Genomic DNA, 257,337 nt, shown 5'->3' with positions numbered 1-257,337 from the left:
CGGGAAACCGTCTAACAACCGTCTGCCGTGCCACGAGCTCGCGGGGGCACCCCGCCAGCGAAGACCGCCACAGACCCGAAAGGCAGGGGCTTGAACCCGGCGCTCCGCAGGCCAGGTGGGCAGGCGCGTCGGTCCTCGCAGCCCCGGGGGCGCGTGGTCACCGCGCCGCGGCCCCCGCTTCGCCCGGGTCCTGGCGCAGCCGCGCCCCTGCGAGCGGGTCGGGGACTCGCAGCCCGGGGCCGAGCGCGCCCCGAGAAGCGCTTGGCGGGCCCTCGAGTTCGCGGCCCCCGGCGCGGCGCGCTCGCGTCCCTCCGCCTCGCGTGTTGGTGCCCCGGGCCCGGGGGTCGGAGGCGTCCGGCTCGTGCCCCGTGGCTGGGGTGAGGGCGTGGTCGGGGCGCGTCGCCCAGCGCTCTCGGAGGAGCAGCCGTCAGCGCGGTTTTTCTCGGCCAGCGGAGGAGGCGGGGCCGGAGACCTCCCCCCAGCCTCGGGGGCCGCGTGAGGCTCGCGGAGGAGGAACCCCCGGGCCAGGTGGGAGGGTCAGGGCGGTTTCATTGGGGCGTCTGAGTACACGCGGCCTGGGCTCCCAGTGGTCGGGAAGAAGCCTTTTTATGGGGTGTCTGGAGGGAACTTCTTGGCCCTCCCGCCCGGCTTTCCCTAGCAGGAGTAGAAAGCGGGGGAATGGAAGGAACAGGTGGTTGCTTGAGATACCCTCTCAGGCAGGGCATAAGGAACAGAAGTGAGTTTACCTAAATGAGTTTACCTAAGGTTTACATCCCCATGCATGGGGTGGGGGGAGCCTCAGGAACATTAAGCTTTTGTCCAGACCTAAGCAGCTACACCCATCCCTGCGTGCGGGATAACGGGCTGCGGGAATACTGGCAACTGGGCACCATTTATCTCAAAGGTTGGAGAACTGAGATGCTTCAAGTTCACCCAAAGTCATGAACAGCTTACATAAATCTTATTAGAGTCCGCATAAAACGTCTCAAGCAGAAAAAAAATCCAGGAATTAAGAAATCCTAACAGATTTCCAGTTTTCTGTGTTCCCCTTTCTGGGTCCTGATGTGATAGTGGAATAACCACTACTGGCTGACTTGCTGTAGAGGCGTCAGTGCCCTTCCAGAGCTGACTGTCGCATTCATTTATTCTTTAAATTTTGTGGGAATGGCTACAGTTTGCTAAAATCATCAAATGTCTATAATGCGTGAGACACTATGCTAGGTATAAAGAGGGGAAGACAATGTTGTCCCTGTTTTTAAAAGAGTTATTGACCCTTAAATTCCACGGCAGCAGTACGCAGTCAGCATTTTCTCTGTCGGAGAGGTTGGAGGTCAGAAATAGCTAAGCTGGGCTTTAGACAGAGAGCCGTTCAGTTTGAAGCAGGTGCATCTGGTGGTGCCTTCCGACGTCCAGCTGGAACGACCCGCTGAACAATTAGATCCACGGTTCAGAAGCCCTGTGGGAGGACTAGATACAGAATATGTAACCTGAACATCGTCAGCCTCTCCTTCAGCCCGCCCTGCACTTTTGAAAGCCCCGCCTCTCTTTAATATGTGCTGATGGGTAAGAGTTTAGTGGACAGGGCCAACTCATGAGAATGTGAGAGGGATGCAGGAGAGCCCTGTGAAAATCAAGTTAAGCGCAAGTAAAAAGAAGCCCGAGAATTCCCCCAGCAGATTTGGTGTTCTGTGGTTACAGTTACAGTGCCAGGCATCTAAGAACTGAGGTCCTTTGGTAGCAGGTAGTAAAATCACATCTGACTAGTCTGAGCAAGAGAAGGAATGTATTGCAGAGATTCTGGTGTGTCCCACAGAGTCTAAGGAATGGTTTGAACAACCAGTCTTTGGGAGGGATGGGAACGAGGAGAGACTATAGTCGCGCTCTCTAGAGCAGTGCTGTCGGGTAGGAACGTCTGTGCTGATGAAAATGTTCTACGTCTGCTCTGTCCAGTACCGGAGGCATGAGCTACAAATGATACTGAGCACCTGACAGGTAGCTAGTGCAACTGAGACACTGAATTTTTAATTTTGTTGTCATGAAATTTAAATAGCCAAATGTGGCTAGTGGTTCCTATATTGCACAGTACAGCTTCAAAGCTTTGCCATCAACATGACTCAGCTGCAGTTACTCTCAGCTTCTGTCTCAGTTCAAAATTGCATATCTCTTGGAGGGAACATTGCAAATGATGCAGTCTGGGTAAGAGATTCACTCCTGGATCAGTCAGCTATGGCTAGGATCACAGTACAGAAATGGCTGCTGAGGGCTCATCTGTGTTTCTGAGTCTTGTTGCATAATCAAGATGGTCAAGGGAAAGGGGGAAAAGAGAGCATGGCCACAGTGTCAAGACCTAGGCCCAGAAATGACAGAATTTCAGCTTATGTTGCAGTGGAGAGAACTTAATCCTGTGGTCACACCTAACTGCAAAGGAGGTTGGGAAATGTAGGTTAGCAATGTACCCAGTAAGACTGAAAAAAATGATTTTGATGGGCAATCGTTTTTTTGTGTGTGTGTGTGTTTTTTATGTCTTTATTGATTTCAGAGAGAGGAAGGGAGGAGGAGAGAGAGATAGAAACATCAATGATGAGAGTCATTGATAGGCTGCCTCCTGCGTGCCCCTTACTGGGGGTCGAGCCTGGGCATGTGCCCTGACCAGGAATTGAACCTTGATCTCCTGGATCCTAGGTTGATGCTCAACTGCCGAGCCACGCCGGCTGGCCAGTTAGTAGTTTTTAGCACACATGGTTAGAATAAAAATAACAATAATACATAGTTCCTGCCTTTAAAGATGTCACAGGTTTGGTGAGGGGAGAGATGAGTATTTAACTAGCAGTGAATAAGGAACATGCTGTAAGAACTCAAAGAATGGCTTAAAGCAGTATTTCTTACTTTAATGTATATTTAAATCACCTGGAAAGCTTGTTAAAATGTCGACTCTGATTCAGGGAGTGGGGAGGGAGTTCAGCATTTTGAGATCTTTCTTCACAAGCGCCCAGGTGATGCCAGTGCTGCTGGTCCTTGGACCATACTTTTAAGTAGCAAGTGATTTCAGATTCAGCAAACACTACTGGATTTAACAATAAAATAACTTGATTGGCTCATTAACATAGGGATTCAGCAGATTTCTTACAAGTTTTGATCAATTTTTGTTCCATTTTTCCCTAATTCTTTTCACGCTGCCCTTTTCAGACTGGCTTCTTTTGTGATAAAGTGAAAAGATGGCAAATTTACACCCATTTTACAAAGAACATGTAGTTTAAAATTTTTTCCTATAATGAAACATTTTCAATGAGCCTCTACTTCATTGTGTAGCAAGGAAAGTCTTTATCTTGACAGTTCCACTTCCATTTCTCCTTTGGTAAAGTCTCTAACAAATGCTCTATCTTGTAGGTTTTCTTATTACCATTGTACTTAGTCTGCAGAGCAGATTTATCGGGAGTGGAAGGAGGTTTTGTGCCTTAACAGTGGTGGAGAGCGGTTTTACTCAACTGTTTCCTGAATGTTTACCCATCACTGCTTGTCTGCTGCTTGCTCCGCGGTCTGTTGCACTGGCGTCCAATGTGGTACAGCTAGTCTCTGATGTCCCCCTTGATGATGCTGCAGTGCCCATGCAGGCTCAGACACATCCCTCATCTTTCTATTCTGTTGGCTCTGCAGTGGGGTCCCCTTGTTCTCAACTCCCTTCTCCACCCTGAGCCTGTGAGAATGTTATATCCCTTGAACTTGACCTAAGAGAGAGCAGGTCAGGAATGCGTCAGCTCCTTTCCTTATGTGTAACGTTTTATTCTGCTTGGATCACCCCAAATTGGGGGTGGAGCATCCAAAGGGACAAACTTTTCCAATCAAACTATGTGGAAGCAGCTCTACACTTGGACTTCTTAGTTTTGAGAGCCAATAAATTCTTTTGCTTAAATTGAGATTTTTTTGGTTACTTTTTATTTTTGTCATCTGCAATGGAGTCTTTATATATTGCACCAGTAATTTGTCATTTCTTCCAAGGAACACGGCAGGGGTATGATATATGTAGGTTTACATTTTAAGAAGACCACTCTAACTTTATTTTTTTAATGTTTTTATTGATTTCAGAGAGAGGGGAAGGGAGAGGGACATAGAAACATCAGTGATGAGAGTCATTGATGGGCTGCCTCCTGCACACCCCCTACTGGAGATCCAGCCCAAAACCCAGGCATGTGCCCTGACTGGGAATCAAACAAAGACCTCCTGGTTGATGGGTGGATGCTCAACCACTAAGCCACACTGGCCGGGCAAGACCACTCTAACTTTAGTATGGAAAAGGAATGAAGGCAGGATCAAATTAGAGACAGAAAGACCACAGAGAGACTACTGTAGACATCCAGGTGAAACAGGGCAAACTGATTAAACCCTAAAAACCTGAGACAATTGGACAGATATGGAGGATATAAAGGAAACACTGTTAGAAACTGGTGACTGACTGGATTTAGAGGGAGAGAGAATTTAGAGATGATACCCATAATTAGATGATGAAAACTCAGGCAGCAGAGAAGGAACAGGAATAGACAGAAGGCAGGGAGAGCAGGAGGTTTGGTCATGGTTGGCTGAGAAGCTTGAGGTCATCCAAGTGGAAATTTTCATTACACAGGTGGACGCTCAGGTGTGAACTGGAGATATGAGGGTTCTGGCTCCCACATGGTAAATTGATTAATCTTAAAAAGAGTTTTCTTGCTGATAGGAGTTGCTAAAATGCAAAAAGCATAACTAAGAGTTTTAAAATAAATATTAATTTCAAACATACTATAAAGTAGTAGAAATAATGCTTATGAGGAATATTTCCTATGAAGAAAACAAACTCGGGAGAGTTTAAATGATTTACGAGAAGACTCAAAAATATTCTTTAAAAAAATTTATTATTAAGAGAATTTAAATGAGGAAACTCATAGAAACTGAAAGGAAATGATGTGCCCTTTCAAGACTTTTAGAGCCAACGTTCTCAGTTCACTTCCTCGATACGAATGTGTCACAGTCATAATTTTGCCTCTGATAAGTAAGAGGGAAACACATGGAGGTGGGAAGTATCCTGAGGAAGAGAATGAGCTATCTGTGAGCATCCTGAGGTGAAATGAACTATAACATAAAAGTGGAGGAAGTTTATGTAGTTAGCAGACAGTGGTTCGATGAACAAGTCACTAGTAAGCTGGGTATGTTATAACTACAAAATGAACATCTATCACATGCATTTCAGGGTCAACAGCCCATACCTTGCCAAGTTACTCAAAATAGGATTTTCTCTTCTTTCCTAACCATTTTGCCATACTAACAAGATCTACCTAAAATATAAATATGTAACAATCAAGGAGTCAGTGACTCCTCACTGCCTGCAATGAATACACTGTTTCATAACCAAGTTCTATTGATTATTCATTGCCTGTATGGTTACTAGTTACTATAAAGAAATGTGCTGAATGAACAAAGTATACCGATGCAGTGGACACAAGTGCTATAACAATGCCACCCCAAATTTAACCCACTGACCCCCAGTGTCAGCATCACATTGCAGCTGGAACTCAATAATCTGTTTTGTAGGCTCTCCAAGTGAGTTTTAGAAACACTGTTGCAGAGGACTAAAAGGGAGGGGATCTGATTTCTTTTCTCTTAGGGATCTTACCCTCCCTCCCAAAGGGTACTGAAAACACCTGTTGGGCAGCTGGAGTTCTAAAAACCTCTCAAAAGGTGCTATGGGCATGAAAGGGACAGAGTTCCGGTTTCTGACTCAGGACCATTCAGCCATGTGAGCCTGCTACCCTTCATAGAGAAGTAGCTTCAATATTGTGAGTTGAGTATATTTAACATATATATTGATATGGTTCTATATAGTTATATTTTATAAATATGATATAGTTATATATAAGTACATATTATAGTTAACATATTATAAAATATAGTTAATATATATTATACGTAAGTATAATATATTACATAAGATATATATATTATAAAAGTTATATATAATAAAAGTATATTTATGTATGTATTATATATGGCTAATATATAATATATATAAAAAACACATAGAAAACTATAAATATATCTAGCAGAACTAGAGTTATGGCTAAATTTTAATATTTAAGCAAGACTCATTTTAAGTAGACATGACAGAACTTTAAATTTACAGAATTGATAAAGTATTGCATACATTCATTTTCCATATTAAAAAAAACTTAATTGAAAATCTGAAAACTATGAGAGGTAGTTGTACCTAATGAGTGATATTTTGACATTCTATTAAATATTATAAATTAAAGATTATAGGACAAAGGGAGCTAAACTCTAAGAGAATAAATATGGAAAGGGCAACCCATGATTTTGGGGGAAAAATAAAAGTGGAAGGAAAAATATTTCAAAAATGTATTTTAAAACTTGTTCAACATGCCTTAGTGACAGCTACTCACTCCTGGTGGCAGTACAGTGAGAGGAAGGGTATCCACGTTCTCAACTTTCATTAGTCCCCATTCTCTCCTCCCTCGTCGTTGCCATGACTTTGGGGCACTTGGTTTACATATTCCCATTTTCTTAAAGTCTAAAAACTACATAACTGACATCTTTGCTTTACATATTGTGTGTATTGGGTAAAACTCGTGGGTTGTGATTATTGATGGGGGAGGGGAGGAGGAATCACATAGGGAGCACGATCCACAAACTAGTTGTACCCTGAATCCTGTGTTTCTCAAACTTGACGTTTACCAGCATGCCTGAAGGCATGTTAAATACAGAGTGCTGGGCCTCACCCTGAATTATGGATTCAGTAGGCTGGAAATGGGCTAGACAATCAGAATTTCTAACGAATTCCCAGGCGATGATGATGTGGCTGGTTTGGTGCACATTTTGAGAACCATTTCTCTAATGAAATCAGTAGTCACAAGGCCAAAGAACTAGGTAGACACTAGGAAAAACAGTATCTCCCTGTAAAGGTTTTCAAGAAACATTAGTTACAAGTTTATCACCTGCTCAAAAACAAGCAGGTATATATTAATCTTCAAAGGTGGTAACTGACAAAATTAGTAGTTGGAGGGATTTCTTTCCAAGGATAAACCCAAAACCTCAACAGCTTTAAAAAAGAGACAGTGTTTGCTTGCCTAGTTAAAGGTTGTTGTAGAATCCAGTATTATGGAAATGACCTTCTCAGCTAGCCTATTAAATTTTGCTATCAACTTCTTTGGACTAAATTAAAAAGAAATATTGTGAATTCAAAATTTCTGCCTGCAGTAAAATTTAAAATAAGAGTTTCTAAATATTTCTTACCCTGTGTTAATAAGAGCATAAAAAATTTTGCCTCAATTGTTTTTTAACCTGATTATAAAACAAAGTATTAGTAAAAAAGAATTCATCTGCTAAATGTGTTGTATGTAGATACTAGCCACCTGTTAAAAACACATTTCTATAAAAATTGTTCTTAATTTCTTAGATTTAGAGCACTTGATATCTGGACCCAGCTGAGATTTTATTTTACAGATCAAAATGCGCAGATAAAAATACATTACAATAGTTAATGAAGCCGTTCTAATTTAGCCTGAAGAGACTTAAAATTCCCTGTGATGGCTTGTACTGCTATTGAAGGGCTCATAGACTGTAGCTCAACCAGATAACCGCAAATAGCATCCAAGCAGAGATTCGTAAATCTCCTCCTGCAAAGGAAAGGACACCAGGTCAACTGTCTGTACATTTACCAACCTTTCTTCCTATGGGACTTGTTTCCAACTTCTGCTAACCTTACTTATACTCCCCCAGAAGAGCAAGGATCCTGTGATTTAAGTAAATGGCAAACAAATGAAAAGGGAGAAGGAAACTCGGGGCAGGTGGACTACCACACAACCAGTTTCCTTTTAAAGATTATTATAATGAAGCAGAAAAAGACGATCCCTTTAATATTCAATTATTTACGATCTTTTGCCCTTTTCAAACAAATATACCTTAAAATGGCCAATAATATCACAAAGTCATAAACTCTCCTTGCTCACTAATTCAAAGCAGGAGTTTAGAAGTAATTCATAAATTATGTTCTTTCACTGGTAGAATTCAGGACAAGGGTTGAAAAATGGAAAAAACTCTAACCTTTCATACATGCCGATTAACATCATTCAAATAGTTACTGTTAACACAAGAGCCTAAATCTCCTATACTTCTTTATAATAACAATATCTTTCCCCATTCTCTCTAAATTTCTTACCCAGATATTTATTAGAAGTATTTAAAAGCTTTCACTATAATGCAATATCTAATTCATAGTTACCTCTCACAGTTTAAAACTTGGCAAGGATTCTCAACATATTTTGTCAATAGTACATGTAAACAATCCAAAAGGTGCAGTGGCTTCTTCATTCTGTTCCAGAATGGATCCTATAAAGAAAATATACATTGTGAGTTATAAGGCAAACTATGTCAACTGACTGTTCAACCATTTATGTTAGTTAAAACAGTCATCAGAGTGAAAATTTACTGATATTAACATAAGTATTTAATATTATCTGGTTACTAAACTACATATCTGGTTATGATTATATATTTGAACAATATTTAAAACTGCACTGTGATGTTATTTACGAGGAATATTGGACGTATCAGTCTATTCTGTAGAGCATGTAAACTTCCTATTTAGGACCAGAGATAAGAGAAAAAATCCATCTCTTCCTATCATCTGTGACATCACTTTTACTTTGAACCTATGCACACTTAGTCTGATATTGTAAATAAAAACTAAGTTAGTAGTCAGAGGATCTTTATTCTAGTTCTGGCTTCACCTGTTACTAGCCATGTGAGGCACTCTCTCTCCCTCTCTCTCTGAAAAGCAATGGAAAAAGTATCCTCAGGTGAGGATTAACACACCAAAAAAAAAAAGACAACAGCCAACACAACAATAGCCGCCTAGTATGAATGCCCTGTCTTGAACCATAAATATATAAGTCATATAAGAGTTGCACCTAATTTGGTCACATCACATAATAAGGTTGCATCTGATTGGTTAATTCTTGGTACCAGAAGTCCTTATATACAAGTAGGGCACCTGATTTTTAAAAAAAGTCACTTTGGAGTGAAAAGGGTAGGTAATTACGATTATTATTATTTTTTGTAAATCAATACAAAAACACCTATTATTTTTTGTCAGATTGACAAAAAATATTTTTTTTCAGTGTGCTGCAGAATTTTAGAAATTAGTTTTGTGTGCCATGAGATAAAAAAGGCTGAAAATCGCTGGTCTAATAAGGTTCAATATGGTGAGAAAGATCTTTAAGCACCGATATTTTAGATGAGGTTATAGTTAATAGTTATTTTGTTCTGTTAATTTACATTATGATCCTTAATGTAATACGTTTAGCCTATTCCAAGAGTAAAGCATATATTATGGTAATATTAAAGGGTAAGATTTTATTTTTATCATGATATACAGCAAAGCCACTCTCATTGGTTTTAAAAGTCTGAATTACAATAACTTCTGATACCAAGCCAATGAAGCAAATTTCTGATGTATTAGATGAGAGACTTATATACATGCAATCAGAATATGCCATTCCTTACCTAGAAAAGGTACTTAACTTTAACTAAATAAGTAATTTTATTTTATTTAATATTTCCCTTACCCGTGACTTGAACAAGTGGTCATAGACTTCCAGCAGTCTAGGTAATGGCACTCCAATCTCATTCATTGTCTGTATTACAAAACCCACATCCCAGTTCAAAGTGCAAACCTGCTGCTCTAAGAACTGCACAATAAAATCTGGGGAGGAAAAAAGATCAGAAATTAGGATGGTTAACTTACCCCCCAGCTGTATTGAGATATAACTGACATATAACAATGTGCAGGTTAAGGTGTACAATGAGATGATTTGATATATATATACTATAAAATGTTTACTACAATAAAGCTAGTTAACATGTCCTTCACCTCACATAATTACTATTTTTTGTTGTATGATTGTTAACTCTTGATATTAAAAAGTAGGCCTTATTCATAAAAGTTTATAAGGGGAAATCCTTTTAAAAATTTTTTCAAAAAAATTTTATAAAGAAAAATAAGAGCCTGGCCGGGCGTGGCTCAGTGGTTAAGCATCGACCTAGGATCCAGGCGATCAGGGTTCGATTCCCGGTCAGGGCACACGGCCGGGTTGCGGGCTGCAGCCAATCAATGACTCTGTCATCATTGATGTTTCTATCTCTCTCTCACCCTCTCCTTTCCTCTCTCTGAAATCAATAAAGATATATTTAAAAAAAAAGAAAAGAAAAAGAAGATACATGCCAGAGTAAGCAAGTCTATAGAGATGAAAAATAGATTAGTGGTTGTGTAGGGCTGAAGGAGTGGGGAGTTACTGGGGCTGAAGGAGTGGGGAGTTACTGCTACGTGGTTTCTCTTCTGGGTGATGGAAATGACCTAAATTTAATTGTGGTGATGGTTAAAAAACTCTGAATATGCTAAAATCATTGAATTATATATACACTTTAAACCTATTAGGAAAAATCTACATTTTAGGGAATTTGGAAAGTACAGGAAGATACAAGAAAACAGAGACCACGCACAACCCCACTAATGGAGAGAACCCACTGATAATATTTAATATTAATACTCTGTCCTCAATTTAACAGCTTTTCAGAAAAGGCTATTGCATCCGGACTTTAGAAATATTAAATATGTTTTTAAAATGCACCTCCCCCAGACTCACAAGTTATTTATTTTGATCATTTTAATGTGCTGACCCACTTTCACTTTTTCTTGTCATATCATAAATAAGATCCCAACAGTGACATTCAAATTCATGTTCATGACACCTGAAATCTGAGGCTGACCAATGTGAGTATCCATGGGTAAGAAGAATCACTGAAAAGGCTGCTGCTGAGCCTGCATCTCCCCTAGAATTTACCATGCAGAGATTCTGGGTAGGAATAAATATTCTAAACACTCGAATCTTCTTCTAGTTTGAAGTCCCCTGGAACCTGTTTGCCACTGAGGGACTGAAAAACAAAGGAAGACCTCTTCTACCCTAAACTTTATGAGCCCCAAATTAAAAATCCAAGTCAAAGCAGAAATACCCTCAAAAGTAAGTGTGTAGCCCTAGCCAGTTTTGCTCAGTGCTTAGAGCCCCGCCGCCCCAATTGGGGCATGTGCAGGAGGCAGCTAATCGGTATGTCTCTCTCACATTGATGTTTCTCTCTCTCACACACTGATGTTTCTCTCTCCCTCTCTCTCTCCCCCTCCACCTCCCCCCTCTGAAAAGCAATAGAAAAAATATCCTTGGGTGAGGATTAAAAAAAAAAAAGGAATTGTGTAGAATGTGGGCTTTTTAGCATTAAATTTTTCAAATTTCATATACTTATAGCAGGTAGTACTGTACTTACAAGAAATAAGGTTATGATTATAATGGTTTTATTCTTACCATGTCTGGGGACTAAATACTAAATCAGAAATGGTCTGCAAACAAGTTTGTAAAAAATTTAGTAGTATGTTGTGAGCATTCTCATGTTTCTCAATATTTTTCAAATACACAGAGTGGTTAACATTCTACTTTATAAATGTATTTGTTGATTCTATTGTTCTACAACTGAAGAAAACATGACAGGTTGACACATGACCCCTAATAAGTTATAGTCGCCTACATAACGATTAGAGTTAGCATATTGCATTTTTAAGAGAACCACACACTATTTTAAAGAAAAATATGCCCTCAATATAACAAGAGGAGTTAAATCAATCACAAATTAGCCATTCACAAAAACACAGCCACTTTTCCTTTGTTTTTACACATCAGTACAGGGTTACCAACAATATTATCCCTATGGTCTGTTGTCAGCACTATCCCCAGATAGATATATACACTTGGAAGGCCAGTCAAAGAAAGTTCTATGCCAAACTACTCAACAAATTCTGTTATTCTCTGGAGGTCTTTCTTTTTGGAGATGTAGAATTAAACTGCTCAACTAAATAGCAACAAAGAAGCGATTTCACTCTAAAGATAATTATTTTTCCACATCAATGAAGAAAACCATAAAAAAAAAAAAACACCTAAAATCCACCACAGCACCTGAGGTTACTGCTTACCCAAAGGAAAGAAGCGAGGTGTGCCCGCATACATTTTGCCAAGGAGGACAATCTTCAGACTAAGGGCATGCATTCTGTCTGAAGAGCTCAGTGTCACACTATCATTCAGTTCTGTAAGACAGAGACATATCCTTAAAACCCAGATTATTTTTAATGGGAAGTGTTTAAATTGCTATTTTATTGTTTCAAGAAATAAAGAGTCCCAGAACTGCTATTCACATTAATATAATGAGCAGATTCTGTTTCTGTTAGATTCTGATATACTCTTATCTTACCAGGGCAGTGGCTAGGAGATTCTGAGGTGAGAGTCTCAGTCTCCCTTAGTCAGCAGTACAAACCTGAAAATGATGCTGTCTGAGAGGAGCACCCTCCACCACGTCCAGGTTCCCTCCACATCCCCTCTACTTAGGCACATCCAGTTCTCATGAGCTACTAGCCATCCGTGACCCTTTACCAAGTCACTAATAATGTATGTGCAGCACACCCGCAGGTGAACACGTACCTTTCTCTACGATATCCTGCCAAAGTGTCTGCACCAGAATGGGGTCTGAGTAACCGGCACAATGAATTACTGCAAGTTTACACTCGGCGAGTTTAAACGGGTCAGCGAATTCCCCATAAAGCTGCAGGAGAAAACGCAAGCATCATGAGTCTAACCCAAGGTCGGAGCCCAGAAATTAATAGTGAAACGCTAGCTGAAAGTTAAAAACAGCCAAAGGTTTTACCTGAAGTTCCTAAAATATGATAGAAAACTGATGTGTAACTGGTCATAACTCTGAAGTAAAATGGTGAATGATAAATACATTCAAAAAGGTTTCAGTATGTGCATTTTTTCCTGGGCTGGAAGATGTCATAATGACTTGCAGAATTAAGTGTTTAAAAAACTTAAACACTTAAGTTTAAACACAGGGTTTGAAGACTCGTGGAAATACTGACAGATCTCGGGGTGCTTAAGGACACTGACACCATGTCCAATAATTGAGGAAAGAACTGCTCAGAAGGTCTAGAGAGGCTTGGAGAGTTCGGCAAAGATGTCACTTTCTCAAAACAAGAAGCAAGGCAATAAAATGCCTGGCACGAGACTTAACCATGCCTCACGTGGTGCTGACAGATTCTTGACAGTTACTGGCCTGGAAAGAGAACTCGGCTCTTTCCCAGTCCAGTACCGCTGCAGTGATTTGCCAGCCCAGTGACATGCTGCCGAGGATGGCTTATCGTACTTGGTGGAGGTAGGTTAATCTTCCCCATGAAACAAAAAATAAACCACAGAACAGGAATTTGTGGATATTAGGTGACTGCTTTACTGCTACAGGAATTTCACTTGCTTTTTTATTACCTTAGTTATGTCCATTAGTTCAGAATCCAGCTGAGAAATGGCATCCTGTACAGAAGAATGATGGGAATACTGCCTTTGTAGTGTCTCTTGTATCTGGAGTTGGATCCTAGCAACCTAGTTTGAACAGATAAAAGGAAGTATTGATTTCATTATGAAAAATCAACAGGTACTCCAAGAAATGACTCCTAGTATCTGACTTTAAGTGTTAAAATTAATGTATTAATAAAGACTTCTATCATAATAGACTAGTAGCTCTTCATTACATGAAAGATTTCACTGGAAATGTCCTGTGGTGGAGTCTTTACTGCCCACCCATACCTGCTCCTCCCATGACGGTAGCCAGGCGAAGGGCTAGACTTTCCAGCCTCCTTTGCAGGGAGGTATGGCCATAAGACTAAGTTCTCTGCAAAGGACGTGAGTAAAAGTAAAACATGTCACGTCAGAGCTGAGGTTTTAAGAGTGAATGTGCTTCTTCAATTCTTTTCTCCCTCCTTGCCTCTGACTAAAGAAAAGATAAGGCCACGGGTAATAGGAGAGAATAGAACTTGGGTCGCTAATTCAACCAAGTGGAAGAAAGCCACCTGTCAATCAGAAACACCCACTCTGAATTTCTGTGACTGAGAAATAGGCTTCTGTAGTGGGACCATTATACATTTGGGGTATCTTAGTTAAGGAAGTTTAGCCTACTCCATATATCTGCTTTTTAGCTTCCGGAATAAATGGTGAATGTGGTATAATCTGCTTTGTGTTGGAATAGCTGGGGAAAAACTTTTAGAAGTGCCACCGAGAAAAGTTTTAAATTTCAGCACTATCCTATGATCCAAATGTTGTATCATTAAATCTTTTACAATTTTTATCTAAATATGAAACTAAATGACAAAGGCAGAAGAGACTAGAATTAATAACACTGACTGCTACAGACCTGTCATCTACTAGGGGAGGAAGGGAAAGCAGAATATGTGACTCCGCTCAGTGCGGACAAGGCTGGAGTAGCTGCCTCACTTGCCTCCATTTTTTCCTCCAGTTCATGAAGGAATTCACCGTCCGCAGCTGTTGAGCAAATGGCAGTGGAACTTTTGGCACTAAGAATGGCTCGCGCAATGTACTCTAGTCGCTGCTGAAGTGAAATTTCTGTGCTGGGGGAAAACACTTTTTATTTACATGAATTCTTAAGGTTCTAAGATACAAAACACATCAGTTATGATGCACTGTTTTAGACCAAATGGAAATCAAAAGCCATCTGACACTTGGAAAGGTTATTAGAAGATTTCTAATAAGAGAGCTCCACAATGTAAGGCAACAAATAAATACTTATGTGTGTGTCCAAAAAAGTAACTTCCATTTTAAAACTTTAGTTCAGGATGTTAAAACTTGAGATTCTTCTAAAATTAAAGTAAGAATACCCTTCATGCCCTGGCCAGGTTGTCCAGTTGGTTGGAGCATTGTCCCGTACACCAAAAGGTGGCAGGATTTGATTCCCATTCAGGGCACATGCCAAGGTTGGGGGTTTGATCCCAGGTTGGGGCGTGTCTGGGAGCCAACCGATTGATGTCTGTCTCCCCCTTTTCCCCTCTCTAAAATCAAACATATCCTCCAGTGAGGGTAGAAAATATATATCCTTTATCGCTCCTCATATTCTTCACTTCTTTGCCTTAACGTGGCCAATACTACGTTTAATCTCCTACAGGACAACTGGAGTGGCCACTTAAAAACAAAACCAGATGTCTCATGCTTTTTTATTTTTATTTTTTAAGAAGAGAGGGGGAGAGAGAGATAGAAACATCAACAATGAGAGAGTCATTGCTCGGCTGCCTCCTGCACGCCCCCGACTGGGGATCAAGCCCGCAACTGGGGCATGTGCCACATGCTTTCTTAAAACCCTCCAACAGCCTTCACTTACTCCTCCGGCCTCATCTCCTTCCCCTTGCTCCCTTGTTCACTATCTCCCCCCATTGGCTTTCTTTTCTGTATCCCTTCCTTGAATATTAACTCTTCTCCTGTTAAAACAATTATTTTGTTTCAAAATATTCAGAAATTCTCTAATTACACCTATTACACATTTATTTCACACACACACACTAATTTTATTATTTTGATATAAAAATCTAATTAGAAATTCCAATGCTTTTTAAAACAGGATTCTTAATAATCCTCTAAGACCTTTTCAAGAATTTAACCCAATGACAGAGTAGAGAAAATTAGTCTGGAATTGGTAAAATAATTAATGCCTTTAAGAAGTAGTTTTTGTCCTTTTAATTAAGAATAATAATTAACTTGTTAGTAGGAAGGATTTAAAGACATACTTTAGAGAAAAGGATCTAGGAGACAGTTTGAATAGAAAGGGTCTTAGGTATTCTTTTAGAATTCCTACACATTATTAAAAACAAACAAAACTGTAAACTTTACAAAACCCAAATAAAAGCATAAAAATTCTATATATGTATAACCTGAATGAAGTTTTCTTTAAATTCTGGAATGTGAATGTCACTAGATAGAGCTGGGTTTCAACCATTCTTCAGTGAAAAGACTCCCCTACCTATGCATGTCAGCCAACTTCGACAGGACACGGGCAGCATTGCTGAAATTTCTGTTCTTCTCATAGTACCTCCAGAGCAAATCCATGTAACGAACTTTGTTTTGATCAACTTTGGCCATTCGGGCTAGATGTGGCTCCAGAAATGGGGAAGTGATCTGGAAATTGTACAGTTACCCACAAACATTTTCTTACTACCCACTTGCTCTTTATGCAGTAAATACATTTTAGGATAACTACAGGTGTACCTTATTTTATGAATATATAAGCAAAATTATAATAGGTAAAACGGCAATTTTTCTCTTTATAAATGATTTTTGTTTTATCACAGTTGATGAAAGAGTTTCTATGATAGTTGTATTAGGCTGATAAAAATAATTCACTATGATCCAATTACAAATCTTTTAATAAACCCTGAGAACAAAGCTACTGAGTCTAGATTCTGAGCCCAAAGGCATCCCTGAAATGATCAAATACCACAAATTCATTTTATAGACTAAGAAACATGGACTTAGAGGTACTGAGAAGACATGTGAAGTCATAGTGACTTAACGGTAGAGTTAAAGTTCAGGTCTCCTAATTCACAGTCCAGTGATTTCCATCCTACAAGAAAATTACAGCAATGGTCTACTTTACCCACTAGGAAAAGATGTTACATTACTCAGAAATTAATAATATTGGAAGAAAAAACTCATGTTTTACCTGTAGCAGTTTATCTGCAAGGTCAGCTTGTATTAGCCAATTATAAAGAGCAATACTAAAGAGCTCATCCTTGGATCGTTGACACAATCTAAGCATCTGTTCAAACTAAAATAAAGAAAGCAGGAAAATTAGCACGGATCAAGGCTCTGTTGCTGGATACCACGAATCTTGGGCCTTGTTAACCCCTGGGAAGAAATCAAGAATCCTTAAATGTTCTAAGAGCTACTACCTTTCTCAAGATGGTTATGCTACCACCACCACAGAAGTGCTAAACACATGTTTTCAGAATGAAAATGTGCTGTGTCCCTTACATGATGTCCGGCTTCTTCATTACTCAGCATATTGGGATCAGACGACAGCACAGGAGGCCCGGGCTTTTTGGGAACACTGGGAGACTGTGGAGCAGCCTTACTTTGATTTACCAGTTCCTGAAGTGTATCTGTAATACACTTGTAACTGTTTAATCTGAAAAAGAATGGAAAAGGAGCAATCGCATTAATTAGACAGTAACTGATTTATCTCATCTAATTTTAAATACACACGAATTTAAAAACTATTTTGGAGAATTATGTATATATATTCTGTATTCAAAAATAACAAATCATATACTTTTTAAAGGTTTGAGAAGCATTTGATTGAATATAAAAGGGTAAAAATCATAAAAATGAATGTATTAACAAAAACCATGTCTTAGGTAGATTATATGTTTCCTTTATGGACATACATTTTTTTCTTTTAATAGTCTACTAACTTGTGAACATTTAAAAACCATCCTTTAAAATAAATTACTTCACCCAGAACCAAAAATGGGGGTGGAGAAGCCAGTTTTGTTTTCAAGTAAGTTATCTCATTTAAAATGGACATTAATAAAGTCTCAGAATAAAACATTTATAAAGTTCTTAGAAATCTTTACCAGACTAAAATTGTAACCCTAGGAAAGGAATTATAATTCTGATTCAGGCTTTTGATAAAACAAGTTGTGTTAAAGTGAAAGCATAATTGAATTTTATAAGGGTTGTATTTGAAATATTATTTCCCTAATACTATCAATCAAACTTTACACAAAAAGTCTGCTCAGGTAATAAAACTCACCTTTCCTGGAAAGCCTGAAGGCCCATGAGGTCTTCTTCTGGTTCTCCATGTTTATAGAAATGCAGTCCAAGACCCTGAAGATCTTTCTTCTCGGCAGCAGTGAGCGAAAGCTCCACCACACCCTCATAGAAACGCACTAACAGGGAAGAACAGGAAGGACTCAGGCTTGTTTCAGCTGGATGCGCTTTTTCTTAGCTGCCTTAGAAAAATACTGATGAAGATCGTTCTGTTTCTATTGTATGTTAGTCCTGCTGGTGACAATATCATCTTAAAATATTCCTGAAGAATCTACCAAAGAACAAGGTCCTAACATGCCTAGAAGGCAGCTATTAAGTACATTTTCTTCACTGGAAATGTTTGTATTTAAAATAACAAACCAGAGTTTCAGTTCCTTGTTGAAAAAAATCCCGGGATTCAAAACAATACCTTTGTAACAGTTACTACTTTTATATTACGTGAGATTTAAGTTTAAAGTAAATTTTAAAGAGAGTAGGCAGGTAATATTTTAAGACTTAATCAAAAACTTTTAAGCATCTTAAAATTAAATGTAACCCAGAAAGCAGTCTCACACAGATAGTAGTTTAACTGGACAAGGCCCAAAGCATCAATGTTAGAAAGTTACAAGATATAAAAAGAGCATGATAGCTTTTGCAGGGGCCAGTGCAGTCACCACAAACTAAGACACAAGGAGTGGATTTCTGACGTCATATATTTGGGCCAATGAAGCTGAAGGAAGATTTTCCTCTGGGAAGAGGCTCTTCACCGCTAACTCGTTTCAGTCACGTGGTCATCTCTCCCCTCAGTTAAGTAAGAAATTAGGAGGAACATCTTGTTTCTCACCTTGTCTATACTGAGCACAAACATTAGGAAGGTCAACTTGATTGCTGATTTTCTGATACTCCTTTAATGATTCCCTTAACATTCTTTCTTTTTCCATCTTATTTTGAACTTGCCGGGAATGCTGGAGGAGCTCATTTGCCTGAAGTAGAAATGACAAGAACTTAAAAAAAGATATAATGTCAAGCACACAGATGATGCTGTCAACACAAGTTTTAGTCTATGTCTAAATTTACATCTGGATAATTATAATCAGTAATAAAAACAACTCTACAAACTTACTTCTTCTTAATTTTAGGCAGAAAAGTTTTGACCAAAATATCCTAGCTATTCTTAATTCCTCTCACAATTATGTTAAGCAAGATAGCTTTTCTCTGGTAAATCTCTTGCCTAGTCAATACATTATTGGTCAGCAGGCAGTCCACGTGGTACTGATTTTTTAAGTTATTTCCACCTGTAGGAAAGGATCAATAAAAATTGCCCAGTTAACTCTGATTCATTACAGACTTATTTTAGGTTTTAGAGATTTTCCTTAATTTCTATGGAGAGGCATATTTAACCATCTTCTCTAAGAAAAACTTAAATTATGTGGATTTTAAGAAACCATGTAATCCAACCCCTTTCTTACACAGATGAGGACTGAGGCCAGGAGAGGTTAAGAAACCTATCAAAGCCATATATTAAGTAAAAGATGGTTCCTGATCCCAATTCTAGCCTGCTGTTCATCACACCATAAACCTCTTCTGTAAGAAACACTGGGATAGGTAACCAAGCTTCATACCTTAGAACAGACTGCATCGTCGGTGCTGTACAGAAGTGGGCAGATGTCCTGCAGGTGTAAGCTAATGCCATCAACAGCAGCATTATCTCTGATATAGCAGTTGATAAGAGAAGCAATTAATGCCCCGGTCAGTTCTTTGTCCCGGATGACCAGATCTTTAAAGGTGGTGATTTTCAACTGCTCTTGAAATTCCTAAGAGTATAAAAAATAATCCTTTCTTCTATCAAATACATAGGAATATCTTATTTCCACACAGAATAAAATTTAGTAATTTAACCAAAACATGAACGGGGGGGGGAGGGGGGACATCAATCAGTTGTCTCCCACACACATCCCAACCGGGGATTGAACTTGAAACCTAAGTATGTGCCCCAACCAGGAGTCAAACCCGCAACCTTTTGGTGTATGGGACGATGCTCCAGCCAACTGAGCCATACCTGGCCAGAGCTAAAAATTCTTTTTATCTCCCAATAAAACTTATTCTACCTGGTATGGAAAAGTTTTCATAAAAATTTTAGCTTAAGGGTTTTTGTGGGGGTTTTTAAAGTATATGTATGTGCTTAAAAGAAATAAAACCACCAACCAAACAATTCTTTAGACTTTACTGAAAAGAAATAGGGGAATATACCTTTCAACTTTGAAAATTGTACTTAATAAAAACAACACATTCAGGCAGTGATGAGCAACGGGTAATGGAAGTCTGATGGAGAGTTTCACAATGGCAGGGTTAGATTTACCATGTGAACGCAGCAATCACCTTAGCATCACTGAAAGTGGGACAACCAAACCTTGTGTCACCTAATATAAATACGGTTTGATCAGATTCCCAAAGGGATCTGTAGCCTAAATAAAGGTTACAATCCACCGTTTTAAAAAAGTATTTTTGGTAACGTAAGATTTCATCCACATACCACTCTAAAGTTCCCATATGCTATAAAAATTTGTGGCTCTGAAAAAGAGACTCCCTCAGTCTTTAGTGCAATCTTCCTAAAACATGCTAACTTTATCATAACCTAAATACTTCCCAAATAATCCCCTCCCAAACCACAGTGTAAGAAAACAAATGGAGTGCAGGATTAGCACTATAGTCTTAATGGAGCCAAAATATCCTACCTTCTGAAGTTCACCTACAATGACTGTGAACTGATGTTCACACAGAAGCTTCCATAACGCCAGAGCCTGGTATGATTTCCGGACCAACTGCTGGATTGCCTGAAGTGAAATCTTTTCACTCACTTGAGCCTCTAATTACAAAATACAATGAAGTTTTATGAAACCACATAGGTTAAGTTGTTTGATTTCAAGTAAAAATACTTTAGCTCAAATAAAAACAACTGTTAAGGTGAAGTCCTTATTGTCCTCCATCCCCATCACAGGCAACTGTGAGCAGGAGTTATTGATTTCCTGTTTCTATCCTCACTATTATATACATGTGCATTTATTTGTGTGTACACATAAACAAAAACATTGCTGTTTTTAAATAATTTATGCCATTGCTTTTTCCATCCGTTACAGTTTTGCAGATTAGCCATACTGATAAATATAAACCTAGCACATTTATTTTAATTGCTGAGTGTGCCATCAAGTAAGTATACTACAATTAGCTCCACTGTCCACCTGATGGACATTTATATCTTTTCCAGTTTTCCTAAAACAATAGCAATAAATATCCTTTAAAATGGTCTCCTGGCCCTGGCCAGTGTGGGTCAGTTGGTTGGGCATCGTCCTGGGTACTGAGGAGTTGAGTTGCTGGTCAGGGCACAAGCCCAGGTTGCAGGCTTGATCCCTAGTGGGGGGCATGCAGGAGGCAGCTGATGGATATGTTGCTCTCACATCGATGTTTCTGCCCCCCCCCCTTCCTTCCTCTCTAAAAATCAATAAAAAAATCTTCAGAAATAAAAAAGACAGCTTTTGCCCAGCCGGGCGTGGCTCAGCGGCTGAGCGTCGACCTAGGATCCAGGCGATCAGGGTTCGATTCCCGGTCAGGGCACATCCCCGGGTTGCAGGCTCGATCAATGACTTTCTCATCATTGATGTTTCTATCTCTCTCTCTCCCTCTCCTTTACTCTCTCTGAAATCAATAAAGATATACTTAAAATAATAATACAATAAAATTAAAAAGACAGCTTTTTATTTTTTCTTAAAGAGGAAATAGAATTAAAAAAGGAAAAAATATTAGAGTGTAAAGTAGGTAGAGTTATTTCCTAAAATTTTGTTTCAGTTGTGTGTCTTTGCTTTAAAACAGATGGATCATAATGTAAAATGTATTTTTTATTGTGAGAAAGAAGTCTGATAGACTGTTCCAGGATGTATACCTAGAAGTGAAACTGTTAGCTCTGAGCATATAGGCATCCTCAGCTTTTACTAGACATGACCAAATAGCTCTACAAAGCAGTCATTTCAGTAAACACTGCCAGCAATATGAATGCTCCTAATGGTATAAGTCCTTACCACTAATGCTTGTATTGCCAGGCTTAAAGCCTTACTGAAGTACTGAAAACAGGATTTACAAAACAGTGAACAGAAAACAAGGGCCAGCAGGAAGGGAAGAAAGTACCTTGGGACAAAAGTCAATGGCCGAGTCTTAATTAGCAAAGTTCTATCAGCCAGGGTGATTGGCCCAAAGAATAGAAGACATGAGAACTTAAAAAAATTGAATTGCAGGCAAAACTGAAGCAATAATTAATTATTATTCCAATTTATATCTGGAGTAATTGATGATTATGAGAACTTTTTAATTTCCCTATTTTTTCTCTAGTTATTACAAAAACGCAACCAAAATCTTGGTTCACATTTCTTTTAATCCTTACTTGAGGACATGCTTATTGATTTTAGAGAGAGGGGAATGGGTGGGGGGTGAGAGGAGGGGGGGAGAGAGAGAAACATTGATGTGAGAGAGAAATGTCCATCAGTTGCCTTCCCATAAGTGATGACTGGGAAATGAACTCACAACCTAGGTATGTGCCCCGACCAGAAATTGAACCTGCAACCTTTCAGTGTATTGGGCGACACTCCAACCAACTGAGCCATACCGGCCAGGGCTTGATTCATATTTTTAACTATAAAAAAGTGTTAGTAATTATTAGTAAAATGCAAATCAAATCACAACAATGCCATTTCATACCCATCAGGATGGGTATTATTTAAAAAATTGAAAAAGTAACTGGTGTGATGTAGAGAAATTGGAACCCTTCATGCACTGCCGGTGGAAATGTAAAATGGTGCAGTTGCTATGGAAAAGAATGTGAGTTCCTCAAAAAATTAAAAAACAGAATTACCATATGATCCAGTAATTCCACTTCTGAGTATAACAAAAGAACTGAAAGCAGGGACTCAAGCTTATATTTGTATACCATGCTTACAACATGGATTGTTCACAGTACTCAAAAGGTAAAACCAATCCTAGTGTCCACTGGGATGAATGGATAAACAAAATGTGGTGTTTATACAATGGAATACTATTCAGTTTTCATAAGGGAAGAAATTCTGGCATGTGCTACCACAGGAGTAAACTTTGAAGACATCATGCTAAGTGAAATAAGCCAATCACAAGGAGATGAATACTGTACGATTCCACTTACAGGAGGTGCCCGGAGTAGTAAGATTCAGAGACAGGGAGAAAGAATGGTGACTATCAGGGCCTTGGGAGTGGGAAGCGGGGAGTTACTGTTTCACGGGGAGTTTCCGTTTGGGAGGATGAGAAAGTTCTACGGAAGAGAGTGATGTCTGCACAGCATGCATGTGCGAAATGCCACTAAACTGTACACCTTAAAGCACTTAAAACGGTTAAGTGTATGTTATGTAGATCTCACAATTTACAAACTCATTTAAGAAGGGTGTGTATCATGTTTTCTGGAGGAAGGGAAAAAATTTGTGGGCCAAAAGCTATGAAAATACACGACATCCATACTGTCTCACTTTTCCCAATCACACTGATGACATTTTAATAAAATATTTGTTACCATAAACTGGACCTTAGTGAGAGATGCACATTATTTTCCACTCACTAATAAAACTGTTTAGCAGAGGCACGTACGTTTATGTGATCAGAAGTAGTAACTTACCATGAAACTTCCTCTGCAGCTCCTGTTGCATTTGCTGGGTGTTTCCATTTTCAGGACGCATGAATCCCATCAGCCTCTGCTGCACTTTGGCTGTAGTACTAAAACAGAAACTCCAGAATGTGTAGTTGTGTCTTGCACAGCATTGAGATATAATTCATACACCATACAATAAAACAATTTAAAGTGTACAATTAATAGGGCTGCACAATTTTCACCACAATCTAATTTTAGAAACCCCCCTATTAGCAGCCAATCCCCATTTCTCCAGTTCTCCCACCTCTACCCTAAGCAACCATTCATTTTACTTTCTGTTTCTATAAATTTGCCTTTCCTGAATATTTCATATAAATGAACTGGAATATGTTGTAAATATTGTTCCTCTGTAGATAGTGAAATAGCACTGGCAAATCAATGGTATTTTAAACTGGAAGCATTTTAATTTCTTGGATGCTTAAAGTTTTACTGAGCAGGTGTATAATAATACCTTCTTTTTATTGAACACCTGCTTTTTGCCTGCACCACTGATTTAATTTAACACAACAATTCTCTAGGTAAGTATTATTAAGAATACCATTTTACACATGAGAAAACTTTAGGACAAAAGTAAAAAGCAAAGAATCTGCTGTAAGGAAACACTGGCCACTGAGGGAAATGAACAAGTAGGATCATTTGGTGCAGAATTTGATATCTGAGCTCTGAATGTAGCCTTACGAATAAGAAGAAAAAAGAAAAAAAAAGGAATAAAAAGAAAAGACTGATGAACTTTCAGGAAAAGTTACTATTTGGTAACTGATGCTCAGTGAAATACAGATTAAGATTTTTAACTTGGAAAGCTTTTGACTACTGAAGCTATAATAGCTACATTGTAGGAGAAATCAAGTAAGTGATTATGTCAATGTTGTTAGAAAAATATAATTTTTAGGGTAAAAACAATACAAATATACCAAAAAAGAATTGAGTAAATATCCTATAGTCTTAAATTTGAACCAAAACAGTACAACTCACAGATTTTGTTTTATTAAAAAATAAAAACAAAACAACATACAGCTCGACCAGGGGCAATGAATAACCCTAGCTATAGGCTCCAGTACCCTTTCTACCAAAAGAAACCAGGGGTCCCTGCAGAAATGGCTGATTTCAGGTCTAGGGCAGGAATTGTACTAAATGAGCCTGGAAGGTCTTATCATACTAGAAAGCCAAGAAGCTATCAAAGACTATTGTCAAAATGATTCAAGAGCAATCTGAAGAGGCAAAATATGGAACAATTTTGCAACCTGCAACAGACTGAAATATTAAAACCATAGGCTGATAATGTCACTAAATAAAAACCTCAACTGACAGCAGTGGCCAAGACGGAGTAAGCCTGCTGCGGCCTCTCATGGACTATAGCTGGGCACCTTGGACAATACAAAGAGCAACTACTGTGTAAGGCAGATCCATAGAGACAGACAGGTTAGTGGTTGACAGGGACAAGGGGAAGGGGAATGGAGGAGTGCTATGGACTAGGTGTTTGTGTCCCACCAAATTCCGAAGCTGAAGCCCTAATCCCCAAAGTAATGGTATTTGGAGGTGGGGCCTTTGGGAGTTAAATAGCTTTAGATGAGATCATGAAAATGGAGTCGCCATGATGAGATTAGAGCCCCTATTAAGAAGATACCAGAGAGCTTCCTCTCTCATTTTTTCTCTGCCATCCAAGGACACAACAAGAAGGCAGCTGTCTATAAACCCCAGGAAGTGGGTGCTCGCCAGAACCTGAACATGATGGCATCCCAATCAGACTTCTAGCCCAGAGTTGTGAGAAATAAACGTTTCCTATTTAAGCCAGCTTATGGTGTTTTTGTTACTCCAGCCTGAACTAAGAGTGTCCACTAATGGGTACGGGGTTTCTTTCTGGCACGATGAAAACATTCTGGAATTAGTGGTGTGTGATGACTGCATAACCTTGTGAACACACTAAAAACCAATGACCTGTATGTTTTAGAAGGATGAACTTCATCATACGTGAATTGTACCTCAGGAGAAAAAAATGAGTAAATAAACCCCATTTATTCTTACTTCGGGTTGCCCAGTGGCCCTCCTGCAAACTGGGAGTTCCTGTCTAGGAACTCTTGCAAACCTTTCAGTTCCAGTAGCACTGACTCCAGCATTGGGGAGGGAACACTACTTTCAATCTGTAAAAGGAAGAATTTTCAAAAGCTGAAAAACAGTGAAAAGATGTATATATGCAAAAACGTATACAGTATATCTATAACAATGTAAACTTTAATTTTGAACTACCATAAACAGTAAAGTTATTTCATGTATCAGTTCACACTTGGTGATGGGGCTAAAGGGCTAGATACCATATCCCTCCCCTCCTCCTCTGGTTTGACTTAGATATAATGTACAGACAGTAAAATACTCAAATCTTAAGTTTTATCTTGTTGCCCTTTTACATTTTAATACAGTCACAGCCAGGCCACAATATAAAATAGTTCCAACACTTAGGCAAGTTCCCTAATGCCCCATTAATCATCCCCTGGCCAGTTAACTACTTTTCTTTCATCACTACAGATTAGTTTAGCCTGTTCTCGAACTTTATATAAATGAAATATATGCTAATAAGTAAATACATGCTTATTCTTTAAAACATGAACTTAAAAAGAGTATCAGAGTTGGAAGATATATGGTATCTTTTCCTTTTAAAAAGTTTCTTTCTTTTTAAATTTAACTTATACCTGCTTATTTTTTATTGACTTTATCTTTATTGTTGAGACCATTACAGATGTTCCCCCTTTTAACCCCATTGATCCCCTCCACCCCACATCCATCCCACCCCCAGGCCCTCCCCACACCAATGTCCATGTCCATGGGTCATGCCCATAAACATACAAATTCCCTGATTAATCTCTCCCCACCCACACACCCCCTTCCCGCCTTCCCTCCAAGATCCCTCAGTTTGTTCCAAGCTTCTATATCTCTGGATCCACTTTGTTCATCAGTTTATTTTATTTATTATATTCCACATATAAGTGAGATCATTTGGTACTTGTCCTTCTCTGACTGGCTCATTTCACTTAGCATAATACTCTCTAGTTCCCTCCATGCTGTGCCAAAGGCCAAAAGGTCCTTCTTCACAGCCATGTAGTACTCCATGGTGTAAATGTGCCACAGCTTTTTTATCCACTCATCTACTGATGGGCACTTGGGCTGTTTCCAAATCTTAGCTATTGTGAATTGCGCTGCTATGAACATAGGGGTGCATAAGTTCTTTGCGAATGGTGTCTGGGGTTCCTTAGGACATATTCCTAAAAGTGGGATCACTGGGTCAAATGGCAGCTCTATTTTTAATCTTTTGAGGAACCTCCATACTGCTTTCCATAGTGGCTGCACCAGTCTGCATTCCCACCAGCAGTGTACTAGGTTGCCCTTTCTCCACAACCTTGCCAGCACTTGTAGTTCATTGACTTGTTGATGGAGCCATTCTGACAGGTGTGAAGTGATACCTCATTGTGGTTTTAATTTGTATCTCTCTGATGATTAGCGACATTGAACATTTTTTCATGTTTCTTGGCCATCTGTATGTCCTCTTTGGAGAAGTGTCTATTTCGGTCCATAGCCAATTTTTTAATTGGGTCATTTGTCTTCCTTTTGTTAAGTTGTATGAGTTCCTTATATATTTTGGATATTAACCCCTTATCAGATGTGTCATTGGCAAATATGTTCTCCCATACAGTGGCTCCCATTTCGTTTTGTTGATGGTTTCTCTTGCTGTGCAGAAGCGTTTTATTTTGATGCAGTCCCATTTGTTTATTTTCTCCTTAGTTTCTCTTGCCCTAGGAGATGTATCAGCAAACATATTGCTATGAGAGATGTCTGAGATTTTACTGCCTATGCTTTCCTCTAGGATTTTTATGGTTTCATGCCTTACATTTAAGTCTTTTATCCATTTTGAATTTACTTTTGTGTATGGTGTAAGCTGGTGGTCTAGTTTCATTTTTTTGCATGTATCTGTCAAATTTTTCCAACACCATTTATTGAAAAGCCTGTCTTTACTCCATTGTATGTTCTTGCCTCCTTTGTCAGGTATTAATTGACCATAGTGGCATGGGTCAATTTCTGAGTTCTTTGTTCTGTTCCACTGATCAATATGTCTGTTCCTGTGCCAGTACCAGGCTGTTTTGATTACAGTGGCTTTGTAGTATAACTTGATATCTGGCATTGTGATCCCTCCAACTGTGTTTTTCTTTCTCAGGATTGCTGTGGCTAATTCGGGGCGTTTTTTGGTTTCATATAAATTTTTGAAGTGTTTTTTCTAGATCTGTGAAATATGCTGTTGGTATTTCAATAGGGATTGCATTGAATTTATAGATTGCTTTGGGTAATATGGACATTTTAATGATGTTAATTTTTCCAATCCATGAACCTGGTACATTTTCCCATTTGTTTATATTTTCCTCCATTTCTTTTTTCAGTGTCCTGTAGTTTTCTGAGTAAAGGTCTTTTACATCTTTGGTTAACTTTATTCCTAGATATCTTATTTTTTAGTTGCTATGGTAAATGGGATTTTTTTTTTAATTTCTGTTTCTGAGAGTTCATTATTGGTGTATTAAAATGCCATTGATTTCTGGGTGTTAATTTTGTATCCTGCTGCCTTGCTGAATTCATTTATTAAATCTAGTACTTTTTTGGTGGCGTCTTTAGGATTCTCTATGTACAGTATCATGTCATCTGCAAATAATGAGTTTTGTTTCTTCCTTTCCAATTTGGATGCCTTTTATGGTTTCTTCTTGTCTAACCGCTGCGGCTAGGACTCCCAGTACTATGTTGAATTAGAGTGGTGAAAGTGGACAACCCTGTCTTGTTCCTGTTCTTAGAGGAAATGCTTTTAGTTTCTCCCCATTGAATATGATGTTGGCTATAGGTTTGTCATATATGACCTTTATTATGTTGAGGTATGATCCCTCTATTCCCACTTTCCTGAGTTTTTTCAAAAATGGGTGTTGGATTTTATCTAATGCTTTTTCTGCATCTATTGATACGATCATATTATTTTTGTCTTTCAGTTTGTTTATGTGATGTATCACATTTATTGATTTGAGAATACTGTACCAGCCTCACATCCCTGGAATAAATCCCACTTGGTCATGGTGTATGATCTTTTTAATATATTGCTGGATCCGATTTGCTAATATTTTGTTGAGGATTTTAGCATCTATGTTCATCAGGGATATTGGCCTGTAATTCTCTTTCTTTGTAGTGTCTTTATCTGGTTTTGGCATCAGGCTAATGCTGGCCTCATAAAAACAGTTTGGAAGTGTTCCTTCCTCTTGGGTTTTTTGAAAGAGTTTGAGGAAGATAGGTGTTAATTGTTCTTTGAATGTTTGGTAAAATTCCCCTGTGAAGCCATCCGGGCAAGGGCTTTTGTGTGCTTGGAGCCCTTTGATTACTGCTTCAACTTCATCAGCAGTTATTGGCCTATTTAGACTTTCTGACTCTTCCTGATTGAGTTTTGAAAGGTTGTATTTTTCTAGGAATTCATCCATTTCATCCAGGTTGTCCAGCTTGGTGACATATAGTTGTTCATAGTATTTTCTTACAATCCTTTGCATTTTTGTTGGGTTAGTTGTTATTTCACCTCTTTTGTCTCTGATTTTGTTTATTTGGGTACTCTCTGTTTCTTGATGAGTCTGGCTAAAGGTTCATCAATCTTGTTTATCTTTCCCAAGAACCAGCTCTTGGTTTCATTGATCTTTTGTATTGCTTTTTTAGTCTCTATGTCATTTATTTCTGCTCTAATCTTTATCATTTCTTTCCTTCTACTTTGGGCTTTTCTTGTTGTTCCCTTTCTAAGTTTTTAAGTTGTAGGGTTAAAGAGTCTATTAGAAGTTTTTCTTGGTCTTTGAGGTAGGCTTGCAATGCTATAAACTTCCCTCTGAGGACTGCTTTCATTGTGTCCCATCCATTTGGAATTGTTGTGTGTTCATTTTCATTTGTTTCCAGGAAGTTTTTTCTTTCTTTCTTGATCTCTTCGGTGACCCATTCATTGTTTAAAAACATGCTTTTTAGTCTCCATGCGTTCAAATGTCTTTTAGTGTTTTTATTGTAGTTGATTTCTAGTTTCATGCCATCGTTATCTGAGAAGATGCTTGATATGATTTCAAACAACTTTAACTTATGGAGACTTGTTTTGTGTCCTAACATGTGGTCTATCTTTGAGAATGTCCTGTGTGCACTTGAGAAGAATGTATATTCTGCAGCTTTGGGGTTGAATGTTCTGTAAATGTATATTAAATCCATCTGATCTAGCATGTCATTTAGGGTCACTGTTTCCTTGTTGATTTTTTGTCTGGAAGACCTATCCAGTGAAGTCAGTGGGGTGTTCAAGTCCCCAAGTATGACAGTATTGCTGTCGATCTCTTCCTTAAAGTCCTCTAGAAGTTTTTTTTATAAATTTAGGTGCTCTTATATTGGGTGCAGATATGTTTATCACAGTTATATCCTCTTGCTGGATTGATCCCTTTAGTATTATGTATGACTTTTTGTGTCTCGTTATGGTCTTCATTTTGAAGTCTATTTTATCTGATATGAGTATTGCTACCCCAGCTTTTTTTTCATTTCCATTTGCATGGAACATTTTTTCCCATCCTAGAAAAAGTTTAAATAAATTGCATTCATATTCCGCATTAAAAAAAATCTTACCACCTGAATTTATGATAATATAAAGTTGTACAAGATGCTGTCTCAAAGTACTCTAGAATGTAGGCAAGAACATGGAAAGTACTACTGGGGTCCATGGACTTTTCAGGCATGAAAACAAAATAGTTAAATAGTAGCTTTGAGCAACATTAAGTATTAGGACTCACTTTAAACAAGAATTTTATGAGGGAGACATACTATTATTCTCAGTAGTAAGGTATCAGGCTCTGAAATGTTAAGAAATTTACTCACCTGTTAATAAGTGTTAGAGTAGAAACTTATCCTAGGGATTGGACAGTTTAGTTTATTGGACAAGTACACAAACACATACATAAAAGAATAATCATTGCATCTTGTTTATAACACCAGGAAATGTGAAATAATACACTCATCCATTAGTAACATAACCTGGTCACATACAAATAACAGGTAACTATTATTACACAGTCCACTTACCGCAGTGATCTCTCTGCTGCCGCTCTTGAATACTCTTTCCACAACTAAACTAGCATCCCAGATATTTCTGGAACAAAAAATGTCTTAATAATTATGCTGCAGTTGAACAAAAATAATTACAATACATAGTAAATTCCTTTCTATGTGTTTATTAAACTATAGCAATGGTTTCATTTAACATTTTACTAAGTTATCTGGTAAAAATGAAAATAGGAAAATTTCAAAACCTGATCTAAGTTATTTAAATAAAATGCTGCTGTGGAAATATCAAAAGGCTCTGGGTAATAAATTGTAAACAAGGAAGCTTATACTGCAAAAACAAATTTATAAAGGGGTTCTGTACTGTTTCCAATTTTTAAACCAATAATTAGAGTGAAAGCATACATTTCAAATCTAAGAAAATTATATACTAGATATGCGGTAGACTGACTACAAAAGTGGCTGTTATTCTTTATCCCTCCTTATCCTTATATTTAACCCTTTACAGTATAACTCTGCTATTCTCATAATGAGGCATCTATTTCCTAATGTTTGAATCTGGGTTGGCCTGGGTTGGCCAAATAAATGAGGTGGAAATGCTGACAGGCCAATCCTGAGCATGGACATCGAGAGGCTCTGCAAGTTTCCACTCTCTCCTGGAACCTTGCTTCCACCAGGTGACGGTGAATAGTCCCTGGCTAGCCTGCAGGAAGGCGAGAGACCATGTGGAGAACAACCCAGCTGTTCCAGCCAAGACCACTCTAGACCAGCATAGGAATATGACTGGGAACACATGAGAAGCCAGCCCATGGTCAGAGAGTTTCTTCAACCTCACAACTCATTGCACATGCATGAGTGAGCCTAGCCGAGACCAGGAATGTCTAGCTGACTTGCAGACACATGTCACTGAGTTATGGGGTGCTCTGTAACACTATATATTATATGTACAGAGGTATATTTTGAAGATACATATATATGTAACATAGGAACAAATACATATGGTTAGATAATAAAAAAGCTGAATGACAGAAAACAATCATATTAATGGACAAGTGAACTAAAACTCTTGGTACAATTTAATAGGAATAAATGATCTCCCAAGTATAGAATTAAAAATATTCAATGACAGAAAGAAGGATAAGGTAAGAAATAGTTAACTAGTCCATGAAAAACTTACCCCATGATTCGAGAAAAGTAAATGTATATGCCGTTGTGTTTTCCAGAGTACACAATCTCTGGCCCAGCCATATAGCTCATACTTGCAGCTGGAATGGCTGGATTTCCTGAGGCACACACTGGAGTCGACATGACAGGAGGATGCACACCTTTGTACACACATAAGAAAAACAAATCTTAACATTTAAACATAAACACTCAGCATTCTCAACAACCCAAGTCTGTTGTATCTAGACACATAGGAATAAATATTTATAAAAATACTGAAATAAACAGATATTTAATTTGTTTTTTCTTGACAGAGAGACTTAGGCTTAAATGGGTGCTGCCAGGTAGGCTTTTTAAGGGCAATGCAGCCGAAAAGGAAGACAGCTTACACTCTCCTTTGGAAGCAAAAGTGAACTAACTATAGATTTCATGCTGGTAATTAAATTTTGGTACCCAAGTAAGGGGCTCTCCAGCTCCTACTAACAGTGTTCCTAAGTAAAAGCATTCACAGCCAAGGCCAACGCTTGCTTGGGTGTCACTTCTTCTTCAATCACTCGAGAGAGAGAGGAGACGAGAAAGAGAGAGGAAAAGAGAGAGATTTGTGTTCCACTAATTTATGCAACCATTGGTTGATTCTTGAATGTGCCCTCACTGGGCATCAAAGCTACAACCTTGGAGTATGGGGACAACAATCTAACCAAATGAGCTGCCTGGCGAAGGGCTGGATGTCACTTCTTTGAAATTACATTATGTTAAAAGAACAGGGCAATTTTTTTCACACCAAGCATTAAAGGTAAGACACAGTGTTAGCTCTTCAAGAAGAACAGTCGTAATCTAAAAGGAATCAAAGAGGTACCTTGAGATGGTGTTCCCAAAAAGGATGGATTTGGATATGGACCACCGCCAGGAAAAGGGGAACCTAAAAGGAAAGAATATAGAGATTATAAAATAACTTCCCAGATTCTGAATCTGTTAAAAATTAGACACAGAAGCTGTTTCTGAGCATAAGAGTGAGGAATGGACCACTTGTAAGGTATTCAAGAACTAGGGACTCAACCCTTTTCCCAGTAATTCTCTAACAGTCCCCACTTTGGAAAACACAGAGATGTAGTTTACTTACCGTTACATCATTCATCTCCTTCCTTCTGAATAAATAACAAATGAGTTCTGTAAGTACTGTTGGTTACATCTTAGTGTGTTCCCTAACACACGTCAAGAACTCAGTAGCAATATATCATCACTTTTGAGAGTCAGGTATATTTATAATCATTCACCAGTACAGTACCAGTAAATACAAGAGAATGAAAAGCTTTGTCCATTAAAATATGCCATGAGGTTTCTAAAATTCACAAGATTAGAAATAGTTAATTCAGTATTTCATACTCACTAGCATAGACAGGCGACCCCAAGATGGGACCAACATTACTTGGCGTAGGGAGAGTGGCTGGAAACCTCATCTGAGCCTCACCACCATACCTACAGATAGGAACAACACAGACTGAGTTTATTCAGTGAGACCACCCACCATAAAGGCTGGAATTGTTCTAAGTCCTGCTTAGCTTTCAAAATAAAGCTTTAAACACTAGAGACTTTAATATATTGTGTTTAGTGAAATACTGAGTGGGGCAAAAGCAAGTTTACAATTGTGAGCACATGAAACAGACAGAACAATGGGTAACAATGCAGAGACTGTGCTAATTGTCCGCTTCTATTAGCATTATAATCTTTCCAGAGTTTACCTTTTTGCAAATGAATTTTAGTAACTCAGCAGTTTGGCAAGCACTTAAACTGTCACATTCACCAATGCAACCATTTAGAAAAGTGGCCAAGAACAAAAGAAAACTGACACACACCTGAAGAAAGCCCGCGTGGCCCAGGCAGATACTTCTCTATCACATGCAGCCGTGGAACAAGCAAGGATAAGGCAAGTTGCACAAGCCTGGTCTTCCTGTAAAAAATAGTATCTTCCTTTATATTAATCAAACATTCAAAAAGAACTGTCTAATGCTGTATCCAGTGTTTAAATCTGTGCCTAGCATATAGCAGGTCGCAATAAATATTTGCTGACTAAATGAAATCAGTTGACATGAAAAAAGAGCAGTAAACACTATTGGTTTTAAGCTTATAGTGAATTACTACGGCACCCAAATATCAGGACATATATAGTGGTTAATGTAAAGAAAGGGGGATTGGTAAAATTACCTGTTAATTACAGTACTTTTGGTCCTAACACATATAATTTGCCTATCTTTTCCATTGTTTCATTGTTTAAATTATCATCACATTAAAAAAAAGTCCAAATAATTACCTGATGCAATTTAAAGAACCTTTCAATTTCTTCTCCATCTCCACCCACATTACTCACAAGTAGATGCCTCAGTTGATCTACTGGTCTAAGTTTATGAAACATAAGACTCCCCTAAGAAGTTAAAAAAAACAAAACATGAATAATAAATTTACCAAGTTTGGTAACAACTCACCCTGTTATCTTATTTAATAAGATCAATGAAATAACAACAATAAAATAGCTTCAAGAATACAAAGTAAACTGGTCAAAAAGAGCATCTACATTTCAACTCCCCACCTATACTAGACTACATATCCAAAGAAATTAGTAAGAAAACACTGCTGTCAGACACACATCATATTAGTGCAGCACGTGCTATTACCACGCATAAGATAAAGGTTTATAAAATGTATGTCTAAGAGAGCCAGCACATTTTCACTTACTTTTTTTTTGGCAGGGGTCAGTGTTTTGTTATTAAATTTAGACAGTTCTGATATAGGGTCAAGTAAATACTAGGTTTTATGGTAAAAGCTGCCCTGCTAACCAGAAGATTAAAGTTAGATTATCCATTAATCATGTTGGCACAAGCATGTTCATTTAGAATAAAAATGAAGCTGGATCTTTATTCATACCTTACACCAAGATAAATTCCAAACAGGTCAAAGATTTAAAGGACAATATTAAACTATTAGAGTACTAAGAGAAACTATGGACGAATTACTTCATGAATCTCAGAGTGAGAAGTTTTTTTTATCACATAAACCCTAAAATAACTTGAAAATTTCAACTACTCACAAATTTATCCATATGGGAAAAATCTCAATAGACAAAATCAAATGACAAACTATGGAAAATATGAAACTAAAAATCACAAAAAGTTAATTCCTTTGATACACAAAGAGCTTCTATAAATTAAGAAAGACAATTCAACAGAAAAGTAGGTTACAAAATAGAAATAGTTCACAGAAAACTAAGCACTTAAAATGACAATCAATCTCACTCTTAAGAAGATGGCATATTGTACATATAGAAGATGTAAGGAAACAGACACTTAACATTATGCATGTATACAGGGAAGTCTGGCAGCATCTATCCAAATTACACAAGCACATACTCTTTAGCCCAGCAGATGCAATTCTACAAGCAAAATGATATATACAGCAAAAGATGGGACATTAACTGGAGCCTAGTTCAATGCGATCCATCCACATAGAGGAACACCTTTCAAACATACAACAGAGTAAGAAAGAGCTCTACCACTTAGTTTTGATATACAGAAAGCAAAGTATAATACAGTGTGTGTAATACGCTACCATTTGTTTAGAAATCTATCTGTACTGTTTGTAGATCTGTCTCTGGAAAGATGCAGATACTGGTAACAAGGGGACCTGAACTGGAAGGGATTTTACTTTCTATACCCCTTGTTATACCATTTGAATTTTGTCTATGCAGCACTATTCAGAAAATGTTAAGAAAAAATTTTAAATAACTTAAGTGAGAACAATAAGAAATAAACTTGGCTTATTTTATTTAATTTATGCTGCTGAATAATGGTGACAGAAAGCTACAAAAGAAAAACCATAACACTATAAACAGCAAGCTCTCATTGTTGAATTTTTGACTTACAAACTATTTCTTTCTTAATATTTTAAGAGAAAATATTCCTAAGCACTTAAGTAAATGACTACCAAGCAACTACTGCAGAATACAGGAACATTAAATATTGCTTCTGTGCTTTCTGTCTTCACCTTAACAGACCATGTACATACCTGTGCTGAGAGGAGAACAAATTTCTTTGGAGGCAACATGTGCTGCTGCACAACCACCGGTGAGTCAGTTATTGGAATATGATCCTTATTTAAGGGTGTAATTATTTTATCTACTTTCAATTCATCTATTGCAGAAAGAGCCCAGGAATGACCATCAACACGGGTAGTCATCTATGTAAAAGAAATAATCTTTTTATACTAATATTACTGAAGTTAATATTAAGGAAAACCTTTAAAAAGGAAATGTTATACAGACAATCTGTAATTAAGTGTAGAATTTCATAAATTAATACATTAACAAATATTCTCAAAAGTCTATATTTAATTTTCTACTGTCTAATTCTTTCATTCAGGCATCTTCTATGATAACAAATAATCTGTCCATACCAAAGGATAAAGGCAAAATTTTCCTAAGGTAAACTGTAAATAGTATTTACTAGAGTTACAGTTCTTTCTATAACCAAACACTAAGTATCTTCCACATTTTTCCAGGACAGGCTGATCTATACTGGTAGGTTCAGTGCTTATATTTTGTTGACATGTAGGTTTCTGCTCTCCTCTGAAGTTATATTTGCTTTCTAAGCTAAGATGCTCCTTTAAAAAAGTATTTTAATCTCCTAAAATTCTTTTATTATAAAAATTTCAAGTATACAAAAATGTTAAAAGTATAATAAATGTCCATATGCTCAATACCTAGATTCAACAAGTGATAGAATTTTGCCATATTTGCTTTCTCTCTTTCGATAATTTTTTCTTTCACTGAACCATTTGAAATTTATAGATATATGTCACTGCTAAATACTTTTGCATGTATCTCCTAAAAATAAGGATGTTTTCTTATATAACCATGATACTATTATAACATTTAAGAACATCAACAATTCTCAATACATCAGTTTGAAGCTTTGTTCATGTTTGTCCCCTGCCATTATAAATAAAGGCACATGCTGTTGTCCTTTACTGAGTAGAAAAAAAAATTTAACAGTTCTCTAATATAATATCCAGCCAATATTGAATTTCCCCATTGTCCCAATGTCTTTTAGAGGTGTTTTGGGGAGACTAGAATTTGGCTAAAGTTCATGGACTATATTTATATTTGGTGGTTTTAAAAAAAAAGTAGTCCATACTTGTTTGAGATGAACTCAAGTATTATACAAACAAAATATGATGTATAGTATCTGTTCTAAAGAAAAAAATAGTTGGCCCTAGCCGAGTAGCTCAGTTGGTTAGAGCATTGTCCCAATACTCCAAGGTTGTGAGTTCAATCCCCTATCAGGGCACATACAAGAATCAACCAATGAATGCATAAATAAGTGGGACAACAAATCAATGTCCCTCTGCCTTCCCCTCTCTCTAAAATCAGTAAATTAAAAATTTTGAAGTTAAAAAAAATAGTTAACATCTACTGAGTGCTTCCTCTGCACCAGACAGTGTTCTGAGTGCTACATACATGAATTCACTTAATCCCACAATAACCCCATAGAGGTAGGTACTACTATAACTATTACATTCAAGGAAACAGAGGGCCAGAGTCATGTTAAGACTTTGAGCCACAGCTTCGAGGAAATGGAGCCAGAATTCAAACTTTCAACCCCTAACACTCTACTACCATCAGGACAGAGTTTGTATCTTACTAAGTTCTGAATCCTCAGTCTATCACTGTATGAGACATACATAGTAGGTGCTCATTAAAATTCAGAGAATAAAGGAATTTGAGAAAGGTGTTCCTTGCCTCTATACCAGCCTCATGCCCCTACCCCAGCAACTTGGTCCATGTCAGAAACTTGGAAGAGCCGTTTCAAACCATGCACCCATCCCTGGGGGTTGGGTTCTTCTCCCTCCCATCTATACACTTTTTCCCACTCGCCCTAACCAGAAGCGCTTAACGTGGAGAAAAACCAGGAAGCAGCCAGTGACAGCTGGAAGCAAATGCCTTTAAAGAAATGGGTCCAAAGATAGAGTATCAGACATTCACACCCGAGTGGGAGTTGGTTTATGTGGTTTGATCAGCACCTTCTCCAGGCAGGCATCATGGACTGTGCTAGGGCATCTAGGGGGATAGATGGGGGTGGGATAGGAGACACCAAGGGAAGGGAGCAGATGGCCTCCCTGGCCATACCCCCTCAGGTCCTCATGGGCTGGGATGGCAGGCCAGATGTGGAACTAGGCTAGGATAGCTGGGGTTGCACTTCTCACCCAGAACTTCTACATTGACTCCATAGAGTATGTGGTGGTATTTGCTTTTAAAACAATTATTTGGTGTGTGTGTGTACATTTGGTTATGTGGGGAAGAGAGAGGAAACAAGATGAGGAAAAGGTTGGTAATTCGCTGATGTGGGGCTCAAGCTACCATTTTCTCTATTCTTGTCTATGTTTGAAAATATCTCTTAATTAAAAATTTTTTAAAATTTAGGCAGAACGATAAATTAAAAAGATCGCCCGGCCGGGCGTGGCTCAGCCGTTGAGCGTCGACCTGGGTTCGATTCCCGGTCAGGGCACATGCCCGGGTTGCGGGCTCTACCAATGACTCTCTCATCATTGATGCTTCTATCTCTCTCTCTCCCTCTCCTTTCCTTTCTCTGAAATCAATAAAGATATATTTTTTAAAAATAAAATAAATAAATAAATTAATTAAAAAGATCATTAGATCTAAGTTATAAAGATCATTATATATATAAAGATCATTCTAAGTTATAACTATAATGGATGGCCTCATAATAACTAAAAATACAATACATTTAAATGGGACAAAGCTAATTTCAGAAAACATGTATGCACTTTCAGGCACACTATCCAAAACATTCTACAAGGGTTTTAATGTTTACTTTAATGATATTTTTAGTGAGTACCATGACCTCTAACCTCACAGGAAAAACAAAGAATTAACAGGATACACCTTTTTTCAATATGATTTCTAATCATATGAGATTTTTAGAAGCAAAGAGTAATAAATCCGAAGATAAAGTCTTCTAATTTTATTCCTCACTTAAAATTACATAAAAAGTTCTTTACAATTTTCAGGATAACTTACCTGGGTTTCCATCATTGGTTTTTGGAAAGGAAATGTATCATGGTTGACACACCACAAAATGTCATTATCTTCATTTTCTGAGGCTGCCATCAGTAGAATGCCTAAAAGTTTAACATACAAAATCTTATGATGCCAAATACTATGCATCCCAAATAACCTTAATATTAATTATTAACATTAATATATATACAGCATTAATCGTTATAAGTAAATAAGGTACAGAAATAAACAAAAATAAATCCCCTAAGAGGACATACAATTATTGGTAGGGTAGGATCATTAAATGTTCCAGATCTTACACTGTATTTCTTTCAAGTAAACACTTATTTTTTTCAAATTTCTAAAGTTAGAATATATTTTCCCATCAATGGATTTATCAGTTTAATTACTAACTTTAAAAAACATGTTTAATACATAAAAAATGCTGTGACTTACAATCAATTGTATCTAATATTCAATGAAATAGACTTCATATACTAGTTAATTCAAACATATCATAAATAATAATGATGAAGTTCCCAGTTGAACAGCAGAGATAAATATACTATAAAAGCATTATCTCAACACTAGCTGATATTACAGTTTGATTTTGAAATACATTCTCCTGTGCTCACTTCTAGCTCCTCCCACTAATTTTCTCCCTTTATAGTGACTTGAGTCCATTCACTGGATGGTTGTAGGTGATGGGATCATAATTAATTGATAAAATGTATAACCAGCCTGTGAAAAACTGAGAGTAATTTATATCAAGGTGGTAGAATAAGGTTTCTTAAAATTTAGCATATACAAGTTTGGAAAACTTCAATTTGACTGCGTCATGCACATAATTAAAACTATAATATTTTTTCCTCAATACACTTCTAGCTTTAAAACTTAATTCTAGCCCGGCCGGGCGTGGCTCAGCGGTTAAGCGTCAACCTAGGATCCAGGCGATCAGGGTTCGATTCCCGGTCAGGGCACATGCCCGGGTTGCGGGCTGCAGCCTATCAATGACTCTCTCATCACTGGTGTTTCTAGCTCTCTCTCTCCCTCTTCTTTCCTCTCTCTGAAATCAATAAAGATATATTTAAAAAAAAGAAAACCTTAATTCTATTCATAAGAGCATCAAAAATAATAAAATACTTACGAATGCATTTAAGATGAGCAGGATTTATACACAGTACAATGTACACATATCATTCTAAGAAATTAAAAGTCTAGCAAAAAGATATCCCATGTTCATGGGTTAAAGACTTAATACTGTTAAAATGGCAATATCCCCCAAGTTGATCTACATTTTTGACTACCAAAATCCCACCTATGCTTTAGAAAAACCTGGCAAACTGGATACAGCTGGCACAAATGAAAATATGTACACACAAAAACCTGTGCATGAATATTCATAGCAGCCAAAAAGGAGAAGCAACCCAAATGCCAATCAAATGATGAATGGACCAATAAAATGTGGTACAAACAATGAAATATTATTCAGCAATGAAAAGAAATGAACACAGGGGGTGGAGGGAATGAGCAAAAAAGAAAAAGAAGAGAGAAAGAACTCATGGACACAGATAATAGCATGGTGATTGTAGGGAGGGGCAGGTGGAAGAGAGTATAGGGGGATAAATGGTGATGGAAAAAATTAAATTAAAAAAATGAAATGAACATGCTACGTTACGTGGCAACCTTGATAGCATTATGCTAAGTGAAAGAAGCCAGTCATATTTTGTCTGATTCCATTTATATGAAATGTCCAAAAGAGGCAAATCCACAGACTAAGAACATAGATTAGTGATTTCTGAAGGCTCAGAAAAGGGAAATGAGGGATGGGATGGGGTGGGAAGGGGGAGAATAGGGAGTAATTGCTAATGGTACAGGGTTTCTTTCTGGGTTATAAAAATGTTCTGGATCAGTGGTGATGGTTGCACAACTGGGAATAAACTAAAAACCACTGGGTTGTACAGTTTATTTTTTATTTTATTATTATTTTTTAAAATACATCTTTATTGATTTCAGAGAGAGGAAAGGAGAGGGAGAGAGAGAGATAGAAACATCAATGACTAGAGAGTCATTGATCGGCTGCAGCCCACAACCTGGGTATGTGCCCTGACCAGGAACTGAACCCTGATCGCCTGCATCCTAGGTTGACGCTTAACCGCTGAGCCACGCCCAGCCGGGCCTGGGTTGTACATTTTAAAAGGCTAAGTTTTCTAGTATATAAATTGTATCTTAATAAAGCTATTATTTTAAAATGCTGAGGAAAGTACATATATTATAAATTTAAAAATTTATTTGTAAAGGAAAGTTTTATTTGGATGTTAAATAAAATGTTGGAAAAAACATTAGAATAAGCAAAGAAAAGGTTTTAGAATGGTTAGAAAATCAAAACATTTTACAAATGCTTTCTCATCATTGGAAAAAGCATGCAGATTTTTCAAGTTTTGAAATTTAACTAGAATTTAATTTTTCTGTCATCAAGATTTCAAGTTGTTCCAGAAAGAACTCTCCATATCCACAGACACAGCAGGCATGGTACTGGAAAAGTCTTTTGAGTTTTCCTAACTGTCCTGGAGAAAGAGAGTTCAGATTCTGTTGCAGTGGACATAACACTGACTGTGACCATTGAGTTTATATACAAGACTAACAACATGTTAAAAAGTACTTATATATTTAAAATACTATAGTTTTTCTATATTTACCAATTGAAAATACTTAAAACATAATATTAATATTAAAAAGTTCCTAGATAAGAAACCCAAACATTCTAAATTTTATTGGAAAACCTCTTTATTTTCAAATGCTTCAAATGCACTCTAATTTCAATAATTTTAAGAATCCAATCTTCGGTATGACAGTGTTTCAGAACTTACCTTTACTGTAGAGAGCTTTATGTACTTTTGAAGGCTTTTCCACTGTTGAAGAAGCTGAGAATCCAGGAGGTAAGCGGACGTGAACCAGTGTCAATGTATTAGGTCGGGCTAACGGCTGTCTGAATGGACAGGTGCTAAAATATAACCTTACACCTGATGATGGGGTAAAATTATAAATCAGTAACAGAAAACAAAAGACCTGAGGTACATGTGTTGTTATTAACGCAATTCCAGAAAAAACCAGAAAACTCTGATAAAGCTACACATCACTTTCCTGACTGGTCTTAAATTACCAGGGTACTACCAGTAGAAGTGGATTTCTATGACAATATTACCTGAAATTAAGAGGTGAATCAACAAATTTCAGTAGAAAGAGCCTACAACTCTAAGCCATGGGAGTCTCTATTCCAATTCAGGCTCTGTCACTGAACGTTAGACACTTCAGATTTTATGTCTGGTTTTACATCTATAAAATGAGCAGACAGAACCAAGGAATCTTCCAATTTTTTAAGGATTTTTCCTTAATTTTATAGATTATTAATATGGCTTTATAATTGATACAGAAGTAAAAATTCCTCTCATATTTCTAATCATAAATTTCCAACTCTGAGGATTAAGTTACAAAAACAATAGCAAACATATAAATAAAACAACATACCGGCATGTGTGACAGCCAACAACTGACAGTCGAGTGACTCTGAGTTTTCGATTACCGCTATTTGAACAATTGGTTTAAAAACAGAACGATCTATGGTCCTAAAAGGAAGGAAAAAATTGTATGTAGTATTTTAAATATGTGTCCAGGAACATTTTCCACCAGCAATTTTACATGTCAAAATCTGCTAAAGTAGTTTACAACTAACTTCTCAGGAAAGTAACACAATAGCAGCAAGAACTGGCAAAAACCCTTCAATGTTCGTTGTTTACATTAGTTAATACTGTTAAGAGTAACCTTTTTTCAAAGACATAAAGCAAGGCTAAATCCATTGGGTAAATGGCTAATGAGAAACAAGATGTTCTCAGAGCGTCAAATTAGCACTGTAAAGGTTACCACTAATTAGAAGGGGGAAAAATGAACCTTTATAACGAAGAGATCTGGTGAACACCATCTTAACCAACTGTTCGATAGTGGTAAAATGGTATTATGCCTCCTGATGTAATGTTTTAAGAAATTCACATTACCTGTGTCATACTAGCTAAAAAACACTACCTTGAATCTAATAAGGAAAAAAAAGACAAATTTAGAAAATTCCTGCCCCTCCCTCTCTGATGTCAACATTTTGAAAAAAAAAAGTAAACTAAATTCTGTTCTAAATTGAAAAGACGAATAATTAACACAATTCATGAGCTCTGACTGAATCTGGAAAAAAGTGGAAAGAAAAAGAGGTATAAGGAATTTGGGGGACTATTAAGTAATTTTAATATGAACTATATAATTACGAGATAATATTACAAAATTATTAATTTTTTAGGTGTGGAATTGACATTGTGCTTATGTAAGAATCTTAGGAGATGGAAGATGAGGACTTAAAGATAAAAGTCATGATATCTGTAAGCCACTTTACTTTTCAAATGGCTCATAGAGAGAGTGAGCAAAAGAGGCAAATGTTAATAGGTGAATTTAGAGGGATGGAGGAAGGTGGGTGGGTGGAGGGGGAGAGAGTAACCAAAGAATTTAAATGCATATATGCACAACCCAAGGACACGGACAATGGTGGGGAGAGGGACTGGGGACGGGGAAGGGACGGGGTGGAAAGGGTCATTGGGGAGAAAAAGGGACATCTGTAATATTTTAAACAAAAATAAAATTTAAAAAAAAACACAAAAAACTCAACTTCCAGGAATTACAAACGTGTAACTCAATGGCATTAAACTCAATCATTAAACAGTAAAAAAAAAAAAAAAAGAGGATACCCGTTTTTACCATGCTGTTCGTTTAAGTTTCCTGTGGATTTGAAAAACTGCCAAAAAAAACTTGGGGGAAGAGGAAACCCTTTGTTTCAGATTATCTGCCTTGGGAATTTTTTGTCACTGACAAAGAAAACGTTGATTTTTACGAGGTTATCTGCATGTAGCAATAACCAGGCACACAGGTAACAGAAGCTGAAAATCTGAGCCTTTGCTATGTGAAGACTTTCGTAGCTGAGCTAAACCAGCTGTGATATAAGTGCAGTGTACTGGGTCAGAAGCCTTGGCTTCCAGCTTGGGTTCCAGCATTTATCAAGGAGCCAGACTTCAGGCAAATCACAACATCCTTGTAGTTTATTTCCTCAAGAGTGCAATGAGGGGAGCATTTGAGATCTCGCTCCCCAGCATGTTGTCAGGTTTGGCTCAAATAAACTCCTAGAAAAATGTTAAGAAAAGAATATAATGTGGACAATACAACTGCAAAGGCCTCCATTTCCAAACTGCACTTGTGTCAATTATCAGATCAACTAAACTTACACTACATAGGCCTATAAAAAAGGGGTAGCAGTTGTAAGGGGGAACTTTCAGACATGCAGTTTTCTAGATATAACACTTAAAATGCCTGTACAGGCCACCTAGTTTCACAGGAAAATACATGTCAAGCTGTATTTTACACATTAAAACCAGTCTATCTTGTTTTAAAACATCCAACATAAGAATAAAAGAGTCTCTAGCAGCTCTATTTCAAACATAACTTCAATGTTCCGCATCTTTAGAGATGCTACGAGAAGGAAAAAATTTTAGTATACTATACATGAATAGCATAATGTGCCTGCAAATGAAATGTCTGACAATAAATGACGTATCACCTCGCAATGTTTCCAGCAGCAGAGACGATAGAATTCTGTGACACTGAGGCAACTCTGCTCATTCCTTGTCCATCACTGCCCAAATCATAAACCTGTAAATAAAAAAATACACTCACTGAAACATGACTATAGCCTGCATACATTCTATGAAATAAGCTTTTTCTCTTTATTGTTGACACTATTGTAGACATCCCCGTTTTACCCTCCCCCTTCCCTCTGTCCATCACCACACTGTTGTCTGTGTCCATGGGTTATGCATATATGTTCTTGGCTAATCCCTTCGCCTTCTTTCATCTAGTACCCTTTTCTCCTCTGACAGCTGTCGGACTGCTCCACGTATCCATGCCCATGCCTCTGTTTCTATTTTGTTCATAAGTTTATTTATTTATTTATTCATACAACTTTATTACATAGACTTTTTCCCTTTTAGGGATCCTTTACTTTTGGTATTTCATACAGGTATGGAAACATTCACAGATTTAAAATTTCATTAAAAAAGGCCCTAAGAAGTGGTTTGGATATTATTTTTTAAAAGCACACAGTTCATAGGAAAAGTCTAAAAGTGGCTAAATCTTCTTCCTTAAAAACAGGGATGTTAAGCTCTGGTGGGGTAGCTCAGTTGGTTAGGGTGTCATCCCGATACGCCAAGGTTGTGGGTTCGAGTCCCAGTCAGGGCACATACAAGATTCAACCAACGAATGCATAAATAAGTGGAACAACAAATCCGTGTTTCTCTCAAATCGATAAGCAAAACAAAAACAAACAAAAAAGGAAGGCTATTCCCACCTTAAATGGTAATGTATATTAGTACTTACCTGTATTACTCCTTTCTCAGATCGTGTATATAAAATGTTTCTAGAATTATCAATTTCAATTTGAACAATAGGATCTGAAAGACACAAAAAACAAAAAGCCCAAAGATTAACAAATCAAATACAGTAGCCACTTAAATTAAAATTGCTAAATTAGAACTTCGCATTCAGGGGCTTTCTTCTTGCCTTGTAAAAGCAGACTTCAAATACTGTGAAGGCTAAGAGCATGACAGTGTTATTCTATCCTCTAAATAAATTTTAAACCAAACCAAAAACAAGTTCTAGAATATTTCTTCATTCAACAAACATTTAATGAATGTTTGCTATATGCTAAAAACACATGAAATAATTATACTCAGTCCATTCCTTCAAGAAACTGCCAGTTTAGTTTAAAGATTCATTGTGTGAAAGAAATTCATTTTAGTCACAACTTTTTAATTTACCTTATTTTACTGAAGCATTTTAAAATTATTTCACCTGTCTCTTTCATTTTATTTTTATTTAAAAAAATATTTATATTTTTATTGATTTTTAGAGGAAGGTGGGGGGGAGATCGGCTGCCTCCTGAATGATCTGCCCTGACTGGGAATTGAACCAGCAACCCTTTAGTGCATGAGATGACGCCCAACCAACTGAGCCACACTGGCCAGGGCCTCTCTCATTTTATTAAAAACTCATATATATTCATTTTGTGCTGGGAACTTGTTCTAGACCAGGCAACACATGTATTAGATGTCTGGCTGTCTAGTTCTCACCCACGCATGCACACTTTTTGCTTTTAACAGCTTATGTATAGCTGTTTCAGACACATGTTCCACGATGCTACATTTATAAGAACTTAGGAATAAATCCACACTGTTTCGATGTTTTATAATCCCTTCCTCCTTTGTAGACCTTATGAAGCCCTGGTTAGTGGCGCCGTTGGCTGGAGTGTGGACCCATACACCAAAAGGTTTTGGGTTCACTTCCAAGTCAGGGCATACACCTAGGCTGCGGATTCAATCCCCAGTCGATCCGCATATAGAAGGCAACCGATCAGTGTTTCTCTCACATTGATGTTTCTTTCTCCCTTCCTCTCTCTCTAAACATCAATTAAAACATATCCTCAGGTGATAATTAAAAAAAAAAAAAAAAAAAAAAGAGACCTTATGAATATATAACAAATGTATTTAATAAAACAAACTTTCAGTTAAGAATAAGAATTTCTTGCCCAGCTGGTGTGGCTCAGTGGACTGAACATCATCCCAGGCACCAAGAGGTCACTCGTCGATTCTTAGTAAGAGCACACGCCGGGTTGCGGCCTCAATCCCCAGGAAAGGATGTGCAGGAGGCAGCCGATAGATGTTTCTGTCACATGAATGTTTCTATCTCTGTCTCCCCCTCTCCATTCCTCTCTCTCAAATCAATAAAAATACATTAAAAAAAACACACATAATTTCTCAAGAAAATGTTAAGTCAACGATCTGTTATGAGTTTTCTACTTACCGTCTTCTGAGAATGTGAACTGCAGCAATGAAGGAACAAGAAAAGAAAGTGAGCTCTTGGAGTGGTTGATTTTCCTACATCTTTGGCTAAACCAACCTGCTTCTGCCTTAAAAGAAAAAAATTGAGAGAAGACTTGTAAATGTAGATACCTTTGTCATAGCAACTACTGTATACCCACGTTTACAAAAATCCTCAAATCTTAGTAAAATACCAATAATTGTAAATGAAGACATACTACTCAAAAGTACTGAGTTTAGTCCTTTAATTAAATATAGAATATGTAAGTAGCTATAATTAAATTATTGCCCTCAGTGAAATCAGCTATGTCTAGTCCAGAAACCTTAGTGCTACGCTAGTGAACTCACATTTTAACTCTCTTAAAAATATTTGAAAGTATAAGGAACATAATAAGCAGAGTTTATAAGTGCCCAAAGTACATAGGATTGAGGTACTTATACCATCTTATCCCACTTCTGCTAAAAGGAAATTTAATAAGAGCAGCCACCACCATCATAATCTACAGTCTACTTCTCAGTGACTGAGTTTTGCCATACAAAACCATTTCCTGGTAATGAACAAAACCAAGAAAAACTGGGCAAGAAAGAGGTACAATGTAATATAAAAAACACAGCTGACCTGGGTTCTAATCCTAGTTCTGCCACTAATTAGACTGAGAATATTATTTCATCAATTTCCTAAGGTTTACCTTATCCAAAAGGCAACAATACAGTAGGGAAAAGATAAACAGAGAAAAGGAAACTAAAAGGCATTTCAGAGCAGAGGAAACATAAATAACCAATACATGAAAAGATTATCAACTCAGTTATAAAAAAATAATTTCCTTCCATCAGATTGGCCAAAATTAGTAAGTTGGACAATACCAGTGTTCGTGAGAATGGGTGTGCATGGAATACATTCATGTCTGCCAAGAGTCTAAAATTTTTATAGGGCAATATGAAAACGTTAAATACAATTTTAAATGCATGTACATTAGAATTCTAAGACTCTACACACACAAAAATCTCAAGTGCACAGGGAGGCCTACAAAAGAACACCTACTATAGCTTTACTTGATAAAAGAAAAACTGAAACCCTAGACATCCATCAAGGAAGAAATTGTTAAGAAAGCCATGTACAGGGTGGAGCAAAAGTAGGTTTACAGTTATGAGTGCTCGAAACAGAGTTTATTGTTGTATTATTATTTATTAAGTATTGTATTATTTTCAAAATGAACAACTGTAAACCTACTTTTGCAGCACCCTGTATATACATTTCACCGACAACTATCCAGCAATCACCAAACATAACATATATCTATCAGATACTGACAAGAAAAGACTTTCAAGATAGAGTTAAGTGAAAAGCCAATTATGTAACAAAACAATAATTCAAGCAAAAACATATACACACACATAAATACACTGTGCATTTGTATATGTGTATATATAAATAAGTATGTATAAATATTTATATATTTAGATACTTGTCAATGCATGTATCATGTTCTAAACAGATATATTCAAAACTGATAAGGGCTTTTACCTTTGGAAAGAGGCCTGGGTTTTGTAGGCATGGTGTAGTCACGCAAGACTGTGGCTTTAACTGTATGTCTGAATACTTTCTATAAGAATATATTAGTGTCCTTATATAATAACAAATTAAAAACAAAATCCACCCTTACTTCATCAAAAGGGAGAAAAAAATGTTTATAAATGGACTTACCTGGTATGCTACTTCATATAAACAGCCATCCTTTCCAGCCAAGAAAATTCTGCCCTTATCGGTAGAAGTTACTGTTAAAAGGTAAGTGTTATCAGTGGGAAGAGAATACAAAGGATCTGGAAGCAACTGCATTCCACCACACATACTGTCGTTAAGAACTCCAGAACCTGTTTTTTAAAGAAAGAATACAGAAGTCAGTCTATCAGATTTTTAAAAGTTTGAAACAATCACTGTATCACCTTTAGAAATATTTTTACCGTATTCTTACTGATATTAGCAAAAGCTTCTATAGCATACATTTTAAAATTACTATAAAAAGTCTGATATAACTCAAGTGAAACAAAACCTATTGTGTGTGTGTATATGTATATATAAAATACATGCAGTTATAATAATATAACACATAGCATTGTAACCTATCAATAAAAAATAACCCAAATGTTTAAATTTTCAAAAAAAGCCTAAGAATGTGGCAGTAATAATAAATAATTAGAGTCACTGATTCAACATTATTTCACCCAAAGCAATGAAAAAGAAACCACTGAAAGTGCTTGTAATAAATTAATCGAGGACCTCCTACTTGAAGGTAGAGAGTAATATATTATATTTCAGTGTTCCATGTTAAAATGGCCATGCAGTGAATCAGAAACAAAGAAATTGAAGGCACTATTGAAAATCTCACTAGCATAGACTATGCTTCTTCTACTACCCTCCCTTCATATTGTACATTTAAAATGTGCACATTAGTGTGGTAAATACATCTAAAATACTTTTTTGGTGGAGCTACTATCCTGAAAGATACCATATCTATAGGGAAATATGGTTTTTCTATGAGCAAATAGCCTGGAGAGTTAACTTAGTGAAAAATATTAGTTTTTAATGTTGTACATTAAATTCACCAACATTTTTATTTTAAAAACCATAATATGTGGGTTGTCATACCTGTTTGCAAATTAGCATAGCTGAGTCCAAGAATTACTATGTCCACAGGGGTTGCCAAAACCAGGAGGTGTCGTATATGAGGTTGAAAGATGCCTAAGATAAAGTAGACATAGGTTTGGGGTTATTATTCTAAAAAAAAAATCCAGTATTGAAGCATTTATAGAATAAGGTTTTACCATTACAATGAGCTTGATTAAATAGTATATGAAATGTCTGAACCCAATTTAGTTCATTTTGATGTTAAAATATTAGTACCTATGACCATTTTTTAAAAAAGTAAATAGCAAAAAAGAACTACCTTAGAAAAGAAACACTTCAGTATATCAGTGTTATAATATGAAATACTTTAGGTTTATTAATATATAAAGGCTTCTGCTGTTTGTATGCCCACAATTATAGCAGCACAATTCACAGTACCCAAAAGGTGGAAGCCACCCAAGTGTCCATCAACAGATAAACTGACAAACAAAATGTGGTATATACATACAGTGGAGTATCATTCAGTCTTATGACATACTACAACTATGAACCTTGAAGGCATCATGCTGAGCGAAATAAACCAGTGACAAAAAGACAAATACTATATAATCCCACTTAATATCAGGTACCTGGGGTAGCCAAACTCATAAAAACAAAAATGAGTTTATATGTCAATGAGTTTCCCAAAGGAGTATATGTATCAAAACCAGGTAATTTACAGTTTCACAGGGGACATTACCAAGTACAACATTTTTTGTTGTTAATGCATGCTAAGGTAGTGTTTAACTTGAAAAATGTGGTGTGGCGTGAGAAACTATGTATAATTATCACTGTCATTATGTTACGAAAGACCATCCCAAGAACATGGAGGAAGAAGTTCATACATGATTTGACTTTGGTGGAAGCTTTACTGGGTCAAACAGATGAGGTAACTTGTTTGACTCATAATCTATAATCACTATTATAAATACTGCCCCAAAGTAACATTTCCATAGTAATATGAACAGTGCATAAAACTGCATGTTTGTACTTATGTGAATTATAATTTCAAAATGGCCGTGACCTTAAGAAAGTTTTATTTAGGCCTTGCAAAAAAGTGAATTTTGTCTATTATTTCCTCCAGCATTCAAGGGATGCATATTAAATTTAAATCAACCAATTCTGCACGTCAGTAGCTCTGATAAAAGATCTGGCATCATGAGGTTAAAACTGTAAGTTAAACAATGCTTGTGACTTATCTAAGATTTATTCTGAATTCCAGGGCTAACAAGACTAAAAAAAAAATTTAAAAACGCAGAGACAAAAACAGTTTTTACACTAAGTGATGAAAAATGTATAATGAAAAAACTGCAGGTAAATCAAGAATAACAAAATGTAAGCAAGAGAAAATTCAAGAACTATAGTAATTTTAGAGGCAGACTCATTGATACCATCATAAAGTGAGTCAACTCTTAAGTATTCCTACTTACTTTATTTCTAATTAGAAGTAATTCAAATAAGACTTAAGTAGGAAATTCAACTTAAAATTTGTCATTTAGTCCTAAAGCATTTTAAGTCTGTGTGTACACAAACATAACTTAATCCTTATAGTTTTATGTCTTACCAGCTTTTGGTTTCACAAGCCCCACAGCAAGAATAGTCTCACTAAGTCCATCAAAATAGGCAAGGTCTCCTCTGTCAAAAGTTGAAGAAAAACATGTTATACATATAAAGAAAAAGTGTTATCTTATAATACTCTTTAAGACTATAGAAAATAATGAAAAAAAAAATGAGCACACAAGCTGTTTCAGTTCCAAGACCCAGGCACAGAGGCCTGCCTAAGGCTACACATAAACCAGGAAAACAGGAACGGAGTTCCCCATTCCAGACATTCCCCCCCAGGTTGCAAGTCTCTAACAGCCATCTACTGTGAGGACAGGGACAAGAGCGTAGAGAGGACCTTTTCAGAAAATCAGACTCACAGGGAAAGCCTATGGCTGAGGGTGAAACAGGAACACTGAGCAACCCAACCTGTGCCCTAAATGCAAGGTAATTTTAAAGAAATTTGAAACCTGTAGTCAACTGAGGGTAACCTCAGGAACAACAAAACCAAACTTAGCCCAACTCCGGACTTGGAAAAAGTCAACTCCCTGCACAATAAAGACCTACCTGCTAGGCTCTAGCTAAAGAAGGCACATGCTCATTTCCTTTAAAAAAGTTTTTTCAGTTAAGTTTACTGGGTAACAGTGGCTGATAACATTATACAAATTTCAGGTGTACACTTCTATAGCATGACATCTGTACACTCCACTGTGTGCTTACTGCGCAGTCTAGTCCCCTCCTGTCACATTTGGCCCCTTACCCTTTGTCCTTCCCCCCACCATTCTGTCATATCCGAGAGTTTGTTTTGTTTGTTTGTTGCTTTTTGTTTTATATCCCACATGAGTGAAATCATACGGTTCTTACACATGCCCATTTCTAAGGATAAATGCTATTCAGTATCCACTATCCTATACATAATATCTGGTTTTTAGTAAGAAAACATGAAACACAAAAAAGCAAGGGGGTAAAAAGCCCCACTGTCAAGAAACAAAGCAATCAATAGAATAAGACTCAGCTACAAGCCAAATGTCTGAAGTAGCAGACAGGAAATTTAAAATAAATATGATCAATATAGTATAGGCTTTAATAGAAAAAGTGGACAATATGCATAAACAGATAAGGAACTTCAGCAGAGAGATGAAAATTAAAAGAAATAAGCAAGTGAAAATGTTAGAAATAAATGCACAGCACAGAGAAAGAATGTCTTTTAAGAACTTTTCAGTAGACTTCACAAGAATCAGTGAGTCTAAAGTTAGGTCAACAGAAATTGTCCAAATTGAAACCAAAAAAGAAAAAATAAAGAGTGGAGAAATAAAACAAAAAACAGACCATCCAAAATCTGTTATATAACATCAAACAGTCTAACAAAAGTATAACTGAAATCTCAGAAGAGGGAGAGATTGGGGCAGAAGAAAGATTAGAAGATAATGGCTGAAAATGTTTCCAAAAATAATGCAAGACACAGAAGCAAATATCCAAGAACCTCAGAGAACACCAGGCAAGATAAATACCAAGATAAAAGTATGATCCAGAAAGAAGTGGCTATGCAAACAAAATCAGAAACACCGAAATGGACACTTATGTGGACCAGGCTTCCCATTTTCTCCTGCTGTGGCATCACACAGGCTCCTTTGATAACTGGCACAGCCACGTCCCCACACCCCCAGATTAATCCAGGGAAAGCTGAGGATCAGAGAACAATGAATTGAACAAGATTGTTTCTATCATCTAGATGGAGTTAGGATTCATAATAGAAAGCTAAAGAATAACTGAAACTGAGCCTAAGCTTTTTACAGAATTGAATTTGTGAACTAAAGATTTATAACCAGTACTTGTGCCTTGATTTTCTTTAAATAAGCACATTGTTCAAATAATTTTTCTTTAAATGAGGTCTAGTTTGAACACACAGTAAGGTTGGGCTGTTCATTCCATGCTGGCAAAGATTACATATATCTCATTCAATACTGTTCCCAGCACGAAACTGACTAATACATGATAAACTCAATATATTTGTTAAATGAATGTTAGATGTTAATGGAAATACAAAAACTTTCAACGAAGTGAAAACCCTTTTTAAAGAAATTATTCTTAACATTTATCTATTATGCAATTTATTTTGCATTTAGTTTTTGAAGTTTGGTTCTTTAGCATCAAAATGTGTATGTTACGGTAGAATAACAAACTGGGGCAAAGTTCAGGGTATACGGGGAACAATCATAATCAGACATCACTGCTATTTCGACTATACAACATTTGAACAATAAACATACCTATGAAACAATCTAATTTTTAAAAAAATCAGCAAACAAAAATGGTTTCATTTAAGCTATACATTCCCAGTGTCAATTTTGATTCAATGATACATTGTTTTGTGTGTGTGTGTGTATACATAACAAGCGCATTAATTACTCAGAAGCAAGAGTACCATCTTAACTATATGGGTCTTCCTATCCCACAACCACCTAAAGATAATATGAAATACTGGAAGTAAGCCTAAATTTACTTCCAAAATGCCAAGAGTGAGATCACTAGATCAATAAACATTAAGCAAAAAGGCCTTGGGCCTCCACTCAGACTCTATTACATACATTTTATTTACACAAGTAAAGCCGAGAATTATAAAACAGTTGTTTCTATAAATCAACAGTCTCCCATTCTGTAGAAATGTAAGGAAAACAGAAGTCTTTAAAAACGTCAACCATCTTTCAAAGAATTACTGATAGACGTTATTCACTGCAGAATAAAGAGCATGGGACCGAGACGCCTGCTACTCAGAGCAGTTCCTAGACTGACTGGCAGCATCACCCAGAGCTTGTTGCAAACACACTCTTGAACCTCACTCAGAACTGCTAACAAATTCCCTATTTTAACCCTACCCCCAGGTGACTGACACCCACACTGAGAAGCGCTGCCCCAGATGTCAGATGAAAGCAAGGTAAGTCAGGCAACGTCCAGTAAGAACAACAAAGACAGTAGGTACAATAAAGACAGTCTAAATTCCAATCGTGCTAAAGCATACCAGCCTTAAATACATACCCATCTTCATAGTTCCACATGAATATGTCACTGTCAATTGTAAGCCAAGCTCTGCTGATAGGAGGAAACACGCCCATCATGCAGTTACACTGCATATCTGAGGTGTGTGGATGTAAGGTAAAAAGATTTCAATCTCATCTATTTTCCCAGTGTGGAAAGTAGCAGGCGTCTTGTTTCCCAAGTAGCAGGTGTCTTGTTTCAAAAGACTTTGATATAAAATTTATGATTAAAAAATTATGACCAGTCCACTCTTTAATAGAATAAAATACCTTGATTTACAATGAGTTTAATGAAAGCCATAATGTATGACAGAAATACTTGTAATTTATCATTTCTAAATAATGCTGACCACTTGAAATATATTCTGGACAAATGTAATCTTGGTTTTTTTCCCTTTACTAACTTAAAAAAGGATATTGATTATGAATAATACCATTGAACTCTGATATTAAAAAAATGTTTTACTGAATCAGTTATAAATAGTGCAATTTAAAAATAGGCAAAGATTTATGTTATGTAATTAAAAGACAATGAAACAATTGTGAAAACAAAATGTAAGATGGATTGTATGTTTAATAACACTATTTTACAAAGTCTCAGAGAAACAGAAAAAATTTTAGGGAAATATCAGATTTTACTAGCTAGCTTTTCTATTTATTTTTTTATAAGCATTTTCCCTAATTTTCCATTTTCTCTCTTTTTCTCAATCATTGTACTGAAATATGAAACCCTTTTATTCTAAATAATATACTTTTAAAAGTCTCAGGTTAAATTTTAAGATATCACCTTGATGTCTTTATTATGAAACCTATAGATTGATATAAAAGCTTCCTAGCGAATAACTATAAATCTAGTGCTTTTATAGGGTATGCCATACTTTAGGAAAATCAGATAAAATCTTTCTTTTCAGAGGGTAAGAAAACTCCTCTAGCTACTCAATCTATGAAGATGCCATTAGTATTGCAGTTTCTAATATCTTTATATATATATTCTTATCATGATCCTTAGAAATAAAATCACACAGAAACTTCAATTCTAAGACACCATTAAGCATAAAACCACACCTAAAACTTTGTTTTTAAACATATTCTGAGCCACATCCCAGTTTTAAAATGTTAAAATATGGGGGAAAATAAAAGTGAAATCACGGGTCTTTGAGCTAATAAAGTATGGTAGTAAAAACTCTCCCATGTAGCACTTAACTGGAAAATAATACTTTGCAATAATTTCATTTAAAAATGCAGTTTCTTGTAAACAATTCCCTCTCCTCAGTGTCCCAAAAAAATGTGACTCAATTTTCAATATTCAATTTTATAAGAAATTTTTTAGGCACTTGGCAAACTACTACGCATGTACTTAAATGTATTTTGTATGTTTTTGTGTTTTTATTTTAAACCTGATTTCAGAGATAAGGGAGAGGGAGAGATAGAAACAACAATGATGAGAGACACTCATTGATCAGCTGCCTCCTGAACATCCCCACTGGGGATTGAGCCCGCAACCCGGGTATGTGCCCTGACTGTGAATCAAACTGTGATCTCCTGGTTCAAGGGTCGATGCTCAACCACGGAACCATGCTGGCCAGGCTTAAATGTATTTTAAATAAAACCCTTAAATGAACTTACATACAACACTCACAAAAACCAGGAATTATAATAGTGAGAATGCCAATTTAAAAAAATTTTTGAAGCGTTAAATACAAAGTAATAGGATACGTCCAAACTGTTCAACAAGTTCAGGTGGGAGAGGAACTCTTCGGATGGAACTGATCTCTGGAAGGTTGGGTACCGACAGCAAACCAGGTCCTTGTAGAGGATAATCCATATCTGACATGCCAGAAACAGTGGGATTATCTACAAAAAATAAAATAATGCATTTACTTAAAAGTAATAGTTTTGGGCATCAACTGTGTATACAGAAGCACTGCAAGTTACAACAAAATTGTGCCTCTGGTCATTCTAAAGGTATAGAAAGAATAAAGTAATTCTGACCTGACGCAAAGGAGACCTGAGAAATTCCAGTGTTAAGGTGGGAGCATAAACAAGGCTATCTTTCCCAGATACTCCATAAAAAAGAAAATGGTTAGTTCAACAATTTAGTTTTTTTCTATTATTTTACTAATTTGAAATGGGTTATATGTAAAACTGCTTTGTGATTCTTAGTTCAAACAATTGTGGACAAACAAAATATTGATTGGGGGGAAAAATAGCCATTTCCTTTCCCACTTAAACATTTATAGATTAAAACAATCCATGCCTTTTTCCATTAGGTTCCCCCCTAGAATCAACAAGATAAATACAAACCATATGACAGAAGCAATATTTTACTGAAACTGAGAAAACTACAGACTGCTCTACAAAGGTTTCTCACTTGGCAACCTTCCTCTTGCTCAGAGCCAGACACTAATAGCAGGAGGAGGCAAGGCTCTTCAGCCTGTATTTCCTAGTCCTGAAGAAGGACTAGGTGTTCTTTAGATCTGATGACCTATCTAGCTCACGGACCTCCTCAGGATCTCTAAAGTACAAAGATGTTGGGGAAAACTTACATGTGAGACAATTTTCAAATGTACTATAGAAATTTTTTAAAATATATACAACTAGAGAGAAAAATGCAATCAATCCCTACGTACTGATTACTCAGCTTCAACAATTACCAATAAGACGTCCAATCATGTTTCATTTATATCACTATCTGCTCCTTCCCTAATGAATCTTCTAAAACAAAATCCCAGACATTTAATCTTAAAACATATTTTAGCCTGGTCGGGCGTGGCTCAGCGGTTGAGCATCAACCTAGGATCCAGGAGATCGTGGTTCCCGGTCACTTTCTCATCATTGATGTTTCTCTCTCCCTCTCCTTTCCTCTCTCTGAAATCAATAAAGATATATTTAAAGAAAAACAAAACCCAACATATTTTAATAGGACACTGCATGTGTTGCACGGCAGTAAGGACACAAAGAATGGAATTAATAATTCTGGTGAAGATGTGAATGGTTAAGCCTTCACAAAGAAGGTGATATTTAAGGGAGTCTGGAAGAATCATTTGTCAAAGAGGAAAGAACATTCCAGAAATGATGACAAGTACATATAAAATAAAATCCTGAATAGGGGAATTCTTATGGAAAATAAACTCAGTATGGCTGGAACATGGGGGCTGAGAACAGAATGGAAGAGGGGGAAGAGATTAGGTTGAAGAGGCAGGTGTGTGTAAAGGTGCAAAGGGAGGGTTAGGGTCAGATATGATGAAAGACCAGAATGTATGCACTGTTTATATCTTGCTTTCAAACTCAAGGAGGTCAGAGTGAGAAATGCTGTTCAAGAGGAGAGCTGCTAATAGACCACTCAGTTCTTAGAGGGCAGGCCCACTGATTAGCTGTCAGGAACAAATACTGTCTTTGCTATGTTTCTGTCTCTTCTCTGAATACAAGTCTACTCAACAATTTTTATGAATCATCAGAGGTGTCTTTCAGGTTTACAATGCACAGATTATCCTGGATATTTTATCTTGGTTCTTGCTTACCAAAAATCTTGTCTCTATCTCACACGTCTCTGCTTTTCTCTAATTTCCATCTCACAAAGGAGACATTTTTTTTTTCCTAGCAACTTATGTAATTCCATATGACTCGAGGAGCCCTAATTTAAAAACCGTTACACAAAACATTTCCCAGCCACTTCTGTTGGCACACGCTCGGCCTGACTCTCCCTGTCCATCATCACTGCTGCTTTCCCTTCCTTTATCCCACTGCCAGTTCTCTCTGCCACCTCCCAGCACTTCATATGACACTAACTCTACACATAATGCAGCATATCTTTGAGAGACCGTGGTAAATGTCCAAATTAACGTCGTCTGCTCTTCCGTGTTACTCTTAATAGTAATACGAGTAATGGACTTGGATCGGGCGGTCCTCCTCATCCGGCCTTAGCGACAAACGCTAGGAGGCAGTGAGCAGCCCATCACGGTGGGGTCTTTGCCTCTTCCTGCGTTTGCTCTTCACTGCTACCCCCTCAAATATTTGCAGTGAAGAAGGTGAGGAAAAAAACTGAATATCGGCCCTTTATCGCTCTTCAAAATGTAGCAAACGGAGCCCTAAATTTCAAGATGTCTTCGCCGGTCCATCCTGGGGATGAAGGACCCACTTAGGGAGTCCGGCGAGAGTCCTTTCCACCGAGAAAGCAGAGTCACCAAAGGCACCGATCACTCACTTGGGGCGGACACCATGAGCAGCTCGGAAAGGTCGGGATACATGCGGTCCTCCTGCAACTGGCGGTCGATGAGCCGCCCCGCATTCTCCAGCGCCTCCTGCAGGGCTGCGGCCGACGCGGAGGCCGGCGTGGCCGAGCCCAGCATAGAAGACGGCATCTCGAAAAGCCAAGACACCAGCGTGCGGAAAAAGTCAAAAACCAAGGCGAACTGAGAGAAAACCCAACACCGGAGCGCGGTGCCGAGGCCTAAGGCGCGCGCGCCAAACGAGCGCCTCGGCGCCTGTGCATGACGCACTTCCGGTGCCTGCGCCCGCGAACTCCGAGGCTCCGTTTCCAAGGCGGGGGGAGGGGGCCGTTACGGGAGCTGGGCGTTAGGGGCGGGGCGAGGGAGAGGGAGGCGCTCTCGAAGCGCGGTCGGGGTTTAGGGGTGGGAAAGGGGGCGTGGGAGGAGAAGATGTGGGGGGAGTCGGAGGAGGAGATGTGGGGAAGGGGGAGTCGGAGGAGATGTGGGGAAGGGGGAGTCGGAGGAGGAGATGTGGGGAAGGGGGAGTCGGAGGAGGAGATGTGGGGAAGGGGGAGTCGGAGGAGGTGATGTGGGGAAAGGGGGAGTCGGAGGAGGTGGTGTGGGGGGAGTCGGAGGAGGTGATGTGGGGAAGGGGGAGTCGGAGGAGGTGGTGTGGGGGGAGTCGGAGGAGGAGATGTGGGGAAGGGGGAGTCGGAGGAGGAGATGTGGGGAAGGGGGAGTCGGAGGAGGAGATGTGGGGGGAGTCGGAGGAGGTGATGTGGGGAAGGGGGAGTCGGAGGAGGTGGTGTGGGGGGAGTCGGAGGAGGTGATGTGGGAAAAGGGGGGAAAGAGGGACGGGGTGAGGTCGGGAGTGGCGGGGAGGAGGAGGGGCGGGGACGGGGGAGCGGGAGCCGGCGGTGCGGCCGCGCAGGCCCCTGGCTTCCGGTGGGCTCTGCGCGCGCGGGGTCTCGGGGTCTCGAGCTTCGCAGGTGCCGTCGCAGCGGCGTGAGAGTCTGCGCGTCGATTTCTTTGGTGCCCCCAGCAACTTCTGAGCGTGGCCAGGAACGGGGCGCTGGTTGTCAAACAGTTTGCATCGGACCCAACATCACACTGCATTTCTGACGGGCAGGCTTTTCTGTTTGTGCCTCGCTGCCCGTTTGACTGTGCGGCCCGTTGCCGCGAAGGTGCCTGTGGTTAAGGGATCTCCCGCCGCGGGCAGGGGCTGCCGCCTCGCCTTGTCTCTCGCTCCTGAGAGGAAGCGGACGGTTTCTCGTTCATCGTTCCATTCCCAGCACATAGCAGAGGGAGCGGTTTCAAGGCCGCCCAGTCGGTCGCCCAGTCCTGCAGAGACTGGATTCTTAATTTGGGTCAGGCATTGTGCCCCCGGTGCTGGGGATGTCGAACTGCCTCAGCATCCTGTCCTCCAGGTGCTTCACGCAGGGACACACAGCAGAGCAGGGAGGTGCACCTCCGTCAGTTCTGTGCGGGGTTGTATATACTAACCGCACTGGCTGGAGGACATGAGCAAGCAGAGGCCGCGGGGCTTCATTCGATACTGAAGGCAGCCTGAGTGGTTCAATCAAAGCACTCTCCAAACAGTGCTCCTTATTTAATTCTTATCAGTCACTTAACAGCTGAGGTCTTTAAAGCCGGAGAGCCAGACCTGGCGAGCGGCTCAGGTGGCCGGAGCCTGGTCCCGTACCCCGAAAAAAAGGTGACGTGCACGTGCCTAGGTTGCGGGTTCGCGCCCTGGTGAGGGCGAGTGGGGGTGCCGGGGCAGCCTGTGGATGTTTCTCTCCTGCATGGATGCTTCTGTCTGTCTCTCTGTCTACCTCAACCCCTTCCTCTCTCTCTCTCTCAAAATCAATAAAAGCTTGTCTTTGGGTTAGGATCAAAGCACAGAGCCTAAGTAACTCAGCTACGATCACATTATCAGAATGAGGTTTTGGAACCAGACATTCTAGAACTCATTTCTCAGCACTGTGCTTTTCTGCCCCTCAAGTTTATGAATAAATTAACTTTGCTCTAAGATAATTAAAGTTGCCCTGGCACACTTAATTTTATTATGAAGATGTTTCATGCAAACAAACCAGGAAAAAAATCATTTAATGTAGAAGTCTCCACTACAGCAAATATTCCCTCTATCTTTTATCAAAAGCAAATATAGCTTCTTGTAATTTTTCTGTAATGATCGTGATTATCTCTTCCCACTGGTTGATGATTTTCAGTTTCCTTTTTTTGTTGTTTTCTCTAGCACTTAGGAGTTTAAAGTTTTATATTGCTACAATGGAATCTTTTCAATAGATGGTGCTAGAACAACTGGACATCAACATAAAAAAAAATAATAACCTAGATACAAACCATATATATACCCTTCACAAAAAATAACGCAAAATGGATCACAGATCTACATGTAAAATGCAAAACTATAAACTCCTAGAAGATAATGTGGGAACAAAACCTAGATGACCTTGGGTAAATTGATGACCTTTTGGATACAACACCAAAATCATGACCCATGAAAGGAATAATTGATAAGCTTATTAACATTAAAATTAAAACTTCTGCTCTGTGAAGGACAGTGTCACAAGAATGTGAAGACAAATCACAAACTGAGAGAAAATATTTGGAAAAACATTTGACAAAGCACCACAAGGCAAAATATACAAAGAATTCTTAAAACAACAATCTGATTTAAAAGTGGGCCAAAGGCCTTAACAGACACCTTGAGAAAGAAGATATAAAGATGGCAATTTAGCATGTGAAAAGATGTCCTATGTCATATGTCATTAGGAAAATGCAAATTAAAACAGCAGTGAGATGCCACTGATGCCACTGCACACCTATTACAAGGTCCAAAATCTGGGACACTGACACCACGAAATGCTGGTGAGGATGTGGAGGAGTAGGAACCCTCATTCATTGCTGATGGGAACACAAAATGCTAGTCACTTTGGAAGACAGCTTTTCAGTTTCTTACAAAACTGAACATACTCTTACCATATGATAAAGCAGTCTTGCTCCTTGATATTTGCCCAAAGGAGCTAAAACCTTTATGTCCATCCCCAAACCTGCACATGGATGTTTATAACAGCTTTATTCATAATTGCCAAAAGTTGGAGGGAACCAAGATGTCCTTCAATAGGTGAACAGATAAGTAAACTGTGGTACATCTAGACATTGGAATATTATTCACTGCTAAAAATAACTGAACTATTAAATCATGAAAAGACATGGAGGAATTTTAAATGTATATTACTGAGAATAGCCTGAAAAGGCTACATACTGTATGATTCCAACTACATGACATCTAGAAAAGACAAAACTATGGAGACAATACAAATACCAGGGTTTGGGTGGTAATGGTGGGGAAGGGAGATGAACAGGCAGAGCACAGACAATTTTTAGGGCAGTAAAAATATTTTGTATCATGCCATAATGAGGGATACCTGTCATACATTTGTATAACACCACGAGAGAAACCTATGTTCTTTAGGTGATTTTGATATGTCAGCGTAGGTTCATCAACTGTAACAAATGTATCACTGGTGGGAGATGATAATGGGGGATGCTATGCATGTGTGGGGGCAGGGAGCATATAGGAAATCTCTGTACCTCTTGCTTAATTTTCTGTGAGACAAACTGTTCTCAAATTAAAGCTTCAATGAAAAGGGGAAAAGATTGTGTATCATCTCAAGCACTTTCAAGTTCTTGACTACTAAGGAGCTGAAGTAGCTGTAAGCTTGGGGTATGGGTTACATAATGAGCTTATTCATAAAGTTCTATTCTACTACCTAAGGCCTGATTATCTGTACTCAGAAAAGAGACAGTGGCATTAACAATAACTTATTTTGTTAAAGGCGCAATGAACTAGCCTTATTAATTGGAGTTCACATTGACTTTTGACACTTGTAGTTCAGCAATCTGTTGGGAGGAAACCAAACTTCGTTGCGCCAAATTATATAACACCCTGCATATAGGAGGAGTAGCTTTTGATTTTAAAAAAAAAAATGTTTTTATTGATTTCAGAGAGAGGGAGTAAATATGCTGTAGTGAATACACATTTCTTCCTTAAAATATACTCAAAAGGAAAACTGTGAGAGTTTCCGCGTAGGGGACAGAACGCAAAGAAAGGGAGTTTGTTGGCTCTAGAATTCCTTGAGGATTAAGTGTCAGCTCGGCATCCTAAATGCAAAGGTGTTGCAGAAATCCCGGTAATGTTCCCCCGCGGCGGGCCGAGCGGAAGGCGCCTCTGGGCGCTCATGCCCCGCCGGCCCGCTAGGGCGGCGCTGCCCGGGGCGGCCGCTCCTGCGCGACAGGCGCCGCTCTTGGCGGGGCGCGCTGGCTTCGAGGGATTACTTCCTGCCGGGCTTTCTGTGAATCCTCCGCGGCGGGCCGGGCTGCGGCGACGCGCGGCGACGCTCGTACTGCGGCGGGCGGCCCGCTATGGAGCGCCCGGGGCCCAGCGAAGGTGGGTTCGGTGAGGCGAACCCGGGCGAGGCGGACCGGGCCGGGGGCTCCGAGGGTGCCGCACTAACCGGGCCCCCCCACTCTTCTCCTCTTGCCCCAGTGACAGGCTCGGACGCATCGGGACCGGACCCGCAGCTGGCGGTCACCATGGGCTTCACGGGGTTCGGTGAGTGACTGCCCCGGGCGTAGTCCCGTCTCCTGCCGCAGGCGTTTCAAACCCGCAGGTGGGGAGGGGCGGGGAGGCCCAGCGGTCACCTCTGCTCCGCACCTCCCGCTGCGCCGAGTCCAAATTGCTTGCGCCCTAGTGTGTATCTTGCAGTTTCTCGACACTTGTCCCCATCCGTTTCCTAACTCCTGCCTGTGTGCTGGGACCAGCTCCGGTGACGACGCTCTAACCAACCGAGCTACCGGCCGGGGCTTAAGTTCTTTTTGATTCAAGTCTTTCATCTGCAGAATCGTCACTTTAGTCTCTCAGTAGTAGTCTTGGCAAGCTGTAGGTTAAAAAGGTATCAAACAAAGATGTAGTCATCTGTTGAAATCATTACTGTTAGTAAAAATAAACGTAAATTGTTTTCTCACCTCATTTCTGTTGGGTCTTGGAGAGAGCAAATGCCAGACTAATGTGTACAGATTTTTTGTTCATTTTTTCACACATTTATTTTGGTAATATCTTTTTTTTTAAATTTTAATATATCTTTATTGATTTCAGAGAGAGGAAAGGAGAGGGAGAGAGCGAGATAGAAACATCAATGATGAGAGAGTCATTGATGGAGCCCGCAACCTGGGCATGTGTCCTGACCGGGAATTGAACCCGGATCACCTGGATCCCAGGTGGATGCTCAAGCGCTGAGCCACTCCCGGCTGGGCTGTTTTGGTAATATCTTGAGCCACATTTTTACTACCTCCTAGATTCTCATGTCTTCAAAAGTACTATATACTTCTGTAGGAATGTACAGTATTTTTGTTTTAATTCTTTAAAATAGCTTTCTCTCTAACTTCAAAAGTAAGACACATAAATAGCAGAAAATATAAGGAACACATAAATGAGAGAAAAGTAAAATCACTCATACTCTCATCTAGAAATCAAGGATTAAAAGTTAGTGTATTTATTAAGAAAATTAAGATCATGTATATGTACAGTTTTATATTTTTATTAATTATATATAATTTAATTCTTTGTATTGTGAGGTTCCCCCCATATTATAAAATGCTATTCCAAAACATGATGTTCAATGGCTGAATAGTAGCTCATTTAATAGAAGTGCCATAATTTGTAATACTTTTAACTTTCCCCTACATAGTTCTAATTCTAACTTTTTTCAATAATGCTACAATGAACATCATTATAAATAAGTATCTCCTTTGTAAAAGGAATTTTATGGGCATTTCCATAGGGTAGCTTTCTAGAGGGACTACTTTAATAAAAATATAAATATTAAAATGTAACCAAAACATTGTTTATCTTTTAAAATTTCTTGACACATATATTATCATAATCCCCTTCAGAAAGGTTGTTTCAGTTTACACCAAAGTCAAACCTTTTTTACCATATTTTTTGTTGTTTTGTTTAATATGTCTTTATTGATTTTAGAGAGAGGAAGGGAGAGGGGGAGAGAGAGAGACAGAGAGAGAGAGAGAGAGAAACATCAGTGATGAGAGAGTCATTGATTGGCTGCTTCCTGCATGGCCCTGACTGGGAATGGAGCCCACAACTCGGGCACATGCCCTGTCCCAGAATGCAACCACTATGTCCTGGATCCACCACTGGGCCATATTCTTACCAACGGAGTAGGTGTTACTATTTTTTAAAAAACAATGAAACAACACAACAACAGAAACAATGAAACAAATATAAAATTGCTTCCAAGCTCATTCAGGTTGTTGGAATTTGGCTCTTTATGGTTTTAGGGCTGAGGCCCTTCCTTGCTGGCTGTAAGGTGTGAGTCTTTTAGCTTCTTAAAGTACCTGCATTACTTGTTGTCTTGTGTCCTTCATCCTCAAACAAACCACAGAAACTTCAGTCCTTCTCACACTTCAGATCTCTCTGACTTTTGCCATGTTTGCTCTGCATCTTTGCTTGTGATTAGATTGGGCCAGCAAGGATAATCTCTATAATTTAAAGTGCATAACTTTAATTACATCTGCAAAGTTCCTTTTGCCATGTAGGGTTACATGTTTACAGACTCCAGAGATTAGGGTAAGCACATTTTCCATTCTGCCTACTATACCAGTGCTGTGGTTTTAAGGGGTAGTAGCGTCTAAATGAATTAGAGGAGGATGGGAAAGTTGACTGGTTAATGGCACTTAGTAATGAGATTGTCAAAAAAATTCCCTAGGAGTTCGGCCAGCATGGCTCAGTGGTTGAGCATCAACCTATGAACCAGGTCACAGTTCCATTTCTGGTCAGGGCACTTGCGGGGGTTGTGGGCCCCATCCCCAGTAGGGGGCATACAGTAGGCAGCCAATCAATGACTCTCTCATCCTTGATGTTTCTCTTTCCCTCTCCCTTCCTCTCTCTGAAATCAATAAAAAAAAAAAGACTTTTTCTTCAAAAAAAATATTTTTCTGATATTTTATGATTGTCTTGTAGCCATGATATAAATTAGACAGAGTGGTTTTTGGTCAATCAATCAATATTTATTGAGCACCTGACATTTGGCCAGCTTAATGCTAGAAGATCACAGTCTGCTACTTATTCCTATTTTAGGAAAAAAAGCTCGCACATTTGATTTGGAAGCAATGTTTGAACAAACCCGAAGAACAGCTGTGGAAAGAAGTCGGAAAACACTGGGTAAGAAATCAAATCAATTATCTGTTGTTCTGTTGTTTTAAATACTATGTACACCTTACACAAGGATATTGATAGTTATTGTAAGACTGAAAAAAAGTTCAAAATTGTTAAAAGACCATATGTACTGGTTCCTGTGGAAGCAGAGATTAAAAAAAGAAAAAAAAAAAAAAACCCATGGTAAAAATTGCATCTAAATATGGTAAGAAGGTCTGAGTGCTAAAATCTTTTAGAAGTGTGTACTGTGAACAAAACAAGGATTCTACATTAATATATAAGAATTAGAATAGCAGTTTCTTTTTTTACCTCTCCTTCTGCCTCTATTTAATCCTCATTTCATGTTTTCTTTCCTGCTTACAGCGGAACCAGTATTTGGAAGGCTGGGCGAGAGGTGGCTCTCAGAGCTGTGTACACCACTGACTGTTGACCCAGACAGTATAGAAAATTGAGACACACAGTGAATGTGGCTGCTGCTGTTGAATCCCTGCTTTAATGAGTTTTATCAGACATTTAATGAAGGCCTTAAATTCCAGACTGTCTTTTTTGATTCTAGGTGGTTGCCAATTCTAGGTACCACCTCGGGGTCTTTGAAGGAGACTGCTCCTCTACTGCTTTCTTTGGAGCTGCTTCAGATCGTTCTTACACTAGATAGAGCAGAAGGGGCTAGAAATCTGACAGGACTCGTGTAAAAATTTAAGTGAATGTTCTGGTACTTGTCATTGTTGGTTTTAAAATGATAAATTAGCTCGGCCAGCATGGCTTAGTGGTTGAGCGTCGACTTGTGAACCAGGAGGTCGCAGTTTCGTTCCAGGTCAGGGCACATGCCCAGGTTGTGGGCTCGATCCCCAGTAAGGGGCGTGCAGGAGGCAGCCAATCAATGACCCTCATCATGGATGTTTCTACCTCTTTTTCCCTCTCCCTTCCTCTCTCTGAAATCAATAAAAACATATTTAAAAAAATAATAAAATGATAAATTATATAGCAGTAGTATTTAATATTATGAAAGTGAGCTTCACATGAAATATTTTTGGTCTCTGGAAGAATAACAGTTTTTTTTTTTTATTGTGGAAAGATAGCTCTACATATACTATTTATTGTGTGAAATGTGAAATTTCAAACACATACAAAAGTATAGTAATAAAAGCCCATGTACCTATCACGCAGATTTAAGTACCATAATAATTCATGGCCAGTGTTTTTCCAGATTATCTGCTGACAAGCAGGCAGTAAAGGCTGTGCTTTGCAGCCCTTTGGAGAGAGGCAGGCTCACTGTTGTGTATAAGATAGGTGGTGCTCGTTAGATAATTTTGATACCTAACCCAGGTTTGACTGCCCACTATCAGAAAGCCAATAATCAGGATATGGACTGGTGGAAGGGAAATGGTTTATTCAAGAGCTGGCAGCTTGAAAAGATGTTGGACTCTTGTTGCAAAGACAGTTTGGCACAGGCAGGGGTTTCTATGAGGAAGGAGGAGGAAGAAATAGAACAGAACAAGGAATCAAAAGGAGGGGATCGAGAGTTCTCTGTTGAGGGGACTACATGCAAGGCAACACAGTCTGTTCAGACAGCTGGTTGAAGGTCAGCAAATCTGGAGTGAGAATATGTGAAGGTCTGAGTCTGCTTTTGAAGTTGGTTCCTAGAATTCTAGTGCAAACAGGCTGTTTATCTGCAGTCACATATTAGTTAACAGGTCATCATTTACAAAAACAAAATAATGGTGGGGTGGGCTCCTATTTTAGTCTCCAGAAAGTCTGGTCCATCAAAGAAAGATCTAGTTGTGGAGCCCCAGTTCACTGCTCTGGGACTTAGTAGCCCTGTTACTTAACTTCTCTGTGCCTTAACGTCCTCAGCTATAAAGTGAGGATAATAGATAGTACCTACTTCTATGCAGTATAATTGACATTTACTAAGATAATAGAACTTAAATGTTTTCGCCAATAAAGAAAAAAAGAGTAAATATGTGGGGTGGTGGATGTTCTCATTGACTCCATTTGGAGAATCCTTTCATAGTTTATATGTGTATTAAATCATCACATTGTTCACTTTAAATGTCTTACAGTTTTGTCAGTTGTACCTCAATAAAGCTGAAAACAATAATATCTACTTCAGAGGTTTTCATGAAGATTAAAGATTATAGGATGTGCTGAAAATACACTGTAAGCTCCATGTATTAGCTGCAATTGTTTTTGTTGAATTAAGGCTGATATAAAGATGCTTTTGGTTACTTGCAAAGAAGTCATAGAAGACCTAATCTAAAATGGCTCAAATAGGAAAAATTTAGTCTCACACATGACAAGAACCCTGCAATGGGGCTCTTCCACCTTCTGAGCTCTGACATGAAGGATGTGACGTTTTCCTCCCTTTTCTGCTTTGCCAGCTGTAGGGTATTGGCTTGTCCTAAGCTGACTGTCCTCATGGCCCAAAATTGTCAGCAGAACTTTTTTACATGCAGGTGACCACTTTCACGGATTGAAAGGAAACGTGTATCACTTTTTAGGAGGAAGGAAACCTTTCTCAAATGTACCTTCAGCTGACTTCCCTTCACATCTTGCTGGCTAATATTCGTGTGGCACATCAGTTCCAAAAACACCCCTTGGCAAGAGCAATATGATTGACTTGGAACTGAGATTTCACCTGCTCTGAGCAGAGGGGCCCAGCATCTCCTGAAGCACATTACTGCCTCCTACCTGAGGAAAACTTTTTTCTGAGCAAGGAAAAAGGGGGACATGTGCCTTGGTGGGATTTCCTGATGAGGGTCAGAACTGCCCCTAAGACCTGAGTCTAGAGTCCAGATGTCTAAATGTGGTGTCCTCTTGCCCCCCAACATTGCCCCTGCCCTGGAGGGTATGGAGGGATTGACTGGAGAAGCTGGTTGACGGTAGGAGCCAAGCAGGCCCATTCTATTTTTCTTTTTAAAATATATCTTTATTAATTTCAGAGAGAGGAAGGGAGACGGAGAGAAAGAGAGAAACATCAGTGATGAGAGAGTCATTGACTGGCTGCTTCCTGCATGCCCCCGACAGGATTGATTCCGCAACCCAGGCATGTGCCCTGACCCAGAATCGAACCTTGATCTCCTGGATCCCAGATCGGTGCTCAACCCCTGAGCCACGCTGGCTGACGAGCAGGCCCCCTCTGAAATTTGGACATTGTCCTCCTGTTTCTTCCTTTTTTCCAACTTCCTCAAGCTATCAGAGTATAGAATTGCTGACTTGTAACCTGTCTCAGCAAAAGGCAGAAACAGAAATCATGAGCTAGAGCTGGAGCATTTGCCTTACCTCTTCCCGCACAGTTGTGTCGTCCGTGTGTGAAGTAAAGGACTATCCAGTTACTTGTGGACGTTTGCTGGTTGCCTGCTTGTTCCTCCTCCTCCACATCCTAACAAGGAAAGGCCCTGAAGAGAACAACATTCTGATTAATAAGTGCCCTTAGATTCTGCTTCACTTTGGGTGTATTGTTTTTTATTAAGAAAAAAAGTTAGAGATTATCTCAGGTTATTAAGAATGCCAGCATTTCAGAACCAGACTGTTCATAGAATTCATTTACTTCCTGTGTGTCCTGCATTGCAGAGTGAGATGATCAGAGGAAAAAGATTAAATTTCTGTGGATAAATTTTTGTCTTTCCAAGGTAAACAACTCTACAAACCTAATGTAATCTAAAGTTTCTCATGATTTTGGTAGGAAGTCTCTGACCAAAAATCCAGTGTGGGAAATTCAGAAATGATCAAAGTGCTGAGTTTATGATTTAAAACATTAAAAGCCCGGCCAGGCGTAGCGCAGCAGTTGAGCATCGACCTAGGATCCAGGAGATCAAGGTTCGATTCCCGGTCAGGGCACATGCCCAGGTTGCAGGCTTTATCCCCAGTCGGGGGTGTGCAGGAGGCAGCTGACCAATGACGACTCTCTCATCATTGATGTTTCTCTCTTCCTTTCTCTCTGAAATCAATAAAGGTATATTTTAAAAAAAAACCAAAACATTAAAAATAAAAGGTGAAATTATGTGGGAATGTAAAGTACAACATAAGCAATATAGTTAATAATATTGTCATAATTATGGATGGTGCCAGGTGGGAACATGAAATATCAGAGGGGAACACTTTGTAAAGTACACGATTGTCTAATGCTGTGGACCTAAAACATACAAAATAATATTGAATGTAAACTATGATTGAAAAATAAAAATATGACATGTAAAATCTTACCTTTGAATACATTTTTTTACTTGTTACCTTCCACATCTTTTTACGTAGTCCAATCCTGGTTCATATTCTGTTAACATGCTAATTTTATTCAGCATATCTGTTAATATTTTCCCATACTTATACATTTTTTATCACTACTCATATTGGCTTTTTTTTTATATCAGTTGATATATAGTAGTTCAATTATTTTCCCAGTGTTGGGCATTTAGGGTGATAATTTTTTGCTGTTAGTGGTAACACTCTTAAGTTACATTTTCATGAGTGCTAATTTTCAGCCTTTTTAATACAAATTTTGAAGTCTAACTGTTGGGAATTATTTTTATCTTCTCAGAAGCAAGAGAAAAAGAGGAAGAGATGAACAGAGAGAAAGAATTAAGAAGGCAAAATGAAGATACTGAACCAACATCTTCAGGCTCAAATGTGGTCAGAGATTGCTCTAAATCGTCTTCCAGGTGCCTACCTTTCTCAAAAGGATTCTATTAAACTCTCATTTTCTAGGTGTTCATGACACAAGTTAGGCGAAGATCCTGATATTAAAAGCTTGCATAATTTCCCCCATTTTGGGCAATAGGATAGTAGATCCCTAGGATGGTGAGAAGGCCCTGTGTCACACTGGATTAGTGGAGGTTTTCTGAAGTATTCCAGGTGTAGTATTGAAAGCTGTGCCTTTTAATTTATTTGTTTATTTTTTAATACTCACTGGAGGACGTTTTTCCCATTGCTTTTAAGAGAGTGGAAGAGAGAGCGACATCAATGAGAGAGAGCCTAGATGAAAATAAAAAGGGAAATCCGGTTTTTTTAATAGCTGTGCCAGGCATCATTGAGGTGCTGGAGACACAGCTGCGAACACAAAGGACAGATTTGTGTTTTTTTTTTTAAATATATCTATTGATTTCAGAGAGAGGAAGGGAGAGGGAGAGAGAGAAACGTCAATGATGAGAGTTGTCGACGGGCTGCAGCCCGCAACCCGGGCATGTGCCCTGCGCGGGAATCGAACCCGATCGCCTGGATCCTAGGTCGACGCTCAACCGCTGAGCCACGCCCGGCCGGGCAAGGACAGATTTGTTTTTGGGGAGATTACACACAGGAAATACTTTATTAAAAGGCAGTGCCGCCTTTGAGTCCTGTGAAGAATTTGGTAGATGACCTGATAAAGTTAGGAATGCAGTTCCCGGGCCTCCGGGAGGGGGAGGGGCGGCGCGGGGCCTCCCGCGGCTGGAGGCGGCTGGTGAGGACTTGGTTCCCGGCCGGGTGCTCTCCCCGGGGTAAGGGGTTCAGAACCCAGGGTGCCCTGAGTGACACAGGCAGCAGGCGAACGTGCGGCAGAGCTGGAGAGCACGTGCGTTTCGGAAGACACGCTGAGACCTTGGGAGGAGGAGTAGCCGCCCTCGGTGGCCGGCTCTGAGCCCCGGCGGCACGTGGTGACTGGGCCCCCGGGCAGCCGTCCTCCCGGCGCAGGGCCTGCGGCTCCATCCCCGCGCCCGCCGCCCGCACGGGGGAGGCGGCCGCAGGGCCCCGGTGCGTGGTTGCCTGGCCTCCGCGGCTGGTGGGCCGAGCCGCTTGCGCCCCTCAGACCCGCGGCCCAGGCCGGCGCTGAGGGGAGCGCCGCCTCCGAGCGCCCCGCGGCCGCCGCAGGTCCCCTTCTGTTCGCAGTGGCAGCAGCCGCAGCGGCAGCGAGAGCTCGGATTCGGCCGACGACGAGTTCGTGGGCCCCCCTTTGCCCCCCGAGATGACGGAAGGACCGGTTACCCGCGTGCAGGAAGCCGTGGGCCGCCTGCGCCCGCCCCTGGACGAGGAGGACGAGGACTCGGAAGAGGACAGCGACGACGGGGACACCGACGAGGACGAGGAGCGGGTGAGTGTGGCGGGGACGGGGAGTCTGTGCAGCGCGGGCCGCGGGCCCTGTCTGCTGCTGACGGCCTTGCTGAGCTCCGAGGGGTGCGCCTCAGGAACCCCCTGACATGGAGCGGAAAGGAGGCAGGGCTCAGGCAGCAAGCGGGGGCGGGAGCACTGCGCCAGAGAAGCTGCCAGGGCGCCAGAGGAGCCAGAGAAGCCGGCCAGGGCGCCAGAGGAGCCAGAGAAGCCAGAGAAGCTGCCAGGGCGCCAGAGGAGCCAGAGAAGCCGGCCAGGGCGCCAGAGGAGCCAGAGAAGCTGCCAGGGCGCCAGGGGAGCCAGAGAAGCTGCCAGGGCGCCAGGGGAGCCAGAGAAGCTGCCAGGGCGCCAGGGGAGCCAGAGAAGCCAGAGGAGCCGGCCAGTGAGCACATCGCCAAGTCCGCCGCAGGGGGCGCGAGCAGGGGCGGGAGCAGGGCGCCAGAGGAGCCGGCCAGTGAGCACATCGCTAAGTCCGCCGCAGGGGGCGCGAGCAGGGGCGGGAGCAGGGCGCCAGAGGAGCCGGCCAGTGAGCACGCGGCTCAGTCCGCAGGCAGGGAGCGTGAGCAGTGGTGACGGTGAATAAGTTTGGGGGATTTAAAAACAAAATGGATCTAAAATCTTTCTGAAAAATAATGCGGAAGATGGGATAGCGGAATCAGTTCTCTCATTTTGAAGACCTTGTATCATTTGGAGGAGCCTAGAGATGTTAGTTCACTTCAGGTTAGTTTCAGTCATGCGTGTAAGTTACGGTTTTAAGAGTAACTGCTCAAAGAATAGAAATAAATTGTATGGCCTCCAAAAGAGTAAAAGGAAAAAATATAAAATAAAAAAAATCATTGGTATACTTTGTGTATTTGATTCCTGAAGTGGATCATCTTTTAATTCCACCCTCGTATGACAAATTTTTTTCAGTAGTAATTAATAAAGGAAAGAAATAATAGACAAGAAATTGACAGCTTTTGCACATCTGTCAGTAACTTGACAAAGTGGGCGTTTGCATGCGCGCACATTCACCTGGTGTATCAGATTCCTCCATCTACGTTTGTCATAGTTGGTCAAAAGAAAGCTTTTAGTTTTAATTTTGAAAAATATTTTCACATGAAATGACACATATACACGTGTATGTGTTTGTGCGTATGCAATATTGGGAAAAGAAGTACGTAAGAATAAATTTGGCATTTTCATTTAAAATCTTGTTTTACAGTAAATTCCCAAAACTGCAGTGTTGACAATATCTTTTTTTCCCTTTGATGTCAATTATAGTTGCTTCAAAAAGAAATCTCTGCCTTTGAAATATTTTTTCTAAAATCTACTTTATAGAAAACTCATCATTTTCTAACATATATGGTAAAAACTTCTAAAGTTTTTTCCTATAAAAATCGGAGGCAATGGCTAAATAATGGCAAATATTGTCATGAGATGATTACTTTAGAACGCTGCTGATGAAATCTGTTGAGGTGTTCAAACGTTGTCCTTCTTCTGCCAACCTAGTCTGCCATCTTTTGTTTTTCCTCCTGGCAGTCAAAGAATAACAGAATGGAAGATACTCAAATTTTGTTTCTTTGTCTTAATAACCATTGTTTTGAATCTGAATCTGCTTTTTAAATACAGAAGTGTGTAGCGCAACAGGAATTGGAGATACAGAACTATACAGAACTACCCTTGAAGTAAGCTTGAATGATTTTGAACAATTAAAAACATTATCCAAAAATGTGTGTAGCTGAGTATGTTTGTGGTGCAGACTGTATAACTGGGAGTTCTTCAGATTAACTTTTTGTTGAATACAATGTTAAAAGATAAAAAGATGCTAATTTGAAGCTTACATATATTATAAAAACTCAGCGGTAATAGCAAAAAAACAAAAACAGATTTCTAAACTGACATTTTTAGAACTCTCAGCAAATTGTGCTTCTATAAAGCAGACTCATCTTTAGTTCATTTTGTTACTGTTTTTAAAATTGCTGCAGAAAACGCACCCCCTTAGTGTCTGCATCACTTTCACTGCAGTGTTCTTTATATGCCATTGAGTGAAACTCAGTCATTCCAATAAAAGGCAGGAAAGGAGAAAAAAGAAGTAGCAGGAAATCTTGGTAAATAGAGATCACAAAATTAGATGGTAGGCATGGATACAAATATATCAGTATTCACAACAGATGCAAATGGACTCAACTTGCCACTTAAAAGACAGCAATTCTCAGATTGGATTGAAAAATTCAGACATACTCTGTTTATGAGTTGTGTGCCTAAAATGTATTGACATAGAAATGTTGAAAGAAAAAGGAATAGAAGAGAATATGTCAGGAAAATACTAATCAAAAGATAACTGATGAGTAATATTATATAATTAGTATAAAGACAAAATAAGCTTTACGTTCATAATGCTAATTAGCAAAATGAGTGTCATTACCTAATGGTAAAATAATAATGTATTCTTTTTATTTATTTTTTAATCCTCACCCAAAGGTATTTTTTCCATTGCTTTTCAGAGAGAGTAGAAGGGAGAGGGAAAGAGAGAGAGAGAGAAACATCGATGTGAGAGAGACACATCAATTGATTGCTTCCCGCATGAGCCCTGACCGGGGCCGGGGATTAAGCCTGCAACTGAGGTAACGTGCCCTTGCCCTGAATCGAACCCAGGACCCTTCAGTCGACGGGCCGACGCTCTAACCACTGAGCCAAACTGGCTAGGGCAAGAACAATGTATTCTTCAGGAAAATTTGTCAGTCCTTAACCTCCGTGCATTTAACACAGTATACTCGAAGCAAAAACTGGATAGAATTACAAGGAGAAATGGAAAATCTACAATCACAATGCGAGATGCAGGAATTGTTAAGGCAATAATTAGTAAGAGTATAGATTTAAACAATACAAATGCATATGTTTTATCTATTGAACATATATAGAACCTTCTATCATTTTCTTTTCAAGTACATGTGGATATTTAGAAACAACAACAAGAAGCATACATCAAGGTTACACAGACTTATTCTTATGTACTTCTTTCCCACAGCATACTAGGGACATGAGAAAGATGTGTTTAACTTTGAGTAGTTCACAGAGAAGGTAATATTTAGGTTGATTAATGAAATGTGAGAATGTCATCGATTGAATGTTTGTATACTTCCAAAATCCATATATTGAAGCCCTTAACCCCCCAGTGTGGTTGTATTTGGACCCCCCAGTGTGGTTGTATTACTTCCTCTTTGGAAGTAATTAAGGTTAAATTAGGCCTTAAGGGTGGGTCCTCATCTGATGGGATTAGTGTCTTTATAAGGAGAGAGGCACCAGAGAGCTAGGTCTGTACATAGCATAGCAAGAAGGTGGCCATCTACAAGCCAGGAAGAAAGCCCTCAACACAAACCAAATTTGTTGATACCTTGATCATGGACATCTAGCCCCTAGAACTGTGAGGAAATAAATTTCGGATATTTAAGCCACCCAGTCTGTGTATTTTGTTATGGTAGCTGGAGCTGACTAATTCAGGTTTGCAAGGGTGACAAGGGGCTGGGGAATGGAGAATGGAAGAAAGGTGTTGTGAGCAGGAAAAATTTGCCGAAGTGAAGGCCTAAATCTATGCAAGTGCATGATATGGTGGTGAAATGCCATGTGATCAGTGTGCGGCTGAGTTTGCTTACTAGGGGAAAATGGAAAGATGAGGCTGATGAGACAAATTTAGAGAGCAGTACACACAAGAAGTACTTTCTGGAGGAGCTAGGTCTGAATGAGCCTTGTAGAGGTTATGTTTTGGTGGACGTAGGCACAGTGTACAAGAATAGATTCAAGACTCTGGGAAATTCAAGTTGCCTAGAACAGGAGGGTGATGACTACAAAGACCAGACCTTTGGCGTGGCTCTGATGTACGAGTAAACCTGAAGTGCAGCTCTGCGGAGAAGTGAAAACGTGCCTGGGTCCAGGCTCAGAAACCCATTTGTAAGCTTTAGCTTTTCATGGCTGTGATGAGTATCTGTCAGGAGACTGAGTAACAGCTTGCTGGGTGGTTTTTATAACATTATATGCATTGATTCTTTTTGGAAATAAATCGTTAAGTCTTTTTTGTGTCTTTTATTGTAAACATAGTAAAAAGAAAATGCTGATAAATTAATATGCAGGTCAAAGCAAGGCTGTTGGTGATGTGTGCCAACAACAGCCTCAGTTTTAAAGTGTACTAATGAATAGTGCAGAGTTTATTAGTATCGTTTGAGGATTAACTCTGAAACTTCCGAAGGGAGACAGAACAGGGGTGAGAGATTCCTTATATCTCTTCCCTTTCTCTTTCAGACGTACCACCCAGCATTTCTGCAGCTGGGCAGAGATGGTGGAGGAAGCAGATAGCTTGGACATTTGAAAATGTTGTGAGTGTAGCTTTGTAGGTCTTCCTAGATTCTGATAAATGATATTGGCCTTGACTGGAGGCCTTCCATTTTCAGACTCTGTGGTTTGATGGTAGGTGAGTGGCACCCTCAGGCTATGTTTTAGGTTCTGAGTGAGAGAACAACTTTTCTGCTGTGTTGTGTTTGATATTCGGGATATTGGCAGCCATTCTCCAACAATAAAAGAGTCAGGGATCATAGGCAAAGGAAATCTGCTGTTTGCTGTCTTCATTGTGAATGTGGTAGGATCCAAACAAATTAGCATGGTTAATTTTAGGTAATTTGCATAGCAGCATTTGGCCTGTGTTTCAACAATGAGGTCAGATGTTTCTGGCCTTTGAAAGAATCTTGTTTTTGTGGTTGGTTGGACTTAGGGTCTAATAATTTTTTGCTTGTTGATTCAGAAACTGAATTTAGTTACTTCAGGAAATCAGTTTGAGGTCATTCGAAGCAAAATTATAAGAGAGTGCCTCATATATATCATAATGCTAGTTATATTTTTACGATTTGGGATATGTGAGAATTGTCCCATCTGCTTTATCAAGGCTTAACCATTCTGTACGTTTTCCTCCCCTTTTTTCTCTCATACTTGGATTCTTCACCATCCATCTTCTGTCTTTTATTTCCTTCTGTGCTTTCAGCTTTTTCCTTTCTACTTGCTATTGGCTCTAAGCTTGCAAACATACTAAAACCGTCCTTTAACTCAGTTTTCCTTTCACACTGTTCAATTTCCTTTCTTTTTACCACCAAATGTCTCAAAAGCAGCATCTCTATTTGCCAACTCAGCTTTATCACCCCAGTTTCCCTCTTAAATCGTTGTCAGTTTCTGCCCTGACCCTTTCACCAAAACTTCTCCCAGAGATTTCCAGTGACAAACTCCAGATATCCAAATCCAAAGGCCCTTTCTCAGTCCTGATTCTGCACCTCTGCAGGCTTGGACAATATTGGCTTCATCTTCCTTAAAACTCTTCCTTTGTCATTTCTTTATGCTATTGGCTTGCTGCCTGTCTCTTTGTTTATTCAACTGATATTTATTGAGCACCTCTTATGAGTCAGGTACTTTCCAGGTGTTGGGGACATAGCAGTGAATGCAGCAGACAAATCCCTGCTCTGATGGTGCTTACCTTTCTGTTAGAGCCTCTTTCACTACCTCCTGTTTCTTCATGTTTCCCCAACCATGAGCATTCCCTGAGTATGTGTCTTGCTTCCTTTATCATTTCACATTTGGCCCGAGGTGACTTTCTTACATCTGTTCACTCAGAGCAACTGAGGGATTGCCCCATCTCATTTGAACTTCAGGTCCAGCTTTCTAAGCACCCATGAACCAGGTCTACATTTACGCTCCAACAGTATTCTAAATTCAACATCTAAGATCAAACTTTTATTTTCTACCACTTAGCTTACCTCGTTGCCTCTAGGATCTTTTATTTCAACCCCTTTTTCTTCAGTGCTTCACAATTAAACTATTTGTAACATGGGTCACATTGCAAATAATAGCACTCATTCCTTAAGTGAGTGAAAATAAACCACCACAGCAGGCCGGACTTCGTCTGGGGATTCCTAAGTGCAATTTGATTATTTTATTGCTCAGAAACTTGCAAAGCCCTGAGACATTCTACTGAGTAGGAAAGCAGCCAAGTTCACATACTTGAGTGGCTAAATATTTCAGCAAGTATTATTGAAATTAATGGAAAAATATTTTTTAAGATAACTTTTTTTTTAACCCAGTGGTTCTTATCTGATTGTAAGAATCATCATTGGTGATGAAAAAATAAGTATGCTTAAGCTCTGTAATCTGGAGATGGATCCAGCAGGTCTGGGTGGACCCTCCCTCAACACCTGCAGTCGTGTTGTAGCAAAGGCTCCACAGGTAAGCCGTTCCCCAGTCCACCTGTGGCTGTACCTCTTCCCAGTCTACCTGTGGCTGCTCACTTAAATAGTCAGAATTCCTTTGTGTTTGTTACATACTGCTGTTTAGTAGTTTTTCTGTTGTTTTTATTTCTTCAGAAAAGAGTTGCAGGCTTTTTGATTCATTTTGTTAAAGAAAGATCCTATAGCTCTGGTCAGTGTAGCTCAGTTGGAGTGTCGTCCTGTACACCAAAAGGTGGTGGGTTCAATTCCCGGTCAGGGCACATACCCAGGTTGTGGGGCACTCTAACATCTGTGTTTCTCTCTCTCTCTTTCCCTTCTTCACTCAAAAATCAGTTAAAAAATCATTCTATAAATCTAGTCTTGGCTAAGATTTTAGTCAAGTTCAATTATGTATCTGTCAAGTTCATTTATATAGAGAAACATTGAAATACTCAAGGGAAATAGAGGTACAGAAAATGACTTAATAAAAAACTTTACGAAAGGATTTCAAGTAGGAGAGCTAACAGAGAAAGTGCGTTTTAAATTGCTTCACTTTAGTGGAATGGGCCCCTTTAGTGAAGCAAGTTATACTGGTAAACAAAATAAGTGTTTCCTCAAATGAGTTTATGACACCATTTTTTATTTTTATTTTTTATTTAAAAAATATATCTTTATTGATTTCAGAGAAAGGAAGAGGGTGAGAGAGAGAGAAACATCAATGATGAGAGAGTCGTTATTGATCAGTTGCCTCCTGCATGCTGACTGGGGATTGAGCCCTCAACCTGGGCATGTGCCCTGACCGGGGAGTCAAATCTCCTGGATCCTAGGTTGATGCTCAACTGCTGAGCCACACCTGGCCGGGCTATACTATTTTTTAAAGGTGTTTTACCTGCTTCCTGCTCTCTTTTATAATTTTCCACAACTTACCTACAATTTGTCCCCATCTAGCACTGCCTCTATCAGTAATTCAGAATATGTTTCTCAAGGATATGTTTAATCTTTCATCAATATGGGCTAATTAAACATAGAAGGTCTGATTTGGGAGTGTATCAGATCTCACCAATTCCTGTTTGCCCATTAAATTTCTCTGAGAAAGGATTCTGCTAGTTTTGAGTAGATACTGATCAATACTTTAATGTTTCCTTCTCATTCCTCCAGTTTCTGCTTGTTAAAATTCTGTTCGGCCTTTAGGAACCTTTTCAGATGTGATTTCCTCCAGGCAGCCTCTCCAGATGCCAGCTGTGTGTGTTACTTCTCAGGTCTGGATTCTGCCAAACTTAAACCATTGTCCTTGTTAAATCATCACTTGTGTGCTTGTCTTTACTCTTCTGCCTCCCCTTTGCAATCATATGTGATGACCTCAAGTATAGGGGCTTGTATATAAATGGTACAGTAGTTTTTAAAAACTCTTACAACCTATAGTGTAATGTCTTTTATGTAGTACATAAAGCGTAAATATTTGTCAATTGGAGTGGAGTGTATTTGGTTTTCATAATTGAAAGGTTTATTTTATGACCTTTGAGAGTGTTTTCTCTTTGTGACATATTAATCCCCAGTTTTTAAATGGAAAGTGGAAGTAGGGTTGGAGAAGTGAACAGAGGAAATGTGAGCATAGAAATGTAATTAGACAACTATTTCTGTAAGAACCATTATATGTGCCTTGTCCTAAGCTTGCAATTTAGTTACATACTAGTTCAATAATTGTAAGAGCTGCCCCACAGTCCAATGATATTTAGTTAATTTAATTGTATAAACTATAACTGCTCAGGAACCTACCTGTCAAATGAGGCCAAAAATAGTTTAGTTTTGTATTAAAACAGTCTCACAAAAAGTTTCTTTAATGTGATGGTTTTTATTGAGTTGTGATTTACATACAATGTGCACAGATCTTTTAAGGAGTCAGTTTGATGAGTTTTTTACAATTGTATGTACAAGATGCAGGATATTTCCATCACTGAAATAGTTCTTTGTGCCCCCTTCCAGTAATGTAATTTTTAAATATGAATTTTTGACAGCATTAGAATTGGAAGGAAAATAACAATTTTCCAAGAGGAGAGAGAGAAAGAGAGAAACATCCATTTGTTGTTCCACTTATTTATGCGTTCATTGGTTGATTCTTGAGTGTGCCTTGACTGGGGATCGAACCTGCAACCCTGATATATTTGGATGATGCTCTAACCAACTGAGCTACTAGCCAGGGCCTTATTTTTGTTTGTTTTTATATGCATTGGACTTCAGTTGCTGGTTATAGTAGTTATTCTAGTGTTACTGCTAAAGTCCCTGGATTGGAAATGTTAATGTTGTATATCATAATTTCTTTTGATGACAAACTTGCTTTCACTTATTCTTACTTTATTCCATGTTACGTATATACAATGATAATAAAATTGTTCTTTCAAATATAGTGCAAATGAAAAGCATATGCAAGCCATTATTGAATGTTGTCAAACTACACCAACTTTTAAATAATTAGAAGTATTTAGTATTTGAAGTTTTATTATTATTTTTCTTTGAATTTAATAAGGGAATAAACATTTAAGTGGGTAGGGTCAGAGAAAAGAGGTGAAAAATCATTGTTAAATAATTCTTCTGCATGATTCTGTTTTTTGTTTTTTTTTTAAGATAAAGAAGGATATAACTTATAATTAAAAAGGAGACTTTGGGATTACTGAGAATTCTCAGTATTCTTGCTAGCCCGTTTCCCAGCGCTACAGAAAATTGAAAGTTGGATTTTTATGGCTGTAACTAAAGGCTAGATGTAACAGTGACTTTTAGTTGTGAGCACCTGTTTTCCATGAACTTTCTCTGACTCCCTGGCTGGCACGTTCTGTGGTGGGGAGTCCAAGTTTGGGCCACCACCGCACTTCTGTGACTTCTGGCCCAGGGCTTCTTATCCCCTTGGCCTTGGTCATTGCCAGCCACCTGTATCAGTCAGTCTCTTTCCCTCACACATAGGGAAGGTTTAAGAGTTAAAAGTAGAAAATAACTCTCTCCTTAGTTCTCAGGAGTTGATATGAAAATGAGATGATTCATGTAAATACTAAACATAGGGATAGACACATACTAAGCACTCTAAATTGCTGGGTTTTATCATTGTTTTCATCATCATTACCGGTATTTGATTAATGACCAATTTTAATTTAACTAGCTACTGGAAAGACAAAAATTTAAAAACATTGTGAGGAAGCTCAATGATTTTAACTTCAGAGAAAATTAATGTTCTTTAAAACAGAGAAATTTAATTACAGCTGCAAGATTCTGTCAGCAGAGGATGCTAGAAGCTCTATTCCAAAATCCAGTGAATGTATTCCTTAAGATTTCCAAATTGCTGTGTGAAGGGTGTTCATCTTTAAGATGGGCACTAGGGGGCAGTAGAGGCATTCTGGCTTTGGCAAGAATCCATCCCCCCCCCCAACTATCTCCCATCAGCAGTGGAAGGAAAAAAAAGAATCTTAAAGACAGTATCTTCTACAAATTGAAACAAATGAGGATTAGGCTGAGATTAATGCTAGAGTACTTTTAAAAAAAGAATAACGCAGGAAACGTTATTTATATTCTTTGGTGATTTGACAGTAACATAACAACTATAGGGTTTTCTGTTGTTTTTATCTTTAAGCCTTTAAGATCAGTAACGGATTCCTGCATAGGATAGGGCTTGATGGCAGTAATATTAAGGGTAGCTTCTTTAGAATTTAGGATTTTAGTCTGTAAGGTCAGGTAAGAGGTTTATTTCTCTGATCACCAGCATAATCCAGTCTTTTAAAAACACATATCGGCTCTTGTTACTTGTTGTTTCCTGTCAGTAAACCCTCCAGTTTCTTCTAATCGAGCTATTAGGAAATCAAAGCGTCTTGCCTGACCGCTAAAGTCCCACATGACTTGGCGCCTTCCAGTCTCTGCGACTTCATCCCCTCCACTGTGTGTGCTGCTCACTCTTCTCCACTCACACTGCCTTTCTGTTTCCTCAACAACTGTGCTTGTCCCTCAGAGAGCCTTTCTCCTACCCTTTCCTCTGTGGGGTAGCACCCAGCGTGTCGCGCCACTTTCTAATTTCCTTTGGGCCTTTTCCAGTGTTAGCTGCCTCACCGCCTTGTGTAAGCGCCCCCGTGCCCCGCCACTGTGCCCGTCACTGCTCTACCTGACGTGTTTCCTGGGTACTGTCTTTCTCCTCCTCGAAATACAAGTTCCACGAGGGTGGTTACATTGTCTCTTTCCTTACTGTATCCCCAGTGGCTTGACTGGTACTTAGCACATAGTAAATGCTTAAGAAATATTTGTTGAATGAATAGCCATCCTTGGCTGTGGTCATGGTTACTCTCTTCCCCCGAAATATTTTACTAAAGTTAGCTTCTGATGTAGTCATAGTTACCCTTTAGAAACTCAGGATTGAGTATTCCACCCTCATATTTCCAGGCTAGCCCCCCACCACAGTTGCCTTGTCCAACGGCTGCCTGCTTTATAGCTCCTGTTGCCACGTGGGCTTTTGTAACCTCTCAGTGGCTGCCAGGAATAGTCAGTCCCCAGTGTGGGTCCTTTCTGCCTCTGAGCAGTGGTTTTGATTTTGTTCAACATTTTGTGAAACTGCAATGTGAATGACAGTGCTAGTATGGACTATTTTTTTTGTTCACAGTAATTAGTGTGTAGTGGAGAAGATGGACTAGTTTATGCAGACAATAGAAAGCATAGTTTTAGTGCAATGAGGAAGGCAGGAGGGCACTTTTTATCTGACTGTTGGATTGTAGTCTCCTCGATGACAAGTTGTTTTAACATATAAGTATTAAGCATTACGCTCTGGTAAACTTCTGTCAATATAATATCTCTATATAAATGTATCTATATAATATATAAATATATGTATATAGTGAATTGCAAATCTAGCAGATGTAAAATTTCATTACATCTATAGAAGTGATGTTGAGGATGTGTTTCGCTCTACCCAAAGCCTTGCCAAATGAGGATCTAGTTTTGAGTCAGTTGGTTCTTAATTGAAAAAGAGAAAATGGACAAGAATGATAAATGGTTTGAATAGTATAGGATTAAGAGCCTTTGAGAAAATTGATGAAAGCCTTGAATATTTTTTTGCAAAAACATCACTGTTAATAATCCCACCAAAGTCAGTCTGTAAAGTCTGTGATGCCCTGTTACACTGTTACAAGTTTTAGTTGGAAAAATTACTCCCATACTTCCCATAATATAATACCTGGTTAATTCTTTGTGGATTCGAAGATTTAGTGTATTCTGAGGCTTAACGCAGTTATGACCTAAATTTTGTTAAAGATTAAGTAAACTTGTATTAATAAATTTAAATTTTATTTTGAGGTATTTTAATCCAATCTTTTAAAAATGCCCCCTCTTTGAAAATTTGGGTCTCCTTTTCAAGTGATTACTTTTCTTGTAATCATGAAAAAATGTTATCTTCTCCCTGTTGGATTGTAGCTCTTTTTTTAATCCTCACCTGAGGATATTTTTTTCATTGCTTTTCAGAGAGAGTCCAAGGAGGGGAGAGAGAGAGAGAGAGAGAGAGAGAGAAACATCGATTGGTTGCCTCCTGCACATGCGCTGCCCACCAGGACTGGGACGAGGGATCGAGCCTGCAACCAAGGTATGTGCCCTTGGCTAGAATCGATTCTGATACCCGTCAGTCCTTGGGCCAATGCTCTAGCTACTGATCCAAACCGGCCAAAGCTCCCCGTTTCTTAACCTCAGTTTAATATGGTAAAATTTTACTTTAGATTGCTTTACTTACTGATTTTGTTTTCTTCTGCCTTCCCAGCTAGAAAGTATTCTTAAGAATGAGGGCTATGTAATTATTTTTGCACCCGCTAAATGTTAAATAAGACAGCTGTAGAAAAGGCACATCAATTTTCCGTTTAGTAGGTATAAGCACACTAAGTGAAAGTAAAACAGTTCATTTACGTAAAAGTGAAAGATTTGCATGTGTCAGTTTTGAAGATTTCTCAATGCTTTAATCTTATAATTTTTAAAAACTGCTTTTAAAGAATTTTTACAAAGTCATGAATATTTATCAGAGTTGATATAATTTATCTTTTAGTGGAATTAGGTTCTTTTCTGTAACCATGATTGTAAAGTTTGCATTTGAGTAAATTTATATATTTTTAAATGCCAAATTGATAGAAAACATGTAAGTACATATTAAAGCAGCACCAACAGAGCTTACTTTAAAAAAAATTCTTCTGTAGACCTTGACCCTTCTTTGGAAAGACATTTTGTTTGTACTATTTGTTCTGAGGGCTAGAAGTGCAGCTAATTGTGAATTTGAAAGAAGACCAAGACCACCAAGTTGATTCACACAGCGTCCGGGCAGCGGTTGACTGGTAATTTTGCCGTTTCACTACTGGCCTGGATTGGGATCTGGCAGTCTTTATTCAGTTCTGCATCCCACAGAGCTTTGTACACTGTAAATGGGAATTAATTGTTTTTTTGATTAAATAAAGGAGTTAGTGACACGGTCTTTCTTTTTATCGTCATACAAAGTGATACGCCAACAAACCAGGAAGTCACTGTAAGCCACAGCTCTGGGCCGCAGCCCCCTTCTGTCTGCTGTACGATAGGAAATAAGCTGAGGCTCTGTCTAGAACCAACAGTAGTCCTGACGCCTAGTGGATACCTCCTTGGCGCAGCGGTTTTCTAAGCACTTCAGGTGAAATAACTCATTTAACCCTCCTAATACTATTATCCTGTCTTGATAGGTGAGGACACTGACCCTCAGAGATGCTAAGTAACTTCCCCAAGGCCACCCTGTAGCAAATGGTGGAGCCCCTGTTTCCAACCTAGGGACTCTACTTCAGAATCCGTGCACCTAACCTTCTGCCTTACTTCACCACTGGTTATGACCTATCGTGCTTCTCAAGGTCACGACTTGCTCTCCTACACTTGTCTCCTGCCCCATCCATTCAAGTTATGAACAGTCTTTGAATGTGACTGACTCTTTCACTCATTTCAAGATGCTTTTTCTTTTCTCTGGACAATAATTACTGAAACTCCTGTCCCGTGGTCGTCTGTGTAAGCAGTGACCCTTTGGGTACATTGTGACAAACCTGTCTCCTTCATCAAGGAAGAACTGTTGCATTTTTCAGGATCTAGCTTTTGTCCTTGTGAAAGGAGAGCATTTTCTCCTTGTCAAAACCCTTCACTGACCCACAAAAATAGAGCCAAATGCCTACTCTGTGTGGCTTCTGTATTTGTTGTAGTCCTCTTATTTTGTTTCTATAATAAACCCTGAAATTCACAGTTTTCGGGTGTGCAATTCTTTGATTTTTAGTGTAATCACAGGGTTGTACAACCATTACCACTATCTGATTTTATAACGTTTCATCTCCCCAAAAGAAACCTTCTGCTCTTGAACTTTCACTTTCTATTTCCCCCCATCACCCTGCCCCCCAACTCCTGGTAACCACTAATGTTTCTGTTTCTATTCTGGACATTTTATATCAGTGGAATAATACAGTAAGTGGTGTTTTGTGACTGATTTCTTTCACTTGGTATAATGTTTTCAAGGTTCATCCAGGTACTAGCATGTTTCAGTACTTTATTCTTCTTTATTGCCAGGTAGTATTTCATTGTAGGTAGTTATCACTTTTTAAAAAATTATTGCCCAGCTGGTGTGCCTCAGAGGTTGAGCATCAACCTAAGATCCAGGTGATCACAGTTTGATTCCTGGTCAGGACATGTGCCTGGGTTGCGGGCTCAATCCCCAGTAGGGGGCGTGCAGGAGGCAGCCGATCAATGATTCTCTCTCATCACTGATGTTTGTCTTTCTCTCCCTCTCCCTCTCTCTGAAATCAATAAAAAACATATTAAAAAAACAACAAAACAAAACAAAAATTCTTTTTTTTTTAAATCCTCACCTGAGGACATGTTTAGAGAGAGGGAGGGAGAGAGAAAGAAAGAATGAAAGAAACATCTGTGTAAGAGAGAAACATCAATCAGTTGCCTTCTGCACATGCCCTGATGAGGGACCGAACCTGCAACCCAGGTGTGTGCCCTGAGGGAGAATCAACCCAGCAGCCTTTCAGTGCACACGACAGCTCAACCAGCTGACCCACTCCGGCAGGCTGGACATTATCCTGAGTTTATTCACTATTTGAACAGTGCCTGGCCCATAATACACATATATATGCTGTTACTATTATTATTTATACCCAGTAGATGGAAGGAAATAGAGGCTCTGAGAAGAAGGGATTTTCGTTTTTACCACTAGTCAGTGACAGAATCCAAATTCCTGTCCTATTTTTCATGCCTTATCTCTTTAACACAGCATGAGTTTTTTATTGAGTAGCTGTTGAATGAATGCTTATGTGAATTAGAAGAAAATCCCATGTTACTTGTCAGTTTTGGAAAATTGAATTATAGAGTAAGAGTTTTGCTAAGTAAAATCCACTTCCAAGATTTTCCAGTGGAATCTCTTTTTTAGGTTATGGAAATTATCTTAATTAAGATGTTTCTAAAATGTAGCTCAGCCATATAGTACCAAGCTGTAATCAGACTGGTGAACTTGTGTCACAGTGAAGTGACAACCTCAGAAAACCGTTGTTTCTCACACTTTAATGTGCATACAGATCTCCTGGGAACTTGTGAAAAAGCAGATTCTGGATTTACCAGGTCTGGGGAGAGGCTTGACATTCAGAATTTCTTACAGGTTCCTGGGTGACGTCCTGGTGCTGCTCCGTGCGCCACACTTTGAGTTGCAGGGCATTTGGGTGCATTTTTAGCTCCTATGAGAATTCTAGAGATAGCAAGTAAAGAGGCTAGTATTAATCTTTACTGAACTTACAAAAAAAGTGTTTTGTTTCCCAAATGAAATATTCTAACAAATACTTTTTCTTTGAAGATGGGAGCTGAGGACTTGAGGCTTTGAGGGGATAATTAGTTCAAGCTGGGAAGATGTGAGAATTGGTGCATGCATCGTTGCCACCGAAATGGTAGGGTTGGGTATTTTTTTAGGAATAGGACAAAGGGTAACACTCAGTGACCCAATCTGAGCAGGTGCAATTCTCCCTCTTCCTTTATAGTTGAAAAAGAAAACATTCTCTTTGAGGTGAGGGTGAAGGAGTGGGAGGGAGAAGTTTCATTATAGAGGTCCTAAAAAAAGCCAGGCCGCTCCTCCTTAATTCTGTTATAGCCAGCCACCTCCCCCCATCCTGGCAAGCTGAACTCCTGTGTTCTTTCATTCCTGCCTTGAATGGTTAATACAGTGGGTAAAGTTGGGATCTTAATATGTGCATTAATAATTAATGAATGAAAAATAAATATCACTGCAAATGATAGGAATATTGCTAGGGGCTTTAGAGATTAGTATATTATAAGAAAGATTATCTACTTTTAAATGACATATGAAACTTTTTTGTTTTTTAAAGATATTTATTTTCCAGCTTTATTGAGATATAACTGACAAATAAAAATTGTATATATTTGAGGTATACAACATAATGGTTTTATATATGTATACATTGTAAAATGATCACCACAATCAGGTTAATTAACACATTCATTACCTCATATAGTTACCTTTTTGTTTTGGTGTGGTGAAACCAATATATCTATTATCAAGATCTATTATCTTAGCAAATTTTAAGTATACAATACAGTATTATTAACTATAATCATCAAGCTGTACATTAGATCTCCAGAACTTAATTCATATTATAACTGAAAGTTTGTACTCTTTGGCCAGAAACTTCTTAAAAACATTAATTTTATAAACTTAACCTGGAATCATAAGTCAAATGTTGTAGAAAATCTCTAAAAAATGTGTGGCCTGGTTGGGCATGGCTTGGTGGTTGAGCATAGACCTAGGATCTAGGAGACTATGGTTTGATTCCCGGTCAGGGCACATACCCGGGTTGTGGGTTCAGTCCCCAGCAGGGGGCATGCAGAGGCAGCCGACCAGTACCAACTCTCATCATTGATTTTTCTCTCTTTCCCCCTCTCCCTTCCTCCTTCTGAAATCAATAAAGATATATTTATTAAAAAAAAGTATAAATGTGAAAAGTTACTGATTGCTACTAAAGGCAGTGGAGAGCAAGTGAATGTTTTCAATGAAAAATGACCTTTTTCATGGAAAAAGCAACATCGTGGTAGTGAGCAGTGTGGAGAGGTGGAGAAGATGGACCTCATGGAAGGACTTCTTAGTGACATACAGAAGTGCTCATAGTTCCAGATGTGAATACGTTTAAGGTAAACCATGTCATCGTAGAATGTCATGAATTACCTAGCCTTACACTTTCACTTTTATAAGTGTAAAAGCTTAGGTTCCACACAGTTAATCGCAGAGTCCTGTTTAGATTTCAAATCATAAGAATAAGAGCTAAAATATTCATAGAATTTTAGTGTGGTTACCAGAGGGGAGGGGAAGGGGTGAAGGACTGGGTAACAGAGGTGAAGGGAGTAAGAAGTACAGCTCAGTAGTTAACAAAGTAGTCATGGGGATGTAAAGTTCAGCACAGGGAACATAGTAATATTGTAATAACTATGGATAGTGCCAGGCGGGTACTGGAAATATCAGGGGGAACACTCTGATGTATATGATGATCTAGCCACTATGCTGTACACCTGAAACTAATACAAAATCATATTGAAAGTAAACTGTAATTGAAAAATTAAAATTTAAAAAAATTTAGGGTGTCAGGAAGTGGTAAGGCATACATTCGTGGTAGCTGCTGAAAACAAATGTGTCATTTGATATAAATCCTGTTGGCTTATTACCTGCTATTGTATGATAAACAGAAAATTATCATTTTTGTGTTTATTGACAATCTCATGGAGTTTAAAAACAATATAATTTCTGATAAAATGTAAGAATGAACTATCCTTTTGGAGTTTCTTAGCCCTTACACAAGTATAAAAAGTTATTTAACAGTGTACTCTGAAGTGTTACTGAGAAATGTCCTCCAAGATTGCAGCTTGCCATACGGCATTAAACGGTTTGACGGTAATTTAGAGGTGGTTTGGGAATACTACTAATTGAAGGATTGAAACCAGCTGTGAGAATTAGATAGGCAATTGTATTTTCTTCCTGCAATATTTTAGACTGCATTGGTAACCATTTCCCAAATAGTTTCTGAGAGAAAGTAGGACGCATTTCAGGGTCCTGGTTGGTAATCCCCATTCTCGCCCTCTAACTCCCAGCCTCTTTGTGGCAGATCTGTGTTACTAGGTAGACTTTTTATTATAGGTTATAGTACCATACTATATATGATATACAGTAAAAAATATATACCATATATAAAAAATTACTCGTGTTTTTTTTTTGAATCCTCACCCGAGGATATTTTTTCCATTGCTTTTCAGAGAGAGTGGAAGGGAGAGAGAGAGAGAAACATCAATTGATTGCCTCCTGCACTCATCTCAGCCAGGGCTGGGGATTGAGCCTACGACCGAGGTATGTGCCCTTGGCTGAAATTGAACCCGGGACCCTTCAGTCCAAGGGCTGACGTTCTAACCACTGAGCAAACCGACTAGTTCTTAAGTTACTTTTTAAACTTATGACAACTATATATCCCAGAAAGGTTATTTCTGATTTGCAAGTCTTTTGAAAACACTGTAAAAATGTACGTCAGATGGAATTGCTCATGTTATTCCAGATATGTTTGCTATCATTGTTGTTACTGGGAATAAACCAAAGAGCCTGGGAAATAATCCTTTGGTTGGCATTTAAAACCAAACCAAAACAAAAACTGGTATCTTTCCTCCTCTTCCTTTATGCTTGGAGCTCTTGTTTTGAATTCTGGTAATAAATTACTTAATTGAAGTCTTGTAGTTTATGGTGTCCCCTGGCAGGGAAATCTTGAAAATATTTTACTGTTATAGCAAATTTTGCACTAAGTCATATTTCAAAGAGTCATTAGTAAAAGTTCTGGAAAAAGAACAGTCACCATCAAGTGATACGCTACCAAAAGATGGATTGCCACTATTTTAGATGATTTAGTTGGGCCAATTATATGAGCTTTTTATGAATTATGCCCTACATGATTTCCAGTAAAACTTTGATTTTAAACGTAAACATTTATTTAAATATTTAATTCACTTCTAATGTAAATACCAAGTTGTTCTGTGTTCTTGTAAGTTTTTTTCTTTAAATGTCAGAAATTGTCTATATATAGGCACATTCTACATTGAATTCAGTGAAATAATTTTTCTTTTTTTTAATGTATCTTTATTGATTTCAGAGAGAGGAAGGGAGAGAGAGAGAGAAAGATAAGTGAGTCATTGATTGGCTGCCTCCTGCATGCTCCCCACTGGGTATCGAGCCCGCAACCCGGGCATGTGTCCTGATTGGGAATGGAACAGCTATCTCCTGGATCATTCAAAAAATGAGCCACACCAGCCAGGCTCAGTGAAATAACTTTCTTCCCTCTTTTTGGCGACAGTGTTTCTGTTTCCTGAGTGATGTAAAAGTGATTAGTTATGAAATGAGACACAGACCATAATAGATTCTTCTCTAAATGAAACATTTGCCCTCTTCTCCTGTTTCTTGCAAGAATACTTAGCACTTATGCATAAGTTTTTACTGCTTACAAACACTGTCAATTGCAAAGGGAGTAGTGACTTAAATAATTTAATATAGGGGCAGTCTAGAATTCATTTGTTCAACTTTTAAATTTGGAATTTGTGTTGGAATATTGGCATCTTTGAAATAGGTATATGCAGCAGTTTCCAAAACATAATAAACCATACCATAGCCTCTTGGTGTTGAAATAAACTGCAAACTCTCCCACGGTTCTATAGGTTACTGTGAGGTAGTGTTTTGTTCAGTGCCTCTTGGTTCCTAATTGCCTTCTTCAGTGACCTGTGGTGGGAATGGACGACAGTAATCTCTCAGATGCAAACAGTAATCTCTCAGATGCAAACAGCCTCAAGCAAAACTGCCTTCGTTTCTCTACTTTCAACTTTAAATCTGCTTTTAGTCTGGGATATAACCATTTGGTCTTCAGAGGTTTTCACTTTTTAAAAATCTTCACTTATTCCCCCAACTCTCATTTACCAGGCTCCACCTGATGGGATAGCACCTGCTCTTTTTAATGGACATAAACATTAATGTTTGAAGGTAAATTAAAAATTACAACCTAATGTGATCTATAAGGTAGGCTTTAAGCCGTTAATTCATTCCAAAAACTTTTGCGTGTGCCTGCGGTACGGCAGCTGTTTTGTGGATTGGAGATCTAGAGATGATAGTTATACACACAGTTTTTGAGAAGTGTCTATTTTGTGGTTTGGTTAGAGAGTGGAGGGGAGGGAGACAGGTCAAAAATTAGAATGTGTTGAGATAAGTTCTGTGTCAGAGACAAGGAGAGGTTGTCCTAGGAGTACACAGAAGGGTCATTTAACCCAGAGTTTGACATGTTGAGAAATATTTCCCGGAGCAGATCAGATCTGAACCGAGTTGTGAAGGATGAACAGGAGTTAGCCAGGTAAAGGGAGGAGAAGCCTGGATGTGGACTGAGCTAACATGACCAGAGAGAGAGGTGAGCCTTGGAATAAATGGTGGCTGGCATTTATTGAGCACCTGCTTTGTGCCAAACTCTGTATTAGGAGCAGGCGCTATTATCCTCAGTTTGCAAATGCGGAGACTGACAGACATAACTCCCCTGAGGTTATGAGAGCGAATGAGTGGCAGAGCTGAGTTAACACTGTTTCCTCCTCAGAAAAAAGAGTTTTGGAATAGAGGGAATAACTTAGTTGTCATGCTCTGAAAAGTCAGGTGTGCAGGTGAGTTCCGAAGAGTGTCCCGGGGCATTTCCAGTGACTTGTTTATTTAATAATACTTACTGAGAGTCTCTTTAAGTTCCAAGAGCTGTGCTAGGCTCTAGGAATTAAATGACAAGTGCCAAAGTTGCAGAGGTAGAGGGTGGAAGGAAGTAGAGATACTGAGTGGAAACTGTAGTGTGAGGAAACTTGATTGCAAAACAGGAAGCAGTGATGTAGCAGGTTATGTAGGGAGACTGTGATATGAGTGAGTGAGTGAGTGAGTGTGTGTGTGTGATATGGGAGGTACTTTAATTGTTCATATGCTGAAGAGAAAGAGCCGTAGTAGGGGAAAGACTGAGCATAAACTAGAACTGGTGATTGATTGGTCAGGGATCCTAAACAGTGAGGGGACTTAGGGACCAAAGTCTTGTCACATTGTACATATTTAAGTATAAGGTAAATTGCAAGATAACGCTAACATGAATGTATAATGGCCATAGAATTTTAGTATGACTACCCTGCTCTCGGATAATAGAGACTTGACTAACTGAAACTTTTTATTCAAGTGGTCACTGTGACCTTTGTTTTTTGCCACCCATCTTTTCTATTCCTCACTTATTCTGTCCAGACCTCTGTCTGTCATAGCATTTGTTATACTGAATTAGAGTCATTGACGTCTCCCTCTTAGACGGTATACTTCTTAAGAGGCAGGATGAGTAGAGGCTGTGTCTGATGTCACTTAGCATCTGGTATAATCTCCCTTTAATAAACGTTTGTTGAATCACTGAATCAGTGAATGACTCAGTTCCTTATTCATACCATTTTTGAACAGCAGTTTTTGTTTTTTAAAATTTTATGGGTTAAAAGGTATGTATGTATATATCCTGTGCAGAGTTTGTTGTCTTTTATAAATTAAGTACATAAGCACTTTAAGGTATGCCAAAGTACCAATGAAAAGAGGACTTTATATATTTTGGATGCTGAGAGGGCCTTATGGTTTCATACAGTCTAGAGCATTTTTTAGGTTTATCTTTTTAGAGATTAAAGATAAATTCATTAATAGCTCATAATGATCTATCTAGATATGCAGAAATAAGATACCTTCACACTTTTAACTTTCTGATTTTTCTTTTTTAAAGAATAGTTTATTGATTTTTAGAGAGAGGGGAAGGGAGAAAAGAGAAACATTTATTACCTGCCTACTGCACATCCCCTTCTGGAGATCGAGCCTCCAACCTGGGCATGTGCCCTGACTGGGAATCGAACCAGCAAGCTTTCGGTGCAAGGGACAACACCCAACCAACTGAGCCACACTCACTGGCCAGGGTTAATTTCCTGATTTTTTAAAGTTTTGTGTTAAAATGTCAATGATGCAATTTTTAAAAATTATGTTTCTTGTGAATGTGGTCTGTAGTTCCAATGTCATGGAATTTTCCTTTTTCAGAATCCTGTCCAAAAGATTCCTGACTCTCATGAGATAACGCTAAAGCACGGCACTAAAACAGTAAGTTAAAAATTTTTGATTCTTTCCTCTTAGTAACAGGGCTCTTATAGAACAGTGAACTAATAAGATAACATTTGTATTAAGGCTAATTACACAATCACCTGATAACACAAACACTGTAGACATTAAGAAAAGGTTATTTTTCTGTTCAGCCAAAATAGCCATTGGGTTTTATTTAAAATAGGAACAATTATTACTGTCATTGTTATTATTGGCTTTAAAACCTCTTTTTCTTTGATATAAGAACATTACAAATGAAAGAAAGAAATGAAACTCAAGTACAGTTTTCTTTTTTATGGCGTGGGAAAATTTCTCATTACTCTTAGCTTTATTTTTATATCAGTAAAAGGCCTGAGTTCATTTTTTAGATGAATGTTGAGATAAGAATTGAACATAAGATAGTCACTCTATTTTATTAATTTGATTTAGATTATTATATTTATTTTATGTAAGGATTAATAACATTTTTGAGATATAAGATGAAATTATATTATTTATTGCAAAACCATTAAAAAATGGTAGTTGAATGAATGAAATCTGCTTATGAATAAATGAAAGAATAAAATTATCTTGCTTTCTCTTTACAATTAAGCTACATTTTTCTAGTTGTCTGACACATAAAGAAGTAAGAAAATACATCAAATAATGAATGTGAAAACATCAATCAATAGAAATAGACCCAGAAATGGCATAAATAATAGAATTAATGGACTTGGATATTAACAGTGGCATTCTCACTAAATTTTTTGGTTTTGAATATATTGTTTTCATAAAAATATGTTAAGATATTATTTTAGATGAAATGAATAATAAATATTTTAAAATGTCTTAATTTTAATTTCTACTATGATAAACACTGGTAACATATAACTCACATAAACAAATGTTTTTTGGGGTCCTCAGTGGATTTTAAAAATATAAAGAGTCTTGAAACCAAGTGTCTGAGAACTACTGCCTTAAGAAATTACTTCCATCTAATTGTTAATATATCTAGTTTTTATTAAGTCAGACTTCTCATATTTTTATTCTGAAATTATGATAGTATTTTACCAATATTCACATTTTTTAAGTGTAAGGAAAATAATCATAGACTGTTAGTACTTAAAAGGAAGCTTTCCTACCATTTAGTTTAGTTTTACAACTGATTGTTCATGGGTTTCATATGTCTTACTTAAATATTTCTATTTTTTCAAATCAAATTTTATCTTTTAAAGAAATATTTTAAAAAATACTCTAAGTTATTCTACACATTAAAAGTTAATCAGAACTTCTAGTCGTCCTGTTAGGGTAACTAATTTCTTTTTGTAGCCCTGCCTTTGCCCTGCATGTGTGTGTCAGCATTTTCTCAATATATGGGCCAAAATAGCATCAGTAACTACTGGCTGCTAGGCCTATATGAACGCGCTGCTGTCTTCGGATTCTCCAGTTTGCGTTTGCGTGGCGTTCCCCTCCTCCCCTCACAAGTCATTCTTTGTTGTGGATTGTAGCCTGTTCCTTTCAACAGCGCAGTTCCCAGGAAACCCTGGGTCCAGTGGAACAGTTCTTCCCAAGGAACCCACTTGCAAGTTTCCTTTTTTTAGGCTCTACATTCTTGAGTCCTAAATCACAAATCGCATCCACTTCTCTTTTATTAATATAGTCACATAATGGTAATTCTGTTTCTCTACCAAAGAATGTACACCTGAGGCAGAGAGAGCATTTTTTAGGTGAAGAGCTGCTTTCCTGGTTTCCCTTTGGGCATGTTCTTCCCAGTTTACACTGAACTCCCAATGACACCCATGAAGCTGGGAACTGCAGGGACCAGAAAACCCTTTCCTTTCCCCAGGAGGTCACGGCGAGGATGCCTGCGGCTGGTCATCCCTCCTCCCTGCCAGGCCTCCGCTTGTGGCTCCACAGGGTGGTCATGGGGATGGACTGGGACTTGCTCTTGGGGGCAGGCCTAGGTAGACAAGCCACAGATGAATCTGCAGTTTCGGATTGCACTGTATTGAAGCGGACATTGGTGGGCTGCCTCTTTAATTGTAGCAGGAGGGAAGGATGGGGTGGGCGTGGAGGCAGGTAGGTTTGTAGTTGGTGGTAGCAGAAGTCACTTCTTAGACTTTTAAAGCTACTGGTCATTTTTATTTTGATTGTTGTTTAGGCATAAACAAAATGTTGTTCAGGCATATTGTTAAGACATTGTTCAGGCATAAAAAGTGACGTAGTTCTCATTTATATGCTTTCTTTAACATGTTTAGAGTATATATCTAATCTCAACATAATAAGTTATTAATTAACTTATATGTAATTCCCTTATACAGTTGACCCTTGAACAATGTGGGTATTAGGGGTGCCGACCCACACACAGTCGAAATCCATGTATAATGTTTTTTTTAATAATATGATTATACATATATTTTAAATATGTCTTTATTGATTTCAGAGAGAGGAAGGGAGAGGGAGAGAAACAGAAACATCAATGATGAGAATCATTGACCGGCTGCTTCCTGCGCATCCCCTATTGGCGATTGAGCTGGCAACCTGGGCATGTGCCTTGGCTGGGAATCAAACCTGGATTCCCTGGATCATGGGTCGATGCTCAACCACTGAGCCATGCTGACCGGGCTCCATGTATAATTTTTGACTCTCTAAAAACTTATCTTCTAATAGCCTACTGTTGACCAGAAGCCTTACTGATAACAGTCAATTAACACATATTTTGTATATGTATTATATACTGTATTCTTACAGTGAAGTAAGCTAGACAAAAGAAAATGTCATTAAGAAAATTATAAGGAAGAGAAAATACATTTATAGTACTATACTTACTGATAAGTGTGAGTGTAAGTCATCTGTTTACAAGATAAAAAATAATCTGTGTATAAGTGGATCCTCGCAGTTCAAACCTGTGTTGTTCAAGGGTCAACTGTATTCTGAAATCAGTGATTGCAGGTAGTAGGTGAAAGGAGTATACATTATTTTGTCAATATCTGATTTTAATTTCAGGAATTCTGTTGCATTTAGTTACATTTCAAGTAAATTTATTAAGAGAACTGATTTAGATTAGCTTTATATAAAACTTTGATCCTTTTAATGTCTCATATATGTGTGTATATACATACACATACAAATATATATATATGTATATATATGGTAACCACATTAAATATTACTAAATCAGTTCTTTCCTTTTGAGAGGGCCGAAGATCCAGGGACCTCCTGCTTTGAGAAAATGTTAAATGTAGCTCAAGGACAGTGAGTTACTCATTGAAAATTCACATGTAAATTGGATCTAGGAAAGTTCACAGTAAAAGCAATATTATGGAACCAGTATAAGTGCTGTTATTTTGGGAGAGAGGATTTTAAGTTCTGGGCTTTATTTGAATAATTTAGTGATAGAAACTAATGGGTAGTTGATAATAGAAAATTCTTTTAAAAACTAGCATTATAGTTATAAAATGACATGTTTGTAAAATGATAAATTGTAGCAAGATGCAAAATAGGAATGAATGTTCAAATATGAGAGCAAAATAAATTCACTAAAAAATTTTATGCTTGGTCATTAATGTTAGGTAAATTTCATAAAAATAATTACTTAAGGTGACTATGATGAGTCATTTAGCCATGTGCACAAGATTATTTCTACTTTGTCCACTTCGCTAAATAGATTTCTTAAAGTTCCCATTGGCATAACTCATCTTGGTAATTTTAGATTCATGTGTTCTTCATTCAGTGATAACTATCTTGAAAGATTTTCTCAAAAGTGTTTATTGAAAAAGCTGAATTATTTGTGAGATTTCTACTTATATACTCAAGCAACTTAGTTTATCATGTGGAATTGCAATGATAGCTATTCTGGATACATAGATACCCAGATAAGTTGGGACAAAGCTTGCAATTTGAGAAATTAAAATATTTTTCTTTTTATTATAAACTCATAACACCAAAATCAAATAATAAAGAAGGTGCTGTCCATTCTCACTTATCCGAAGTAACAACACTTGCTGGTCTACAGTTCCAATGCCTATAAGACGGGAGGTGGGGTTAGAGGAAGGAAATGGGGGTTATAACAGACAGTAGCTTTTCTCCAGTGAATTTTTTTTTTTTAAACCAGGTTTCTGCTTTGGGTCTGGATCCCTCCGGTGCCCGCTTGGTGACTGGAGGATATGACTATGATGTTAAGTTTTGGGATTTTGCTGGAATGGATGCTTCTTTTAAGGCATTTCGATCCCTTCAACCCTGTGAATGGTATGTATCGCTCAACTTAATACCCACACATTTGAAGACAGTGCTGTTGTCATTTGAATTCCATCTATAATGGCGTGTACCAAAATGCAACACATTTTTATGACTGAATACCACCCTCAGTATTCAAATGAAAGTAAAATGTACCTTAATTTCTTTCATTTAGTTTCATTGACCTGTGTTTTAAGTCATTTTCTGTCTTTTGTTGTTGTTATTTTAATCTTCACCTGAGGATATTTTTCCCCGTTGATCCTAGAGAGAGAGGAAGAGAGAAACATGGATGTGAGAGAGAAACATCGATAGGTTGCCTCCTGTACGCACCCTGACCTGGGACCAATCCGAAATCTGGGTATGTGCCCTGACTGGGAGTCGAACCTGGGACCCTTAGGTGCATGGGGCGATGCTCTAACCACTGAGAACCTGGCCAGGGCTCACTGTTTCTTTATCGCCAGTGTTTCCGATAGAGGATCCAAAGGCTTGATTATTACTCATGTTTGATCACAGCAGGTGGCATGTATTGTCCAGTTTTTGCCACTATTAGTGACTAGCAGTTAAAGTTGTTTCCTGAATTAGGTTGGAAACATTAATATTATATACTTGAGATAGGCCAGACCTTTGTGGAGAGATACTTTGGTACAATGTAAATATTCAGATTCTTGCTGTCTCTTCCTTTAATAATTTTATTATCCATTGATCATTTGTACCTTAATCAGTTATCTCAGTGAGGGTTGCAAGTTGGTGATCTTCTGATTCTATTATTTCATCTATGTTTGTTGGCTGACATTTTTCTAAAAGAGCTTTTCCTCATTAACCAGTATGATTGTTTATTTTGAAATACAGTTTGTACTGGACAAGCAGGGTAACTGCTTAGTTATTTCCCTTTAGTTACCCATTTTCAGCTTAAGGGTTAGTGGTGATAAATGAGTTGTTGCTGTCATTGGTGGTGTTGGTTTTCTTTTTTTTTTTTTTTTTTGCCTTTTCTGAGCATCAGTATTTATGATTTTAGAATTTTCATGTGTTTCAGTCAATTGCAGTCATTATTCTTTTTGATGTTTAAATTGTCCCAGATTTGGCCAGTGGGAGTCCCTGATTGCTCTATGGTTTCAACACGACCTCATTAGTCTTTAAAAGCATAATTATTTTCCTGCATGACATGATGTAGGCTTCCTGGTACATTCCTTTCCGAGTCCTGGAGTCAGCATGTCCCATGGAGGCCTGTGTGTTTTTTAGTGGAAATGGTATTTAGAGACCAAATCTGGATGTTACACATGTTCATTGAAATTGCGGTATTATTGTTTCTTGACCTTTCCAGTGGAAAGAGGTGGTGAATATGGGTACATGTGTGTGCATGTGTGTATATTTAAACAACAGGAGCATTCCTGGCAGGCGTGGCTCAGTTGGTTGGAGAATCGTTCTGTGCACTGAAGGGTTGCCAGTTTGATTTCTGGTCAGGGCACAAGCCCGGGTTTTGGGCTCAATCCCTGGCAGGGGCATGCAGGAGGCAGCCAATTGCTGTTTCTCTCTGATCAGTGTTTCTCTCTCTTTTTCTCCCTGTCTCTCTCTAAAATCAATTAAAAAAATTATTTTAAAAATATGTCTTTATTGATTTCACAGAGAGGAAGGGAGAGGGAGAGAGAGAGAGAGGGATAGAAACATCAATGATGAGAGGGTCGTCATTGATCGGCTGCCTCCTGCACGCCCCCAGTTGGGGATCGAGCCCGCAAGTTGGGCATGTGCCCTGACCAGGAATCGAACCGTGATCTCCTGGATTATAGGTCGACGCTCAACCGCTGAGCCACACCCGGGCAGACTAAAATCGATTTAAAAATTTAAAAAATAAATGACAAGATCATACTGATATTTCCATTTCAAAATTTTAGTATATTTTTTAATTTACGGAAAGCTGCAAAGTTAATCCAGAATTCAGGTATACCCCTAACCAGTTTCTTTAACTGTTAACATTTGACATTACCATTCTACATTTGTGACAACTAAACCAATATTGGTACAGTACTATTGAATAAACTCCAAACTTTATTTGGATTTCACTTTTTTTTTTTTTTACTAATATCCCTTCCAAGGCACCACATTGCATTTAGTCTTCATGATAGTTTCTGTCTTCCCTCGTTTCTCATGACCTGGACAGCTCTGAGGTGTTCTGGTCAAGTCTTTTGTAGAACGTCCCTCGATTTGTTTTTTATGATGCCTTTCTCATGGTTAGAGGGGGGCTGTGGGTTTGGGGCTGAATATGACAGGTGAAGTGCCCCTCTTACCACATATCAGGGGTACACGCTGTCCTGTTTGTAAGTGTCTCCACTGTAACATTACTTTTTCCTCTCCTTTCTATATGCTGATTCTTTGGAAGCAAGTCAGTAAGTGCTGCTCACACTTGAGAGAGTTGAAAAATTAAGCTTTGCTTCGTGAGAAAGTGGTATTTACATAAACTACTTGAAATTCATCTATAAGGAAGAATTGTCTCTTTTCCCCACATATTTATTTAGTCAGTTTTTTTCCTACCAGTGTCGACTACTGGCTATTTATTTCATACCTTGGGTTGTAAGCCAATATTAATACTATGTTACTTATTTTGTTGCTCATGTTATTTCCTTTGTGGCTATTGGGAGCTATTTCAGTTTGGCTCTTATATTCCTTTCTTTGACATGCCTCTTTTCTATTCTTTTTTTTTTTTTTTTAGTACTTCCTTACTTTTTGGTACTATAAGATGCTCCAGACTCATGTTATATTTTTTCCTGCCCAGTCCTAGAATCAGTCAGATTTCTTAGGAGAATGGTATCAGAGAACAAGAGCTAGGTTCTCGATGTGCCTGTTGCTCTTGGGGTATCACCGCTTTTCTCAGACAACAGAGCTAGAAGTATATGCATGTATATGAACCTGTGTATACACTAGATCTAGAATTGTTTCTGTATTCTTTTGCATCTATTTTAAGCTAAATAGATGCTCATACTCAAGTCTCTGACTAATCCAGTACATGTTGGTTCACTCTAGGCTTCTGTCTCCTTCCTCCTTGAAAACCTCCAACCTTCCAACAGTGAGAACGTGACTCCTACCACCCATCTGGATATGTATTTTGTTGTTGTTTTTTTAAAAATATATCTTTATCGATTTCAGAGAGAGGAAGGGAGAGGGAGAGAGAGACAGAAACATCAATGATGAGAGAGTCATTGATCAGCTGCCTCCTACATGTCCCCCACTGGGAATTGAGCCTGCAACCCAGGCATGTGCCCTGACTGGGAATCGAACTGAGATATCCTGGATCCTAGGTCATGCTCAACTGCTGAGCCAGGCCGTATATGTATTTGTTTAAACCCAGTATATATGTAATACAGTTTCAGAATTGTGAATCTGTATCCCTGTTCCAATTTAAATTTAACCTTGCAGAATGTTTACTTAATGTCTTTGATTTTTGTGCTCAGATTCAGAGATAGGACATATTCTTGAGAAAAGACTTACTGGTCAAGACCAGAGGTTGGCAACATTTTTCTGTGAAGGGTCTCATAGTAAGTATTTTAGGCCTTCTAGGCCAGAAATGATCCTTTAGGATTTATCCTATGTGCCTGTCTATATTATTAATGTTAAATTAGGTTCACATTAATTTTTTAAATAAAGAGAAAAGTGCAATGTAGGTATTTACATTTTCTTTGTTCAATTTCATAGTCTTTATTTTGTTAGCTCAGTGTTCCAGTTTTTGATTCTGACATCCAACATATGAATGACCAGTCCCTGTTATTTGCCAATTGCCAATTTGGTAATTGTGTAATAAGTTGTCATTCAATTGATGACTGTTGAACATGGCAGTCAGACTTTGATATGCCCTTAGAAGCCTTTCTTTATCTTTACATCGATCTGTTAAACAGCTTTTTAAGTTATTCACCCATATGAGAATCCATGCATACCTATAACTCAGCTAAATTCTTCCATAGCTTTTTTGTCACCCATCTGCATTTTCATCTGCCAAGAAAATTTGAGGGAATTTGTTGACTGTCTTAAAGATATAAAAGCACAGGATGCTGTTTTTAGACCATCTCCTCACCTGAAATAGCAGATGTCAGAATTTGGCCGATATCCAAGAGGCAGCATTATGGTGAACAAGTGGGTGTCAAGAGGCATTTACACACAAAGGAGCCCTTAGCCATTCAGGAGGGGAGGCAGCCATCCTAAGTATGAGTGAGACGAGTAAGGCGGTGTGGATTTGGGGTACCTCCCACGAATTTCTCCAGAGGACTCTGGTGCTGCCATATTTTTTACCTTGTTCTTGCTCCCCTGGGACACTTTAAAAAGATGTTAAATGGTTCCTTGAGCTACCATCATGAAAATCAGATTTTTAAGAAGTGCTTTTCTTTTGTTGTTGCTCAACCTCTTTGTGATGCATCTTCCATTTTTGGTATTTTGAAGTCTGTTTAATAATTTGTTTTGGACTTTTGCCCAGCATCCATATTAGATTTGTAGATCTCTAGTTTCTAAAGTTTTCCTTTGTCCCAGTTTAGTGAAAATCAATACCACATTTTCTCTCATCCAGTCTGCTAGTCATCTATTATTTTCTCTCTGTTTCCTCACAGATTCTCAGTAATTACATGCGTAGGTTTGAGTCAGAATCCTTGCCATCACAAACCCTTCCTTCAGGTGTATCCTCTGTACAAGAAAAAATGTAGATGGAGTAAAATTTTTCATAAAATATTAAAGACTTTTTGGATTACTTAGGTAACCCAAGTTAAGAATTCTCTTTTACCCACTTAAAAATGGCTAGATACTCTCAATTTCCTCTTTTTAAAGCATTTTAAGATTACATGTTATTTTCTCATATAGAAATTAAAACATTACAGGTAAAACTAAAGGTCTTTCTTTCTTATCTTCATTTTAATTTCTTTCCTAGGTGTTATTACTTTTGTCGTTATGGTATATACTCACTGGGGTTTTTCCATGCAGTTATCAACAAACATTTGTACCTATCAAAGAACAGTGTATACTTTATTTTGTCTTCATAAGTGATATCAGATGGTTGTTATTTCATCATTTGTTCTTTCCATTTAACAATATTGCTTGGAGATTTTTTTAATTTATTTTTTAATATATCTTTATTGATTTCAGAGAGAGGAAAGGAGAGGGAGAGAGAGAGATAGAAACATCAATGATGAGAGAGTCATTGATTGAGCCCCCAACCGGGCATGTGCCCTGACCAGGAATCGAACCCCGATCATCTGGATCCCAGGTCAACACTCAACTGCTGAGCCACGCCTGGCCAGGCTGCTTGGAGATTTTTAATACCACTACATGTACTGTATTCTTTCTAAGTGTCGCATAGCACACCATGTGAAACTTACCCTCATTCAGTGGTTTTGAAACTTAATAGGCATCAGAACCGTCTGAAGGGCTGGTTAAAATGTGGAATGCTACACCTCACTTTCAGAGTTTCCAATCTTTTGGGTCTGGTGTGGTCCAAGAACTTGCATTTCTAACAAGTTCCCAGGTGCGGTGTACCTGGTCTGAGAACACACTTTGAGAACCACTACACTTATTAGCTATATTCTCATTGGTGGACTTCAGCATTATGCCCACTTTTTCACCACTACATATAAATGATGAAATGATTATCTTTGTACCACTGAGTGTTTCTCAAGAACAGAGAGCAAGAAGTGAAATGCCTTTTGCGCACATTTTAAAGTTTGTACATTGTCAGATAGCCCTCTTTTGTTTATCTCTCTTTTAAAATGCTACGTGGGTTTATCACTGGGAGAAGGGTGGCAGCACAGCTGTGTGTTTTGCTGTCTGTGCATGAACTGACTAACGCATTCACAATGGCCACGTGGTGACAGACTTGGGAAGAAGTGGGGGATTGCTCATTGATCAGGTTGCACATCTGCTACTTATATAGTGATTTTTGGACTGGAGTTAGCAGCAAAGTTTTGTACTTTATTCACTCAGTTAATATACTGTAGTAACTAAAATTGGAACTATAATGTTGGGGCCTGCTATTATTTATATAACTGAAATTCATGCATACCAGAACCATGCAAAGCTAGGATTTCTGGTATTTGACATGAGAAAATACAAAAGAAATTCAATTATACATATAGAAACAGTTTCTTTATTGTGGAAGATAAATTATATCCCTCTATTCTGATCTTTTGGTCTGCTGACAGATCAGCAAATTAAGGATTAGTTTAGAGATTTATTAAGACAGGTGTTTTGCTTTAATTTCTGGGATAATTTAGTCAACCAAATGTGGTGTAGTCAGATGCAACATAATTTCTTACACATTTTTATAAATATTGGTCTAAGTATTGATTGTGTATTAATTATACTCACTTTTGAGAAAATTTTTTGCAGTTTTTATTATTATATGATTTTCAACAGTTTGTTAGTTATTTTTGTCAAATGTTCAACATTTTCATGTGGATGAATTCTACCTTTTTTCATCAGGTGCTTTTTGCTTTAAGCAGTCTCTATTTTTTTTTGTTTGCCTTACAAATGTTAAAATGAATTTCCATTTTAGAATTTCTTGCTGTTTTAATTTGGTACCTTATTGTTTTTAATGAACATTTAAAAAAATCACAGTTAGTCCTGGCCAGGTGGCTCAGTTGGTTGGAGCATTGTCCTATGCATCAAAGGATTGCGGTTCGATTCCCGGTCAGGGCACACACCCAGGTTGCAGGTTCCGTCCCTGGTGGGGCGCCCACGGGAGGCAACTGATGGATGTTTCTCTCTCACATCAATGTTTCTCTCTCTCTCTCTCTCTGACTCTCTCTCTCTCCCTTCCCTACCCCATCCCTTTCCTCTCTATAAAATCAATAAACATATCCTTAGGTGAGGGTAAAAAACGTCACATTTATTCAGGTATAATTTATATACAGTATAATCCATTCTTTTTAAGTTCTATGGGTTCTGAGAAATGTATACATACTACCAACAGCACAATCAAATTATAGAACACTTTCGATATCCCTCAAAGCTCCTTCTAGCCACTTTGCAGTGAGTCCCTTGTCTTGACCTCCAGGCCATCACTGCTCTGATTTTGTTGTTACCTCTTTTTATTGCTGTGTAGTGCTCCCTTGTGTGAATATATGACAGTTTATCTGTTCATCAATTGACAGACATTTTGGTTGCTTCCAGTTTTTAGATATTACAAATCAAGCTGCTGTACATATTTCCATAGAGGTCTTTTGATGAATAGATGTTTTAATTTTGTTGGGCAAACACGAGTGAGTTGCTGTGCCGTATGGTATGTGTGTGTTAACTTTGTAAGGAATTGCCAAACTTTTCCTGGTGACACACAGGCTAAATAGGTTCTTATATCTCTTATGTCCTTAAATATAATATCTTGTAGCTCATGGACTGAGCCTGTGGTCTGGGGGATTGCCCAGGGCCTGGGTCTGAGAGTAACCCTTACAGGGGAGTCTCCTCCTTGTGGTGGATGCTCTGTTTCAGGGAGCTGTTCTGTTAGGTTTCTGACTGGTTGGCACATCTTTGTTTTGTCAACTCTTGTGTCATCTTTTGAACATTCTTTTCAGCTGCCAGCTGTCTAGTGTGGTGACTGTTTCCATAAGGGCAGCCTTTCTACTCTGAGAACCTACTACCCTAGGAATTCATGGTTTGTGGGATATTTTCACATGAGGCTGTTGTGCCCTTTGGGGAGGTGTTTTTCTAATCACTGTGGTCACTTTCTAACAAGTTTTCTGAATGGTTTCTACCTTTCATTTTCCAATTCTGATGTTTCTCCTCTCAAATAATCTCAAGGACACCTTGGGAATGAGGAAGTAGTAACAATAGTAACTCCTGGTTTCACAAGCTGTGCGAGGTGCCGTTATGTGTACTGTTTTCAGGCCACTCATTCCTACAAGTGTGATTTCTCCTGGCCTTTCAGTGGAGGAAACCAGGACTCAGTGAGGCTGCCCAGCTCGTACATGAACTCTGTGTCTCGACAGCTCTGCATGGTGCTGCCATCTAGTCCCGTCCACTGACTCCAGAGAAACGGGGAGACCGAGGCTCGTGGGCCGAAAGGCCTGCTCATCGCCCCACAGCTAGTTAGCAGCAGAGCGAAGACTCAAGTCCCTGGCCTCCTGACTCACATTCCGGTGCGCTTTTCACTGCATCAGGACACCTTGGCTCCTGAGCCCCAAGTGACAGCCCCAGACAGCTGTGTTTATCTGTCTTGCATGTCTCGGCTTGTTTTGCTAGCGGAGCAAAAACTACTTAAAAGGATCCTCAATCTTCACCTTTCCACTCCCCGCCACTTACACTCAGAGACTCCCCCTTGCCCCATGAATAACTTCACAGAAAGAATTGTGCAATGTCACTAAGCCTTCCCCTGGTGGCAGCTACTCCCTGAGAGAACATTCACTTCCTCGTGGCTCTAGTTGACTGTCAGGATTGGCTTTCCCTCGCTTCTCTTTGATCGGAATCTTAGTTGTTTAGGCAGGAATTTGAGAAGCAGATGTTACACCCCTTGAACAAGCCCTTTAATTCTCCTTAGTACTGTGTCTAATGACGCCTAATCCTGGCCTTTTAACTCCGTGGCGAGCAGAATTAAGAGCGAAGTGGGCCAGGAATGGCGAGCTTTAATGCTGAACATTCTCTTTCATGTTGGCAGAGAGAGTAGTGAAAACAGTGAGACAGAGGGAAACACTGGGTTTCCTATACAGCTAAAAAGGAAAGGCAAGTATCAGTGCAGGGATCTCTGAGATTTTGTGTTTCTCTCCAAATGTAGACGGAGCAATTGGTAGAACAGATAGCCCAAGACATGGAGCCTTGACTTCCCCATCATCTTAAATTTCACTTTGTGTTTTTAGACTTTCTTTCCCCTTTGGAAATGAATATGATTCACCAGAAAAAAACCCCAAAGTAATCACTTATTGTACTTGATAGTACAATAGTTAGTGAAGAAAATTAAGGCTTCCCTGAAATGAAAGTACTGTAAACAAAGATATATCCTGTGAACTAGCTGGTTCCTTCTCTTCCTACTTTATAAGACTTTGATTTTGCAGTCTGAACTATCTAATTATCAAAGAGCTGAGCTGTTTGTTTATATATAAAAATATTGGACTAAACAGCCTATAATTTTCTCAGTTCCTAATTAATTGCTTGGAATTTGGTATATCAGTCAGGGTCTGATTAGGAGAGAGAAGTCACCCAGTAATTTGAACAGGGAAGGTTTATAATACAGGATTACTAACTGTAACAGGGGATTGGAGTAATGAGGGATTGGCTAGTAAAAAGTAAAGAAAACTCTAAAGACTATAGGAATAGCAGATAAAAGGAACAGCTACTACCCCTAAGGGAGAGGCCCCCAAGACTGAAATCCGGGCCTCATATAAGAGGGCAAGTCTGTGGCTCACTGAATGATAAAGAGGTTATTGTGTAGCTGTGACAGCAGAACTCACCAGACACCTTTAATTAGTAAAGCAGGCAACAAAGTCACAGGTGTACCTGCAAGTTTCAGATGCTTTTATATTACATTGCCATTGTAACAGATACATGGAAATATATATGTACTGTATGCTCTTCATTGCTTTGGAATTAGAGTAGTTATTAGACCTGCCTGAGGTGTAGTTACTTGGTATATAGAAACCCATACAGTATGTCACAAATTTTAAAAATATATTTTTATAGTTATATACTTTATAACTGGTTCCTACTGTATACCTAAAATACTTTTAAAATGTGTTTTAAAAACATAATAAAAGGGATCCACAGACTTCAGAGTACAAAATGGTCCAGGCACAAGAAAAGGTTCTCTACAACATAGGTCAGGTTGTGTCATTCCTCATTCAAAGCGTGCCAGTGGGTTTTCTCTCATTTTTCTGAGAGAGTAAACGCCAAGCACCTTGCAGTGGCTTAAATGGCCCTCTGTGACCTACACCACCTCACTTGCTGCGTTCTGATCGTGTCTCCAACTCCTGTTCCTGCTCACTGTGGTACAGCCACATAGGGAAAATGCCAGGCACACTTTTGCTGCAGGCCCTCTGTAGTAGCTGCTGAACGCGCCTTCAGAGTATCTCTGTTGCCTCTTCCCTCCCTCACTTGGCAGCCCACTCAATCACTTCTTGACCACTTGATTTAAAACTTTTATCCCTGCCCCTGGTGCACACTGTCTGTTTTGCCTGTTCTGTTTCCCACCATACATTTATGATAGCTTTTCATATTATATATTTTAGTTATTCATTAGTTCAGTACTGATTTCGGGAGGGGGGCTCTCTGTAGCCTGTGGTGGACCTCATTGGTAGCATTGGCTGGCTCAGCTTTGGAGAGCTGATCTTGGTCCCCTCATAATTTTCATCCTTTCTCCCGGGGCTCCTTCATTTTTATGCCTATTGCATTAACGACGGGGTAGATGGTGACATTGCTTGGTTGTTCATGACCTCTTTTGAGGTTGATGCTATCTGGGATTAACATGTGACACAGAGAGCTTCATACTCAGTGTCCACGTTCATGTTCATCTACATGCATCTTCCCAGCATCTCCTTGTCTCCATTTCTTGATCTTTTCCAGGGTTTCTCTCTCGTTCTCTGGGTAGCATGTTTCTTATCAACCTACTTGTTACTTCTTGCTCACCTGATTCAGTTAATATGATGTCATGGAGATCATGAACCAGAATGAATTTCTTTGGATCGCTCAGCTGGTCCAGGTCCCTTGGGACTATGTTAGGACAAAGTGCCAGAAAATTAACACAGCGCTGGTTCGAGCATGTAAACACATGCTGCTGCAGGTCGACGTGGAAGCAAACTGCTTTAGGTCGTCCTGCCTAACAGAAGTAGAAAGACACACTGTAGAGCAGGTCAGTGGCTACGTATTGCTCTGCTGACGGAGACCATACCCCATCTTTATAAACTGCTGAAGAGGATGTCTGGCTTTCACACTACAGTATAGTCTTTAATGGGTGATTAATCATCTTCAGCCTTTCATTGTCTTCATTGTATTGATTTTCCTTAGCAGTAGCTATCCAGTTCTATAATCATTTTACTACTTTTCCTGTACCTCTCAAATGCCTGAAAAGTTGCTCTAGCCTGTACCTTTCATTTCACCAACAAAATTTAGAAATTGCCATTGTACTACTACAGCGTGTCAGGGACCATATGCCATCAGTTATAGTGCGTCATTGCTAGCCAGTCGGTGATTGATACCTCTCTGAAATCGCAGCACTTGGGAGTCAACTCCATAGGACCACTTTTGATACCAACTCTGTCAGGTCAGGTTCCCCCAGAACATACTTTGAAACTTCAGGATTTCCATGCAGGAGACTTGTTGAGGGGTGCTTCTGGGATCAACTCCCATGAGAGAGGGTGCAAGGGAAACAGCATTAAGAAGATGGGGAAGTTGAACTGCCATCTAATTGCAAGAGCAGCCGCATCTGATCCAGCAGGGAGAGCTGAAGCTAGAATAACCCTTCCAAGATATCCCACATTGAAACAGAGGGCTGGACTATTTTACTGCTCGTCAACCAGTCATTGGGTGTGGGCTGCTTTGGAGTGGTAACATAACCTTGGGTGAGGGAGTTCTCTGCAACTTAGGGAAGTTCCTGAGGGTTCAGTTGTTAACCACCAGCAGGCCAAATCCTGGAAGCTAGGGGAATGGGTACTTTGGTCCTGAAGGGGTAGATCTGGGTGGCACACCAGAATGTTCACCACAGCCACAATGGCAAGATCCGTTTTAGTGGAGTGGTGAGGGTAGAAATAAAGACGAGATGAAGACTTACTGAAACAGCTTACCTGTCAGGGGAGCAGAGAGAGGATAGAAGTACCCAAGGATACGGGAAAGAATGGATCCAGCGTGTAGGTAGCAGATTCACCTCTTGCAGGAAGTGGTCCATTTCCAATATTGTAACCAAAGAGAAGGAGGAGGAGTTCAGGTGCAAGTACATTTATAACATTAATGGAAGGGAGTTGAAGCAGCTCTTATTTGTTTCTTCTGGGAAAGAGCAGGAAGAATCGACAGCTGGAAGGGGAAGTTGGTTGGGTTAAAGATTTAAAGTGAGTAGAGAAGATTTTAATAGATTGCTTTGGATGGTGGGAGGAGAGAACTGGCAGGATAGCCACTGGTGGTGAGGGCACATTTGAGGATTTTGTAGAATTATCAATTTGTGCCGTTGTCTGACTTTTTCTCTTACAGTACTTATTGTGGTTAAAGTATAAACATTATGCTCAGTTCTTACCAGACTTTTCTTTTTCTTTTGCATAGCCATCAGATCAAGTCATTACAGTATAGTAACACAGGAGACATGATTCTTGTAGTATCTGGAAGCTCTCAAGCCAAAGTGATTGACAGAGATGGTTTTGAAGTAATGGAATGTATAAAAGGAGACCAGTATATTGTGGACATGGCCAACACCAAGGTAAGCATTAAACAGAATATTTTAGTGAATTTAATTAATTCAGCACACATTTATTAGCAATTTGTTTGAGTTGCTATAATTCACGCAAAAGTTAGTATCTTGTTTTAAACAATTTATTCTCACAATTCTGTGGCTTGACCAGGAAGTTCTTCTGCTTCATATAGTGTCAGCTGGAGCACTAGGATAGTTATAAAGTCCACAATGGCCTCATGCAGATGGGTATATGGTTGGTGCTCTAGCCCTTGGCATCGCTTTCTCTCTCCCACTTCCCCCTCCCTTTGGTTTTCACATGTCTAGTTTGGCATTTCTCAGTGTGGTAGACTTAGTGGGGTTTGACTTCTTGCTTGATGACTGGGTTCCATGAAGGGAGAACATGGAAACTTTGGATTCCTTAAGGTCTGTCTTCAAGTCTTGTGTAACATCATAGGGACAGTCCAAATTTGGGGAGAGAGGAGATAGACTGTACTGGTTGGTGTGTGAATGTCAAGATCACATTTAAATTTTTGCATGGGGTGGGAGATATGGATACAGCCATCTTTGGAAACAGTCTACCAAAAACCTACCATGTACTAGGCTTAAGGACAAGAAGGAAAGAGGGTCTCATCAACCTTTTCTATATAAAGATTTTTAGTAGGATAATGATGTTTAAAAATTAATATGTAAGCATATCAAATATCAATTAACTATAGCCACAATAATGCTATAAAACATAATGGCTTATTTATAGTTGCTAATATATCTTTGGGTCAGCTACTCTTGGCTGGGTTTGGCTTTAAGCTGCAGATAGAGTCTAGGTCTGTTCATGTCTCTCTCTGTTCTTCCTTACACCAGAAGACTGTGTGAGGGCATGTTTTTCTCATGGTGATGGGAGAAACACAAGAAGGAAACTCAAACTCTGGAAGCACATTTCAAGCCTTTGCTCATATCGTGTCCTTGAATATTCCACTGACCAAAGTAAATCACATGACCATGGGGAACATCAGTACAGTGCAGAAATACGTCTGGTCTCTATTGAGAGGAACTGTAGTATCACTTGTGAAAGATTGTGGACGCAGGGAAGGTTGATGGATTGGGAACAATAACATAATCTACCACAGATACAGTAAAATGTCAGTGGGTATGACTGATGCAGAATTTTGAGCCTTCATTTTAATTCTGACTTTTATTCTTTCTCCCTCTGTCTAGTACCTTTTCTAATTCACTAATCCTCATGGTTTGTGCTTATCTCAAAATCTTATATGAAATTTATTGTCTAAGAAAATACAGTTTATTCTCATTACTCATGGTTTCTGTATTTGCAGACTCACTTGGTAAAATTATTTTGTAACTCCAAAGTCAATGCCCATGGCACTTCCATGGTTATTTGCAGATGGGCACTTACACAGAACAACAAAAAAGAATTTGAACGAGATGGTCCTCTACCTTCTTGTTTCAACCCTCAGACTGTAATCAATGTCCTTTTTGTCATCTATTTAATGCTATGTTTTTCTTATTTTTGTGCTTCTTGTTGGTGATTTTGCTGTTTAAAATCACCCCTAAGTGTAGTCCTGTCTAGTGTTCCTTAGTGCAAGAAGTCTGTGATATGCCTTCCAGAGAAAGTACCTATGTTAGATAAGCCTTGTTCAGGAATGAGTTATAGTGTTGTTGACTTTGAGTGCAATGTTATATCAAATTTACATATATATATAAAATAAGGTGTCATTAAACACAAACATACATAAGACAAAGTTATGTATCGATTGGTTGATGAATATATGATCAGAGTATTTCAGGAACCTAGCCCTGTTTTCGATAATTCCGTGTTTGCAGAACTTTATAGACCATAACTACTGCGAGTAATGAGAATTGACTGTAATTTATTTTAGGTGCTCTGGTTAAGCTATTAGAATAAATTAGTACAGTATGTTTCAAACTGCCCTCTGTTGAACCCTGTTGAAGTGCCTCTCAGCCCTAATGAGGATCACAATCTGATGCCTTTTCTTTTGTTTGTTGACTGTTTTTTGAGCATTCAATATGTGTTAGATGACTAAACAGAATTCAGATATAATTTAAACATAAAATTATATACAATTATAATGGTGGCTTGAATGTTATTTTTCTTTCTATGTATTCCACTAGAGTTTCTCATTCCCTTCCCCTTAAAATCATTGCCGCAGGGATTCCACCAAAAATGTTATTTTGAGGGTGATGGTGGTAAGGAAATAAAGCAAATGGGTTTCCAGATCACTGCTCTGGTCTTAAACTCAAATAGTTCTGTTTACCTCCGTTTTATTTGAAGCTTCAGGGAATCCAAAACTTTATTTAAATGACTGGGTTGTGAAAATGAAAACTTTAAAAACTCCCATTTAATTTAGTCTTTTATTAGTTCTTGCTTACGATAGATACCTTTTCTTAAAATGTGTGAGGAAGACCCCCAAAATTCAGTAAAATAAAATAAAAAAGTGTGAGGAAGAGTGGTTTTTGCCGGCCTCTAAGCTCTTCTTAATGATTGCAGTCACTCAGGGTTTCTTAAATTATAAAAAGACTAAACTTTGTTGATTTAGGTTTTATCCAAGAAAATTTCAAAAAGAAAGTAATCTGGTTGGGTCTGTGTCTGGCTATTTCTACAATCTCAGACTTATACATGTAGTATATATAGTGAGATAATTAGGAAATAGGATAAGATGGATAAACAAATCTAGGTAGGAATACAGGAAATTAAAATACTATTAATTACCAATATGTAAAATGCTTATGTTGTACTAGGCTATAACTTCCCCCACCTGCCTAATATTATCATGGTTAATATTTACTCTCTTCATTTCCCAGAAGCAAATATAATTAATTGATTATTTACTCGTCTGGGAAATGTTACTGATATCTTAATTTTAGTCTTTGGCTTGGATGGTGGGTTTTGGAAATGCAAGAATTATTTGAAAGCAGTAGATTTCAGGGACACTTTTTTTCTTAACTTTTTAACCTCTTTTCTGATTCCAAGAGTAATTAGTAACTTATGGCTTTACTGGAAAATTCAATGAATAGGTTATTAAAGGAAATAAATGTATCTGATTTGTTATGATAAAATAGTATGTGCTTCAAATATAAACAGGCCTTTCTAATTATATTGTCAAATTGTTATCTTGTTAAATTTGTATCTCTAATCTTTAAATTATTTTTGTGTGTGTATGTATATATATGTATTTTTTTAAGTGGACTTGCTGTGGTACAGAAATGCTTTCTCTAACATACTACAACACAATACATTACAGGGAGAGTAATTACACTTACACTGTTTTAAAATTTGGTTGCTAACAGTAATTCCTATTGACTAGAAAATTTGGGGGGAAAAAGAAGAAATTACTCATAATTCTACTACCCAAATATAGTCGCTATTAACATTTTAATTTCTATAATGTCTTTTTTTCGCCATGCTTCTGAAAAACATTTTTTCTGATCAGACCAGAACGTTTGCTCTTACTTTGTGGAGCCATAGTTTACAGGTTCTCTAGAATCTTGGGAGTGAGTGCAAGGGCCTCCGGGGCTGCTGTGGGTGGAGAGAGGCCATGGATGGCAGTAATCGGATGGGTCCCTGGTTCCCTACCAAAGTGCTCATTTTGTCCCTGTCATGTGTTGGCATTCTCCAAAGATACCCTTTGAAAATCAGGTTTTCCTGCTTCTTTAAAACATTATTTTAAAATAATTTTGAATAAAATAAATAAGATAAAGTAAACATTATTTTATCTGGGAAGTGGGACATTAGTTGTTCAGGTTTAGGTGATAGGAACGTAGGCGGGGATAAGCGGGAATCAACCTTTAAACCATTCGAAAGCTGCTCTAAAACCTGTAGTTATATTGTCTTTACAACTCACTTATTCTAAACCAGAATTTTGGTATCTTACTTCCAATCAGATTGTGTTTTCCTCTATTACTTTGAATTTGTAGGCACATACTTTGCTTGAGATTCAAATGGGGCTCTTTGGCCTCGAGCCCACAAACTTGTGATTATTTAGTTTCTATCCCTTAAAACTCCGTAACAAATCAATATTAAGTTAAATTCAAAATGTTTTGGTAGATTATTAGTAAGTGAATGCCTATGGTAACAGTCTTCTAATCTCATTTATTAAACTTCTGTCAATTCATCTGCAGTTGATATTGTTAAATGTATTTGCCATGCATTGTCTTTAACCCATTTCTTTTCAACATCAAAACAATTCTGAGCCATTTATTTCTTAATTACAGTCAGGCACCACATAATGACATTTGGGTCAAGAACTGCACATATGAGGGCATGTATGAGATTACAGTGAAGCTGAAAATTCCTCTCAACTAGTGATGCATTGACTTCATAGCTGTTGTAACACTGTTGCGAAGCGCATTGCCCATGTGTTTATTTATGGTGGGGTTGGAGCAAACAAACGTGCGCTGCCAGTATAAAAGTAAAGCACATGCAGTTATGTACAGTGCATAATACTTAATAATGATCATAAATGACAGTGTCACTGGTTTATGTATTTACTGTATTGTACTTTTAATTATTTTAGAGTGTACTTTTTCTACTTATAAAAAAAAGTTTGCTTTAAATATAAAAGACTGTGCTGCCCGGCCGGACATGGCTCAGCGGTTGAGCATCAACCTATGATCTGGGAGATCGTGGTTCAGTTCCCAGTCAGGGTACATGCCCAGGTTGTGGGCTCAATCTCCAGTAGGGGGCTTGCAAGAGGCAGCTGATCAATGACTCTCTCATCATTGATGTTTCTAGCTTTCTCTCCCTCTTTCTTCGTCTCTCCGAAATCAGTAAAGACATATAAAAAAAAAAAAAGAGCAGCCTCATGCTTCTCGTGCTTACTGTGGCTCTTGATTGAGTCATTTTCTCTTGTGCTTGATTTAATCTCATGCTTTATATATTTAGTCTAGCCTGAGTGTGCAGTGTTTATAAAGTCTTCAGTACTGTATGCTAATGTTGTGGGCCTTCACATTCACTCACCAGTCACTCAGGACAACTTTCAGTCCTGCAAGCTCCATTCATGGTAAGTGCCCCAAAAAGGTGTACCATTTTAATCTTTTATACTGTATTTTTACTGTACCATTTCTATGATCAGATATGGTTAGATATACAAATACTTACTATCATGTTATTATTGCCAACAGTATTCAGTACAGTAACCTGCTGTACAGGGTTGTAGCCGAGGAGCAATAGGCTACACCAAAAAAGCCCAGATGTGGAGTAGGCTGTACCGTCTAGGTTTGTTTAAGTTCCTCTGTGATGTTCACACAGTGATGAAATCGCCTAACAATGCATTTATCAGAATGTATCCCCATTAGTAAGTGGCGCATGACTGTCCATGACTAAGTGGGAGAGGACAGGCTATCCTGGCCTTTCAGTGGAAGATTCCTCCATGAGTGTACTTCAGCTGTGGAAATTAGAAGGTTTAGAAGGAATTTGGGGGAGAAATGTTTTCAAATGCTTTATTTATATTTGAATAATACATGTAGTTATTCTGATATCCAGCTATTCTAAAAAATTGCCCTTGTATTTGTACATGAAATGTATTAGTGATGTCCTTTTGATAGTAAATACTGTTTCCTGAGGAGTAAAATATTTTAAACTGTGAATGTAGGTATATTTTTGTTTCTTTAAGCAGTTTTAACTGATGGTTTTAACTGCAAATATAAACTCTAAAAAGTGCAGTGATTTGAAGTACATTATGTTTCTTTCCAACTTCTGACTATTTCCAGCTCTTTTGGTCTAATAGAAGCTTCCTCACACTGGTTTCTGTTTTCTTGACATATCCCCATCATTTTGGGGGTACTTTCTTATATTCTGGCACAACAAAATGTTCCAGGCTCGTTTTGTACTTTTCCTGCCCTCATGTTACCCATGCTTCTAATGATTCACGGCTCCTTTTAACAGGGAATTCTGTTTATACATCAAGATCTGGGCACTAGATATGTTCATTGCTGCAGAGGTGTCATTGCGTCTAGACTATCTCAGAAGATAGAGCTGGCATGGGGAGATAAACCAACCAATTCATAAAAATAAAATATAAAAAAAACATGAGTTCACAGATAGATATATCAAATTCTAATTCAACTTCCTAGCATGAAACCATTCCATATTTGTATTTTACTTCTCCAACAGTGAGAAACTTGGCTTCCAATATCATCTTTGCATTTACTCATTTGTTCAGTGGTCTGGCATGTAGAAAGCAGTTCCAGAATTGCTGCACCCATAATCCTGGTAGACAGAATTCGGAATATCCCCTAAGAGTCCCTGCCCCTCCACTTGAGTGGGTATGATGAGGCTCTTCTGTGATTAGGTTATATTGTATGGTACAACTGACTTTAAGAAAGGAGGATTATCCTCAGTGGATAGGCCTAATCAGGAGAGCCCTTACAAGGGATTGGGCTCTTCCTGTCAAGTGTGGGAGGGATTGACTGGAGGGATATTCTCTGTTACTGGCTTTGAAGGTGGAAGCAGAACTGGAGTGATGAAGTTGGAAAAATAGCTAAGGAGATTTCCAAGCAAAGTGTTGAAGGTACTGCCTGGTTTCTTTTTGTTGCTTATAATAAATGATGAGAGAAGAAAGATAAATTGAAAGAAGTCTTGTTAAAACGGAACCAGGACTAGATGATTTAGTTAATTTAGAGCCCGTACAGATGGCAACAATTGTTGAAATGAAGAAACTGCTTCTGAAAGAGTGGTATAGAGAAAAAGCCAAGGGTGTGACTGTATATATAACCTTTTGCTAAAACCTCAGAAAGATAAATAAGTCAGAGCATTTAGTTACACTAAAGGCTCTTTTAAGAAATTAAACCTGTGCCTCATAGATCTTCTCAAGCATTTATCCATTTCAACAGGAGCCGCAGATGAAGAAGGGGTTGTTTTGCAGAGATATTGGGGATGACTTTTGTCTAATTCAGATTCAACATGAGAGTCTCATTTGCTAGCTTTGAAGTTGGAGGAATCCACGTGGCAAGGAAGGCACACAGCTTCTAGATGCTGAGAGCAGCTCTCAGCAGACGGATAGCAAGAAAATAGGCATCTCAGTCCTACAACCACAAGGAACTTGAATTCTGCCAGAAACCTGAATGGGCTTGGAATCAGATTCTTTCCCAGAGCCTCCAGAAAGGAATGCAACCCTATTGACATCCTGACTTCAGCCTCTGAACCCTGAGCAGAGAATCCAGCCATGTTGTGTTAGGACTTCTGACCTAAAAAACTGTTTGCTGATAAATTGGAGGTATTTTAAGCCCCAAAGGTTATGGTAATTTGTTACACAGCAATGGAAAATTAATGCAGTTCTGCATAAACAAACAAAAAATAAAAGTCCATACTAAGTAAAAGTGAAAGCTCCTGAGGAGGTGGTAGTGATTGTGATCAAGCCCAAGAGCAAGAGTTAGCTTTGAGTGAGGAGGGAATAGTGGGATAAGGATGGGCTCATGTGCTGGTATGTTTAGAGATGGTGAACCTTAGATGGGAAGCTGAAGGTGTTACCATCTCCTGGCAGGGTCTCATCCTGGTTTTGTGTTTGCAGATGTTGGGAAGAGGCTTTTAGTAGGGTACTAAAGAATTAGAATAGCAATTGATGGTTGTGAGAGAGAAATTACCAGAAGAATTGTGGGAGCATTAAGGGCTATAGAATGTAAACCTGTAGGGACAATCATTGTGCATATCCATGTGATATTCTTGGGTCTTATTTAGGAGCCTGGGTATTTGAATGGAATATAATGATGGAGAGGAGGGAGTTAGTCCAGAATAAAAGTTGTACATTGTAGGTGCAGCAAAAGAACATTCAGGTCTATCTGAGAGAGACGTTGAAGTTTAGCATATTGAAAATAAAGTCAAAGAGCTGGAAGATAGGTTGTAGTAAATGGAATATTAGAGCCTAGAACATATCAGATGATAAGTATTTGTTAAATCAGTAAGTATTGGAAGTTCATGACTTCAGAGAAGGAATCATGTATGGTAATGGAAGACTTGGCCATAGTTGGGGCTGCTGAAATATCTTAGAAGAGGACATTAGAGTTGAGTAGATCAAAGAATGAATTTATCTCTTTGATGTGTTCAAATGGATTTTAAAATTGCTCAGGAATTAGAAAGACTTGGACTTCAGAATCCTTGATTCATAGAAGGAAATGACTAAGAGTGTCATGGTTACACAACAGGGCCTAGAGAACTAAGGCCTGTGAGCCTAGTCCAGCCTGTACCCTGTTTTTGTAAATAAACGTTTTATTGGAACATAGCCATGGCCATTAATTTACTATTGTCTGTGGCTGGTTTTGTGCTACAGTGGTCCAGTTGAGTGGTGCAGCAGAGACCCCATGGCCTGCAAAGCCTGAAATACTGTCTGGACCTTTAGAGAAAAAGTTTGCCAACTTGTAAATTAAAGCACTGAACATTTTCTCCAGCAAGGTGTACTCACCTAAAAATGTTGCTGACAATTTCAGGAAGTTTGGTGATTCTTGAAAGCCTGTGAGTGGGCTCTGGTTAAGAACTTTTGGATCAAAGCTCCTAGTATATTCCCTGCTGCATTTCTTCTGTTCATAGGAGTTGCCTCCATTAGTTGGCTCTTCATTCCAGAGACATAGATAGTTGTATTTGGTGGGTCACAGAGCCTCACCTCATTCAGTGACTACAAATGGCAATGCAGCAGGACACCTGTTCTTGCAGCTTTCATCATAGGGACAACCACAAGAGTCTGGACAGATTAGTACAGATCAGCATACGTACGTACGTGTGTGTGTGTGTGTGTGTGTGTGTGTGTGTGTGTGTGTGTAAAGGAAGCTAGTATTGGTCATGAATCAGTAATGTCCTCTCTGTTTGCAAAGTATGGCATATTATGAGAAACAAATAGATGCTTAATTCTTTCTTCTAGGCTGTTTTCAATTAAGGCTGTTAAATAAAGGAAAGGATTCCCCCCCCCCCCCCAAGAGGGCCTTTGTTTAGATAAAGGAGAAAGAGGAAAAACTAGTTTATTTGATGAAAACATGTTTTAATCACTGCCTGTTCTTTAATATGTGTCATTTAAATTTTTCTTTCACTAATGTTAGCCACGGCACTGATTCTGTTTAGATCCATTTAAGAATCAGTTGAACTTCATTTTTGTTATGACTAATCTTGGTCACTGTTTTAACACAAGGGCACTTAACATTCCCATTGCCTTTGTCATGCTTCTGTCTTTACAAATAAGAAACAACATTCATAGTCTTTTAGATTTTTTTCAGTTTAACCTACTATTTATATTCATCATCTGGGTACTCGGCAGCCTAGCTGACCATATGACCTTTATCTTAATGTTCTCTGTAATACGGATCCTTTTCTTGTGGACCTCTTAAAAATACCCTTTATCCTTAAAATATCCAAGGTGCTATTTTAGCTCAAATCAGATAACAGTAAAAGACCTGTTTTCCTGTGCCTGCCTTCAAGACCTGCATTGTCTGGGTTAGTTGTTGGGTTGCTGTCAGGACAAAGGACAGGAGGTGAGGTTCTAAGGACTGAATTGAGCAGAACCCATCTGTAGAATCTCTGAGTCTGGACGTGGGAGAGGAAAATGGTAAGTAGGGAACTGCCTGGGAGATAAGCAGACTATGCGTTAGATTAAGGGACAGGCAGAGATTTCAGTTCAGATTTCAGAAGGAGATGAAGCCAAGTTAAGCAGGGAAGGACAGTGAAGGTGTGGAGCAGCATGCAAGCTTGAGGAGGCCACGGCTGTTTAGGAGTTCAGTCCCTAAAGGCCGACATGCCTTGGGTTATTGAGGTGCTCCTTCTTTTACAAATCATGAACGCTGGCTCCTTTTAGTGGAGATTGATATTTAGAAACCTGCATCTCTGTGCTAGGTTTGCTGGGGTGTCGTTGCTTCTAAACATTCTGAGCATGTATAAAACTAGAGAGTAGGGTACACTCATACGTCTATACCTGTATTTATATCAGCCTGTTAAAAGGCATGAGTTCATTTGGATATCCCTAACTTCAGCCAAGCTAGAGTTCATTCTAGTCTTCCTTCCCTCTTTTCACATTTAAAAAAATTTGTTTTTTAGGTTTCAAGTGTACAATTCTGCGATACATGATCTGTGTAGTGCATTCTGTGCCCACCACCAAAAGTCAGATCTTCTGTCACAGTATATTTGACCCCCTTTACCCTTCACTAGCTGCCCGGCCCCCCTTCTCTCTGGCAACCACCATATTGTTGTCTGTGAGTTTTTATTTATTTGTTTTTCTTGTTTGTTCATTTGTTGCTTTCCGTTTTTTATCCCACATATGAGTGAAATCATATGGTTCTTGACTTTTTCTGTCTGACTTATTTTGCCTAACAATATTCTCAAGATCCATCCACACTGTCACAAATGGCTGTATTATGTCTTTTCCTGTGGCTGAGTAGTATTCCATTGTGTATATGTAGCACATCTTTATCCAGTTGTCTGTCGGACAGTTTGGTTGTTTCCGTGTCTTGGCCACTATGAATAATGCTGCAGTGAACATAGGGTGCAGGTAGTTTTGTGAATAAATCCTTTCAAAATTTTCAGGTAGATGCCTAGGAGAGGGGTTGCTGAGTCATGTGATAACTCTGTTCTTAATTTTTTGAGGAGCCTCCATACTGTTTTCCATACTGCACCAATTTTCATTCCATCAGCAGTGAACAAGACTTCCTTTTTCTCCACAATCTCTCCAACACTTGCTATTACTTGTCTTGTTGATAATAGCCACTCTGACAGATATGAGGCGGTATCTCATTGTAGTTTTGATTTGCATAATGTAATAGCTAGTGAAGTTGAGCATCTTTCATATATGTATTTGTTGGTCATTTGTATGTCGTCTTGGGAGAAGTGTCTGTTCCGGTCCTCTTCCCATTTAAAAAAAAAAAGTTTTTATTGATTTTAGAGAGAGGAAGGGAGGGTGAGAGAGAGAGAGAAAAAGAGAAAGAAACCTCAATATGAGAAACATTGATAGGCTGCTCCCACACGCATCCTGGCCGGGGATTGAACTACCAGGAATCAAACCTGCAACTCAGGCACGTGCCCCGACTGAGAATTGAACCGGTGACCTTTTGGTGCACAGGATGGTGCTCAACCAACTGAGCCACACCAGCCAGGGCCCTCTGCCCATTTTTAATTGGATTGTTTGTTTGTTGTTGAGTTGTATGAGTTTATATATTTTGGATATTAACCTCTTATCAGAGCTGTGGTTTTCAAATATCTTCTCCCATTCAGTTGGTTGCCTTTTTGTTTTGTCAGTGTTTTCTTTTGCTGTGAAGCAGCTTTTAAATTTGATATAGTTTCATTCATTTTTTTTTTTTTTTTTTTTGCCTTTACTTCCCTTGCCTTTGGGATCAAATTCATAAAATGTTCTCTAAGACCAAGGCCCATAAGTTAAGTACCTATTTTTTCTTCTTTGTAATTTATTGTTTCAGATCTTATATTTAGGTCTTTGATTCGTTTTGAGGTAATTTTTGTATATGGGGCAAACAAAAGTCTACTTTCATTCCTTTGCATGTGGTTTTCCAATTTTTCCAGCACCATTTATTGATAAAGGCTTTTTTTCTCCATTGTATATTTTAGGCTCCTTTATCAAAAATTATTTGCCCATATACATGTGGATTTATTTCTGGGCTCTCAATCGTTTCCATTGGTCTTTGTGTCTGTTCCTCCCACCCCAATACCATGCTGTTTTGATTATTGTCACTTTGTAGTATAATTTGAAGTCAGGGAGTGCCCTCTTTTCACTTTTGTAACTCTGTTTTCAAACAGTGAAAAACTTGACTTCCTTTATTTTCAACGTATTTTCTCTTTTGCTTAATTCATCATACCAAAAGCAGCTTCAGAATTGTTAATGCATGCCACTGCAAAAAAGAAACAAATGTATTAACTAAAATTCAGTATTTATTTATAGTTCTTTTGGTCTTTAGACTGAGAGTATGTATTAGTTTCCTAGAACTACTGTAATAAAGAACCATGCACTTGGTGGCTTAAAACAACAGAACTTCATTCTTTCACAATTCTGGATCTCAGAAGTCTGAAACCATGGTGTTGGCACAGCCACATTTCCTTCAGTGGCTTTAGGGGAAACTTTCCTTTCCTCTTTCAGCTTCTGGAGACTCCAGGTGGTCCTTGGCTTATGGCTGCCTAACTCCAGTCTCTGCCCCCTCTTCACAGAGTCTTATACTCTTTGTGTTTCTTCTTTTCTATCTCTCATAAGCATACTTGTCATTGGATTAGGACTCACCTGGATAATGCAGAGTGATCTCATATTGAGATTCTTAATTATATCTGCAAATTCTCTTTTTCCAAATAAGGTCACATTACAGATTCTGGTGATTAGGATGTGGACATATCTTTGGCAGGGGGCACCATTCTATTTATGAGATTCCATTTTCCTCTTTTGAGTTCAAGACTTGAATATTCAACTACCAACTTGACATTTCCATTTGTATATCATAGGCATTTCAAACATTGTAAACCCAGTAATCTTGATTCTTACTGCCCACCTTTATTTCGTATCAACTTTTTTCCTAGTTGCTAAAGCTATAAACTTGGGAATCATCCTTAAATACGTCAATAGCCATACCCCCAAACCCTCTCTGAACCCATCTAAATTCAGTTTACTAGATAGCCCTGTCAGCTGGATCCAAATACACCTCAAATCTCTCCACTTTTCTCTTTTTCACCACTACTACTCTTATATGAGCCAACATTCTCTCATGCCTCTCCATTCAGTTATGTACTGTAACAGATTGATTACTACTCTCTACTTGTACTCTTGCCTCTTGCTCCACATAGCAATCAATAGAGTCCTTTAAAAATAGGCTTCTAAAAATGCCACTCTTGAGCTTACTATCCCTTACTGGCTTTGAACTTCTTTACACAGACTACAACAACTTGCATATTCTGACTCCTATTTCCTTCCTTATTTTGTGCTCCCTCTTGCATGACATGCACCAGCCCACTGGTCGTCTTTAATTTCCTCCCATACGCCCAACTCTTTTCCTGCATCAGAACCTCCTCACATGCTTTTCCATCTGTTGGAAAGCTCTTTTTTCTTACTTTTACATGACTGGCTTCTTCTCATTCCTTCATTCTCAGTTTACATGCTTACATGCCACTTACTCAAATAAGTATTGCCTGGTTTTCTAGCTAAGTAAAGATGACTCATTTCTCCCTACTGTAGAAGAAGTTTCACTTCGATGGTCCCTGTTTGTATCCTGTACACATGAACAGAATGTCAGGAGTTGGCCAGCTACTACTTGAGGCATTGTAGGCAATTTGGACTAGAGATGGTCTCTAGGCCTACATGTGGGTATTGTCATTCCAATTTATTCTTTCCGTACAACCACAGTTATTTTCCTTCCAAGTCATTTAAATACGCACATTTTTCTTCTTGTAGTATAGCTTTATTTTTTATCCTTTTAGGATAAGAGACCTTACCATTATTACACTAAAAAATATTAGGTTCTTTTCTGCCCCATCTGAACCTGACTTTGCATGAGACCACTACCTTGGAGGGGAGTGTGTGTGTATGTGTGTTTGTGTTTGATAGGTATTCTGTGGTTGATATGGTGTGTATGTCAGTCTTATACCAATATCACATTGTTTTAATTAAAGTGTTTTTATATTATGCTCTATACTTAGCAAGGTGAACCTTCCTGAATGATTTTAAAGATGTTTTCCCTTTCCTCACATATTTATTCTTCTATACGTATTATAGAATCAAGATTGTTGACACATTTTTAAGAAGATGGAATTTTTGCCCCCAACCTCTTGCTTTTGCCTTGACTATTTGTAAATACTTTCTATTCTTTTTAATTCTTTCTCCATTGAGAGAAGAACCTTTAAAGAAGGACCTGTTGCTCTTTTTCCCCTCTGTTTTCTTCCTGTTAAGCACCTGTTATATATAAGCATTGTGCTAATTCCTGGGCAGCTGGTGTTTGGTGGGGGGCATGTTACACAGTGAATTAAAGTGAAAATAAACAAAGTGAAATAAACAGAGCATATTATGGAATAAAACTGAGATTAATATCAGTTTGTCATTAAAATACTGTGCTTTGGAGAAGACGAAAAAGTTTTAAGCATATGTCAGTTTCTGGTTAGTTTATATTTTTTACCTTCATTAAAAATCTTTTTTCTTCTTTTTAAAATTTATCTTTATTGTTGCAAATATACAAATATCCCCCCTTTTCTTCCCCATTGACCCCCTCCACTCTGTATCCACCCCCCCAAGCCTTCACCACACTATTGTCTGTGTCCATGGGTTATGCATATATGCACATAAGTTCTTTGATTAATCTCTCCCCACCCACTCCCCCACCCCACCTTCCTACTGAGATTCATCAGTCTGTTCCATGGGTCTGTGTTTCTGGATCTATTTTGTTCCTTGGTCTGTTTTGTTTATTAGATTCCGCATATGAGTGAGACCATGTAAAACTGAATCAGGAAGAATCAGAAAACCTAAATAGGTCAATAACAACTGATGATATTGAAGCAGTAATACAAAAAACTCACAGTAAACAAAAGCCCTGGTCCTGAGGGCTTCACAGGGGAGCTTTCTAATTCTTTAAGTTGTAAGATTAGATAGTTTACTAAAAATTTTTCTTGCTTTTTGAGGTAGGCCTGCAGTGCTATGAACGTCCCTCTTAGGACTGCTTTTGCTGTGTCCCATAGATTTTGGGTTGTGTTCATTTTCATTTGTTTCCAGGAAGTTTTTGATTGCTTTCTTGATCTTATTGGTAACCCATTCGTTTAATAACATGTTATTACCTCATGTGTTTGAATGTTTTTGAGTGTTTTTACTATAATTGATTTCTAATTTCATGTCCTTGTGATCTGAGATGCTTGGTATGATTTACAGTCTTCTTGAACTTGTAGAGACTGGTTTTGTGTCCTAACACATGGCCTGTCTTTGAAAATGACCCATGTATACTTGAGAGGAACGTATATTCTGCAGCTTTAGGGTGAAATATTCTGTAAATATCAAATATCTGATGTAGTGTGCCATTTAGTCACTGTTTCTGTGTGTACTTTTTGTCTGGAAGATCTATCTAATGAAGTCAATGGGGTGTTAAAGTCCATGACTATGAACTATGACTGTATTGCTGTTGATCTCTCCTTTAAAATCCTTAAGGCTATTGATAGGTCCTTATTTATTGCCATTTTAATTCTTTATGCCTATGTTTCTCCCTCTGTTTCTTCTTATTATTACAGCAGCACCTTTAACATTTCTTGCAATGCTCCTATTTCTACTTCTAATTACAGCAGCCCCTTTAACATTTCCTGCAATGCTGGTTTGGTGGTGATAAACTCCTTTAGACTTTTTTCACCATCTATTTTGAATGATAGCCTTGCTGGATAGAGTAGTCTTGATTTCAGATCCTTGTTTTGCATTACCTTGAATACTTCATGCCATTGGCTTCTGGCCTGTAGAGTTTCTGATGAGAAGTCAGCTGACAACCTTGGGAGCTCCTTTGTAGGTAACAGATTACTTTTCTCTTGCTGTCTTTAATATTCTCTCTTTGTCTTGAATTTTTGGCATTTTAATTATGATATGTCTGTGCATGGGCCTCTTTGGATTCTTCTTGCTTGGCACTCTCTGTGCCTCCTGTACTTGTGTGACTTTTTCCTTCACCAAGCTAGGGAAGTGTTCTGCCATTATTTCATCAAACGGGTTCTCTAACCCTTGCTTACTTTCTACCTCCTCTGTTACTCCTATGATGTGAATATTGTTATGTTTCATGTTGTCCCACAGCTCCCTTATACAGCCTTCTGGTTTTTTAACTGTTTTTTCTTTTTGGATCTCCTATTGAGTGATTTTTTTCTACCTTATCTTCTAATTCACTGATCCAGTCCTCAGCTTCCTGTAATCTGCTGTTTATTCCTTCCAATGTATTCTTTATTTCTGCTATGTCATTCATAATTTCCTTCATAGTTTCCATATCTTTTTTCATGCTGTTGAGCATCCTTACAATCAGTATTCTGAACTCTATATCTGAGAGACTGCTCATCTCCATTTCAGTTAGCTCTTTTTTCTGGAGACTTCTCTTGTTCTTTCACTTGGGGCTTTTTTTTGTCTCCCCATTTTAACTGCCTATTTGGGTTTGTTTTTATCTATTAGATAGACCTGCTAGGACTCTTAGTCTTTTTGGATGTTCTCTGGTGCATGCCAGTGTCAGATACTGTTTGTGACTGGCCTTGAGTACCCTGTTTGGAGCTATCAACAACCCATGGATTGAGGTCCCCGAGTCCCTGTTTGGAGCTATCAACAACCCATGGATTGAGGTCCCCTCTGTTGGGGCTGGGTGCATTTGGACAGGACCAAGATGCACACCAAAGTCTATTTTTCCAAGGCCTGGGTCCAGAAGCAGATCAGGCAGAGACTCAAAGCACTCTGAAGTGTGCTTCTGCCGGCAGGTTGATTAATCTGATTATCTTAATGAGCCTCAGGCTGTAGAAACTTCACACAGGGTGGGGCAGCTGATTTTTATCAGTCTCTTAATGAGCTTCAAGGTATAGAAACTCCACAGGTAGGGTGAGAGATTTTGCAGCAGGGTAGGGCAATTGGTTCCCCCTCAGGCAAAACCGGTTTGGAAGGTAAATGTCTGCCTCTACAGTATGGGGGAATGACCTGGCACAGGAATCCAGAAGGATGCCCTCTGAGCTCTATCTCCTGAGCCAGCATCCCTAGATTCTCCTCACACAGCTCCAGTCCACTCTGCCCTCCCTCTGCTGGACCCCAAGGTGAGTGGCTGCACACGAATCTTTGTGTGTTGGCCCTTTAAGAGGGTGCCTGCATTTCCATCTGTTTCTCCCTGGCAGACAGAAACCCAGCTGCTTTTCACAGCCAGATGTTATGTGGGCACCTTTCTCAGTTCTGGAGCTCTGGGCAGAGGAGCCCAGCCTGGGGTTGAGGCCCCAGAGTCCTTAGTGGGAACCCTCACAGCTGAGATCTCCCTCCAGACCTTCCCCGCCTGCACTTCCCACCAGTGTCTATGCAGTCTCCACTTTTCCTCCTTGGTTATGACAGTGTTCCCCAGCTCATCTTCAGTTGCAGTTGATTACTCAGAGTGGTTTTTGTATATTTTAGTTTTCATTCCAGGTTGGTCCTGGGAGAGTGTCAGTGTAGCTTCCACTTAGTCTGCCGCCATCTTTAATCTCTCTTTTTTCTTTTCTTGTTTTGTTTCTTAAGGGTCACACAGCAATGCTTCATACTGGCTCATGGCATCCCAAGATAAAGGGAGAATTTATGACTTGCTCAAATGATGCGTGAGTATTGTTGATAATTCATCTAATACATTCATATCTTTTAGTATTTGCTTTAACATTTGTAATAGTCTTGCCAGTAAAGTAGGAGATAGAGCATTAAGAATCCTGATGTTTATATATTCTTGTTCTTTACTTTACTTTGACTTTAGCTGGTAGTGTGAGATTTGTTTAAATAAATATGGAAACTATGCAAATGAGAGTTAGTATAAATTCCAGTAGAGTTTATTAGGGAGCACAGTGAATCAGATTGATGTTATTAAGTGGACTCAAATGACTTTGAAACTGTGACTAATAATTTGTTACTTTTTATAGTAAAGACTGATTTCCATCTGAGTCTAATAGCTAACATAAGTTTATTGTTTAAATGATTGTTTTTTAGTAGTAATAACTGAAACAGTTGATTCAATGGTTATTAAGATTGTTTTCCATTATATCTGTTGGCCTAGGACTAAAGAATGTTACAGGGAACGTTAGGGCAGCTTTTTCCTATATTGTCATATTGTCTGATTCATTTTTAGTATAAAGAATAGTTCATAAAAATGTGCTGTTTGTAATATTACAGAGAAAATTACAACAAATATATTTTATAAATTAAAAAGCATAGAAGGTGTTCTTTAGGTAAAACACTATTATATTTTAGATAAAAAAGAACATTTTTGTTCTTAGGTTATTTTGTCTTTAGCTTTTTGCTCTCTGATATTTAAATTTTGCCTCATTAACTTTCAAAATTGCTGTTCACAGTCTTGGATATTTTGTTTTCTGGAATTAATCTTTAAGATAACAGACAAAAGGCATAATTTTACTTCCATAGCACAATTTAAAAAAATAGCGATCTGAAAGGAACTAAAATTTGGGACTCTATACAGAATGTGACTGAAAAAAGATAGTATTTCTGATTAAAATTTCTGGTAAATAGAACTCCAGTAAGTCCTCACTTAATATCCTTGATAGGTTTTTTTGAAAATTGGGTCTTTAAGTGAAATGAAGTATAACGAAACCAATTTTATCGTAGGTTAATTGATATAAACACGAGTCCAGTTCCTATAGTATATTTCTGGTCACAAAAACTTCACCAAACTTCTAAATAAAGACCCAAAACACTTCTAATATTAAATATTGAAATATATGTGAGCTATACACACATTTTAGAAAGATTAATAAAAACAAGAATTCTTTCCCAATCTGCTTATTTCAGTTCAGAGTCACAGGTGGTTGGAGCCAATCGACAGCTCAGGGCTCAAGACAGGACCCACCCCTGGACAGGACTCCCTTCCATCACAGGGCGTACTCACACCTATCACCCTCACTCAGACTGGGACAATTATACATGCTGCTTACCTTACCTGTACATCTTTGGAGTGTGGGCAGAAGCCAGGTGTCCGGAAAAAGCATATTTAGATGTGGGGAGATGCTGCAAACTCCACACAGACAGTGGATCCAGCAGGAAATCAGTTTTTCCCCTCATTAACGTTATAACAAAACACCTTTGAACACGGTGATGTTATTTGAGGACTTGCTGTATCTCGTTTCATTTCTTTTTATCTTTGTTTATTATCTTTACAAATACGTAAATTATGTATGTTTAAAGTGATATTCTTAATGTCAGCATTAGAAAATCAAAATTAGCAGTTAATCTAAATTAATAGTATCTCATGACCAAGTAAGGTTTATTCTAGGAATTTAAGGATATTTTACAATTAGGAAATTTTACCATCAAGGAAATTTCATTATAATTCATTATTTAACAAATGAAAAGTGAAAAATCAGATGATTATATAATACGATAAAATTGACATTTGATAAAATATAGTAGTGTTTCCCAGTAGAAGTTCTAAGTAAAACAGAATAGGAAGAAATTACTGAAACCTGATAAAAACTACCAAAATTTAAAATATATTATATATTGCAGTAGTGAAGCTACTTGCATTTAAGTAGGAAATAGGACAGGGGTGCCTACAACTGTTTAGGGACTTTATACACTGTAGTAAAATGAGAAAATAAGTAAATTGCTATTACTGTTGGAAGACAGCAAACACCCTCTTTAAAAGAGCACAGAGGATCCAGGCTATTCTGGTTAAAAACTTAAGCTGAATAAAGCAATTGAAAAAAAAATTTCTTGTCCTCAGAACTATTTAAGGATCAGGCTGTATTGTGGTCTCTACAGTTGCTAACACAATTTTTATGAGCTCTACAGAAACTTTTCCCAAATTGATTTCCAGGATATGTAAAGTAGTGGTTCAGAGAAAGGCATCCCAAAGTCAGATAAGTTTGAGAAACTTTGCCTGTTGTATCCCCAGGCCAGTGATCCACAATAAACATTTAAATGGTTTTGAATAGGGTATTAAGAAATTTATTTAGCTTTGTTAATCCTTTAAACAACAGTTGGGGTAAAGTTCTAAAGCTTGACGTAATTTTACTGGGTATAAATTTAGTTTATCCTATTCCTTGAAAGAGCAGCTCCTTAGGTCCCTGCCCAAATCACTGACTTTCTAGTCTATTGTACCTTTCAGAACATGCTCCCGTTTCCTTTATGCTGTAGAAACGGGCTTCCTTTATCTATAGTTCTATGTGAAGATCAAGGGGCTTTAACCATAGACCCCCACTGTACATATTCTTTACCACCTTTCAGAGAAATATGCCACTAATAAATTCAGGTTGTTTGATTGACTTTTTCTTGGCCTTTGACTCTGAGGGCAATAATTAGAAATGTGCTAAGCTGTGGGGAATCATTCCAGAGACCTAGTTCAATCAACAAGTAGAGTGTTCTTATTGTGTCCCAAGTATACTGTGTGATCTAAGTCCCAGCCTTCATGGGGCTTGCATTCCAGTGGAGGTGAGTGCTGGGAGACAGGCAAGGTACAGATAACACTAATGTATTAATATAATTTTATGTAGTAATATGTGTAAAGAATAAAGTAAAAGGCTAGAGAAACAATAGAAGGCTGTGGCTGTCATCAGTGTCGGCATAGAGGGGGAGCTGGCCAGGCTAATAGCAGCCATTCATGTAAGCAGCACATATTATGAATAAGTTGAATGGCAGTGGGAGGGAAAAATCAGACGGCTGTGTGAGAAACTAACCCATTGGAGTCCAAGGTGGCACTCACTGTGTTGTTCTGGCCTCATGTACGCCGAGTTAAATTATGGATGTTTCTTCTGAGTGAGAGTTGGACATGCTAATGCCTTAACTTTTTGATTTTAAGAATTTCATATGAAACACAAACTTGGAATCGGGCCAATTTAGGAATGAAATGAAAAGAGGAAGAGGGTGATACAGCAGTCTTTTTGGTTTTCCCACGTTTACTAGAATGAAATATTGGTAACAAAGCAGAAATTACTACATTATGCTTGGAGCTAAATGTTAATGAAAACAAGATGGTAATGAAGATAAAAATGTATATTTGTCCAGAGCAAGTAAATTGCACTTGTGAATTTATATGATCTGATGTGGAGCCACTTTGTGATTTGAATTGTAGCCGTGCACAGAGAGAGAGCACAGATGATGCTAATGTGATTTGAGTCCTTAGTATGGAATTTGTACTAAGCAGGTTCCAGCCCAGCACGGAGCTCTGTCCATAGGTCCTGGTGACTGAATCAGGTGCTTCCATTATATACCGCGAGGGTTTCCCGTCGCTTGCTCAGGAATTTGTATCTCAGAGGAATGTGTTCAGGTCTGTTGTGAGAGGTTCTGCCTCTCCATGCAGTTAACAATGAAGAAAAGGCAGGAAAATAATTAAATGCACAGACATACTTCCCACTGAGATACTGCAGAAAACAATCAGGATTAGATAAGAACAAGCGAGAGAGATGACAAAACGATGCCTCCTTGGACAGCAGGTGAGAGGGGAGGCCTGGATGAATAGGAAGGCCTGGTGGCCTGTGGGAATTAAAAAGAAGTGGGAACAGAGAAAGCAGGTCCAGAATGGAGTAGAAGAGGAGGAACAGATGCATATCACAAAATAGCCCCAAGCCCCCTTTGTAAGCACTTGTGAAAACTGACTCACCAAGCACTGACTGAGTCTTTGAGGGCTAGAGTCCTCTAATAGCTGGAAGAATTGAGAACCAGAGACTTTTTTTTTTTTTTTAAATCAAAGTGAGACCAGTTTTTATACCAGGCTGCAGTAGTCTGGGGAAAGCCGGGCTGCACATTCAGTAATGAAAACTTTCATCAGCAACGGCTCAAGCAAGAATAGGAAACACAGAAGGAGAGTTAGTAACACTACTTGCATGGGAGAGTCAGGGAAAGATGTACACAGGAGTTCGACATGTGTACTGGTGTAAATTCTTTTTTTGGAAAAGTGGGAATGTGCTGAGAGAGGAGATGTGCTTTCAGAATATTTCAGAATATAGTAAAATCTTAATTTAGGTCCTCAAAGATGTTACTATTCAGAACATGCAAAATATATAGTGAACCATGATCAGGTGATTTTACCTGTAAGTGAAAGACATAATTTCACATTTAGGTTTTATTTTATATACCTGAAATGAATATTTGGAGACATTACAATCTAATCAATTTAGTTTTGTTTTTGTTTTTTAAGGAACTGAATGTCATGAAATGTCAGTGTTGTGGAAGAAGTAAAAGGAAGGGGTCTGTTCTAAATTAAGGAATCATGAGCATTATATAAGCCATATAATGTGTGAACTTTAAAAAAAAAAAAAAATCTTTATTGATTTCAGAAGGAGGAAGGGAGAGAGAGATAGAAACATTAATGATGAGAGAGTCGTCATTGATCGGCTGCCTCCTACACGCCCCTGACTGGGAATCAAGCCCGCAACCCGGGCATGTGCCCTGACTGGGAATCGAACCTCGATCTCCTGGATCCTAGGCTGATGCTCAACCTCTGAGCCATGCCTGGCTGGGCATAATGTGTGAACTTGGATCTTATTTCCTCTGAAGAGAAGGAGGGAAGGAAGGGATGGAAGAAAGGAAGGAGTAACCAAAAAACAGCAGTAAAGAGAAGTTGCCGAACTTTGAAAATTAGGTGATACAACAGATTCATCACAGAAGTGGCCACAATTCTTCATCTTTCCTTGTATCCATGCACTTTGCAGTGTGACTTCATAGCTGCTCCCATTAAGAGCCAGAGTCTGTTTCCCCACCCCATGCACCTGGGCTGGCCGACAAAGTGGAAAGATGGCCGTGAGCCACTTCTGAGCAGAGGCTTCTTAAGAGCCCCCGCGTGCTCCCACTGTCCCACCAGCATGCATCACTGTCTGATTGAGCTGTGGCTGCCCTGCTGGAAAGTGAAGGATCTGGTGGAGGAGGGTTCTGTTGTCCTACCTGTTGGCCCTCTTAGATCAGCTTGTACTCAGCCACCTCCTAAACTGGGAGAGTCACAGTGCCAAAGACTGAGTGTAAAAAGATCCTGAGAAATATATTAACAAAAAGAAACCAGCATTTTCCAGGTATATTGATACATCTCCCTCCCCACACAGCCAATTACACCTGCTACACTCTGGGTGTAGTGTTCCCAGGAATACTCTTTAGGGAATGAAGATTGCCACCAGTAAATGCTTTTGATAGTGGAATTCAGTAGATTATAAATATTTTTACTTGGTTGCATCTTATAACGATGAATTATGCAATTAAATTTTTGGCAAATTTGTCATGGCGTGATATATTTTATGTGCCTTTTGCAAACCTAGAGAACCTTGGCTACTCCACCACTAGTTATGACTTTGAACTAGTAATTTACTACTAAGTCTCAGATTCCTATCAAATGGGATAAAACTCGATTCACAAGATTATAATATGGATTAAATGTGTAAGGAAGACCTTGTGCATAATTAGTGTTCACACACAGGACTAGCCTTGAATTCGTTTGAACTGGATTAAGGCTGCATACAGTTTTCAGTCTTTTGTTTGTTTGCTTTGGAAAATGTTTCATGAGACTTTTTTCCCAAACAAATGTGCTAACATGTAATGAGTTTACTAATATAACTATGGTAATAAATGTTTAAAATTTTTGTTTTAATACCTTTATGGTAAACATCCACAGATGTGATGCACATACGAAAGCTTCTTGAGGTGCACAAACATTTTAAGGGTTATTGATACATCTTGTTAAATTGCCACCTATTACCAGCCTTTGAAGGATTCCATTGTCATAACATAATAGTTTAATTCTGTTGGGGGAATGCAATTAGAAGTTCTGTATTTACTAGATTTCTTTAAAATATATAACTCAGCATTTTCAGCAGCTCATATTTGGCCTCTCCAGTTAGTACAGTCTCAAGGTTAGTCTCTAGGCATTGACAGAGGAATTGCTATAATATCTTCAAAGCTCTATGTTTTTTCATGTCACCCAGAAAAATTACAAGGTAAATATTTGTACAACTTTGTAGGTTTGTTGTAAGCTTTAAATGTGATAATATACAGAAAGCACAGTATTAGTACATAGTTGGTGCTTAATACAAGTTTACTTCCATTTATCCTATTGTTGTTTTTCCCCTCAACCAAATATATTTAAAACATACAAGGCCAAGTTTGCTGTTATGGTAGTGCAAAGTTTGGACTACAAATCCGTTGAACACCTGCCATCTACTACCTGTTAGCGCTTAGGCATCATTCTTGCCCTTTCTATTTTTTTGTTGTTGTTTTTTAATCCTTACCCGAGGATATTTTTTCCAATATTTTTCAGAGAGAGTGGGAGAAAGAGAGAAACACTGATGTGTTGATGCAAGAGAGAGACACATCGATTGGTTGCCTCCCACACATGCCCGACCAGGGCTGGGGATGGAGCCTGCAACCGAGCTATGTGCCCTTAGGCCAGAATTGAACCCGGGACCCTTGAGTCCACAGGCCGGCACTCTAAGCACTGAGCCAAGCTGGCTAGGGCACCCTTTTTAGACCACTGTTCTTATCTGTAAAATTAAAATCTTCGACTCCATTAATTTAATTCTGGCCTTTCAAGAAATGCCAGGTATCTATGCGAAGGCCAATTCTAAAACTGTCGAGAAGTGAGCCAAGGGTAAGTGGACCTGATTAGCAGGAGGAGTGAGGGCAGTGGGTAGTGTAAGGGTGGTCACCGGGAAAACTGTCTACTGTGGGGATGCAGGAAGAAGAGGTGAAAGGTGTCAACACAGAAATGAAACATGATGTAGATTTGCATTTGGAGATTTCTTTGGTTACGCTCAGCGAATGTTTATTCTATATCTGTTGTTGTGGATCAGGCCTTGCGTTAGGAATTGTGCTTTGAGCTGATTGCACAGAAATAAATGGTCCCTACTCCCCAGGGTGCTTCCCAGGCTTGTGGGATCGTTGGACACCCACACCACCATGTTTTACAGCAAGGGGCTTGCGGCAGAGAACAGGGCTCATTCTGGATTGTTTCTTCAGAGGACCATGAAGCTCTGTTTGCTAAGAGACACGGATCCCAAATGCAAGAGCAGAGTTTTCCTATTGGCACTTTTCAGTCTGGGAGTCAGCTCAGACTCACCTGGGAAAGAAAGTGTTTTCCCAGGTAGGATGTAGCTTTAGTCTTCAGTAAGTCATAGTATCAATTTCTAGGTCGTTTCTCATTTCGAAGTAACCCCAAGCTCTGCTTTTATGAAAGCTACTTTAAACTGACAGGCAACTCTGATAAGAGTCGGTGTGTGTGTGGGGGAGAAATAACACTTTGTTTTTATGTGTTATGGTCCAGGAGTTTTATATACTCTGTCTCACTTAATCCTCACAGCATTGGCTCGAAGAAGGAAGTGACTTGCTGATCACACGTCTCTTTAGCGGTGGAGAAGGGATTGGAACTCAGGCCTGGCTCGATTTTATCCTATTCTCTCCCTAGCTTTAGTTTTCTTAAGCCCTGTTCACTATACCTTCCTTCAGAATAGATCGTTGCATAGCAAAGCTGATCCTGGGGCTAGTGCAGTGGTTTTCAAACAACATTGTGAGACCCTTTTTGGGTCATGACCAGCATTTTTTACAAAATAAAACAGTAGAAATTGTCAGAGTGTGGCACAGGTAGTACTGTTTACTGAAGTTTCTGTTTCAGTTGTGTGAGTTGGGGGTAGAGGAGTGGGTGGAGGGGTGAGTGGGTGTGTGCATGTGCTGGGTCTTAGTTTAATGTATTTCCTACTATGTGAAAGTCACTCTCTTTTCTGAGTAAAGGGTGTGGTCACAAGTTTACCACTGTGTCTCTTCTCCAGGCTTTGAAAACATTCCATACTGTATGTCAGTTATAAGGCAGTGAAATGTAGTAGTACTCAGCATGGACTCTGGAGCCAGATGATCAGGGTTGAATCCACACTCTGCCATTTACTAGCTGTGTGACCTTTGGCAAGGTATTTTGTGTCTCCTTGCCTGTGTTTTGTCTCCTGTCACATGGGGTTGTGTGAGCACTGAATGAATTTATATCCCTGAAGTGCTTGGGATAGTGTCTGTCTCACAGTAGCACTCCATGAGTTATCTGCTGTTATTGTCGTTGTCATCGTTAGTGTTGTTGAAAGGTTTGTCTCTCTCTTAGAGGGATTGTGGGCATGCTGCTTTAAGAGCAGCCTTCTGTAGCTTTGATTCATTTGGTTAATTAATGTGTTGCAAACTTCTCACGTGCTACAAGAAGGCTAACTTTGCCACTGGTTTAGCGCAGTGCTCCTTTTTTATATACTACTCAGATTGTTCTTATTTGGCCAATACCACCAGTGACAGCTACTAAGTCATGTGTCTGTGTAAGAGTTATTGTGGAAAGTTGTAAGCCTGACTCGGCCAGAGCTTGGCCTGTAAAGAACTGGCTAGCTTTACAGGCTGATTTAATCCTGGTCATAGGCCAGCATCGCCAGCTCATAAAATATGTGTGTATGTCCCGGTCTGCTGTGTTACAGAGGGCTAACGTGCTGTACTTCGGTCCACCTGCCTTAAGGTCTGTGACAGGTCTGGAGGAAGATGTTGCTTGGGTGCTCACAAAGAAATACTATTTGAGTTTGGGGTTGACCGATCAATGGAAGTCTAGGAAAATAGTTAAAGGAAAATAGTCCAGGTACCAGTAAGATACTATACTGAGCTCTTGGCCCGGAAGTCTTACAGTGGTCCCAGAAAGGCAAGAGTAAGGAGGAGGAGTGAACAGAACAAACTCCAGGCTGTTTCTTCTCGGGTATTAGTTACAGATTCTTACAAGTACTTAATTGGAAAAAATAAACAAAGGTTAAATATGTGTCAGGGAATTATTTGTTTGTATTTCTTTAAATTATGTCTTATATAGCCAACCATATCTTATAGTGAATAGGTAACTGCATATTATTATGATGATTAATGTTAAAATATTCTTTTGTTTATAGAATTGTGCAGACTGGCAGCTGTCAGAGGGGAGGGGGTTGGGGGTTAGGTGAGAAGGGTGAAGGGATCGAGCATAGGGAAAAAGGACAGACTCCTAGACACACACAACAGTATGTATGGTGCTCGTCAGAGGGAGGACGGGAAAGTGGGAGAAATTAAAGGGGGATAAATGGCGATGGAAGGAGACTTGACTTGGGGTGGTGAACACACAATGCAGTATACAGACGATGTGTTATAGAATTGTACACTGGAAACCTGTACAGTTTTATCAACCAATGTCACCCCAATAAATTAAATTTAAAAGTAAATAAAATAAAAATATGGGAGGAGAAAAAGTATTGTATTGTGTGCTTTACCTCTTCTTTTTATCGGGGCCTTAGCTCCCATTAGCAGGCACCACCCAGAATTGCAGGCAGTAAGTGCACTCGGAAAATTCATAGGACTCATCAGGAAAAGCCCAACGCAGTTCAAAGAATAGTGAGCATAACGTAGTGATAGGAGACAATCTTTTTCACAGAGTCCTTAGGAATTTATATTAATCATAATTATTAATAGTTAAGTATGAACGTTAAACTAATTGTGCCTTATGCCCACTTCATTATGCATGCTGATAATATAGATGTGATAAGAGATGAACTTCTCAGATGCTTAAGGTTGGCAAACGAATCTCTCCGAGTTAGGAAGTTATAAGTTCTTGCCATGTTTCTAGTGCTCTTTGTATTTCCTTATTGCTTATTTTTAAAAAGTACACGTTTTATAATTATGAAGTTGTTTAACAACACCGCAGAAATCTGAGGCAGTTAAGAGAAGCAGACCCTCACGCATTGATTCCCATCGCCGTACTGTGACAACGAATGTTTTGAGGAGACGAAGTACCTTAGAGTATTTTTAAATGCACTTGAACATAGCTATAATTATAGACGACAGAAAATCTTACTTTTTTCTTAATTGTGACAAAACCTTTTTCATGCTGTGATGTACTTTTTATAGACCTAGTTTTTAGTTGTGGCATAATAGTGTTCAGTTTTAAGTACCATAATTTACAAGGCCTTTTTTGTTACCTGTTTTTATCTTTATAAATAATGTGTTGAATATTTTTATGCATGCAACTTGTTTCATATTTTGGATTTTCCCCCTTGTTTTTAAAAAAAGTTGTTTTTTTTAGATGCAGAAAAATATTTGGAAAAATAAGAGTCCCACTTTCCAAAGAATTTATTCTTGTGTGCCTGTTCTTTGAGTTTTATGACTTAACCATTTCTGTGGGAGTTGCTGCCATCCAGTTTGTATCTTATAATATATGGCACATCCCAGGACTGGGTGGAGTATCCCAGTGGGATTTCCTTATTTACCTGTTTTGGACATGAAAATTTTATTGGAAAAACTGGATAGTTTACTGATTCTGGAAAAACAATTTTTTAAATTACTTGTTTGTTCATCTAGCACTGGTAATTGAAATCTTTAGTTTATATATTTGAATCATAGTAAACATACACTATATGATATCTATTCATAAGTGACATTTTCTTTTAGAGGTCCTTGATCTTAAGCAAACTTACCAATGTTGTGTGAAACAACAAACGCTTTATTTACCTCCACATTTTCAGTAGAGCACTTTTTCTTAATGATCCTTTAATTCACCTCATAACTTAAGTCAGATGTTAATATCTCTTTTTTAATACCTGTTAATTTTCCTTTTTCCCAGGCAGATGCCCTGGGACTGTGGGAAATTATAGTAGCAATTAGAGGAAAAGAAGAAGGGTGGGCTGGTCATTCTTGGAGCCCATTTCCAAATGATAGTAACTAAATATGAGAGTCAAAGTAAATTCATTTATGTAGATTTCAAATTTGATAATGTTGTGTGTCAGTTTCTGATATATTAAAACCTTGCCATAACACTGTAAAAGGAGCCACAAATATTGTGGTTAAACCCAGCATGTTCTTGTAAGATTGATGCAATGACTGGGGCCAGCCTGTTGTAGGGGATGGGAGCCAGTTGCCAGTTGTATATCCAAAATACTGTTAAGGAATGCATATTATGGAGAGGTTTCACTGGATTTAAAATTTTTATTTTCTTTTTGAAATGGAATTAGATATTAAAAGTGAAATCATTGATATTTTGTTTTTAGACACAACATGAGTAACTTCCAAAAGAAAAAATCTACTTACTTTAATTGACTATCTGGTGGTACTTGTGTTATAGAATAACATGTACAATCAGCCAGCATGAAGTTAGCTGGTGTTTCAAAATAGTGAAACTAGTGCATGACATTTATGAAGTTCATTTTTAAAAAAATGCTCAACAAAATCACTGAGATTAATGACCACCCAAGCAGCTGTTGTAATTAATGCCTATGGTACTTGAAGAGCATTGGCAGGGCACTGACCCTGACTAGACCAACCATGAGTTTACCAAATATGGGCTATTTATTCTTCCTAGAGAGTTTATGGAGACCAGGACTTTTGTGAAACACTGTTTTTGTATGAGGGTGATGGCGAATGTTATTGAATGCTTGGTATGCGCCGGATGCACTCTTCTAAACTCTTCATATGTATTAACCCATTTAATTATCTCACAAGACACGCCGGGCAACTGCAAGATCCTTCCTTTTTTCTTCTTTCCCTCATCTACTTTTCGTGTAGGAATCTGAAGTCATCGCTTTGTTCTGGGGGTGCACTTCATCGGAGTGGGAGGCGCTGTAGTCTCAGTGGTAAGAATTTCAGAGTTATGGTAGCGTTGGTGGTGAGCCTTTGCTGACTGTATAGTTTCAGATGTTAGCATCTTTCACTAAGAATTTTATTCCGGTTCCAAGTAATTCTAAATGTCTTATTAAATAAACATATTTTCCGTGACTAATCCATATATCAGGTAATCTACCCCACAAGAGTTGACTATGAATTAAAAAATGAACTATTTGGATTTGCATTGTGTGAATATCTAATTTAGATTTCCTCTTGGAATTTATTTTGAAATACATTATGTGTATTTGTAATTATATTAATTTTTTAATATTGATAATATCCTTAATAATATTTAAGAATCTTACAATTCCTATAAGAACTAGCATGACCACTCTGTTTCATCCTAAATATGTCAAGTGCTTTTTTTTTTTGATTCATAAATGCCCTTTCTTGGCGATAGTGTATTTCCCTCTGCCACCCTATGTACCGCTGTCTGTAATACTCATAGTTTTACTTCTTTGGTAGAGAAAAGCAGGTGGTGCCACAGTAATCTCATTCTTAGGCCAGAAGGCCTAGGTTTTGTTTTTTATCTTCTTATACCTGCCCCCACCCCACTCTTAGCCACAATGTTAATAATTTGTGTTCCTTTGGTAGCTATTCCCATAATTACATGTATTCTTACCCTATCTTTATGCAAGATGTATTGGACTCCCTTAGTTTGGTGTGACATCACTTACTGCTTCTCGGATACCCTCCCCCTCTCCACTCTTCCTCCCTCCCCCACTCCCTTCCCCACTGTCTCCCCTCCCTCCCCTTTCCTTCACTCTTCCTCCTCCTCAATCCCTCTCAACAACGTTATGAATCCAGAGTGTGCCCCGTAACATTGTATAGAAATACTGTTTTATTTGGGCGTTAGTTGGTTGCCAGAAATGTGTTAATCAGGTGAAATATAAAAGGCCTTCTGAAAGCTTGGGAAATTATTATTTTATAATATTTATTTAGTGTTATTCTTTAATAGCACGAAACTCATTTTGTTTTTTTTACATTAAAAAATTTCATCTCTTTTTAGTTTCTTCTTTTGTTTTTCTTTTATGAACTCTGTTTCATTCTGTTTATTGCTTATGCTCATAACCTTTAGAAGTTAACTTTTATAGGTTTTTTTTTAATCCCCACTCAAGGATATTTTTCCATTGCCTTTCAGAGAAAGTGGAAGGGAGGGAGGGAGGGAGGGAGGGAGGGAGGGAAGGAAGGAAGGAAGGAAGGAAGGAAGGAAGGAAGGAAGGAAGGAAGGAAGGAAGGAAGGAAGGAAGGAAGGAAGGAAGGAGAGAGAGAGAAACATCGATGTGAGAGAGACACATTGATTGTTTGCCTCCTGCATATGCCCCAACTGGGGGCTGGGAATCGAGCCTGCAACCAAGGCCTGTGCCCTTGGCTGGAATTGAACCTGGGACCCTTCAGTCCGTGGGCCAACGCTTTAACCACTGAGCTAAGCCAGCCAGGGCTATAGGTTTTTTATACTTTCTTTTTGATAGCAGAACAAAATTTTGATGTTTTAATTAGCCAATTTAAGCAAAACTAGTTATGGGAAAAATTTTAAACCAAGAAAAGCCATTAATAACTGAGTGTTCCCAAAGTAGCTTGAATTATGAGTTTATATAATTCATGATAGAGAGGTACAAACTACATTTTTTTAAAACTGTAAATATTGTGAAATGCCAACATTGTGGTGGTTTGGGGAATAGGTCAGAGCCAGATACTCTTCAGTGTCATTACAGATGAAGCACTGCCTTCTGATGAATCGTTTTCTTTCTACTCTAGGCCAGGGCATCTCTGACCTGTGGTGCCATGTATTTTCCCTTGGTTAAAATTATACAGTTTTACTGACAGGAAGATCACTAGTTCAGCTCCTTCTGCTATGATATACAGTTGATAAGCCACAGTAAATCCCCTCCCCAGAACTCCCAGTTTAAAGTAAAATATGAGAGTCTGTCTGGTAAGCCAAATAGGAGCTATTATCTATCTGTCTACATCAGATTAACACCTTTCCTTCTTATCTTTTGTGCCATTTCAAATCTTAATAAAATATGCGCTCTTGACTGAACACAAATTTGTATTCTTAGTTATTGCTGATTTCTGTAATGATTTATTCAAACTGAGCTACTGCATATCTCAAATTGTAAATGAACCTGTCTGAGATGCTTTACTAGTTCATTATAAAAAAAAGAGTCCTATGTGTTAGAAGCTTTATGACAGTTGGAGCCACTGGGCCTTCCTAGGACAACCAACCAGTGACTCATAATTTGTGTTATTACATTACAAGGCTTACAGAAGACAGCCTTGAGAAAAAAAGTATAAGCTGAAGCAGTTTACCTAATCAGGCACTGACTTTGGCTGAGCCAGCCATGTGGTGCTCGGTACCTGTGACTGGCTGGCTCATGCATATATTCACTATTACCATATCAATCACATACTTCCTTTAATTGCATGAGACAAGTGGCCTCTCATACATACTGTTGGGGAGATCTAGAAGATGTCTGTGATTGACTACAGAGTCACCACGTCTCACTTCATGGGTATTGCAGGAGAAAGACCATTGGGAAGTAAAGAGTACAGCCCACTTAAGTTTTTCTAATTATTTTTGACTCTGTTAATATTAGCTCTTTAAGTATTGCTTAAGTGCCATGGAGGCCAGGCCATTTTTCACATTTTGTATCTGTAGTCTCTCTCAAAATTCTAGAAATATAGAATTAACTGACCTAGAAAACTAAGAGATAAGATTATTTTGGTCAACCTCAAAATTCATATTTTTGAATTCTTTTAGAAATAAAGGCTTCCTCACTAGTTGGTATTACAGAGATGACATACACTATGTTGAAACAACTGTTTAATTAAAACTGTATAAAATATTTGTATGAGATACATGGTTAAAACATATGGTCACAACAGATAAGGTTGGCTACCTTGGTGGGGAAATGGAGTGATGGGTCTTCAGAATCAAGAAGAGTTCATTTTTGGCAGCTGTTAGGTTGGCATGGTGCTAAAGCTTGTTTTGTCCCCAACAAGGACCGGATCCGCTGTAGGAGGGTCTCGGCAACAGGCCATATCACTTTGAGGGTTATTTTTATAGAGCAGGTCTCATTGTATTGGCAAATCCTAATCCTCTGGTGGGATTTCTTTTTGTTATAGTTTATATTATGACATACTGCTTTTTTAGTGACAAACTAGAAAATGTCTCTCTGTTGATTTAACATAAAGATAGCATCTGAAGTTGTAAATTCATTTGCTGTTTACATATATAAAGTTGTTTCCTGTGCTAGCATGGAAAAGGAGAAAAGAGAGAGAGTGGGGACTGAAGGAAACAGTGGGACAAGGAGTCGTTTGAAGGGATGGAGCAAGGCGAGCACTCAAAGTACCCCTCATGTGGCCACCCAGGGTGCACTCATGGTCCTGGGCCTACACATGAGTAGATGACACCACAGGCGTTTTCAAATTTTCTGTAGTCACGTGGAAAATTTTCTTGGATCTTTAAAATGACATTCTTGAAAAATGACAAGACTTTGGTTAGTTAGATAGTATTGGAGGAAGCTTAGCTCTTTAGATTGGAAATAGAAAAAAATTTCCATTTTCTCTCTTGCAATAAAATTGTGATGCTGCTATGGTATGGTACTGATAAAATTTATAGTATAAAAAAGCATGAGGTTATCTGTTTATACTATAGTTACAATTTTCACTAATAACTCTTTACCTTTTTTCATTGGAGTGTTTCTGAATTATGGTTTTAGAAAATTTTTTTTCTATCGATGTTAACATTTTTCTAATAGTGCTTGTTTTATTTCAAAGGCAGCTTAAGTGCGGCTCATGCTCTCATGCATAAACATTTGCATTAACTCCTGTAGTTAAAATTTAAATACCAAATAAACGGTAGCCCTTTAGAAATAGGATCACCATAAAAATGAACCGCTTTAGATGATGTTTTATATCATGGCACAGAAAGGGATCTTACCAATCTTGCTCTTTCTTGATGTCCCACTGCTATAGTTCTGATGGATTTGCAATATCTGCAGAGAGCTTACAAGTTAAGGAAAAGTTTATCATGCTGTTTGTCAGTACAATTCAGAGATACTCATCTGGATATATAAAACTCCAAAGTCTAAATAAAAGTTACAAAGCATTTTACAAACTTGGCAAATCAGGTTTTTCAAGAATCCCTTCTTTCCTCTTTTTGCTGCTTGGTGCAAGGCTGCTTTTGTGTCTTTAGTAACTGAGCTGGTGAAATAGCTGAGCTGGTGGGCATATTTTGCCACAGAAGTCATTCCCTTTTGATCTTAACAAGATGAGCTGTAGTCATTTATCGTTAGAGTCTTATCTTGTTGAAAGAAGAATCTTGAGTAGACTTATTTTATTACACATCAGCTTGATGTGTGAAATTACTTATGTTGTCTGTATTTACAGCTGTTAATTCTCAGGAAAACAGGTGTCTTTATATTATGTAGCCCACTGGAATTTAAACCTTTTTAAAAAAATGGGTCTGTCAGTATGTCAAACTCTTCAATATTTAGTGTCATTTCTGTGTTTTAGGGTTCTTAGAAGCCTAGGGATATAGGTTGTTGTAAGAGTTACTAGTTGTTAGAAGAGCTGTTAGAAGCCTGTAGTAGTTTAGGATATTAGAGTAACCATTCGGGGAGATAATTTCCTAGAAGATAGTAGACAAAGCACTTTACAGATAGGAGATTGCATTGTGCTCAGTATGTTACCTTGGATTGAGTAATTATATTCCTTTTAGAAATTCACATAGATAATAAAATGTTTAGCATTACCTCTCTTTACATTCACTTTATTGAGCTATCATTCAAATGCTATGAAATTTACCCTTTGAAAAACAGCAACATACGCTGTGGCCAGTTGTAGTAAAGAAATATTCTGCATGATTTACTTCTCCCAGTCTGTTCTGGCAAACTTCTCATTATGCCTGGATCACCTGGGTCAGTGGTAGCCCGTGTGCACACACTGTAGTATTTTCCACATGCTGTGCCCAATGCAGTCTTGTTGCCACTGTAGTGATGGGCGCCAGTCTTGGCTGACACGGCCTAATACTCCGTTTCAGATCTCCAGGCGGGACAGTTGCTGGCGAGGATGAGCAGTTTTGCTTTGCCCTGTCTGATTATTTTCAGGGCTGCTTGCACCCCAGCATGCACTTTCCTCTTGTCATAACAAGTTGGAGCCTAGTGTTGGTCAACTCCAGTAACTTTGTCATTTTTTCTTGTGGCCACCATCTTTCCACCTTGGGTGTGGGGAGGCCCCCAACCAAGAGCAGCCGCCAAACTGGCTGGGAGCGAGAAAAATAAAATTTTTACTCCTAAGTATACAATTCATTGGTTTTTAGTATATTCACAGAATCGTACAACCATATATCTAATTTTTAGAACATTTTTGCCCCAGAAAGAAACCCCATGCCCATTAGCACTCACTCCCCATTTCCTCCTTCCCTCAGCCATGGCAACCAGTAATCTACTTTTTCTTACTTTTTGAATTTTAAAATTATGCATTGAAATAGAAAAAATAATAGTTTAATACCATTGACCCTTTGTATTAATGAAAGTATATAACTAAGTTCTGTATCATTAAATACTTATAGCAACGTATTATTAAGGTTTTATTTTCCCCGAGCCTTAAACAGTAGTTTTTTTATCACTTCATGCTTTAACCAGGCATAGCTGTATAGCAGATTATATCTGAATCTGCCTCTTTTTTTGTTTTTGTTTTTGGAAATTTACAGTGTTTCTTTCCTTTAACCCCTAACTTGGGGTAAATACAATAAACTTGATTAGAATACCATTTCTTCATAGAACAAATAGGTATTCAGATAGCAGTTATAACAGAAGTAATGTTTAAAATAACTTAAACTTTGCACTTTTCCTCAGTCTTAGAAACATCTCACTCCTGCACACAAACATTTGACACTCCTTTATTATGATGATTTGTTCACTGATATAAACTCTTCCGGTCCCTGTGAGCTGTGCGACTGTGGGCCCCTAATTCTTTGAATTGCGAGTGGATTCATAAGCACAAGTACTTGTTTATCATACAGGGTTAGTCCAGTTTTGCCTGGTTTCAACTGGGTTGAGAGGCAGAGGCAAAGGGAATGTTTTTGAAGTCGGCAGGCGCACTGAGGATTCTGTTAGGGAAGAGATCTGCTTTACAGTTCACCAGGGATTTCCCTCAGCTGAGAGCTGTCATTGTCATCCCAAGACCGTTACTGTATAAGACTCCAACATGTGTGTGGAGTGAGAGAGATTGTGAGATTGATTGTATAAGAGTTCTGGGGAAAAGACCTTATTTAGGAACATCGCTGTAAGGCTTCTCTGACTCCTCTTGGAGCTGGTGACAGAGCCTGGGGTCCCTAAAAGCAAATAATAGTTGTTTACAGTGACTATTCCTGTGATAGCTGTTTTTCACTGTCTCTGTAGTAACAAGCAGTGGCAGATACCTTCAACAGCTAAGATACTACAAACCCCCACAGGCTGAATGAGCACTCCACTCTTGAATTCGTGCCTCAGGTTTTTCCTCCGGATATAAAATCAAAACGTTATTTTTGAGTTATAAACAAACAAAAGGACTAAGACATTGCCATTGCTGGATATTGATAAGAGATGCTTGGAGACTAAATCAACTGGGCAGGTGGAAACGAGTATCATCATACAAGTGGACATCACACTGCAACTTTTATTGTGGTCCACAAAAATATAACCTAAATCCATGGTCTCAGGAGCATGCTTATATATAGACACACATGCTAGATTATATCATAGCTCTCAGAGGAAGAATGGGTTTCACTTTACACAATTTTGTTCTGCCTACAGAATTTTAAGAATAAATCGCTTGTATAACTTGGTGCTCTTATGTAAAATAAAAAAATGAAAGCTACATTGTTTAGCTATCACAGACCAGGCCCTGATAAGAAGTTCTAATAATATAATTGGGTTCTGAGTTTTTTGTATTATATTAAAGTTATTTTTTTTCATGCTATGTTAGCTTCTATGTGCAGCCCCCCCCCCCCCCCCCAAAAGATGCATTTTATTGCTGTGTGTTTCATGGATTTTTTTCCCACTGAGTCTGAATAGGCAGCTTTGTCCATGCCTATAGCAGACTTCTTTAGCAGCTCCCAGTTATCATGCCTGGCTTGTGTAATTGGGTAGTCATCAGAAAAAGAGGGGGGGATTTTTTTTAACCTTTGAAAGTGATATCCCTTTCAGCCTTGGCAGGTCTCAGCGTTCTATCTTTGTCTCTGAAATCCACATCGGAAATGCTAAGAGTTCCCGTGCTGGAGTTAGGAGAGGTCGTGGTCAGGAGGATCCTGTAGCACTTTTCAGAAATTAGAGGGTCATCCAGCAAAACTAGGCCACATAGTCTAAGGATCAAGTGCACCCGTAATGTCGCTTGGATTTGAAGATCTGCATGCTTGTAAGCTTATCTGTAATTTGGTCTGGTTTCTATTTACCTATTCAAGCCCAGCACAGTATTTGTGATGGCTGAAAAATACTAATATCAGTTTGCACATATGAAAGTATGTTTCCATTTTAATCTAATTTTATTTCTAGTAGGTGCCAGGCTTATGTGTGTTTGCTGTAAGAACTTCTTATGTAGCCTTACCCACCTACTCACCTGGCTCTTTGTGGGACAAGGGTAGAGTGAGGGATTCCATCAGTGTTTTTGGAGAATTTTATCTGTGTGTGGCAGGTGTTAGGAAGTGAGTCCATGGCCTGGTCCTTCTCCTGAATTCTATAAATACAGGTTTTTCTGTGTATTAAAAGGATCTGGCAGGGGCTTAGCTCTTGTTTATTTTCATTGAATCCTTTCTCTAGTGATACGTGGACTGTCTTGTTACTTTTTCAAGCCTGTTGACAGCACTCACAGTGAACAAACAGAATGCACTGTGGTAAAACACTGTTCTCTGAAACCAGTGGGAATGACACCACAATAAAGAAAGCTGTGTAGTGGAAATCTTTTAACCTGTGTTCTTACGGGACAACTTTTTACAATACACTGTACATCTCAGCTTGTAATATAGGGAGTGCTATTTAACGCCTTGTTGAGTCAGAATGGTCATTATGAATATCATACACTGAACTGTACTACTCACAAGTAGATGCAGGTGTAGGGCCAAATAGTGTGTGGAGATTGGCTGTAAGAACGGCCTTGATTTCTCTCTCTCTGTATCTGTGCCCCTTGCAGTGTGATTGTGCAGAGAGAGTGTTTGTTTACTTACTTCTCGAATCTGGGCTGACCTTGTCACTTGCTTTAGCTAATAGATATGGCAGAAGTGATGGTGTATTGAACACGAAGCTAAGCCTCAAGAGGTCTTACGTGTTTCTGCTCATGGAATCCTGTTTAGCTGCCATGAGAATTAGCTTGGGCCAGCCTGCTGGCTGTGCCCCCATCACACCTATCACTGTGTCTGAGAGCTGGCCAACCACAATGTATATGAGGGAGGCCATTCCAGTTAAGCCAGCCAGTCTTGGCTAACCTATCAGACTACTGCACAATCATGAGAAAGCACAAAATTCCACAAAGTGGAATTGCCAGTTGACCTGTAGAGTTACAAGTGAAGAATGCTCATTATTTTAAGCCCCTGAGTGTGGAGTAGTTTGTTATGCAACAGTGTCTAACTTGTGTACACGCTGCTCTTAGAACATGTTTCTTTAGGGGGGAAAAAGCTTCAAACATCAGTTTACGTTTTGGTCAGTTGTTGCTTTCTCGGCAAATTATCCTGGACGATATTTCTGCAAAATGGGTGAATCAAAGACAAGGCAGCTTATTTCCATTGCGGCTGGCTATCGTTAAGAGTTTGTTGAATTGAGTTACCCTCTTTCAAATAATTTTTTCATTGTTTTTGGTATCTTTTTACAGTAGTATTTCACATATTATCTGTTCTGTTGACCTTATTAGAAGGGGAACCTGGAGAAGTCCTCTGTCATCCTACATCCATTTTTCAGTCTTCTGTGTGCTCAGTGTTTTGATGGAGTATGTTAAGGATTTCCTCACCATTTGTTTAGTGAAAACACAACTAGTTTTTGAATACTTATTCTACACATAGGCACTGTGCCAAGCAGGAGCTTTTGTGAGCTTACAGTCTAGGAAAACTGGCCAGTAAACAGAAAATTAAAGTATAGTAGTCCCCCCTTATCCATGGATTCACTTTCTGTGGTTTCAGGTATCTGTGGTCAACCATGTGGTCCAAAAATATTAAATGGAAAATTTCAGAAATAAACAATTCATAAATTTCAAATTGTACGCTGTTCTCAGTAGTGTGATGAAATCTTGTGCTGTTCAGCTCCATTCCACCAGGGATGTTAATCATTCCTTTGTTCAGCGTCTCCAGGCTGTGTACACTACACACCTGTCAATAACTTAGTAGGCATCTTGATTGTCAGATCGACTATCACAACATTATAGTGCTTGTGTTCAAGCAACTCTTTTATTATTTTTAAATTTATGATTTGAGAGAAAGAGAAAGGGAGGGAGAGAGAGAGAGGGAGAGAGAGAGAAAGAAACAGAAACATCAATTTGCTGCTCCACCAATCCATGCACCCACTGGTTGCTTCTTGGCACGTGCCCCAACTGGGATTGAACCGTAACTTTGGCATATCAGGATGATGCTCTAACCAACTGAGCTACCTGGCTGGGGCCCACATAACTATTATTTTACTTAATAATAGTCCGAAAGTGCAAGAATAGTGATGCTGACAATTCAGATATGCCAAAGAGACTAGCTTAGTTCTCTCTCTAATAAGCTTCTGGATCCAAAATGATCTTTCAGGACAGAGCCAAAACATGTAAGAGTCAGCCAAACAGTTGGTTCTTGCCTACATGTTAGGAATAAATTTGGTAACTTTTAGTGGATAATTTTAAGTCCATGTGCCCATTTGGGGTAATTGCATTGAGGCACTCCCTGCTGAATGGTTAAGCTATCCCATGGAAGGGACTTACTCTTAAAATTCACTAGAGTATACTAGGGTAATAGTTGTCTTTGACTCAGCATGCAACACATAATGTTATATATATATATCTATATATATATACACACACATATATATATACACATATATATGTATACACATATATATGTACACATATATGTATTATATGTATATATATACACATATTACATATATATATATATATATATGTGCACTTTACATTTTTGCTTGTAACTTTGAAAATTGGTAACATTCCTTTCCCCCACTCCTGGTAATTTAAGTGTACTTAATTTACTCAAATTCTTTTTTATACCTTTTCTGATATATATTTTATTTATTTATTTATTTATTTCTGTATTTATTTGTGGGGATGATAGGGCCCGGTCATTTGTTGTGCTTCTGTGTAGGGGATGTTCAGCACTAACCACAGGAGCAAAATGAATGACCTCTGCAATGAAAAACAAAGGGCTAAGGAGTGTGTGATCTGGTTCGTGGAATTTAATGATTGTCGTAGATAAAAGGGGAAGGAAGGGACCCGCTCATAGCTCATGAGAAGCAAGGATTCTAATTCCCAGGAAAAGCCAACAGGAGAAGCCAGTGGGAACTGCTTATAAATAAATTGTAGGACTGAGAGCTACTGGCCTCTCCCTGAAACATGTGTAAAATTATATGTAAAAGTCAGGAGCACAGCATTAATATGTATGACCAGATTCCAACTCGAGTAGGCAATCTGTTCCCCCAGGCATAGCATGATAGTTGAGCATCGAAGGGGAAACATGCTGTGTAAGCCTGTGTGTGTACTGATTGTGTTACACACGTGTATCTTTTGGTGTTGTGGTGGTGTGGTGGGACTGGGAAAGACTTGGTATACCCAAGAACACAGGCTACTGGCTGTATATGGTCTGTGGGGCCCCTGAGAAGTTGGTGCATCTCTGACGCGCACCGTAACCAGTTCTGCTTAGGTGGTTGAGCCAGAGTTTTAGGAAGTACCCTTTATCGCCCCCCTTCTTCTCGCCCCATTTTCACCAGTCCTGTAGTGTCTACTTTGAAAATACATATTGAATCCATTTGTTTCTCTCACCTATTAAACATGATTTGAATGAATGATTGTATTTAACTACCCAAGTTCAAATCACCATCAGCTCTCAATTAGTCTCTTACATATGTTTTTAACCACTGCAAACATAGTGATAGTTCCTGAAAATCACAAAACAGGTCATGTGAACTCCCCCAAGTAAAACCTCTGGCTTTAGGCTAAGATCTAAAATACAGAGGTGAGCAAAAGTAGTTGTGAGTATCAAAACAGAGTTTATTCTTGTATGACTTATTTGTATTACAACTGTAGACCTATTTTTGCCCCCCCCCCCCCCCCCCATTTATCACCTCCTACATGACCTCACATAATCTGGTCCTAGCTGTTGTTATTTTAGCCACCACAGCTGGTTTTCTGACCCTCCACTAACTCAAACTCTCTTCCACTCCTTGGCTTTAGCACCTGCTCTTCCCTCTTCCTGGAATGCTTTTCCCCCTCTTTTTCAGGTGAACTTTACTTCGAGATACCTTTCCTGATCTCAATTAGATTCCCTGGTTATACTGTTTGAAGTCCTAGTAGTATTCTTTCAGAGTACTTGTTACAGCTGGGCGTTACAGAAGCAAAACCTCTAGAGTAGTGAGTTGTCTATAGTCTCTATTCCTACCTCATCTGTCATTTCCCCCTCCAGCCCATTCCAGTTAAGCTGTGATTCACAGTGCTCAGCTGAACATGCCTTCAGGATTCTCCATGACCTTCATTCTGCCAAATTCATTGTATTTCTTTCTCCTTTCCTTACTTGACTTCTCAGCAACCTCATCACAGTAGACCATTGCCTCTTTGAGACACTTTTTCTTCTTGGTGTTTGTCACTGTCTTGTTCCCCACTGTAACCACAGTGCCCAGAACAGGATCTGCTGTATAGTGGACACATTAAATATTTGTTGAATGAAGAAGTGAATGAGTATCAGTTCTCCACTTAGAATTTATAGCAAATCAGATTATGCTCGGGTACAGGGCCTTTTTTCAGGCTTGGTAGCAGAGCATTATCATTGTGTGTTATAGCCCTGAGTGTAACACACCCACTGTTAGGAGACCATGTGAATGTCAGAAAGTTGTGGAGTCACAATATAATCAACACATGGAAGCCATCTTCCAGTTAACCATGCAGCTGGAATTGTACCCTATTTGTGCAATTTTAATAACTTACTGATTACTTGACTGTGTACCTCATAGTTCTTAGTTTTATTGAAGGTCAAAATAAGTTGTGGCTTTTTTTCAACTTAATGATTAAAATATAACATTTTGGGTAATTTTCTTCCTCTAATTAAATGCCATCAAATCAGCAAACTTATTTGAACTCATTTGCAAGGCACAGCTGTTGGTGCTAGGGACACAAAGATGTACAAAACTGGACTCTGTCTTCAAGGAGGTCACAGTCTAACGTGGGAGAGAAAAATGCACAATGTAAAATACAATGTGACATGGCAAGTTTTATGCAACATGTGCACCATACTCAACTCTGTAGAAACACAGAACAGTGGTCAAGGCAGCCTGGAGAAGTGAGGGGATGCTTCCTTAGGTGGGCCTGACTGGAATCTCACCAGTCTCTTACACACACTGTGTTCTCATTTAAATAGCATATTTGAAGTTTTAATTTTATTAAATTTCGCTTTTCTAATTCCTAGTGTGTTTCTCCAAATTCTGTGTTCCTTGAAGGCACACAGAGAGATGTTGAAATGAAGGAACTAACGAATGACTCCCAGGGCATGGACGCTTGTCCGCTTTGTTTAGTGCCTAGATCAGTGCTTGAGCTATCAGTAGGGTCCCGAATCCTTTTTGACTGAATGAAAGGAAAGAAGGGAGGAAGGGAGAGAAGAAGGGAAGGAAAATTTCAAATATATCCACTCTGGAAGAGCAAAGCAAAGAAAAAGGGCAAAAACCCAACTCTTTTTAGAATAGAGATTTGATAATAATCTGAAAGAAATTTGAATCTCGGTGCATTAGCTTTTATCTGTTTCATTACTGTGAACAATCCAACATGGAGTCATTTTCTTTCCTACAGCTTTCAGACTGGGCACCCACAGTGGAACTTCTGTGATAGCAGCGTTGACAAACAAGTCCCCCAACAATTTATAGTTCATTCTTTGTCTTCACAGTTTCTTCTCTTTTGTATTTCCCTAACAATCCATTTTAATTTTGTGGTCCTAGGATTTTCAGATAATGTTCTTAAAAATTATTGGATTTTATTGTGTCTCATTGATTCTTTAGAGGTTGTACTTTTCTTCCTGGAAAAAACATTTGCTTCCCAAAAATTCTTATCTGTTGTTTGCCCAAGACAACATACAACTTCGTAGAGGTATGGATATGATGATATCTCTAGAAACTCAAATAATCCTGATATCAACATATGTCCTAGTTAAACTGCTTTGTAAGTTTATCTATTTAATGGATTCATTTTATTTTCTCATTGCCCTGTTTTTAATTTTCCACTCACCACATGTGAGTCAGATTAATGTAGTTTATTTAGAAGCTGTATTGCCAAGCAGCCATGGAGAGCGTCTTTGCTTACATTCTGATTTCCCCCCTTTGTCTTTGGCCAGGAGCTCAGCCCCTTTGGTGTCCCATCTGCTTACCACACGACGGCTATGGCTTATTTCCATTCATCTGGGTCAGAGAATAAAGAGACCTTAAGTCAGCCTGGATGTTACCTGCCATTGCTATGTGTCTAATGCAGTTAAAGACAGAAACTTTTGTTTTCCTTAAGAATTGATATAATTAAGCCCATTACTGTAAGTGTATATTTTCTTTCTGAAATGTCCCTTATTGAGTCCCAGAGTTTCTGACTTTTGGAACCTGTCAGCTTTCACCTCCAAGGGACGGCACATCGCTGTAGCCCCGTTACCCCCTCGTGCTTCACGTCAGGTCCTCGCTGCCCTGCGGTGATTCGGTTTGCTGATTGATGGCTCTTGATTCAGGTTTTCTTTGAGAGTCTAAATTGGTCTGGGGCAGATCCTACTTTGGGAAGTAAAACGAATTAAATTTTATCCTGACTCTGTAGCTAATATACCCATGAGTTAGGAAAATAACTTTTTTTTAAAACTCAGATTATCAGCAGTTCAAAAACAGCACTATTCATTTTTTTCTTATTAGTTTGTTAATCTGTTTGTTTATTTTTATGCATCTTATCTCATTCCAAAAAAGAATTCAGAGAAGCTCAAAATAATAATAGTAACACACATTATGAAAAATAAAGAAAGCATTAAGGACCATGGGAAAGAAAGGCTGAAGGGATAAGGTTAGTTCACAGAAAATTATTGGGAGCCAGTTTACTACTCAGTGGGTAAAGTTAGGATGTAGATTCAATTTGAAACCTGGTAGTGACCAGAGCAGAGATGGAGACATGGTCAGTTGAGAGTCCCAGGATCCTCAAGATGAAAACATAGAACTTTTCCTTTCAAAAGAGTATAAAAGATAAAAGTTTTCCAAGGGCCCTCCTATAGAGCACACTGGTTGACATAGACTATATCTTACAATAAACACAGCGGTAAATGTGTAATAACTGGGTATTTACTGTGGACAAGGCACTGTGCTAAGTGCTTTATGTATATTTTCTTAATCAAGTCCTTAAAATAAACTCTGTGAAGTAATTATTTTCAGATTAGGAAACAGGCTCCAAGAGATTGACTTGTCCACAGTCATAATGAGTGGGGAGAGAGGATTTTAAAACAGGCAAATCTGACTTCATTGTCCTCACCCTTAATTATTTTTCTGTACTCTGTTCATGTTACTATTTTTTTGTTGCACCCTTCAATGTAAGTCAGGGGCAGAACCAAAAAATGCAATTCGAGAAAAATCATTCTAAGAGGGAATTGATGCATTGCAGCCCAAATCTATAGCCAGCTCTCAGAAGATCTTACTTGGGCCAGGGGTAAAATTTAGATGATCTAGCGCCGTGTTCTTAACCTTTGTTGGATCTCTTTGATAATATAGGGGAAGCTGCAGACTTTTTCTTCAAAAGGTGCACATATGTACTCTCATAGGCAACTCACAGACCTCCCCACAAAAACAAGCCATAGATCTAGAGGTGGGCGGCAGCGAGTCCAAGGCCGTGAACTCTGATAAATGTTAAACATGCTAAATGGGAAGAAATTCTTTTGCATTTACTGACTGTTCAGTATTAGGTGGCTTGTCCCTTCTTAACTATTAAGCAGGAGATACTTCGCTGGATTCTAAATTTCAGATCACAGGACTTTAGACAATTCCTGGGGGTAGGGGAAGTATATGAAAACGTTCAATTTTTTATTTAAATTTGCTAGGATATTTGACCTTTATAGGATGGGTAATTTTAGCAGTTGTATTCTGGTCCCAATTTTTCCCGGATAAAATTTAAGTGTTGTGCTGACCACTTTATTCAGACTGATTAACTGTAGGGAGAGGTGAAAGTCAGACTATGAAATCAAACCTTTTATTATTTTAGGGAGACATAGTAAATGTCCCTGGAAACTAGACTAACAATACTGTAGACAGTACTTTTCAAAGTCCCTGTATCAGACTTCTAGCAATACACCCAAGGATACTCTGCTTCCTTAGCGGTGTCTGGCCCAGTTTTATACAAAGATTATACAGCCAGAGGTCTATACGCTATTACCCTTTAGGTGTTATGTACCTCTACAGCCAGGCTGACCTGGACTAGAATCCTAACTCTGCCACTAACTGTGTGATCATGGACAAATTACATACAAATTACCTCATCTAAAAAATGAGAATGGTAAAGGTACCTACCTCAATATTGAGCTTAAAATGAGATAAGATGCGGAAAGTCCTTAGCACAATACTGGTATAATGCAGACATAATTCGTGTTTGGCTTTTATGGATATTACCATACTTACCCATAATGCGGCAGACAGGGGACATCTCCTTATGTAACCACAAAGGCTTTGGGACTAGAGAGCATTTGGAGAGTTGCTGAGTTGCAGCCCGTTTTCAGCATGGGCTGTTTGGTGTGTGACACTTCTCCAGCATCGTCCCCAACAGTGCCTTTTCTCAACCACCCTGTTCCTGATGGCAAAATGCTTCTTGGGTGGTTCCCCTGCCCTGCTGATCCTGGTATTTCATAGCCACTGTGCAAGGTTTTAAGCTGTGTGTGGTGAGTTTTCATACTTTTCCTGGATTCACCTTGTTAGGCTCCATGTTTGAATTTTGTGCATCAGCTGCTGCCAATCCTTCTACATGTTCTTTCTCTTCCCCTCCACACAGAAAATCCAGCCCCTGAATGTATTTTCAAAGAGAGCCTCACGGGGCTTAGTCAGGGGGACATGCCCGCAAGTAAACAAATGTTTTTCAGGCATGGGGGCTCGGGAAAGTGTGAGGGATGGGGGAACAAAAGAGGGGGTCAGTAAATGGGATTCCTTATCCTGTGTCATCTTCAAAGTGTTTCTCATTGATTGTCTTCATTGGGAGAGGGAACTTGGTATTTATTCTATTGAATAGTAAGGACTACATGTCTGTAACATAATCTATTTTACCATACTGAGACTTTCAAAGTCACTGCTTATTCTTAAAAGATGGAAAGTAGAAATAATATTCAGCTTTATTTTGCCATCGTGTTATAGATATGGGGATTTTGCAGTATTCTTCCTCAAGTAAAAGTATTACCTGAACCATCAATATGCCTGGCATCCAACATTTTTGTGACCTTACCTGTTCTTATGGATCCAGATGGGCAACTGTGAATCTTGGGTAGGCAGCGGGCGCTGTAGTTGATTATTCCACCTCTCTGAATGTTGACATTTGTTATTTAACCTTTCTGTGCTTTAGTTTTCCTCTGTAAAGTAGAGATAATAATCGTATCTTCTTCAAGGAGTTGTGAGGATTAACTGGTAAAAGCTTAGGATAGTGCTCTTTTCATTATGAGCACATATTTGTCAGCTATCAGGATTATTAGTCCAAATCTTAGCTTTTATTCAGATTATAAGCTCAGTATTCAGAACTTATTACCAAACACATTTTGACATTCATGATTTCTGGAAATAATCCTTCACATACAAGAGTTCTGTTGTGGATGAATTTGTTACGATATTGCAAAGGGTCGCTATTTTTAGTGTAAACTTCTAAAGTAACGCTGACCTCACTGCTTTGCTCCACAACTTGATTAAGCATTGTTTAGCTTTCAGGTCAAGAAAAAACCATCCATTCTCATTCAAAAGGAGAATATTTATCTCATTTTCAAATTTGCACTGAATCACTCTTTGGCACATAAAATTTTATCTTTTAGAATCTGTTTCGCAGATGTGGAGTCCGAGGCTTTAAAACTCAGTGGGTCGAGTGAATGTTTCATGCATGTGTTGCATTTCAGAGGCATTAAAAAAATAAAGAGTGACACTGTGATCCTGAGGGATAGTGGCTCCGTGCGTCCGTGGCTTGTTGGAAAGCCCGCATGCACCTGCTGGTGTCCAGGCAGGAGTTGGTCCAGAAATACTCTTGAGCCCTGCCTGCACCCGGGTGAAGGGCGGGTGTAGGCAGATTTCTCTGAGATTTGTCACCCCCCCTTTATCCTACGCTGCTACCAGGATCTGGTTCCTCTTACCTTGTACCTCCCCATTTTCCACCTCCACCCACTGTGCTCTCCTTTCTTGTCAGGAGGTAGGAATTACTTCTTAGCATAATTTATAACAGTCATGTAATTACAGACACACTACATCTTTCTCCATGTTTTAAGGCCAAATTCACATATGATTTCCCTTCTCGATATGTGTTATGAGAGTAATGCCGCTGAGTTACTTGCTTTATGCCCCACGTGGATTCATTGTGAATTTCCTGCTCCCTGATTAAGTATCCGTAGAAATGCAGGTGGAGACTCATGGATTTCTTCAGTCTGTTCTCAGTGCCTCTCCATGAGAGTTGGTTTCCATCAGTGACCTCTTCGTGTTCACTTCCAGTTCCAGTTGGTCAGAAGTGTATTTTATTAGAAGCCCTGGATCTTTACAATATTTCAGTTTCATTTTCTGTCTTCTCAAGATATCCATTTATGTTAATAACAGCATTCTTCTTTATCCAGGACCTTTGTCAGGGACACTGTCTTCATTTCTTCTTGTTTCCATACTCTGCAGCCACAGGCCAAGTCCTCTTATCATAGCAGCAGTCCAGGCCAACTTTGGGGCACACTGCCTGCCCAGAAGGGGGGTTCAGGCCTGCCCTTCACGATCCCAGACCCCTTATTGTTGTGGACTCTCTCTTGCTTCCCAGAGTTTATAGAATCCTGTGCACATTCCCTAACTGGGTATGCAAGGCCCTTTCCAATCTAGTCCTAGTGTTTCCATCCACATCTCAAGACATGTCATGGATGCAGCCCCCTGCCCCCGCACACGTGTGCGCACGCATGTGCACAGTAGTTATATCAGACTAGTCAGCATTCCATTCAAGTCCCTCACTCATGGTATTCCTTCTGCCATAAATCCCCTCCTTCAGATCTGCCTCATGACGCCTTCTTCCCATTTAGGAGCCACATTGAATGTTATACTCCTTAGCCTCTCTCCCGTAGTTCCATTCCTTCCTGTCACCCTAAAAAGAAACCACGTTCAGTCATTCCTTATTCCTATCCCTGCCCTAGGCAACCCCTAATCTGCTTTCTGTCTATATATTTGCCTCTAATGGACATTTCAGATCAATGGGATCGTGCAATGTATCACCTTTTGTGTCTAGCTTCTTTAACTTAGCATAATGTGGTTTGAGGTTCATTCATGTTAGAGTGTGTAGTGGGTTGAATGGTAGTTCCCCCAAAGATACTTCCATATCAAACTCCTGAAACCTGTGAGAGTTTCTTGCTTGCGAAGGGGATCTTTGCCGAGGGAATTGTTAGGGATCTTAAGATGAGATCATCCTGGATTATCCAGGTGGGCCCTAAACCCATAAGACGTAGAAAAGGAGGTGACACACGAAGGGAAAGGTCATGTAAAGACAGGGGCAGAGATTATTATAAGCCAAGGAAGGCAAGCAATGCTGACATGCACCAGAAGCTGGAAGACACGGGGAGGGACTCTCCCATAGAGCCTCCAGAGGTGTGAAAGAGTGAATTTCTGTTGTTTGAGGCTACCCAGCTTGTAGTTACTTGTTATGGCAGCCTCAGTCATATATATGTGTGTCACTTTTTTATGGCCATTTCCCATTGTATGGCAGTTTCAGATTTTGTTTATCCATTCATCAGTTAATGTACATTGGGGTTGTTTCTAGTTCTGGCTCTTATGTAGTATGCATCTCTTAACTTTATGTTAAAGTCGTTGCATGGGGATATGTTTTCAGCTCTCTTGGGTGGATGGATTCCAAGGAATGGAAGTGCTAAGTCATGTGGTGAATCTATTTTACAAAACTGCCAAACTTTTCCAAAGTGGTTCCCCCATTTTACACTCCTACCAATAACGAGTGAAGGTTCTAGTTTCTTTACTTCCTCACCAACACTTAGTATTGTCTCACTTTTTGATTGTAGCTGTCTAGTGGGTATGAAGTGGTATTTCGTTGTAATTTTGATTTGCATTTATTTTCTGAATAACAGATAATATCAAGCATCTTTTCACAGGCTTAATGGGCATTTGTATACATTCTTTAGTGAAACATGTTTAAATCTTTTGTTGCCCATTTAATGAATTGGGTCACTTAACTTTTTATTGAATTATAAAAGTTCTTAGATATTCTAGATACCATTCCATTATCATATATATGATTCATAAATATTTTCTTCAAGTCTAGGTCTTTTCTTTAAACTTTCTTCATAGTATCTTTCGAAGCAGATAAATTTTTAACTTTGATGATGTCCAATTTACCTTTTTTCTTTTTTCTTTTAAATCATTTGTGCTTTTGGTGTTGCATCTAGGAAATCATTCCCTAATCCAAGGTCATATTTTAAGAGTTTTACATCTGTGTCTATGTTCCATTTTAAGTTAATCTTTCTATGGTGTGAAGTCCACGTTCACTTCTGCATATGGATATCTGGTTGCCTTGGCATCATTTTTTGAAAAGACCATTCTTTTCCCATTGAACTCTTTTGGCACCTTTGTTAAAAATCAGTTGGCCATAAATGTAAGAGTATAAGTGGTTATTTATTGTAGTGTTCATTTCCTACTCTGATGCTAGATTTCAGAATGCCTAATTTTAGTAATTGTAGGTATAAGACATTAGTACCAAATACGTTTCTCTCAAGTGCAGTTGCATTCTTATTGCAGTTACTCTGTATATATGTGAATTGTGTGTGTTTATAAAGGTTATTGTGGGTTTGTATCCACGCTGGAACATTTTCCCCATTTCTATGGAACTTTAATACCCTAATATTTGGGCATTTTGAAAAGAAGGCCACTTTTGTTGGATTTGTTCTGCCAAGGGAGCCAGCAGGTTTCAGACTCTTACATCACTCAAGTTGCTTGTGTAGTCTTTCAAGAAAAAATTAAACCAAGATCTCTTAAGTGATTTACATGCAAAATTAATGCTTCCCTTGACTTCTGCCAAACGCGGTCATGCATTTATACAGCAGATGCCAGAAAGTTCAGAACTTGTATCTGGAAAGAATTCAGAATTTTAAGACAGAAAGCATTTGTGCCTGGGGCAATGTACTGGCCCCACCTGTGTTTCTTTCTTGTCTTCTGTGTTTTCATTGTGTTTCCACAAAGGCCCAGGCAGTTATTTCTTCTATTTTCAAATCTTTTTTATGAAACACAGATTTAATTTTATAAGATCAGCTCTCACTTCAAGTTTCAAAATATGTGTTCTTCCGCATAAAATGTTTTGACAGATACCTAATGGCCCAGTACTTTGGCATCCATTTTTGAAGACACAGATTCAGAGAATTGGAACCATAAAACTGCAGTGTAATTAGTCATCATCAGATGCTATGTAAATTTTTATTTCATACATTTATGTGCTAGGTTAGCTGCACTTTCCCTTCTGTTATTTTGATAACTTGCTCAACCTGTTACTATATGACTGAAATAGATAAAACATTCTTAGTTATTGGGTATTTTAGCTTTAATATTTCATTTATGGTCTGAGAGGAAGAGCAGAAAGGAACTAGTGTTTATTGAGTGCCTGCTGTGTTCCAAGTGCTGTCCTAGACACGTTTATATCCCTAATCTCATTTATTCTCAGTACTCCTCATTGTGGTAGTAGTATCCCAGTTTTAGAGATGAAGAACTTTAAACAAGCCAGATAATGATAATGATAATGATAATGATACTTGTGTGCAGCCTTTCATGTTATAATTCTAAAGTATCATCTGACTTTTGGAGATGTTCAGTTATAGAAAAGGAGAAACCATCATAATTTATCCCTACTGTTGCAGAGCCCAGTGTAGAAAGAAAAGGCACACAAGGTATTTCTCAATGTTTTGTGCATATTTACTATGGGAAGCATAGTAAACAGAGATAGGAGATAAGTAAGCAATATAGAGTACATTCAGCAAGGGGTAAGGTTTTATAATGCTCAGATACAAATGTTGCCAAAACAGTGGATTTCTATATGTGAAAAAAGAACCTTGACTTCATACCACATATAAAACAGCTCAAGTGCCCATCAGTAGATGAGTGGATAAAAAAGCTGTGGTACATTTACACCATGGAATACTATGTGGCTATAAAAAAGAAGGAGCTCTTACCCTTTGCGAGAGCATGGATGGGCCTGGAGAGTATTATGCTAAGTGAAACAAGCCAGTAGAGAAAGACAAATATTGCATGATCTTTATAAGTGGAATCTAATAAACAAAATAAACTGACTAACAAAATAGGTCCAGAGGCATGGATACATGGAACAGACTGACAGTTCTCACAGTTCTCAGGGGGAGGAGGGGAGGGAGACGGGAAGAGATTAACCGAAGAACTCATATGCATATATGCATAGCCCATTGACACAGACAATAGTGTGAGGAAGGCTGGGGTGGGGCAGGAGCTAGGTGGAGGGGGACAAGGGGGGGAAATGCGGGATACTTGTAATACTGTCAACAATAAAAAAACAGATTATAGACCTAGTTGTAAAACTTAAAAGTATAAAACTTCTAGAAGTAAACAGGAGAGTTTCTGTGACCTTGGGTTAGGCAGAGATTTCTTAGATATAATATAAAAAATTTTGATAAGTAGGACTTTATTACAATTTAAAACATTTGCTATTTGAAAGACTATTTTAAAAAATGAAAGGCAAGCTACAGACTTGAAAATTATTTGCCAAACACATATCTGATAAGGTACTTGTACCTAGAATAACTGAAGAACAGTTAAAATACAATAATAAGAAAATAAACAACTAAATATTTAAAACAAGCAAAAGATTTGAAGACATTTCACTAATGAAGGAAAATGGATAGCAGCTGGTACATGGAAAGATCCTCAACATCATTAGTCATTTAGAAAGTGTAAATTAAAATCATAATACCAATACATTCTACACCTATTAGAGTGGCTTAAAAAAACAATTGGTAATACCAAGTGCTATCAAGGATATAGAGCAATTGAAACTTTTACATTGCTGGTGGGAATTCAAAATAGAACAGTCACTTTGGAAAACAGTTTAGCAGTTTCTTAAAATGTTAATAACTCTATACTTCCCATACAACAAGCAATCCCATTTCTAGGTATCTAGCCAAGAAAAATTAAAACTTAAAAAAATATATATATCTTTATTGATTTCAGAGAGAGGAAGGGAGAGGGAGAGAGAGGGATAGAAACATCAATGATGAGAGAGTCATTGATTGGCTGCTTCCTACACGCCCCCTGCTGGGGATCGAGCCTGAAACCTGGGCATGTGCCCTGACCAGGAATCGAACCATGATCTCCTGGATCCTAGATCGATGCTCAACCACTTAGCCACGCCAGCCAGGCGGGAAATTTTTTTAAAAATTATGAATGAATGTCGGATTTTTTCCCCCAATCCTTATTTTACATGAATTGATATGCTCATATGTCTTTTTTCTTTTTGTCTGTTGATACGGTGCTCTGTATTGTTTAATTTTCAGTCCTTCCAATCCTCCTTTGCATTCCTAGTTTAATTACCACTTAATCATGATGTATTATCACTTTATGCACTGCTAGTTTGAATTTGCTGATGATATTTTGTTAAGAATTTTTGTGTCTGTCTTCATTGGATATACGGGTCCATATACCCAGTGGAGTGACTGGTTTGGACATCAGGGTAATGCTGGCCTCATAGAATGAGTTGTGACATGTTTCTTCTATTTCCTGGAAGAATAGAAACTTGTATAGAGTTGGTGCTATTTCTTTCTAAAAAGTTGGGTAGAATTCAACAGTGAAGCCGTTTAGAGTTTCCCTAGTAGGAATATTTTAAATTATGTATTTAGCTTTTTTAATTATACAGGAATACTCTAGTTTTTTATTTCTTATTGAGTGAGCTTTGGTAGTTTGTGTCTTTCAAGGAAATTTGTCCATTTCAGCTAAATTATCAAATGTATGTATATAAATTTGTTCATAAAATTCCTTTATAATCCTTTTAATATTGTTAGAAGCTCTAGAGTGATATCCTCTCTTTCATTCAAAATACCACTTTTTTTTTTATATTGTCTCACATTTCTGTTTTTTCCATTAATTCTGCTAGCTGCTTGCTAATTTTATTGAACTTCTCAAAGAACCAGCTTTTGGCTTCTCTGCTGTTTTTCTCTCTTTTATTTTATTCCTCTGTACTCTCCTTTTTATTATATCCTTCCTTCTGCTTGCTTTGGATTAATTTTCTTTTTTTAGTTTCTTAAGGTTGAATCTTAGGTCATTGATTTGAGACTTCTTTTTCTAGTATGTATAGTTAGTGCTGTATTTCCCTCTGTGTTCTGCATTAACTGAATACCATGAATTTTGATATATTATATTTTCATATTTGTTGGATTCTGTCCCCACCCCAGCCCTATTACTGTGTTGCTTGTTATTAGTGAAAACTCAGGGGCTGGCAGCTTTGTATTTACTCCTCCCTGAGAGGCAGGAAACCTTCGCCTGGGCCCCAGAGCAGGACGATGTTCTTTTTTAATGACTTGTTTTTTCAGTGTTTCTCCTAGTGTATGTCATATGACAGGGCATTGACACGTACAAGTAACTCAGAAATTAATGTGTGTACAGAGGGGGCATGTGTTCAGCAAGCTTACTTACCAGAGTGTACCAGTCAGACTGTGTGGCGGCCACTGCTTAGAGGGTCAGAACTAGTGATTCTGATAGACTTGAAATAGAATTTGCCATTTGCTGTTTGATTTGACAACAGCATGATTTAGCTGGTTCACTTTATTTCAGAGAGTAACCTCATTTATAACTGGAGAATGTTTTACAGTGCACATTTTATTTTAAAGTAATTATTAAAGATATGCTTAAAAGTTGGAGAATCTTTATGGGCCCTTTTGTATTTTGAACTCCTTTCTCTTTGGTACATGAAAATCTCCTTGTTCTTTTTAGGACTGTGAGGACGTGGGAAGTTGAAAATCCAAAGAAGCAAAGAAGTGTGTTTAAACCACGGACGATGCAGGGTAAAAAAGTCATCCCTACCACGTGCACATACAGTAGAGATGGAAACCTCATAGCAGCTGCCTGCCAGAATGGAAGCATACAGATCTGGGACCGGAATTTGACTGTAAGTCAAGGACATTTAAGTCTGTTGGGTTTTTTTAATAAAAGAAAACCACCTTATTGGTAAGACAAACATGTTAAAATGTTATGAAGATCAATTTCCTGAGTTTAGCCCTAATTTAAACTTTAGTATTAGTTGATAAAACATTGGAACTATTGCAGTAAACAGCTTTTCAGCAAACATCCCAGCTTAGTATTTTCCAATGTGTATTAGATTTTGTTCTTAAGTTGGGTCTTTTGGTATAAAAATTAAAAAGCACATTACAATTTTTTGTACAGCATTTCAATGTACTTGATTTTGAAAAGGAAGGATTTGATGGTAATAAAAAACAGGGCTAAGCAGAGAACTAGAAAATACCCTTTAAAAGATTTAAGAAAACCGTGAAATGTCCAGGATGGTCCACCAGTTGTCTTGCAGTTATGTCTGTAGTAATTTAAATAATATTTTGTCTTAACATTCCATGCATTCCATTTGAATGGGTTTCAGATTTTTCCTTTACAGTTTAGGTCATTATTAGAATAAATAAAATTTGGATTGGAAAGGATCATAGAATTATATAACCATAGAAATAATGAATGTAAAAGACTTTGACTAATTCTGTGAATTACCAGTAAGCTTTAAAAAGGGCTTTGTACGTATAGGTGGTAAAATAAGAACTTTTGATAAGTGGAATAATTCTACGTTCCCAATGTTAAAATGAAAATCTACATTCAAAATGCAATTTGGTTATCTTATTTTACTAAAAGGTTCTGGTTCAATTATTAATTCAATAAATTTTTATTAAGTACCTACTATATGGCAGGCACTATTCTAGGCACTGGAAATACTGCAGGTTATCAAAAATTCCTGACCCTGGCCGTGTTGCTCAGTTGGTTAAAGCATCGTCCCCATTCACCAAGGTTGTGGGTTCAGTCCTCAGTCAGGGCACATACAAGAAACAACCAATGATGCATAAATTAGTGGAACAACAAATTGATGTTTCTTTCTCTCTCTCTCAAAATCAATCAATAAAGAAAATTAAAAAAAAAAAATTCCTGCCCTTGTGGAGTTTACATTCTAGTTCTTTTTAAAAATTATAAAAATAACATCTTTCAAATAAAATTGCCCATCAAACATTTACATTTTGAAAGGGGTCCCAGGAAGGGTAGTTTAGTAACTTTCAGGCAAATGAGTTAAATTCAGTTTTCTTGGAATAAGGTAAAAAGTAATGATGGGGGAGAAAAATCCATGTTTATAATGCTGGAAATATCTTTGGCATTTTCTGTTTGTCAGATCTCTTTATTTCTGTTTTCATCTTCACTATAAACCCTGTAAAGCTTCATAACAGCACAGAGATTTTTAAAATCCTTTGAATTGTAAACTGAGTTTTAACCAAGCAATAAATTTTGTAGTAACTGGCTTTTATCCTGTCTGGGTGCTGCTGATTTAAACATAGAAATTCTAAACCATGAAGTTTTCTTGTGTAGCTTTAATAGTGTGTGGTTGGTATGGCACGTATATACTGTATGTGTGTGTGCTTTTCTCATAGAACCTTTTTTAAAGCTTGGCCTTGCATATCTCTTGAAGTAATGAGTAGCTTCTGTTTCCAGTTTTGTAGAAAATAAAGCTGTCTGAATGCCAATTCTCCCCCTCCCCAACCCCCAGATCTTTTCTAGCCATTCTGCTAATCACAGTCCCTCATTTGATTTTGTTAGAATTTAACAGTACATGAATGTATAGCTTAATATTCCACAACCCATTCATGATATTTCATTTACATTTTTACATTTGCATGTAAGTGTGTCGCCTGAAGAGAAATCAGATCCAGAAGAAAAAGCTTGCTAGCAAGAAATGCAGCTTGATCTTAAAAACATATTTTTACTAGACTTTGGGTGGTGAGCACACAATGCGATATACAGATGACGTATTATAATCAGAATTGTATAGCCAAAACTTATACAATGTTATTAACCAATGTTACCCCAATCAGTTTAATCTAAAAGAATAAAAGATAAAAATCCAGTTGTTGCTAATAAAAGAATAGATTTTAAAAAAATTTCTTAACTATTACTTTAGCAATAATAAATCATTCACAGGAAAACACTAAAGATGAGGTAAGAAAGCCTCATAGCAATAGGTTTTCTATACAGTAGCCAAAGAACTACACAGTAAATAATGATTAACACATGTTGTGTTGCAATTAAATAAAGCTATCATAATTGCCATATTTAATCAAATAATTTTAACTTTTTTTTTGCCAACTGTTTAGATTGCTGTTTTTAAAAAAAAATTTATTGATTTGAGAGAGAGAGAGGAAGGTTGAGGAAGGGGGGGAGAGAAGGAGAGAGAAACATGGATTTGTTGTTTCACTTATTTATGCATCATTGGTTGAGTCTTGTATGTTCCCTCACTGAGGATTGAGCCTGCGACCTTGGCGTATTAGGATGACCCTAACCAACGGAGCTACCTGGCCAGGACAGTCATAGACTTTTTATTGGACAAACTGTAACTTCAGCAAGTGAAGTGAAACGTATTTTTTTTAAGAAGTAAGGTGTCTGTCTATTAATGGTAAATTCCTGTGTTCTCAAGACCTACCTTTATTCTAGACTTATGCTGGCCAGTATGGTAGCCACTAACCACACTTGACTTTTGCAATTTAAATTAGTTAAAATATAATTAAAATTTCAGTTCCTCTGTCATATTAGCCACTTTTCAGGTGCCCAATAGCCACATGTGTCTAGCAGCTACTTATTGAACAGCACAGATAGAGAACAACCTGTCACTGCAGAAAGTTCTGTGGACAGTGCTGCTCAAGAAAAGTGTTTGCCCAGCATCCTATTCAGGCAGGATGATGGCCTGTCTTTCAATTAGAGCAGAAGGCTTCTTCAGAGGAGCTCATACACTGCCTCCCTGGCCCCCTCCCATCCGTCAGCACGTGTCTGAGCCACAGCATGGAGGCCAGCGCTGGATGGGAGTGAAGAAATTGAGGAGATGACACTGGAGAGGTGACAGCATGCACCCTGACTCAGGACCTTATCCTTTGTTGAACTCCTCAGGCTGCAACCTTCTTCTCCTGGATGTTCACTGTGCTTCCCCTTCACCTCTTTCAGCACAGTGCTCAAGCACCCTCTTCTCAGCCAGGCCGCTCCTGACTCCAGCTACATAAAATTGCAACTTCTACCCACCAGTGACACTGTCACTCTTCTTTTCTCCGGTAGGGCTGATCACCAATTGACATACTCTACTGAGCACTTATTTACTTATTGACTGTTCCCTCCAGGAGGATATTGGCTCCATGAGGGAAAGGAGTATTGTCTCATTGGCCCCTGCTTTATTCCCAGAGCAGAGAATGCTGCCTAGTGTATAGCAGATCCTCAGTAACTGTTTGTTGCATGAGCGACTGAATGAAACTAGTCTGAAAAGGTAGCATAAAGTAAGATTGTCAGCATATTTCTAAGAAGACGTTAAAAATACTAGCATTAGAAATTAATATCGTAATAACTAAACATGGTGCCAGGTGGGTACTTGAAGTATCAGGGGGATTGCTTTGTAAATTATATGATTGTCTAATCACTATGCTGTATACCTGACACTGACACAAAATAATACTGAATGTCAAAAAACCAGTAGCATAAAACTATCTTAGTTATATTAAAACATAATGAGATGGAATATGACAGAGAGAGATGTTGAGGTAAGTTTTGATATATCCTTAATAATGTATAAATACATAATTTGTATTATAGGTGGATTTTTAAAAATTGTTTTCATGTCTCTCTCTCAAGTATACTTTCTGGCTTTTAAGGTATTCCAGCATGTATAGTGTCACGAACACCTAGTTACTTCTGTTCATGTAAAAACACCTACCAAAGTCCTGGGACATAATCTTGCTCAAAGAAAGCAGTGTTGCTGCTCTTGAATAGCTATGGAGAATCGACAGTACACTAGACTCTGCACTAAAAGATCATGCCTTATTTACTGGTTTTGCGGTCACTGTTTGTAGACTAGATTTTGGCAGGAAAATGGGGATCTGTCATATTAATGGAGTTTTGCCTTCCCTAAACACAGTGATGGGAGGAATAATATTTGAAGTTTGATTTGGCAGTAGGGCGCTACCAGCAACCTGACCTCTTACCACCCAATTGCCCACTGCTACTCCTTTGGCCTGCAACCCCAACTCAGATTCTGGGTCTGTCCCTTTTTGGAAAATGACCTCACACTGCAGCCCCTTACCATGAAAGACTCAATCCTACGAGATGCCACAGAGACATTTCTCTAGCTGGTGGTTGACCAGGGCCCACACTCTCAACCACACTAGGGAATGGTTGGTATGGGTCAGAGAAAGCTGAGGCAAGAAAGTATGGGTCAGGAGATAAGCTGGTCACCACCTCAGGAGATAAGCTTCTGGGCAAGTAAGCCCCTGGTGACTAAAAGCAGCATGAAGGGGAGAGAATGCAGGAAATAAGTCACCAGTAGTAACCTACACCCAGTGCACCTCACATCTTTAAGTGTCTCCAATTACTGTCAGCCCATGTTCAGATTAGCTTGATTTATGCCCTTCTTTCCCTTTCCCTTTATTAATATGTATACATGCAGATTAAAAGGTTTTATTTGTTTTTACATAGAGAGGGAATTTGCAATTTACTTAAGTATAGCATGAACAACCTTTATACATATAGCTCTAACTTGCTTTTTTCAAAATTTTTTTATTGAAATGGAATCATAATTTTATACACATAAAATATATACTTTTCAAAAATTATTACTATTATTTTATTAATTGCCTCTCCTTTCTAATCTTATCATCTTATCTCTACCCCCAAGTGCTTATAAATTACCTGGTATGTATCCCTTTGTACTTTTCTCCATATCTCCATAACTGTATATATTGATATATCTAGCTATTTATCTAGATCAGGAAGATTTCACCTGTTATTTTTGAGCACCTACCACCTCTCTGAGAATGAGACAAAAGACAAAAAGGTGTCTTTGCCCTTCTTTCTCCAAAGACTGATCACTTAACAATAATTTGCAGTTGTTACCCAATAGTTGTTCAAATTTAAGCAGTGAAATACTGCATACAGGGAGGAGAGAAGTACATTATAAGGGAAATATGACTTTTTTTTTTTTTTTAAATCCTCACCTGAGGATATGTTCATTGATTTTTAGAGAGAGAGAGAGAGAGAGAGAGAAACATCTATCGGTTGCCTTCCTCACATGCCCCCACCAGGGATTGAACCCACAACCCAGGTATGTGTCCTGACTGGGAATCGAACCTGTATCCTTTTGGTGTACGGGATGATGCCCCAAGCAACTGAGCCATCTGGCCGGGGTTAAAAAAATTTTAACTCGTAAGTAAAACTAGAAGAATTTTCCCTAAATGTGGTTGGAGTAGAAAATATATATGAATCCTTATGGGTGTTTGTTGATACTTAGGAGAGAAGAAATGGAAATCAGTCATGAAACAAAAACTTCTAGTTTAAAATACATGAATATATGAATAAAAGTTTCTGCTATGGAGTCAAATGTATAAACATTATAAATAATCAGTTAGTATAATCTTAAATTTCCATTATATTGAATAAATAGACCAGAAGGGCTATATAGATTGAAAAGAATGATGTAATTTTTGTCACTATTTGGTGACTTGAATTTAGCCAAAAAATTTAAGTGAAAGTAATTATGAAATATTTTTTAAAAGGTCAGACATTTTTACCTGCATTGTGTGCAGTTATGATTACAGACATTTTGTAATTCTGTTTTCAATTTCATTACACATGTATCCAAAGCATAGCTCATAATTTCCTCTGAAAATCAGACCCTGAGCTTCGCCCTCTTTAGTGGCCTCCAAAGAAAGTTAATTTTGGCAATTTTTTTTTTCCCAATTATAAAGTAACCCAGTTATGTATAAAAATGTTCATCCGAAATACAAAAGCATGTGAAGAAAGTAAGTCACTTACAACTGCACCAGCCGAGATGAGCATTTCTAGATTCTTTTCTGTAGTCACATATAAGGTGTGCTCCCAACATGTGTGTGTGTTTCAGTGTTGGGGCTTTTATTAGCCCTGCTCATCAGCACCCCTCCTCCCTACCTGGCACCTCAGCAGATGAAGAAATAAGACTGATCTTCAAAGCAGGACAGATGAAGGTCCACCTGTGCCGCGGGTGGTGGAGGGGGTGGAAGCTGAAGAGGCCTGCTGGCCGACCCCTGGCGCCAAGCAGGCTCCCCCAGCCCTCTGCTTCAGCGCCGAGCCTGGCCAGGCTTGCCCAGAAAGATGCAGACAGTTACTCCTGAGGACAGGCTGCCCTCGGGAGAGAAAAGGGAAGAGCCGAGCCAAGCACTCTCTCCACATTCACAAGTCGGATTAGCTGACTGCCTTCGTTCTTAGTAAAGAGGGAGTGGGAGAAGGTTGGACAGGGAGAGCAGGCCAATAGGGCCTTGAGGCTGCATGGAAGACTTCCGAGACTCTTCTGAGGGCAGTGGGGCCCTTAGATTCCAGGAGAAGAATGGCATGGCCCAGGTTGCATTTTAAGAAGCATCACTCCGGTCGGCAGGCGGACTGAGGAATAAAGTAGGGGAGAAAGGCAGAAGCAAGGAGCTGGGCTGAGGCTGAGCTGGGGCTGGGCGTGGTGGGGTCCCAGCACTCCTGGGCCGCTGTGCTCATGGTCCAGGCAATGTTTGGATTCAAAGAGTTTCTGAAGCTAGGATTGGCAAGTAGGTAAAACCTAATAGAAAGGAAATTTAAATTATGCCTTTTTAAAGAGTTGTACACTGGTACGACATAGATAATTTAATTTGGAAAATGATTCCACACAACACATTTGATTATTACCTTTCACTATGCCTGGTTTTGCTAATGGTAGGAGGCTATTTCAGAGTGGAGAGTTTGGATTGCGTGAAAGCCTGCTTCCGTTTTGTGTTATTTTAGCTAATTTTGAACAGCTAATTTTACTTTTATTATCTTATATTCATTGACAATATGGTATAAGTGCTCCTAAATTCTTTTTTAAAAAGACTTCTGGGGTTTTCTATAGCACAAAGTCCTCTGCAGTTGTCTGGCTAGGCTGTTGTGTCTTCTAAGATGGCCCGTCTCTCCGTGGCATGGCTCTAGCCTCTAGAAAGCCTATATAAGGGATGCCTCTCTCTAGGAGAGAGCTTTCCCGAGCCCTGCTCCTCAGATTCAGGACAGCTGTGATTTATCTTGTAAGCCGATGAGGCCAAACATTACTGTCCTAACCATTATAAACAAAATAGTAAATGTGAAACGTTCACTCATAGAGTCACTAGTAGGACTTTTATATACAGAAAGTAATGTCTGAGCCAAAAATGTGAGACGGTTCTCTGGTCTGCATGCATTCTCTTAACCTCCTCTGATTCATTGCAAACAGACAAGTGATGCAACCAGTAGTGACTGAGCTCCCAAACTCTCAGAGCTTCAGGAATCCACCTGGCCTTTTCTTTCCCTTCACTTCTACTAATTAGATAATTTTCCACATTTCTTACAACTTCTCAGAAACTTTTATTTTTGTATGTGAGATCCAAATGGAAGAACATTGCGAGATTCTGTTAAACTGCAACAATTCAGAATATTTTAAATATTTACTCATTTTGTGACTTACTAGAGTTTTTATGGTTTTCAACTCTATTCTACAAAGTAATGCAAGGATCAAATCTTAATTCAGAAGTATTTTTGAAGTTACTGCCCAAATTTGTTATAGTTAGTTATGTAAAGATTGTTCTCACTCTAAACTATCTGATAAAGAATTTTACAGTATCTTATCTGCAGGAGATACGTTTTCAAGACTCTCAGCCCAAGATTGAAACCACAGATAGTACTGAACACTATATAAACATGTACTATGTTTTTCCTATACGTACATACCTATGATAAGGTTTAATTTATAAATTAGACATGGTAAGAGATTAACAACTATAATAATAAAATTGAACAATTATAACACTATACTCTAATAAAAGTTATGTGAATGTGATCACTCTCTCAAAATATCTTACTGTACTATACTCAGCTTTCTTCTTGTGATGATGTGAGGTGATAGAGTGCCTGTGTGAAGAGGTGAAGTGGGATGAAGGACTCTGGCATGTGATGCAGCGTTAGGGTGCCATTGACCTTCTGGCCATATGGCCAATTGACTAATGGGCAGATAGTACACACAGTGTAGCTATGCTGGACAAAGAGACGGTTTATGTCCAGGTGGGACAGGGTGGGACAGCACAAAATTTCATCACACTACTCAGAATGGTATAAAAGTTAAAACTTATGTTTATTTATGAAATTTTCTGCTTAATATTTGGACCACAGTTAATTGCAGGTGATTGAAACCTTGGAAAGTGAAACCACAGATAAGGGAAATTATTGTACTTTTTGCCGGGATAGTTTTATTCTGGTGGGTAGAAAACACTGATGCTCATGGGACAGGGTTATCATGTGATAACCCTGTTTTATTCTGAAAAACAGTTCTTATACTCTCTCAATCTCAAACTATAACACAGAGAGAAAGGACTTACTTGTCAAGGAAAACTGTATTTTTTTTACCCATAATCTATTACATTTTACATTGTGACCGACTACACGCATATCTTTGCATAGACCAGCACACACACGTACACCCACACCCATATCCACACCCACACCCAAAACCAAAACATATTTACCATAACAGTTTATAATCTTGCAATGTATAATGCATTCTTCTATATTTTCATTCATTTCATTTCTAAAAAGTACTGATCATCACCTATTAAGTTGATTTTATGACCTACTAATGAGTTAGAATCCAGAGTTTGCAAAATACTTCTAAAGCATGTCCCAAGTATAATTTGATCTTCATGACAACCTGTGAGGTAAGAAAGGTTAATATTAGTTCTTTCAAAATGTGATTAAAGCCTACACTTTAAAAAGAGAAATTTTGACTGATAACGAAGAAGAAATGGTTTGGGGCATTGAGTGACCGGAGGCCACCATGAACAGCGGCACCTGAATGGTGAGAGGGAGAAAGGGGAGCTGCAGAGATTAACAACAGGAGAGGGATGGAAGCAGAAGATGCTTCGCCTGCCTTGGGATTTTTGCTTGAGCCCTGGAAGATATCTGATATGCCACCAGAAATCACCTGTGCTTAGAAGGTACCAGGTTGCTGGTCTCTTGAAAAGCTACCTAAAGAGCTCTTCCTATGAAAGCCCAATAGTTCACCCCCAGAAATCTCAGCCAGCCCAGTTTCTCTAGTTAAGCCTGTTTCCCAAACTTCATTCATTTGCTCACTCTCATAATCCCTTCATATCTACACAAAACCTTATTGTTTACTTAATTTTAAAAAATTATTTATTTAAAAATTATTAATACTTCTGAAAATGGATGTAAATGCGCATAACATTCAACTAATCTTTTAAAATGTACAATTCCGTGGTTTTAAATGTATTCACAGTGTTGTGCAACTACCAGCTCTCTCTGGTTTCAAAACTTTTTTATCACCTCATAAGAACATGCAGTGCCCATTAAGTAATCACTGCCCATGCCCCCCCTCCCCTAAAGGAAACATTATAACTACTATAAATAAGAAGCCAATGTTGCTGTAAATAGAACATAGCAGTTTTTAAAATTGTGTTAAAAGTAAAACAATTATAAATACCAGCTAGTTGTCTGCCATGGCTCCCATGTCTGAAATCTTTTTATGTTAAAGAGATATTAGCAAGTGTTAGGAAGGTATTAAAGGCAAATTAGTGCTACATCAAGACTTTCTGCTTGGTATCATCAGAACTGAAGGAGAATTTTAAAAACATAGTTTTATTGCTTTCAGTTTACTGCTATGTAATGCTATTCCCTTGGACCACTTAAAATTTTTCTTGCTGTAGCTGCACTCATCCCCTGCCCCCAGCTCCTCTCAGTCACCTTACTACTAAAGGGACTGTGCCTTACTCCCATCGTTCTCTGTAGCTGGGACCCTGGAGTTCAGCGAGTTCTAAGTCCGATGACAGTAGTCTTTATCATTGTCCCCATCGTATCAAATCGGGTATTTACCCAACAGCGAACTAGATGCTTTGGGAATTTTAAGGAAAAGACAGATACTATTCTCAAATAATACAAATCCTTGTTGAGAAAATTAATTTATGCGCCATTAACACTTGGAAAATAAAACTGACAACAGTCAGTAGACAAGTGGATTGTATTCTGAAAGTTCACTGTCTTAAGTTATTTGGAGCTAGTATATGTTTTCCTATAACTGATACTTAATATTAGTTCTTCCTGTGCATATTCCCTGTTAGCCCAGTGTGGCTCATCTTTCTGTGCCCTTCTCTAAGTTCCCAGAGGCGGCTGTGATGCGATAGAAAGAGCACTGCTCTGCCTCCCAAACCTCACTTTCACCCTCTGAATAATAAGCTTCATCTCCAGAGGGTTACAAGGCTCAGGTAAGAGAACCTTTGTGAGGGTACCAGCGCAGTGCCTGGTACTCAGGAGAAGGCCAGTAAGTATTCATTCTTTCACTCAGTCACTTGTAGTCATGGTCCTTTTAATATATTACAGGGCTGCATCAAGACCATTTGCTCACCTAACCGAGTAGTGTGGTTCTGATAGGACCTACAGAGCTGGACCAGAAATTTCACCTCCTCTCACTGCTACCTCCCTCAACATTAGAAATGGTGGTGGTAGTGATAGTGGTGATAGGAATAATCATAAATATTAGAATAGGAGCTAACATTGCTTGCCTGTTACGTACCAGGGATTTTTCTAAATGCTTTTAATGTATTTGCTGGTTATACAGCTCTACGGTTAATATTATCTCCGTGCTAAGGATAAGCTGGGATTGAGTTATTTATCTAAGGACTCACAGTGAGGAGTGGGGAGATCTGGGATTTGACTCCAGGCAGCCTGGCTCCAGAGTCTGTACTCTTAACCACGATCTCTTGGGCCTCTCAGAGAGTGGACCCCCATTCTTCCACTCTAGCTGAAGGGGCCATCAGCAAGGAAGAGATGGGGGGTGGGGGCTCATGTCCTCTAAATGTTCTTTAAAAGCCAGGAAATGCATATTATCAGGGCCAAAAGTGTCTGACAGAGTCTCTGGTTCACATAGAAAAGATCGAACTTCCATCTGTCTGTCCAGACAGAGTCTGCAGAGTTGGGTGAGTGGGGAGTGGAGGTAGGAGAGAAGGAAGGGGTAGGGGACCTAGTGCAAAGGGAGTTTCCAGGCCCTCCTATCACAGCAAGGATCAAAGTAGAATAGAGGTTGAAGAAGACAAGAAGTCAGTTAGACTCAGGTCATTAGGCATGGACTGACTGCCCAGCCGCTCCCTCTTGGCTGTATTCCAGGCGCCGTCCCCTAACTCGACTGCATTAGAATTACTTCCAAATTGTATTTCTAGTTCCCTTGGTGAAAATAGTTGTGGAGTCCACATAAATTAAAGAAATAATTAATTCTGCATTATATTTATGCTTTCTATATTTTATTACTGAGATAGTGAATCAAGAAATGGCATAAAATTAAGACATTTTGCTAAGTTTAAATGGCCATAACTTAAATGGAAGTCTTTGTCATTGACTAGATCTAGTAGCCAGATGACATTTTGCTAGTTTATTTTTAAACCTAGGAAGAGTTGCCTATAAACCATTTAATAGCAGAGCAAACTTTCCAAATGCTCTGAATTAAAACATATGGAGATGCTAAAGATACTCGCGCAGAGCTTGGATGTTTTCCCACACATAAAATGTGTACCTCAACGAGAGAAAGATATTTTAGACATTTCACTGCAACACTAATTTGAAACTATAGGAAAATACATGATAACTTCTTATTTTTATATTGATAAATTAAGAGTACTTTTGTTAGATAGGATAAGCCAAAAAAAAAAAAAAAAAGTCATATTCCTAAATCCACATTCTTAGAAAGTGACCTTTCTATATAAACGTGAAACTGATATTGTACTTGTGTGTGTTTGAGTGTTTTGAGTTTGATAGTAATTGCTCATTTGTATGGAGTTTCCCCATTTACAGAGATAGACTTGGACCAAGTGCTTCTATTGACTCTTACAGCAGTGTTTTTCAATATTTAAGAAACCAGTACATATTGTTTTCCAGTTAGTTAAGAAGCCTTTGTTAAGCTTTACGTTCTGTACTCTGTTACAGAAACAGTGGATAGATTGAACGCTTTTCAAACGAGTCTTTATGCTCACCCCACACAGTGATTTGCCATGCCTCTCAGTGGCATTGGGGGGGTGATGTCGAGAGGAAGGCAGACTTTCTTCCCTTTCAGTAAATGGCTGTAAGCAAGAGAGATGCATGATCAGACTTAAGTTTTAAGAGTCATGTTGTTGTCTGTATGGAAGATAAATGAGGGGAAATTAAGATAAATGAGGAGACGGGAGTCAGTTCAGAGATTTCAGGTGAGTCCAGTCCCAAATGAGAGGAGCTCAGTGAAATACATGGAGCGAGAACGGAGACCAACCCAGAAGCGTGAATTAGAGAGGTATTAGGATGTCAGGCACACATGGTGTGCTAGATGTTTGTGCCTGAGGAGTGAAGGACGCTGACTGACTAGCCTGAGTGACTGGAGCCCCAGCCACCCACCAAGGCATGGAGATCTGCCTGAGGAAGTGGAGGAAGAAGGGGCAGGCTGCATGGGAGTCAGTTTGGGATGTGCTGAGTCACAAAATCTTCAACTCCATAGCCAACTTAGTTGAATAAACGAATGAATTGACTAACTACTGGGGCTTGTATCCATGCCCATTACTCTCTTTCCCTGCATTTTGACTGAAAAATGCCCTCACTTTTTGGCTTGGGGCTGGACTTCTATTTTCAAAACTTTGCTGAGATCTGATCTTTCCTGCATGATCTCCTAGCCTGATTTCCTCATTTTTGATGCTTGAATTTCCATGCCCTGACCCTGTGCTTTCTGTACCTGTATTACCACTTCGCTTAGGACCTGCAGCCCGTATTTAACTATGATTCTTTCCAACTCCCTTCCTGCCTTACTCAGCCTTGGACCAGAATCCCTACTGGATGCATGTGCTGGAGAGAGATGGCACAGTCATCCTTAGAGACCGTACTTTCTCTGTGTCCCTCGGTGCTGATTTTGGTGGGGGCGAGAGGACACAGGCTGCCTGTCGAGGAAGAGGGCTGGACTAGGTCTTGTGCACGCGGCTTCTCAGCTGCTGTGTGAAGCCATTTCACCCTCTGCTGTAGCTGAGAGCTCCACCTGAAGTGCACAGGCCTACTGTCGCTTGGATGTTAGTCAGAAGGTGTGGCGCTACACGGTCTTTTAGCATGATCTTAGTGGGCTTAGTAACTTCTTCCTGTTATTTAACAGACAGTTAACAGGAACTTTAAACTTTCTTATCCGTTCTATTAGGACACTAAAATGAGCTCATGTTGCAAGAGTTGAGGCATGTATATTTTTTGGCGCTTCAAGGTGTAATGTGCTTTTATATGTAGTATGTTGAACTAGTAAGTTGAGTTTGAGAGTTGTAGTGTAATGGTTAACAGTGCACACTCTGGAGATATGCCTGAACTCAAGTCCAGGCTGTGCCATTTATTATCTGAATAATAGTTTCTCCAGTTAAAAGATGGGGATAATCACAGCACCTCCCCCTGTGCTTGTTAGGACTAAATGTATATATGTGTGTGTGTATGTATTTGTGTATTCACATATGCATGTATGTATGTGTGTGTACATATATAGGTGCAGTGTGTGTGTGTGTGTGTGCACACTTAGAATAGCACTTGGCAGGTAGTAAGCCCTCTAAGTGTTAGCTACTGTTATTTTGATACTCATCAGTTCAGAAGTTTATTTATGTTTGTTTTCTGATTGATCTTAACATGTGTCAGGTTCTAGCTCTTTGTGTCTGTAGTACCTTTCCTCTTGGTGAACCTCTCCTGTAGTGTCTTATAGAGAAAGTTCACACTGATGCTGAGATCACATTTTGTGAATTGGTACGTTGCTGAATCAACTCTGTTCTTGGCAGTTACTGGAATCTATACAGCATCTGAATCTTTAACTGATTTGCTTATAGGGGAAAGTGATAACTGACACTTGTTTTCAAGAGCAAGACTAAAATATTAGCTTCAATAAATTATCTTTAAATATTTCTAGAATAATGTAATATACATAGCACTTAAAAGAAACAAAAAGTAACTTAACTAAATGGATTTTTATTAGCCAGATGAACAAAATCAAGCTATTCACTGGCTGCCCAAGGGGTAAGTTAGAACATTCAGAAGAAATGGAAACATAAAATCAACCGCAGAGAGGGTGTTCATTTAACTGATGAACAACAGCGTCATTGTGTTGAGCCTTTGAAATTCTTTCCCTAGTTGCCTGTTGGAGTAAGTTTTTCTTAAAGAATTCTCATATTAATATGGAAAAAACCTGAAAAATTTTCCCTACAACTTCACACTTTTTGACTATGTGATTAAGACCCCATGAAGCAATTTTAATCCGTATAGTATGACTGTGATTCTCTCCCAGTGGATATGGACATCATTATCTCTCTGCGAAGACTCATCAGCACTTCCCTCCGAGTTTTATTGTAGTTAGCAATCTATTTAAAGGAAGGCCAGAGAGCTCACTGGGGCTGCTAGTGAGACAGGAAGAAGTTAAAAATTACTCCCTAAATACTTTTCCTGCCCCATTTGTGTGTCCAGGAACTCTGATCTATGAGCCTTAATTATGTATGACTTTGTCTTAATCCCTTCACTTTCTTGGCTCTTAGCTTTTTCAGGTCTGAGCTCGTTGTATAATTCTCTGTCCATGGCTCTGGCCTTCTACATCTTAGCCAATGCCAGTGTCATCTGTTTTGGGTTATAAGCTCCTTGAGGGCAGTGACTCTCTTTTGGCTTGGGTTCTACAACCCTCTTTGATGGTTATCATGCTGATGAAGTTGTTTGCTCCTTTGATTTGAAATATATTCTTGACTTGTGGTTAGCATAGTCTGAGATATACTAATATTGCAACAATTTCTTAATATTCATCTACTTTCCAACTGTTTGTGTCTTATCAAAACAAAATAATAGTTATAGTTTGTCGATCATTTTCTGGGTACCAGAAGTGTGTTGGAGCACTTTACATTTGTTATTTTATCGAATTCTGAAATTGGTATTATTTTCTCACTTTACATATGAGAAAACTAAGGCTTAAAGAAGTGAAATAGTTTGCCTGTTGCGAACAACTAGAAATATTAAAGCCAAGAAACTCAGGTCCCTCTGACTCCAAAGGCACGCTTTTAGTCACTGTATCATGATCTTTGCAGCCCCATGGACATTTGCATGTGCTATTGATTCTTTTATGTCTCTGAAATACATATTTAAATTTTTTGTTATACAATACTTATAGAGTTATCATAATTCTAATGCCATACCATTGGAAAACAAGCATAATTCACTGATTTGTCTTCATTGATTAGGGAAAAAATTATAAAAACATCTTATGTCATTTATCTAACATTGAAGAACCTGTGTTAATGCTATTTTATGGGAGCGAGCATTCTTGATAGTAGCTGTCAGTGCTAATACATTTTGTATTTCCATGATAATTCTTCTATAGCTGTGTCTTAGCCTTTCTGATGTAGTATTCACTAGTCTTTGATAAATAGACTATTGTGTGGTTTTTTCTTTGAGAGAATGATGGAGTTAAAAATAATCACAATAATAATTTTAAAAGAACATGCTGACATTTAGATCTAAAGACTTTCTCCTCTAGGCTATAAAGCCTTAAGAGTAGGTCACACTCTGGGTTTAAACTCTGAACAGATACTTGCTCTCTGTATCAGCTTACCTTTTGATCTTAAAGCTGCACTTATTCTTGACTTCAGTAAATTTTAAATTGTCCTCCCAATTTTGGAAATACTGTATGAAATGAAAAATCACTAGTCACTCAAAGGAGATAATGAAAGAAACAAGTGTGTACTTTTCTTTCTTTTCTGTCCCCCTAAGGAATTGGAACTTTTCTTAAGTCAGTGATTTAAGCTAGAAATATGAAGCAATTTAAAAGAACAGAATTTCATGCTCATTTGAATGAAATGAGGTAGAGTGTAGCATCCTTAAAGTTTTCTTTGGGACTACGTTTATTGGCCAGAGGACAGCAGAGTTAGAGTGTTTGTGGGCTGTGCCCCACACAGCCCGCTGCACCGAGTTAGCACCACCGGCATTCTGCTTGATTCCCAGCAACCCACTGCAAACCACTGGCGAACATGACCTTTAGTCTTTTCTCTTTTATTTCTCTGATTCATAGCTCAGTTTCTTATACTTAGAATTTCTCTTCCCAATTCTCTTGCCCTATACCACCTAGTTCCAGTAAGTATAAACCTCAAGTTCACCTCTCTGCTAGAGGGAGCGATCACTGAAACACTTATTTCTGTAAACTGATTTTTGTTGTTCTGTATAGTAGTGTAAAGTATTTTAGAAAGGCCTGTTTATTCTGTGGCTGGAAAATATTGATGGTTGGTGTGTGATTAAAGGTTACATTAAGTATTGTAGATCTAATAACTTTCAGTAGACTATTTTATTTAAATATACATGTAGGAGTTTTGACAGCATGATTGCTAAAAGTATGGTACCTGTTTACTTAGAGTAGGTCTCCCTTTATTAATATCAACTCCCGATAGTTAACTTCACAAGTATTTATTTCAAAGTCAACTAACTAGTGGTGATTTATTTTACATTTTAGTTGCTTACCCCACTATTCTTGCCTCCCCACACTGTTCTCTGGCCTAGTCTTCTGTTCCTCTCTCTATTAACTCTAGTTTTTCCTCCAGAATGCTTAGTAGAGTTTTGTTTTTTTCCCCTTCCTCCATGCCTTCATCGTCTTATTATGGAAAATAATAGCTAACTTCTTTAAATTTAGAAAATAAGAATTATATTTTTGTCCTATTATTATTTATGTTTGACATTTTAATCTTGATCTCTGTTGCCAAGATTTAAAATAGGAGTACAGAGGAGGCATTTGAAAATGAGCATATAGATTACAATCCTATATCCAGATATTTAAGGGGCCCCATTTAAATTGTTCTCAAAGACAGTATTTCCAGCATAAAACTGTCCAGAGAGGACACATGCCAGATGCTCATGACAACGAGGACGTGGGGAAGTATAATGAGAATTAGAAAAGAGAACCCTGTTGGAGGCACAATGCCGAGGAATACGCAGTGGGCATGGGTTTTACAGAGTCACAAACTGCTGAAGTGAAGGGGCTTGTCCCGCTTACCTAAGGGTGGCACAAGAGAAAGAAGAGTGTAGAGACCAGTAAAAATTCATCCTGCAGCTGTGCTCATGCCTTCAGTTTCTTACTGCCAGCTCTTCATTAATTCTACCAGATGTTCATAAATAGAGAAAATAACCCAGTGCCCTCAGTTTGCTACTTTTTATTGCATAAATACTATTGCCAGGTCCATTGTTTTATAAGATTATGATTCAGATGAAAGTACAAGAATCATACAAAACTGACCAGGATCACACATACATGTTTTTTGGTTTTGTTTGTTTGTTGGCGAGCAGTAAGTGATTGTTTTCCTAAAGAGAATGAAAGCTCATTTGCTAATGAATTCGTAAATCCAGAAGTATTTTGAACTTCTAATGACAGTCCTTCCTTCTATCAAATACAGGGTTAGAGGAGAGGTAAAGCACTCTTCTTTAGGGAATAAATGAACATTATACTTTCAAAAATGTCACGCTTCAGTTTTTCATAACATCCTTGGATATTTGGGAAGTAATTTTTAGACTTCCTAAAATCTTTTAACCTTTACTCAAATGAAAAGATAAAACTAGAGAGAATTCCCTTCCCAGTCTGTCTCAGGGAAGGGCTAGAGCTTTGTGTCTGCGGATGGTGCTGCTCAGCAATTTCAGGAAAGGTAGAGAACTAGGTGGGGTCTTTCCCAGGTGCTTTTGATATAAGGTGATATAATGTGTGACCATCGTGAGACTGTACAGACTGTAACCAGATACGTCCAGCCAGTGGCTGCCTGAACTCTGCAGGCTCTCATGAGATCTGGAAGCAGAGCTGATGTTTGTTCTTCTGGGTGGCTCATAACTTAGAAAGAAAACCAACAGCTCTGCTTTTTTGATAACCTGTGATAGTTCCAACCTTACTAAACTATGCCTCATATACTAAAATGAACTGAGGAACAACTGAAATTTATTTTAAAAATTTTGCCGATCAGTGGAACAAGCTTAGTGCCTTTTATTCAGTGTTATGCCTTTGACACTCGTGAACTTGTCTGGCCACTTTCCCAAGTTCACACGGCCGTATGTCAACTGTAACCAAGTGTTCGTATGTTAACTACGACATAAAATGCTAAGTGTCAATACTTTTCTCATGAAAAGAATTTATATTTTAGCTCTGAGTGCCTCAGAGACAGGAGGCACTCAATAAATATTAATTACAGACTGAAATGTGTGTAAAGAAAAGTTTCAAAAACATAAAATAGTTGTTTCATGGAAACAATTTGTTCTCCAGTTTTCTCTCTACAATGAACCCCCCCATACTAAAAAAAGCTCACTAGTAAATATATAGAACAACCAAATGAAAATGTTTATTTTGAGAGGATGTACTAATAAGGACTATTCTTCAGCATCTTTTCTTACTTTACTTGCTTGACTAAAGTAGTGATAATATCTGCAAAATATGAAGAACCCGTGGGTTCTCTTCCTAAAAGGCCATGCCTTTCAGGCATGTTGTATTTCCTTCTGTTTTCATACAAATTTATGAAGCCACTCTACTGTAAATTATGAGGCTATAATTTAGATATTCAGTGAATATAAGCTCAATATTGACTTGAGCTTGTTAACGTTCTTTAAAGATAAAATTTCCCTCCCCAAAAGAATTAAACTTTCCAGAAAAAAAGAGCTATTCCTTTAGTGATAATCTATTGGTAGCTAAATTGTCAGAGGTCACTATAAAATAAAACATCAACAAACATGCTTAGTGCTCTAACCAAGTTTTTGTCATCTGGAGTTTATGTTAAAAAGAATGCTTTGAGATACTTCTTTGGCTTTAATGAAAACCCTGTGAAGTTGACTGTTGCTGCTTCTTTCTAGTTTGTTATTTGCAGGATTTTGAATTATAGCTAAAATAAGTGTCTTCTTTGTGAAAGGAAAAGAACTGGACTTTTCAAATATGGAATTTTATTTATATATTTTATTTTTTGATAAATTGTGATATACACACACGATAGAATATTATTTAGCCATAAAAAGAATGAAATCTTGCCATTTGCAAGAATGTGGTTGAACCTCGAAGGCATTATGTTAAGTGAAATAAGTCAGGCAGAGAAATACAAATATCATGTGATCACTCTTATATGTGGAATTATATATATAATATATATATATATATATATACACACACACTCACACATACACATGCTCACATGCACTGATATTTTTCTAAACCCTTTGAGAATAAGTTGCAGACGTGAGGACCCTCTGTGCCTAAAAACTCTATATATTTTCTTTAAACGAGGACATTCTTGAAATTATAAAACCAAGCTCATAAATACAGAAAACAGATTGGTGGTTGCCAGAGATGGGGGTGGGGGTGGGGCAAAATGTGTGAATTGTTTTTGTTTTTTTAGTTTAAATAAGTTGGATTAAAAAATGTTACAGCACATCCAAAAATGGTAATTTGGAGCAAGAATTTTCTCTGCCATTTTTTATTTTTATCTCTTCTAAATTGCATTTATCCTATGGAATTTTGCTACTCATGATCCTGTTGAATTCTAAGACATTAAGTTACTTTTTATTGTTAATATTGCCAGTGGACTCTGATTTTTGAAGTGATCTTTAGAAATTAGAAATGACATAAAACTATACAATGTGAATTTTCATGATAAACTCCCTACAAGCACATTCCTGTACCCAACTTTATAACAATCATATCAAATCAAATTTTTCAAAAGGTATTTTAAAGAGAGCTGTGTGTACACTAGCAAAGCTTCATGTAGAAAAGGTGCCTGGTCTGAGACATGCAGGACAGTGATAAGAGCAGGCAGATAGGAGGGAGTCAGCTCCCTAAAGAACAGCCTAGGCAAAGGGTCAAGTGGAGAGTGGATGTCTAAGTGGCAGTGGCCATTCAGGGTTATCCAGAGCAAAGGATTTTCATCGGGAGTAGTAGGAAGTAGGACCAGGAAGCTAGGCTTGGGTCAGACCATAGAGAAACATGAATATCATTGTGCCTGATTTAGACATTCATTCATTCATTCACCCACTCACTTTCTTACCTATTTACTTACCTACCTTCTTATTTTGCAATGTCAATTCCCAAAGGTCTATGCATGTGGAAGTAACATGATCAACAGAAAAGGCAAAAAAAATCATCTGATTTCTGCAATGTATGTTTTCCAAGATTTTGAACTGTGTTTTTGTTTTCTGCCTTGCAACCCCAGTAGTATGGTTCCTTTGCTCCCTTGCTCTAGCTGTAAGTCCAACTTGATAAAACCCACAATTCTGCAGGTTGGTACTGCTCCACCTTTATGGTATACATTTTCTTCTTGGCCCTCTTGCCTTTGGTAATTGCTTCCTTTTTCCTGTTCAGTTATCTGTGTCATTTCCTATCATCGGGTATTTTCAAATTTATCGAGCTCTTCCCTGGTTCATTTTATAATCCCCACTCCCCACTCATGAAAAGTAAGGGCAGTAGGCTGGACTTCTGTCGGACTCCTCGCCCTCAGGTGCTCAAATGTGGGTCTGCATCCATAGCCCCAGGCTCCCAGCCTCCTTCCTGTCTCCACTGAGGCCTTCCTCTCCTAGTTGCTCGCTGACCCGGCCACCTGTGTGCCTGAGCACGGCCTTCCTGCTTCCTGAGACCTCATTCTATCAGTTGCCCCCTCTCCTGTATTTTTATCCTTTCATCCCTATTGGATCCTAGAAAATATGCTCAAGTTTCTGCTTTTCATGTATTTGATTTAACAAAAGCCTTTTTCAACTCTTCCTTCTTTCATGATCAGGTTTCTACCCAAAATAGACTGTATTTGCTGTGTCCACATCACAGATTTGCAGAAACTGCCCACACCAAAGTCACTGGTACAACTTCAGTTCTGAGACAACTTCTTCCATTGCTCACGTCAAGCCCTTGCTCACTCACCTGGACCACAGCAGGTGTCTCCTAACTCATCCCCCTGCCCTCGTCTCCCTTTTCTCAGGCCGTCTTTCCCACTCCCCACGGGCCATCTTTAACATGCAGATATGAGCAGATTACCCCTCTCCCCTTAAAACCCGCCAGAGGCTCAACATTGCCTATAGGTCACAAATTCAGACTCCATAGAAGGGCTTGAGACCACCGATACCTTCACCTCCATCTCTTCTGTCTTCTTTGCTGCTATTCTGTTCTCAGTACCACCTGTAGTTCCAAAAGCAACGCTCCGTTTCATACTTCTGAGTCTGTTATATTCTGAGGCTCTATTGGAGTTACTCTTCTTTGCATACCTAGTAATCTCCTACATAACCTTCAAAAACCACAGTCAAGAATCCTCACCAGGCTTTACCTTATTTGTCTTTCTTCTACTCCCAGCATATCACCATTATTCTACTATGGTAGAGTTGACCATTGTTTTGTGGGTTTCTAGGTTGTTTGTGGATATTGCCATTATTTATTATAGTGTACATTGCAAATATATTTTTTATATTTGCCTTCCTTTCTAGACTGATCTCCTTGAGAGTATGATCTCCATTTTACTAGTCTTGTTACTCATTTGTATAACACCTAGCATAGTGCCTTGCACATAGCAAGGACTCCATAAATATTTGTCGAATGAGTAAATAAACAGTTGGACTAATTTTAGCAAATATTAATTGGTGGTGCTCAGTATTATACTTTTGAAGTTAGATTAAGTTTTGGATTGTATGTCTGTGATATCACTGTACTTAATGCTGGCTGCTGTGCCATATAGTTTTAAAGAGACCTAAAGAGCAGGGAGGAGGGTGTGTTTGTAGCTAGTGACTTAATCTGATAGTCTAAATGAATATTTAGGCCTTTCTTCACATTGTCACAGTACGCTGTATAAGCTCATCTATATATTCTCTCCTAACCAAATTGTACAAAACTGGAGAAAAGATTTCATGAAGTTTATGATCACTTTCCCCAGACTTCTTATCTCCCTGTCCTCCATCTCCATGTAGCTACCAGACAACTCCATCTGAGATGCAGATCTGATGATTTAACGTTCTGTTCATGACCCTTCAATTCTTCATTTCCATTTTCTCATGTTTTAGTCTCCTACTCTACTAAATTTAAGATCTTATTCTAAGTTAGATTTCTTTTCGAAGTTTGTTGTCACTAACAGAACTGCTCTGCATCCCTTTTGCACCTGCAGCTGATAACACTCACTATTCTCAACTCCACGCACAGGGCTCCAGAGGATAAACGCAACACATGGGTTGTGTTTATGTTCATTGAGCCCATCTTCTCCAAGCATCTGCTGCACAGGCGCAGAAATAGAGAAGTGGTTTTGGCTCTTGGCTGCCAGAGGAACAGGAGGGTTGCCACAACAGACTCGGCAAACAACCCCCAAAGCCTCCAAGAAGGGTAAACTTATGCTGCTAGAAAATCAGATTTAGTAAAGGACTGTACATTGTTGCTTCTTGACCTTAGCTTTGTCCCTACATCCTTGTGGAGAGATTAGACTGTTTGCTGCAGCAGCTGGGCCATCTTTACAAGAGTACATTTGAGATTCCCTCAGCTTTTGAAGGAAAGCGTATTTGAGATCTCTCTGGGCTCAGAAGTTGCTTTGTAGTGGAGTTGGATTATGCTCCCCTTGGAAGCTTGGTTTTTGACTGACATTGATCAGGTTGGCTCCAAGGAAGCCCAGCATCCTCTGCCCTGGCGCCACTGGGCTCGCCACCCTGCCCCCCTCCCCCCTGCTCCACCACCTCTCTATCCCTCACTTGAACTGGCTGCCAGAGTTCACAGACAGCTGGGCAGAGAGTGGCTAAATCTGCCCAGCTGCCCGGGAAGCTTGGCGGCCAGGCTGAGGGAAGGAAGCATCGGCTCTCTTTGAAGGTCGGCTGCCAGTGAATCTCAGGCAGCTGGACTTCAAAGGGGGGACCGCCGGGCTTTCCCTCCTGTCTAGGCAGGTCATTCCATGGCGCGGTGCTTCCGGTGTTGGCACAGTGGCTCTCGAGTTCCTCCTCAATTAGAGAGCTGGGGCGAAAGCTGCACTTGTGCTCCCGTTTGTGTCTCATGTGGTAGCGACAGTCTAAGATCCCAGCCCCTGTTACCTCAAACTTCAGAGTAAAGGCGGAGGAGAAATGGAGAACCATGCAAAGGGCAGCTAAGGAGATCCACACAGTTCGTGGATTTCCTCACTGCCAGTTGTAACTTGTGTTATTTACCAGGTTTTAAATTACTTCAGGGACTTTTGGGGTGATCTTGAGTAAAGGCTAATCAGCCTGTGCTTGTGGACTGTGTTTAGCTAGTGGCCTGGAACTGGGTTGCGTCATAGACGATGGTTTTATCTGTTTCCAAAAACTGGTACAGGGCTCACACACTTCTGTACACTTTCTTCTTGCTGCCCCCCTTCACCTTCATCTCCACGTTCCACTGGGGGCGAGGGACAGGAACAGTCTAGGCAGGAAAGAGCAAGGGTGCCCCAGAGTTCAGGCCCAGCTTAGATGCAGAGGGGGTCAGAGCAGAGGGAGCCTGGACTCAGAAGAGCTGTGAGTACTTAGTGTATACATGTAAGAGTGTAGGCCCTGGTGCCAGGCTGCCTGGGTACAAATCCTGGCTCTGCCACTGACTGGCCACAAGACCTAGGGCAATTAACCTTACTTTTCAGCATCTCCATGCCCTCCCTGGAAAGTGAGGTTGATAACAATACTCATAAGGCCATGGAAAGGTTCAAGGGGTTCATACATCCCTTGCACTTAGGACTGTGTCTAATCCAAAGTATATGCTCAATAAGTGTTAGCTATTACCATGTACCAGATCCCATTGCCTGGGACTAGAGGGGGTTGAAAACTGACTGCTGTGACTTTTACTGCCTCTGTGTGGATAAAAGACTGCTAACTTCTGCCTCCAGTGGACTTTATAATATAATTTTTTTTCTTTTCAGAAATCCCTAATAGTGTAAAAAGTTGTGTTAAGTAGGTTGAGGGAGAAAAAAGTTTTTTTATGTTGTCCATTTCTCTCCATTTTTTAATATGTCTTTATTGAGAGAGAGGAAGGGAGAAGGAGAGGTAGAAACATCAATGATGAGAGAGAGTCATTGATCAGCTGCCTCCTGCATGCCCCCTACTGGGGATCAAGCCCTAAACTCAGGCATGTGCCCTGACCGGGAAGCGAACCGCAATCTCTTGGATCCTAGGTTGACGATGCTCGACCGCTGAGCGGTGCCAAGTGGGCTCATCTCTGTCCTTGCACTTAGAATTTATTTAGGGCCATTACTATAATAATCTATAGAAATCCAAAAGAAGCCTTGTGAAACATGGCAGTGTGTGTGTGTGTATTACACATATGTAGAATACATATAAATATGTATATAATAGTCGTTTCTGAAGTTAGAATCAGCGTTTGAATTTTTGCTCTGACAGTTTACTAGTTATGTCTTTGGGTAAGTTACCTTGCTTAGCCTCAGTTTTTTGTTTGTAAAATGACATCATAAATGCATACCTCAGGAGGCTTGTTTTAAGAATGAGATTAGAAGATAAACGTTTTACCTTACTAAGTAGCAACATGTTTGATAAATGTACCTGTTGTTATTATCATTATTATTGCCACCACCATTAGTGACATAAGTTAAAATCATTACTGCATCACAAGGAAGCCTTTAGTTTCTGTAACAATGGCTTACAGATAGAGTGCTTTTTCCTAAGACTTTTGTTCTCTCTAGATCAGAGTTCAGCAAACCGTGGGCCAGATCCAGTCTGCCACCTCTTTTTGTGAATAAAGTTTTATTGGAATATAGCCTCATCCATTTATTTGTTCATGTATTGTCTATGACTGCCTTCACACTACAAAGGCAGAAGTGAGTAGCCTAAACATTTACTGTCTGGCCCTTTCCAGAAAAAGTTTACTGACCCTTGTTCTGAATATGTGTTTCCCCAATTAAGGTCAAGAAAATGTTAGTTCTGTCTGTGTTAGTAAGCACTATCTGGGGGAAAAAGGTTCCAGAGTGGAATAAGCTTTGGAAATGTTAAAGAGGTTGATTTATTTTGGGACTACTATTTAAAAGATTCTGGCTTTTAATATACTAATGTGCATTGTGAATCTTCAAGACAAGGCCATGGTATGCAAATAAACTCTAGTTTCCCAGACTGACTTGGCTATAGAACGACCCCCACCCGCCATCCCACCCCTAGATACAGTGATGTTACACAAAACATCCTCTGGGAAACCCTGCTTTGGGGCTGACTCTCTGGAAGGCCTTTCTTCTTAAATCATTCCTCTTGGTGATTTAGGTGATATCTGCATTTGGAAACCTACAGAATATCATCTGAGATTCTGTGTAACCTCATCTCTTCCCCAATAAAAATTATACTTTGTTTAAAATCAGAAACAGTAAAACATACTAGGTATTTAAATGGTCTAATTAAATAATATCCCCAATTTAAATGATTCTGTGTGCTGTCCAGAGATTATAAAGGAGTATCAAAGTCCAAAGTGTTATTTCATGCCGCCTTGAAATTCCAAACATGTGGGTCTTCTGTAGGGCTTAACCTTTTTTACATCTAAATTTCTGAAGCATAACTCTACAGTGCCTGACTGGTATACCAACTGCTCTCAGCTAGGGTTTATAAGAAGAAAGATTAACACGAAAGTAACTTGTGCCTTAGCCGTAAGGGGTTTGTTTTATAGACTAAAGTAAACACCTTGAATTTCAAGTGGCAAGCACACGGGGAGCCAGAAGATTCCAGAGCAGTGGTGTCATATTCTGCCTGTGGCTCACACGTCCAGGGGCTGAGCTTTCTCCTGCAGCTGCAGCTTCCAGCCGGTCATCAGATAGAGCCCTAGGTAGTCACACACTGCAGTCACCTGGTTTGAGATGACCAAACAGGCATGTAATTGCAACACTGTCTAGTTATGAATGAAGGCTGGGCTCTCTCTTTGCCAAACACAGTTGAAAATTAAGTGCTAAGTCATAGCTGTTTTCTGAAATCACAGTCATTACAAAGGGAACCTGGGCTAAGAGTGGAGAACCCTGCTGGGGAGTTCAGCCCTGAACTAGTTCTCTCTCTCCGTCTCTGTCTGTCTCTGTCTGTCCTTCGCTGTCTTTGTTTCTGACCTGTGAGCTTCTCCATTATAGCAGAGGCCAATTCTTAGTATTTTCATGCCCTCTAAACCTGGCTTAAAGTTGATCCAGTAAATGTTTTATGAAAGAATGGAGGAGTTTAATGTGTTTCTCCCCCTTTCCTGACCTGTACATCATTTGAAGAAAATTCCATGTTGTCTCTCTGTTTATATATCTCAGTATTGTGTGTATAATAGATCCTTAGTAAATGTGGTTGCCATTGTAAATGTGAATTCTAAAAATTTCATTACCACACGTTTATGGGGGATTATGAATGGAGTCTCCAGAAACCTTTGTCAGATATCATTTCTTTTGTCTTTAAATTATTTCTTTAAAAAATAGAAAGGAAGAGAAGGAGGGAGGGGGAGAGAGAGAGAAGGAAGGAATGAGGAGAGGGAAAAAGATCTTGGCTGGACCAATAATTATCTTTTTTTTAAAAGTTAGAAACTTGGAAAACTGTCAACTTACTCTGAAATATATTGTTTCCTTGAAACATTCTCAGAAGTTCAGAGTTTCATTTGCTATATTTATTAAGTATGTTTCTCTTGTAAGCACCGTGATATGTGATGCATAACATATTACACTGTACTCGGAGACTCACTGGGGCTCTTGGAGTTCAGATGACGTCCCTGGGAAAGAAAGTATCTGAGGCTGACCTACTTGAAAGGAAGGATCGGAAACTCGGAAACTCGGGGAAAGAGCTTTCATCCTAGTACCATAAAGAAAAGCAACTGAAACTCAGTTCTCCCTTCCATGTTTCCAAGCTTTCTTCTCTCATTTCAGTATTGTCTGCTGGAATCATCATTTTTGGTGTCAAAGAATATGTAGAAGAAATGGCTGCAACTACCTAGAGAACAGTGCACATGCCGAGCAACCGCAGCAAGGATTAAGGAACGTTGCTAGAGAGAGATTTTGCTTTCGCAGGCAGGTGCACAAAGGCAAGGGAGGAGTGGGTGATTATATAAAGAACAAGACGCGATAAAGTTGAATAAATTTAATTATAGGGTGGCAGGGCTAGTTGATGTTAGTTATTATTTGGTAGAATACTAAAGCAGGGAAGAGAGAGTCAGCCTTCTCAAAAGGGTATTCATGCCCCTGTAGTACCACCTGACTTATAATAGGGACAAACACCTACATAATGTTTACTGTCTGTCAGGCACTATTCACACTCTTTATATGTTGCATTGGTTAACTTTCGCCACATAAGAAACTACCCTAAAACTTAGTGGCTTAAAACAACGAACATGTATTGTTTTTCATGATTCTGTGGTCAGTGGGGCCCTACTTCTGGTCTGAACAGGCTTGGCTGATTTCTCCTGGGGTCTATGTTGCATCTGCAGTTACCTAACAGCTCAGTCAGACTAGGTGGTCTAGGATGGCCTCACCTATGTGTCTGGCTGTTGGCTGGATGTCCACTGGTACCACAGGGATGACTGGGCACATGACTGGTTATCTAGGAAACTAGCTCATGCGTTTTCACAGGGTGGGTGCAGGGGAGCAAGCCCCAATATATATGCCTTTATAGTTCTCTGCTTCTGTCCTGTTTGCTGTGTCCTCTGTTGTTAGGGATGCTAGGACACAGATGCTAAGGCAGCATTAGGTATGTAAGAGATTTATTGCCAAAACTCCTGTAAGGGAAAAGTGGGTGGAGAACTGCAGGAGGCTAGGAATATCAGATGGCGATGCAGGTCTGACCCTATGAAAGAAAGAGGGGAGGGAGGGAGGGAGGAAGGGAGGAAGGAAGGAAGGAAAGAAAGAAAGAAGGAGGGTTGACAAGGAAGATTCTAAGACTGCCACACAGTTCTGAGAAAGCTTTGGCCAGCCGATGGGAAGTCCTTGGTCAAAGTCACCACAAGACTTTATTAATCTGTTCTAGCCATGCTGACCCATTCAGCACAGCAGCGGCAGTTGGGACTAAAGTCTATAGCAACAATCCCTTTGTGGAAGGACTAGAATTATTGCCCCTCCAAGTAGCGCAGCGTTTCCTCTTAGGAATATGGCTACCTCTGTAGTCATTAGGCTCCTGGTCTGAAAATAGGCACAGATAAGGGAAACAGAGCAAATGATCATGACTTTTTATTGGGGCAATCACCCTTAGCCTCCTGCTCCTCTATTTGTCTCTCTTCTTGATTGTAGATACTAAGTAATATCTTTGCTGTCTGCCCATCTCTCCTGCCATAGGAATGCAGTGTTTTATTAGCCATCTCCACAGCTCCCTACACCTCAAGCCCCCTCTGTTGTCTCTCTGACCTTGTCAGTCATTAATTGTAGCCTTTTGGCTTCTAGCAACTAAACACTGCAACCTGGGTTGTATTATTTTGGGCCTCGTCTTCCCCATGGACATTAGTGGCCCAACTCTGTGACATTAGCCCTGGGCTGCGGAGGGGAGCTGCCACTGAGCTTCTTGGTGATGCTGGCTCCCTCTCACCTGTGCATTCCTGATAGCCTTGGTGAGTGGTATTTTCTCTGGGCCCTCCCATGAAAAATAATATTCCGTGTTTTCTGGCTTGACACAATATATTCATTTCAGTATGCCCACTTCCCCCGTCTTCTTACTGTTTTCCCTGTCATCTGCCAGGGCATTTGGGTGTTTTTATTTTACTCAACGTTGGATATCACTTTTTCAGGCCTTTAATAGCATTCCAGCAGCAAGTTTGCCCTATCCCCTGGTGTCCTTGTCCGAAAATGTCCCTAAATCAGTGAATCCTGCTTTTCTAGTCTTACATTGAAGCCCCCTTGATTAAGCACCGTCAAAATTGAAAGCTCAAGGTGCTTCATGGCTTCTGCCAGTAGCTGCTAGCTAATTCTTGTATCTCTTTTTCTGTGTAATCTCTTTCCTCCCTTATCTGCCCCAGCCACTTCCCCAGCTGAGTGATGCTGGGTTTCAACCCTAGTTATTGGCCTAGCAGCCCAAAGAAGAGGTAGGAGCAGGTCCTAAGAGAAGGTGCTTGCTGCCTTGTGGGGGGTGGAACAGTTGTAGCATCTTCTAGCACAAAGGAAGTTCTAGCTCTCACTAGGCAAAAGCGAGCCACCTCTGTAAGCCGTGAGTGTTCCAGGGGTTTTGCAGATGCAGCAGGTTATGGGCATCCATCCAAACATTCTATCCTTATGTTCCAGGATCTCAGGTTTTCCCAGCTAGAGCCCTGACCTTACAATAACAGACCTGCCTTGGCTGAGCACTTAAATGTCTCTGGAGCTCCATAAATCTAACTACCAGATCTCTCTTATTTGTTGCTCATCTGTGTCTGCTCTTCCACTACAGCAGATGAGGGTCTCTTTGGAAGCAACTAAAGTGGACCTCATGTTCTCCCATTTAGTCTGTCACTATTACTGGCCCTTGGTTTCTCATTAGCCCTCTGCAGGGTATCCATATGACTTAGCAGTAACCAGCCAACACCATTGTCTTTGTCATCGTTCCTCCCCTATCTTTTAAATGCCTAAAACATTTTACCGAGAAGGACATTCCTCTGCACCAGGAAGTTTTCTCCGGTCACCTCCAGTGAAATCTGAGCAGTTGGACCACTGTCAAGTGCTAGAGTGTATGTGCACCCCACATTCCTCTTAGGCCCATGTCCCAGATTCTCCTCTTACCACCTGTGTTGTCGGATCACTTCTGGCACCACTTGTGTTAGTCTGGGTCCTCTGGGGAGCAGACACCAAGACAGAATTAACATATGAGAGATTTACTGGGGAAGGGCCTTAAAGGGGAAATGGAGAGGGAGCCTGAGAAGCTGGAGAGAGTCAGAGCATGATGCAGGTCATACCCTTCTGAAAGAGAGAGGACAGACAGGAGCGTTAAAATATCCATCAACTGATGAGTGGATAAATAAATGTGGTACATCCATACAATGGAATATTATTTGACAATAAAAAGAAATGAAGTGCCGATGCATACTACAACATGGATGGACCTCAAAAACATTATGCTACGTGAAAGAGGCCAGTCACAAAGGGTAGCATATTGTATGATTTCATTTATATGAAATGTTCAGATAGGCAAATAGACAAAGATGGAAACTAAATCTGTGGTATTGACATAAGGTAGGGAGATAGGTGAAATGTCACCCAGTCTCTGGGAGCTGGGGAGAAGGGTAGGGGTGGGACAATGTGTAGGGCATGTTATTTAAAGATTAGTAAACTCAGAAACAGAAAGATTAAGCAATTTGACCAGGGCCAAACTAAAATGTAGTGAGTTGAAATTTTAGGTTAATTCGGCTTGGCTAAAGGACCAGGATTCTTTTCATTAGATTTTTTTCTGTCTTTAGCTCAGCAATTCATTAAAAATTTTTCCCTTAAAATAGTTTATTCCATTGTTTCTATCAATTACAAAGCGTATTTTGATCATTTCTAGGGCTGTTTTTCCTCTCACATTGATGAACAATCACTAGACCGATAGACAGATATTGGGATCTAGGCAGCCGCTAGGTATAAACTATTGACCATTGGCACTGCCAGAGAACATTTGGGTGATTTAGGATGTAAGGAAATGAAAGACTTTGAATTTTGGGAAGTGACAAACATTGTGGAATTTTTTTTTTAAAATGTACTGAAGACTTTGTGGAAGACGTCATATTTTTCTTTGAGAATTTGGCAGACTGCATTAGAGAAGAAAAACTAGAATTAGTCAATGTAGCCACAGAAGGTGGGACCAGGACTTATACATAGATGTTAGAAGGAGGGCATCTAGGACCCAGTTTAAGAAGGGTGTTGCCAATTAGAGCTCCCAGAAATGGCCTGACATTGCTTGTTATGTAGTGAGTTCCGTACCTCCAGAGGCTCCGCAACCATCTGCTCAAAAGTTTTCACCAGGTGGGAGTTTGTACTGTGCGATCTCAGAGAGGGCCTCTAAAACTCTAGGTTTCTGTGCTTGCATTTTCCATCACTGAACATCTGAGACTCGATCCTCTCAAATCATAACATGAGGCACTCCTAAAATAGGAAACCTATGAAAGGAGTTAATAGCTCACCCTTCCTGAAGAACGATGCTCTTGCCTAGGATGACTGTGAGAACAGGTAAAGGAGAGGTGCAGTCTGGGATTTCCACATTCGGCCCGAGTGCTTTCCAGTCAGGCTGGCTCTGTTTTCAGAGTGCGAGGGTCTTTGTCATCGTGGGCTGGTCAGTGTTGATGTTTTATGGAAGTTTAAGATCTCCTCTGGCTATGTATTTTATCTCACTGGAATACACTTTTGTTACTGGTTAAAGTGAAGTTAATAATAAAAGTACTTTTGACACAAAATCTGTGAGCTGTCCATCTCATGCGAAGCATTCTGCCTCTTTATTTCATTAGGTCCTTTAAAAGAGGAAATAGATTATTTTGAGTGCAGCCTCTCCCTGTCCTTGAAATATTAATTATTAATATACAGCCATTTGTTATTACTTTAAAAGGTGTTGCACTAAGATGTAGATCTATATAGTGATAGAAAATACCTTGGGTGGGTCTTCCTTTGTGGCATATATTCACTCTTCTCTATGGCCTCCTCTTCTGCCCTCAGCCAGGAGTAGGCTCTTCTTTCAAGGACTTAGTAACTGCATCATTCCCACCTGGATATTCCAGGAGTCTCCCCGTTTTAAGATCAACTAGTTAGTAGCCTTGATTATACCTGCAAAGTCCCTTTTGCCACGTAGAGTAACATACTCATGGGCGTTACACCGGGGCCGGAGGTCTTGGGGCCACAGTTCTGCCGACCACGACGCGGTGCTCTCCTCCTTGTCCCCACATCTTGCCGCTTTGTCTGCTAATTCCTGCTTTGACAACTGGGTCTCTGATTTCCTTATGCCCCCCCTTTCCCCCATTCTCAAGTTTGGGCTCAGAACCTCTGCTCAGTGCTCGGGGACCACTCTATACTTCCCCATTGTCCCACTTGTCACTTTGTGTGCTCACCCATAGCCTTCCAGGGGACTGTTTGTCAGCTCTGAGGGCAGGAGGCACATTTATCTCGGCACATTGGTGTTTCCCTGCTTAACCTTGTGTCTGCCATACAGGTGATGCCTAATAAAAAAAATGTTGAACTAAGGAATTGTACTCGTGAAAGGTAGAAGCATGATAACTGTCTTTAGTACAAATTTCTAATACTGTGACCCAGAGGAAGAGAGAGGGCAATTTTAACTCAATATAGACCAATTATTTAAACAAAGACCTGCCTGCTTTTGAAAGGTGGTATATTCTTCATTATTGGCAGCTTTAGAAAGAAGCTCAGTGATGGGGTGTTAGTGATATTGTTGGAGGCTGACGTACATGAGCCGTTTGTGACTCGTCCTTTGTTAGGATTTCTGCAGCATCATCAGAGAGGCATGACTTGTGTTCTTCTACCTGGGAATCCAGGAGAGACATGCATGCTGTCATCACTAGCAGTATCCCTGTCCATTCTCTATGGAAATATCCAGCTTGGGGGATCTGGGATAATTGACTGCCTAGTACTTTGGCCTGTACTGAATCATAACTGAGTGACAAGATTAGTGGAGTAGAGTTCCTGTTGTAAGTCTGTGTCGAAGTGACACTGGAATTAAAAAGACTACCAACATACATTAGTAGAGGAGTATAATGTAGTGTTTAAGAGCAGGCTCTTTGGTTCATACTCCCAGCTCTACGTCTTACTAGATGTGTCACTTTGGACAAAGTGCTCAAGTCTCTGTGCTTCAGTAAAATGGAAATGATAATGGTAGAACCTAAACTGTAGAGTGATTGTGAGAATTAAATAGGCGAGATAATAAAGGATCTAGTACCTAGGATATAATAAGCATTGTGAAAGGGTTAACTGTCATCATCATCAATTACCACCAGCAACATTATCCTACAGGCACATTAAAGATAGTTCAAGACCTACAGCCATGTGCACAGTGTCTGTCTACTAGGCATGCAGTGATGTTTTGGACTTAATAAATAGTATGTTCAGTTGTGATTTTATTTATATTTACTTTCAGATAACTATAAGAAATGGTCCCAATAACTATATAATATACTTTGTAAGTATAGGATGAAAACCTAAGTGCTGTGGTTATCTTGAGTTGCTCAGAGCTTACTAAGGAGGTCTGGAAAATATCTTCTACTGAGACTTACCTTATCTCTTTTGTGCCTCTTATTAAAGCAATTGGATGTTATTAAAAGCCTTTTGAAACATTTTTTCCCAGAATAAAGAAAACCATAATCAGGTGAAATTAATATTTTACATGTAGATAGATATGTATCGTTTTTCTGGATGATAAAGTGAAATATTCTTGTCACAAAAATGCTCTCATCTGAATTCGGAGGAAATGTTAACACTTTGCTTTCTTCTCAAATAGGTTCATCCTAAATTCCACTATAAACAGGCTCATGACCCGGGCACAGACACTTCGTGCGTGGCTTTTTCCTACGATGGTAATGTTCTTGCCTCTCGTGGAGGTAGGTTAAAAACTTCCTTTCTGATGTTTCTATATATGAAATGATCATACTTTAACAAATGGTGTACTAATATTCTGGCACTTAGGAAAGCCAGCTGGCCTTTGATTAGTGGACCTTTGCCAGTTTGATATATATTTTTTTTTATTAAAATGGGTGTCCAACCTGGCAATATTATTTTATTAAAAGGTATCAAGTAAAATTTAGAAAATACGTACTTTTGTGCCTAAGTTTTTACTTTAGCTTCAAATTCCCTCTGAGTTTGAAACTCCCAAGGATGACATTGCCTCTACCTTATGGAATTTTGTAGGTGGTTTTTTGTATTTTTTATACCATTTTCTAATTCTGGGTTTGGTATTTCAAAGTCTTCTATTTGCTGACCATTGATTTTTTTTTTTTTTTCAGGTCAAACACTACTCATTTCAGTTAAAAAAAAAAATTGTATACCTGGATGTTATTTGTTTACTTATCCATACTCATGTGGTTGAATAGAGATTGTTTCTAATTTTTTGCTATATCTTTCTCACAATAAGGATAAGCTGTAGGTTGATAGAAATAAGAGAATAGAGAGAGCAACTTGCGAACAAAGCATTGTGGGGAAGTGTGGGCCATGACTGAGGATCTTCCGGTAGGCCCACGGGTGGCTAGAGGAAAGAAACAGCAGCTAAGTAGGTTGGAGCCATGTTGCAGATGGCCTTAAATACCACATAAAGGATTTAGTCTTTATTCTAGAGGCCACGTTAATCTAGCAGCTCTCCATGTGGTTGCTCATTCACTTACTCAGGGACTATATCAGCTAGCGCTGTGCTAGGTGATGGGTATAAACTGTGAACATCAAAGACAGGGTTCCCTTCCCTGAAAGAACTTACAGCCTGGTGTAGAGCGTGGTGGAAGTGAGAAGGAGATGAGATTTGCACAGCTCCCCCGCTTTAACCAGTCCAGGTCCTTTCACCCTTTACCCTCAGGAATTTCATTCAGATTCTCTTTCCTTCAAAGAAGCCTTATCCATTATATCCAAACTACCCTCACGTACTTAAACTGCATCAAATACATGTACATGTATTTCCCATTTATGGTATACATGGTAAAAGTGGGTGTGTATAAAATATGTATTTTGGTTCATCCAATCTAACTTGCACCTTGAATCCAAAGATGACTCTTAATTAAGACTATGTATACTCTTTCCTTGCAAACAGCGGTTCTTACCCCAGGAGGGCTTCTGAATCCCCTGGGAAGGTTTTTCAGATGGTAATTGCCCTACTTAGGCTCACATTCACTCTCGCGCTTTTAGAGTGGTATACCCAAATCTCCCAGGCAGAGTGGGGAGAGAAGAGGGGAATTAGAGGGGAGCATAGCTTGCAAATTCTTCCCAGAGGATTCTCAAATAGGCAGCCTCCACTCACTTGGTAATCACTCCCTCAGAAGTATAGGACAGATTCCATTTCAGTCTGTTGTTCTGGTGATAAGTCTTACCGTCTCCTCCCATCCTGTAGTAGCTATTGGGTAACGAGCCAGTCTTGGACATGGCATGTGTACTGTATTTCACCCTTTCCCTCCTGGGCGTGTAGAATATGGCAGATGGAAGTCTATTCAGCAGAGTCCCCAGGGTGTTGTAAGGTACTCCTACTAGCTCCAGAACCTGCCAGATTAGGGAAACTGTTTAATGGAGGTTAATGTTTTCTTACTGTTTGAAAATTGTGAGGAAGGATATGTAACAGTTTTTTTAAGACTGAAACAAAAAGGTGAGTCTTGCAAAGTTCTTCCAGTGCAAGCAAGTCCCAGTCCAGTCTGTCGTGTGTTAGCGTACCTGCCAAAAGTTGGGTTTCAGAGGCAGGGTCACAGGGGAGCATGGGGATTTTTATTGAACTCGCCACTCACCTCACTTGCACCTGATCCTGTTTCCTTATTGGGCCCGGGGGTTGAGGCAGGTCTCAACTGTGGCACTGGGGAGAAAGAACAGCAGACATTACTTAAATAAGTCTTCGCTTTCATTGTGGTCAGGAATTAGTTAGTAGCCCTACAGAAATATAAAAATCTGATTCTTAAAAGAATGTGCATGATATTTTAAATAGCTTGGAGCAGTTGTACTCCCCAGCAAAGCAAAGAATGGTCGTCACAGGTACAGACCTGGAGGGAAAGGAATCACATGGCTCGCCCTCATTAATGTTAATGGATAGCTTCAAATACACACTTGAGGGAGAAGGAATCTATTGTGAACTGAGCTATTTTCAGTCCTGATGGTTGTTAAATTAGTATCCTCTTAAGAAGTCAGGTTATGCTCAAGTCCACCATAGGGGAACTAGCATCTGCTCTAAAATCACTCCTTAGAGTAGATTCCCCAGGGCTCCTTCTACCTACAGATGCTACATCCATCTGGAAAGTAATTCCTAGAAGGCCAGTGCATTATCATATGTCTTCTACCTTTCTCGAAACTACTGCTTTCAAGCTCCCCAAGCAGTTAAAAAGATAAACCTGCCTATGGGCATCTCCCTTCCTCCCTTTTCTCTGCCTTCTGATAGTTGTACACTAAGTTTAGCAAACTCGAACTTGGAACTGGTGCTTTCATGCACAATTCACTTTCTGTCTTTTCTTTTTCCTTTTTGTTCCTCTATCAGGTGATGATACATTAAAATTATGGGACATCCGACAGTTTAATAAGCCACTTTTCTCAGCCTCGGGTCTTCCCACCATGTTCCCAATGTAAGTAGCCTATTTGTAATATTTGATACACATAAGAGGATGGAAGAGAAATGTATTCACCTCTATGTTAATTTATATTGTATGTCTTTTAGATCTTCTAGAAAAGGAATTTGAAGAGTGATTGAAATAGGTGTTTTGAAAAATGCATTTTATTTTTACTTTGCATTTTGTGCATTCTTCAGACCATAGAACATTTTGCTGAAGTTGAAATGATGTGCATCCCTGTGTTTGTGTGTATATGTTGGATGCACACAAAGGTCTTGGGGTAGTAAAAATGTTTTAAGGGACTGACTTGTCCTTTTTTTTTTTTTTTAAATATATCTTTATTGATTTCAGAGAGAGGAAAGGAGATGGAGAGAGAGAGATAGAAACATCAATGATGAGTCATTGATCGAGCCCACAACCCGGGCATGTGCCCTGACCAGGAATCAAACCCCGATCGCCCGGATCCCAGGTCAACGCTCAACCGCTGAGCCACGCCCGGCCGGGCTGACTTGTCCTTTTAATATAGTATAAACAACAAGGCAGACCTACGTTTTTGTTGTCTTTTAAAAATTTGAACCCTTTACCATCAAAGCAGTTTTTTGTAGTTAGTAAGCATTATTATATAGTTTTCTTAAATTTTTTTTACCTTCATTCTGGTCAGACATTCAGTAACCTGGATTTGTGCAGACTGTCTTGCTCTGGGTAGCCCAACACTCTACTCTTATCTCCATCGTATTAAGTTGACAAGTGAAGCATTTAAAGATTTTTTTCTGAGGCAGCTGAGATGGAATTTGACCTCTACGTCCTACAGTTGGTGCCTAAGCAAAATTTTCTGTTTTGGTAGAAATAAAATTTTACATCTGTACTAAATAATGGCCAGCAGGGAGGCGTGAAGGGGAGGGGAGCATCAGGCAGAGGAAGCCTTGTAACAGGCAACAGACAACAACCTGTTGTACACGGCCTTTGTCTGTTAAGACTGACAGACAAACATGAGCTTAGAGCCGATGAGAATTTTTGAGCTCTTATGCCTGCTACAAGTAATGCTAACTACACAGTGCGTTTGGATCATGACTTAGATTATTCACAGTCAGTGGCCAGATCTCTAATAACAAGAGCTATTGAATCATAGCCACCAGTTAGGTTCCAGCGGAGCAGCCTGCTCCTCATTTCATGGTGCTTGACTCGACGAAACTTAAATTATTTGAGTGGTGGTGGTGGTAAAAAATAGTTCCAAAACTGGTCAAAGTAATCACTGCTTAGACATTAGTCATACGATGTCTATTTGTGTACAGATACTGTCTACAGGGAGTTGTTCCTGAGGTCTCTTTACATTAAAACATATTCTAATGTGTCGAAGTTAAAAGCACAGATTCTGGAATCACATGGCCTGCGTTTGAATCCCAGCCGTACCACTTACTTTTGTGATCTTTCTGTCTCAGTTTCCTCATCAGTAAAATGGGGATAATAATAGCTACCTCATAGGATTATTGTGAAGATTAAGCGAATTAATTTAAGTGCTTGACTTATTGCAAGTCCTATATAGAGTTACCACTTATTACAGTGATCTTGCTTATATTTTATTTAACTCGCGCATTATTGCTGCATTGTTGTGGGGTCATAAGCTTAAACTTAGACACTCTTTTTGTCTGTAGGACTGACTGCTGTTTCAGTCCAGATGATAAACTCATAGTAACCGGTACATCTGTTCAAAGGGGATGTGGCAGCGGCAAACTTGTTTTCTTTGAGCGCAGGACTTTCCAAAGGGTATACGAAATAGACATCACGGATGCAGTAAGTATATTCTTTTTCCCCAGCCTTGAGAATGAAGTGAGATTTGTCTGTTAGCTACCTTTTGTTTTGGTTTTGGTTTTTTAAATAGAACATAAGCCCTGGCCCCTTACAATGCAATGGTAGCTACCTTTTTTTCCATCACAGTGAACTTAATTTCTGTTTAGTTATTTGGAAGTTTAAGACATTTTAGATTTCTATATCTGAAAAACATGCTTTAGTTTTCTTTACAGATTAATATGAGTACTAAAACACCAGCATTCATTCATGAGAATGGACATGACATAATAATATAATGTAATATAATAATAGTGAAGATTCTCAGAGGAAAATCTGAATTCCTTTAAAGTCTTTTAAAGTATGCATTATTATTTAGACGGTGAGGCAAATCATTGTTATTTTCTGCGTATGAAACAGGCCAATTAATGTCTGTGTAAATTTTCTTTGGGTCATTGTCAAATTCTTTAGTAATATCCTATATCTTACACAGTGCTCTTATGTAGTTTTCTCCAGTTGTTTTAGCTCTTTGTAAATATTTGAGACGTATTAAGCACTTAAATGATTCAGACAATTGAACAACTGTTTTTAAATCACCAGTAAAAAGCTTCTGTCTCTAATGTTCTAGTATTACTTTGGAGTCTTAATTGTAGGCCCTAAATTTGAGACCACAGTATAGTTAGAGAGACAATATAGAAATAACAGTGAGACTAATTCTACATGAGTACTTAAGTTTTATAGATCCTAATCTCATGACATCACTTGAAATGTGCCAGTACTAATAATACTTTTTTTGGGTGCATCCAAGAGCCAACTAAAACACTAGACTCAAAGAAAAACACTCTTGATTCTATCAACTTTAATCTCAAGAAATAAAATTATTGTAATTGAGCTATTCTGTTATGCCTCTCAACGACTGTACATTTCAGTGTATTCGTGGTGTTGTGCTTTGAAATTGTAATTTAAATTGAAACATAATAAATTAAGGGGTGTAGGGGTATGAGCGTGCATTTGAAGACATGCTAGATTCTGTAATGTTCAGAATATGCTGTTTGCTGTGTTGCTCCGAGCTGCTTTTCTAGATGGATCTTTTTCTCCATAGCACTTAACCACCACCTCATGTATTATATATTTGTTTGCTTTTGTCTGTCTCCTGCCACAGGGTTGTAAGCCCATGAGGGCACAAACTTTGTTTTTGCTCACTGTGACATCCTCAGTGTTTAGAAGAGTGCCTGGCACATAGATGGTACTTGATCAGTATTTACTGAATGAGTGAATGGTATACAGTCGGCCCTCCATATCCATGGGTTTTGCAACTGTGGGTTCAACCGACCTTGGATTGAAAATATTTTTAAAGATTGCACAAAGTTGATCCCTGCACAATACATATAACAACTATTTGCATAGCATTTCCATTGTATTGGGTTTTATAAGTAATCTAGAGGTGGTTTATAATATACGCCATTTTAGGAAAGGGACTTGAGCATCCGCTGAGTTTGGTACGGGGGGTGGGGGCCCTGGAACCAACCCTCCCACAGATACTGAGGGAAGACTACTTGCGAGTGCCAGTGAGTACTGCACATTGTGGAGCACAGGTGTACCTTGGAGAGTGAGGCAGGAGACAGAAGTACCTAGACATGGAAAGGCACACTGACCGTGGATACCATAACAAGAAGGTGACACTGTGTTTTGGCCTTTTTTTTTTTTTTTAAAGCTAAGGAATGGCACATTCAGATCTAGGTTTTAAAACAGTTAATTTTTGCTGTGTGAAGGTTAGATTTATAATATTTAGTGTTCTTTTATATATATATGAAGGCTGAAGTTTATAACTTGGGAGACTGGGTCAATGTTCTGTGAGATTAAAAAAAGAAAAGAAAAGAAACAAGTGAGTTCTGTTGAGGGGTATGTTGACCTTGAAGTACCCGTAGGACCTCTGGGTAGATGAGTCGATGAGTTTGGTGCTTACGGGAAAGAAGACAGTTTTGGGAGAAGCATTTATATAGTTCATAGTTGAAATGTTGGTTGCTGATGAGTTAGAGGAAAGGGCGTAAAGGAGAGAGAAGGTGAGCCCTAGGAAACCCGAGCACTTAAGGAATGAGCAGATGAACAGAAGCAAACAAAGGAGCAGGGTTAGTAAGTAACTAGAGTAGACCAGGCACTGAATTATCTTAGAAAAGCCAGAAGACAGATTTGGGGACCCATTCAAATAGGTGGATGAGAGAAAACTTCAAACAGGGACAAACCACTTTCCTTCTGGGGCCTTTTAAATCATTGATTTAGGATTTGTTTGTCTTTTTATTGTTGTTAACATCAGACAACATTGTCTTCTGTTTTTATAGTAGAATGGTATGTTAAAGAGACTTTAAACTGCCTCTTTGATTTTTTTCTCAAGTTTTAAGTCTTCTTGAAATGAAAGAAAATAAACAAATGCATTCTTTGGAATGGATAAGGGGTGGACACTTCAGTGGTGCTTCACTAGGTGCAGGCAGTGGCGGCCATAGGTCTGTTCGAGATGTGTCCGTTTACTGCAGTGAAGCATGATTGATTGTATTCTTCTCACACCTTCCTCTAAAACAAAATAAACTCCCAGATAGTTATGTTCTAGAATGCTAAGCTCAACATGTATATGGAGCCAAACATTGTGTTCAGTCAGGGGGCATTAGAATCTATATAATTAACTTTCCAATAACTAAAAACTGCCCCACATCTTCACGATAACTAGCTTTTAAAAATATAACAATTACACTTTCCATGTTTTTTTTTAAACAAACTTAGAAAAAAAGCTGGTTATAATTTTACTATCTCTATTGTCATAGGCTCTGAATTTTTTTTCTCTGTTCAGTGTTGAGATTTTCAACTCTCTTCACTGAGACATGACAAATGTTTAACATTTACTCTTTTTACTGTATGATGTTGTTTATAATTCTGCTGCAGTTATTTTTAGATGTTTTCACTGTAGTTCAATTGTGTTTCCTCAAGTTAAAGGAAAACACTTGCATATTCTCCATATATCTGATTCTCTGTGATTTGAGTAGTGTGATTAGCCTCTAAGATGAGTTCCAGAGTAGAACTTGAATCTTGAGTTTACACACTCACTGTCGTTTTTGTGTAAGACAGGGCAGACTTTTCATATTGTGTGGAACGCTTTTATTACCCTATTTTATGTGATAAAAGCATAAGAGTGAAAGGATGGAGAAAATATAATTCAAAGATGAGGTATCAATTTAAAAAAAATAGTTGTTTAGAAGAAATATAGAAAATTTTAAACCTTTTCAAAATTCCAGTTCTTTTAGAAAATGAACCTGAATAACATTATAAACTATTATTAGCTTAATTATTTTTCATCAAACTATAATTTATTGCAGAGTGACTAATAGAATTTCCTTTTTAACTGATACAATTCAAGGGACATTGTTTATGCAATTGTACGAGCATATTAGCATTTATACTCTGTAACCCATGCAGAGTGAAATAAAGTGGCTTTGCCCTGGTGTTACTTAAGGTGGTGATCCCTTTACCTCAGTTGCTTTTGGCAACTGTGAAAGCAATGGCAAGCATTTCTTTGGGCAAAGAGAAGAAAGGTGGTGGAAAGGAAAAAGCAGAAATGTCACTCCTGATCCTGACTTCTCTGATTTGTTAGTTTGCTTAGGTACTTTGGTGGGGACCTCTGTTTCTGTAAACAGTGACTGAACAAAGTGAGGGGAAAAAAGGAAAAAACTAAGCCTTTATTTTTGAAATAGTATAACATCTAGCACAACTGGTCCAGCCGAAGGGAAGGGAAGGGAAGAGAAATTTGCTCTATTTGCAACTAGACTTCCTTAAGCATCTCAAAATTGATTGAGAATCCTAGTGCCGACATAAGAGATATAATAGTAAAGGTCTTTCAAGGGAGAAAAAAAATTCATTTGTGATTACCTAAAGAATCTTTGATTATCTTTAGGAACAATTGTTTTAACCACTGAAGAGTAAAAGAACACGGAACTATAAATATTTGTTTCTTTCTACCTGTCCTCCGCATAGCCCCTTCCTGTGAGAAATGAAACCTCAAGGAACCAACTTTACAGTTAGAGAAAGTATTCTGAATCTGTCTACCTGGAACTTTATCAGTTATTTTTATCTTCATCAAATGGAGAAAGTGAAGTAAAAATTGTGACTTTTCTATTTTTGTTAACATTAACTCTGGCCTTCCCTTAAAAGATGGGGAGAACTTGCAGTTTTTCTACCAGATTTATTTATTTACTTACTTACTAGCTACAAGCTGTATCCATGCCCCATATTATTATGGGCACTGGCTGAAAAAGATATAATTATTGTTAAAATTATGTTAATTAAGTTACAATTTATATATGTATCAAAAGGAGGGACATTGTCTTATTTAAGACTCATATGTCAGATAGAGATAGCCCACTATATATATTGAGGAGAAAGTGAGGTCCATATTGTGTTAAAAAATGATTTATTTAAAAAAACACAAAAATTTCCATGAAGATATCAATTACATTTTCTTCTTTATTTAATTAGGTGAAGTTCTAAAGAGAACTTGAGTTTACATTATTTTTTCTCACCTTATAAGATCTGATTCTTCACATATACATTTCAATGAGGACTATCAGGTTAGCTTTTTATATTTTAATTGTATTTTTCGGATTATAAAAATAGTACATATTAAGTCTAAGAAATTGACAATGTAGAAAAGATCATTAAGGAAATAAGTATCATATGTAATCACACCACCCATAGGTTAGTCCCAGATATGATATATACATTAATAAGTTTTGATATCCAAGAAAATTGTTATATGTGTTAATATGTAAAATGACATCCCATATCAAATGAAAGCATTGCCACTTTTATTTCACATAAAAAGTTTTTGTGTTCTATTAGGAGAAAATATTGATATTTTAAATCCAAAGAGATTCAAGAGGAAGAGTAAGTGGATAGAACAGGGCCATTAAGTATTAACCCTCCATGAAACCAGCTACTTATCTTCATTTAGAAGCGTAAGGAACATGCTTACCATTCCGACTACAGCCATCTTCTGTTATTTGTACATGTGTAAAACAGAAAGGTCATTCAAATTAATGAATACTCCAGAAGTCCTGAGAATTGGCTTTGGAATGTATCTTTGTTCTTACATTTGAATTAGATATAACTAATCTGGAAATTCACTTCAAACAAGTGGGTGAAGCTATGCGTGTGGTAGCTTGTCTCTGAGGAGTTGAGCTCATCTGCTCTTTGTTTCGTACTGGGACTAGACTAATGGTCTGCCTTACTGATACAGAGTCCCAGTTCAGGCAGAACTGCACCTCTTTCAGAGTTTTCTAGAAATGAGTCAGGCGCTATCCGTGCCCAGTCAGGATTATACAGGGGATGGTGCACAGAGGAAACTTGAACAGTCAGCAGTGCAAGTGCCAACTGAAAATAAACTCGAAAGAAAGACTACATTGGCATTTATCTGTCTTCTGAAATACAGTGGAACCTTTTTAATGCATAGCACACGGGGTGATAGAAGTAGGTTTAGAATGAACTACCTTTCCATTATTTGATTTTTATTAAAGAGCAGTCAAGCAACTGGTTGACCAAGGAGTAGCAGCTGCTTTGAATTATGTATTATTTTGTATAAAGAGATATCAGCTTAATGAAATTTTACTGTAATTCACTTTCTTGGGAAGATTAAACAATGCACATTCTATGTAGATGCTGATGAACATATTTATGTTTAATAAACTATGTATTTTCCCACAGCCAAGTGGTAAGACAGTGCACCCATCACAGATACACGGAACATTTGCTATTGAAAACAGGAAGGCAGGGCATGTGAGCACTGGCCGTATCCTTGTCTTCTGAGATGTGTGAATATTTGATGGGGGAACCTGGGAGTAAGTAGGAAACAGTGGCATTTTAGTGGAAATCTGCTGATACAGCTGCTGCATTGTTATTTCTCTAGCACCAGCCTTCCTAGGGTCCAGAGCTAATTTCCAGCATGGCTGTTAGGACAGTGTCTTATTGTCGAGAAGCATGGTGGTCAGTCAGTACTACTTGCTGTTCGAGTATTTTCTTAATCACTGAAAAAAAGAGATGCCATTGGGCTACTATGAAAAACAGTTGCATTTTTGCTGCTTTCGTGATTTGGATTACTAAACCCTTTCTTGGGATTTCCTGAAGCAAATAGCATACATACCAGGGTTCAATTTAAACAGTAACTGGAACTCAGCTGGACTCCCTGCTAAGTTAGCTCCACAATGTCCAAGGGGGGCTGGTTTCAGGGAGACTTGATGAAATTACTTCTCAGTTTTCACTGCACCTACAGGTGTCATGCGATTGATGTTCCTGGCCAGGAGTTTTCAGAATCTAAAGAATACAGTTGAGTGCCCATCTGTAGGCACGTTGAGAGTAGAGAAAAAAGAAAGCATCGATTTCTTGGTGCTTTAACCGTTAATATCTTCCTTATGAAGTCTTAAAATGCTTTAGGTAGGGAAAAATGACAGGAGCTGGCTTAGCGCTGATTCTTTTTTTATTATTTTTTAAAAATCATGCAGTAAAATTGATCTCTTTTTAAAGTGTACAGTTCTGTGCTTTTTAACACATGCATAGGTTCATAGAGCCACTATCAACACAATCAAGATACAGAACAGTTCTATCACCCTCAAGACACTTCTCTGTGCTGTCCCTCTATAGTCACGCTCTCACCCTTCCCCCTGCCCCGCAGTGGTAACCCCTGGCGTTCACTGATCCGTTCTCTGTCACCCTGACCCCTGGCATTCACTGATCTATTTCCCGTCACAACGGAGTTGTTTTTTCAAGAACCCCTTGTAAGCGCACTCCTACAGGATGTAACCTTTTTAAATTGACTTCTTTCTGTAGAATGAATGCCCTTAAGATTCACCCAGGTAATTTGTGTGAATCAGTAGTTTCTTACATCTTATTGCTGGGTAGTTTTCCAGTGCCTAGCAGTTTGTTTACCTGTTAAAGGACATTTGATTATTTCCAGTTTTTGGAGATTATGGATAGAACTGCTCTAAGCATTCATATATTGTTTTTCGTATGATCGTAAGTTTTCATTTCTCTAGGATAAACACCTTAGAGTAGGCTGGCTGGGTCATTTGGCCAATGCATGTTTATTTTATAGGAAAATGCCAAGCAGTCTTCAGAGAAGCAACACCATTTCATATTCTCACCCCCACAGCATATGCATTTTCCACTTTTGCTACATGCTCACAAACATTTTGAACTTTATACATTTTAATATGTTGCCTAGTATCTCATCAAAGCTACAATCTGCATTTTCCTAATGGCTCATGATGCTGAATATCTTCAGGTTTCACTTTCCATTTTTTATGTCGTGTTTGGTAAAATACCTATTCAAATCTTTCACCATTTTAAAGTCAGATTGTGTGTTTTCTTACTGTTAAGTTCTATGAGTCCTTTATATATACTCCATGCCAAATTTTGTTTTTGTTTTTTGGACATATAATTTACAAATATTTTCTCCCACTTTGTTGCTTGTTTTTGTTTTTTTTAAAAATTTTTTCTTAATAGTGACTTTTATTAAGCAAAAGATTTTAATTTTGATAAAGTCTAATCAGTTTTTTCTTTTATAGCATGTACTTTTGGTGTTGTATCTAAGAACTCCTTGACGGACCCAGGTCACAAGATTTTCTTTGTTTTCTTCTAAAAGTTTTATGTTTTACATTTAGGTGTGGTCCATTTTGAGCTAATTTTTGTGTAATAGAGTAAGATACAGGTTGAGGCGGGGCCAGGACTAGCGTCAGGTTCAAGCACAAAATTTAAGGAGGTGCCAAAAGCTCAGTAATTAAGATAAATAACATTTTAACAGCAGTGTGCCACGCTGTATTAAAGCCTGAGGCAAACAAAAAATCAGTTGATCTGATCTCATCTTTATTTAAAATTTTAATATTTTGTTCATCACAGATTTTCAGGGGGAGGGGCAGTGGAATACCAGAGTCGGGAAATGGTCAACTCAGCTAGTGATGCTTTGACTTCTGGAATAATTCCCCAATCTACCTACTACTGTTTACTTTCCAGAGCCCCATGCCTTTTGTCCGGGTTTTATAACTGCATTCAGAGGGAGAGGCTGGTGAAATGTGTTCCCTCCCTCTCACCCAGAACCAGGATTGCAACAGTGATGGAAAATGTACAGTGAAACAGCACACATTGCAGCAGGTGTACCCAGGAGAGAGCTTCCAAGATTGCTGCACGTTTGCAGGGGCAGTCCGATTGTAGGGAATGGAACAGCGTCACTGATCCTAGTGAGAGGCTCCTCTCTTACTCTGACATCTCTACGCCACAGGCAAAGCTGCTGGCTGTCACTTAATTAGCTGCCACCTGGCTTCAGGCCTGCTCTGCTCAGTTTCTCAGTACTATCTTCTTGCCTCTCTGAGAACTGCGGCTTAACTCTCTTATATGAAAATTAGACTTACTTTTAACAGAAGATTTTACTTAAAGAGTTCAGTCCTGCTTATGAAAGCCCTCATCATCAGATCGTTTTCCTTTACTTTTAGCCTTTCATTCTTAGAGCCTGAATCCTTTACTCTTGTCCTCATGGACTTGGAGAACAGTGGTCACCTCGAAGGTTATAAAGTTACTGTTTCTTCTTCTCTTGTCTAAATGAACCACACTAGGTTGTTATTGTCATCGTTTTTAGTATTTCCTTGTGGGATATTTTCTCCACTCTGTTATCTTTAACACTCTCTTCTCAGTCATTTCTAGGTTCCTAAGCCACCAAATTGGAATAGGAGCCTCCTTGATGCCATTCGGGTGGTACGGGCATCCTGTTCCTGATGCCTAGCATAGGATATGGCACATAGTGGGTGTTTGGTGAAACTGCCTTTCCTAATTTCTGCTTTACCTTTTATTTTACTTTATTCTAGTATGTCCTTATTGGGACCTACTCTAATGGCCTAGTCCCTGTCACCCTCTCTTGTTTTTGTTTTTTGTTAATAGGTTTTTAAAGAAATATTTTGGTATTTCAGAGTGTAAATGTTTTATTTTGGATCTGATGAAAGAAGTACACTTTTATTTTGTCTGCTTCGTTAAAACTTGAGGTGCTCCTTTCTTGGTCTTACTAAAAATAGCTGTTTCAAGTTCCATGGAGGAAACAGAAATTTACGGTGGATGCGTAAAATACTGGTAATTTAAAACTCTATTGAATATAATTTGTTTGGGTTGTTATAATGTTGATGAAGATGATCTGTGCCCTGGATCTACTTTGTAGAACACACTTCTCTTTGAAGTAAAGATTATTTGTTGGAATTTGTCACTATATTTTATCAAAAGTCTGATCACTAGTCTTCCTTAGAAGAGAAGACAAATTCTGTTATACTCACCACTTCATTTCTGTTCTCATCTCCAGTCTTTTTGAAAAGAACAACACTGTAAATTTATTTAAAGCAGTAGACTCTTAATTTAGGTGCAGTTATTTAGATTCTCTTTGAGGTGGTGTTTACTGTAGGAATCCAGATTCAAAGCCTACAGTGAGATGTCTTTTCCTGTAATCACCTGTAGGAGAGTGTCTCATGCTGGGAGCTACATAGTGATGAAGCGCCTATCCCACGCGGTTTCAGGCTTCGTGAATCACCGAAGGCAGATGAATGACGACTGAAGGAGGGCTTGTCCACTTTCATAGCTTATCCATTTCCTAGTGTCATTCAGCCTTGTAACACGCTATATTAAAAGGCATCTACTACTTCTTGGTGCCAGCAATTTCAAGAAATGTTTTCTGTTTGTTGTTTAGCTTTCATTTCTAGTCCTTCAGAACAGTGGAGAAGTCAGCATTTCCCTTTTGGTTAAACAGAAATGTTTTCCCCCTTCTCTGCACAAGAGTTTAGTGTTTTAATTGGTATTTAAACTTATCTATATTTCCTTAAATAGACATAATTGCCATGACTGGCAAAACTGGATGAAGAATTAGACAGTAGGTAATACAACCCTGAAGGAGAAACATACTTGACTCCTCTATAGAATATCAGAAAAGGAGAACTTGACTCTGTAGATGTTCGAGGTGTTCAGAATGACACCCTGTTCCTTATATACTGTATCAGCACATCCTACAGTAATAACTAGTGCCCTCTTGCCTGACTCCAGCACTGTGGCGTCCCACTGAGAGAAGACCACGTGACGGACTGTATGTTTGGTAGAATTTTCTGTGACAGTTTTCCTCTCCCAGCCTGAATCTGATGAATGATCTTCAGTAACAAGTTTTCCAGCTGTTCTATCAGCACTCTAGCCAAACTTTCACTATTATATATAGTGTGGGGAAAAGAGAGGTCTATAATTAACACATATCCCAGGGTAGTGTTTTTTCCTTTTTTGGAGTGATAGATAATGCTGTGTCTTGTATGAGGAGGGGTTGTGAGACCCCCAAAGAGCTAAATAGAAGAGCACGAGTTGTAAAACATCTTTTCCTATACTCTATTAAGATAAATAGTGCTTCACATTTCCTGTGTAGCTCATCTTTGAAGATTTAGCTTTTCCTGTACTTTTGTGGTTTTACATACTTAATGACTTCCAAGATCTGATCATATATATTTCTTATCTAGTCGTTGGGGATTTAATAGTTTTAGCCATTTATGCTTTGTATGTTCCTGTAAACAAAGAATTTGTGGTTATTGTCTTTATGCCCATCTCTAGCTGTCGATGATGAAGAAGGCGAAAGGGGCCTGGGGCCGTGGATTTGAATGAGAGAGGTGCCTTAGGTAGTACTGCCTGAGCTTCTCCTCAGCCTGGTCCCCATAATAGATAATGTGATGTAAATAGATAAAGCCACTCTTTGCTGGAAGTGACTTGCTAGAGGCTGGCCAGGTCTCTCTCAGGCTTGAGGGGCTCTATATCTGGTATACCTGCAACCCACTCGTGCCCACAGTGGGGAGCTCTGCTGGGATGCTGGGAGCGTGCTTCCAGTAGGTGCTGCTTCATGGACCTCCGTGGTGTGGGGCCTCTGCATGTGCCGTATGGGACCCACCACTGTGTCACTCACCCTGCGGACTCCAGCTTCCAGACTCCAGTTTGCTTCCTGCTCCCAGACTGTCATTGATAAGAATAATGACCATATTTTCTTCAACCACAACCTGTGCTTTCTTTGCCTTTATAAATTCTTCTCAAATAGCAGGATTGGACTGAATTAAAATTGAGTGTTTTGAATTAGATGGAGAAAATTGTGTTTAATTTTCTTACCCAAGAGACTTTTCATTTTCTCCGAGAACTTTTTCTCGTGATGAAATTCTTTAGGCAAGTTTATTATCAGATACAGATGTGATTCATTTAGTGCCAAGGACAACTACCAGATTCCAGATTTCTGCTGCTTTCGTGGTTACCTTAATTTTAGAGCGTAAGCTGAAAATGAATTGATTTTAATACGCGCATTTTCTGTGGGCTTGATGGGACTTAATTTGATAATTAGATGACAATTTTTAAAAGCATAATCTGTGCATCTGTACCGACATTTATTGCAGGGGTGGAGCCACACTTTTTCTTGTTTGGTTTTTCTGCAGCAACCGTTACATTCATAAAAGTGCTTTGGTATTGGTTCCTTTTCACCATTGGGCTTATCTGGTTTATCAGGAGATTATTTGGGGCAGGGGAGGGGGCAGGTTGAGAAGATTCCCAGCAAAGAGTTACGGTTGCGACAGGTCTGGCCCTGTGATGGAACTTCCTCGGGGTTTGAGGAGGGTGGGGGAGGCAGACAAGATAGGTGCAAGCTCACGTAGAGAGCAGAACAGAGCAGAGAGTGTCTGTCTTTAATCTCTTCCATCCGACGGCCGTCTTCCTGGGGACCAGCTGGGTGCTGAGGAGTCTTATTTATTGGAGACTGAAGCTTCCTCACTGGTTTGTTTCCTGAACCTGCGAGGGATGAGCCTATGTGAGGCTTTGGGGGGACAGGACAAAGCCTGGGCAGGTTTAAAGAATCCCCATCTCACTCTCCCACCTCCCCAGCCCAAGACTGGAATGTGGAAAGCAGGTTCTCTTCCTCTGTGAAAGAAAACTTATGAAAACCTGAAGACAGGACCTTCTCCAGTACGTCTCCCTTTTCATCTGACTTTCTGTTTGGTTTGGACTCACATGGTGATCTGTGTTCTTAGCCCTGGGGATCAACACACACGCGCACGACCGCTCCAGGGCATTGGATAGTTACGAGGGTGTCTGTGCCCATGAGGCTGTCTCTGTCCAGGGCTGCAAGACAGTGCGACAGTCCCCCCATGACAGGTGCCAGGTTTTTCATCTGAAAATTCTGAAAAATGCCTGTTCTCACAGGGGATCACCAAGTGAGCCTATCCACTCTTGGACTTGCTGACACAAAGCAGGAAGCACCAGATGCAGTTGGTTTGCAGTGCGGGTCAGCGGCTGGGAAGGGTCAGGAAGCAGAGTTTCATCCCAGTCACGTTGCCAATACAAAATTGTGAGGGCTCCAGGCTCCCTTTAGCACATGCAATGGAACAGGGTGGTGTTTGGATATGTGCATTGCAGACGCCGGAGATGCTACGCAGGCATCGATTTCTTTTATAGTAACATTTGTGAGCTGGGCAGTAGTGGGCTTTTTCCTTTATGACTTTAGTAATACCATCTGCTTTTTAGTATAAACTTGCTATGGTTTCTACTTCTGGGTTAGGTCAGTTTGGAAATGATATAATACCTCCGACATCCCTTCCTCCCCATCTTCTAAAGATAGACTCTGCATAATTAGGTCGTATAAGAGAACTAGCACTGGACTTGGAAGAACCTGCCGCCTCTCCCAGCTGCTCTGTGTACAAGGCTATGACCTTGGGAAAGCCCACCCTCCTGCAAACCTCAGTTTCTTTTCTTGTGAAATGTAAATAAGTTTATTAATTTTGTAGCATTATGAGGATTCAATTACTTTAAGTAACATAAAGTTTCTGGTATCTAATAGTTCCCTTCCCACCATGTCCTAAAATATAAATGTATTTCTCTCATTGGTTTCCTTTCCTCTCCTTTTTGCTTTCATAATTTTACTTAAAGTAAACCCCAAGCCCACAGAAGTAAATTATTTGGAAGTTTTTGCAGCCTTTCACTTATGCTCTGGGGTAATTCCTGCATTCCTGTTTGGGAATTTTGACACTGCCACTTGCACACAGTGCTCTCTTCTTCCCCAGCCCACTCCTCTTTTCCTTTGGTCTCTGCAGAGAAGAAAGGCCTCTGTGTTGAGTACATTAAAGTCTTATAGCTCCCCCTTGTCATCTTGCTTATGATGTCCAGCTCCGGGTATCATCTCTTCATGGCGGCTGCTAGAGCCAAGTGCTTTTGGGATAGGTTGGGACTATTCTGCACTGCCAACTTAGAGCACTAAAACGAAATTAGGCTTTGGTTTAAAAGACAAAACCTAATTTTATGCTACAATGAAGTTTAGCTTAGGCAGCTAGGGGAAGCATGAGTGGTCCCACATGTTTTGGTAAGATGAACTAGATTAAATTGATGAAATGCTTTATCAGTGTGCTAACACGTGCAGACTAATTTCAGAATCTACTTCTTTGCACAACAGTAGTCTGTTGCTATTTGAAACTCATGGTATAATGTGAAGGCTTTTGCTTTGGTCTTCGGAGACCTCTCCTGACATTCCTCTCTGGTCCTCTGATTCAGACTGTTCTCTTCATTTGCCACATGGCTCAGGAAGTCTGTGGGTCTGAGTGTGTCAAGCCCCAGCCACCTCTTCAAGAACAGGATGGAGGAAGTTGGGTGGGTGGATGATGGAGTTAATGCACTCTTTCAAGTAGCTGTAGCTCATCTGTCTTCTGATTGTTCCTTGGGCTCCTAGCAGGCACGTGTCCCATTGTTGTTAAGTAAAGCCGGTATGTATGTTTGACAAGTTAGCAGCGTGGCAGCTCCGCTTGCTCCCCAGCCTCCCACCGTCTCGGGGATTGTTTGGGTTGGCAGGTGGCCAGCTCTCTGCTATAAGATGCATTTCATGACAGGACAAAGTGCGGAGCCGCATTAGCTGCAAAGTTTATGAAGGTTAGCTAAACACACACAATAAATGTTAATAAACAGAAAAGGCCCACCCACCTTTGACTTTGAATTCTGTTTCTTCATTCCATGTGTTGGAATCCCTGTAGTATTTGATTAATAACCAGTCTTAGGGTAATTGAGCCTTAAGTACCCTTTGCCTAAGTCAGGCTACTCACAGAGCCCCCATTGGCTGTGCTGGTGACTTGTTGCCACAGTGATGGATGGAGCTCTGGAATGACTGTGTAGTGCAAGGGCTCTTATTTGCCTTCCCCTTGCCTCCGTGTGAAAAGGAGTGTAAATGTGCTGACCAGCCACGTGTGTGTCTAAGAGCTCTGAGGGGAAAGGTTGCGAACAGGAATAGAGGTGTAGTGCCCATGCTGGGACTCCCTGGAAAGCAACCAGACGCGGGTCTGTTCGCCTGGGCAGTTGCCTCTCTCTAACATTTACACCCTCAGCGTAGAGGGAGAGAGAAACAGTAACCTGCTGCCCCTGAAAACTGCCTGGTTGGCTGGATGTCTTGGAATTTACCAGGCCTACGTTGTGGATCTTTTCCAATTCTGCACCCTGCTCGCTTGAAAACATATTTGAGAACCAGTAATCTTAGACTCCTTAGCCAGACCTCAGAGAAGCGAGGAAGAGAAATAACTTGAGCACTATGTCCTCAAGCTTGTCCTAGGGCCATTTGTGGGTGGCCGAGGTTTCCGAAGGCTCTCAAGGCTCCTCTCACTGTCTTCTCTTGCTTCCTGGATCATGCTCCTTCCTCATTTTAGGACCACACAGGGAGAGAACTAACCCCACTGCACTTGTGGGATACTTGAGTATAATAATGGTCTGGAGAGAAAATTATTCCTCATAGGTAGTAATATTTTAACTTGAAAATCAGTCTCCAACTCCACTTAGCAAAGCAATTCATTTAGGCTTGAGTGAATTGTAACTTTTCATTCATTTCCTAAGCAAAAATTTAGTGAGTACCAGACACTAATCTAGGCACTTGGGATACATTGCCCCACAAAACAGACCAAGATCTCTACCCATGTGGAACATATGTGCTAGTGGGGAAGGCAAGGGGATAGGCATAACTAACAATAAATTGTCTATTATGTAAAAAGGTGATACATGCTATGAAAAAAGAGAAAGCAGAGCAAGGGGAGCTATGGGGTACAGTTTTCAATAGGATGGTCTGGGTAGCAATGACATCTAAGCAAACACTTGAAAGATGATACTGGCTTGGGTGAACTTACTGTAGATAGGGGTTATGAGGTTATGTTTGTGACTCTTCTCATGTTCCCATATACCTGCCTTGACCATTTGGAAATTTCCAGTGATGTAGGAATGGTTCTCAAATTAGTCTTAGTAACAGAGCACCTGCGAGTCAGCCTGTGCTTTGCAAACCATGAGCTATTGATATATTTAATTCCATCTGAACAACTAGGCAGCTTTATTAGGAGAAAATGTGATTTTTACGAGTGTTTGCATTTTAAAGTATTTCCCACAGCCTATGTACAACAATGACAACCCTCCCAAAAAAGTCAAACTGTGTATGAGTTTATGATTTATGATTTTTCAAATTTTTCTGTTAATAGTGACTCACTGTTGTGAGTGTGAAAAAAAAATATATATAATGTATATATTTATCTTTAAGTGCTTGTTAGCCGACATTGGGTAGCAAGCACCATAGATTTACAAAAAATTGTGGAGAGAAAACCTAAGCTGTGAAAATCTACCCTTTTAGCTTAATCTCCCTCATATCAATGGGAAGGACAGGCATTCTGATTTGACTTTTCTCAGTGGGACATCTCAACCCTCGTCAGTGGTACAGAGCTTAAGAACCACTCTTGCAGGGTGTTGTCAGTCATGCATTTGAAGTCCTGCAGACTCCTTTACGTGTCCTGCCTAGCTCCTCTGGAATCTCAGGGAAGGATTGGTAGCCATTTAACTATATGCATATTTTTTCCAGTCAGGCGGGAGCCAGAGTTTCTATCAAAAGGGACTGCAGAGATTCCCAGCTATTCTATGTTAACAAAAGAGTGAGTGGTTAGGAAAAAGAAACCAAAGATCAACTCAGGTTAGATCTAGGAGACAGAAACTCCATGATTTTCATTGTACTGTTAGAATGTAAAATGGCAGTATCTAATTGTACTCTTCTTTCCTTAGTCCTGGTACATTGCTTGGTGCGTGATAAGCTGGTAATAAATGTTAAATTGATGTTTCCACTCATTTCTTGTCCCGTCACAGTGAGCTCTGCAGAACCCAGCACTTGGTGTTTGTTCCTATCAACTTCAACTTCATCTCTTTCTCCCTAATTCTGTCCCTGCCATCCCTCCCACCGCTGCCCTCTCACTGCAGACAAAAATTAAACACAGGTTGCAGTTCTGAGAACTCACGGTTATTTTTGACCCTAGAGCACCACTTGCTTCCCTCACAAGTAAAGGATTCAAGGGAGCAGAACTTCCAGTGAACCTTCCCTTGAACAGCTTTTCGTTTAGGTTAATGTCACATCTGTACTCTGCATCTCTGTTTCACTTCTGCTATGTCCTGCTGGTTTATCTCATAGATAGGGAGGTATTCTTCACTGCCTGCAGCTATGTGTGCTGTCCCTGCAAAAGCTTTATGAGATTTGGATCTATGTGAGCTGAAAACAATAACCACCTGGCCTCAGTCTGCTGCCCAGCGGGACGTATTGTGTGTGTAGAACATGAAGCACCGAGCCCTAAATCAACTTCAGAGGCAGCAGAACTGAGTTATGTGTGTTTGGCATTCTAAGATGCCAGCCTCACGTGGCAGCGGACCTGGGGAAGCCTAGCTCTGAGGCTGCTGGGGACAGAGAGGAAGGGTTAGGGAGGGAGCATCTTTATTACTTTTCTAGGCGTCACACAGATAATAAATGTTAGTATGGAGCCTCACCTCAGGAATACGACCTCATTATGGTTTAGAAGAAAATGTCCTGAAAGGCACAGAGGTGACCACTAGGTTGATATTCTGTTTAGTAAACCACTCATCGGAGTACCAGCAGGACTTTCGCACTTGTGTTTGGCCCCTGTAGTTGATCACCATGCCTCTCCTTTTCAGAGCGTGGTCCGCTGTCTGTGGCATCCAAAGCTGAACCAGATCATGGTGGGAACTGGAAATGGGCTGGCGAAAGTCTATTACGACCCCAACAAGAGTCAGAGGTATTCAGAAGTATTGCTTGTTTTAGATGGATGACAACAACTGGGGGGAGGGCCCTGCTTTTATTTATTTCCTCCTTTGATGGGGATCCACCCATTTAGAAAATGCAGCTGGCACCGAGTAAAGCCTCAGACTTTTAGCTTTGTGCTTTAAGAGGATTTGGGTATCACCCTTGATCCATACAGAATTCAAAATGAAAGTTTCCTGGGGATTTGAAGGTCTTTAGCTGAAATGTTGAGTGCAGGGGGAAGCCGGGCCCACTTTGCATACCACCCTGGACAGTGGCATTAGCAGTGATGCATGTAGGGGATTAACAAAGCAGAGAGCTGACCACTTTCAGGAAATGGGACCGGCCAGTCTGTTTTGTTCCCTCTCTGGCCTTTTATCAGACACTGGTTTGGATGTTTGGCAGGGCACTTCTCTGCCAGCAGAAGGGGACAGCGTAAACACTTTCCCCTCCCGACCCCAGGCCACCCCAAATGCCCAACATCAGCATACCAGTGTGTTTCAGGGAACTTCACTAAAGCTCTGTTGGTCCCTCACTTATTCCCATTTTCCTTGGGCACAAAGATGGACATGGATGGACATGGGAAAGAAAGATTTTGTTTTTCTCTGTTAGGCTACAGTGATGAAATGGTTCTCTCTTTAGAGTAAATCTTGGTTAGCGATTATTAAAAGTTACATGCTAATTTCACTGGAATCCCCCATAAACCTGCTTTGAGGTCCCACATCCTTAGAGGGAAAGGAAACCCGTCCTTTATTAATGAATATCCATTGACCATAATTTGGCTCCTTCAGAACTTTCTGAACTAAGGTTGGGACCCTTGTCCTATAAAATAAAGTTATATATTGTGGTATTTAAGAACAAATAGGAGTTTGTTTTTTAATAAAAAAAAATTGAGAATGCTAATATAATTAGGATGAAAGGGAGTTGGTTCCATTTGAGAAAATGATGAGCCCCATTTGACAGCATCCACTTAGAAAGCACTGCCTTTGGGGTCTTGAAGAGATCCGCTTATTTGTGTTTGCTTGTCCTGAATGGGATGGCTCATGCCGCTAAGGAGAAGTGCAATGTCCTAAGCACACTGCTGGTTCGTCCCATGCATTCTTGTGCTATAGTTCCTTGGCAGTGTGGCCAAGCCAACTCAGTTCCAGACACTTGCACTCTTGTGTTTGAGATGTGGACAAATGCCGCTTGGGGTCCAGACCAGCCAGACTGCTTTCATCTGGGACATAAAAGAACATTTGAACCCTCTGACCTTTAGGGTAAAAAGGTTGATTAATGCTATTAATATCTCCTTAAGGTTTTAACTGTTATTTCTATACATCTTCTAAGCCAGCTTCTGTTGCCCAGTTACCTCTGCAACCCTTTCACTGAGTAGTAACCACTGACTGGCAGGCGTGCTTTCCTTACAGTCGATCTCTTATCACTGAGGGCCCCACCTGTTGCTGTCCCTGAGAAAGTCAAGGACACAGTGAGATGTTGCGCACAGAGTGTGTTCCTGAAAGTGTCTGACGCTTTCAACGCGAGTTTTCTGTTTCTAAAACCAAGTAAAAATACTATGCTTTTACCCTCCCCAGGGGAGCAAAGTTATGTGTGGTTAAAACCCAGCGGAAGGCAAAACAAGCTGAAACTCTGACCCAGGACTACATCATCACCCGTAAGTGGTTAGCGTGATCTCTTCATCTCACATCTCTCTTCTGTTCTAGTGTGGCGTTGATCTCATGGCTCTGGAGGCAGGACAAACCCTCCGAGTTCAGGCACATGTTACAGTACATCCCATTCATGTGGACAGGACCACGAGCCGTATAACAGCTAACCCCATTAGCTCCTGTGACTCATCACAGAGACAGAGATGTTTCTTGTAACTTTCAACCCCAAACGGAAAAGCCTGTTTGAGCCTAATGCATCGCTCCATAGAGGCCTTTTAAAGAATAACAATCTGCTCTAAGAATAAACAAGAAGGAGTGCTCGCCTTGGAATCAGGGGAGCTAGACGTGTCCAGTTCAATTACTGACTGGCAGTGTAATGTTGGACAACTGAGCTTTATCAGGAGTGGGAGGAGACTGTGTGCAGGCTCCCCCACCTCCCTCTGCAATTCTGCGACCATGTCATAGCCCAACCCAGAGATATTGAGATGTAAAATTAACTACCTGGGGTGGGATCAAAATTTTACAGGACACAGCAGCTTCTCTGAGTTTGTCACACAACCTTGTGAATAGGGCGAATTTCATTTCCCCAGAGCCTCAGGCTCGGGTGGGCCCTAAGTCGCAGCTAGGAAGGAAATCTTGGACGCTATAGCAGTGGTCATCGGCAGAAGCCCCTGTGGACTGTACCCGTGTCTCAGTCTAAAGCCCAGGGGGTGCTGCACTGCTGGGTTTTCTCCCTGGTGGTGGGTCTCCTGTAAGACCAACTCCCTTGGAACTGATGATCAGTAAAGAGATCCATCCCATGACTCTTTTTGCAAGAGTAGAAGTGTTAAAGTCGGTGTCATAACCAGCCTAGCTCATGTAATTACACGCGGCCTGCTTAAATTCCTCTAGCCGTTTGAAGTGAAAAGCTATTTTTCCCCCTCCTAAAAATACTGTTGTGTCGTGTTGCCCAACAGTGACGGGTGGCTGTGTTCCTGAGCTCCCCTGACTCGAGGCTGGCTTGTGCCTCTGGCGCGTGATACGGCCCTGGCCCGGCTGGCTGGTGGAGTGGAGGGTAGGGGTACTGGGAGCATTTTTGAGGTGATACAGACATTGCTGTCGTTCATATTATAAGTTCCTTTTAAATCCTTATTATTCCCTTACCTGCCTCTCTCAGTCCTCTGGGAAAAGTTTTCCCTTTTAAAGAAGGCTTTAGTCTGCACATAAGCATCCAAAGAAATTATTCGGATGCTTTTTTTGGTAAAAAAAAAAAAAAGAAAGAAAAAGATATTTAAATTGAATTATCTTCCCCCTAACCCCCAGTCTTCTCCCTCCCCCCAGAATATCAGTTTCCCTTTTAAAATTATGTATTCTTTTATATTCTGGAATTTAGTTCTGACACTGAGTAAACAAACAATAGTAATTGAACAGGGATTGCTTTGATTTTTATTGTTTGGTTTTGTCCTACATGGATGTAGGATGAGTCCGCATCACGTCGCCAGGTCAGGAGAGCCAGGCACCCTGGGCGTTCGAGGCAACCTTTATCCCAGTTTCAGCGGGATAAGTGCCCCTCCCTTCCGGTTACTCAGTGCTGTCAACTCCTCCCGAGAGGTGGTCACATTTCAGAAACATGTGAAGTGAGTCCAGTGCTCCTGAGGCATCTGAGGAACCTTGGGGCTGACAGGCAGGCTGTTGGCATTGTTCATTGTGGGCCCCATAAGAAGAAGTAAGAGGCAGTCCCATCAAAGTGCTTCTTCTCCAAACCACAGAAATTCAGCCTCACTGCTCCCCAGGGTTTGGGAAATGGGGCGCCTCACCGTGTTTCCGTGACAGTGTCTGACAGTGTTTCCTGAGCACCACTGGTTGCCAGGAGAGGTGAACAATGAGTCTGCTCTCAAGCAGAAGCGGTTAATTGGTTACAGGGAGACTGTCTTTTGTTATTAGAGGAAGGCTGTCATTATGACTTCCACCTCATCTCCCAGTTAGTCATGCCTCAGCTATGTTGTTGGATGGAAGGGTTATTATTATAATGACATTTTTCAAATGTGACTCCTCGCAGCTCACGCCTTGCCCATGTTCCGTGAGCCCCGCCAGCGGAGCACCAGGAAGCAGCTGGAGAAGGACCGGCTGGACCCCCTGAAGTCCCACAAGCCTGAACCTCCTGTGGCAGGCCCAGGTGACTGTGCTCTAGCTCCTGACATGCAGAGGGGGTCGGGGCAGGATGGGGTCACTGAGATAGAATTGGGACCATCTTTGGGGCTTGGGTGCTTCTTTGACTTCAGAGATGTTTTACTACATAGGTGTTTTCAGATGTTTTCTTTTTAGCATGAGAAGTTTTTGCTTAAATATAAGATGCAGAATTCCAGGGCATATAGCTGATAAGATGGAGCCGCAGTGCTGAAGTAGAGAGGAAGCTGGGAGCCCATCTGCTCGGTTTCTAACTTGGCCCCTTAGATGACCTCGGTGGAACTCGGGCTCCTGGGAACCCAAAGTTATCACCGTGATGCTCAGTGGTGGCTTAATATGCAACATTTAGCGCTCTGACCAGAAGCGAGGTTGGATTCAATTCCACACAAGGCAGAAAATGGCCATTGTCTTAGTTCTGTGTTGGTAAAATGGAGCTGCCCATTTCCCTAGAAGATGAATAAAAGTCCTTAGAGTTGTTAACAAAGTTGGGACCGGAAGGAAGCAAAGCAGCACTGGCCGTAGTGCAGCACATACCTTTACCAGATCCCACCTCCTGTCATCACCGTGTAGTTCCCGTCTGTCCCAGGCTCACAAGCCGACGGCTTTGACGTTCATCTGAATCCGGCTTCTGGACCCACATCGGGTTGGCTGGCCCCTTCAGCACTGAACACATTTCAATATCAACCTGATTTTAAAAAAAATTTTCTCTGCCACCATCCTAATCAACGCTCCTAAATAATATTCTGGCCTGGATTATTGAAAAAACCTTCTAACTAGGCACCGTATCCTAAGTCACTCTCCCCTCTCCCTACCTCGCCTGCATGCATCTTACACAGAGCTTTTATTCCAACCTCCTCGAGCATTCATGTTGCTACTGCCCTCAGCTCTTCCCAAGGTTTCCACTGTCTAGTCGCATTTCCAGAGATTCAAGTTCTTGACAGTCTGACTCTAACCACTTCTGAGAGCTTACACCTCACTCTCTCTTCCTCTACACCGATCTCCTGATGTGACTGTTGCTTCACTCCTGCCCCCAAATGCCCACTGAGTTTTCCTTTCTATATTTTTATACTTAACCATTCTGCTCATTGGAAATAGCCTTGTCTCTCTTCTGAGCTTCCCCAAATTGGATTCATCTCTTCCTAAAGACCCCCTCCACCACCTCAGCCTGAAGAGCTCTCTCCTCCCTCCAAATGTTGTAATAACTACTGGCCGTACAAATTCTTTGGCAATTAATTATTTCCTGCCTTATTTAGTCTCTTCATATCTTGATTTATAAAATTAATCTTTTAGTGCTGTTTGACTTTTCATGTTTTTTTTTCTAATCTTCCTAAAAAGTCATACATTTTTTACTATGAGGTGTGTTGGGGACTTACTGTGAGTAAACCCCTGCCCTTATGCAGCTTCCTGTCTCCTAGAGCAATTAGAGCACGGCAAAATAATGTGAATCAGTGTGTTCAGCTTGCTTTCTCTCCTACAAGGTCCTTGGGAGATGGTAAGCCCTAAGATATGTTTGTTCAAAACTAAAATAGCATCTAACAAATATTGGTTATTTTTATTTATTGAATTTCAAGTGATTATGCCTGAGGAATTTTTTAAGGTATATACATGCCAAACTATTTGTAATTCTTCCGACCTTGGTATCATTATGTAAGTTAAGCAACTAAGTCATAACAAAAATGTGTCTATTTAAAAATGTTTTGGGAAAGTTGAAGTTTAGTGAGTTCCTACTTTGGTTGTGATCATCATAAATGAGAGCTGAGAGGACAACACTCAAGTACTAGTGAGATCTGTGTGCTTCACACAAGTGTGAAGAAGCCCTGCGTGCACAAGGTCCTGATTCTGGAGAGAATGACAGGCGGCCGGTCGAGCCAAAGCTCTGGGCCCACTCTCATTCATTTAACCGCTGCCCTGGAAGCCAGCGCCAAGGGGCTCTCAGCCTTGTCAGATCGGTAGCATGTGCACAGGGTATACTGACACATTGTCATGCTCATTATGTCTCTGACTCGGGTTTTTCCTTTTAACCAGGTCGTGGTGGCCGGGTGGGCACCCACGGGGGCACCCTGTCATCATATATCGTGAAGAACATCGCTTTGGATAAGACCGATGACAGCAACCCCCGGGAGGCCATCTTGCGCCACGCCAAGGCTGCCGAGGACAACCCATATTGGGTCTCTCCGGCGTATTCCAAGTAAGGAAACAGGCTTTTGAAAGAGAAAAGTTGTGTGTTTAATGAATTGGAAAGAACGTAACAATGGCTGCTTGGAGGTTCTAACTTCTCCATTTCTTGTTTTATTCTTGAGCATGAAAAATAGGCCAAGTGCCCATAGTTGTGAAACCTGTGCATTTGTTTGTATCTTAGGCCTCTCAAATGGTATATTTTCAAACTGGGCCAGTTCCACCAGAGTTTTAGCCTAGTGTAAACCCATGAATTATGTGGCGTCCATTCCACCTATGGTAAAAACAATTACTGTCCATATGCATTATCTTAGTTGAGGAGGGTTAGGAGCAAATGAAGGGGAGGAGATGCGGGTCTGTTAGTAGGACTCACTTTTATCTGTAGCACTGTACCTGGAAGTAACACATAGCAGAGTGGAGCTGCCTGCTCAGATTCCCTTAAGTGGCTTAACATGGGTGAAAATGTAGTGGTTCTTAAAGCAACTAAACCAGCTACATTTACACTAAAGAAAGGTACTGTTGTAGAATTGGGGTTTTTAATTTTTTTATTTTAAACTAATTTTAGACTTACAGAAAAGTTGCAAAAACAGTATAGAGAATCCATGTATACTCTTTACAACCACTTTCCCATTAACACCTTTATAGAACCACATAGTACAGTTAATTAGCAACAATACAAATTAACATTGGTACAATACTGCTAACTAAGCTACAGACCTTACTTTATTTTTCCCGGTTTTCCCACTAATGCCCTTTTTCTATTCTGGGATCCTATGAAGAATCCCCAATTGCATTTAATTGTAGCTTCTAGGTCCTCCAGTCATAACAATTTCTCAGTCTGTCCTGTCTTTCATGACCTTGACACTTCAGTGAACACCGGTCTGTTATTCTCTAAACTTTCTCTCAATTTGTCCATTTTCTTATGATTGGAATGAAACTGCATTTTTGGCAAAAATGAAACAAGGGTGACATATCGTTCTCAGTGCATCATATCAAGGGCTTCATGCCACTGTGTCTTATGACAGGCGATGCTAACTGTGATTGCTTGGTTAGGTGGTGTGTCTGCCACATTTCTCCACCGTAAAGTTACTGTCATTACATTTTGAATTAATACATGTCTTGGGGGTGATATTTTAAGACTATGTAAATCCTGTCTCTCCTTAAACTTTGCTCTTTAATTTTATCATCCATGAAATATGTTTGCCTGCAACAATGACTGTGGTCCTTGCCTAATGGTGATTTTCCATTTCCCTCTTTTCTTCTGCATTTATTAATTGGAATTCTACTGAAAGGAAGAATTGTCCCTTCCACATTTATTCATTTTTTCAAGTATGTTTTGTATCAGTACGGACTTTAAGATACTTTATTCTATGGGTTAAAATCCAGTACTGTCATTATTTAGTTTGTTGTGCACATTGTTCCAGCTTTGGCCAGTAGACTGTCCTTCAGAGTGTCTCCTGTCTTCCTACAATAAGTCCCTCTTTTTTTGAGCACTTTCTTACTTTCCGGTACCACAAGATGTTCCAGGCTCATCTTCATCTTTTTTGCCCCAGTCTTAGAATCAGGTACTTCTCCAAGGAGCCCTGGTTCCCTGGTTGGAGAAGGATGTTTTGAAACCAAGAGGTTGGTACTAGATGTACTCATTGCTACTGAAATGTCACTGCTTCTAGGTCCTCTCAGCTGACAAAGCTTGGAAAACATATATGTGCACTAACCTACACATCTGTGTGTCTGTGTCGAGCTATGTGTCTTTGTATTTTAAAACCACAAGTATGAGCTGATGCTTCTGACTTCAGTTCTTTACCACAGGGTTCATTTAACCTTTACCCCTTTCTGTACTTGTAGCTTCTTTCTCCAGTAGGGAGAGATCCAGCTCATTTCTGCAGTATATCGCTTGTTCAGTTCTAGTGCACACGTAAAGTAGTTGCAGAATTGCTAACCCCTGCGGGAGGCACCTTCCCTAACTAGATCACAGCATTTGTGTGCAGTTCTTTCTTTCTTTTTCAGCCTTATGGTATTCAGTCAAGATATCACTTTCCAGTTACTTAGTTTAGATCTTTTCTTCTCACTCCTGTCCGTGTAGTTATGTTATTCATTTGAAATACAGTTAGGCTCCTTTGTTAGTGTTTTTGTTCCTTCTTGGGGTTTCCCCCCACATTCTGAGTTTTTTAGGGTGTGTATAGAGTGTGTGAAATATTACCGTGATGCTAGGAGTCAGAACTTAAAAAGAGATGTACTCTGTCCCTTTTCATCCCTACTCCCCTGTTCCAATACCCCCCTTATTTCAGTCCTTTTTTCACTCACCCCCTGTAGGTAACTAGTCTCTTCCGTTTCTGGTTTATCTTTCTTGTATTTATTTTGCACAAATGAGCAGATATGTATTTTCTTATATCCCCTTCTTTCTTTCTTGAAGAGCAACATAGTGTAAATTACTCTTTTTGGCTTTGCTTTTTTTTCACTTAGCAGTGTGCCCTGTAAATCACTGTATCTGTTCATGAAGTTCATTCTCACTCTTTGTCATAGCTGCATAGTACTCAGTTATATGGATGTACCATAGTGTATTCAACCACTCTCCTATGTATAGGTTTCCAAGTTGTTCCCAGTGTTCTGCAGTTATTAACAGTGCCTCAGTGAGTAAATTTGTGCATGTATATTTTTGTATTGTTGGAAGTGTATTCAATTTTTCTCTCAATGTGTTTATGTATTGCTAAAGCTTTCCCTTCAATTATAAGAAAGCTGGACCCTGATCACTTTTCTGAATATTAGTATGCTGGGGAAAAATCCCTTATGAACCAGTTCAACTTACATGTTATACTGATATCAGTCCCATATCTGCTAATTATGTATAATGAGCCTCTTTGCATAAAATAAAAACATATCATTTTAGCTCCAATTCCTTAGAAACAGACCCTGAGATAAAAGATTCTTATAAAGGTGATTTATTAGAAAGCATTCCCTGAAAAACCAGTAGAGGAGTGGAGAAGTGTAATGAAGCCAAGCAAAGGTACTGAAACCAAGCACAGTTTAGGAAGGGTCACTTTGGCTCCATCCCATAGGATGCCCCTGGATACCCTGGAATATTTATACTCCAGTATCTGTTGGTCACTGGTAATGGCTGGAGATGTGGTCAGGGGAGACATTCCCAGGCACTTCCAGCTCTCCAGGGCTTTAGCGACCTGCCAACAACCCCCTGACAAAGAGAGATAGGTTCTGCTGTTGTGTGTGAAAGCATCCTGCACAAAAATGCTGAAAGGACTTGAGGGCATCTGTGGGGAGTACGAGGCCCCTGCTGTACATGTTGTGGCAGGACAGACATGACCATGCACTGTCAGTGGTATCTGTTCATGATATGTACTAACCAGACACTACAGATGCGACATCTCTGAACAACGGTTGGAAAGTATTACAACAGCTATGAGGGTCATATCAAGGCTGGCCAGCTAGTGTGTATTTAGCCTTCACTTGTATGGAATCTGTGTGTGTATGAGCTATATTACCACATCATTGGCAGTCAGATAAGCTGATAGATTATGCTCTGTTGACACTTCTGTTTTTAATGGAGTATTTTCTATTTTTAGAAATTTTTTTTATATTTTAAAAACATGTATAAAAACATACCAAAATTTAGCAGAGGAAAGAAACATAAAGAGAGCCATGGTTTAAAATTTGCTAAACATAGTGAGCATCGTTTTGACAGCAAACTGCTCCAGATAGATGTGTATATGTTTACACACCAAGTAAATCATTGAGGTGTCTCCACAAATATTGAAATAATACTGTTTGCTGATTATGGATTGATATTAGCAACATATAACTCACAGGAAGACGGTGCCAAAGGTCTAGCTTACTGCTGAGGAACATGAGCCACTGAGAGATAACTTTCAGGACCTGCTGGATAGCAAGTCACTGCTAGAACCCAGGCCCGGAAGCTGCCTCAGAATTTCCAGGTTATTGTTCTAACTTCCAACAGCTAATTATTTTGATAAAGGATCAGGCTTCAATTTAATATATAATTTTTATGTAACACGCACACACATTGGGGAAAAAATCTAGCAATGCCAAAGGGTAGACAGTGGACGTTTGAAAGCCTTCCTTTCACCTTAACCCCCAGTTCCTTCATTCTGCTACTTAGAGATACCCAGCACTGGCAGGTGCTTATATTTCCTCCCAGAGAGAGTCCATGTAGAAATGAGCAGGTATGTGTGTAGATATTCATTATTTAAAAACACAGATGTATAGCATGTTTTACCAGCTGGTTTTTGTTTATGGGTGGTTGTTTTTTTGCTTTGTCTTTTACGTAGGAGATTGGATCAGTTCCAACCATACATTCTTTATACTTTTAAAATATTTTTCCATTGATAGATATACTTTTCTAAGACAATACCCTATTGAGAGACATTTACATTGTTTTCATAAAGCATACTGTAATTAATATTGTTGGACGTACATACTTGCCTACATGTACAAAGCTTCTAGAATAGAATTCCAAGTCAAAGGGTATTTGTATTTTAAATTCATATAGATAGTGCCCAGTTTTCCTCCAGAGACTTTTTAGCCAGCTTAGCAGTGTTTCACTGCCTCCTTCCCCTCTGCCTTGCTAAGCGAGTACTTACTTTTATCTTTGCCAGTCTTGAAGGTGAAAACTTGTATTCCATTGTAGTTACATTTACATTTTCACAGTTTTAAGCATGTTTTCATATATTAAAATTCTTTTATCTTGTGAACTTTCTGTTCATGTCCTTTGCCCATTTCTCTGTTGGTTGACTGGTCCTTCTCTTATTGATTTGTAAGAGTTCTTTATAGTAAGGACCTTAACCCTTTATATGTCATACATTAAAAACATTTCTCTTAGTCATTTTTATTTTACTTTGTTTATGGCATTTTTCCCATGTAAAAAAATTTTATTTTAGTGTAGTCAGTTTTTAGAATTTTTCCTCTCTTGCATTTTGTTTTAGTTAGGGAGACCTCCACTATCTAAGATTATTCTTTTAAATTTTTTTAATTTACCTTTTAACCCCCTTCACTCATTTCTCCCTCCCTTCTTACCCCTCATCTATAACCACCAATCTGTTCTCTTTATCTGTGAGCTTGGTTATTATTTATTTGGGGGGGTGGTTTCCACATATAAGAGAGATCATATAGTATTTGTCTTTCTCTGTCTCACTTACTTCACTTCACAAGATTATTCTTTAAATCCCCCCATCTTTCTATTTAATGCTCTTTTTAGGAGTTAAATCTTTGATTCACCTGGAATTATTTTAGTGATGTAGGTGTATTCATGTGCTATGGCTACTGCAACAGATTATCACAAATTTGGTGGCTTCAAAAGCAAAAATTGATTCTCTCACTGTCTGGAAGCCAGGAATCTGAAATTAAGGTGTTGGCGAGAGCCATGCCCCATACAGAGGCTCTAGGGGGAAATTCATTCATTGCCTCTTCTAGCTCCAGAGGTTGCCTTCTGACTTGTATTATCATTTATTAATTATTGTATTATTTTCCATATGAACAACTGTAAACCTACGTTTGCCTCACCCTGTACAAATAATGAGAAATTTACCTCATCCTTTCCAATATTATTCCTACTATTTCTTTTTCTTCTCTAACTGCATTGACTAGTGCTGCCAAAACAGTATTAAATAACATCGTGATAGCACATATCCTTTCCTCCCTTTGAACTTTAACAGGAGTGACTGTTAGGTTAAAACATGTAATTGCCCTTTTTGTAAGTGGAAAAAATCAAATAGCAATTTCATATTATTCAATTTAATGCTATTTCCCCATAAAGCATGATAGTTTTTAAAAATACACATATACATCATATTAAGAAAGAATCCATCTTATTTATTTATTTATTTATTCATTTATTCCATAAAGATTTATTGGACACCAACTATATGTCAGGTACTGTTCCAGGTTGTGGGGATACAGCAGTGTTTATGGAGCTTATATGCCAGTAGACAGGGACAGACAATAAATAAATCCATAAATGTTAGATAGTAGCAAGTACAAAGAAGAAAACTAGAATAGGGACAGGGGACATAGAGTCACCAGGGAGAGGAAAGGATGCTGTGTTTAGATGGAATAGGTGGAACCTCTGCTAAAATAACCTCACCTGAATGAAACGAGGGAGTGAGCCGTGCAGACATCCAAGGGGAGAGCATCCCATACAATGGAAGCACCATACAAAGGCCAGAGTGATGTTCAGCTGCAGTGGAAGCTGAATTTTATTGAATTCCTTTACCGCATCTCTTTGGAAGTGATCATATGATTTTTCTTCTTTGATGAATGCATGTGATGAATTATATTGCCGAATTTCCTCATACTAAGTCATCCTTGCATCTCTGTATGATCCTCACAAGATTATGGCTTATGCTTTGTCAAGCGTTAGGCTGGCTTTGTAAAAGTTTTGTATACTTTCCTTTTTCATGTGTACTCTCAGACTTTTAAATACCATTAGATCTACTTCATAAGGATTTGATACAATTCACCTGTGAAACTGTCCAAGCCTGGTGCTCTTGTCGGGGGGAAGGCAAGTAGTAATTCCTTAATTTCTCTCCTTTCCATCATGGTAAGTAGTCTGTTTGGGTTTTCTGACTCTTCTGAATCTGTTTGATCATTTAACATTTTCTTAGAAAATCATTCATTCAGATTTTCAGCTGTCCATAAATAGATTTAGTGGAAGTGGAAATTGTTTTTGTTCACTCTTGACCATTATTACCGAATGGTATTTTCCTGTATAGTAGGTGATTTAGTTAGTTATATTTACAACTGTATAATATACTGGTTTATTAGCTGCTCTGCAAAGAGGGTTGAACAGGTATTGTCACATCCACACCTTACAAGTGAGGAGACAGAAGCTTAGAGACTGCAGTTAACAATGACTTGCTACCAGAACTGGAGTTCATTTCTTCTGACTCCTAATCTGTTGAGCTTTTTAGAGGACTGTGATCTCTCCTCATATACACCTTGCTGCTGCGGCATTTTGCTGCCCTCTCTTTCCTTCCACCCAACTTTGTCACCTTACATTTACTGCATGCTAACTAAGTTCATGGCACCGTGCGCCTGTGGTATGTCATTTGTTAGCCAGAACTGCAGAGTGTCTCCTGTGTTCACCTGCTAGAGTATACGGTTTACTGCCAAGTGGCAGAGTGTTTGAAGGGAAGCAAATATTTAAAAGGATCCTTTCATAAAGGTCACTGTAACTGAGAATGTGTGTCTGGTTGTTTTTCTTCCCTGCAATTGACTTGTGTCAGTGATGAAATAAAGATTTACTGCATCTCATTTTATCCCAGAAAAGCACAATTGGACCCTACACAATCTACCCACTCTCACACTGCGTACACTCACTGTTATTCTGCAGGGATTGTAACAGAGCCTTTGAACACTTTACGTTTATCGACCGAGTATTTGCATTTCATTTCTGGCACCGGCAAAGTAATAGCTGTGCAAGTTTTAAAACACAGCAGGATCACAGAGTTCTCTTGTTCAGTCCCACATGGGCAGATTCGATTACAGTTTCTTGTTAAAAGATGTTGCTGGAGGGAGGGGAAAGGAGCCTGCTGGGGAGTGGGCAGGATATAGATCCCGAATGTGATTAGCTTACACGTCAGACGGGTGGGGGTGGGGGTGGGGGCGGAGGAGCCTGGCCCCGGCCAGCGGCCTGACAGCCTGACAGCTCTGTCAGCCATGGCCCCTTGCTTGCCAGAGCAGCCGCCATTCTTGCTGGTTCAGTCCCATTAGTGTTCAGTGTGCGTGTTTGGTCTGACACAGGATACGCGGATATGCGCGTATTAAAATATCATTCCCACCCACAAGGGATGCATTCAAAGTCATGTGGAGTTAGTAGGCGCTATTGAAGGAGGCCACTCTTTGAGTGGTTAAGGTTTCTTTGTGCCAGCAAGAGACATGACCCCACGGGGAGAAATGTAACTTTTTCCTGACTTATACTTAGGTGACCGATTGTCACTGACCACCATACTCCTGTGTGAAGGCCAGTGACTCTCCAACTGGTTTTGTGGACTGTCTGTGTCAGAGCGGAGGGTGGGAGTGGAGAGGTTAAAAATGCGGGTTTCTAGGCCCTGCCCCAGACCAGCTCAGTTAGGCTGTGATGGTGGGGCTGGGAATTTGCATCCTAAGAAGCTTCCCAGGTGATTATTTTGCACACTAAAGTTTGGTAGTAATAGAAAAGTAATCATTTAAAATAGGCCACAAATGACTTGCCCTTAAGAAAATTCTGATGTTTGTAATAGATTATTTTGATTATAGAGAGTCATACTGAGGACAGATTATATAATAAAAGTATTTCCCTCAGGGTTTAAAAAAAATAGTAGGTGGCTATGTTATATGTAATATGTTAATTATTTTAAAAGGTATACCTAGTGTATGGATTAAGGAACACCCGATACCGCCAAAGCAAGGTATATAATATTAATGACACTTTTATATGCTTAAACCATACCAGGCTTGTTTAAAACGTTATATATTATTCATTTAATCCTCACAGCAGTCCTAGGAGGTAAGTAATATTATTGTCCCCATTTTACAGATAAAGACATTGAGGTTTATAAATTTACCAAAGCCGCATAGGTTGCAGATGGCAGAACTGGAATTTGAACAGGGGTCTGGCTCCCGAGTCAAACTTCTGCGTTTGACCCCACCGGGCACGGCCTGTCCTCGCAGAGTAACGGGTAGCACGTACGGAAGAGGAGTCGTGGGCTGAAAGGCCGCTGTGGGAGCCCCCGGGGCCTAGGAAGCAGGAGCCGGGCTTTAGTGCCCGCTCTGAGATTCGCGTACCTTCGCTGAGACCGCTGCCCGCCCGGCAGTGCGAGTGGGGCTGCGGTGCCGCCCCCTGCCACGCGTTTCTGAATGGAAACTGTGGCCGCTCAGTTACACCTTTAGAAGGGCGAGCCCAGAGAGGGCGCCGCGGTCCCCGGGAGGCCTCAGGTCGGTGTGCCCCCCAAGGATTTAGTCATTCGGACGTGTTCACCCACTTTGTGATAAGGTAGCTGACGGTGATTTTTAAGGGCTCTTTTGTTTCTCTCCCTCTCTCCCTGTCTCTTGCTCTCCCTCCCTCTCGCTCTCTATCTCCCCCGCCACTTGCTCTCTCTCTCCCGCCCTCTTTGTTTCCCGTTCTGTGGGTTCCATATATGTCCTTTTCGCCACCCTCACCCGGTCGTTGGACTCTCATGCAGGCCACTGTGAGTTAGGATGCCCTACCTACGGCACACTATGTTAATATGCACATATCCGCATGTCCCGTGTCAGACCAAATGCGCACACCGAACACTGAATGGACTGAACCTGCAAGACTGGCGGCTGCTGTGGCAAGAAAAGGGGCCATGAGATATGCTTTTCTATTTTCCAAATACTCTTGTCTGTTTCCTGAAGAAAATAGAACTTTCCTTATTTAGAAACATCTTGTTACCTCTCATCTTATGTGTCCCTAATATGTTTTCAAAATTTTTTCTTTGATTAGCTCTTCGCTAGAAGGAAGGGACCATTTCAAGTGGAATCTTTTGGTCAAACTCTTATTTAGTCTTAATAATTCTGCAATTGTATGATGGGGTCAGAGTTCATCTGCACTGCATTCACTCTAGCAGGGCTAACAAGTGTGTCCGATTGTCAAGTCATGGCTGTAATTGACTTTGGCTTTGAGGTTTTCCTTCATAATAAACAGTGGGCCCTGGGCCAAAAAAGCCTGTGGTTTATGCTCACATATGATGACTAAATATTACAAGTGATTTCCTCTTATACCCGTTTTATTGCCTCAGAGCTCACTTTAGATTTCTGGATGAATCATATCAGAGGAGTTTCCATAATTAAAAAGAACCTGACCCGTGGGCCTTTCATTGCTGCTGCAAACATTCGAGACTTTGCTGTCACCTGAGCACTCAGAGGTGTGAGGAGGCCCAGGCCAGAGCTCAGCCAGAGAGAGGGCAGCCCTGCTCACGCTGTGAGTCTCCCACACACACAGTGCACCCCGAATGCCCCTAGCACGTTGCAGGGGAAATCTTACTCACTGCTGACTGTTCTACACGAAATTCCTTTGGCTGCAAACATTGCAGGTGGGACTTGGTTTCCTTGGTCACTTTTCTATAGCACACAGTGCTGGCCAAGACTGACTGTGCAAACAACTTTGAGAATTCAGTTTTTACCATGTTCCAAGGGGACATTAATTAGCACAAAGTATCAGATAATTATAATCTATAAAGTTGAGAAAGACATTTGCTTAAGCTTTTATATTTGTGCCATGAAATAATAACTATTAGCAAATGCAGTTCATTGAAGCTAAAACAAAACAAAAAGCCCTCCAGCCCTCCTCTGATTAGTTTTCTTTCTTTTTTTTTTTTAAAATACATCTTCATTGATTTCAGAGAGAGGAAAGGAGAGGGAGAGACAGTGATAGAAACATCAATGATGAGAGAGTCATTGATCGATCCCGCAACCCAGGCATGTGCCCTGACCGGGAACCGAACCCTGATTGCCTGGATCCTAGGTCGACGCTCAACTGCTGAGCCACGCCCAGCCGGGCCTGATTAGTTTTCTTAATGGTTAGAATCTATAACTGTGTTGAACATCTAATCTGCTCTTCTTTCCTTGGTAACTCTAGTAAACAAGTTGACATACATAGTCAAGTGAAAAAAGTTTACTATTCACAAAGTGAGTAAAACTGGAAAACATAAGTTTCACATCAGCCTTCTGTATTTTTAAGTTTCTAATTAACACTTAGAATAATGGATAAGTGTAGGCCATACCCAGTAATAAAATTAATAGTCTGGATAAAGCTGATTTCAACAAATTGGGTGCTTTACTGGTTTTCAGTGAGGCTTCCCTTATCCCATGAACCTGTTGGGTACCCACAGAGATTATACCTTTGGCCGAATGCATTTCTCCCTTTTCTTTTCTTCTCTTTGATCTGTCTCTAGACCTTGGTTTGGGGCAGCTGAGATAAACCTGCCATGAGGCTGTAACTTTGAGTTGACAACTGCCTGTCTCTTGAGAAAGAAAATACAGAATTCTGGAGGAACTGATTAAACAGAAGGCAGGGAATGGGTGGGTAATGGAAATGCTGTCTTGAGATTGTGGGATATATTTTCCCTAATTTTCTTCTAGCAGTTTTATAGTTTTGCTCTGAGGTTTAAGTCTTTGGTCCATTTTGAGTTAATTTTTGTATGTGGTGTTAGGTAAGGGTCCAGTTTCTTTCTTCTTTGCGTATGGCTGTACAGCTTGGCCAGTACCATGTACTGTAAGGAGCCTAGTTCTTACGCTCGATTTTCCGCTATTTGGCCAATAAAATGATAAAACAGGTGTGAAACAAGCATCGCTGGGAAATTTGGACACTGGTTTATGCCTTGATTTTGGCACTTTGGGGAAGGGGAACATGGGTGTATGAAAGCTAAGTGTCATGATTTGATGTTGCACACACATAATATGGCTATTTTGCTGACAACGTAGTTATTAGTTCAAAAGTAGAATTTAAAATAAATTTTGTGGAGTTTCACACCTTCCAAATGTTGATATCCCCTAAGTTAAAATGCCTGGAGAGGAAATGGAAATTGTGTAGAGGAAATGGAAACAGGAAGTGAAGTGTAAGTGACCATGATGTAAAAATTTACTGGGTGAATTCTGCTGAGTTAAGTGCAGGAGGGAGAAAAAGGCATCTTCTTTGAAAAACTAATCTTGTTCCTTTGACTCAACTGCTAAGAAATTCAGTGCTAAGTTTTGTGCTCAGTTATATACCCTTTCATTCCTTGGTCCTTGACCTTCTACTCATTTGTGTTGTTTTGATTTTCCTTAAAGTCAATTTTATTGAGATATAATTTACATACAATAAAACACAAAAAGTACTCATTTCAGATATATGCATCTGTGTAATCACCATTTCAGTCAAGATTGTAGACTAATCACATTCTTCCCCAAATGTTCCCTGGGCCCCTTTGCAGTCATTTCTTCCCTTCTGCCCCTGATGAAAGCTGTGCCTTCTGTGTTAACTCCGATTTGCTAAACATACTTTTGGAAATAGGTGGAATAGAAAAATAGAAAAGAGTAACTACTTAAATGAAATAACCCTTTCAAGCTCCGGTTTCCTTCCTGTGATCTGTTGTTCCTTTTCTTTTTTAATGCTCAAAAAAGCAGCATTACAACTTCTTAGTACTTAAGTTTCCTTACAACGAAAATTGACGAGCATTGCAGAGCTTTAGAACACCATTTGTTTTTTATTTCCTCTTAGATTATCGAATTCAAAGGGTTTTTAAAACCAGACCAATTTATTCCTGGGTGGGTTTGTCCGTACCTGTGTGGTCACCATCTTTGCCAGGAGATGGAATATGTACCGAGCACAGGTTGCATGTTAGAAAGCCAGGGCCCTGCTTTCTAGTAATTGAGCAACTCCCAACCTATGAAAACCTGCAGCTGCTTGGGGAACTGTTAGAGCTGTATCTGGTTGTTGATGCCATAACGGTGCCTGGAAGTGACAACGAGAAGTTTAACCAACTGGATTGTGTATGGGGACAGCTTGGCTCTTTAGGTACACATGTGAGGTGATTGGAGAGACAGGAGCTGTGCCCAGTTTATGCGCGAGGAAGTGGAGTGCGCGGCTCGCATCGGAACAGAGCGTGAGCGCGATGGTGTGTGCTTGCCCAGGACCACGGAGGAACAGCAAGGCGCACAGGGTTCAACCCTGTTTCACTTGCCAAGTAAAAGGGGTTATTGTTGGTGATATTATATTGACCATTCTGGAGTTACCTCATATAGTGAATTGAAATGAAGATTTAAGCTGAAATAGATGATCTTCAGCTATAATGCTTTCATGTTTCCTTATACTGTGATAGAGCTGTTTTTAAAAGGAAATCAGCAGTAGCTGACCAAAAGGGGCGCCAATGACAACCACTTGACATTTTGTTTGGAATCACTTTCTGTGTGAAGGGTGTAGAAAGGAATGCCATTGGACCAGGTATGTTTGCAAAGCACAGAAAGTCCCAATGCAGAGATTGCCGGTCCTACAGCAGTGATATTAGCAATTTTCCCTCAGTGCTCCACCTTTCTGTGCGTTGATCTGAGTGCTGGGGGGAATGTCCTTCTGTTTGTTTGGTTTTGTTTTTGCTGGCAGTGCTCAAATTACTATATATGTTATCTATTATTTTAACTCATTAGGTAAATTAACTATTATCTCAGATTCTCCCATTCATGGGAGCTTAAGTGTGTTTGGACCACTTAAGTGTAGGAACAGCCTGGAGAGCTATAAATGCAGGGCGTGCAGATTCTCGCTCGCTCTGTGACTGTCCTCTGTCCTCTGGAGCAATTCCAATTCGCTTGAGTGTGAGTGTGAGTGTGAGTGTGAGGGGGGTGTATGGGAGGACCCACTGAACTTGACCAGTTTCATTTTATTCACGGAAAGGGCCGTGCCCACAGTCTGCCACAGAGGGAAGACCCCTAAAAAACTCTTTGGCTCTTCCCTTAAACATTATTAAATTTTCATGATTCTTTTCCTTGCCAGAAGTTTAACGATTGATCTGTAATAGCTGGAGTGTAATCGAGTCCCCAAATGTGCCCCCACGCGATGAAAGGTGAGTCTAATCGAATGAGCACTTGCCGACTACCTTTTCCCTTTCTCTTTAACTTTCTTTTAGGACTCAGCCCAAAACCATGTTTGCACAAGTTGAATCTGATGATGAGGAAGCAAAGAATGAGCCAGAATGGAAAAAACGTAAAATCTGAAGAAGCTCAGATGACAGCTGCTTGCGTGAGGGGGAGGGATATTGGACGGGCTTTTTTTTAATGAAATGAAAAATACATTTTTATGAACAGATTTTGTACTTTGCCTTATTGAACCATTCAAAAGATTGGTAGCTACCCTTCCCGAAGATTATGCTCACATTGTCTTATCTACAACTGTTAGACTGTCTTATAAGTAAATAAGAAACAGATTCTTAGCCTATTACCAAGTACTTTAGGTATTTGGAAACTTTATTCACCAATTATTGGTCTTGTGCAGATTCTCATAACCTTGGGGGAAGGGAATGTACATGGAGATGCGCATCTGTCTTGAGCCATCCTCGGAGCGGAAGGAGTATGGAAACAGACGTCGAGAAGTTTACAATTTCTGTGTAATATCACAACAGTCGTTTACGGGGCTGTAAATAATTAGGCTGAATTCAAACTAAAAGCATTGCCACACGAGGAAAGAACGTGTATCTGATGATCCTTCAGCAACAGCAGATGCAGTGGTTAGGAGTTAGGAAGCAGGCTTTGAAGCCAGATCGGTGTGGATTCAAATCCTGCCTCCGCTCTTGCTCTGTGGGTCACCTCGGGAGAGCTGCTGAATTTCTCTCATGTAGCCTCAGATGATAATTGTACCGTCCTTGTAGGTTTGTAAAAAGGATTAGATGAGACTGGTAGAGTGTTTAGTATAGAACCTGGCACACAGTAAATCTGCACTCAGTATTTGCTATTTTAATGATACCTACTTTGCCTGATTTTTGTCAGTATTAAATTAGGTGTAGAAATGCTTTGTAAATGTAGGAGCTATCTAAGTAGAAGACATTAAGAATCATTCTGAAAGATCCTTGTGCTTTTGTGACTGGAAAACTAAAACAAAAGCTGGCAGTTTGTCCACAGTAATATTGAGTCAATAGATAAAATCCTATGGACTGATTTCACATAGACATGGGGTAGTTTTCCCACATCAAATAGTTCCTGCTAGACAGTTCTGGTGGTTTAGTACTCTTGCCTTCTTGCTCTCATTTGTCCTAGTGAATTAAATTATTATACAAGGGTGTGATGATCCAAAACATATGTCAGGAAGCCCCTGGTTCTACAGGCTTTGCATAACACCCCTTCCCCCCAAATCTCTTTTACCTTTGTCTGATCACCTTTTAGTAACCACTCCCAGTCACACAGCTTTCTCACCTCGACAGTTCTAGGTGGCATGGGCATCCTTCCTTCCATAGGTAAGTCCTGAAAACCTTCCTTCTTGTCTACTGTTCTGACCTTGTCCCTCCCAGCTCCAGGTTGCCCCATTCCCCTTCCCCCGTCACGTAGCTTATAGGTAATAAGAGGAAGCACTAACATTTGCTGCGTACCTACCTACTAACCGATGACTGCTATTCTAAGGTCTTCACCTGCATTAGCTCATTTAATCCTCATAAAAACCTGTGAGTGGTAAAATGTTTAAACCCATTTTACAGACGACAATAAAGAGGTTCAAGATAGCAAATCATCTGTCTGATTACCTTAGGGAGGGCTGTGTGAAGACATCCAAGGTCCCTGAACATCAGTGATTAACACACTGCCCCAAGTCTCCTATTCTTGTTGAAGACCCTTCATCCAAAACCAATTACAGAGCAATATTTTGTTCCAGCTGTTTAGCATTTGTAAATTTATTGCTTCTTGGATAAAATTTACTGAAATCATTTCATATTTTTCTCCGCCTCAACATAAACATCGCACCATATGGAAGTATTCGTCTTGCGCAGCCAGAAGTTGCACAGAGGGTTGGAGGGAGGAATGAAACTTGATCACAGTGGTCTTGGCGGAGTCTGCTATGACGTGAGGGCAGAGAAAGGCAAATTTGGCACAAAGATGATTTCCTCTTCGTCACCCCCACACAAGTGGCCCTTTTCATGAACGATCTCACTTGAGAGAGTTTTATAAAAAACTGGTTTTTTCCACACAAGATTGGCAAAACACCCATAGGTATTTCAGTCTCGATTTTGGTGAGCCGAGGACCTTAGAGCCAGGACTGGCCAAGTGGTGGTGCTCATCTCACCTGCAGCCGCATCGCCAGGACGCACATCTCCCCAGGCCCTCGGCTCCTCATGCCCCCGGGCCTCACCATCTACCCCACACAACCTGGTGGCTCCTGTGTTGGAACCTCATTTCTATTTGCCCAAATAAGGAACCTAGAAGTCATAATGACTCCTCCCTTACCCCCGCTCCCCCTCACTGAGTCCTTCGCCAATTTCTGTTCACACTGTCTTCTGAAGCTCTCATATTTGACCATTTCTTTCCCTGCTGCCCCTGCTAGGATTTAGACCCCCTTCAACCCCTCCCCAGGACCTCTCAGGAGCCTCCCTCCCACCAGTCTTTCTGTTTCTCATTTGGCCTCATCTAGTGCATCTTTTATTCTGCCATCAGAGTTAGCTTCTGAAACCCAAGCCCATCATTTCATTCCTCTGCTTAGAGTCTTCCAGAGGCTCCGTGTCAGTAGTTATAACCTTTTTTTTTTGCATGCACTTAGGACATTCAAGATTTGGCCTCTCCCTGTCTTTCTTGCTTTGACTCCTGCTGATCTTGGTCCAGCCACATTGAACCGGAAAGTACCATGTTCTTTGGCACCTGAATGCCTTTGCACATGTTGTCCCTTCTTCCTTCCTTGTCTGCCTATTTTTTAAAAAACATGGGGATCAATTCCCCTTCCCTGATCAGGCTTCCATGACCCACCCTGGCAGAGAGTTGCCTTTCTCTGCCCCCACAGTTGCTTTTGTGTTGCATTGTAAGCGTGTACATGTGCATGGCTTGCGGGACGTAGACTGTAAAAATGAAAGTGCATTGGATTCTGTGAATATTCAATGAATTTGTTTAATGAATGATAGGAGCCAGAGTTCATTCACAGGTGTATTCCTAGCCCCTAGCCCTGAAAAAGGGGTCTAAAAGGTGCTCATTAAGTACTTGGCAGAGGAAAGGAGAGAATCAGGGAAGGGTGAGGAAAGCATAAAGGGCTTCAGGTATGGGAAGTATTTCTGCCATGTAGGTGGGCATGAGGGTCACTAGTATGGAAGCTTGGTCTGTACCCAGGCTCCTTTGCTTTTCTCTGTTGGAATTTATTCACAGGTAACTGCTGTGATGGCTCAAGGAACAAGTAGGATTGTAGACAGTTGTCTGTGTTCCTGGCATGGCTCAGCAAGCCCTAAGTCACCATGACATCTTCAGGCACCACCTCCTGTCCTGAGTCACCAAAGATCTGAGCTCTCTCCAACATGGAGGTTTCTTAATCTCAACAGGTGTCCGTGAATCCCCCAAAATATGTAGTATACTTTGCTTATGCTCATGTACATTTTTCTGTCCAGAGGATCCACAGCATTAGTGAAAATTCTGGGATATTGGGTATCACTAGCAGCTCTGTCATCTCCCAAGAGGACTGTATAAAATTGGAAACCAGGGCAAAACTCTCTTTCTCTCTCTTACACACACGTGTACACAACCAGACAGAACAAACTGAAAAGGCCTCTGACACACTGTCCCATTTAATCCTAGGCAGTAATCTTATTGCTTTGTAGTTAGACCTTAATATTTATTCTGTAAGAGTTTATTAGCCTTCTGTTTCATTAAAAACTAAAGAGATGGGCTTCATGATCACATGAAGGCAGCATCCTCAGATGAGCACTTCTTTAAGTAATCTAAGAGCAAATATTATGAGACATGAGCCAATTTGAGAAAAGCTTTTAAGAGTCAATATGACCATATCAGGCATCTGTGAGCCCTTTAGCGTTTAATAACCACCGAGTTAGATGTGGTAGGAGAGAGGGAAGGCAACTAGGTACCTGCTTAGAAGTACACACACAGCCTTGTCAGTAGCCCTTTGGAGGTGGTGAGCTTCATTCATCAGTCTACTTGTACCTGAGGGGATATCAGGAAATGGAGGGTTGCTAACAGACACCTTTTGAAAAGTATCTATCTCTAGTGGGGTATACCAAAACCCACCATGACCAGTACTCTAATTTTTACTTAATATCCTCACCAGAAAACAAAGACGACCAGGCCAGGAGCAAAGTGCCCAAAGGTGGGAGATTGTGTGTGTGTGTCTGTCTGCCTGTCTAGAGGTAGGTAGGTGGAGAAGGAGCTTTGAGGGCAAAGAGAAGAGAAATTTGCTATTCTGAGTAGTTTTATGGATTATCAAAGAGTTTATATTGGTGTTTTCAAAATTTTAATTAAAAGCATTTTAAAGATGTTTCACATGGCCCCACTTGTAATAATACTCATTAAAGAAAATTTGTTAAAAGGTTGACTTATATTGGTAGATTAAACATAGCCACAAATTCCTTGACATAAGAGGATCCCGTGCCCTTGAATCTGAGCAGGCTCTGTGATAGCATGACCAATAGAACATAGCAGAACATGATGCTGTGCTTGTTACCAGGCCCAGGCATTAAGGAACTGCAGGTTCTACTTCCTTTCTGTTGGAACACTTGTCTTGCAACCCTGCTGCCATACTGTTAGGAAGCCCAAGTAGCCCCATGGAGAGGCCCACCTGGAGAAGAACTGAGACCCCTGGCCAGCAAGCCCAGCCGAACTCCCAGCTAATGGCTGGCACCAACATGTTATTGAGCCACCTTGGAAAGGAGATTCTTCAGGCTCCATTGAGTCACACCAGCTGTTGTTGCTTGAAGCAGAGATGAGCCAACCCCTTCTGAGCCCTGCCCAAGTTGCAGATTGATAAGAAAAATAAATGATCATTGCCATTGTAAGAAGTAAGTTGTGGGCCCGCCGGGTGTGGCTCAGCGGTTGAGCGTCAACCTAGGATCCAAGCGATCAGTGTTTGATTCCCTGTCAGGGCACATGCCTGGGTTGTGGGCTGCAGCCAATCAATGACTCTCATCATTGATGTTTCTATATCTCTCCATCTCCTTTCCTCTCTCTGAAATCAATAAAGATATATTAAAAAAAAAAAGTTGTGATATTGTTTGTTGCGCAGAAATATATGATTGGAATATCCTAAAAGACAAAAAGAAATCATCCAAATACACAGTGCTAATACTTACCAATTTTTTTCTTTAATGTATAATTTCGAGATTTATTTACTCTTCTTTTTAAAAACAATTATATCTGTTAAAATGTAGTTTATTTTTCATTTGTTAAACATGTAAATTGTCTACATTACTGTAAACCTCATATATAATTTTAGAGGCTACTCAGTAGTCCACTATGTAGAAGTAACTCCTATACTAACCATTCTTCAGTTCTTGGACATTTAGATTGTTTTCACACTTGCTGTTGTAAGCAAGGGCTGCTTTGCCTAAAGCTCGATGCCTAAAGTTTGTGTAGGTAGGGTTCTTTTCTTAGAATTGGTTACCAAAATGGAATTATGGAGGTTCCAAAAAAAAATGATTCATATTTGCTTTGATAATAGACTCATTGTAATCTTGGTAGTTACCTTATCAGAAGATGCCAAACTGGAGAGGACAAAGGTGATTCTGGGGAATATTCCTAGTATACTGGGCTGAGTAGTGTCCCCTCAAAATTCCCACCCACTCAGAACCTCAGAATATGATCTTATTTGAGTCTTTGCAGATGTAGTTAGTTAAATTAAAATGAAGTTATGGTGGAGTAGGGTGGGCCCTAAACCCAATGGCTGGTGTCCTTGAAGGTCATGTGAAGACCCAGAGAGACACACAGAGGGAAAAAGACCAGGTGAAGATGGAGGCGGATGTTAGAGTGACGAAGCGTCTAAGTCAAGGACGTCCAAGGATGGTGGACAACTACTACAGGCTACAAAGAGGCAAGGAAGGGTCTTTCCCTAGAACCTGCAGAGGGAACATGGCCCTGCTGACTCCTTGACTTCAGACTTCTAGCCTCCAGAACAGTGAGGAACTAAATTTCTGTTGTTTAAGCCTCCAGTTGTAATTTGCTAAAGCCACCCTAGGAACCCTTGGATCCTGTGGGGGCTTCTCATGGCTACATATCACAATCATTTAGGGCTCAGGAAAATAAATAAAATTCACAAGGTCCAACATCAAGGCCCAACATCAAAGTTTAGAATCCTGTTGTCCTCCCCCACCCACCCCAGGCCTCAACAGTCAGTATGGACTTGACTTATTATGTTTGCTGTTTTAAGCCAGTAAGTTTTGGGGTAATTTGTTACACAGCAATAGATAGCTCATTCAGCCTACATTTTGACTAACTAGGGTAGACTCATTTCGAATTTGTCTTAAGGCAGTGAGGTCACTTGCTTTTCTTGAGAGCATGGAGGTGAGGGGACAGATTTTATTTTACAGGATGGGCAGACTGTCAGGAACCACTAGGGAAAAGCGCAGAGATCATAGCTAAAGGAAATAATTGCAAAGTCTTTCAGTTTCTTTGAGTCAGCACAGTTGCTGCCTTTTCTGTTTTCCCCTCAGTTGACTTGGTTGGGAGTGGGTCCCTGAGCTGCTTGGTCTTATCTCCTATCCTCAGGACAGACAGATGTCCAGCACTGTGCCTTCTAATCTAGAGTATCCATGAGGCTGTAAACCCCTGAGTCAGTTTCCTCAGCTTGTTTTATTCGGAGACATCTCTGGCTGACTTATTGATGATGGTTTTGCTGTTTACAAGTCACTTTCAAGTGTGAGTGGTTGACAGCTGGACTCGCCCCTCAGATCTCTGCCTGGCAGAGCTGACGTGACCAGATGTCTGGTGCTGCTCCTCAGATCTCTGAATTTGATCAACCGTGGCAAAAGATAAACATATGATGGAAGGATGGTTACTGCATTAATCAAGGAGTTTAATCATTGGTATGGCTGGTATCTTGGAAGCAGCATGAAATATGAAGTCAGAAGTTTTGGGTTCCTGTTTCTTCTTTGCTATTTACTGATTGTGTGAGTGTAGGGAAGTCATAAACAGCGGGCCTCAGTTTCTTCATCAGTAGAATGGGGACAGTGTTAATCACCCAGCCTACATCCAGATGGATATGGAGAGAGAATGAGAGGGAGAGAATGAGAGAGAAAGAACTTTGCAAACTCTGAAATCTAATACAGTTCTTGCCTCCTATGATTATTTATTACTAATATCTCAAGGAATGTTCATGAAGGGCATAGTCTTATAAAACAAGCCCAAATTCACATCAGCCCCATAGTTAAGAATCATTGTGGTGGCAGATAGGACACTCTGCCCACAGGACGATTTGATTCTGTGTGTTTGAAAGGTTGCTATCTAATGTGGAAGTTACTCAGGCTTTGGCTAAGGTTATTTTAGGTGGACTCTGGTCCTATTGATCAAGCTTCTCATGGAGCCTCCTGGGACCCTGGTCTACCTCCTGCTGGCCTCGCTGTTGGCCATGCGGACTCAGTGACCCTCATGGTGCTGGTGACGACAGCATCAAAACCTATCCAAATTTAGAAAAGTGGGAAAGTTGTCCTTTGCATTTCTCAGAGGCTATTTTGATACTGTTTTTTCTTCTTTGCCTGTGTTTCTCCCCAGCATCAGAAAGTATCATGTTCACTTCGTTGGGTGCCATGTGGTCTTTCCTTTGACTCCACTGCCTGTTGTTTATGAAACATAGTAAGTCAACTGTGACAAATGGCCAGCAGCCATCTGCCTCCAAAGGACAGACTTTTTTATTCCCCTTATTTTGTTTTAAAAATAATAAGGTATTTTTCCTTTGGGGGAAAAAGTCTATTATTCAGAGATACATAAGCATAGAGAAAAGCTCTAAAGTCAGGAGACCTGGGTTCCAATCCCAGATCGGGCAAGTTACATAAGCTCTTTGCAGCCTTGGTGGCTTTGGGGGATGTCATGAGGATCAAAGTGTGAAACCCTTTGCAAATAGCAAACTGCTACACAGGTGTTCTTACTGCTGCTTCTCTTTTCTAAGCATCCTAGGCAGGCTTTGCAGAGACTGGTTCAGGCTCTTTCTTGGAAATGCTGTCTCCAGGCACGTATGTATTTGATCTGAAACAAGAAAGTCCTGAAGACCATGTGGCAGATGTATTTCTCACCTCAGAAATTTGTAGCCCCACTTTTGAAATCCAGGTCTTATCTGCTCAGTGCCCACCAGCAGTTATGGCCCCACCTGCAAGTTGAAGACTAGACTATGACCCTGAGTCTCCTGTCAATCTACCCTGGTGACCACATTCTTTATTCTTCCAGCCTTCCCAAAGGGTCACACGGAGTGACTGTCTCTTTTGCCTGACAATGTGTGGCCTGGAGGTGAGACTCGTGCATCTGCTCTGGGCCAGATGTCTGGTCCTAGCCAGCTGTGCTTGGATTCACTTGCATCTTCCAGGACCTTTTGTAATGAACAGTCCACAGCAGTGAACGTTATTCTCTCAATTTATGTGTAGTCAGTCGGCTTTCAGTGTTCCCCCTTTAATGAGGGTCACAGGAGCGTAAACAATGGGAAGACAGAACCGCACAAGCAGACCTTACTGCTTTATCTCCGGAGGTATTGACAAGCTGTCCCACACCTTTGCCTCAGTGTGGGCGCTGTGTCACAACGTGGCCTGTGGCAAAACAGACACTTGTCAAGCAGGCTGCATTTTATCCATAAGAACAGTGTTGGAATTGGGACACCAAGGAGATCAAGGACTGAGCACCCATAAGTTATAGTTACTACCAATCATGTCATAAAATCCAGAGAAGGCGGCAGAAGGCAGCCAGACTAATGCAAAGGGCGAAGCTCTAATTAGAGACTGGTGGTTAGGAAGGGCATTAGAAACCGTCTCCTCTGAGCCCAACATTTAACAGATGAGAAAATGGAGCCCTGAGGGTCAGCCACTGTGACAGGGCACAGTGTTAGTTAATGGTAGAGTGGGGACTGTGATAAAGGTCTTTGATGGCAGCCGAGAGTTCCTAAAGCTCCACTGTCCTTGAGGGTTCCTGATTGGAATGAGATAAATCTAGCCTGCAGTCCAAGCTCTGCCCTGTACTGTGACCTTGGGCAAGGTTATTTCGCTTCCTTAATTCTCAATGTCCCCATCTATAAACCTGAGAAATACTTAACTCATGGGTTGTTGTCAAGACTAAATGAGATAATTAATGTACGAAAAAGAGTTAACCAATGGCTAAGACAACAGTAAGTGCTCAGTAAGTGACAGTTATTATGGTTGTGCAAAGGGCCCGTCTACCCTGAAGCACGCATAAGTCATTGTTGTGACATAGATTTGGCCCAAAGAAAATGAACTTTCCAGGAATTATCTCAGCCTGGTTTGCCTCCTATCAGCCTTTGGGTGGCTTTCAGAGGGGGACCTGGGTTATGTCTTTCAAACGCAGTCCACAGAAACTGAAATCATTTTCTCCATTTTCTCTCTCCAACTTTCACAGCCATAATCGGTCATTTTAGAGTCTTTTCATTAATATGAGACTTCTACTTAAAATTCAGATTGTTCTTTTTTAAAAAAGACATTGGAACCTGGCTGGAGTGGCTCAGTTGTCCCGTGCACTGAAAGGATGTGTGTTTGATCCCCAGGCAGGGGTCAGGGAGCTTATGGAAGGCAACTGATCGATGTTTCTCTCCCTCTCTCAATCGCTCTCTCTCAATCTCTGCTCTTTTTTTTTTTTTTAAACTACCAACAATTTCAAGGCTGCTTTGAAAGGAATGACATCCTAGGACCACCTGAGGGAAGAGCAGAGGATGGGAAGGAGGGCACACAGCCACCTGCCTTGGCAGCACACAAAGGCCCCGGGGTTCCAGCGGTGTGGGCAGTGGACCCCCGCGGGCTAAGGGCACTGAGTGGGAGGAACAGGCTGGTGGACTTGAATGTGAGGGAGGAGCGGAGCTGAGCCGAAACACCGGAAGGCCTTGTATAGGATTAGAGGGGGCAGCTGGCTTCCCTTTGGTTCTATCCCTCGGGTGTGCTGCTTGGCAAGACCCAGAGTGTGAGCTGCGGCAGGTGGGACCCATTCTGATTTTCAGGCGAGACTGAAAATCCCAGGGCATGTTCACACAGGGGCATCTGAGGGTGGGCCGAGTTTTCTCCTCCGCACCACTCGGCTTTCTGCAAACCCCGAGCTTTCCTCCTGGCTATGCCCCTCAGAGGCAGGGCAGAGAGAAAGGGTTTCTGTTTTGTTTCTAAAGAAACCGGGGGAAGGGGACTTAACCAGACTTAAACTGGCAGGTGTGGCTAAAGCCTGGCATCCAGAGCCTCTGTACCCCCATGGCAGCATTGTATGGGCAGTGTCCATAAACATCCTGTTACCCCCAGATAGAGGAAAAGTGATCTGGTCTTAAAAAATGCCAGGCCAGAGATCCTGCAAAAGTCAACCCATGACTGGGGTATAAGTCATGCCCTTGGGCAGCATCTGTCTGGGGGGGACATAATTGTGGCCATCGCCGCATTACTAACCTCTTGCTCAGCCATCTGTTGAAGCTGTCATTCTTTGGGAAATGGAATTGGACCCTTCTCCCTTCTGAAACCCCAAATGCCATCAGTGCTGCCCTTCTCTATCCTGCCCCTCTGACAGCTTGTGGTATCTTACGAGTAGCTAAAGGAATGTTGCCCGAGGGAGGCTCTCTGGGTCAAGACCGCCTTGGATTCAGGCGTCCCGTGTGCAGATTCGGCATAAAAGGGTGATCCAGTATCAGGAGAAACTGATTCAAAACGTTAGACTGCTTCAGAGTCACCTGGGGACAATTATTAGAAATACCAAGTCCTGGGCCCTACCCCCAGTCATTCATATTCAGTATGTTCCTGGGGCACAGCCCAGTAATCTGCACTTGTCACAGGCGTCCCCAGTGACTCTGACATAGGAGGTCATGGACTCTGCTCCAAGACAATATAGAGCATCCCTGTTCATTCTGATTCTGAACTGGAGAAGATCTGGGAAATGTGGTGCCCCAAGTGCCCTCACGGCCTTGAGAGCAACACATGTGGCTGCGTTGCGAGAACGGCTGCCTGGCCTGAGAAACCCCACAGAGTGTTTCCGACTTGGCCCCACTGCAACCTCTTGATCTTACGTTTTTCTGTCTGTGAAGTAAAGCACTGTTGACTTGGAGTTCTTAAGAGAAAAGATACCGTGTGCCGATAGAGGCAATATTGGTAAAAAGTGTGAGAGGCACAGAGATGTGTCCTGGGCCAACAGTAACACCCATCATTCCATTGGCTGGAGAACCAAGCTCAAGGTTGGGGTCCCACTCTGCCAGCCGGCCTTGGAAGGATGTGCATGGCGGAAGGCCCACCAAGGGGTTGGCTGTGGTGTTTGGCTAGAGGGAGGTCTTGTGCATGTGGTCTGGCGTTCGCCATGCCTTTGCTGTCTTATCTGCCCAAATGTTCAGGCAACTGGACCTGGAACCGTAACATCCAACCGCCAGGCCGGCAGTCTTCCTGGCCGGCCCTCCCCTCCTTTCTGTATGAAATCATGGGACGTTGGTTCAGACTGTTAGATATAGGTGTTGCCACTATTATCTTAATCCAGAGAGTTACCAAAAACAATTTTTAAATAACCAGGAGCAACCTTTAAATCTTTTGTGTGATCAGAATCTGAAATTGGACCAGCTATAGCTGAAGAGTCTACTTCCATTCTCTTAATGCAGGTATCTTGTGCTTGGCATTCATTATGGCGGGAGTTAGGGGACCTGAGTTCTGGTCTAGACTTGGCCAATAATTTTCTGCAAGCTTGGAAAATTTACTAATTTCTCGAAATCTCAGTTTCTTCATCTGTACAGTGAGGTTTCTTGACTCAAGCCCCCTTTTGGGTCTTGTATCCTTCAGTCTGACTCCCACCAACCCACTGGGAATGCCAGGGAAATATGAATGAGTGCCTTCCCCAGGAGCCAGCCTGAGGCTAAGGAAGCTTCTTAGTGAATTTCCTGGGGGTACAGAAAGCAGAAGGCTCGGAGCTTGGGGCAAATACGGCAGTGGGGTGTGTTTACATTTTCTTGTCCACTGGGCATATACAAAAGCAAGCTTATTCCCTCATTTAGGTTCTTGCCTGTTCCCTTGGGGCAGGGCTGGTATTTAGTGGGTGCGCACTAGTACACCCGAACAAATTGTTAAATTGGTAAAAACCTTCCAGTTCTGTTGGAAACTAGCTTTCCTGAGCTTTGTTAGTGTCCCCCTTGCTCCAGGGGTCAAGTTCCCAACAGCTCCCCCATTGCCACTGCCCTGTAATCCATCCATGAAGAGGCTCCACCAGGTCCTTGAGGGCCTCCAGCTCCCTGCTCCAGCCCTGAGTCTTATATCCATCTATCTGCTGACTATCTTGCCCTGAGCCACGATGGCTGTTAAATGCTTTGAATATCACTCCTGCATTGAGGCCCGAATCCTATAGCCTCCGAGTTGGACCTTGGGATTTTGCCCCCAGGAGCAGGGGATGCATTCAGTCACAGGTAGCTCTGGAGTTAGGGTTGACTTTTCTTAAATTTTCATTAGAAAAGCTGCTTTATTTTCAGAACTGTTTACATTTCCATAGCAAGGTGCTGAATGTAATCAATCAGGAAGATTAGGGACATTTTTATAACCTAAGGGAAACTAGAGATTATTTTTTGTTTTTGCAGCCCCAGGACATTAAGACAGTGTGTTTTTTCCAACTATTGAATGTCGTTCCAGAGACATATTTAAATTGTTTGTAGTCAGCATCAGGAAGCAGTACAGCTAAAATAATACTAACTCTAATAAAAAATAATAATATTACATCTATCTGTACTTTCTAAGCCCAGCCTGTGTGCCTTTTCTTCGCAAACAGCCCATCCAGGTGAGACCGAAGCTAACCTTAGAGGAACCTGTTGTTTCTCCTCCAAGAAATCCTTCTGCATCTAGAGAAACACCTGTTTGTTTTATTAGAAACGGGTGGGGCGCGGCCGGCGGGCAGGTTCTCTGCACAGTGCTGTAAACCAGAGGGTGAGAGCAGGCCAGGGAACCTGATCAGGTCTCAGGGTGAGATATTTGATTACACAAGGGATGGGAGCTGATTGCCAGTCCTCCCATCTGGAGAAAACCTTCTGGTGGCAGGAGCTAAGGGCAGGGTGAAAGAAAGTGATACAGTGCGGAGAGCGGGGCGAGGGGTGAGGTGAGGGGAAGAGGCTGGGCCCTGGCCGCCAGGTCCCCGGCAGCTGCGGGGAGGCCCACGCCTCGGCCCTGTTCTGTCCGAAAGGGAGCTCGGTGGGACTGAATCGTGTGGGGTTCACCTGGTGCCCCGCCCGTTGGTCCACAGCTCTTCATCCTCACGACCACCCAGACAAACCTTTTCTCATGGCACTAGCTAATGGGCTCATGTGTGGGCACCTCCCTCTGGGTTTCCCTGAGCTGGTGGAATGGAAGGGAAGGCCGGCTCTTTGCGAATAGCCCCCCTTCCTCGCACAGCTGGAATGTACAGCCATCCTCCCTTATCCATGGGGATATGGTCCAAGATCCCCAGTGGATGCCTGAAACCGCAGGCAGTACCGAACCCCATATACACTGTGCTTTTTCCTGTACATACATTCCTTTCGCTGAAAGGAAGCGCTTTATGGCTTCTCTTGGGAGTAGCTGAATTTCCAGCATCACCGCTCTTGTGCTTTGGGGCCGTTATTAAGTAAAATCAGGGTGACTTGAACACAAGCACCGCGATACGGTGACAGTCGGCCTGATAAACGAGACGGCCGCTAAGTGACTCATGGGCGGATAGCACATACTTTGTGGAGACACTGGACAAAGGTGTGATGTAAGTCCAAGTGGGAATGGCGGGACAGAACAGGGTGGCACAGGAGTTCATCACACTACTCAGAACAGTGTGAACTTTAAAACATGAATTGTTTTTTCCCTGGAATTTCCCATATAGCAATTTTGGACCGTGGTTGACTGCAAGTAGCTGAAAGAGTGGAAGACAAAACCACAGATTAGGGGGAGCTGCTGTCTTGCATTTACAGCTCTTAGTACATTACGTCCTTACTGGGCCTCCGTCCTGCTAGAATGGGAATCATGGGGTGCACTGACCATACCTTCCGCTCACTGTACAGCCGGGACTTAGCGCCATGCCTGACGCAGGCGAATCCAGTAAGATCAGTAAGTGTCAACCACAGGAAGGCAAGACCCAGGCTCGGCTGGAAACAGCGACCACAGTGTCGCGTGCGTTTCCCACCACTGTGCTGCTTTCCGGGACCCAGAGCTCAGCCGCATGGCGAAGTTCCTGGGAAATATGCACAAGAACGAGCCGTCCAGGGACAGCAGAGGGAGGCAGCGGTGACCAGGATGACTGCAGTCACCGAATGGTCTCAGAGCGTGGACAGCGTGGGATCCTCAGGGATGTGTGGGATCCTCAGGTGTCAGTCTCGGACATTCCGGGCAAATCAGAGTGTGCTATTTGTGTCATTTACATCCATTGACATCCCACGGACCCTATTACCACTCTGTTGGGATCAGTGGCGACCCTTTGTTGAGTTCTCACCGTGAGCCCAGCTCTGTGCGAGACACGTTTCTGGTCTCCGCCGTCACGGCGGCGCAGTGAGGCAGCGAGGGGCCTGAGGCTCAGACTGCGCTGGGACAGACTCAGTTTCCATGCTCTGCCTCTATAATTATGGGACTTTAGGGAAGTTTTTTAACCACGATCATTAAGACCAGAATATCAGGAAAGAAAACATTTGTCCTGGCCGACCCACGCTGGGGCCCGCAGTTAGAAGAGTGAAGAGCGCTGGTGCGTGAACGCCTTGTTGCACGTAGGGTTGTGCGTGGGATCCGCACATATTTACCTGACCTTTGTGACCAATCTGTTCCCAGGACATGAGGGGAGGAGGCCCTAAGGTCAGGCATGCTTTTAACTGTGCGAGTTCCGGAGTTTGGAAGAGACAGTTCGGCTCAGGCGCTGGCCAGGCCTTGCTTTGGACATGAAAGATTTATGACCCGTTCAGCCGAAAGCCCCACCGGCCCCACCGCAGAAACCTCATTAAGCTCGTCACACGTTCTCTCCCAAATATCAGCTCAGATTAAAAGGGCCGCCGGCCCTCGGACAGTCCCCGCTGGCTTCTGTGCAGTGTGTTATCTCAGCGCTTCCTCGCGAACTATAATTAGGTGGTGGTGTAAGGAGGCCACCGCGCACGTTTGAATAGCGGCTGTGTTTGACCCATGATGTCACTCACACGGGCCCCTTCTCATCAGATGGCCTTCGTGGCTGTGCGGTTGGAATTCAGCGCAGATGAAATCAGACCTTCACCGAGTTCTCCATGAAGTAAGGACAGCACTTAGGATGAAGCACTCGGACGAGAGCCTTTACATACCTGAGATGACTGTGACATAAGAGCTGAGAGCTCTGGGAAGTAGTGCTTCAACCTCAACTGGTTCCTGAGCCTCTCAAAGATGTCCTTTGTTCACCTGGAAACTGGGGCTCATGATAGCAGCAACCCCAGGAAATTAAAATGTATAGAGTATAAGTTATTCCCTCTCTCTCCCCTTTCACACCCAGTCAATGACCACAGCGTGAGCAGTCCATCTCTCAAGTCCACCTCTCAACTCCTTCCATGATCTCTCCACAGCCACCATCCTGATCCCAGCCACTGTCCTCTCTTGCCTTCGACCAGGGCACTAGCCTGTTGACTGGCATCACTGCACCCCCCCCCCCATCTAATAGACTGGTGGCTTCCACAGTGATATTGCTGGACAATCACTTGTAGCATATCCTCTAGCTTAAAACTTTCCAGTGGCATCTCTGTGCTCTTAGGATAAAGCCCAGATTCCTCTTCTTAACCTACAGGACCCCACGTGGCTTGTGCCTGTCTGTATCTTGAACCTCGCATCACGCACTGTCTCCCTGGCTCCCCCATTCCAGCCCAGCCAGCAACTCAAATACATCAAGAACTCGCCTCTTTAAAAGACCTTTGCACTGGACGTTCCTTCTGCTTAGAACATCCTCTCCTGGATCTGGCTTTTCCTGAAGCCAGCATTCCCCAGGCATTTTCAGTTGCATGAGCCAATCAATTCTCTTCCACTGTCTATGGCAGCTTGAGTTTCTTTTTTTTTTCTTTCTTTTTTTTAAAAAAAATATCTTCATTGATTTCAGAGAGAGGGCAGGAGAGGGAGAGAGAGAGATAGAAACATCAATGATGAGAGAGTCATTGATGGAGCCCGCAACCCGGGCACGTGTCCTGACTGGGAATCGAACCCCGATCGCCTGGATCCCAGGTCGATGCTCAACCGCTGAGCCACGCCCGGCTGGGCAAGTTGAGTTTCTGTTACTTATAACCCAAAGTCCTGGCAAACATAGCTGCCTTTTGAGCATCTGCTACATGGGAAGGCACATCCTCAGGGCTCTGCAGGGTTTAGAGATGAGCCAGACATGGCCCTGCACTCAAGGACCCTCCACTGAGCAGAATTATCCACAAGTAGGGGCCTGTGCCATCAGCCTGATCCATGCCTGAGAAGTGTGGCTGCAGGGCCACCGTGAGGAGTGATGAATATCAACTGGGGAAGATTCGGAGCCTTCAAGAGCGCAGGGACACAATTCCCGGCAGAGAGAAAGGGTTGGACAATGTCCAGTGGTGGGAATTACAAGGAGCTCAGTGTGTAGTTTGGGTTTCTGTAGGTCATCCATAGTGACTGAGGGCAGAGGCTGGGTTAAAAAGAAAGGTTTTGGGGACAAATACAGAACTAGAGAAAGAATTTGTTTGAAACAAACTGTGGAGGCTCTGATGGGCAATGTGAGGGATTTGCCTGGGATGGGGAAGGCAGAGAGGGATGGGGGGGGGGGGCAGAGGGAAGAATGAAGGAGATTGCTTTGGCCGCAGTGAGCAGAGCTGGAGGGGAAGGGATGGGAGGCAGGGGACCTGAGGGGAGGCTAGTGCCATTGCCTGCTTGAACCTCAGTACAGGGCAGGGAAGGACCAGATGGAAAAAAAGGGCTGGAGGCAGATGGGATCCCAGCCTCTGTGAACATTCTGCAGAGAGGCTTTGGCCATATTTGCTCAAGAATCTTCCTTGTGGTTATCATTGGAAAGCCATACTTTTTATTTCATGCTAAACACTGTCAGAGGCAGCAGGGGCAGATCCATCCTGAGCGTGAGCCAGCGGCCTGGCACGCGCGCTTTTAATGGCATTCCAGCCCCGGGGCCTGGCCTCTCCCCCAGGTCCCAGCCTGCACTGGCTCCGGCTTCATCCAGGGGTAGGACGGCGGGAGGGAGTGGCTCTCTTCCCCCTCGGTGACCTTCCCAGCAGAGCGGGCCCAGGATGAGCCCCCAGCCCTCCCCCCCATGAGACACGGACAGTTTGGCCTCTGAGACGTGCCACAGCGTTGGCTCCGGACTCGGTGCCGTTCTGACCGCCCTCAGCCCTCTCGCTCTCCCTCCCACCTCACACCCAGTCCCTGAGCACGTGTCACTGCTAACTCGGGTCCAGGTCACCGTCATCACTCATGTGGACCGCAGCCGTGGCCTAGCTGGTCTCCCTGCTTCTCCTTTTGGGCCTACAGTCTGTGCTCAACAAAGCGTCTAGAACAATCCTTTAAAATCACAAGCCAGATCCTGTCACTTTCTCAGGCTTTCTGCCTGATTCAGAATAAAATCTTAAATCCCTACCACGGCCCCAAAGACTTCGCCGGACTTGTCATGGTCTGTCCAGCGGCTGCCTCCTCAGCTGTTTGCTGCCCCCCGCACCCGGGGAGCCTCTGAGCCAGCCCCTCTCCCTGCCGCTGCTGACCCCTCGCCTCCCAGGGCTGTGACATGACTCATCACGATAAAGCCTGCATCTGTCAGGGTAGGCTCGGCCATGCGGCAGTAACAAACAGCCTCCAGATCTCAGTGGCTCAGAGAGCAAAGGGTGATTTCTCACATACCACGCCGTGTCTGCCATGGGTGGGCAGGGGGCTCTGTCCTTCAGGGTCACTCCAAGTCGACAGAACAGCCACCGGCTTGAAGAGTGCAGGTTGCTGTCCTACAGGAAAAGAAAGGGATTCTCAGGAGGCTCCTAATGGCAATTCAATGTTAGGCTCAGAAGAAGCACATGTCATGTCTACGCATGCCCTTTGTCTAGTCACTGGGCTCTGCCAAGCACGGGGGAGCCGGAATGTGCAATCTTACCACGTGGCCGGGAGTGGAAGGGGTCGGTAACTATTCGGTAACCAGCGCCAATGATGGCCATGGTGGCTGATTTTGCTCTGTGTGTGGTTTATAAAGCAACTTGGAGTGTCTTCCCACCCAGCAGTGGCCAATGATGGCAGGGTCAGCCAGGTGGGGTTAGGGTGAAATATGAGGGTGGGGAGGAGGGCTGGTTACCTCAGCTCAAGCTCTGGGAGAAATGAGAACAAGGCTGAGTTTGGCTGCTCACTGGACCAGCCCAACTGTTGCTTGGAAGAAAATGTGGTGGCCATTTGTCAGATCCTTCAGGCCCGGGGTACCTTGTATGGATGGTAGGCTGGAGAGATCCCCCCGCCCAGAAATAACCTGGCTTCTGGTGTCTGCAATTCTTCCATTAGAGATTCATTCCTTTGCTTCTAAAATACATTTTCCAAGTTGTGTCCAGCAAAGCTCTTCTATTAGATGTCAACAAATGTTCCTTGCTCAAATAAGAATGTGAGATGCTGGGTTAAACAAAAGTAAACATATTTTTCCTCTGCAGGCCTTCTCAGGGCCTTGTTTAACATGCTAATGTGTGTTGTCTCCCTGTGAAGGGGCTAACATTTGCAGCATTTCCTCAATTTTTAAAATCAAGGGATCCCTTTCTCCGTAGTGTTCAACTAGACGGCTTGGGAAATGCTGCTCTGGAGCCTTTTCAGATGTACTGAGTCCCCTGTGAAAAGTAGATGCCCCCAGAAGGGGCTTTTCCCAGGAGGAGGAAAGCCGTGCAGACAGGGCGTTGATGGAACGGGGTTCAAGAGAGTGGTCTGGGGTGGCAGACGGTCTGAAGGTCTGAAAGGAGAGGAAGTCGCCCCTGACACCTTTTCCTGCCCCCAGCCGCAGCTGGATTTCTTGTCCGGACTCAAGCTCCCATAACAGACTGAATCTTATTACTGCCTCTTCACATATATTTTAATCTCTATTTATGTCCCCCTAACCTGGGAGCCCCTCAGATTAGGGCTTTATTTTTATATACACCCCTGGTAGGAGATAGATGCTCAATAATTAATTGAATGAATGAGGCCCAGGCATGGAGCAGGAGGTGGGTTAAAATCCCCGACATATACAACTTTAAAGGGTTTCCCAAATTAAGAGAATCTCCACCTGTTAAAACGGCTCTTCCTTGTCATCTGCTAGTTCTCTGGTTCTATGGAGCCTGCAGGCTTCTCTCCTCTCACCGTCCCC

The 257,337-nt window shown here is 39.9% G+C and overlaps 2 protein-coding genes and 1 pseudogene across 3 annotated transcripts; 1 reads left to right on the top strand and 2 right to left on the bottom strand.

Annotated features, from left to right (window-relative positions):
* Positions 1-7,455: 7,455 nt before the first annotated feature.
* NUP155 (nucleoporin 155) lies at positions 7,456-58,394 on the bottom strand. The gene is made up of 35 exons (XM_016223972.2): positions 58,154-58,394; positions 55,666-55,803; positions 53,951-54,047; positions 50,937-51,007; positions 49,355-49,447; positions 48,413-48,579; positions 46,691-46,796; positions 45,209-45,282; positions 44,394-44,485; positions 42,275-42,372; positions 41,617-41,769; positions 38,768-38,868; positions 35,737-35,907; positions 33,989-34,099; positions 33,534-33,628; positions 33,068-33,156; positions 32,537-32,599; positions 31,694-31,841; positions 30,538-30,604; positions 25,459-25,574; positions 23,404-23,501; positions 20,453-20,583; positions 19,340-19,531; positions 18,562-18,700; positions 17,722-17,857; positions 16,941-17,094; positions 16,630-16,734; positions 15,931-16,085; positions 14,401-14,530; positions 13,395-13,508; positions 12,561-12,681; positions 12,059-12,169; positions 9,609-9,745; positions 8,264-8,370; positions 7,456-7,658 (listed from the first exon to the last, which is right to left on the bottom strand). Exons 1-35 carry the CDS (start codon positions 58,308-58,310, stop codon positions 7,520-7,522), a joined length of 4,176 nt encoding a protein of 1,391 aa, XP_016079458.1. The 5' UTR covers positions 58,311-58,394; the 3' UTR covers positions 7,456-7,519.
* A 4,333-nt stretch (positions 58,395-62,727) lies between these two features.
* Positions 62,728-238,255, top strand: WDR70 (WD repeat domain 70). Of its 2 annotated transcripts, none has more exons than XM_087815294.1 (17): positions 62,728-62,793; positions 65,335-65,418; positions 69,950-70,070; positions 71,272-71,473; positions 92,863-92,922; positions 97,016-97,149; positions 109,336-109,489; positions 126,640-126,716; positions 163,092-163,266; positions 196,743-196,842; positions 199,455-199,539; positions 201,177-201,315; positions 218,356-218,456; positions 220,036-220,115; positions 222,146-222,262; positions 224,299-224,461; positions 238,077-238,255. In XM_087815294.1, the coding sequence occupies exons 1-17, from the start codon at positions 62,775-62,777 to the stop codon at positions 238,162-238,164; spliced, it is 1,899 nt and encodes a 632-aa protein (XP_087671420.1). In that variant the 5' UTR covers positions 62,728-62,774; the 3' UTR covers positions 238,165-238,255. The 2 variants fall into 2 exon arrangements, with proteins under 2 accessions (XP_087671420.1, XP_087671422.1); XM_087815296.1 differs by lacking the exon at positions 62,728-62,793 and adding an exon at positions 67,476-67,572 and having other exon boundaries at positions 65,331-65,418.
* Positions 143,529-143,917, bottom strand: LOC148093431 (large ribosomal subunit protein eL30 pseudogene; annotated as a pseudogene).
* Positions 238,256-257,337: the final 19,082 nt, after the last annotated feature.

The sequence above is a fragment of the Miniopterus natalensis genome, chromosome 3, assembly GCF_054644295.1.
Source record: "Miniopterus natalensis isolate mMinNat1 chromosome 3, mMinNat1.hap1, whole genome shotgun sequence".
In the NCBI taxonomy this organism is placed as follows: Eukaryota; Metazoa; Chordata; class Mammalia; order Chiroptera; family Miniopteridae; genus Miniopterus; species Miniopterus natalensis.
Note: the sequence above shows the minus strand (reverse complement) of the source record. Positions and strands in the feature narration are given on the sequence as shown.

Bases quoted from the DNA above. Each gene is read 5' to 3' on its own strand.
- NUP155 (XM_016223972.2), bottom strand. From the start codon at position 58,310: ATGCCGTCTTCTATGCTGGGCTCGGCCACGCCGGCCTCCGCGTCGGCC. The intron at 54,048-55,665 runs GTATCCTATTAC...CACACACCTCAG, and splicing joins ACTTGTTGAACAGTTTGGAC to ATATGCAGTGTAACTGCATG. The intron at 13,509-14,400 runs GCAAGTGAGGCA...TGTTCAAACTAG, and splicing joins AACTGGAGGAAAAAATGGAG to GTTGCTAGGATCCAACTCCA.
- WDR70 (XM_087815294.1), top strand. The intron at 97,150-109,335 runs GTATGTATCGCT...TCTTTTGCATAG, and splicing joins TCCCTTCAACCCTGTGAATG to CCATCAGATCAAGTCATTAC. The intron at 201,316-218,355 runs GTAAGTATATTC...TCTCCTTTTCAG, and splicing joins AAATAGACATCACGGATGCA to AGCGTGGTCCGCTGTCTGTG.